This window comes from Nycticebus coucang, chromosome 4, assembly GCF_027406575.1.
Source record: "Nycticebus coucang isolate mNycCou1 chromosome 4, mNycCou1.pri, whole genome shotgun sequence".
NCBI classification, from domain to species: Eukaryota; Metazoa; Chordata; class Mammalia; order Primates; family Lorisidae; genus Nycticebus; species Nycticebus coucang.
In genome coordinates this window covers 124096555-124380602 of record NC_069783.1, presented here as the reverse complement: position 1 = coordinate 124380602, position 284048 = coordinate 124096555, and the positions used below count along the sequence as shown (strand labels likewise).

Here is a 284048-nt window from a genome sequence, read left to right as displayed (position 1 = left end):
CCTAATGGCTCAACGTCCTTTCCCAAAATGTTCCCAACATTCCAGCTCAGTCTCCAGGGCTAAGTCATTTCTCCCAGCTCTGAAACTGACTTTGCCCTGCCCTAGCTGGCCCCTATGGTAGGCTATGAAGGTGATCAGAGCTGGTGATACAGAGAACAGGCTCACAGGTCTGTCAAACTTGAAGCTGCAAATACAGAAGCCACCGCTGACATAAATGAAGCAGGCAGGGGTTAGAGAAGGAGTCTGGGGCAAAATGGGGACTTCACCCCCTCTGAAGGGGCAGCACTACTTAATCCAGGCCAGGGGTGCCAAATCTTCTGATTTAAAACACTAGAAGGGCTAAACAAGATATATCTATGGGTTAGATTCCACTTGGTTTGTGACCTCAAGACTAGACACTCTCTGCCATCTGGCAGGTCTCTTTTCCTCCCTCCTTCCTTCCCTGGCTCCCTGCCTGGCCCAGAGTGCTGGACCTCCAGGGGCTGGGGCAGGGTCCTCCTCTGCTTACTGAATGTAGCTGAATATAGCTCCCAGGCCCTGGCCAACCCATCCTCCTCCCTGAAGGTTCCCATGCAGCTATAAAAAGTTAGCACTGCCCATAGGCCTTCCCTTTAGGACGACAGCAGCATCCAGACACAACACTCAGTTCTCTCCCAGCCTCCCCAGAAGCCTGTCCAGAATCCGGGTCACAGCATTCTGCTTTCAGCCTTGAGCTTGGATACCTCCCCTCAGTGTGGGGATTTGGAGTAAAACTTTCCCAAGGAGGGAAAGAATAGCTGAAATCCTGAGGGCTGTCTTTGTCTGAGGACCCTAACACTTCTGTCCTACTGCACTCCACTTGCAGCCAGGCTCCTCCAGGGCAAAGAAGGCAATGCCTAGGAGAAGATCCTAAGAATCAGAGCATCCTGTCCCTGCAGCCTGAGAGGAACAATCCCCCGCAGCACCTTGTCCTCTCCTGCTTCTTCCCAAAGCCCCTAGACTGAGGCCCCCTTCTAATTACCTACATCCCTTCCAAGCATGGGGGGTGGGGGGAGGTGCAGTATTCTGGTTCCTCAAAGGGGAAACAGCATCTTAGACCCAAGGCAAAGGAACTCAGCCAAAGGCTCAAGTTTGGTGAATGCAATCAGTGGTCAGTGCCAGTTTTAGGTAATATCAGAACTTCAGGGACATCAGACAGGCCAATGGCCCATTCCAGTATGACACCCCAAAGAGGTGAGATTCAGAGCTGCAGCAGCACTCACACAGACTTCTGTGACCCGGGCTAGAGCTAGGGCAGGACAACAGACATCTTCCCATCTGGGAGGGCAGATCAAAGGAAGCCTTGAGGTAGACAGTGACCTAACTCCAGGAAATGATCTCAGGAGATATCTGTAGAAAGTCAGTCTTTAGTTTCTGGCAGAATCTTGTTCACTTGGCTTAAAGAGAGCACAAGTGAGGAAGGAGGAGAACTCTGAGAGGCAGCTTAGTATGCTGGCTTTGGACTCAAACAGTCTTAGAGACAAATTCTGGTTTGGCCACCTGCTTGCTGTGTGACCTTGGGCAGGTCATTTCACCTCTGCGCTCCAGCTTCCTTCTCTGTACAACCGGGACAATCATGACTATTCACAGGATTCCTGTGAGAAATGAAGGCGCTATTGCGCAGAAAGTGCTTTGCATAGTGCCTAGAGCATGGTAAGAGCTGAATAGATGGGGTTGCCATAGTGATGATGATGATGTTGGTGGTGGTGGTGGTGCGGTGATGTAACTTCAGAGATGCTGGGTGCCAGGAGGGACTTACTTCTGGCTCCAGAGGAAGTGGGGGAACATCTGCCAATCAGGAAAGAAATGAAAAGGATGGAGAGGAATTTGCTCCCATGAAGAATGAGCCAGTGGTGTCTGGGGAATTTCCACAATATCTCTTGATCATAATACTGCCTGGCACCAAGCTGCCCTAGAGGCTCCGGTTCTCCTCCAGCCAATGATGACACCTGACAGCCTGGTGCTGCCCAGCTCACAGCCTGGAGCAAGCTGCCTCTCACCATGCCCAGTTGCCCAGGAAGCCAAGTAGTCAGCAGCCCACAGACTCACAATGTCTCCTGGCACGAAGGGGACGCCTCCTGAGGGTGGCATGGCAACAGGAAGGGCCAGCATGCCCCATGACCTAACAGCTTTCTAACAACATGAGCTGGCCAAGAGTATGCAAGTTGGAGCTCTTCCTCACTAAAGGTTTTCCAGGAGAAGCTAAATGCATGAATGGTCAGTGAGAGATGGGAGAGGGGACTGCCGCACTGAGTGGGAATTGGGACTAGACAACCTCTAAGGTCAGATTCAGAAATCTATGAATAACATTTTCTGACAGCAGGAGAAAGAGAGGGAGCCTCTCATAGAGGAAAAAATAAAAATAAAATATCAGTTCTGATTTCATGCAGACCAGAGTTTAAATTCCAGCTCTGCTTCCTGTCTACTGTGTGTTCTTAGGAAGGCTCTTATCTCTGAGGCCAGCTCCTTTCTTTAGAAAACAGCCAAAGAAGTAGTTAGTGGAGAAGAACAAATGAGAGAACATGTTAGATATGCTACAGATATTCAGTAAAAAGCACTTATTCTTGCTATTAAAAAAATGAACTTGAATACAGTTAAGTTTTCATTTACCTTACTCTATGGGCTCAAAACCTCTCCTATTTTCCATTTCTCCACTATCCCTCTTCTCTAAAACCCAGAGTGGAGAAAATTACAATTATGACAATAATATGAACATTTATTTAGTACTATATGCCAAGCACTGTGCAAAGCACTTTATTTAATTCTCATAATCACTTTAAGAGATAGATATCAATATCCCTATTTGATGGACAAGAGAACTGAGGAACAAAGAGGTTAAGTAATTTGCTCAAGGTCACATGGCTACAAAGAGGAGAACTTGGTAGTCTGACTCTTAAGCACTTTGCTGTGTTAGGGAAGATGGGTGGGTGAGACAGAAGGGTAGTTCTTACTCTTAAATCCACCTCTTCAAGCTCTGGACAAAACCCATTACAAGGGCTTTTGCCCAGGGGCCCTCTAGATTAATTCACACCAGTTTCTGCTTCTTTGAAACGGCATGGAGGTCACTACTGATGCAGAGGATGTCCATAAGAAGATAATAGATTTGGGGGGGAGGACAATCAGCCTTCAGAAGCATCCAAGGAAGAGCGAAGATTAAAAGGAATTTGATGTGAGCAGCTTAGCCAAATGAGAAGACGACAAGCAGAAAAACTCAAAATGTTCTAAATTGAGAAGCTGTCAAACTGACCAAGGAAATAGGATGGGATAGGGGAAGAGGTGCCAGTAGCTGACCTGAGACCTTAGGTAAGCCTCTTAACCCCCCTGAAAGGCAATCAAGTTCCTTGTCTGGAAAGTGGAAGAATTGGAAGAAAACATCTCTTTCATTCCTTCTTCCTTTAAAGAAAATCTTATTATGAGTCTATTCTATGGCCTAACTGCAGAGGGCTAGAAAAACAGGCAGAGCCCACCTGAAAACCCTATAGATCTGATCCCAGCCTTGCATGAAGAATGCTTTAGAGATGACTATTTGCCTCCCAAAAGGAATTCTTGCAAAAAAAAATATTATCCTAGTATATAAGTAATAAATCCACTATAGAAAGTAACATACACACCTCTGCTCAACATGTCTCCTGGGCATCCTATTTCTTAATGGAAACACTTCCTGGGTCCTGGGTCATTTCACCTCTCTGTGCTCCAGCTTCCTTCTCTGTACAACCGAGACAACCAGTCTAGGCTTACTTGAGATTCTCTAACTTAACTCAACCATTATTGGGGATAGAGGAGGATACCCTTCTTGGTTGCTCTCAGTAGCAATGGGATCTATATCAAAACCCACAATTCTGAAGGCTTCGAGATCACCACAGAACTTTGAAGGATATGAATGAGCCCCTGGTCCTGCTTCCAAGAAGGATCTTCAGATCCTGCCAGGTTCAGTGTAGTCTGTCCACTGATATCCTTAGGGTCCCTGCTTTCCATTTTACATCCCCAAAGCCCCAAAGCTACATAGTTTCTTTTCTAAATCTTGTGCAAATTCCCACAGTCCAGTCTCCTCCCACACCCAAAGCCTAAGACATAGAAAACTGTGATGAGAGTGTGTCTGAAGTAGGAACAGGGAAGCGGTTATGCTTAGAACCCACGAGAAGGGCAGAAGCTCCAGATGCCCACCCCTTCCAAGTCCATCTCTAGGACAGATAGCAAAATACTCCAATTCCCAGCCCTGGGTCTTGGGAACTCCAGAAACATACCTTCCTTGAGAGATTTCTCAGTGGAGACTTGACACAGTTGCCCATCCTATGTAGAAGCAGGCCCTCTTGAGATCCCTGGGTCCATGAAGGAGGCTCCTTGGGGGCTAAGGGACCTTCGTCCCCATCCGTCGCTGCCAACCCCAGCCTCCCTCTGCTTGTGCCGCTCCTCCACGACCAATGTGAGCCCTCTCTCCTGCGCGTGCTCTCTTACTTGTCTGCCTGCTCCTGTTCTCTGATTTTTTTTTTTTTTTGGTGGATTGTGTGTGTGTGTGTGGGGGGGGGGGTGTTTAACTTTCTAGGCACTTTCTTAAGGAGATGAAGATAGAGGAGAGAGTGCCGGGCACAGAGAAAATCAGCGGGAGAGCCAGTAGCAAAGGGCAGCAGAGCTGAAGAAGGCTGCTGGATCATCCACATCAGATTAGAACTGAGTCCTTTCTCTCACTCCAGTTCTCTCTGCCTCCCTCGGCCCCTCCTTCCTGGCTGCCAAATCTGCAGGGAGATCGCCTCAGGGAGGGGGGCGCAGAATGGCAGTGGCAGCTGGGAATTAGGCCAACAGACCTAGAAGGGGAAACTGGCTAGTTTGGGGCCCCAAACCAGGCTGTCTCACAGCTCCCAGCCTTGTATGGGCACACACATTCACACACACGTACACACAAGCACGCAGAAAGATGGATGCCCCTTTCAAAGAGCAGTGAGCTGGACACGCACACATCCTCATCGCCCCCTGGCAATTCCAGCTAGATGGAGAGCTGCGGCTCCAGCTGAGGGCCTGGGAGGTCTTGTGACATCTCCATCACGCTCCAGTTTTCACACTTGCCTCCTCACTGAAATGGGATGAGGCTCTGGACCGGCAGTGCTGCTGAGCCAACAGCCCAGATCAGACCCTTCTGCTCCTTTCGCAGTGTGCGATCTCTCTGACCCAAGGGAAACCCAGAGATGGCCCTGGGGGAGGACAGGACAGAGGCAGCGCAGGCGCAGAGGGAGTGAGGTCTCCGAACCTTCTCTTCTTCCTCAGCCTCACTGGGAATGAGGACCTTTCACCAGCTCCTTGGGGTGCCGAGCAGAAACACAGAGCCCATTACAAAGCAGTCTTTTTTTTTCTTTTTTGAGACAGAGTCTCACCCTCGGTAGAGTGCCATGCTGTCCTAGCTCACAGCAACCTCAAGCTCTTGGACTCAAGCGATCCTCTTGCCTCAGCCTCCCAAGTAGCTGGGACTACAGGCGCCCGCCACAACGCCCGGCTATAGAAAGCAGTTTTCAAGGTCCCACAGCTGGAACTTTTTAGATGACTTGCTCTTCCTGGTCCCTCCAGAATCCGGCTTTGATGGGGAATCATCTTAAGCCTCAGATATCCCATTTGACACTTGCAGCCGGAGCCAGATACCCCGAAAGAGGACATGTCCCAGTCTCCCTGCACCCAGATTTCCCCAGCAGGGGGCGCCAGAGACGGACTAGGAAGCAGAACCCCTCCCCGGCGCTGGTGCAGCCAGCTCTTACGTGCCCCGCCGGAAGAATTTTCAGCCTGGAGAGCCTCCCTTCCCAAGGACTTTTGTCCAGTTTTGGGTGGTTTGTTGGAACTCCCATTAGGGAAGGCAGGTAGGGACACAGGAAGCTGGAGGAGTTTCTGAGCTGCCTCATTCGGGCCAAACCTCTGGAGGGGGAGGATGGAGCAGGAGGGGAGCCCAGGATAGAGTGAGGAGCTTGGGGTTGCAATCCTGGCTCTGCCGGTTTCTGACTGAGTGACCACCTCCCATTCCTGATTTTTGGTTTCCTCCACTGGAAAACAGGGCTTCCCCTGCCTTTTAAAAGCACATGTGGAAAAGCATGAAGCACATAATGGATACTGGATGAGTAATTATTAAAATGGAAAGAAGATCTGGGAGGGCAAGGTGAGTAAATTGCTTGAGCTCTCCAGTTAGAGACCAGCCTGGGCAGGCGTGAGACCCTGTCTCGAAAAAATAGCCAGGCATTGTGGCTGGCGCCTGTAGTCCTAGCTACTTGGGAAGCTGAAGCAAGAGGATTGCTTGAGCCCAGGAGGTTGAGATTGCTGTGAGCTATGACACCACGGCTCTCTACCCTGGGTGACAAAGTGAGACTCTGTCTCAAAAAAAATAAAAATAAAAGTAAGTAAAATAAAATGGAAAAAAGAATACATTTGTCCAATGTATAAATGCCAGGCACTGTGACTGGCTGTGGGAATGATGCAGGAAATGGGTTAAACATGGATCTCTGCTTTAGGACAGCTTAGTTCTAGCAGCTGAACCAGAGAGTTATGAACATAATTATTTAATTATATTTCAGATAAATGCTATGAAAGAGAAACATAAAAACTTTGAGAATGTGATTTAGTCTGGAGATGAGGGAACAGTTGCAGGCAAAACCTAAAAAATAGACCATCTGGAGATTCTTTTGAAGAGATGATGCTCACTAAGGACCCCAGAGGGGAACCTGAGTTGGGCTCCAGGTACAAACCCAGTTTATAGTAATTAATGGGTAAATACATACAGAGGCAGCAGAATGTAAAGTGGAGATTCCAATGCTAGTTGTAGACTGGAAGCACTGGAGAGCTTCCCCAGAAATTCTGATTTAATAGGTTTAAGTGGGCTTCAGACATCAGTGTTGTTTAGTACTTTCCAGGTAATTCTTACCTGCACCCAGTGTCAAGAACCACTGATTTAGAACTGATATAGAGGTTAAGAATGTGGAATGTAGAGTCCGACTAACTTAGGTTCAAATCTTGCCCTACAGTTTAGTAACGATGTGACCTTGTGGACATGTTAATCTTTCTGAGCTTCAATTTCTCCATTTATAAAATGAGAACTCCAGTAGCACCTTCCAGAGGGCTGTTGTGAAAAGTTAATGAGATAATCATGCAAAGGCACCTGGAAAGCTCCCCCTTTCCCTGCCCAGCATTGGTCTTAAAGGGCCAGGTGTGGGGTCCATTCATTCCGCAGGGTAGCCACTCAGTCAGACCTGGTAACTCCTGCCCCCTGCAGGCTATCCCTGGGCATAGCACCCACTTGTCGACCTTGGGATATGCCTCTGTCCTTGCAAACAAGAGATAAGAGACAGCAAAACCAGGCCCCTATGGAAAAGTCACACCCTTTGAAGAAATCCCATCCTGCTTTGCGGGTAGGGGTAGGGGCTGACACTAGCTTGAGACTTAAGGGCAGCAAGGGTTCAGATCTGGTGCTTACCTAAGCTAACTTGAGCTGGGCAGGTGGGCAGGTGGGACAAATAGCTTGACCTTCAGTAAGAAATTAGAAAGAGCTTAATGGGCAGCGCCCATAACTCAGTGGGTGGGGCACTGGCCACATACACCGAGGCTGGCGGGTTCGAACCCAGCCTGGGCCAGCTAAAACAACAATGACAACTGCAACAACAAAAAATAGCTGGTGTTGTGGCAGGTGCCTGTAGTCCCAGCTACTTGGGAGGTTGAGGCAAGAGAATCCCTTAAGCCCAAGAGTTTGCAGTTGCTGTGACATTCTGGAATGGAATAACAGGATCAGAGGGATGAGAAGGATAAACTCATTGCTGATTATTCCTGATTAGGAGGGAAGCTGGCCTTTGGCCCAGGCCAATTTTACTACCAGCTTTTGAACTTACATGACAGCCCAGTGTTAAGACATTGGGGAAAGCTAGGTTGTAACATAACAGGTGCTTAGATGCGTCTGACAAATAGGGAACACACTTACGTGACTTCCTACCAAACCAGCGTGGTACACACAGCACAGGCAAGTATGTTTGGGGATACCAACACCACGATTCTTTTTTTTTTTTTTTTTTTTTTTTGTATTTTTTTTTTTTTTTTGTAGAGACAGAGTCTCACTGTACCGCCCTCGGGTAGAGTGCCGTGGCGTCACACGGCTCACAGCAACCTCTAACTCTTGGGCTTACGCGATTCTCTTGCCTCAGCCTCCCGAGCAGCTGGGACTACGGGCACCTGCCACAACGCCCGGCTATTTTTTGATTGCAGTTTGGCCGGGGCCAGGCCTGAACCCGCCACCTTCGGTATATGGGGCCAGCGCCTCACCGACTGAGCCACAGGCGCCACCCAACACCACGATTCTTATAGTCCTGCCATTTACTTACTGTGTGACCTTTGGGCAAGTCACTTTCCTCCCTTGAGCCTTCCTTGGCTATAAAATGAGGGCCGATGAAGCTAATCTTCACAGGTTGCTGTGAAGATAAGGTAATGAGAAGATACTTTGTCCATAGCCCATTGGGCTCTAGGTTGAAGTCTCAAGTACCCTGTTGTTCCCCCAAACAGCTTGGGCAAATGCAGACATCTTGGGTACAGCCATTCTCATCACCAATAACTGATGTTAACCACAAGGTGACCTTTGCTTTCCCCCTTCCGCAGCCACAGGGAGGCCACAGGAACTCAAGCCCTCTCAGAAAGAAGTAAGCAAAGACTTGACCCAAACAGGAAGAATACATATATCCCTCATCCTAGGAACACAGGCTTAGTGCAATTAATCCTTTGGGACCCAAACCATCATCTAAATCCCAGGAACCATCAAAGTCCAGAACCTGGTGATATTATTAATTCATTCTCTCACCAAATGCTGCAATCTTGCTATGAATGAAGTACTATGGGAACTGGGCTAGTCCATGCAAATCAGAAGAAATGTTTCTTTAGCAGGAAAAAAAAGGAAAGAATGGGAAAGAGTTGTGGGTTTTATTTGCATTTGCCTTCTCTACAAGCCAGGTATTTTCAGGAGCTTAGGGTAAGGAGCAGAAAACCTGTTTCTTAAAATAGTCTTCCAAGACCCAAAGCCCCAGGTCATGACTATTCTGAGTTAATTTCTCACGTCATACCTTCTCTAGGTAGCTGGGTGGCCTGTCCTTTGCTAGCCACAAAGAAGGAACTAGGGAAGGTCCTTTGACATTCAGCTCCTTCCTCTAATAGCTTTCCTCACCTGGCTCAGAGTCAGCTTTCAAAGTACCTTACACAGGCCCTCATTCAATTATTCTATTAATAACAGCAATAACATTAATGAAAGCTGCCCTTTATCCAGCACCCACTATAAGCCAAGCATTTGATATCCTTAATCTTGTATAAGCCTTGTAATAACTCTGCAAGGCAGTTTTTGTCAATCTCATTTCTGGATAAAGAAACCGAGACCAGGGCGGTGTCTGTGGCTCAAGGAGTAGGGCGCTGGTCCCATATGCCGGAGGTGGCGGGTTCAAACCCAGCCCCGGCCAAAAACCACAAAAAAAAAAAAAAAAGAAACCGAGACCAGAGAGAGAAAATAACATGCCCAAGGTTACGAAGACAGAAAATAACAGAGCTGGGATTAGAACTTGCAGCTCTGCTACATCTCAGGCAACCATTCCATGCTTTAGCCTCAGAACCATGGTATTTCCATGCAGGCAATAAGGATGCTCTATGAGGTCACTGAAGAATCCAAATTCCTGTTTCCCCTAATGTAGTGTCTATCTTGGTACTTCAGCATCATTTTGAACCTTGGCTCTCCCAGACTCCGTTATGAATGGAAAGAAGAAGCCCTTGGTAGCTAGTCAACAATAAGGACAACAACAACAATGACTAATACTGACAGAGTCCCTGCCCTGGGCCATGATCTATAAAAAAAAAAACCCAAAAAACTCCATATTTCATTAAACTCCCAAACACCTGATTTACTCCTATTTTTCAGGTAAAGAAAGAGGTTTAATGAGGTTAAGCAATTCATTTAAGATTTAAAAAAGAAACTTGGGAAGACATAAAAAATACACTTTGCCAGGGCTATATTTTGCCCTAAGCAGATCCTATCTGAAAGTTCTTGTATTCCAAATCCTATTCCTTTTCCCTTGGTCCCAGACCTGTCTCTAAGGCCAAAAATCTCAATGCAGAGAGAAGGGAAGGAAGGACTAATTCATCTCTGTCACATGAGACTGGAGGCTCTGACACAAAAGTCCCAGCCTGGGCTTGTTCTTGTTGCTGTTGTTGTTTAAGCAGATGCCTTAGAGGTATCAGCAGGAAGCCCAAACTGAAATGTGCTGGGCTTTAAAGAAAAGCCTGCAGCTCCAAGAAGCAAGAGCTTCTAGAGAGAGGTAGTAAATATTTGATGGGACCTCCAGCTCCTCCTGACTCAGGTGACCCTGGTGACATTTCAGAACACAGGGCTGGAGGATATTCTTCATTTAATGACTCAGAAATTGGAAAGAAGGACAAAACTATGTAGTTAAAATGATCTGAGCCCAGAAAAGGCCCATATTGGCAAACTCTGCAAGCCAGAAAAGAAAGGGCTATTTTTCTAGGAGCTGAATCATATCACCAGCAAACTGGATAACCAGAAAATGTATGATTCTGGGCCAATGCCCTACTCATCCTGCTAGATTATAAGCTCCCAAATAGCCAGAACCCTGGCTATCTTGTTCGTTGTTGTCTCCCTCATGTGCAGCAAATGTCTGGGCAAGTAGCTGTTCATGAAATATTTGATAAATGAATGGGTTGGTATCACCCATTCAACACAGCATTCATGCTGCAATGCAGCCCAGATCCACAGACCACTCCTGCCCTTACAACCTACACCTCCCCAGTAACATACAAACCACTGCAGTGAACTTCTCCCTCGACACATCACCTCTAACTCTCACAGTTCCACATCCAAATCTCTACTCTGGAGAACTCTTTCCAACTAACTCGGCTAACAAGGGCTCCCAGCAAGAACAAAGGCGCACACTGCTGCCCTATCACCCCACACAGCAGCCCTGTGCAACCCAAATCCACGTGCAGCTGCCTTCATGTCAGCCCTCCACCAGCAGCAGCCACTGCAGAGTAGTATTTTAAAAAGAAATGTGCAGATCTGAAGCAAAACACACATGGCCTCCTTGGAATTCTGCTCCAGCATGGCAAGCCAGGAGCTTGAAACAGCTTCATTATGCTAGATCTTGGCACATAAAGGCTTGGGGCCCACCACTTCTCCCATTAACCATGCAAATCCTCTGATCAGATCTCTGCATTATACCCCTCCTTGGCTGTCTCAAAACTGCTCTATACTGTGCCAATGAGTTAGACTTGATTAAAGACTCAGAATTAGGGGAAACCCTGGCTTTGCTCCAGAGTTCACAGGTTCCTTTCTGTGAGGCTCCCTCCCCAGCCACACAGCCCCAAACTCCCCAAACTGTATACCTGGCTTATGACTACAGAGGTCTTTTTTTTTTTTTTTTTTTTTTTTTGCAGTTTTTGGCCAGGGCTGGGTTTGAACCCACCACCTCTGGCGTATGGGGCCGGCGCCCTACCTCTTTGAGCCACAGGCGCCTCCCTTACAGGGCTCTTTTTAAAGAGCTGATGCCCAAGCTGCCTGCGACCCTTGAGGGAAGAGGTCTGGGGAAAGAAAAAGGAGTCACTGGTGACCTCTTAGTGACCCATCTGACCCTAGCACACCAATTTAGACCAGGGTTCTCTGGGTGGTATTCCACGTCCTATCCCTTGACAACTGCCCAATGGCATCCCCTGAGTGAACTTCCTTAAAACATTCCAAAGTTCCAGTTTGAGCCACAGCTTTGTACAGCCCCTCCATTCCTCCCCAGACACCTCTTCTCTTTCCTCATCTTTCTAAATCCCCCAACTTTTCCCAGGCCCTTGGAGACACACTTTTCCCAGGCCTTTGCTCTATGGAGGCAATAGCTGGGGCCCGGTATCTGGGGGCCCAGAGTCTGTGCGCTCTGAGGCCACCTCTCTTGACCTCCAAACTCCAAACCCCTTGCTCTCTTGGATTGCTCCTTGGCGGTACTGGCCAGAGGCTAAAGGAGTGGGTTTGGCGCCACCTGCTCAGAGCGTCCTTTTCCGAACCTCACAAGTCTTCAGAAGGGTTGTGGAGGTCTCTGCCTTCCAGGACTGGCCAGTTCCGGCAGGTGAGAAGGGCGCGGGGCCTCCTCCCGAAGAGGCCCGGAGTGTGGACAGCGCACAGGGTGCTGAATCAGGCACCGGGGAGGACGAGGTGAGCTGCGGCGTGACCCGCAGGGGGCCGCCGGGAGCGGCAGGAGGGCTGTGGGCGCGCGGCCGCCGCAGGGTCCGGAGCGCCTTTCCCCGGAGCGCGGACCGGAGGCGCGGCCCTTACCTGGCCGAAGGCGGAGCTGAGCATGGGGCGCAGCCGGTGGAGGAACGGGTCCGCCTCGGACGCGGCGGCTGGAGCGGAGTCCCCGCGGCCCCGAGCTCGCAGAGAGCCTCGGAGGCCGAGCGCCGGGGAGAGACCCCGTTCCTCCCCATCCCTCCCGCGGGCGGTTGGCAGCGGCGACTGCGGCGAAGGTCGGGACACCGCGGCCAGCAGCGCCTCCCGGGGCCTGCAGTGCGCCTGGGGGAGCCGGCGGCAGCTCCCCCGCGCGCCCTCCTCCCGCGGCGCCGGCCGGCACAGGGGCCTCCGCGAACTGGGATCCCCGGACGACGGCGGCGTGCTCGGACAGGCGCCGGGCAACCGGCGGCCGGGCAGCCCCGGCTCCCGGGCAGGGCCGTGGCGGGGAGCCCGGCTGCCCCCGCTCCCCGCCGCCGCCTTCAGCAGCGACGTCTTGGACTCGCTTTTAGCGATGTGCGAGCTCATCGCGGCGGAGCCCGCGCTCTCATGGCCCGGCGGGGGCGGCACGGTGCGGCGCGGCGCGGGGCCCCCGGTGGGCAGAGAGTGGGGCGCCCGGCGGGAGCCAAGCCCGAGGACGCGCTGGAGGCGGGCGCCGTCCCCCGGCCGCTTAAATGCGGCCCCGTCGCCGCCGCCCATGTGACAGCGCAGCCTCTACGCCCGGAGCCCGAGTTCCCCGCGGCTGGTGGTGCAGATCTGGGGGGGCTGCCGGCTGTCCCCAGAGAGCCCACCCCCGGCTCCCGGGCGGCCCAGGTACTGTCGCACCCCGCCCCTTTCCCCGCCCCGCCTTCGGGGAGCCCCGCTTCCGGGCGGCCCCTGGCGGCTAAGCCGGCGCTGCGGCGCCGCGTCATAAGCTTGAGGGAAGGGGCTTGGTGACTGGCCCCAATGAGGGCGAGACTGTAGAGGGTCTTCAGCGGCCCTAACCACTCCTAGAGTTTCCCATAGTGCCCTGAAACCGCCCGAACTTCCAGAAATGCAGGCAGGATGCACTTCCCGGGAGGTGCAACTTTGGCAATGAGGATGAGGGGCAGGGAGAGACCCAAGAAGCACAAAGGCACTTTATGAACCACTGCGTAAAAACGCAGGAGCCGGAATGGCCTGGAAGGACACTGCTGGGAGGAAAGGCTCCATATGGGGCTTCATCCACTCCCAACACCATGCAGTGGGACAGGATGGCCCCTGTAAATCAGCCACAGATTTCAGTTGTCAGAAGAGAAGCCAGGTGGCATCTGTATTACCTGGACTGGGCAGCACCTAGTGATGATCAAGTTTCAGGTAGGAGCCATTTGCTGGCTCTTTAGCTTTTATGTCCCCGTTACCCTCCTCCCCTTCTAGATGCTTGAGAAATTCTTGTCCTTTGGTGGGCAGTCAGGGAGTCACACAGGCATGGTTGTGCCACTTACCATCTGGTTAACTTGGGCAAGTGTCATCAACCCCTCTGAGTTTTGTTCTCCTCTTCTGTAAAATGCTGATAATAACCATAACTAATTCCTTGGTAACATCAGATGTCACCATGCACATAAAAGGTCTAGCCTGCAGATAAACCAGTTTATTTCCCTCTACACCTCATGAGGCCATCTACTCCTCTTGATGCTTGAAATTCAAGTTCCCAGAGTGGGGACTGGGGAGACTGCCAGGCTCTCCTTGTTCTGGTCTCTGGCCTTGGTGCCATCACAGTCTGGTCACTTCTTAGTTCACTGAAAGGATAGACAAACAGACCGCCAATATTATACTTCACTCATGCCAAAGGTTCAACCTTCTTGGCACTGTCTGCTGCTTTTTCTTACCTATATGCAAGGAATTAAGAAAAGAAAAATGAGATGGGCAGAGGAAGCAACTGCCCAGAGGCCAAAGTGAACTAGGAGCTACTGTAAGGGTTGAATTGCCATATCAAAGCCACTCAGGTTCCTAAAGCACAAATACTGAGGCAGGCTGAAGGCTCGTCGCAATGTCTACTCAGACATGCAGAGTGTCAAGGGCCAGTTTGAGTCAATCACTGTCTTATCTGTTCCAGGCTCAGAATAATCAGTGTTTGGCAGGATTAAAAATAAATGTACATTCAATATAAATCATAAGAGATAAAGTACCTTACCAGAATCCCTCAAGAGCCGATAAGAAGCAAGGGCCTGATGGATATTCTAAATCCCTGCTGTGCCACTCTTGGTGACCTTTTGAAATTCCCTAAATATTCCTGGGCAAGACCTCTCTCAGTAACTAGTTTCTGAAAAAGTGAGAAATCTGCTTACATTGCCTATAATTATTAAAGTAAATAAAAAATCAAAATTAGGTTCACAAACCAAATGTATGAAACACCTGCACTCATATCCCAGATAATCTTGGCTATAGCCAGGATTCCATTCCATTTGTAAAATGTACTAATTTGGTCATTTATTAATAATAATTTGGGTCCCTCAGACACAAAGATTGATCCATTCATTTTTTAAGCAATTTTTTTTTTTTTTGCAGTTTTTGGTTGGGGCTGGGTTTGAACCCACCAACTCCAGCATATGGGGCCGGTGCCCCACTCTGTTGAGCCACAGGCGCCGCCCAATTGATCCATTCATTGAATGAGTACTTGAGGGCCTGTTATTTGCTAGGCACTGTTCTGCAGTTATGGTGGCAAACAAAACAAAGTCTATCTTCAGCAACAAACAAACAAATATATAAATGTGTGGAACATTAATGGTGACAAACTGGTCAACTTGAAATGAAGCAGGTTGCTAGGCGCAGTGGCTTATGCCTGTAATCCTAGCACTCTGGGGGGCTGAGGTGAGCCGATCACTTGATCTCATGAGTTCAAGAATCCATATCTAAAAAAATAGCCAGGTGTTGTGGCAGGCATCTGAAGTCCCAGCTACTTGGGAGGCTGAGGCAAGAGAATCGCTTGAGCCCAAAAGTTTGAGATTGCTGTGAGCTATGACACCATGGCACTCTACCCAGGGCAAGAAAGTGAGCCTCTGTCTCAGGGGGAAAAAAGAGGGAGAAATAAAGCAGGTAAGGGCTTAGTGGAAGGTGCTATTTTTGATAGTGGTTACGGAAGGCCTCTCTGCAGAGGAAACATCTGAGCAGAAACCGAAATGAAGTGAAGGAGCAAGTCAAGTATATATCTAGGGGATGAGCTTTCCTGGCAGAGGAAAGATGGTTCAAAAGTCCTGACATGTTTAAGGAGAAGCAGAAACTAGGATTGCTAGAATGAGTGAGAGGGAAAGTGGTGAAGATGAAATTGGAGGGGACAGAAGGACCACATAACAACTGAGAGCTTTGGGTTTCTTCACAAAGGGTAGGTTTGTAGTAGATGAGTGGCATAAGATTGTTTACATTATTAAAGCATCATTGACTGCTTGCAGCAAGTCAGCTGTGGGATACCAAGTGTGGAAATTCAGCATCAGTCAGGTGCTGTTCCACGGTACAGGTGAGAGATGATGGTGGCTGGATTAGAATAGAGAAATGGTGGAGATGGTCAGAAGTGGATGGATTTGGGAGATGTTTTAGTTTTTTGTTGTTGTTGTTGTTTTGAGACAGAGTCTCACTCTGTCACCCTTGGTAGAGTGCCATAGCATCACAGCTCACAGCAACCTTGACTCTTGGGCTCAAGCGATACTCTTGCCTCAGCCTCCTGAGTAGCTGGCCACCACACCAGGCACCCACCACAATGCCCCGCTAGTTTTTAGACACGGGATCTCCCTTTTGCTCAGGCTGGTCTTGAACTCCTGAGCTCAGGCAATCCACCTGCTTCAGCCTCCCAGAGTGCTAGTATTTACAATTGTGAGCCACTTTTGTGCCAGGCCTGAGGAGATGTTTTAAAGAATGGTAAGATTCAGGCTGGTGGCTGAATGGTGGCTCACACCTGTAATCCTAGCACTTAAGAAGGCTAAGATGGGAATATTGCTTGAGGTCAGGACTTTAAGGCCAGCCTGAGAAAGAGCAAAACTCTTGACACTATAAAAAAATAGAAAAATTAGCCGGGCATGGGGGTGCACATCTATAGTTACAACAACTTGGGAGGCTGAAACAGGAGGACAGGCCCAAGAGTTTGAGGTTGCAGTAAGCTATGATGATTATCACTGCACTGTAGCCTGGTCAACAGAGTGAGACCCTGCCTCAAAAAAAAAAAAAAAAAAAAAAGATACAATTCAGTCCTTGCTCTCAAGGAATTTGCAAAAAAAAAAAAAAGGGGGGGGGAATCAACTACATTATAGTGGGAAACATGCAATAAAAGATTATAAGCTGTGTTACATGTGAACATCAAACAGGAACTTCAAGGTGTTAGAGAAAGCATTGGTGGAGGTGACGTTTGAGCTGCTTTTGGAGGAAGTGCAATTCCACCAGATGGATAAGAAGAGCAAAACAAAGGTCATTCCAGGCACAGGGAATAGTATAAGTAAAGTGGGGGGAGCATGAACCTGCATGAGGTTTTAAGGAATCATTTGGCATCTGAGGGGGGAGGGTGAATATGGTCTATAAGAGATGATCCTGGAAAGTGGTTTTGAACTAGACGGTAAAGGATCTTGATTGTAACATTCAGGAGTTTGTATTTTATTCTACAGACAATGGAGAATCTTTGAAGGTTTTATGAGTGTACATAGGATGCAAGCAGAACAACGCTTTTGAAGATGTTGCTGATGCATTGTCAGGTGGGCTACAGGGACACTGAAGAAGGCAAGCCACTGGGGTTCATTCATTTAACAAAAAAAATTACCAAGTGCCCACCAAGTGCTCAGCATCAGGAATAGAAAGTAAATAAGTGAATGTCATGCCTTTCTTAATGGATTTTAAGTGCGGTGAGGAGGTAAAGAAGACTAAACGTAGAGGCTCAATCGGATTCAGTATTTCAGAAATACCATCATTAAGGCATGGAAAGTCTTGGATGTGGAAAATGAGAATGGCTGGCCTTACTGATTATGAGATATAATAGAAGTATAGTTGCTACAAAATATCCTGCCATGCAGAAATAACTTTACAAGAATCCTTTTGGACTGTACATACCTTTAGAGTTTTAAAAGTACTTTCACATAAAGCCTCTCTCTTGCCTTTAAGTGTTACACAAATCGTAATTATTAAATAATTATATGTTAGATTATTTGACTGCATAACCACTGGTGAAATTTATGCAAAAGAAGTGCTGTTTTGGAACACCAGAAAGACATCTCAGCCTACAAGGGAGGTTTAGTAGAAATGGTAGGTCTGGGACCACTGCAACAGTCCAGAGCAGCGGTTCTCAACCTGTGGGTCGTGACCCACAGGAACTGTATTAAAGGACCACGGCATTAGGAAGGTTGAGAACCACTGGTCTAGAGCGAACAGTGTGTTTAGCTGTTTTTGTGTCTCATTTCTGAGATAATCTATTCAGAAAGAGTAAGGCAGGGTTAAGAGCAAAATTCCTAAAATGTACATTGGTCTCCCATTTAACAGATCTCAGTTTGATAATGTCATATCCCTGTTGCAAATTCCTTTAAAAATTGCTCTTTCCAGACCATGTCATGTTTAGAATCTTGAAAAAGGTTGTGGAGCATTTACACAGTGGTCCTTGAATTAATTCTCCATGACATTCCTTGTCTATCTTGTTCCTTTCTGCTGTTGTCAGAATCAAATTCTGTACTTAATCTCCCCTTGTTTTTCAGATGACAAAATCTCTCTGTTAGGTTTCAGAAAGCTGGGATTACAAAATGTTCTTATGGTTTTAAGTCCTTTGTAGTGATTGGGGAACTCAGGAAAAGACTGGAAGAGAATTAGGGGATGGGGGGCACAGTCAGAGGACAGGATTCTTTTAACAAATCTGCCTTTGGACCTAAATGTTCATCACTTAAGAGGATTCCAAGAATTTTAAAATAAAAATGAAATGGGGTGTGGGTTCCAAGAACAAATGCAAGGTTAAAACTGAACTATACATTTAAGGCTATACATCTCCCTGTATATAAGTTATAACTCAATAAAAAGACAAATCAAACAAACAGGACAGACCAAAAATAATATCCTGACAAGTAAAACAGTCAACAGTCTTAGGGATATGAATTGTGATTTTTTTTTTTTTTTGAGACAGAGTCTCACTATGTTGCCCTCAGTAGAGTACTGTGGCGTCACAGCTCACAGCAACCTGAAACTTTTGGACTCAAGCAATTGTCTTGTCTCAGCCTCCCAAGCAGCTGAGACTACAAGCGCCCGCCACAACACCCAGCTATTTTTTAATTATAGTTGTCATTGTTTAGCTGGTCTGGGCTGATTCGAACCCACTAGCCTTGGTGTATGTGACTGGCACCGTAACCACTGTACTACAGGCGCCGAGCCTGAATTGTGATTTTCAAAATAGTGGTGACAACTTACTTGGTTACAAGGGCAAAGGAGAGAAAAAGCATAGATGAAGGAAATTTGTTCCCTACAGATGATAGATTGGTCAGAAGTTATCATCTTCTTTTAAAAACAGCATGTCTGAAAAATTATTAGAACATATTGCCACCATAATTTCTTATTCAGAATATTCCCCCCTTTCTTTCCTTAATCCAGAGGGGTTCCCAACTTCTCTGAGATCTCATCTGGATGTAAGAAGTAATCATCCCTGTGCTTTGCCCCTTTCATTCTGATGCCAGCCACCCCAGTACTCCAGCAGGGTAGATGCACAGGTTAATTAGACAACACACCAGAAGTCACCCATTACATCTATGCAGTTTCCATTAGATGAAACACAAGCCATGTTCAGATGACCTAACAACACTCCAGCCATAGTGGCCTCCTTTATTATCTGTCCCCCCAGCTAGACTGTACATTCCATGAAAGCAGTCTGCTTATTCACTACTGGATATCTGGCACCTAACACAGTGACTGACACATAATAGCATATAGGTGCTCACCCAGTATTTTGTGAATGAATAACACATTTAAAAAAGTAAAATATTATAGCTTTTATAGAAATTATTCCTCTATGCTTATATTCAGAGGAGGCAGGAAAGGGTGGAATTAAAAGTAGATTCTGGGCCGCGCCTATGGCTCAGTGAGTAGGGCGCCGGCCCCATATGCCGAGGGTGGCGGGTTCAAACCAAGCTCCGGCCAAACTGCAACAAAAAAACTAGCCGGGCATTGAGGGCGCCTGTAGCCCAGCTACTTGGGAGGCTGAGGCAAGAGAATCGCATAAGCCCAAGAGTTGGAGGTTGCTGTGAGCCGTGTGACGCCACGGCACTCTACCCGAGGGCGGTGCAGTGAGACTCTGTCTCTACAAAAAAAAAAAAAAGAAGATTCTATGTGGGTTGTTTATCTCCTTCAGACAGGTCATTTCTTTTTTTGTTTGTTTGTTTGTTTTTTGTTTATTTTTTGAGACAAAGTCTCACTATGTCACCTTTGGTAGAGTGCCATGGCATCACAGCTCATAGCAACCTCAAACTCTTGGGCTTAAGCAATTCTCTTGTAGTGGACTACAGGCGCCCGCTACAACACCTGACTAGTTTTTTTTGTTGCAGTTGTCGTTGTTTAGCCGGCCTGGTCTGGGTTCAAACCCATCGGCCTCAGTGTATGTGGCCAATGCCATAACCACTGTGCTACAGGCACTGAGCCATGTTTTTTGTTTTGAGACAGAGTTTCATTTTGTCACCCTCGGTAGTGTGCATGGTGTTACAACTCACAGCAACCTCAAACTCTTGGGCTTAAGCAATTCTCTTGCCTCAGCCTCTCTTGCCTCAGCCTCCCACCTCTAGCTGGGACTAGAGGTGCCCGCCACAAGCCTGGCTATTTTTAGAGACGAGGTCTCACTCTGGCTCAGGCTGGTCTCGTACTTATGAGCTCAGGCAATGAGCCACCACACCCTGCCCAGACAGGTCAATTCTGTTGTGTGTATATATACAACCTGGATTCTGAATGACATAAAGGTATCTTGACCTTTAAGGACAAGGCATGATTTTGCCACAGGCAGGAGGGTTCTATGTTTTAATTGCCTGGGAGGTTCCATCCAAGATCAGAGTCAGCCAACAGTGCAGTCTGTGAGCAGGGCGTTTACATCTGTGGCACTTGGAGTGGTGCCTGGCCCTGCCATACCAAGCAGGCCTACTGGTACTCCATGGTTGGAAGCAAAGTGGGCTCAGTAGAGAAGCTCATGTTACTGCATGGAAAGGTAGAGCTGCTCATGAAGTCTGAGATAAGACCCTTCTCGAGAGACTTAAGTGTTAGTAGAGGGTTGGGAAGCATTTAAGAGTTCAAAGTTGGCAGCGCCTGTGGCTCAGTGAGTAGGGCGCCGGCCCCATATGCTGAGGGTGGCGGGTTCAAACCCAGCCCTGGCCAAACTGCAACAAAAAATAGCCGGGCGTTGTGGTGGGCGCCTGTAGTCCCAGCTGCTCGGGAGGCTGAGGCAAGAGAATCGCGTAAGCCCGAGAGTTAGAGATTGCTGTGAGCCGTGTGACGCCACGGCACTCTACCCGAGGGCGGTACAGTGAGACTCTGTCTCTACAAAAAAAAAAAAAAAAGAGTTCAAAGTTATAACTATCTGCCAAAGTTATAATATTAAAGTATTTCAATATTTTAACAATTGAAAGGCAATAAAGGCAATATTAGAGCACACCAGCTGATTTCTAGTCCTGAATATAACCAGAATTATACCCACCCCAGGAAGTCTAAGAAGTCTCTCCTTCCTTGGAAGCTGTCATTTCTAGGTTTACAGATAGGAAATCCAGGCAAAACCTGTGCAAGGACATCTTAATATTGTGATTCTGTCTGACTGCGCCTGGTAGGAGGCTCCTCCCCTTATGGAGTTGTGAGATAATTTTACCTTAGTAAGGGTGACATCACTGACCTGAAGGTGGATCCCAGGTCACTGCCCTGGGGAATAGTCATTTCTGCAGGTATGCAACTCACCCTTGGAGAAGTTCAGAGACTTTCTCAAGCAGATCTCTACACTCCCAGCTCTAGCCCAGCCAGCCCTGTCCCTGTGTAACCCAGCAACAAAGATGTACACGGGGACCAGACTAAACGAGCCAGTCAAAGACATTCAGTCTTCAATGGAGGAAGGCTTTTAGAAAAAAAAAAATCCGGCAAATTCTCTGCCCTTTCAACTTCACTTTCTGTTCTCTTTTTATCTGCTTTCAGCATTTCCAATTAATCTTGGAATGAGAGCCAAAGGCAAGAAGCCAGTGGTGTCTGAGGAATGCTAAAGAGCAAACCAATCCAGGGAAACAAATGCCAGCGAGGGACCCCACAGCAGAGACAGACACCATGAGCAACTCTCCTGTTTCCATGAGGCTTGAAAGGCATGTGCGCGGGTCTCCGCATTGGCACCATCTGCCAATTCCTCAGGAGGACAGAACAAACCAGCGAGGCATGAAGATTAGATTATGTAACGCTCGAGGATTGCTGTTTGCAAAGAGGAGACAAATGGAATGAATTGATTTGCTTGTCAAAGTCATGTCACTAAAGGAAATCTATTCCCTCCTCTTCTAAGAGGACCTCATTAAAGAGGGGAATGATTTCACAGATTCAGAAAATGTGAGACCACTCCATTCTTGAGAGCCAAGTACAATTTCCAGACAGGACTACCCAGATACTACCTCGCCGGTACCATCTTGGCAAGGAACTTAATTGCTAGTTGCTTGCCACAGATTTAGAACCTGTGAGCTTTGCCTGAATCTCCTGCTTTGGGGAAAGTGACATCTAATTTTGAGACCAGTGGGGTCATATTTAGAGCCCTAACCAAGAGCTGTGATAGAGGAGAGATGTTTTCTTAAAAATATATGCATCAGGAAGGACAGTGTGTTACATATCTTAAATATCTTTATTCTAATCCTTTTTTTTTTTTTTTAATTTTTTGAGACAGAGTCTCACTCTGTCACCCAGGCTAGAGTGCCATGGCATAGGCCTAGCTCACTGTAACTTCAAACTCCTGGGTTCAAGAGATCCTGCCTCTGGCTAGGCGTCGGTAGCTAAGCCGTTAGGGCGCCAGCCACATGCACTGGGACTGGCAGGTTGGAACCTCCAAGCCTGCTAAACAAACAAAAAAATAGCCAGGCGTTGTGGCAGGTGCCTGTAGTCCCAGCTACTTGGAAGGCTGAGGCAAGAGAATCGCTTAAGCCCAAGACTTTGAGGTTGCTGTGAGCTGTGACGCCACAGCATTCTACCCAGGGCAACATAGTAAGACTCTGTCTCAAGAAAAAAAAGAGATCCTGCCTCAGCTTCCCGAGTAACTAGAACTATAGGTGTGCACCACTATCGTCAGCTAATTTTTCTGGTTTTTGTAAAGACAGTTCTCGCTTTGCTCAGTGATCCTCCCCACTCAGCCTCCCAGAGTGCTGGGATTAGAGGAGTGAGCCACTGCACCTGGGCAGCACTTCCCAGATTTCTGTCATTGCTGGACTGTTCTCACATGCCCAGCACAATACTTTTTATAGTATACTCAGTAGATCTGAAGAATGAACAAAGGGGAGCCCTGAGCCTGCTGCCATAGTTCCTAAGGCTTCACTGTCTCACTAAGATACCAAGATCTAAATACAAGTCTTTATTCAACATGCAAATGAAACCTGCTGGAACAGATAGTTTCCATTTGCCCTTTCACATCCACTTTTCCACCCTTTTGCATCCTGCCCTTGGCCCTGGAGTGCTGACCTACATGGACTACGTCAGCTCCCTCCCTCCCTCTCTAGCTTCCAATTGGGTACAGCCAATGGGAGGCAGCAGCAGGAGATTGGAGGGCAGGAGGAGAGCCTGGTTGAAGTATTTATTCCCCCAGTTCACTCCCTGCCAGATTGCTTTAGGGTGGTTTTGTCTTTTGATGAAAGGTCACTCCTCTTTCTAAAGGCAGCCTTTTCCACACAACTCTTTCTGGTTTCTGTAATTTCTCCCTCCCCTCCACCTTCTGATCTACTAGGGATAAAAGGCCCTATGGGTGCTACACCCTGCTCAAACCTTGTAAATAGTTCCTTTATTAAATCCTACTCTAATTATCTGAGTGTGCCATCTGTTTCTTAGTCAGACCCTGCCTGATACACCTACTACACGTGACAGTCTGTTCCAGGACCTACATATACTATGTAAAAAAAAAAAAAAGATAGCAAAATTAACAATACAATATGTACCACTTTATATGTAGTTATTCTCTTTGTTCACCTTTTCCTAAGACTTAATAACAACTTAACGATAAAACCTAATTCCTCTTTACAACATAATTGTGCAGTGAGTTTGTATGAGCTAAATATAATTCAGAGAACAAGCTTTTTCAAGCCATCAAAATTTGTGTTCACAACTATAAAGAGAGAACTTCAGAAATGATGCCCCTGTCTTGAGATTTAGCAGAACACATATCCCAGTATTTAAATCAATCCAACAAACATTTGAAATATTTGAAATATGTGGCCAGCAAAGGGATGATCTTACAATAAGAAACAACATGTATGTGGGCCCTAACTTTGTGAAACTTGGGACTTATTTTAGGAAATAAATGTGCTCCTAAAAAGTTGAATGCAAATAACATTTCATAAATCAAGTAATATTTTATATGATCATGAGCACTTGCTATTTGAATAATAATTTATAAAATAATCACCCTTCAATTTTTTAACCAATCAGATTTTTTAACCAGCCAGGCACTTCAAATGAAATTTATCTTTGGTCTGTAGGGAATATCAGTCTCCTTTGGTGCTCCACGAATGGCAAAAACTGTGGAATGGAATTTAGAGGAAAGTTAAGGGAATTGCCATTTACAGACCACACACAGAATTCTTGACAATTTGCATCTGTTAGCATATTTAACCCTGAAAATAAACACTTATTACACTGTACTTTTATTTTCGCTTATGAAACTTTAAAAAAAATAGTATGGGGGTGGGGCCTGTGGCTCGAAGGAGTGGGGCGCTGGCCCCATATATGGAGGTGGTGGGTTCAAACCCAGCCCTGGCCAAAAACTGCAAAAAAAAAAAAAAAAACAGTATGGCAGGTAAGGAATTCAAAATCCATTTTTTCAAATGAGAGAGCAAAGCAAAGTGATTCAGTGTAAGACTAAATATTACATTACTTACAGCCAGCACCTGTGGCTCAAGGAGTAGGACACCGGCCCCATATACCAGAGGTGGTGAGTTCAAGCCCAGCCCAGGCCAAAACAGCCAAAAAAAAAATTACATTACTCCCCTGCTTTTGGTGGCTTCCCTCTGGACCATGTCCAAAATTCATCACAGGGCCACCATTCCTGTGACCATCAGTTCTCTTTGCCATCCAGGCTTCTTCCCCCTTGAAGGCCATCATGGTCCCTCGCTGTTCTCTGGTCTGTCTGCAGCCTCTTCCTCTCCTCTCTCCTTCAGACTAACTCAGACTAATCCCTCTGGTTTCCACTCAGTTTACACTTGCCAGGGAATGTCTGTCTCCCCAGCTGGGCCCATGTCACTGTATCCTTACTGCCAAACACCAGGGAAGGGCTGAGTACTTGTTTGTTAATTGTGGCTGAAGAAATGAAGAAGGGGCTGCCCGACCAGATGGCGGCCATTTCCCTGGCTGGGTTTCTTCTGGTCCCAAGGCCTAGTAAAACCTCCTTCAAACATGGAAAAGTCCAAAGAACCCCCATTTGAGCTTCTAGGTCTTTGCCTTCTCTTTTCCCACCTCAAGCACACACTCTGGTGCTCCTGGACCTGGAGCTCCAGCCAAAGTGAAAGCAGAGGGTCCCAGTTGATGATGCTGTTCCCTGGGCTTCGCACCTGAGCACTTCCCAGGTGACTTGCAGCTCTGCGCATGCACAGGGTGACTATTCACTGGGATGTCTTCACCCCTAAACGGATGTCGTGGCTGCAGCATCCTGACCACCTCCAGGGCAGGAGAGGATTCAGCAATGGTCCAAGGATTCAGGAGCTCACAGAACATGTCAGAGTGGGGCTGGACTGTTGAAGACATGAACTTCATTATCTCACTGTTTACTTCCAAAGTCTTTGTGTAGTAGAGATTGGTGTGTCCACTTTACACATGGGAAAACCAAGGCCACTATGGGCTTTAGAACTTGTCCAAATGCACAGAGACAGTACTGGGACTTGAACCCAAGTTTTTCTTGACTCCCAGATGTCCAAACTTTCTTAGGCCCTCCCGTATTCAGAAGTAGATTTTGTTCTCCCAAAGCGTGGTAGCAACCAGGAGAGAGTTCTTTCTCTTGTTTCCTAGTACCCCTGAGCTGGCTGCCTGAGTGGGTCTGCTAGTCATGTCACCACTGAGCCTCAGTTTCATCATCCATAAAATAATGACAATTGCCTACCTCTCGGCCAGGAACAGGGGCTCACACCTATAGCCTCAGCCACTCCAGAAGCTAAGGCAGGAGGATGGCTTGAGCCCAGGAGTTGGAGATTGCAGTGAGCTATAATTAGGCCACTGGATACCAGCCTGGCCTGCCTCTCATTGCTTATTTACTTACTACATTCCAACACAAATGTAATGATATGGGCCAGGTACAGTGGCTCACACCTATAATCCTAGCACTCTGGGAGGCCAAGGTGGGTGGATTGCCTGAGCTCACGAGTTTGAGACCAGCCGGAGCCAGAGCAAGACCCTGTCTCTACTGAAAATAGAAAACCCGAGGCAAGAAGATCTTTTGAGCTCAAGAGTTTGAGTTTGCTGTGAGCTATGACACCCTAGCACTCAACCCAGGATGACAGTTTGAGACTCTGTCTCAAAAAAATAAAAACAAAAACTGATAAGATCGAAAAATGGGCTTGACATCCCCATTGAAATCTGGATTTCTCGGGCGGTGCCTGTGGCTCAGTGAGTAGGGCACCGGCCCCATATGCCGAGGGTGGCGGGTTCAAACCCAGCCCCGGCCAAACTGCAACAAAAAAATAGCCGGGCGTTGTGGCGGGCGCCTGTAGTCCCAGCTGCTCAGGAGGCTGAGGCAAGAGAATCGCATAAGCCCAAGAGTTAGAGGTTGCTTGTGAGCTGTGTGATGTCATGGCACTCTACCTGAGGGCGGTACAGTGAGACTCTGTCTCTAGAAAAAAAAAAAAAAAGAAATCTGGATTTCTCCTGTAGGCTTCCTTATTGGAAGGTGGGCAGTTCTGCTGAGGGTTTCTCACAGGTGGCTCCTGAGGAAGTAGAAGCAGCTTGTTACAGGTATGGGGACTCACAGCCAACAGGCTCTCCCCTTTTATCTCCAGAACAGTGGGTGTTTCCATCAGTTAATTAGCAAAGGGTCTGTAGTGCCTTTGGAGATTTCAAAGCAATAGAAAGACAGAACCAGGATGTGTGCCGACATTTAGCTGGACTGTTCCATGTCAGCCAGCTTCCCAAACACACATAGAAGTTCATTCACACAGATGCATCTGCTCAGAGCCCCTTAAACAGATATAAGAGAGCTGGCACAGGAACATTTCACACAGACCAGTCTAGCCTCAGAAAAGAATATCAAGCCAAGCCGGGGCCAGCTCCCCCTTTTGGTGGATTAAAAAGAAGTCTCAGGAGCCAAGATGAAGAAACATAAAACTAGACTGTCCAAACCAGAAGGCCACTGAGTCCAATAGACTGAGGCCCAGAGAGATGAGTTTAGCTGCCCAAGGTCACACAGCAAGTCCATAAAAATCCCCAGTAACCAACAAATATTTATTAAATGCCAGCTACATGCCAGGTACTGTTCTAGCCACTAGGGATACAGCAATATGAAAACAGACAAAAACTCCCATCCTCTCAGAGCTGGCATTCTAGCAAAAAAAGCCAGACAATGAGAAGACAAAATAGTAATATACATAGTGTGCTAGATGACTGTAAGTGCGATGGAGAAAAAGGAAGCAGGGAAAGGCAAAAGGGAGTTTATCACAAGGGTGTGATTTTAAGTAGGATGGTCAAGGAAGGCCTCCCTGAGAAGTTGGCAAGTAAGCAAAAACCTGAAGGAGTGAGGCAGGAATCAAGCCAGTGTCTGGAGGGAGAGTGTCCCAGGAGGAGGAAAGGATCAAAGCAGAGCCCCTAAGGCAGTAATGTGCCCAGTTGTGTTCCCAGGAGTAGCAAGGAAGGCATGGAGTGAAGTCAGTAGGAAGGATAGGAGGCTGGAAGGAGCAGGAGTCAGATCATTTAGGAGCCTTAGAGGTCACTGTCTGGGCTTTGGCTTTGACTCCAAATGAGATGGGGACCCACTAGAGACCTGGGGGCAGAGAAATGACATGATCTGACCGAATAAAAAAGACTGAAGCTACTTCTATCCATCCATCCATCCATCCATCCATCCATCCATTCATTCATTCATTCAGGTCTCTTAGGTGGCAGACACTCTGCTGATAACAAGCTACACAACTCCTGCATGTGTATGTCGTGCTGATTGGAGAGTCCAGATCAAGGAGAAAGAAGGGTCTGTCATGGTCTTCCCCTTAGTTCCTGCCCCCTGCTCCCCACCTTGCCCTATAGCCCAGAAGGGCCCCAGGTAGCTGCAAGGCTCTGTGCTCAGGAGGCTGCTAGAACCTGCAGGTTATAAATAGCGTCTCCTGCGGCAAGGAATCAAGCTGCTCCGTCCAAATGAGTCAGAAGCACAGAGCTACAGCCCCCTAAACTGCAGCATCCCTCCTCCACCCCACTCCAGTATCCCTTTCTGTTCTCTTAACCAAAAATCAGGCTTCTGCCTCTCCCCATGACCTTCTCTGGCCCATGGCTCCCCCCTTATCCCAGGCTCTACCTCCTGAAGCACCAGAAAGCCCACTGATTCATTAGATCTAAGAGGCAGGATTATAGAATTTTTGTTTGTTTGCTTGTTTGTTTTTGAGAGTCTTACTCTGTCACCCAGGCTAGAGTGCCATGGCATCCATCATAGCTCACAGTAACCTCAAACTCTTGGGCTCAAGAGACCCTCCTGCCTCAGCCTACCGAGTAGCTGGGACTATAGGTGCCCGCCACAACCCCTAGCTATTTTTTTTTTTTTTTTTGTACAGACAGAGTCTCACTTTATGGCTCTCGGTAGAGTGCTGTGGCCTCACACAGCTCACAGCAACCTCCAACTTCTGGACTTAAGCGATTCTCTTGCCTCAGCCTCCCGAGTAGCTGGGACTACAGGTGCCCGCCACAACGCCCGGCTATTTTTTTTGGTTGCAGTTCGTCCAGGGCCGGGTTTGAACCCGCCATCCTCGGTATATGGGGCCGGCGCCTTACCAACTGAGGCACAGGTGCCGCCCAACCCCTAGCTATTTTTAATAGAAACAGGATCTCACTGTTGCTCAGGTTGGTCTCAAACTCCTCAACTCAAGGGATCCACCCAGCTCGGCCTCCCAGAGTGCCAAGATTACAGGTGTGATTGTAGAATATTTTAAAAAGCCCAGGATCAGCAATTGGGCCTTCCCAGATTTTAGACCTAGTTCTGCTACTTCTTGTCTCTGTGACCTTAGGCCAGTCATTTCACCTCTGGGAGCTCCTTTTCTCTTTTTTTTTTTAAGTTTAAAATGTTTATTGAAAAAAATATAAACAAAAATCCATTGAAAAAAATACAAACAAAAATCCTAAAGAAAAGAACATGATAATACATCTTAAGTGAAGTGTCATTTTCCCTAATCAACAGAATTGTTAAGCGATCCATTGCTTTACTGTATCTTTGTTAAGCAGAAGAGTCCTTGTCTCTGAAAATGAACACAAGGAGATTCCTGTAGATGACCTTGGGCTCACAGGTTATTCCCTTGCCCAGGATGAACTGGGGGACATGTGATTCCTCAGAGGATGCTCAGAGGATGTAAAGATATGAGACCCATCACCAATGTTGTAAAAGGAGATGGTTCCCACGTCCATGTCCAGAAAAATCCCCAGCTGGTGTAATGGGGGGCTGACCCAGAGGCTGGTGAAATGCACTGTGCTGGCCGTGTAGAGCTCTTCATTGATCAAACCCACAGTCCAGAAGCCCCGATCTGAAGACAGTCTGATGTCCCCTTGCCAATTAACTGATTCTTTGCAAACCCCTATGTCTCATTCTTTGCTCATACCCACATCTACCTCCCAGTAATGCTGGCCAGAAGTGAACCAAGGGGTGCTCAGGACACACAAAGAATAGTTGAATCTCTTCGGACACTCTTCCCTATACTACTGGGAACTCCCACAGTGAACCTTTCTCACGTCATCAGAAATGATAAGATGGTTGTTGGCTGTGTCCACATCCAAGGTCATATCCACTTAGAACTTCCTCATCCTGGGGTTCATCGGCAGAACAGCTCTCAGCTGGGGCTCCAGGGCCTTGACATTGGACACCAGCTCCCCCAGCTGCAAATCAGGCCTGATATCACTCTTCTGAGAGACCTCTGGGCAGAGGGGACACAGCAAACCTTCCTCGTGGGGCTCCTTTTGCAGTGTGTCCATGCATCGGAGGCAGCAGACATAGCCACATTTCAGCTGCATGGGATTATCAAGATAGTCCTGGCAGACAGGACATCTACTTGCTTCTTTAAAGTGTTCAGCCACGGTCCTGTCTCTCCTCCACTAGGCTCCCTCTGGCTTCTAGCTCTGGTCAAGGACAGCTCAGATCTGGCAGGAGCCCCATTTATCTCATTCATAAAATGAGGATAGATAATAATAACAGCACCTTTTCATGGGATTGATAGGCAGATTTGATGTGATTACCCACAAAGTGTTTAGCCTAGAGCTGGGCATATAGTAGCTGCTCAGTTAATAGAGTGGTAGTACCTGTGCTCAGTTAGATCATAATCCAGACAGGGGTGATAAATATAAGAAGATAACAACTTTCATCTATTCTACAGTGCATGTACTATGTCCCTGACATATAATACAGCATTTCTACAGTGCATGTACTATGTCCCTGACATATAATACAGCATTTCTACTCTTCATAAATAAGCAAGTGTCACCTGTCCCATCTCACACAGGAAAAACCTGAGCCCTGGCTCGGCACCCATAGCACAATGATTATGGCATCAGCCACATACGCTGTGGTTGGCAGGTTCGAACTCAGCCCAGGCCAGCTAAAACAACAATGACAACTGCAACCAAAAAATAGCCAGGTGTTGTGGCAGGCGCCTGTAGTCCCAGCTACTTGGGAGGCTGAGGCAAAAGAATCACTTAAGCCCAAGAATTTGAGGTTGCTGTGAGCTGTGACACTATAGCACTCTACCGAAAGGGACATGTCACTGGGCACATCTCACTGTGCCCAGCTCATTTAACCACTTTTATATGTTACATACATTGTTTAAGGATAAAGGAAATAGTAACAATTTGGCTTCATTAGCCCTCCCACCCTTCATTTGCCAGGGTTTGAGACTCTTAAACAAACAAAAAAAAAAACAACTGAGCCTTAGTGGGGAGCCATGTGCCTTGTCCAAAGCCATGTTGTGTCTAGTATGGCAGAACCTGATGTCAGCAGAAAGGTATAACTGGGACAGGCGTGGTGGCTCATGCCTATAATCTCAGTACTCAGGAGGCCGAGGTGAGTGGATGGCTTAAGCACACGAGTTTGAGACCAGCCTAAGCAAGAGCAAGACCTGTCTCTAAAAAACTAGACGGGGGTGGGCGGCACCTGTGGCTCAGTGAGCAGAGTAGCAGCCCCATGTACTGAGGATGGCAGGTTCAAACACGGCCCAAGTCAAACTGCAACAAAAACAACAAAAAAATAGCCAGGCTTTGTGGTCAGCGCCTGTAATCCCAGCTACTCGGGAGGCTGAGGCAAGAGAATCGCCTAAGCCCAGGAATTGGAGGTTGCTGTGAACTGTGTAACGCCACCGCACTCTATCACGGGCAATAAAGTGAGACTCTGTCTCTACCAAAAAAACCCAAAAAACAAAACTAGTGGGGCGTGGTGGCAGGTGCCTGTAGTCCCAGCTACTGAGGAGGCTAAGGCAAGATATCTCTTGAGCCCAAGAATTTGAGGTTGCTATGAGTTATGACACCACAGCACTCCACCCAGGGCAACAAAGTGAGACTGTCTCAAAAACAAAAACAAAAACAAAACAAAACAAAAAGAGAGAGAAAGGTATAACCATGTCTCCAGAGGCAGGGGTGGGAGGGGTAGGGTGGAGTGGGGTGGGGTGGCGGAGGCGCAGTGCAGCCATTTTGTCCTAGCACAACCTACTCCTGACACACCCCTGTGTATTGAAGTTAAAGAAATAGGTCCAGTGGAGAGTCAGGCAGAGGTGCAAGACCTCTCTGCTTCCTCTGGCCATTTCTTCCAGCTCCTAAGGTGAGAAGCCCTCTGCCACCTCCCCAAAGCCTAGGCTAGCTCTCCTTTGGGAGCATTGTGTATGTAATGTCTCCCAAAAAGGTGATCTGTCTGTGTAATCATTTTTATTTCACTTTATTTTAAAGTGATGAAGTCTCAGTACGTTGCCCAGGCTGGACTTGAACTCCTAGCCTCAAATGATTCTCCCACCTCAACCTCCCAAGTAGTTGAGACAATAGGCACATGTCACTGTGCCCAGCTCATTTAACCACTTTTATATGTTACACACATTGTTTAAGAATAAAGGAAATAATAACAATTTATTAGCCCTCCCACCCTTCATTTGCCAGAATTGTGTCTGGTCACTCCTCTTACTCCTAAATTTCAGAGCAATCCCCTAAATCCCCTCCTCTACCAGGCTGGAAGCCATATAAAGTAGTAGAAAGGGCATGCATTTGGGGAATCATAAGGATGTGGACTCCCTCCTAGATGGATCTGTTATTTCCAAGCTGTGTGACCTTGGGCAAGTCACTTTATCTCTCTGAGCCTCATTCACTTAACCATTCATTTAGCAAATACATATAAAGCGATGTCTACCACATGCTAGGCTCTGCTGTAGGCTCTGGCTTAACTGCAGTGGATCAGAGACACAGTCTCTATTTTTACTGGCTTTCATTGTCTTGTGGGAAGAGGAGAGACTTAATAAACAAGCATGCAAATGATTTCAGTAGTGAGATGTTAATGAAGACATTGAAACAAGAGAATGTGATCATGACTGGAGTGGGGGTGGGCTCTCTTTCCATAAGGTGGTCAGGAAGAGAGTGAAATTTATTCCATGATCTGAATGGAATCAGATTTAGTCTTTCCTAATCACAAGGAGCTATGAAACCCAGGGGTACCCAGGCCGTGAAAAGGAAATGAATTTGGTGTTCAGAGCCGGGTGGTGGGGGTAGAGTGAGCCGGAGGGAGAGAGGGAGGAGATGAGGTCAGAGAGGTAGGCAGGTGCTAGATCACAGAGCGCCAAGTGACAAGAATCCCAACCACATTTGGCAAGATGATGCAGTAATCCAGCATAAGGCTTGGCATACAGTGAGTGCTCAATATGCAGTAACTATTCTGATTATGAGCCTTCCCTGTCCTCTTCTCCTCCTGGGGACATAACTATTCTGATTATGAGCCTTCCCTGTCCTCTTCTCCTCCTGGGGACATAACTATTCTGATTATGAGCCTTCCCTGTCCTCTTCTCCTCCTGGGGACATAACTATTCTGATTACGAGCCTTCCCTGTCCTCTTCTCCTCCTGGGGACCCTCATGCCCAACCCTGCCCCTCCACTCCTCCTGTACTGCCAACCATCTCTCCCTGCTCTCAGGAAAGGGACGCAGATCCCAAAAGAAAGGAGGAAGCACTCCCCACTCTCCCTCTTCCCCTCCCCTTCCTCCTGCAAGCCCTCCCACAACAGCCCAGTGATTTTCCTGCCTCTCACAAGGCGATTTTATTAAACATCTCGAAAAAATATTCTCTCACTCCCTCTCTCTTTATTTATAAAAATCAACTTAACACCCTGCTCCTTTGTTCTATTTGGAAACTGGAACAGCCTGGTTTATATTTAGCTGAAATCCTGCTCCTTTCTCCACAGATTCCGGCACAGCCCAGTGAACTGGAGGGGCTAAGGGAGGGGGAGAAAAGGGGGCTTCGAAGGGTAGAAGGTACTGTCCCCCAGAGGCCCAGATCTATCTGAAGAACTTGGAAGGGTAGGAGGTAGAGTCTTTCCCGAGATATCAGAGTGTTTCAAATCCAGCCTGGCCAGGTTGACCATTATTTTGTCACCCTTTAGTCTTGTCCAGATGTCCCCAGAAGAAGAGAAACAGGGGAGTTAGAATACAGAGTAGGAAGACCCACGCCCTAATCTGGAACCAGGCTTAGAGGGGTAGTTAATAGGGGTGTGGGTTCAAATCCAAGCTCTCCTCTGCCCCTTACTAGCTAGAAGCCCCTGCTAGATTAACATGCTCACTTCAGTGCCTGACACAGGTATGTGCTTGATAAATAGAGCTTGTTGTTACTGGTCACTGTGGGCTAAAGGAAACTGCTCAATTCCCCCAGCTTCAATGTTCCACTCAAAAGTTGCTTCCTCCATGAAGCCTTCCCAGATTAAACTCATCTATTCAGTTAATAGGACTGGGCTAGGCACTAGGGCTATGGACACAAATGAGCAGGCCCCCACAGGACCTCAATGTGATCAGAGATGTATGTACATAATTACCACAGAGAGTACTAAGTTCCAGAAGAGACTTAAACTCCATTTGGGCAAGACCTATTCTCCTTTGTTCTCCACTGTATCTGTAGAGCTAAACACAGCACCTGGCACAGAGGGAGATGGCACTGAAGAGTGGTTACGAATACAGAGGACTCCTGGGCTGGGCGTGGAGTTTCACACCTATAATCCTAGCACTCTGGAAGGCCAAGGTGGGTGGATGGCCTGAGCTCACAGGTTCGAGACCAGCCTGATTCAGAGCAAGACCTCATCTCTAAAAACAGCCGAGTGTTGTGGTGGGCACCTGTGGTCTCAGCTACTCCCGAGGCTGAGGCAAGAGGATCACTTGAGCCCAAGAGTTTGAGGTGAGCTGTGATGCCATAGCACTCTACATAGGGTGACAAAGTGAGACTCCGTATCAAGAAAAAAAAAAAAAAAGGAATACAGAGGGTTCAAAAAAAATGTATAAGCATTTTTTTTTTGTAGAGACAGAGTCTCACTTTATGGCCCTCGGGTAGAGTGCCGTGGCATCATACAGCTCACAGCAACCTCCAACTCCTGGGCTTCAGCGATTCTCTTGCCTCAGCCTCCCGAGTAGCTGGGACTACAGGCGCCTGCCACAACACCCGGCTATGTTTTTTTTTTTTTTGGTTGCAGTTCAGCTGTGTATACGCATTTTAAGAAAGGAAAAAACTGTATTAAAATTGTAATGGTCAAAATCTACCAATAACACAAGATGAATACATTCATGTTTGAGCACACCTATTGTAATTCCAGAAGTCAAATGTGACTTGAGTATTACAATTTTAATACAGTTTTCTTTTCTTGCTTAAAATGTGTATACATTTTTTTTTTTGCAACTTCTGTATATCTGGGTAAACAGATTGTGGTATTACTTGGAGAGTAATGGAACAGTATTCAAGCATGGAAATCTATACTATGTAGATGAACCTCAGAAACATTATGCTAAGTGAAAGAAACCAGGCACAAAAGGTCACCTATGATGCCATTTATATGAGGACTCCAGAATAGGCAAACCCATAGAGACAGAATGCAGATTAGAGGTTCCAGAGGCTAGAAGGAGAGGGAAATGAAGAGTGACTTTTAGGGTTTTAGTGGGTATAGGGTTTCCTTTGGGGTAATAAAACCTTCCTATAGGTTTAGTGGGTATAGAGTTTCCTTTTGGGGTAATAAAGATGTTTTGGAACTAGATAGAGGTAGTGGTTATGCAATGTCACTGAATTGTTCACTTTTTTTTTTTTTGAGACAGAGTCTCACTATGTTGCCCTTGGTAGAGAGCTGTGGCGTCACAGCTCACAGCAACTCCAACTCTTGGGCTTAAGCGATTCTCTAGCCTCAGCCTCTCAAGTAGCTGGGACTACAGGCGCCTGCCACAACGCCTGGCTGTTTTTTAGTTGTAGTTGTCATTGTTGTGTAGCTGGCCCCGGCCAGGTTCCAACCCGCCAGCCTCAGTGTATGTGGCCAGCGCCATAACCACTGTGCTACGAGCGCCAAGCCTGTTCACTTTTTATAAAATTCAGTCTCCATAGAGACTGTTAAAAATTGCCAATGCAGATGTATTGGGGAAAGTTTTCCATTAGCAATAATTGCACCTTGGAAAAACCTCATTGGCTATGATACTGCCACTGCACAAAGCTAATCTGTTCACTTTTCTTTTTTTTAACATAGAGTTTTACTATGGTCGCCCTTGGTAGAGTGCCATGGAGTCACAACTCACAACAACCTCAAACTCTTGGGCTTAAGTGATTCTCTTGCCTCAACTTCCCAAGTAGCTTGGACTACAGGTGCCCACCACAACAACCAGCTATTTTTTTGTTGCAGTTGTCATTTTTTTTAGCCTGCCGGGGTCACATTTGAATCCGACACCCTTGGTGCATGTGGTCAGTGCCATAACCACTGTGCTATGGGCGTTGAGCCAATCTGTTAACTTTTAAATGGATAATTGTATATTATATGAATCTCACTCCTATTATATGAGTCTCACTTCCTTGCCCCAGTAGAATGCCATGGTGTCATAGCTTACAGCTACCTCAAACTCTTGGGCTCAAGTGATCCACTTATCTCAGCCTCCCAAATAGCTGATAGACTATAGGCACCTACCATAACACTCAGCTATTTTTAGAGATAGGGTCTCGCTCTTGCTCAGGCTAGTTTCAAACTGCTGAGCTCAAGCAATCCACCTGCCTCAGCCTCCCAGAGTGCTATACCACCACATCCGGCTCACTTCAGTATTTAAACAAATATATATCTGAGTTCACTTCATGGTTATGTCAAAATGTGAAAAAAATACTTGATGAAATTGACACCTATTCATGACTTAAAAACAAAACCCAACAAACTCCGAAAGTATTTGAACAGAAGGAAACTTCCCCAACTTATTAAAGGCAGCTTCAGAATACAGTACCTACAGCTAACATATTAACACATTAATGCTTAAAGTCTGAACACTTAACACTTTTCTCCCTAAGGTTGGGAGCAAGGCAAGAATATTTGCAGTCACCACTTCTATAAAACCTCTTAGTGGAGGTCCTTAGCCTTACAAGAAAAAAGTAGGAAGGCAAAGTTAACTTGTCTTTATGTACAGAAATGATTATGAATATAGAAAATCCTAAGGAATTTACCATAGAACAAAACATTTAAAATTAAAAATTGTAATAGGTTGGCGTTGTGGTAGTCCCAGCTACTTGGGAGGCTGAGGCAAAAGAATCGCTTAAGCCCAAGAGTTTGAGGTTGATGTGAGCTGTGACACTCCAGCACTCTATCGAGGGTGACAATAGTAAGACTCTATCTCAAAAAAATAAATAAATTGAGCGGCACCTGTGGCTCAGTGAGTAGGGCGCCAGCCCCATATGCCGAAGGTGGTGGGTTCAAACCCAGCCCCATAGCCGGGCGTTGTGGCAGGCGCCTGTAGCTCCAGCTGTTCGGGAGGCTGAGGCAGGAGAATCGCGTAAGCCCAAGAGTTAGAGGTTGCTGTGAGCCGTGTGACGCCACGGCACTCTACCCGAGGGCGGTACAGTGAGACTCTGTCTCTACAAAAAAAATAAATAAATAAAATAAATAAATAGTGCTCACTTCGGCAGCACATATACTAAAATTGGAACAATACAAAGAAGATTAGCATGGCCCCTGCGCAAGGATGACACGCAAAATCGTGAAGCGTTCCATATTTAAAAAAAAAAAAAAAAAAAAGAGGGCGGTGCCTGTGGCTCAAGGAGTAGGGCACCGGTCCCATATGCCGGAGGTGGCGGGTTCAAACCCAGCCCTGGCCAAAAACCACCAAAAAAAAAAAAAAAAGAAAGAAAAACTATTGTAAACTAAATAAATAAATAAATAAACAGGCTCAGCACCTGTAGCTCAGTGAGTAGGGTGCTGGCCACACACACCAAGGCTGCCCAGTTCGAGCCGACCCAGGCCTGCTAAACAATGACAGCTACAACTAAAAATAGCTGGGCGTTGCAGCAGGTGCCTATAGTCCCAGCTACTCGGGAGGCTGAGGCAAGAGAATTGCTTAAGCTCAATAGTCTGAGGTTCCTGTGAGCTGTGATGCCATGGCACTCTACCAAGGGTGACATAGTGAAACTCTGTCGCAAAGGAAAATAAATCACCCAATACACTGATAAGTGCCTGTAATCCCAGCTATTTGGGAGGCTGAGGTAGAGGATTACTCAACCCCTAAGAGTTTGAGGTTGCTGGGAGCACAACTGACACCACAGCACTATAACCTAGGCAACAGAGTAGACTCTGTCAGAAAAAAAAAGGAAGAAGGAAGGAAGGGAGGGAGGGAAGGAGAGGGGAAAAAAACTAAACCTATTAATCTTCTAGATCAGTGGTTCTCAACCTGTGGGTTTTGACCCCTTTGGGGGTTGAACGAGTCTTTCACAGGGGTCGCCTAAGACCATCCTGCATATCAGATATTTACATTACGATTCATAACAGTAACAAAATTACAGTTATGAAGTAGCAAGGAAAATAATTTTATGGTTGGGGGTCACCACAACATGAGGAACTGTATTAAAGGGTTGCGGCATTAGGAAGGTTGAGAACCACTGTTCTAGAAGAAAATATAAGAGAAAATCTTTGTGGCCTAAGATGTCTTCAGACACAATAAATCTCAAACAATTTGCTAGGACTTTATCAAACTATTAAAGTTTTGTTCCCTCCCAACCACTATTAAAAAAGTGAAACTGGGCTTGGCACCTGTAGCACAGTGGTCATGGCACCAGCCACATATACTGAGGGTGGTGGGTTCGATCCCAGCCTGGGCCTGCTAAACAATTATGACAACTGCAACAAAAAATAGCCACGTCTTGTGGTGGGCACCTGTAGTCCCAGCTACTTGGGAGCCTGAGGCAAGAGAATCACTTAAGCCCAAGAGTTTGAGGTTGCTGTGAGCTGTGACACCATAGCACTCTACTGAGGACGACATAGTGAGACTCTGTCGCAAAAATAAAATAAAATAAAGTAAAACTGTAAACCACAGATTGAGAAAAAATATTCATTTTATATATGTATATATACAACAAAAGAGTTAATCCAGAATATCTAAAGAACTCTTACTACTAAATAAGACAAATAACCCAGTAAAAACAAACACCAAAAAAAAGGGCAAAATAACTGAACCAAAGATTTACAAAGAAGACATACAAATGGCCAATAAGCATAAAAAAAAGATGCTCAATATCTTTAGTTGGCAGGGAAATACAAATTAAAACCACAATAAGACACCACTACACACAGATGAGAATGGCTAAAATTAACAATACAGATGATACAAAGTGTTGGTGAGGATATGGAGAAACTGGAGCTCTCATACACTGGTGGTGGGAGTGTAAAATGGCACAGTTACATTGGAAGAGTTTGGCAGTTTCTTAAAAAGTTAAATATACACTTACCATATGATCTAGTAATTCTACTCCCAGCGATTTGCCTAAGATAAATGAAAATGTCCATACAGAAGACTTCTCCTTGAACTTCATAGCAACATTTTTCATAATAGCCCCAAACTAGAAACCACCTAAATGTCGCTCAGCAGGAGAAAAGAATAAATGACTTGGGCTCTATCTGTACAGCGGAATACTACTCAGCAATGAAAGAAGAAGGAATTAACAATATGTGTAACAATGTCTATGAACCTTGTAAACAGTTTTGTTTACAAGGAGCCAGTCACAGAAGAGAGCTACTGCATGGTTTAATTTCTATCAAATTCCACAACAGACTAAACCATTTAGAGTGGTAGAAACAAATTGGTGATTGCCTGGAACACAGCCAGGATAATGGACTGCACAGTGACAAGAGGGAAAAATTGAAGGGTAGAAAATATTCTATCTCTTTTTTTTTGGAGACAGAGTCTCACTATGTTATCCTTTGCCCTCGGTGGAGTGCCATGACATCACAGCTCACAGCAACCTCAATTCTCTTGCCTCAGCCTCCCAAGTAGCTGGGACTACAGGTGCCTGTTATAACGCCCGGTTATTATTATTTTTTGGTTGCATATTACCAGCAGACCCAACCAGCCCTCTGGAGAGGTCTGGAATGGCAAGGAACTGAGGCCTCTTGCCAGCAGCTATCTTCCAGCCTTGGAGTGAGCCTCTTGCATCCTACCCAGGCAAGCCTGTAGTGAGGTATGACACCTTAACCTCAACCTCATGAGCCAGAACCTCATAGCTAAGCTGCTGTGAGACTGTGAAGGCAATAAATTTTATTATATTTATATATATATATATATATATATATATTTTTTTTTTTTTTTTTCTTGAGACAGAGCCTCAAGCTGTCGCCCTGGGTAGAGTGCTTTGGCATCACAGCTCACAGCAACCTCCAACTCCTGGACTCAAGCAATTCTCCTGCCTCTGCCTCCCAAGTAGCTGGGACTATAGGTGCCCATTACTATGCTTGGCTATTTTTTGATTGCAGCCGTCATTGTTATTTGGCAGGTCTGGGCTGGATTCGAACCCGCCAGCTCAGGTGTATGTGGCTGGCACCTTAGCCACTTGCACCACAGGCATCGAGCCATAAACATTATATTTTAAAGTCATCAAGTTGGCTGAGTGCAGTGGCTCACGCCTGTAATCCTAGCACTCTGGGAGGCTGAGGCAGGTGGATTGCCTGAGCTCAGGAGTTTGAGGCCAGCCTAAGCAAAAGTGAGACCTGTCTCGACTAAAAGTGGAAAAACTAGCCAGGCATTGTGGTGGGCACTTGCAGTCCCAGGTACTCAGGAGGCTGAGGCAAGAGGATTGCTTGAGTCCAAGAGTTTGAGTGTGCTGTGAGCTATAATGACACCACAATACTACACAGGGCAACAGAGTGAGACTATGTCTCCAAATAAAGAAATAAAGCCATTAAGTTTTGTAGACATTTGTTATGCAGAAGTAAATAACTAGTATGAGCACTATTACTAAAAATAGCTAACATTTACTGAGCATTTATCATGGCACTTACTATTACTACTGCTATTACTACTACTACCAGGCCAGATTTCCTACACCTGCCCCTCTAGAGCAACCCTCTCCATTCTTTGCACCCTGATCTGTGTCCAAAGAGATTGCCCTGTTCAGACTCCACAGTTGTCCTCAACCTGTGGCTTCTAACTAGGTTTGGCCAAGGGAGAGACCCCAGGAGGAGATAGGAGAGAGAAGATACAATGAGTCAGGACATTTACTCATCTCTCTCCTGTGGGGCACCTCAGGCTGGCTGTGTCCCTCAACAGAAGGTCACATCTTGGGCGGCGCCTGTGGCTCAGTGGGTAGGGTACTGGCCCCATATACCGAGGGTGGCGGGTTCGAACCTGGCCTGGGCCAAACTGCAATAAAAAATAGCCAGGCATTGTGGTGAGCAGCTATAGTCCCAGCTACTAGGGATGCTGAGGCAAGAGAATCGCCTAAGCCCAGGAGTTGGAGGTGGCTGTGAGCTGTGATGCCAAGGCACTCTACCAAGGGTGATAAAGTGAGACTCTGTCTCAAAAAAAAAAATAAAAAGGTCACAGCTTCTCTTAAGGTGACTCTCTCTACACAACTCTTTCCAGCCAGCAGGGACTGCTCCCTTCCCTCAGCCTACCAGGCCTAAGAAGGTAAGAGCTCTCCCGTTGTAACTAGCCTTTGTAATTCCCCTATACCCTCCCCACATCTAAATAATTTGAGCATGCCTTATCTGAGCTTGTTAGTTATTAAAAATAATAATAATAATGGCTCGGCGCCTGTGGCTCAAGCAGCTAAGGCGCCAGCCACATATACCTGAGCTGGTGGGTTCAAATCCAGCCCGGGCCCACCAAACAACAATGATGGCTGCAACCAAAAAATAGCCGGGTGTTGTGGCGGGCGCCTGTAGTCCCAGCTATTTGGGAGGTGGAGGCAGGAGAATCGCTTGAGCCCAGGAGTTGGAGATTGCTGTGAGCTGTGATGTCACAGCACTCTACCTAGGGCAACAGCTTGAGGCTCTGTCTCAAAAAAAAAAAAATAATAAAAATAATTTGAGCATACCATCTGTTTGCTTCTGGGACTGATCAGCCACCCCAGTTTAAGAACCTCAACTTTTGGCCAGACACAGTGGCTCACACCTGTAATTCTACCACTCTGAGAGGCTTCAGCTCAGGAGTTTGAGACCAGCCCGAACAAAAGTAAGACCTTGTCTCTACTAAAATATAGAAAAATTAGCTGAGTGTTGTGATGGGCACCTGTAGTCCCAGCTACTCAGGAGGCTGAGACAGGAGAATCACCTGAACCCAGGAGTTTTGAGGCTACTGTGAGCTAGGCTGTCAGGCTGATGCCATGGCACTCTAGCCTGGGCAACCGACTGAGACTCTATCTGAAACAAACAAACAAACAAAAACAAATAAACAAACAAAAAAACTTTACTTTAGAGAAGGAAGTAAAAAGTCAATGAGAAGCAGGGAGATAACTCAGAAGCAAATGGGAAATCAACGGAGGCCATTCAGAGGTGTGTGCTCTGCAGCCAGTAGGCACTAATAGATGCTTGTTGAATGTCTGAATGAATGAATGAATAACTTGGTGGGCCCTGGGAGGATCCACTTGCCCTTAGCCTAGGTTCTAGAACAGCATGTCAGCATCTGAACTACTTCAGCCAGACACTGGTGACAGATCCCTAGTCCCGCCCAGAGTCTAAGCTTCAGGAAACCTTGCATCTGAAGGATTAACATATAGCCCTGGACACCCAGGAAGCAGCCCCCAACCTCAGTGAGAGACTCTAGAGTTATTTTTAAAAAGCATGCAAGGCCTGCAGGCGGCCCTGGCAGAGGCAGAGCACAGAGCTGGGAAGGAGAGCCAGGAGCAGAGAGAAGTGACAGCAACTGCAGAACCCACGCCTCATGCTTGTGACGTTAGCCCCACACACTGTGACATAACATGGTGGCAGAGGCAGGGAGGTGTCCTGCATCCCCTGCATCCCCTCGGGAATTTTAATTATGGTAAAATACCCAGGATGTAAAATCTATCCTTGGGAATTTTTAACCACTCCCTCCCCAGGCTGAATGACACGTGGACTATGTTCCCACAAGAACAGGGAGTGGCAAAGTCAGCCAAACAGATTTGCATCCAAATGGCGGGTAAGGTTTTGCTTAGGTTTGAGAAATTCCTGATATTAGAGGGCGCGTCATTGTACTGAGGCAAAGTTGGGGGCCAAGGATTAGGAAACAGTTCATATCTGCCACCCCTACAAAATAATGAGAAGGCAGAGTGGCTCTGGGGGAAGCAGGAGAGCAGGTGTTGGACTTCAGAGGAAGCCGTGGGCTACAGGGGGCGGAATGCAGCTAATGAACCGTGCAGGTGAAGGGAGAGGTAGTTTGCAACTGGGCAGGGGTCACAGGCAGCAAGAGGGAGCCATTAAGTCCCCAAAATAATTCCTGCTTCTGCAGGAGAAACTGGAACTAATCAAGGTGGAAATAATCCAAAAATCCCTCAGAGAGAGGCTGCTGAGAGGCCTTGCATCTCCAAGCAGATTGCAAGGGAGGAAATAAACAAACCACGTGGTTTGGTCTGGAAAATGGTACCAACAGGAAAGCAAGGTCTTTCTTCCTAGGACCTCAGTTAGAGGGTTGCAGGTAGCTAACACTACTGAATGCCTACTGTATACCTAGTGCTGCAGCAGATGGCTAAGCATGTGAGCTCTGAAGTCAGCCTGCTAGATTTGAATTCCTACTCTATTTCTGACTGGCTCTGTGACTTTGGACAAGTCCTTTCCCTATTCTGAGCTTCAGTTTCCTTGACCAAGATAAAATGCCATACCTGCCCCATAGGGTAGCTGAGAATAAGTGCTCAATGCATGAGAACTTTTTTTTTTTTTTTTGTAGAAACAATGTCTCACTATGTTGTCCAGGCTGGTGTTGGACTTCTGGCCTCAAGTGATCCTCCCACCACAGCCTCTCAAAGTGCTGCGAGTACAGGTGTGAACCGCTGTACTCAGCCTCATGAGAACTTTTATTATGAATCTTCCCAACAACCTTGGAAGGAGAGAGGGTTAGGTTTCTGTCTCCTCATCTTACAGAGAGCCCAAGGTCACATGCCTAATACATGGAAGTGTCAGGATTACAACCCAGGTAAGTCAAAAGCATGTCTGTTCCCTAGATCCTCATCTCTAAAAAAAATAGCCAGGCATTGTGGTACCTGCCTGTAGTCCTAGCTGCTTGGAAGGTTGAGGCAAGAGGACCATTTGAACCCAAGAGTTGGAGCTTGCTGTGAGCTAAGATGTCACAGCACTCTACCAAGGGTGACCAAGTGAGACTGTCTCAAAAAAAAGAAGAAGAAGAGGACCAGTGAGAGACCTGGGCAGCTGCAGGGTGGTCTTTCTCCATTGTTCCCCTCCTTCCCTCTGGGAAATAGCTCTGGGCAGAGGAAACAGCAAAAGTAAAGGCCAGGAACGAGAGCAAGCATGGCATGTTTGGGGAACTGCAAGCACAACAGTGTAGAAATCTGGGTTATTCATTCATTTGATTATTCTACCAATGTTTATTACTGTGTACCAGGCACTGGTCTAGCACTGCAGATACAGCAGTGAACAAAACAGACAAAACCACTATTTTGTTGGGGCACATATTCTGATGGGGGAAATGGAAAAAACACATAAAGTCAATAACCAGGATGATTTGTGAAGGGGATAAGTGCTACATGAATAAAAGCAAATATTTATAAGGTATCTACTAGGGGCTAGGCATTGCTAACACAAGTTAAATAATTTATTCCTTGACAGGCACAGTGGCTCACATCTGTAATCCCAGTACTTAGGAAGGTTAAGGTGGGAAGATGGCTTGAGGCCAGGAGTTTGAGATTGGACTGGGCAGCATAGCGAGACCTCTCATTTCTAAAAAATGTAGGAAAAATTAGTCAGGTGTGGTGGCTGGTACCTATAGTCCCTTAGGTGACTGAAGCAGGAGGATTACCTGAGCCTGGGAGTTGGAGGTTGCAGTGAGCTGTGATCATTCCATCGCATCCTAGCCCAGACAAAAGTATGAGACCCTGTCTCAAAAAACAAACAAAAATTTAATCCTTCCTACAACCTTATGAGGTAGGTGCTATTATCATCAGCCAAATTTACAGCTGAGGAAGTCGTGGCACAGAAAGGTTAAATAACTTGCCCAATGTCACATACCTAGTAAGCAGCAGAGTTAAGATTCAAATGCAAGCCACCTGGCTCCATTGAGCTGTCTGGTGGGAGAGTTATTTATTTTTAGAGACAGAGTCTCATTTTGTCGCCCTCAGTAGAGTGCTGTGTCATCACAGCTTACAGCAACCTCCAGCTCTTGGCTTAGGTGATTCTCTTGCCTCAGCCTCCCGAGTAGCTGGGACTACAGGTGCCCATCACAATACCTGGCTATTTTTTTGTTGCAGTTTTGCCAGGCTCAGGTTTGAAACCACCACCCTCGGTATATGGGGCCCGTGCCCTACTCACTAAGCCACAGGCGCTGCCCTAGGGAGAGCATTTAAATAGGGCAATTGTCTACAGAAGAGCCTTCTAAAGAAGTGACATTTGAGCCAGGAGACATGATAAGATGTTAGGCATGGAAAGTATAGGAGGCAGAAGTTTCCAGATGAGGGAACATTGAGTGCAAAGGCCCTGAGGCAAGTAGAGGCTTAACATGTTGGAAAAGCCAGGAGACTGATTTTAGCTGGAGCAGAGTACAGAGCCCAGAGGGGTGCGTAGGGCAGACAAGAGGAGCCCCATCTGTCTTCCCCAGGGAGGCTCAGGGTACATTCCCAGGATCCTCCCTGCTGGTCAGAAGATGCTCAGGAAGCATGGCCTAAAGTGGTCTGACAGGCGTGGCTCCTTCCTCTGCCCCCATCAGGCCCAGGGAAAGCTGACCTTCCCCAAGACCTGCTTCTAGGAAATGGCTCCAGCTGGGTCAAGTGCCTGCCTACTGTTTATGTTCTGCTGGCTCCACCCACAGGCAGCCACTTTCTGACCAATGGGGACACGGAAGGTCTCATCTCATTCCTCATCCTAAATGAGGAATACTCATATACTCCTTGGTCCTGCACTCCCTGTAGGGCTACAAATGGGCTGTTCTGTCCTTCAGCTGAGGCTGAACACCCAGCTCCTACTCTCAAGGACCCCAAAGGCCTGAGTCCAGTCCCAGCTGAGTCCCTCCCTGGGGAGGAGGGATGTTCCTCAGTTTGGTCACAGAGGGTCTGGAAGTGCAGAGACTGGCCTCAGGGAGAAATCTCAGAGATATGGTAAGTTTCCATGTCCCTAGACATACAGAACTGAGTTAGAAGCCAGATTCTACTGATGTGGTCTTGGGAAAGTAGTTTCCCCTCTCAGTCTCAGTTCCCTCATCTGAAAAATGGGGATAATAATAGTAATATCTACCTCATAGGGTCATTGTGAAAATGAAATATAATCTGCCTTCAAGGGAGCTCTCTGAGGGCTGGAAATGTTCTATAGTTTTACCTGGGAGGAACTATAGAAAACACAATGAAATGTACACTTTAAGGTTTGTGCCTTCTACAGTATGGACATTACAGCTCAAGTGTTTATTTTTTTTTATTTTTATTTTTTGAGACAGAGCCTCACTCTGTCGCCCTGGGTAGATTGTCATGGCATAGCTCACAGCAACCTCAAACTCTAAGGCTAAAGCGATCCTCTTTCCTCAGCCTCCCTGAGTAGCTGGGACTACAGGCACCTGCCACAATGCCAGCTAGGTTTTTTTTTTTTTTTTAGTAGACATAGGGCCTCATTCTTGCTTACCTTGGTCTCAAACCCCTGAGCTCAGGCGATTCACCTGCCTTGGCCTCTCGGAGTGGTGGGATTATAGGTGTGAGCCACCTCACCTGGCCATAGTTCAAGTTTTCAAAAAATGCCAGGTACATTGGGTGGCGCCTGTGGTTCAAGGAGTAGGGCGCCGGCCCCGTGTACCGGAGGTGGCGGGTTCAAACCTGGCCCCAGCCAAAAACTGCAAAAAAAAAAAAAGAAAAATGCCAGGTGCTGCATGGTCCATGATTAGCACCACATGTTAGCTAATATCAGCATGAAGTATTCCACAAATATTTGTTGAATAAACAAGAGTACCCTCCCATATTTTGTTTTTCTTTTTTTCAGACAACTATGTCACCCTCAGTAGAGTGCCTTGGTGTCACAACTCACAGCAATCTCAAACTCTTGGGCTTAAGCGATTCTCTGCCTCAGCTTCCCAAGTAGCTGGGACTACAGGTGCTCACCACAACACATGGCTGATGTTTTTGTTTTGTTTTGTTTTGTTTTGTTTTGGAGTTGTCATTTCTGTTTGGCAGGCCCAGGCTGGGTTGGAACCTGCCAGCCTCAGTGTATGTGGCTGGTGCTCTAGCCGCTGAGCTACAGATGCCAAGCCTGTTTATCATTTATTTGATTCCCAGTGCTCTGGGTGCCTGGATGCCTAAGGGGGCTCAAACTCAACATGTTCATGACTGAGTTCTCTCCTTCGCATCCAGCTTGTTCCTTTCAGTCTTCCCCAGGTACCCAGTGGCTCAGTATAGAAATGTGGCCATCACCTTGCTTGCCTTCTCCCCACCCTTCCTCTCTCCAGCCCCTCACAGCCAACATATTATTTAACCAAGTCTCGCTATAGTGGACTATCTCCAAAGATGGCCCCTAACAATCCCTGCCCTCTCTGGAAGGGCATGCTAACCTCCCATCAAAAGGTAGAGCTTCATCACATGCAAAAGAATAAAGTTAGGCGGCGCCTGTGGCTCAATGGGTAGGGCGCCGGTCCCATATGCCGGAGGTGGCGGGTTCAAGCTCAGCCCCGGCCAAAAATAAAAAAAAAAAAAAAGAATAAAGTTAGACCCCTACCTTACTCCACATATAAAAATTTAAATTGGGCTTGGTGCTGGCCACATGCACCAAGGATGGCAGGTTTAAACCCAGCCTGGGCCAGCTAAACAACAATGACAACTGCAACAAGAAAATAGCCAGGGGTGGCGCCTGTAGCTCAGTGAGTAGGGCTCTGGCCCCATATGCCGAGGGTGGCGGGTTCAAACCCAGCCCCGGCCAAACTGCAACAAAAAAATAGCCAGGCGTTGTGGTGGGCGCCTGTCGTCCCAGCTACTCTGGAGGCTGAGGCAAGAGAATCGCGTAAGCCCAAGAGCTAGAGGTTGCTGTGAGCCGTGTGACGCCACGGCACTCTACCAAGGGTGGTACAGTGAGACTCTGTCTCTACAAAAAAAAAAAAAGAAAATAGCCAGGCGTTCTGGAGGTTGCCTGTAGTCCCAGCTACTTGGGAGGCTGAGGCAAGAGAATCGCTTAAGCCCAGGAGTTTGAAGTTGCTGTGAGCTGTGATGCCACAGCACTCTACCAAGGGCAACATAGTGAGACTCTGTCTCAAAAATAAAATAAAATAAAATAAAATGGATCAATGACCTAAAAGTAGGAATCATTAATAACACTACAAAACAGAAGAAAACATAGAAGTAAATCTTCATGATCTTGGATTTGGCAATAGATTCTTAGATTTGAAAGCACAAGCAACAAAAGAAAAAAATAGATAAATTGGACTTTGTGAAAAATAAAAGCTATCAGGAAAATGAGAAGACAACCTATAGAATGGAAGGTAATATTAGCACATGCTGTATCTGACAAGGGTTTAGTATCCAGAATATATAAAGAGCTTTAACAACTCAACAACAAAAAAACAACCTACTAAAAAATGGGCAAGGTGGGCAGGAGCAGTGGCTCATGCCTGTAATCTTAGCAGGCCAAGGGAGGCCTCTGGGAGGCCAAGATGGGTAGATTGCTTGAGCTCAGGAGTTCAAGACTAGCCTGAGCAAGAGTGAGACCTCCATCTCTAAAAATAGCCAGGCATTGTGGTGGGCACTTGTAGTCCCAGCTACTTGGGAGGCTGAGATCAGAGAATCACTTGAGCCCAGGAGTTTGAGGTTGCTGTGATCTGTGATGCCATGGCATTCTACTCAGGGTAACATAGTGAGATTCTGTCTCAAAAATATTTTAAAAATTAAAAAATAAAAAAAAATTAAAAATGGGCTCTGTGCCTGTGGCTTAAGCGGCTAAGGCACCGGCCACATACACCTGAGCTGGCAGTTTCGAATCCAGCCTGGGCCCGTCAAACAACAATGATGGCTGCAACCAAAAAAAAATAGCCAGGCGTTGTGGTGGGTGCCTGTAGTCCCAGCTACTTGGGAGGCGGAGGCAGGAGACTCGCTTGAGCCCAGGATTTGGAGGCTGCTGTGAGCTGTGATGCTACAGTACTCTACCCAGGGTGACAGCTTGAGGCTCTGTCTCAAAAAAAAAAAATTTAAAAATGGGCAAGGTAATTGAATATACATTTCTCCAAAGAAAATACAGAGATGTCATGGCCAAAAAGCATATGAAAAGATGCTAAAAAACAATGGCCATTAAGTAAATGTAAATCAAAACCACAATGAGATACCATCTCATACCTACTAGAATGGTCTTAACTTTAAAAAGGTGGGGTAGGTAACAAGCATTGGTAAGGGTATGGAAAATGGGAACTTTTGTGGTCTTAGTTGGGGCTGCTAAAACAAACATAGATTGGGTGGCTTATAAACAACAGAAATTTATTTCTGGAAGCTGGAAGTCCAAGCAAAATCAGAGTAGCAGCACGGCCAGGTTCTGGTGAGGGCTATCTTACAGGTTGCAGACCATCAACTTCTCATTATATCCCCACATGATGGAGAGAGGACAGGAGAATTCTGTGGGGTTTCTTTTATAAGGGCACTAACCCCATTCATTAGGGCACCACCCTCATGACTTAATTATTTTTCAAAGGCCCCACCTCCTAATGCCATCAGATCAAGGGTTAGGATTTCAACATATGAATTTTCAGAGGATACAAACATTCAGTCCATTGCACTCATACATTGCTGTTGGGAGTGTAAAATTGTGCAGCTGTTGTGGAAAACAGTTTGGCAGTACCTCAAAAAGTTAAACATAGAGTTACCATATGACACAGCAATTCCATTCCTAAAAGAATTGAAAATGGACTCCAATAGTTACCACCAAAGCACTATTCACAATGACTAAAAGGTGGAAATAACTCAAATGTCCATCAGTAGACAAACAGATAAATAAAGTGTAGTCCATGCATACAATGGAATATTATTCAGCCATACAAAGGAACTGAAGTGTTGCTACATGGTTCAATACAAAGGTTTTGAAATAGACTGTGTTAATGGTCCATTATTTCATTCCAAGAAACACCATTGATAGCAAGCATTCTTTCTGATTCACCCATGCAAGTTTCAACTTGCTTGGTTTATCAAGGTTGCTGGGAGGGCTTCATTTGTTTCTGTCCAGGAAGATATTACATTTCTTGATTTTTGTGTATCTCAAAACTTGTGTAATTACCTATATATATGTGCATGAAACCTCAAGAACATATGCTAAGTGAACTAAAAAAAAGACACAAAAGGTTATAACAGGCTTAGCGCCTGTAGCTCAGCAGCTAGGGCACCAGGAGCTGGCAGGTTTGAATCCAGCCTGGGCCTGCCAAACAACAACTACAACCAAAAAATAGCCGGGCATTATGGCAGGCACCTATAGTCCCAGCTACTTGGGAGGCTGAAGCAAGAGAATTGCTTAAGCCCAAGAGTTTGAGGTTGCTGTGAGTTGTGACGCTACAGCACTCTACCGAGGGCAACATAGTGAGACTCTGTCTCAAAAAAAAAAAAGGTTACAACATACTGTATGCTTCTTTTTGTATTAAATTTTCAGAATAGGGAAATCTATAGAGACAGGGAGATGGGAGAGGGAGCATAATGAATGTGAGGTGATAAACTTTTCACCATAGAGCCAGGTAGCTCATACCTGTAATCCCAGCACTTTGGGAGGCTGAGGTGGGAGGATCCTTGAGGCCAGGAGTTCAAGTTTACAGTTAGCTGTTATTGGGCCACTGTACTTCAGTCTGGGCAACAAAGCAAGAATGTGTCTCAAAAAAAAAAAAAAAGTTTTGAAACCAGGAGGAGGTGGAGGCTATACAAGATTGTAACTTCACTAAACTGACGTCTTCTCCCAAAGCCAACAGCCTCAACTGAGCACCCAGCTCACAGCCACACCAACTGCTAGAGTGAGGCCATTTTAGACCAAACAGCCATTCCAGTACCCTCCCCAACATGATAAAGAACTGCCCTTTCATCCCCACAGACTCATGAGAAATAATGAATCATTGTTTTAAGCCACAAAGTTCCCTACCTCTAGCCCAGCCTCCTGAGTTTCATCCTTTCCTGCAGCCAAAGAGAATCTTGTAGCCCCCAATTTCATTCTCTCAGTCTTCCAGATGGTATGCAAATCCTTCCCTGTGGGCAGCAAGACCCTGAACGACCTGTCCCTGTGCCCCAGTGCTCCTCACTCGAACCCCACCGTGACTACTCACAATTCCTAGAACTTGGCAAATCCCCTCCTTAGCATAAGCTGTTCCCTTCACCTAGAATATTCTTTTCTACCTCTTCTCTCTTTTTCTGTCTAACTTTATATCCTTTGGGCCTCCGCTCAGAAACCACCAGCTCCAGGAAGCCGTTCCTGACTTCCCAGGCTGAGTTGGGTACCTCCTCAGGACACCCACTTCCCCTGTTCTTAACACCCTATCACAGTAGCTGCTTCTGTGTTGCTCTTGCCTTTTTGGCAACTGTCTCTCTCACCATACCATGAGCAATTTCAGGACAAGGACAAAGTCTTCTGTGTGTTACCAGAGCCTATCACAGGCCTGGAACACAGTAGGTACTCAGTGAACCCCAGGGGAAGAGAGTTGGCAATTATGTAGTGTGAGCTGGGGACCACCTCACTTCTCATGAGACTGGTGCAAAAATGAGTGAGACTGAACTGTGGACTTTCCTAGCTTCCCTCCTCTCACAGAGGCCCTGGCCACTTGAAGAGGCTTGGAACACAGGTCAGGGAGAGACTGCTAGGGGCTGAGATAGCAGATGTGAAGGCTGGGGGAGGGGAGCCCTTCTCCATGTGATGAAACAACTCCTACCCAACCCTCAGACTGCATTGATTGAATGACTTGTCCAAATTTTCAATAAAGTGTCCTCAGCAAAGAGTGTCATGCAGTGGTTACTTGCATGCGCCCTGCAGGCAGGCAGGTCAAGTTTCAAACACTGGCTCTGCCACCTCCCAGCTAAGTGACCCTGGAGGAGTGACTCCACCTCTCTCACTCTCCAAATCTGTGAAATGGCATAATCATGACCCCCTCATAGGCTGTACTGAGGAATAAATGAAATAACATGTAAAAAATACTTAGCACAGTTTTTGGCACATGGCATGCTCTGTGAAACATCAACTAGGTCCCTTCTTATGACTCTTGTGAGCTACATTGATCTAGATCTAGCACTGTGCCTGGCACACAGATACTCAGCCAATGCCTTCAGAATAAATGAATGAGGAATCTGGTGAGAAAACAGAATCAATCATAATATCATATAAGTCAAGTGGGGGTTTTTTTGGTTTTTTTTTTTGAGACAGAGTCTCACTCAGTTTCCCTGGGGACAAGCGTCCTGGTGTCATAGCACTCAGCAACCTCAAACTCTTGGGCATGAGTGATTCTCTTGCCTCAGCCTCCTGAGTAGCTGGGACTACAGGCACCCATCACAATGCCCAGCTATTTTTTAGAGATGGGGTCTCACTCTTGCTCAGGCTGGTCTTGAACTCCTAAGCTCAAGCAATCTGCCCACCTTGGCCTCTCAGGGTGAGTACACAAGTCTTAATGCATTCAATCTTTTCAACCAATGAAGGATGTCGATACTATTATTGTGCCCATTTTAATGAATTGAGACCCAAGGGTATGCAGGATGTAGGTAATGGAAGCCAGATTTAAACCAGGCAGTGTTCTGTTTAGCTACCACCCTTTACTGCATGTCAAAGGCCCAAGTCTTGCCTTCCTGTCAGTTTGGCTGTTAACCAATCAGCTGTGTGATCTTGAGCATTTGAACTTCTCTCTGGGCCTCAGTTTTCCCACCTGCCAAGAGAGGATTAGAGGAGCCAGTATTGAGGCTCCTATTGGAGCCTAATAATAATCCAGGCCTCGGCCAGAGTCTTGCTGGTGCTAGTGACCCACTGACCGGCCAGCCCCAGTTGGGGCAACACTTTCTATGGGCTGGACTGTCACAGGTGGGTCACCGCACACTGACTATTGCACTATCCCCTCCACATACACACACTGGGGGGATCTGTCCTCTGTATATTCCCAGTTCCCCCAGGGTCCCTAAGGGAAGCTGCAGCAGCCACCCCCAGATGTCTATTCCTGTCCCTGGCCTAGCGCCGTGCTGGGGAAGCAACAGCTATTTTGAGGCCCTTCTCCCTCCAAGTGTGAGTGGTGGGAATGCGTTGGGAACATCCCGAACTGGGAGGCCGCCCATCGCATGCAGCCTTGCCTTGGATCTGGGCCACACCAGTCCTGTGGCTCTGCCTCTTTCCCCAGCTCTAGCGATGTGATCAGCTCTGATTACAGTCACCACACTAGGGATAACCCAGGAGAACTGATTCCCAGGGCCTTCTGCTGGAGACCGAAGCATGGGGTGGCTGGGCCTTGCCTTTTGTGGGGAGGACTGAAACAGCCAAAACTGGACCCATTAGCTGGGAAAGGGAACTGCTGTGAGCTTGAAATTGGAGAAGACAACATTAAGAACAATAATGTAAAAATACCTGACATTTCTTGAGCGCTCACGATAAAATAGGTCCCGTTCTAAGCACTTAACATGGATATAAGTTACTTAATCCTCACAGAGAGGAAACTGAGGTTCAAAGAGGGGAAGTGACTTGCCCGATCATAGAGTAAGTGGCTGAGTCAGGACTTGAACCTAGGCAAGCTGGCTCCAGTATTCATACTTTTAACCACTTTGCTCCTAGCCCAGGGGCTGATATGAATTAGAAGAATGAGTCAGTCTCCCTCTGCCATTCTCAGCCCAGCCAGACCACCTTAGTGAGCTCAGCTCCCTCATCCATAAAATGAGGATAAAGATAGTATCCCCTTCCAGAGCTGAGATGAGGATTAGTAATAACATAGTTTGGGAACCATGGCTCAGTAACTTCCTTAAATTATGAAACTAACATATACTCACAATTTGTCTGTTCAGGTCACTATAACAAAAATACCATAGACTGTGTGGCTTAACCAACAAATGTTCATTTCTCAGTTATGGAAATGAAAGTCCAACAGAGAGGTGCCAGTAGATTTAGTGTCTGATGACAACCATCTTCTCTTTTTGTCCTCACTGGCAGAAAGGGGAGAGTGTACTCTCTGGGGTCTCTTTCACAAGGGCACTAATCCCACTCATGAGCAATCTACCCTCATGACCTTATCATCTCTCAAAGGCCTCATTTCTTAATACCATCATGTTGGGGGTTAGGATTTCAACATACAAATTTTGAGGAACACAAACATTCGCTCAATAACAACATAATAAAATAAAATGGTACAAATGGAAAACTCTCAAAAGGGAAACTCTCCTCCTATTTCACATCTTAATTCCTCCCCCAGAGGTAACCACCAACAGTTTCTTCTGTCCCCTTTTGGAACTTGGCCATGCAAATAAAGACAGAAACCATATAGGATAGTGGCTAAGAATATGGACTGTCTGGTGTTGACCCTGCTGGGTACCAGCTATGTGAAGCTTGGGCAAATTACTTGTTTTTCCTGTGCCTCAGTTTCCTCATCTATACAATGTGGTTAGTTTTATTAAGTACAGTTGTGAGGATTAAATGAGTAAATCTATGTAAAATGTTTGGAATATTCCCTGGCACGTAGTTGTCCAATAAATACACACATGCAGTGAATCCTTTCTGATGACACTGAGGTAGACTTTTGCTATTGCAAATGATGCTGCAAGACATCCTCATTCACCTGTCATCTGGCACAAGTGCAAGAATCTCTGTGAGATAAATTGCTGGTGAAGAAATTGCTGGGTCAAACAGTGGTGCCCTTGTAATTTCAATTAATTTTTGGATGAGTGAATTCTCACAGCAAGCAGGGACAGGGACAGAGTTCCACAAGGTAGTAAGGACACCACAGGAGCGAGATGCAGTGTTTTGTCTGAGGTCCAGGGAAGGCTGCATCTGCCCCAGCAACCTGGAGAATGGGGCAGCTCCTCAAGCCCATGGCCAAGCAGATGGAGAGTTTAATTTTATCTAGATTATCCTCCAAACGGTTTTACAGAAAATTGATTGATAGGATGGTAGAAGCAGTAGTCCCTAATGAGCATCGCTGCTTAACAAAATGCTGAAGCAGACACAATTTTACTTTGCCACCAACCTCCATGGCAGCCTCCAGGCTCTGATAAGGATGCCAAAGACACCTCAGAAATGCACCCTAATTAGATTCTCCTTCCTCAAACATCTTTATACGTCCCAAAATAGGGAATAGAAAGCAAGAAGTTAAGAGCACAGGTTTTGGGTAGGACAGAGGTGGACCCAAATGGTTGAGTGAACCTGAGCAAATCATTTCCCTCCCTGAGCCTCAGAGAATAATGGGACCTACTTTGATGGTGGTGGTGTTGCTAGGGACTAAACACAGAAAGTCAAACACAGAAAGTGCTTAATACAATGTCTGGCACATAGAGCCTATAAATGACAGCCCAGGGAATAGGATGAGGATTAAAGACAGCTACTCTGGGTGCCACTGGCCCTGGGAACAAGACACATTCTTGTAGCCTCTCATCCCCACATCTAACTGGGAGCTTTTTGGCAGTTGTACCAACCACATCCTCGTTTCCAGACTTCCCAGTCTGGGAAATGGGTTGTGTGAGTTCTAAGTCCCTGCAAACAGAGAAGGCCTAGAATGCTACTTTTGCCTCTGATCCAAAAGGGCAAAGTGAGAGTAGGAATGCCCAGCTGGGAAGGAGGAGAGGAATCCTGGAGAGGTTTCCCCGCAGCGCCCTCCCTGTATCCAGCTGATCTGGTCTAGGGCCTATTCTCCTAGAAGTCAAAGAAAAGCAACTTGTAATCACGTTAACAGTGGTAACAGCCCCGGCTACCACATGGATCCCGGCCGCGCCTGAAGCAGTGAAGGGCACAGGCTCCGGGCAGATTCGCCGGGTTCCTGCCAGAGTCCACCTCTCGGTAGGTGAGAGATGACAACGCTCCACCGCCAAGGAGAAGACTGACAGGGAACCTCGCGCTGCCACATCCCGGGGGCGCTCTCGGTCTGGGCACGCGCCCACCGCCGCTCACGGACTCGGGGACCGGGAGGAGGCTGCAGCCCCTTAGCGCCTCCGCAGGCGGATTCCCCCGCGGCCTCCCGCGCCGCGCCCCGGGGACACGGGTGATTGCAAACAGCCGCCGGCCTCATTAGGACACGTATAATTAGGCTGGCTGAGCCCGAGTCGCGCGGCTAATTGCCGCGGAGAGCGGGATGAGCCGCCGAAGCCGCCCGCCGGGCTACCGCCGGGTGTCTGCACCCCTGCACGGCCGGAAGGGGCCAGGCCTGGTCCGAGAAGGGGAGGCCTGCTGGGGCGGAGTAAATCACTCATCCAAATCAGTATTTACTATGCACCCACTGCGCCAGGCATTTTGCCCAAGTAATGCTGCTTCAATTTCACATCCACCCAGGAGCAAGGAACTATTATTATTTTATTGCACACACTAAGAGACCTGAGATCTGCAGACCTGATTGACCTCCCGGACGGCACCTGGCTCGTTAAGGGGGTCGGGGAGCGGGGGTTGAAGCAGGTGTCCTCCCTCCCTTTTATTACAGTAAGTGGACAAGTGAAACCGTGCACAGGAGGACATCAGCCGCCTTGACCGGAGCAAGGACTCTGGGAGTCAGGTGACTTTTGGGTTCGAATTCTGATCCTGCTCCTTACTGGATACGTGATTTTGGTCTGAGGCCCAACTGCAGCTATAAAATGAGCGAGGCGTTGGGATTCAGCGAGATGAGGGCTGGGAAATGTTAGGGGCGGAACCAGGCGTCCTCAAACTTTTTAAAGAGGGGGCCAGTTTACTGTCCTTCAGACCGCTGGAGGGCCGGACTATAGTTAAAAAAAAAACAAAAAAAACTATGAACAAATTCCTATGCACACTGCACATATCTTATTTTGAAGTAAAAAAACAAAACGGGAACAAATACAATCACACCGCCTCATGTGGCCCGCGCGCGGCAGTTTGAGGACCCCTGGTAGGCGATGTGGAGAGTTTCTAGGTCTGGCCTTGCTCTATCCGCGCACTGCAGGCCACTAGCACCTCCTGCTGGCCAGAAGAGGACCCCGGCGACACTTGCCGGAGAATGAGGTGGTTCTTGGGTGGGAAGAAAGAGTGGACAGTGCCTTCCCTTCCTCAGCACCCCGAGTGGGAAATTTGAGAACTCAATCCAGATCTTGCAAATAATCGGTTGTGAAAGATCCCTACGTTTATGGACCTCAGGGGGCCAGCCAAGGTCGTAACAATTCTACAAATAGTCAGGAATGGGCCTAAAGACTTAGCTACAAGGCCATACATCAATATACTGGGTATAACAAAAAGATCTGGAAAACACTTAAATGTCCAACGTATAGGGTATATTGGACCAACTGTGCAATAGAGAAAAACATTATAGCAGAACAGTGGACATGAAAAAAAATAGTCAAACAACAAGAATAAATCTTGGGCGGCGCCCGTGGTTCAGTGGGTAGGGCGCCGGCCCCATATACAGAGGGTGGCGGGTTCAAACTCTGCCCTGGACAAACAGCAACAAAAAAAATAGCAGGGCGTTCTGGCCGGCGCCTGTAATCCCAGCTATTCAGGAGGCTGAGGCAAGAGAATCGCCTAAGCTCAGGAGTTGGAGGTTGCTGTGAGCTGTGTGCCGCCATGGCACTCTACCCAGGGGGATAAAGTGAGACTTGTCTCTACAAAAAAAAATAATAATAATAAAAAGAATAAACCTTACCCTTACATTGAGCGAAAGAAGCCAGATACCAAAAAAGATGCAAAACTAATGTATTGTGATAAATGTCAGACTAGAGGATAATAGTCATAAGGATTTTGACTGGGAAGGGGGCTCAGGGAATCTTCTAGAGTACTGGAAATGCTCTATATAGCTTAATCTTGGAGGAGATTACATAAGGATGTGCAAAAATGTATTGAGTTGTACACTTAAGAATATGCACTTTATATATGTTATACCTCAAAACATTTTTTTGGGTGGCACCTGTGGCTCAAAGTATTAGGGCGCCAGCCTCATATGCCGGAGGTGGTGGGTTCAAACCCAGCCCAGGCCAAAAACTGCAAAAAACAAAACAAAACATTTTTTTAAGTATTAAATGAAAAGAAAAAAAAGTACTGAACAGTATGATCCTGTGTTGGTTGTTTTTTTGTTTGTTTTTGTTTTTTTGAGACAGGGTCTTGCTATGTCGCCCTCAGTAGAGTGCTGTGGCATCACAGGTCACAGCAACCTCAAACTCTTGGGCTTAAGCGATTCTCTTGCCTCAGCCTCCTGAGTAGCTGAGACTACAGACGCCCACCACAACGCTCAGCTATCTTTTGTTGCAGTTGTCATTGTTGCCTCAGCTGGCCCCGGCCTGTTTGGAACCTACCAGCCTCCGTGTATGTGGCTGGCACTGAACCTGTTGTTGGTTTTATTTTTGTTGTTGTTTTTTTCTGAGATAGAGTCTCACTTTGTCACCCTGGGTAGAGCGCTATGGCGTCATAGCTCACAGCAACCTCCAACTCTTGGGCTCAAGTAATCCTCTTGCCTCAGCCTCCTGAGTAGCTGGGATTACAGGTGCCCATGACAAGACCCAGCTATTTTTTTTTTTAGAGATAGGGTCTCCCTCTTGCTAAGGCTGGTTTCAAACTTGTTAGCTCAAGCGATCCACCTGGCTTGGCCTCCCGGAGCGCTAGGATTACAGGCTTGAGCCACTGTACCCAGACTTATCCTCTGTTGTTAAAAGGAAAATTAAAGGCCTGCAGCTAATTAAGCCAATCATGCTCCTTTCCTCATGGAGGTCTGGTATGCAATGGTTGCAGCCTCCTTGGTAGTGTATGCAGCCTGTTGCTTGTATAGGTTGCTCTAAGGGACCTTAGAGACATTCCTTTCCATTACATGGTCATGTGTTAGACCTTGTGCTATCCCCAATCTAGGCCCCAGACAGGTATATGCAGTGCCTTTGGAAAGCCCCAGGGCACTGTGGCCAGGTTCACATTGGCCAAGTCATCCTGTCCATTTGCACGAAACTACAGAACAAGGAGCATGTTATTGAGGCCCTTCGCAGGGCCAACTTCAAGTTCCCTGGCTGTCAGAAGATTCACATCTCCAAGAAATGGGGTTTTACCAAGTTTAACTCAGATGAATTTGAAGACATGGTGACTGAGAAGCAGCTCATCCCAGATGGCTGTGGGGTCAAATACACCCCCAATCACGGCCCCCTGGACAAGTCGTGGGCCCTGCACTCATGTGGACTTACACTGGGTTACCTATCAATTGTGGCTACAAATAATAAATCCTACTTCCTATCCAAAAAAAAAAAAAAAAAAGAAAAGAAAATTAGGGCAGCACCTGTGGCTCAAAGGGTGCCGGCCCCATATGCCAGAGGTGGCGGGTTCAAACCCAGCCCCGGCCAAAAATTGCAAAAAAATAAAATAAAATAACAATAATATAAAAAATAATATTGGGTGGCACCTGTGGTTCAGTGGGTAGGGCGCCAGCCCCATGTACCGAGGGTGACAGGTTCCAACCTGGCCCTGGCCAAACTGCAACAAAAAATGGCTGGGTGTTGTGCTGGGAGCCTGTGGTCCCAGCTACTCAGGAGGCTGAGGCAAGAGAATAGCCTGGGTCCAGGAGTTGGAGGTTGCTGTGAGCTGTGATGCCACAGCACTCCACCAAGGGCAATAAAGTGAGATTCTGTCTCTAAAAATAAAATTTTTTTTTAAATAAAAAAAATTAAAAAAACAGAAAAGAAAATTAAAGGAAACATAACATAGGACACAATTCTCAAACTGTTTTCTGTCTCAGGACCATTTTATATATTTTTTTTTTTTTGTAGAGACAGAGTCTCACATACCGCCCTCAGGTAGAGTGCCGTGGCATCACACAGCTCACAGCAACCTCTAACTTGAGCTTACGCGATTCTCTTGCCTCAGCCTCCCGAGCAGCTGGGACTACAGGCGCCTGCCACAACGCCCGGCTATTTTTTTGTTGCAATTTGGCCGGGGCTGGGTTTGAACCCGCCACCCTCGGCATATGGGGCCGGCACTCTACTCACTGAGCCACAGGCGCCGCCCCCATTTTATATTCTTAAATAATTAAGGATACCAAAGAGCTTTTATTTTTGTCAGTTATTATATCTATTGATATTTACCATTGACGTTAAAACTGAGAAATGTTAGGAGGGCGCATGGTTGCTCACGGCAGTAATCTCAGCCTCCGGCAGTAATCTCAGCACTCTGGGAGGCCAAGGCGGGTGGATTACTTGAGCTCAGAAATTCAATTCCAGCCTGAGCAAGATCAAGACCCCACCCCCACCCCTTCCATCCTGTCTCTACTAAATAAAAAAAACTAGCCCAGCTTACTAGCACCAGGGGTGGGCATGCCTGTAGTCCCAGCTATTTGGGAGGCTGAGGCAAGAGGAACACCTGAGCCCAAGAGTATGCATTTGCTGTGAGCTACTTAACGCCACCACCATGGCACTCTACCCAGAGTGACAGAGTGAGACTAAGTCTAAAAAACAAAAACAAAAACCTGAGAAATGTTTAAAACACAATACACAATTCTGTTACCTATTACAGCAGGGATGTCATCACATGTCACATGCCTCCGGAAAGCTCTCCTATTTACTGAGAGTGAAAAAAGGCAAATAACATCTATCTCAGTTTTTTTTTGTTTTTTTTTTTTTGAGGCAGAGTCTCACTTTCTTGCCCTGGATAGAGTGATGTGGCATCCTAGTTCACAGCAACCTGACACTCCTGGGCTCCAGCGATTCTCCTGCCTCAGCCTCCCAAGTAGCTGGGACTACAGGCGCCTGCCACAATGCCCAGCTATCTTTTAGAGATGAGGGGTCACTCTTACTCAAGGCTGGTCTTGAACTCGTGAGCTCAAGCAATCCACCCACCTCGGCCTCCCAGAGTGCTAGGATTACAGGCGTGAGCCACTGCCTGGGCCTTATCTTAGTATTATTATGAAAGTAATTTTAATGTTGGTAACTCCTAGAATAAGTCTAGGAAATCTCAGTGGTTCATGGACTATGCTTGAGAACCACTGGCATGGAGCAAAATAATAGAAGAAAACGCACTACATGATAACAGTTATTCTCTCAGTGAGGAGATTATCCTTTAACATTTGCTTTTTTGTGTGCTTTTCTGTAAAAATGAATAAATAGAAAATGCAGGGTGGCGCCTGTGGCTCAGTCGGTAAGGCGCTGGACCCATATGCCGAGGGTGGCGGGTTCAAGCCTGGCCCGGGCTGAACTGCAACCAAAAAATAGCTGGGCGTTGTGGCGGGTGCCTGTAGTCCCAGCTACTCGGGAGGCTGAGGCAAGAGAATTGCTTAGGCCCAGGAGTTGGAGGTTGCTGTGAGCTGTGTGATGCCATGGCACTCTACCGAGGGCCATAAAGTGAGACTCTGTCTCTACAAAAAAATAAAGAAAAGAAAATGCAATGACCACATAGTGTTTTTGCAAACAGAAAAGAGAAAATACAGCTACCTCCATAAAAGGAGGTATTGTTTGAAACGCCCAAACAATAATAGTGTATATGGCTTTATGGAAGAATTAAACTGAATTCGGACCTGAAAATAAGGGTCTGGTTTCCCGTGTGTCAATACCAGGGCTGCAGTGCAGGATCCTTCACTCAAAACTTTCACCGTTCAGCTTGGGGAGAGAATATAAATGTAAACCTAACTGTACTGCAAGGTCCCGAGGGCCCCAACTGCAGCGGCTGCATCCTTCTACACAGTATTTTAAACTCCTGCGCAAAGCAGAACCACCCATCACCCCTACAGGCTCTTCATTACCAAGCCCAGCCATCAAACTAGTCAGAGTCGCTCTCAGCAGAACGTTTGCACCCGTACAAACGCGTGGTAGGCAGGGCTTGAAGGAGACTGACACAGGCCTCGGCCTCTCAACTTTCTAGCTCCGCCCTCATATCCTGTCTCCTTCTGAGTGGCTGTAGGGCTGCCTAGGCCAACTTCCCATTGGCTGCAGGCGGGACGGATATCCGTTTTCCTCTTCTGGCTGGCCGGTGCTGAGGCAGCCATGGTGCGGTTCAAGCACAGGTAAGCGTCCCTTTCCGGGCCCTACCAGTGCCCTGCCGGGTCGTGAAGGCTCCGGCTCCAGTTCACCTCTCTTGTCTGCCACAGGTACCTACTCTGCGAACTAGTGTCTGACGACCCCCGCTGCCGCCTGAGCCTGGACGACCGAGTGCTGGGCGGCCTCGTACGAGACACCATCGCCCGAGTGCACGGGACTTTCGGTGCAGCCGCCAGCTCCATCGGCTTCGCGGGTGCGAGGGCGCTAGGGAAACTGGGAGGACGGCGGGATTTGGAGTGGGCAGGCACTGGAGAAGGGAAAAAGACGGGGCACGAGCGACCCCTGGAGCGGCTGAGCTCCTGCACCGTCCTTTGTACAATATTGGTCTCCAAGCGTCGGGGACCGAGAGGGAGGTGTAGAAGTTAGGTGGAGAATGGGCGGCGCCTGTGGCTCAAGGAGTAGGGCGCCGGTCCCATATGCCAGAGGTGGCGGGTTCAAACCCAGCCCCGGCCAAAAACCACAAAAAAAAAAAAAAAAAGAAGTTAGGTGGAGATTGTGGGGAGCTTGGCCAAGAATCCTTTCTGTACACTTGCCTGTTTGACATCAGTAATTGGGAGTTTGGCTGAATAGGATGGAGAAATGAAGTCGTGTATAGTTCCTATTAAGAGCGATTATTTGATTACATTGACATAACATGGAAAAAAAAACATGTATTATCAAAATTACCCTCTGAAAAGCCCTTAAGAGTTGGGGAAGTACAGAATCATGGATATACACACAGAGAGATAAGCCAGAACAAAGAGGGGCCTTTCTTCCACACTATCTGTTTCTTCTTGCATGGAAACCATGGAGGCATAAATAAATAAGTAAATTATTTAGTTCCTTATGGCCACGTGTAGTGGTTCATGCCTGTAATCCTAGCACTCCTAGCACTCTGGGAAGCCTAGGCAGGTGGATGGCCTGAGCAAGAGGACACCTATCTCTACTAAATATAGAAAAACTAGCCTGGCATTATGACTAGTTGGGACAGAAGTAGTCCCAACTACTGAGGCTGAGGCAGGAGGATGACCTGAGCCTATTAATTTGAGGTTGCTATGACCAAGGGTGACACCAGGGCACTCTAGCCTATCTCTGTCTCAAAAAAAAAAAAAAAAAATTAGTTCCTTCTTTACCATAAGCTCCAGAGTTAAATGCACATAACTCTTGGCGTCAGGTGAGACTCAGCTTACTGCTACAAGAACCTATCAAGCCCAATTGCAGTACAAACTGGTTTTCAGGCAGGGTTTGTTGTTTTTGGATAAAGATGGATCTTATCACTGCCCTCATTTATTTAACTAGTGAAATTAGAAGATACTAAATTCTAAATTGATTCACCAACACAGTGGTGTGCAAGGCACTGGGTGGTTATCCCCTTCTATAAATGAAGGTCATACTAAAGTGATTTTTCTTCAGGGATCTTTGTTTCTGCTGTTACTTCCCAAGTGCCATTTACCTGGAGCATTTATATAATAGGCTCTCCGTTAAGGTTTCTGTTTGTAGACAGTTTTTTCTTTTGGCCGGGGCTAGGTTTGAACCTGCCACCTCTGGCATATGGGACCAGCGCCCTACTCCTTGAGCCACAGGCGCCGCCCTGTAGACAGTTTTATTATGTTGCCCTTAGTAGAGTGCTGTGGTGTCACAGCTCTTTAACAACCTCAAACTCTTGGGCTCAGGTGATCCCCTTGCCTCAGCTTCTCTAGTGGCCAGGACTACAGGCACCTGCCACAATGCCTGGCTAGTTTTTCTGTTCTTAGTAGATATGGGGTCTCTCACTTTTGCTCAGGGTATTCTCAAACTCCTAATCTCAGGCAATCCTAACCTCTCAGAGTGTTATGATTACAGGCATGAGCCACTGTGCCTGGCCTAACAAAAGATTTTTAATCTTTTCCTCCACATTCAGAATTTTCCAAAATGACTTCCCCCTCCCCCATCCCTGTAGTTCGATACCTCAATGCTTATACTGGAATAGTGCTACTTCGATGCAGAAAGGAATTCTACCAGCTTGTGTGGTCAGCTCTTCCCTTCATCACGTACTTGGAGAACAAAGGATACCGTTACTCTTGTTTTTTCAACACGTTACATGTTGGAGGTAGGGATGGCATTGTGGTATGGCTCCTGATTTTCAGTAGGTGATGAGTTCAATCCTGAGTGGTAGATGGGTCTTACTGCTATCCCCAGAACAAGATACTTTCCTCTAGCTCTGAAAGTTTGTAAGGTAGTGAATTTCCATAAGCTGTTCACCACAAAAAGTCTTATGTGCCAGGTACAATTAGAACATGTCAGAAGTTCCTAATCCAGTACAACAGGAGACAACTGTTGATCTTGCTACAGAACTGCACTGATAAAGGTAAGCAACACTGGCCCAGTACCCACTGGACAATGACTGACCTTCAGCTGATAAGATCACTCCCAAAGACAGCTTTCATCCCTGCTGTTTTCCTTTCTCCAGCAGAGCGTGAAGCCATCCATAAGTCTGTCACAAGAAGCAGTTTACTAGAGGAGTCAGGTGAAGAAGAGCTTTCAGATAGTGGTGGTGAGGAGGCTGCTGAAGCAATGGAATGAGCTGCTACTTCCCACACAGTAGGCTACATTTTGCCCATGTGTTGAACAGGACACTCTGGGTGGCATCAGTGTCTTCTACAGTTCTCCAGATTGGGGTCTGCCAGCCAGAGGACACATTTCTCCACTGAAATGAAAAGACTTACTCAAACTAAAGTTACCTTTATCTAGTGTTCCCCTGGTTAAGTGATACAGGTTGTGAACTTGGTAGTCATAGGTATCTTTTTATCTTACTGCTTGGCTGAGAGTACACTTAATAAATGTATTTGGTTTCTATAGCATTTAGTGTACTTGTTAACAATAAAAGGGCTTATGGAGTTCATGCTTGGCCAAATCTCAGTCCCCTCCTACCCATGGCCTTGGTGGGCAGACTGGCTTCCTATGTGGTACCAGATGAATTGTGAATACTTACCCTTCTACTTGAGGCTTTAGCAAACCAAGTCATTTGGAGTAGAAATATTAGTAAGACAAAGCCACTAAAATTGGTACATGTCTATAGCCAGTCTCAGTGCTGACCCGTGGGGCCCTACAAATACCAAATTTCTTGCCAATACTTAATCAAGTGACTTAATGCAGATTTTGCAATTGGTATGTGGGGTGGGGTGGTGGCTTCACCTGACCTCATTATGCAAGGCCATATAACTACTACCAACTTGAGGTAGTCTCCGCAGTTACACTCTTCTCTATTGCCTTATACCTGAAGATAGGCAGACTGCCACACTCACAGGAATCAGGAGGGGCAAGAGACTTGTGATCAAGTTTGCACTGCTACCTACTAACTTTTCTTTTTTTATTATTTTTTTATTTTTATTTTTTGTAGAGACAAGAGTCTCACTTTATGGCCCTCAGTAGAGTGCCGTGGCATCACACAGCTCACAGCAACCTCCAACTCCTGGGTTAAGCGATTCTCTTGCCTCAGCCTCCCGAGTAGCTGGGACTACAGGCACCCGCCACAACGCCCGGCTATTTTTTTGTTGCAGTTCAGCCGGGGCTGGGTTTGAACCCGCCACCCTCTGTATATGGGGCCGGCGCCTTACCGACTGAGCCACAGGCGCCACCCTACTAACTTTTCTATATCTGTTTTCTCCATAATAAACTGGGTGACCCTGAAAGTATTATACAAATTTAACAGAAAGATTTAAGATTTTGACTTCAGTGTGCTCCCCATCCCCTCAACTCATGGCTGGAACACCCTCATTCACCCAGCCATTTCTGACCTAGGATTTTTTAAAAAATGGCAGGTTGGGTGGCACCTGTGGTTCAGGAAGTAGGGCACTGGCCTCATATACCGAGGGTGGCAGGCGCCTGTGGTCCCAGCTACTTGGGAGGCTGAGGGAAGAGAATTGCCTAAGCCCAAGAGCTGGAGGTTGCTGTGAGCTGTGACACTACAGCACTCTACCGAGGACAACAAAGTAAAACTGTTTCTAAACAAAATAAAGATAAAAAATGGCAGGTTAAGGCTAAGCCCAGTTCCAAAACCCTTTAGGCCTGACACCCAAAAGGACATTAGTCCATGGTGGCAGAATTGCTCAAGTTCACAGTTAACTGTTACTTTAACCTATTTAAGAAAAAACATGTCACCAAATGTGGTGGCTCACACCTGTAATCCTAGCACTCTGGGAGGCTTGAGTGGGTGGATTGCTTGTGCTCAGGAGTTCAAGACCAGCCTGAGCAAAAAACAAGGCCCCATCTACTAAAAATAGAAAAAATAACCTCGGTGTTGTGGCAGGTGCCTGTTTAGTCCCAGCTCCTTACGAGGTGAGGCAGGATTGCTTAAGCCCAATAGTTTGAGGTTGCTGTGAGCTATGACACTATGACACTCTCTGTACTGAAAAAAGGCTAGTCGACCTATTATCAACTTTAAAAAACCCAAAAAACTCACATTGCTTGTGCAGGTGATTTATTATGACTATTTGCCTTCACATTGTTACACCTAGAAGTCACTTTATTTAAAGCAGAAAAAAATCTAATCACTCAAATTCAGCTCAAACCAAAGCATAAGACAGGTGCTCTAAGTTAAGAGGGAGGCAGGTCGTGGGCAACCCTATTGCTTTCAAACTGCCCTGCTGTCCCCCACGGGTGCCAGATTACTGTTCATACAACTTAGGCCACTATTACATAAAATAAGCTTGATCTGAGGGGTGGCAGGTCCCAAGGCTTCCTTCATGACAGTTTTCCTTAGCAAGCCATGTTCAAGAGGCAAAAGCATCCCTCACACGTTAGTACCAAGGACAACGTACCCCATATCAAACTGGCAACCCAAGCCTGACACCACAGCCTGGGCATATCTCAGAAGAAAAATACTACAAGTCAAACTGTGTCCTAAATCCATTTTATTCCCGTCCCTCTGTTTCTGGAACAAGGAGAACTGAACAGGTAGGAAAGATTTAACCATTTTTAAAAGATGAACTGACAGGTGTGTTGAAACCATGAAGCCCTGACACATGATGCTACAGCAAAGCAGTGCTGTATCATTCTGGTTTGGGCTGCTCCAAGGGATGACAAAGGGACTCAAACTTATTTTGGGTTGAGAAAAATTAATTAGATATAGGTCAAAAAAGACTAACCTGGCAACAAACTAAAAACCTTGTCAGGAAGAGATCTCTTGTGAGTGTCAATACTTTATTTTGGTGTAAAGACGGGAAGCTGGAAAATACACTGTATTTAAAATTTTCTTGGTTCCCCCTCACAATGTGGAAACCCCCTCCCCCCCAGTGCTAATCTGTTCAAACTCAAATACTTAAAAATTACAGCAGCCAAACAAAAGCACAGAAAAAAAGAAATCCAGATGGAGAAGGTAGCCTGGGCCAGTAGAGTCACTTGGTGTAGACAACTGAAGTACTGAACAGGAGCTTCTGTTTCTGTTTTTTTCTTTTCTTCCCTCCTTTCTCTTCTAAAGGAAAACAGAAAGAAAACTTGCTTAGTATAAAATGCCATCCTTCTTGTTCCCTGGCCAATTAAATCACTGAAGTCAGAGAATGGGAACTAAAAGTGCTGGCTCTGGGATTAGACTCCCTGAATTGAAATTAGACCAGTCCGAGCACACTCTACGTGTCTTTGGACGAGTCACTTTACCTCCCCGGATCCCAATTTCTTCAACTGTAATGGAAGATTTATACCTATTTAATGTGTATCAGCAGAATAAAGTTAGCATAGTGCTAATATAAAGCACACCATAAATGTGTTTTGTTCTCATAATCACAAATACCAGAGTGGGCTGGGCTTTGACCTGAATTCTCCATCCATTAGCCATGCTTTACTAAAGATTCTAAAGTGTGGGCAGGATCTACTCTCCACTGTGTCTAAGGAAGGGGAAAAAAGAAAGAGCCTTAGAATTTCACTTCCAGACCTAAAGAATTAATCTGGGATGGTAAATAGGGCCTAAATGGACATTAGTTGAGAGCAGAATGTTGAAAACCAAGGCCTACAGGTTCAGAAAGAAAAGTGCCTGATAAATTAATGTCTGCCACTGGATATAGGTGGAAATGGCAGTACATGTGTAGTATATCTGATCAATCCTGTGGCTGAGCACTCTACTTCTCTGTCCTTACCAGAGAGGGGATCTGAAGAAGCTGGTGTGTCCAGTTTCATGAAGGCTGCTTCAATAGCTTGGCTGAAGGAATTTTGGAAACTGGGCACAGGAACACGGTCTGAGTTATCACTCTCCCCATCACTGTCCACCGGGGCAGGAGGAACTAGGCTGTTCTCATCTAAAAAATACCAATGTTTCAATTCTAGAAACAACTCTATAGCCTTTTTTTTCTTTTTGAGACAGAATTTCGTTTTATTGACCTAGGTAGAGCCGTGGCATCACAGCTCACAGCAACCTCCAGCTCTTGGGCTTAGGCAATTCTCTTGCCTTAGCCTCCCAAGTAGCTGGGACTATATAGGCGCCCGCCACAACGCCTGGCTATTTTTTGTTGTAGTTTGGACGGGGGGATTCAATCCTGCCACCCTTGGTATATGGGGCCAGAGGCCTATTCACTGAGCCACAGGCACTGCCCAACTCCATAGCCTTTTACTGAAAGGAGCCAAACTCACTCCCCCTAACCAGTAGGCCATCCTCACCTTTTTTTGGAGAAGTTTTGGGACACACTTCTGCTTTTGCTTTTCCAACCCTCAGCATCTGCCAAAATGGAAAAGGGAGAGGAAAGAATTTAAATAACTGGTCCAACTTCTCTATTCCAGATTCCTACCCTGACACTAATTGGTTGAGTGGAGGGGGGGCACAGAACAAACTCTTTTGAAAATATTTTCTAAGTACCTCTCCTTAACACAGTTTCAGTCATGTCCTTAACAAATGGAAAGGGCAATGAAACCCAGAAAGTGGGAAGTTGTAAGCTGTTTTGTTTCTTAGGAAACAAGTAAAGAACATGGTATACAGATGGCAGAAGAGGTTCTTATCCAGAACTCAGACCCTCAGGTTGGGAATCCTGACTTTTTGATAAGTTTTCCTACCATTCTTGGGACACCTACAAACATCAACCTGTTGGAGTAACCAGTGTGTAGTACCCTCCAATTTTAAAACAAGCCACATGGCATGGCTATTGGACTTCAGTTAAATTACTTAAGGTCATGAAAACTAATCTTTTTTTTTTTTTTTTTTTTTTGTAGAGAGAGTCTCACTGTACCGCCCTCGGGGCGTCACACAGCTCACAGCAACCTCTAACTCTTGGGCTTACGCGATTCTCTTGCCTCAGCCTCCAGAGCAGCTGGGACTACAAGCGCCCGCCACAACGCCCAGCTATTTGTTTGTTGCAGTTTGGCTGGGGCTGGGTTTGAACCCGCCACCCTCGGCATATGGGACCAGTGCCCTACTGAGCCACATGCGCCGCCTGAAAACTAATCTTTTTTTTTTTTTAAACTAATCTTTTTTTAAGAGACAGAGTCCTACTGTGTTGCCCTCGGTAGAGTGCCATGGCGTTAAAGCTCATAGCAACCTCCAGTTCTTGGGCTCAGGCAATTCTCTTGCCTCAGCCTCCCGAGTAGCTGGGAGTACAGGCACCCACCACACCACCTGGCTATTTTTTCTTTTTGTTGCAGTTTGGCCGGGGCTGGGCTTGAACCCGCCACCCTAGGCATATGGGACCAGCGCCCTACTCACTGAGCCACAGGCGCCGCCCATGAAAACTGATTTTTACCTTGAAATTGCTCAAACTGCCCTCATTCCCCCTTTTAGTCTATGCTTTTTTCCAATAACTCCTTAATCATTATCTTTTAGATCCATAAAATTTCTTCAAGTACAGTAAAATCAGAAAATTACAAGGGTTCACTAAATACTGTATTTTTGTATATTTGAAATTTTTATGAATAAGCAACAAAAATTTAAGGGAAAAAATACATAGCATATATGAGTTGTAAAGTATAAAACTATAGTATCATCCATCAATCCCTGGCTACCCAATCCAATAGTCACTTTTTTTTTTTTTTTTGGTACAGAGTCTCACTGTATCGCCCTTGGGTAGAGTGCCGTGGCGTCACATGGCTCACAGCAACCTCTAACTCTTGGGCTTACACGACTCTCTTGCCTCAGCCTCCCGAGCAGCTGGGACTACAGGTGCCCACCACAACGCCTGGCTATTTTTTCTTTTTGTTGCAGTTTGGCCGGGGCTGGGCTTGAACCCGCCACCCTAGGCATATGGGACCAGCGCCCTACTCACTGAGCCACAGGCACGGCCCCCAATCGTCATTTTTAAAGAACCAAATTAATGGTTCTTAAAACTACATAACCATCAGAATCATCTAGGAAAATTTGAAAAATAAAAAACAAAGATTTCAGATCCTTCTATGCAACCTGCAACTTGCATTCCCAGAATCTGAATTACACCTTAAGATTCCCAGGAGAGGGTGGCGCCTGTGGCTCAAGGAGTAGGGCGCCGTCCCATATGCCGGAGGTGGCAGGTTCAAACCTAGCCCCAGCCAAAAACCAAAAAAAAAAAAAAAAAAAAAAAAGATTCCCAGGAGATTCCAAGGATCAGGCAAGTTTAGGAACCACTGGCAACTACATATCCCACCCCTTCTCTAGATAAACCGAGAGGCAGAGAATGCTGTTACAGCAGTTAGAAGGATGTCAGGAAGATCCAGATGCTAGGGATGGTGGCTTTGGGTGTAGGAAACAGATTTAGACAGTTGGTGTACTATTTATTTCAAATTACTCATTTAGCACCTGACTGTGGCCCAGTCTAGGTAAGGCTCTTAGTATCTTTCCTGGCACAGCCTCAAGGCATATTAACTGCTGCTGCTGCTGCTGCTGCTTGTTTTGAGATGGAGTCCCACTTGTTGCCATGGGTAGAGTGTGGTAGAATCACAGCTCACAGCAACCTCAAACTTCTAGGCTCCAGCAATCCTCTTGTCTCAGCCCCACAAGTAGCTGGGACTACAGGTACTTGCCACAAGGTCCAACTAATTTTTCTGTTTTTATTAGAGATGGGGTTTCACTCTTGCTCCAGCTGGTCTTGAACTCCTGGCCTCAGGCGATCCAGCCATGTTGGCCTCCCCACAGTGCTCATATTTCACATAATCCCTGGGAGCCATTTGTTTATCACCTCCAAAGTCCAGCAGTTAATTTTGAGGACTGTCCTCAAATTACTTTAACCTCCATGACTACAAGGATCCTCCTTCCCTCACATTCAATTCTTGCTATTTCTCAGAACTGCCATTTTTACATGAAAAGCATTCCTATCAATGGCTCTAAAGTCCATTAATGGAATATAGAGAAGAGAGAAGAGTAGCGGGCTGCTGAATTGGCTTCCAAAATGATGCCCACACCAGTTATTCTGTTAAAAGAGGGGACTGATAGTTCTCAAGGCATTCCCCAGCTTATGAGTAGCATCAGTGCCTGCCAGGTGACTGCTGTAAGAACCACCCTAGGTCCCCATGGCATGGAGAAGCTTATTGTGGATGGCCGAGGCAAAGCAACAATTTCTAATGATGGGGCCACAATTCTGAAACTCCTTGATATTGTCCATCCTGCAGCAAAGACTTTAGTGGACATCACCAAATCTCAAGATGCTGAGGTTGGTGATGGCACCACCTCAGTGACCTTGCTGGCTGCAGAGTTTCTGAAGCAGGTAAAACAGTATGTGGAGGAAGGTTTGCACCCCCAGATCATCATTCGAGCTTTTCGCACAGCCACTCAGTTGGCAGTTAAGATCAAAGAGGGGCGGCGCCTGTGGCTCAGTCTGCAAGGCACCAGCACCATATATCGAGAGTGGTGGGTTCAAACCCGGCCCCAGCCGTAACTGCAACAAAAAAATAGCCCGGCATTGTGGCGGGCGCCTGCAGCCCCAGCTTCTCGGGAGGCTGAGGTAAGAGAATTGCTTAAGCCCAGGAGTTGGAGGTTGCTGTGAGCTGTGTGATGCCACAGCACTCTACCAAGGACCATAAATTGAGACCCTATCTCTACCAAAAAAAAAAAAAAAAAAGATCAAAGAGATTGCTGTGACGGTGAAGAAGACAAATCTTTAGTGGAGCAGAGGAAGCTGCTGGAGAAGTGTGCCATGACTGCTCTGAGTTCCAAGCTGATCTCCCAGCAGAAAGCCTTCTTTGCTAAGATGGTGGTTGATGCGGTGAGGATGCTTGATGATTTGTTGCAGCTTAAAATGATTGGAATCGAGAAGGTACAGGGTGGAGCCCTAGAGGATTCTCAGCTGGTAGCTGGTGTTGCATTCAAGAAGACTTTCTCTTATGCTGGATTTGAAACGCAACCCAGGCGGTGCCTGTGGCTCAGTCGGTAAGGCGCCGGCCCCATATACCGAGGGTGGCGGGTTCAAACCCGGCGCCGGCCAAATTGCAACCAAAAAATAGCTGGGCGTTGTGGCGGGCGCCTGTGGTCCCAGCTACTCGGGAGGCTGAGGCAAGAGAATCGCTTAAGCCCAGGAATTGGAGGTTGCTGTGAGCTGTGTGAGGCCATGGCACTCTACCAAGGGCCATAAAGTGAGACTCTGTCTCTACAAAAAAAAATAGAAATGCAACCCAAAAAGTACAATAATCCCATGATTGCCCTTTTAAATGTTGAGCTCAAGTTGAAAGCTGAAAAAGATAATGCCGAGATAAGAGTCCCTACAGCTGAGGATTATCAGGCTATTGTTGATGCTGAGTGGAACATTCTTTATGACAAGTTAGAGAAGATCCATCGTTCTGGGGCCAAAGCTATCTTGTCCAAACTCCCCACTGGAGATGTGGCTACCCAATACTTTGCTGACAGGGACATGTTCTGTGCTGGCTGAGTACCTGAGGAGGATCTGAAAAGGACAATGATGGCCTGCAGAGGCTCAATCCAAACCAGTGTGAATATCCTGTCAGCAGATGTGCTGGGCCGCTGCCAGGTGTTTGAAGAAACTCAGATTGGAGGTGAAAGGTACAATTTTTTCACTGGCTACCCCAAGGGCAAGACATGCACTTTCATCCTCCACGGTGGTGCCGAGCAGTTTATAGAAGAAACAGAGCGGCCCCTGCATGATGCCATCATGAATGTCAGGAGGGCCATCAAGAATGATTTGGTGGTGGCTGGTGGTGGGGCCACTGAGATGGAGCTCTCCAAGTACCTGTGGGATTACTTAAGGACTATTCCAGGAAAGCAGCAGCTTTTGATTGGGGCGTATACCAAGGCCTTAGAGATTATACCATGCCAGCTGTGTGATAATGCTGGTTTTGATGCTATAAACATCCTCAACAAGCTGCAGGCTTGGCATGCTCAGGGAGGCACATGGTATGGGGTGGACATCAACAATGAGGACATTGCTGACAACTTTGAGGCCTTCGTGTGGGAGCCAGCTATGGTGCAGATCAATACCCTGACAGCAGCCTCCGAGGCGGCATACCTTATTGCCTTATAGTCTCCGTAGATGAAACCATCAAGAACCCCCACTTGACTGTGTACACTCCCCCAGCAGCTGGCTGGGGCCGAGGTTGTGGCCATTCCCTTTGATGGGCCGTACCCATCACATGACTGGCTGGTTGCAGGGTGCAGTTGTTCTCTCTGGCTTGGTTAATTGGTGTTACAAAGAAAAGCTAGTAATTGGCCCGCTCTGTTTTCACTGGAGGTTATTTAAATAAAACTTAACACTTAGAAAAAATAAAAATAAAAATAAAGTACATTAATGATTCCAAACTAGCCCCAAAGAAGCTAATACTGACGTCTTACAAGGGCACTTGTCAAGTTGTACATCTAGTTTCCTCAGATATCTCAACATAGGAATGCTAAGTATTTGTTTATGGTTTTAGAGATTGAGTGATTTAACAGAAGCTCTTCTTAGCCTACAGTCTCCCTACCCTGCTCCAAGGAAGTTGTTTTGGTTAGTAACAAGACAACTAAGACAATCTTTCCCTCTCCAAAGTGAAGAGAAATGATTTTATTCTACGTAACAGATTAATACCACCTAAATTAGAGACCCTAGAATAAAGGACCAAACTGACCAATATATCCTCAGCTCCTAGAACAGTGCCCAGTAGGTTAAGTATCAAATGATGTTTTAAATAATTAAAACTCTAATCCTCTTTCAGCTACTCTTGGCCCCTTTCCTAGGAAAACCTGCAGTAATATCTGAGGATTAAATCCATGAGCTTTCCTCTTAAGAAAGCCCCCCATGATTATTAAGAGTCATTCAACACTGGCCTGTAAATCTCTTTCTCCAACAGAGGGGCCTGTCCACAACATAATTTGCTTTGAGCTAACTCTTTACTGCTTAAAAGTGAATACCCCTTACACCCATCAGATGACTTGATTTGTACCATTGGTTCTCAACCTTCCTAATGCCTCCTAAAGCTGCGACCCTTTAATACAATTTCTCATGTTGTGGTGACTCCCAACCATAAATTTTTTTTTTTTCTTTTTGCAGTTTTTGGCTGGGGCTGGGTTTGAACTCGCCACCTCCGGTATATGGGGCCGCCCCCCATAAAATTATTTTCGTTGCTACTTCATTACTTTAATTTTTGCTACTGTTATGAATCGTAATGTAAATATCTGATATGCAGGATGTATTTTCTTTTTTTTTTTTTTTTGGCCGGGGCTGGGCTTGAACCCGCCACCTCCGGCATATGGGACCGGTGCCCTACACGTTGAGCCACAGGCGCCGCCCCTTTTTTTTTTTTTGTAGAGACAGAGTCTCACTTTATGGCCCTCACTAGAGTGCCATGGCATCACACAGCTCACAGCAACCTCCAACTCCTGGGCTTAAGGGATTCTATTGCCTCAGCCTCCCGAGTAGCTGGGACTACAGGCACCTGCCACAACGCCCAGCTATTTTTTTGATTGCAGTTCAGCCAGGGCTGGGTTTGAACCCACCACCCTCGGTATATGGGGCCGGCGCCTTACCGACTGAGCCACAGCACCACCCCAGGATGTATTTTCATTGTTACAAAGGGGTAGTGACCCACAGGTTGAGAACCGCTGATTTATACAATTGTATTAGGATGAGAGATCACAACCCCTACATGAAGTTCCTAATAAGCAGTAGAGTTAATGTTAAATACCTCTGGGCTGCTTCACAAGGATTAAGATTTACCTGAGCAAAGGAAGGGAAGGGAGAATCTTCTTCCAGACTCCCAACGCAAAATGAGGGACTGCCCTGACCAGCAGTGGGTGACAGAGAGGTCAGCAGAAAATCTAAAAGGGAACCAGAGACTTGATTATGTGAGTCAAGTTCCAAAGAGCTAGTGTTCTGTTAACAAGATGAGCCCTACATTAGCTCTGGATAATTACCAAATTCCCCACCCTCAAAAAAGAAAAGCTTGATCCAACCTTCAACTCTGCCATGCTCTTGTAAAGCCAAAGAAAACAACAACAAAAACTGCCTATTACAATAGTGACCAGTATAGGGAAAGAAAAGGCTTCATAGTTATGATGATACCAGGGGTCATGGAGGAATCTGCACCCACAGTAAGAAAATCTCATTTCTTACAAAATGCTATACTTTCTAGAAAGGCTGGTTCTCAAGGCTTAAGTTTCTGCCATGGACTGGTTTTGTATGTAGCAAGAAGCTCTTCAAAAAGATAAAATTTAAATGGGCCAGCCTTTACGTTATAGTCAGAAGATGTCTATGACTTGGGAGTAATTCAGTCAGAATCCAAGACACATCAACAAGATCCAGCATGAAGATGCAGTCTTTACCCTGATACTCTCTAGGTTATACTCGACTCTTTCTGACCAGAGTTAGAACACTTCACACACATCCGGTCCAACCACTGCCCTGATCACTGCTAGACCAGAAGCCTCTTCTCCCACCCAGTAGTAGGCCTTTCCATTGTTGAGGACTGTCTAGTACCTTGATTCCTAGGACCATCCAACTGCTCTTGCCTAAATACATGAAAAACTCAAACTTTCAGAAAAGCCAGTATGTAAAAATACAATCTTTATGTTGCAGATAACATATCCAATGATCTGTCACAATCCTTTGTGTAACAGCTCCCTTCTCAGTTAAGCACAAAAACATCGCAGTGATACTATCTTCGAGAACCAGGTTCTAGTTTTTTTTTCCTTTTTTTAAAGACAGAGTCTCACTTTGTCACCCTGGGTAGAGTGCCGTGGCATCACAGCTCAGCAACCCCAAACTCTTGGGCTAAAGAGATTCTCTTGCCTTAGCCTCTCAAGTAGCTGGGACTACAGGCACCCACCACAACACCTGGCTAGAGAGACGAGGTCTCCCCTTGGCTCAGGCTGGTCTCGAACTCATGAGCTCAGGCAATCCACCCACCCCAGCTTCCCAGATTGCTAAGATTATAAGCGTGAACTATCATGCCTGGCCATGAACCAGGTGCTAATGCCAGTTCCTGCCATTAAGTCCCTGACTTAAGACTCAGTTTCCTGATCTGCACATGATAGGCACAGGATCACAAGGATTACCAAGAGCTTTATATACTGACAGAAGTCTGAAGCGTCAAAAACTATCTACCAGGGCAGCACCTGTGGCTCAGTGAGTAGGGTGCCAGCCACATATACCAAGGGTGGCAGGTTTGAACCCAGCCCTGGCCAAACTACAACAAAAAATAGCCGGGCGTTGTGGCGGGCGCCTGTAGTCCCAGCTACTCAGGAAGCCGAAGCAAGAGAATTGCCTAAGCCCAAGAGCTGGAGGTTGCCGTGAGCTGTGATGCTACAGCACTCTACCGAGGGCAACAAAGTAAGACTATCTCTAAAAAAAAAAAAAGAAAAAAGAAAAAAACTCCTGGCCTCGGGAGTGATCCTCCCAGCCTTCTCCTGTATGGTGTGCTGGGATTATGTGTGAGCCAGCACTCCCATCCAAGAAAAAGTATTTTTTAAAAATGGCTTATGGCCTCTTTGAACAACATTTCAATCTTGATTTCACTCCCTAATGTAAAATACTATTACCAGTTTGGAACATACCTATCCCAATATTTTTCTATACATTTAAATATAAAAACCCATAATGAGGGCGGCGCCTGTGGCTCAGTCAGTAAGGCGCCGGCCCCATATACCGAGGGTGGTGGGTTCAAACCCGGCCCGGCCAAACTGCAACCAAAAAATAGCCGGGCGTTGTGGCGGGCGCCTGTAGTCCCAGCTACTCGGGAGGCTGAGGCAAGAGAATCGCTTAAGCCTAGGAGTTGGAGGTTGCTGTGAGCTGTGTGAGGCCACGGCACTCTACTGAGGGCCGTAAAGTGAGACTGTCTCTACCAAAAACAAAAAACAAAACCCATAATGAAATGCTTTTGTTTTGCAGGTTTTTTTCTAAGTCACAAATGATCTATTTGTCCTTATTCTACATCATCTTATCTTTCCATTAGTCCATGAACAGAACTATTTGCTATTTCAACAGGTGTGCAACATATTATAGCATGAATGCTATAATTTAGCCATTTCTCTCCTGGTAGGTTTTGTAAACTGTTTGCTCTCTTTTTAGTTTTTATAAATAATGCTACAATAAAAGAGACACATATAAAGATGCCCAGGCAAACAGGGAGTACTGCAAATGTAAAAACTAGGAAAAAAAAAGTGGGGACACAGGGAAGAATTTAGGCTTAATTATCCTGCCTAAAGAGCTGCCTTGATATTTTTAGAAGCTGGCAGGGTAAAGTAATCAGTACAGCCAATGGAATGGGTGAACCAAATGGCAAGAATCTGATGTACCTTGGGACTCCAAGGTTATTCACCAACCACACTATGCTGAGTAGGTGAGGGTTGTAAAAAAAAATTTTTTTTAAGAGACAGAGTCTCACTTCGTTGCCTTCGGTAGAGTGCCATGACGTCACAGCTCACAGCAACCTCCAACTCTTGGGCTTAGGCGATTCTCTTGCCTCAGCCTCCCGAGTAACTGGGACTACAGGCGCCCACCACAAAGCCGGGTATTTTTTTTTTTTCTTTGTTTTGCAGTTTTTGGCCAGGGCCGGGTTTAAACTTGACACTTCTGGTATATGGGGCCGGTGCCCTACTCGCTGAGCCACAGGTGCCGCCAAGGGTTATAAATTTAAGACACCAACACTTTGCTTAAAGTCTAGCAGATGGTTGTATTCATTAAATCCCAACTCGTATTTACCTGCATGGGAACCTGGACTTCTGCTAAGAGGAGAAAGAGAGAGGGCTCCATGGCCCTCAGTGCTGGTGGAACCCAAAGCAGAATCAGAGGAGCAAGTATAGGAATTGAAGGCAGGAAACTGCTGTAGGTTCTCTAGGGGAATGTGGACTTCCGGATCTGTGAAGGAAAAGACAACACTGGTTGGCCCATTTAAAGAATTCCTTAAATCTTATCCAACAGCGCAGGATAGCCAATATGCATACCCTAAAGCTCTGGAGAACGCAGAGAGAAGCTTTAAAACCCAAATATATAATAACTGTCATTCTATATCTTTGTTTTAATATAAAAGCCTTGTTCCAACTATTCATAATTGACCCTAGGTGGTAAACATGGAGGGCTAATTATACTGTTCTATTTAACTGAATTGTTTTAAAATTCTGTTCCTAAAATATCAGTTTTCCCAAAGTTGCAGACATATGCCAAATACCTACAGTGTTACAATCTCAGGTATACACTTATCCTGGTTTGAGATGTATACTCTATACCATATGGAGTTGAAACCCCTAAGTCTTTTCCTCATTCGAAGACTCAATTCCTTGTTTTCTGGCAGATAAAGAGGTCTTGATGTCGCACCGATGCCCTGGATTCAATGATGCTCATGTCAAAAAAATCAGATCAAAAGACTCTGTGTTTACTGGTGCAAATGACCTCTTAAATCTAACTTCCTAGTCTGTCAAAGTTTCTACCTTATCAGACCATCCTGGCTGAGTACAGCTGTCCCATTTAAAAGAGACAGAGGAAGGTCAGCGATCCATAGAGCAGTGGTCCCCAGTATTCTCCGCAGAGCTCTAATTCCCTAGAACAGGATTTTGCCAGCCACTATGCCAAGGCTGAGTTTCATTTTAATCCTTACTATATGCTATGCACTTTGATTAACTTGTAAAATTCTCAAGCCTAGAAAGGAAGCACTCTCACTATTCACATGTAAGCGTTCAAGACGACAAGCGCCAAAGCTGAGTCATGAACACAAACAGTCTAGCTCCTCAGCCTGGACCAAGGGGCCCCATATAATGAGGCTAACAGCAGTACTAGTCAAAGACAAGAGTTCCTGAACTTACACTTGCCCTGTTTCTTATTCTCTTCCATCTCGATCCTGCGCTCTCGACGGCGTTCCTCTCGAGCCTTCTTTTGGCGCTGACGTTTCCTCTTCTCAATGTCATCTGCGAATTGGTCAGGTTGTGAAGAAGCAAGCTCAGGACCACCTGGTTATTAACTCCTCCCAGTACCAGTAGCTAAGCACACACAAGAGGGCCCAGCTATACTAGGTGAACAGATGGAGTGTTTCAGGAAGTGCTCAGACTCATGACATAAGATACTTAAGTTTCCTCCCATGCTGGGTTTTTTGCCATAGGAATCCATGAAAACCCCACTATAAAGAGAAGCAGAGTAGGTACATTCTTACCTGAGAATATTTCTAGGGTTTCCTTTGAGACCACAGGAGGCTGGAGAGCCAGTTCACAGATACTGAACTCACAGGTGAGTGGCAAGTGAGAGAGATATCTATGACGCTGTCGAACATCCTACATTGGAAAAAGAGACCAATATATAACCAAGATCCAGCCAAACTCTGAGCACAGGATCCCAACACAAATATACAACAGTATACACACATACTGGGGCTCAAAAGAGTAGTGCTCAGTTATCACCGTTTTGAAAATCCAAACGAACTGTCAAATGACCTGCAATAGGCAGAATAAGCAACCAAATCCAGTCTTTTTTGTTTGTTTGGGTTTTTTGGGTAAGCAGGCACAGCTTATCTGTGGTAATCTGCTACCCCTGGTGCACAGGGCCCCCACCTAAACCCAGTTTTTTGGTTTGTGCTACAAATGAGTAAACTGAGCCTGGCAACAAATAATCTAAAACTGATCAGCTGTTTCTGATTTTCTAGGGCCCACAACTGTGGGAGGAGAACAGGGAAGATAGTGTTTGCATAAAAAAACAAAACAAAAAAACAATAACCTGTGAACCACTAATAGAACTAATGATAACTGGGAAGGAAGGAAAATAAAGCAGATTTCCCTATTGAAAGAAGCTTGGCCCAAAATAGTAAAAACAGAGCCTGTCAATTTTTTAATTTTCATTTCTATTTTTATTACTCTTTATTACTCTAAGAGTCTAATTTTGAGACTTGTAACTAATTTTTTCAATACTGAGATAATACCCAAAGGACAAAAATTATGTAAATTATCAGATGATAATTCATAGGTATCTGCTAAGCTAAAAATGCATTTTAAGCTTGTATAACTTAGCTTCAAACCACCAAGGACTTTACAATATTTGGGGACATTGCTCACAAGCAATGAAAAGAAAGAACAACAAAATAAAATCCATCTAGAGCGAGGCACAGTGGCTGAATTTTATAATCCCAGCATCTCACAGGGCCAGGGTGAGAGGATCATTTGAGGCCAGGAGTTCAAGACCAGCCTGGGCAACATAAGACCTTGTCTCTAAAAAAATTTTTTTTAATTAGCCAGGTGTGGTGGTGTGAGCCTGCTGTCTCAGCTACTTGGGAACCCGAGGCCAGAGATTGCTTAAATGAAGGAATTCAAAGACAGAACTGCTTAAACAGAGGAATTCAAAACTGCAGTAAGCTATAATTGTGCCACTATACTTTACTCTGGGCAACAGAATAAGACCCTGTCTCTAAAAAAGTAAAATCAAAAATCCCATCTTGAATAAAAAGAGGACATATCGGGCAGCGCCTGTGGCTCAGTGAGCAGGGCACTGGCCCTATATACCGAGGGTGGCGGGTTTAAACCCGGCCCCGGCCAAACTGCAACAAAAAAACTGCGGGCGCCTGTAGTCCCAGCTACTCGGGAGGCTGAGGCAGGAGAATCGCCTAGGCCCAGGAGTTGGAGGTTGCTGTGAGCTGTGTGACGCCACGGCACTCTACCGAGGGCGATAAAGTGAAACTCTGTCTCTACAAGAAAAAAAAAAAAGGACATATCTATAATCCCAACTATAATAAATGTACCTGGGAAGCAAGGAGTAGTGGTAACTGACATAATAGAAAGAACCATGGCATGTTCTTTGAGAGACCCTAAAAAAAAATCGATAGCCCCATCGCCATGAGCAAAAAGATGTAAAATACAATAACTAAAAGCCTTGGTTTGTAAACACAGGCCAGCCAGGCTTTCTTTAAAGACAACAGGTTAGTATTACTCCCCAACTCTCCACTTTCAAACAAGGACCTTACCTCAGACATGGAGTACCCAGCAATCTCCACCACTGTAGCTGATATCTTCTCAGGGCTCCGCTCCAGGCTGCCATACTCCCGCACGAGGCAGCGCACATTCACAGGGTGCAGGAACATGTGTTGCCCATCTTCCGCTGAAGACATGGGGCTCCATCACACAACAGTCTTGACCAGCCCTCGGGATGCCACTTGACTCCCACCCCATGGCCAAAGGCACAAGCAATCTGAGCCCCCAGGATCTAGTAGAAACAGACCCCTTCTTAGCCAGCTTATTTCTAGTTATACCCTTCTGTGGCCACCCAGTCCTCCTCCTTAGGGACCCTTACCTTGGTAGAAGTAGTAACAAGGAGAATTGCTCAGGTGTTTCATGAAGCCTGGCTTGGTGATAGGTTCCTGCTGGCTGGATGCAATACAAATGGTCCCTTCCCCAAGATTGTCATCTGTTAACTCCGAGTAATCACAGCTCTCTGACAACCCCTCAGGCTCTGGCTCAGACACTGCCTCTTCTTCCTCTACCAGAGGGAGAGCAAGAGGACGAGAAGGGGAGTCCAGAGAACAAACTGCTGTGGTTTCTTCATCAAAAGCAGACAGATACTCTAGCACACCCTGTTGGGAACAAACTCCTGGTCAACAGAAAGTGAATGTTCTGCTTTTAAGAAGTAATGTGGCAAAAGCAGGCATAAGAACCAAGCTCCCTGAATGTTTATGTTAGCTGTCATGCTCACTGATTTAAGAACTAATAATAAGCACACACAGGAAATACTGAGTCCCCTCTTCTCTTGAGAAAGTTCAGATCTCATAGCAGCACCAACCAGCTCAATAGCAGCAACCAAAGAATCTAACAGGGATACACTAACCTTCCTGGGTTGAAAAACAGACTCCTTCACCAAGGGAGCCATCAGCACCAGTTGTTCCAGAGCAGCCATGACACTGGTGACCTCCCCACTGCTTTCAGCCAATCCTGATAGAGCCTCCTCCCGAGTCTAAGGCCATGAGAGACCAGAGAAAGGTAAGTTTCCATACACTTACAGAAGCAAAAGTTAAAAGGCAACAAGAGCTATTGATAAGAGTTTAATTAGGGACTTATCATCCTGATTTTTTTGTTTTGTTGTTTTTGTTTTTTGGAGACAGAGTCTCACTTTATCGCCCTCTGTAGAGTGCCATAGCATTACAGCTGACAGCAACCTCCAACTCCTGGGCTTAGGCAATTCTCTTGCCTCAGCCTCCCCAAGTAGCTGGGACTACAGATGCCTGCCACACGCCCAGCTATTTTTTTGTTGCAGTTTGACCAGGGTACCCCGCCACCCTCCGTATATGGGGCCAGCACCCTACCCACTGGGCCACAGGCACGCTTTTTTGTTTTATTTTAACATCCTTAATTTTTTTTTTTTTGAGACAGAGCCTTAAGCTGTCACCTGGGGTAGAGTGCCGTAGCATCATAGCTCACAGCAACCTCCAACTCCTGGGTTCAAGCGATTCTCCTGCCTCCACCTCCCAAGTAGCCGGGACTACAGCTGCCTGCCACAACGCCCAGCTGTTTTTTTGGTTGCAGCCATCATTGTTGTTCGGCGGGCCCGGGCTGTATTCGAACCTGCTAGCTCAGGTGTATGTGGCTGGCGCCTTAGACACTTGAGCCACAGGCACTGAACCAATATCCTTAATCTTAACAGAACCAAAAAGCATCTGTACCCACAAAGGATGGAAGGATGGTATTCTGCTTAGTATCCAACAATGACATTACACAAAAGTTTCCTGAACAGAAATTAAAAACAAAACTAGCCTTTTCAGTTTTACAAACTATGCTCAAAAAAGAGGCCCAGAGTAGGAGATCTGGCTACCCCCACCCTCAAACTGGACAGCCCTAATTCTAAGTAGCCTTTCTTCTATCTGAAAAAATATTTGAACAAATATTCCTTCAAGTCAGAAAGAAAATAAAAATCAAATATGCAGGACTGTACGCCTAAGAAGAACCTGGGAATCAGAGGAGACAAGAATTAAAATTCCATCTAGGAGGCCAAGGCGGGTGGACTGCCTGAGCTCTCGGGTTTGAGACCAGCCTGAGCAACAGTGAGACCCATTTCTAAAAATAGTTGGGTGTTGTGGTGGGCACCTATAGTCTCAGCTACTCAGGAGGCTGAGACAAGAGAAATCTTTTCAGCCCAAGATTGAGGTTGCTATGAGCTGTGATGGCACAGTGACAAGTGAAACTCTGTCTCAAAAAAAAAAAAAAAAAGAATTCAAATACCAGCTTGACCCCTTATTATACCCCTTATTATTTTAGTGTCCTTAAGCAAACCACCTAACCATGATTCCACTTTCTCACCTGTAAAAGGAGACAGCTGTATCTACCACACCACCACATGAAACTTAAGTGAGATAAACGTAAGTAAAGCACTGTGCCTGTTGCACACTAAACACTCAATAAATGTGGGCTTTTATCATTCTAACTTACATCAGTTATTCTTTTTTGTTTTTTTGAGACAGTTTTTTTTTCACCCTCTATAAGAGTGCCATGGCATCACAGCTCAAAGCAACCTCAAACTCTTAGGCTCAAGTGATTTTCTTGCCCTAGCCTCCTAAGTGGCTGGGATTATAGGTGCCAGCCACAATGCCTGGCTATTTTTAGAGAAAAGGTCTTGCTCTGGCTCAGGCTGGTCTTGAACTCCTGAGCTAAGACAATCCACCTGCCTTGGCCTCCCAGAGTGGTAGGATTACAAGGCATGAGCCACTGCGCCTGGCCAACATCAGTGACTCTCAAAGTGTGGTCTGGAATGAACATCATCAGAATCAACCTGAACTTGTTACTATGTGTAATACAAATGGCCATGTCTGAGTCTTCTGAACCCAGACCCAGATATTGAAGCAATCTCTCAGAGTAAAGCCCAACCATCAGTGATTCTGATGCTTAAAGTTTAAGAATTCCTATTGTGAAGTACACAGAACTTAAGGAATTCTATCCTTGGATAATTCTTGCTGCTCTAAGATCCTTAACAGGTACTGATAAAGCAGGCCATAATACTTTCCCCACTTCATCTCTCAGATAAAATATCTCTAAAATTAAATCTAAGAATTTCCCCAGAAAACAAAAACACCTACCTTGCTTAACTAAGAACATAGCTAACCTAAGAAATTCCACTATCAGTCACAATTTCAACTAGTTCCTTTCTAGAAAGAACCTTAAGAGTCTCTAGTTTAGGCTCGGCGCCTGTGGCTGAGCTGGCAAGTTCGAATCCAGCCTGGGCCTGCCAAACAACAATAACTGCAAACAAACAAACAAAAAAAAATAATAAGCTGGGCATTGTGGTGGGTGCCTGTAGTCCCAGCTACTTGGGAGGCTGAGGCAGGAGACTTGCTTGAGCCCAGGAGTTTGAGGTTGCTGTGAGCTGTAATGCCACGTCACTCTACCCAGGGCAACAGCTTAAGGCACTGTCTCAAAAAAAAAAAAAAAAAAAAAGAGTCTCTAGTTTAGGGCGGTGCCTGTGGCTCTGTGAGTATGGCACCACAGCCCCATATACCAAGGGAGGCAGTTCAAACCCAGCCCTGGCCAAACTACAACAACAAAAAAATAGCGGGGCGTTATGGCGGGCACCTGTAGTCCCGGCTACTTGGGAGGCTGAGGCAAGAGAACTGCCTAAGCCTAAGAGCTGGAGATTGCTGTGAGCTGTGATGCCACAGCACTCTACCAAGGGCGACAAAGTGAGACTCTGTCTCTTTAAAAAAAAAAAAAAAGTCTCCAGTTTGGCCCATCCCCCCCATTGCCAAAGCAACTCCAGGGTAAATTTCCTTTTTTAGCTCTTCCCTGCTTTTTTTTTTGAGACAGAGTTTCACTATGTCACCCTCGGTAGAGTGCCATGGAGTCACAGCTCGCAGCAACCTTAAACTCCTGGGCTTAAGCGATTCTCTTGCCTTAGCCTCCCGAGTAGCTGGGACTATAAGCACCCGCGACAACGCCCAGCTATTTTGTTGTTCTTGTAGTTGTCATTGTTGTTTAGCAGGCCTGAGCTGGGTTTGAACCCACCAGCCTCAGTGTATGTGGCTGGAACCCTAACACTGAGCTACAAGCACCAAGCTTGCTTATTATTTTAAATGTGAGCTTGAAATAATGTATCCTCACTGTCCATCCATTCAGCCCTGGACAGTTTTAGGTTTCTTTTTTTTTTTTCTTTGATAGAGACAGAGTCTCACTGTACCGCCCTCGGGGGTAGAGTGCCGTGGCGTCACACGGCTCACAGCAACCTCTAACTCTTGGGCTTACATGATTCTCTTGCCTCAGCCTCCCGAGCAGCTGCAGTTTTAGGTTTCTAATATATCTTCTCACCTTGAGCTCTTGGATAGCTGCCTCAATAAAACAGGACTCGGGAGTATGCTTCTCCTCTGCCAGCTGTTGTTCTAGTGCTACTTTCTCTTCCAGAACTACCCGGTGCAGCACCTGCTCCTTGGAGGCCAGCAATAACTTGGAGTACTGGCTGTGCTGTTCATCTACAAGAAAGCCAATAAGATCACAAAACACTCAATGCTCGTTCATAATGGTGTGGCTAAATAGAAACTTTCATACACAGCCTTTTTTTTCACACCTGTAATCCTAACACTCTGGGAGGCCGAGGCGGGTGGACTGCTTGAGCTCAGGAGTTTAAGATCAGCCTGAGCAAGAGGGAGACCCTGTCTCTACTACTGAAAATAGAAAATCTAGCCAGGCGTGGTGGTACAGACGTGTTGTCCCAGCTACTCAGGAGGCTAAGGCAACGAGATCACTTGAGCCCAAGAGTGTGAAGTTGCTGTGAGCTATGATGACACCATGGCACTCTAGCCAGGGCAACAGAGCAATAACACATCTTTGCACATGGACTAGCCCAGATCTGTCTTTTATCATACTGAGGTCTTTGATGGCAGGCACCAAGAATGCCTATCTGTGGAATCCCTAAGACTGGGCATACTGCCAGACACTACTCGATAAAGCCTTATGAAATAAAAAAATTAAGATATGTTAATATATATGAACCAAAGAGTTAATCCACTCTGCAAACTCAGCCCTAACCTACTAGAATCTTATGACTAATGTGGACATCGAGAACTGGCTTTCCCAAAGACTAACTTTCTGGCACTAGAAGGATATATTAAACACCCTTAAAAGGTGCACCCAGGATTATGCATCTCCTAAATTAGTAGAATTTACCTCCTAGACGAATGGGATGGTCTACATTCATCCATTTGGATTTGGGCAAAGCCAGCAACACCCCTTTCTCCCTCTTCATCAGCTGCATTGTAATGGTATCACCAACAACATACTGACGTGACTCTGTGGCAACAACACTGTAACATGGACATTAGATGTAACAGGGCAAAGTGTTAGGAGATTAGGATCTAATCTTATAAATATCTTTATCTCACCTCTTGAGATCCTTCTTATGCACAGAACTGTAACAGATGGGACATTTACTCCAGGTCTTCTCACTCAGTGAAAGATAGTGCAGGATGCACGCCCAGCAGAAGATGTGTCCACAACGGGTTATCTTGGCTGCAGTAGGTGGATAGAGGCATATTGGGCAAGATGGCACTTCATGGCTACATATGCGCTGAAACAAAATGCCACATGTTTCACTGCTTTCAGAGTTGACTTGGGTTTATCAAAGTTCAAGCCTTTTCTCTCTCGTCTCCATTGCTGTACATTCCTATTCAACACATCTCCATGAAACTATTTAACAATGCCAGTTACATAATAGCTCTTCAAGCAAATCATTAAGAAACCCTAATAATGGTTTAAATTAAAAAATAATGGGTATTTTTAAAGTTCTACTTAAAGGGAAAATAGGACAAATCACTTACAAAAAGACTTGACATGCGCGCTTACATAAAGGTATAAAGAGAGTCTACAGTAATCTACCAAAAATTTCAACACAGGAGTTAATGAAACTTCTTTTAATGTTCATCTTTATTTTTTACCCAACTTGTAAGAAAGTTTTATAGGCCTTTTATGTTATTATTAGATGATTTACAAATTTTCATAGTAATGGGAATACAAGCTTTGAAGCCAAAGCTTGTATTTGTTCATCAAAAAGGGAAAAAAAAAAGTACCTGTCATTTTGGAAGTTAATTCCTCCACAGCAGATATCCTGTTAGAATTAGCAAAGGATACATGGAGTTCCTAACTTCAGTAGAAAACCAGTGTACCAGTGGCTTTGAAAGTACAGCTTGTGGCTCATCATTCACCTGCCACAATGTCAAGGTCTAATATGATACTGATTTTTTTTTTTTAGAGACAGAGTTTCACTTTATCGCCCTCAGTAGAGTGCCGTAGCGTCACAGCTCACAGCAACCTCCAAATGCTGGGCTTAGGCAATTCTCCTGCTTCAGCCTCCCAAGTAGCTGGGACTACAAGCGCCCACCACAACAGCCGGCGATTTTTTGTTGTAGTTTGGCTGGGGCTGGGTTTGAACCCGCTACCCTCAGTATATAAGGCCAGTGCCCTAACCACTGAGCCACAGGCACTGCCTGATACTGATTGTTATAAATGGCTGCCAACAAAACAACGACCATGTAATGAGCCTGCCCTGGGTCATAACGTTAGTGTTCCTGGTTACTACTTCTCAGCTCATACAACTTCAGATCAGAGCCTTCTACATCCCATCAAAGCAGGCCAGTGCCAATTAAGGACTCCAGGAAGAACCAAGGACTGACCTTTGGAAAATGTCCACAGGAAGGCCAGGCAGTGAATACAGCCAATAGCTGCTACATCAGCATAGTTCCTTTCTTTAGTCCTCCCTCCCATTAACAGCTCACAGGTTTTGATTTTTTTTTTTTTTTGAGACAGAGTCTCACTATGTTGCCCTCGGTAGAGTGCCGTGGCATCATACCTTACAGCAACCTCAGACTCTTGGGCTTAAGTGATTCTCTGGCCTCAGCCTCCCAAGTAGCTGGGACTACAGGCGCCCACCACAACACTCAGCTAAGACAGCTCACAGGTTGGCTAAGCTACTCACCACTTGCTCCACAAAGTCCCAGTTGACTAAAGTATCAGGATCAGCAAAATGAGCTGTGTAGTCTTGGTCTTCAGATACCACAAACTGGCAGCTAGAAATAGGTAGAAAGACAAAGAGTGGAAGCCAGGGGAAAGGCAGACTGTCAGCATCACCAACAAGCCCTCAGCAGAAGTTCTTCATCTCTTCACTTAGAAATCAAATGTACGCCACTAAGCAGCCATGGTTAGTGAAGCACTGTAGTAGGACTTTTCCCTCAATTCTGAGCCCTGGCTCTGAAAAGAATCCAAAGACTCAGCAGGCAGAAATCTAAATCCACAGACTGTTTCTTCTGCTTCCAAGCTCAAACTGTCTGTAAGCCTGCTTTGAAAATTAACCCAGACTGTGACTCCATTAGCCATTAGCCAGCAGTAAGCCAGATTTCCTCCCTCAGCCCTTGGAACCCCAGAACATGGCTAGTACTCAAGAAGGTAGGAAAAACTGTTCTCCATCATTTGAGACTGGGTTACAGTACACATAAAATACAAAATGGTTACTTCCATCCAAGGCCAAATTTACATTATGACCAAGGCTACCCAAAGGAAACAAAAGACTATCAGCAATTGAGTAAATGTATGCCAAGGACTGCAACTTGTCATTTAATTCTCCCTTAAGGAATTTCCACTTCTAGGCCGAGTGCGGTGGCTCATGCTTGTAATCCTAGCACTCTGGGAGGCCAAGGCAAGTGGACTGCTTGAGCTCACAAGTTTGAGACCAGCCTGAACAAGCACAAGACCTCGTCTCTACTAAAAATAGAAAAACTGAGGCAAGAGGATCACTTGAGCCCAAGAATTTGAGGTTGCTGTGAGCATGGCACTCTACCCAGAGTGACTGAGTGAGACTGTCTCAAAAACAAAAAACAAACAAACAGAAAAAAACATTTGAGGCTCGGCACCCATACCACAGTGGTTACGGTGCCAGCCAAGTACACCAAGGCTGGCAGGTTCGAACCCAGTCCGGGCCAGCTAACCAACAATGACAACTGCAAAAAAATAGCCAGGCGTTGTGGTGGGCGCCTGTCCCAGATACTGGGAGGCTGAGGCTAGAGAATCGCGTAAGCCCAGGAGTTTGAGGTTGCTGTGAGCTATGACGCCACAGCACTCTACCAAGGGTGACATAGTGAGGCTCTGTCTCAAAAAAGAAAAAAAGCGTTTGACTCTCAAAGTTGTTGAGTAAATTACTCCAGGTAAAAAGCCAAAACAAAAATCAAACCTGGATCCAATTTCAAATACTTTTTCTACCTCATCATGATACTAAGACATTTCATCTCTACCAAAAATAAAAAAAGTTAGCCAGGTATGATAGCACACACCTGTAGTCCCAGCTACTCAGGAAACTTGAGCCCAGGAGCCTCAGGTTGCAGTGAGCTATGACGATGCCACTGCACTTTGCCCAGGGCAAAAGAGCAAGACTCTTGTCTTTAAAAAAATGTATTGGTTCTGCTCGGGAGGCTGAGGCAAGAGAATCGCTTAAGTTGGAGGTTGCTGTGAGCTGTGTGAGGCCACGGCACTCTACGGAGGGCCATAAAGTGAGACTCTGTCTCTACAAAAAAAAAAAAAATGTATTGGTTTAGGTACCAAGAACATCCACTTGGAAAATGAGTTAACAAAAAAAGACTACGTCTCAGTGCCATAGCTCAGTGGTTAGGGAGCTGGCCACATACACCGAGGCTGGCAGGTTTGAATCCAGCCTGGGACTGCTAAACAACGACAAACACAACAAAAAAATAGCCAGGCGTTGTGGCAAGTGCCTGCAGTCCCAGCTACTTGGGAGGCTGAGGGAAGAGAATCACTTAAACCCAAGAGTTTGAGGTAGCTGTGAGCTGTGACATCACAGCACTCTACTGAGAGCGACATAGTGAGACTCCAAAAGGGGTGGGGGAGTGGTGCCTGTGGCTCTAGGAGTAGGGAGCTGGCCCCATATAGCAGGGATGGCGGGTTCAAACCCGGCCCCGGCTAAAAACTGTGCAAAAAAAAAAAGTAGGAGGGGAAATAAAGAAAAAGAACCAGACCAACTCCCTTTTTGTCTCTCTCCCACAGTAGTTTAAAGGAAGCCTCCTTGATGCAGCACCACAATTACCCAGAGAGGCCCAATCTCACTTTCTTTTTCTGTTTTTTTTTTTTTTTTTTTTTTTCTGGAGACAGTGTTTCACTTTGTGGCCCTTGGTAGAGTGCCATGACGTCACAGCTCACAGCAACTTCCAGCTTTTGGGTTTAGGCGATTCTCTTGTCTCAGCCTCCCGAGTAGCTGGGACTATAGGCACCTACCACAACCCCTGGCTATTTTTTTATTGCAGTTTGGCTGGGCTGGGTTCAAACCCGCCACCCTCGGTATATGGGGCTGGCGCCCTACTCACTAAGCCACAGGCGTCGCCCCCAATTTCACTTTCCTCCTTACAATAATAATACTCACTTGGCCTGTAAAAAGAGTTCCTTATTAAAAGGCTTATGTCCCCACTTGTTCCTTTTGCCCCAGCTGCCATGTCCACTGCCTTCAAAGTGACCTGTCTGGCCACGGGGTTCAAAAGTAAAATTCAACAAGTGGTTCAGGTTGATCTTCTTAGGTCCAGAGAACTGGGCAGGGCTAAACTCTGCCCGTTGAGCCTCTGCTACCTAGAGAGAATGAAAATGAATCAGAATATTTTAGATTAGAACATCACTAACCCATTTACAACAGAGACCCACCCATACAACCCCTCCTCCTACACAGCTTAAAATATTAACTAGATACACATAAAACATTGACTTAAAGCAAACAATCTTCCTAGGAAAGGGTAATAAAAAAACCCACCCAAGACCGAATGGGAGTGAAGAGGGGGAGAAAAAAAACCTTTCATACAATTACTTAAACTATTTACTCTTAGTCTGCTCTGCTAAGCAGCAATTAAAAGACAAAACCGAGGGCGACGCCTGTGGCTCAGTGAGTAGGGCGCCGGCCGCATATACCGAGGGTGGTGGGTTCAAACTGCAACAAAAAAAATAGCCCGGTATTGAGGCGGGTGCCTGTAGTCCCAGCTGTTCAGGAGGCTGAGGCAAGAGAATCACATAAGCCCAAGAGCTGGAAGTTGCTGTGAGCCATGTGACACCACAGCACTCTACCGAGGGCAGTAAAGTGAGACTGTCTCTACAAAAAAAAAAACAGACAAAACCCAGCACAAACATCTCTCATCTTTCCACCTGGCAACCTTTGCTTTTGTTATCCTACTTGCCCTTTTATTTGCTTCTAGTAAAGTGAGTCTATGGAGCCATACTTTGGAGGTGGCTTGCAGGTGGCCACAACTGCCCTAGGTTTCTGGACCTTCCCAGAGCCTTCCCATCTAAGATATACATCATTATTCATTGTTAATTAAAACTGATAGAATTAGAACATGCAGGCAGACTGGCTTTGTGTACAGAAATAAACCCAATCTGCAGATTCACAAAGTTTAGAAAGTGGCAAGAAACCATACATGATAAATATCACTGCATACAAAGATGGAAAAAAATCACACCAAGGTGTGTCTCAGTCATCTTAACATTCCCCAAATAAAAGTGGTACAAATATGTACTGTAAGTCAGCTAGAGCATCTCCACACCTCACTTACCCCTTTAATGTTATAAACACTTTGTAGGTCACTTAAAGTGGCTGTATTATTACATTATATGGGTATGTCATATTTTATTTATCTCAAAAAAAAATTTTTTTTTTTTTTTGCGGTTTTTAGCTGGGGCTAGGTTTGAATCCGCCACCTCTGGCATATGGGGCCGGCGCCCTACTCCTTTGAGCCACAAGTGGTGCTGCCTTTTTTTTTTTTTTTTTTTTTTGTGATTTTTGGCCGGGGCTGGGTTTGAACCCGCCACCTCTGGCATATGGGATCGGTGCCCTACTCCTTGAGCCACAGGCGCCGCCCCATCTCAATTTTTTTTAAGAGACAGGGTCTCATTGTCACCCAAGTTGGTGTGCAGTAATGCCATCATAGCTCACTGTAACCTCAAACTCTTGGGCTCAAGTAATCCTTCCACGTCAGCTTCCCGAAGTGCTAGAATTGCATGTGTGAGTCAGTGTGCTTAGCCATAAACCACAGTTTTATCCCGGATTATATGGCACAGATTAAAGTTTTTCCACTACAACAAAATAATATAGTAAGGTATGATTAGGCCACTGCACTCTGGCCTGGGTGATAGAGCAAGATCTTGTCTTTAAAAAATAAACAAAATAAAAATAATGCTATAAGTTTTTTTTTTTTTTTTGAGACAGTCTTACTCTGTCACCCTGGCTAGATAAGCATGCCATGGCATCATCACAGCTCACAGCAACCTAAAACTCTTGGGCTCAGGCAATCCTCTTGCCTCAGTGTCCTGGGTAGCTGGGACTACAGGCACCAGCCAGATGGCCGACTTCTTATTTTTTTCTATTTTTAGTAGAGACAGAGTTTCACTCTTGCCCAGGCTGGTCTCAAACTCCTGAGTTCAAGCAATCCACCTGCCTTGGCCTTCCAGAGTTCTAGGATTACAGGCATGATCCACGGCATCCAGCCAATAAGCATGTTTTTGGACAAAATCTTTTTATACAAATATGAGGTGCTTACAATTACTTCTTTTGAATGTACAGAATGAATTGTTAGGTTAAAAGAAATGCAAATTTAGGGCTTCTGCTGCTTAGTCAAATTTGAAGACTTTTAGATTTTAATCGAAGGGGTACAAGGGATAAAAGGAAGTTTCTTTTTTTTTTTCTTTTGAGACAGAGTCTCACTCTTTTGCCTAGGCCAGAGTGCCATGGCATCAGCCTAGTTCATAGCCACCTCAAACTCTTGGGTTCAAGGGATTCTCCTGCCTCAGCTTCCTGAGTAGGTAGGACTACAGGCACTGGCTGTTTTTTCTGTTTTTAGTAGCGATGGGGTCTCACTCTTTTTTTTTTTTTTTTTTTTTTTGTGGTTTTTGGCCGGGGCTGGGTTTGAACCCGCCACCTCCGGCATATGGGACCGGCGCCCTACTCACTGAGCCACAGGCGCCGCCCAAAAGGAAGTTTCTATTCAAAAGGCATTGAATGTATCCTCAGACAGTCTGTGCATACGGCATCATGGTATATGACCTTTAAAAATAAATACAAAGCTGGGCGTGGTGGCTCACACTTGTAATCCCAGCTACTCAGAGGAGGATCACTTGAGTTCATGAGTTCAAGAATGTAGTGTGCTGGGCGGTGCCTGTGGCTCAGTGAGTAGGGCAGCGGCCCCATATACTGAGGGCGGAAGGTTCAAACCCGGCCCTGGCCAAATTGCAACAACAAAAAAATAGCCAGGCGTTGTGGTCCCAGCTACTAGGGGGGCTGAAGCAAGAGAACTGCCTAAGCCCAGGAGTTGGAGGTTGCTGTGAGCTGTGATGCCACGGCACTCTACCGAGGACAATAAAGTAAGACCCTGTCTCTAAAAAAAGACTGTAGTGTGCTATAATGGCACCTGTGACTATAGCTACAGCACTTCAGCATGGGTAATATTGTGACTGTCTCTAAAAAAATAACAATTCTAAGTTAGAAAAAATAAAAAAATACAACCAGTGGTAGACAACTTCCTTTTTTATAGTAACGAAAGATCTTGGATAGATATATAACCCTACACTCTTATTTATGTAAGTCTCCATAGAAAGCCCAAACCTTCCAGGTCATTCCTTATCTCTCATCTCCACATGACTCTGATCTCCCCTCATCAGTCCTTTTTTAAATTTTTTTTTTTTTTTTTTTTGTAGAGACAGAGTCTCACTGTACTGCCCTCGGTAGAGTGCCCTGGCATCACACGGCTCACAGCAACCTCTAACTCTTGGGCTTACGCGATTCTCTTGCCTCAGCCTCCCGACTTTTTAAAATTTTTTTTAAAAGACAAGAGTCTCACTATGTCACCCTTGGTCGAGTCCCATGGCGTCACAACTCACAGCAACCTCAAACTCTTGAGCTTACGTGATTCTCTTGCATCAGCCTCCCAAGTAGCTGGGACTACAGGTGCCCACCATAACGCTCAGCTATTTTTTGGCTGTTGTTGTCATTGTTATGTTTGGCAGGGCCCGAGCTGGGTTCGAACCTGCCAGCTCCAGTGTATGTATGTGACTGGCCGCTGAGCTACAGGCGCCGAGCTCCCTAATCAGTCTTTCAACTGCATGCCCCAAATTTAGATTTAAGAACTTCTGATCAGTCAACAAAATCTTCCACAACTTCAACCTTCTACCTTCACCTTTTCCTAGGTGGCCCACACTGTCACTTTCTACAATACCAACCATATAATTCCTGATTATCCTCTGAATATGCTAACCTCTCAATTCCTTGACCTCCTCTCTCCCAGTCAGCATGCCCCCCATCCCAGTCACCCACGCCTACCTTATAGAGCTATGAAGTCCAATACAGTATTCACTAGCTAGATGGGGCTGCTGAGCACTTGGTTACGTAGGCTGTGCCATGTGGCAAAATTACATTTTAGATATAATGGGTAAAATATATTAAAATTAACTTCATTTCTTTCTTTTTTACTTTTCTAACATGGAATCTAGAAAACTTAAATTACATACATGGCTTGCTTTCCTATTAGACAGTACTGCTCTATAGTCCACCATGCAGGTAAGAATCACACATTTTTCACCATCTTCACTTTAAGCATCCTACTATCCAACCAGGAATTCTCTTTCTCAGGTTAGTTCTGATTCCAACCATCTTCACCCACTAGGATCCAAACCCCCATATTTGGCTTAGATCCTATGCTCCATCACCCTTTCTTTATTCATCTGCTGTATTCAACTAGCAAAACCTTCCCCTGATAATTAGAGCAGATAAACATGGCTAAAAACACAACCATACCAACCAGTCTTATTACAGTAGACCCTGATGCTACCCATGTTAGTAGTACTGCAATCCTATTATACATCCATAGATCATTTTTTTTCTTGAGACAGTTTCACTGTTGCCCTGGATACAGTGCCATGGCATCAGCCTAGCTCACAACCACCTTAAACTCCTGGATTTCAGGGATCCTCTTGCCTCAGCCTCCCCAGTAGCTGGGACTATAGGTGCATGCCACCATGCCTGCTAGTTTTCTCTATTTTTTTGTGGAGATAGGGTCTTGAACTACTGACCACCAGCAATCATTCTACCTTGGCCTCCCAGAGTGTTATAGCAATTACAGAACTTTTTTTTTTAGAGACAGAGTTTCACTCTGTTGCCCTCTATAGAGTGCTGTAACATCACAGCTCACAGCAACCTCCAGCTCTTGGGCTTAAGCGATTCTCTTGCCTCAGCCTCCCAGTGGCTGGGACTACAGGCACCCTCCACAACACCTGGCTGTTTTTTCTTGCAGTTTGGCCGGGGCCAGGTTTGAACCCGCCACCCTTGATACATGGGGCCAGCACCCTACTCACTGAGCCACAGGCGCCACCTAAGGACTAACTTTTTTTTAAATTATCATTTATTATTTCTTGTTGTTCTTGTTCTGTTTTTCTTCCTTGAGCTTCTTTCTGTAGACTTTGGGTCTGTTAGCCTTTTCGTATAAGTGATACCCAATGAGGCCTAGGAGGGCTTGTACCATGGTCATGCCTACCAGAGGCAAAATGCCCTTCATCAGCTTTTGCCAGTAGTTGGCTTGGATCGGTGCAATCAGCTCCACATCTGCACCACTGGATCTAATGGGATAAATGGTGGAAATCTCTGTTTTCCATAGGCCAAGTGGGAATAAATGATTGCCCTTCAATTGTATGATCACCTGTTTTTGGCAGGTTAGAGAGTCTTTGGTCAGAGAGGTGCTAAAACTCTTCTTAAACTTCCCTATGGCTTCCCATCTCTCTGAACAAAAGCCAAAGTCCTTCAAGGCCCCACATGATCTGATTCTTCTTATCCAATCTTTGGGTTCATTTCCTCCTCCACAGAAGGTAGTCTCCTTCTTTGCTTCAAACATACTAAACATATTACCTCTTCCAGTCCCTTGCTCTTGCTAAGACACTCTTCCTCAAAGCATATGCAGTCTCCCTTGCTTCACTCAAGTCTCTCACAAAATACTTTCTTAGAGAAGCTTTTCTTAGCCAATTTTCTTTTCTTTTTTTGGAGATAGTGTCACTCTGTTGCCCTGGGTAAAGTGCTGTGCTCATAGCAACCTCAAACTCTTGGGATTATGTGATCCTCTTGCCTCAGTTCCCAAGTAGCTGGGACTACAGGTACCTGCCACAATGCCCAGCTTTATTTATTTATTTTTTAGTAGAGGCAGGGTATCTCTCTTGCTCAGGCTGGTCTCAAACTCCTGAGCTCAGGCAATCCACTCACCTTGGCCTCCCAGAGTGCAAGGATTATAGGCAAGAGCCACCACCACACCCAGTCACTTAGCTACTTTCTAAAACGGTACATCTTGTTTCTCTCTATCCCTTAACCTTCCTCAGTCTACTTTTTTTTAAATTTAATAAGCACTTACCATCAGATTTATCATACACGGGCTTGTTTATTGTCTCTCTGAACTATAATACAAGGTCCTTAAGGACAATGTTCTGTTCAAAGTTGGATTCTGAACTTTTGCATAGTTATTTTGTATACTGTAGGCAAGGAGGAAATTTTTAGTCATTAACATCATTTTATCACCTAAAATTCAAAGAGTACCTATAATTCAAGAATGATAGGACCGGTGCCTGTGGCTCAAGCGGCTAAGGCGCCAGCCATATATACCTGAGCTAGTGGGTTCGAATCCAGCCCGGGCCCACCAAACAACGACAGCCAAAAAATAGCTAGGGCATTGTGGCAGGCACCTGTAGTCCCAGCTACTTGGGAGGCAGAGGCAGGAGAATCGCTTGAGCCCAGGAGTTTGATGTCGCTGTGAGCTGTGATGCTACAGCACTCTACCTAGGGCAACAGCTTGAGGCTCTGTCTCAAAAAAAAAAAAATAAGGACTATACAAATTAAGATACCCCAAGTGAAGAGAGGAAGCAAAGAATGATAATTTAAGGACTATACAAATTAAGATACCCCAGTGAAGAGAGGAAGCAAAAAAAGTTCTAAACCTAGTTAATCACCAATAACTCAAAAATGACTGTTTTGATTATCCATGCTATTTCCTGTTTCTCTCCTGGGAGTGAGGGCATCAGATTATCAGGCTTAAGTTCTAGAAAGGACATTCTTCAATTCCATACCTCATCTCGTCTTCCACCATTAAAAGAAGAGCTAAAGAGTTTGCTGCTGCCGCCACCCCTTTGAGGAGGCATCTTATTAAAAGTTTTGCTTTTCTGTGAATTGGAGCGACGGGACTGGTTGCTAAAACTTTCATTTTTAGGGTAGGAAGGTTCACGTTTGCGATTGTAACGTTTGGATCCACTTGAGTTCTTTCCATCTGAAAATAAGCAGAAAAGAGTAAGAAGTGATGACAGGACATGCCTGGCCAATTGCTCTCTACCTTCTAGAAAAATTGTGTTTAACCAAGGGGAAATGGGCCCTTCTAGCACCTCCAAGAAACTGGGGTTTGAGCCAGAGCACATAGTGCTTTAACCAAGACAGCACATGGTAAGGCGTGTTTTTCTTGAAATGATGAAGCCTAAGGGGGTCTCTGCATCAGAACAAACCCAGTACAGATCAAACCACACAGATTCGCAATTCACAATGTCTCTTTTTTACAGTTTCAACAATGCTTTTATAAAAATTCGTTCAGATAGTTACAGAAAAAGAAAACAGTCATTCTATATTAGGGAAAGTATCTTACCTAGAAGTGAGACAGAAGACACTGTCCTTTCAATTACTATAGCACAGCCAGATTCTATACTGCAAGGGGTTGGCCCAGGTTTTAGTAAATATATTCAAGAGGCCCTAAAAACACAGTGCTTACGTATGTTTTAGAGGCCAAACTGAAAGGCTATTAAACTGACAGAACAAAAGACCACTGAACTCTAAAGTATATATCAATCTGAGTTCTATTCCTTTTAAAAAAATGTTTCCTGGGAGGCGCCTATGGCTCAAAGGAATAGGGTGCTGGCCCCATATGCAGGAGGTGACAGGTTCAAACCCAGCCCTGGCCAAAAACCACAAAAAAAAAAGGTTTCCAGCTTTTTCCCTCAAATTCTAAGAGATTATATAAGATGGTATGTTCAATTTTTCTTCTGAGACACAGCCTCAAGCTTTCGCCCTGGGTAGAGTACCATGGCATTACAGCTCACAGCAACCTCCAACTCCTGGTCTCAAGCAATTCTCCTGCCTCCGCCTCCCAAGCAGCTGGGAGTACAGGCACCCGCCACAACGCCCAGCTATTTTTTGGTTGCAGCCATCATCATTGTTGTTTGGTGGGCGCGGGCTGGATTTGAATCCGCCAGCTCAGGTGCATGTGGCTGGTGCCTTAGCCGCTTGAGCCACAGGCACCGAGCCAGTATGTTCAATTTTCAAAGTACAGAATATTAAAGTTGCCAGTAGCCAAAAAATACCAACCTATATTGTGTTTATTTTTTAATTTTTTTTTTTAGAGACAGAGTCTCACTTGTCACCCTCAGTGGCATCACAGCTCATAGCAACCTCCAGCTCTTGGGCTTAGACAATTCTCTTGCTTTAGCCTCCCGAGTAGCTGGGACTTAAGTGTTTAATTTTTTCATGTCTATTCTATATCCTTAACAGACATCTTATGAAATACAATAAGCATAGAAGATACACCTTCTACCTATTACTCTCTTGAGCATTTTCACGCACGCCTGCTCTTCAAAAACATCATTAATGTGGGCGGCGCCTGTGGCTCAGTCGGTAAGGCGCCGGCCCCATATACCGAGGGTGGCGGGTTCAAACCCGGCCCCAGACAAACTGCAACCAAAAAATAGCCGGGCGTTGTGGCGGGCGCCTGTAGTCTCAGCTACTCGGGAGGCTGAGGCAAGAGAATCGCTTAAGCCCAGGAGTTGGAGGTTGCTGTGAGCTGTGTGAGGCCACGACACTCTACGGAGGGCCATAAAGTGAGACTCTGTCTCTACAAAAAAAAAAAAAAAAAAAAAAAAAACATCATTAATGTTTGTACTATTGTTCACAATACACTTATAGCATAATATAACCAAATATTGTACATTTAAGTGGCTTCTAATTTTCTGCTAGTTTAACATAATGATATTGATTAAATATATACAGTAGAACCTCTGGAAGTTGACCACCCAGTGACTGAAACAAACTGGCCAACACAAGGAATGAGGCCTACTTTACTGACACATACATGTGGTCTATGTTCAGTCTATGAAAATCAGTTCAACTTAAGGAGGTGGTCTATGTAGGGAGGTGGTCGACTCTGGAGGTTCTTTTGTAATATGTATAAAGATAGGCCTATATGATTATGTCAAACTCTCAAAGTAGAATTAGATTAAGTTTAATCATTTTTTTTTTTTTTTTTGTAGAGACAGAGTCTCACTGTACCGCCCTTGGGTAGAGTGCCGTGGCGTCACACGGCTCACAGCAACCTCTAACTCTTGGGCTTACGTGATTCTCTTGCCTCAGCCTCCAGAGCAGCTGGGACTACAGGCGCCCGCCACAACACCTGGCTATTTTTTTGTTGCAGTTTGACCGGGGCTGGGTTTGAACCCGCCACCCTTGGCATATGGGGCCGGCGCCCTACTCACTGAGCCACAGGCGCCGCCAGATTAAGTTTAATCATTAAGCCTTTTATATATTGACAAGTTGCTTGCTAGAACTGTTATACCAATTTATTTATACTCTAACAGCACTCTATGAGAAAATGTCAGCCAGGTGCTCATGATTGTAATTCTAGCACTCTGGGAGGCTGATGCAGAAGGACTTCTTAAGGTCAGCAGTTTAAGATCAGCCTAAGTAAGAGCAAGACCCTATCTCTACAAAAAATAGAAAATTTAGGTCAGTGCCTGTGGCCCCATATGCTGAAGGTGGCAGTTCAAACCCAGCCCCAGCCAAAAACCACCCAAAAAAAAAAAAAAAATTTTAGTGGGGTAGGGTGGCTTATACTTGTAGTCCCAGCTCCCTAGGAGGCAAAGGCTGGAGGATCACTTGAGCCCAGGAGTTTGAGGTTGCAGTGAGCTACGATGCCATTGCACTTTAGCCAAGATGGGAGATTGAGTCTCTGTCTCAAAAAAAAACTATCTGAAAACCATATACAACTAATAAGTTAAAACAAGAGCATATTCAAATAATCTTTAGCCAAAAAAAGGCTTTTTCCTTTTTTTTTTTTTTGAGACAGTCTCACTTTGTCACCCTGAGTAAAATGCTGTGGTGTCATAGCTCACAGCAACCTCAAATTCCTGGGCTCAAGCAATCCTCTTGCCTTAGCCACTACATGTTGTCCTACTGCTATATAGAAATCTAACCAAGTCAAGTCTGCATACTGATTTAATGGTTTTAAAAATAAGAAATTTAGCCAGGTGCGGTGGCTCATGCCTGTAATCCTAGCACTCTGGGAGGCTGAGGCAGACGAATCGTTTCAGCTAAACTCAAGAGTTAAAGACCAGCCTGAACAAGAGAAAGACCCCATCACTACTTAAAAAAAAAAAATTAAAGGGTGGCGCCTGTGGCTCAGTCGGTAAGGCGCCGGCCCCATATACCAAGGGTGACGGGTTCAAACCTGGCCCTGGCCAAACTGCAAACAAAAAATAGCTGGGCGTTGTGGTGGGCGCCTGTAGTCCCAGCTACTTGGGAGGCTGAGGCAAGAGAATCACTTAAGCCCAGGAGTTGGAGGTTGCTGTGAGCTGTGTGATGCCATGGCACTCTACCAAGAGCCATAAATAGTGAGACTCTGTCTCTACAAAAAAAAAAAAAGGTATACATGACACCAAAAAAAAAAAATTAAAAAAAAAAAAAAAAAAAAAAGGGCGGCACCTGTGGCTCAGTCAGTGGGGTGCCGGCTCCATATACCGAGGGTGGCGGGTTCAGACCCGGCCCAGGCCGAACTGCAACAAAAAAATAGCCGGGTGTTGTGGCGGGTGCCTGTAGTCCCAGCTACTTGGGAGGCTGAAGCAAGAGAATCACTTGGGCCTAGGAGTTGGAGGTTGCTGTGAGCTGTGTGATGCCATGACACTCTACCTAGGGCCATAAAGTGAAACTGTGTCTCCACAAAAAAAAAAAAAAAGTCAGATAATAAAACAAGGTTGACACTTTGGAGGCCTGTGCCTCAGTGAGTAGGGCGCCAGCCCCATATGCCAAGGGTGGCGGATTCAAACCCAGCCCCAGCCAAATTGCAACAAAAAAACAGCCAGGTGTTGTGGCGGGCGCCTATAGTCCCAGCTGCTTGGGAGGCTGAGGTAAGAGAATCGCGTAAGCCCAAGAGTTAGAGGTTGCTGTGAGCCGTGTGAAATCATGGCACTCTACCTGAGGATGGTACAGTGAGACTGTGTCTATAAAAAAAAAAAAAAAAAAAAAATCAGAAACTTAGAATAAGCTGGGAAGAAATCCATTAGGCTTACTCTCAAAGATTGTTTATAAAGTTAAGGGATTCTAGCACAAACCTCAGAAACTATAAAGGTTGATTCCCCCCTCCCCTGAATACCTTTTTTTTTTTTTTTTTTGAGACAGTGTCTCTCACCTTGTTGCCCTCGGTAGAGCGCCTTGTCATTCTACCCATAGTTACTCACAGCAATCTCAAACTCCTGGGCTCAAGTGATTCTCTTGTCTCGGCCTTCCAAATAGCTGGGACTACAGAACCTGCCACAACACCCGGCTATTTTTAGAGACAAGGTCTCTCTCTGGCTCAGGCTGGTCCCAAACTCCTGAGCTCAGGCAATCTACCTGCCTCAGCCTCCCAGAGTGCTAGGATTACAGGTGAGAGCCACCGCACCAGGCCTCCAAATATAATCTTTATGTTAAAAATATTTAAGTAATCACAATGAAAAAATTATAAATAAAAATAAACAAAACTACTTTAATTATTTTATGTAACCTAAAATAGATAATAAAATCATCAGGTGAATTAAAAAAAAAAAGTAAGTAATAGGAACATGTCTGGAAAGGAAACATACCAGGCTGTTACTTCTGGAATATAGATGTATTCATTCTTACCCTATGAAGTGGTTCTCATTCCTGCCAGTTCATAGGAATCATCTATATGAACATTGAAAGGGATTCAGGTGTTCAGATCTCATCCTCTAAGAGTCTGACTTAAGCAGACAAAATTACTGTTCTGTATACTTACTGAGTAATTTTTTAAAAACTCTCTAAGGACTTAGAAAAAATTATTTCTAGACATATAAGGTCATCAGCTCTTTTTACAGCAGATTAAATAAGTTAAAAGAGAAGCAAAGCTCCAAAAAAAGGGAAATGTGAATTAAACCAGTGCCCAAATTTTGAAAGCAACTACCTCAGACTCATAGTTTATTCACCTATGGATAAATGAGAAAGATCTCATCCTCTCCATACTTGACCAATTACAACCTGGGAGTCAAGCTAATAGTCATATGAAAGGGTAGCAGTGTAAAACCGAACAGATAGTCAAAGAAACATGGCCAGACTAGGTACATTAACAGTTATCCTTAAATACCAGTCAGGGACAGTGACCAGAATTTAATCTGAAGTTAGAACAAAAACTAGACTTTTACCTACTACTTCAGTTATTAACAGTTAATGTCAAACGTGGCACCAATAATAACAATTAGAATGTACAAATTTTGCCTGCCCTTAACCATGGTATGGTACCAGTTTCTAAGATTTTAAATAAAGAGAAAATTCAGGGAATACACAACCCCAGCCTCAGCCACATATTCCTGCTTAGCTCAGGGAGTTCTTTAACCCCATTCCACACCACCTCCTGAAAACACATGAGTTCGTATGAGTACAGGTATATAAAGACTGGCCCCTCATGGTTTGAATAGATTTAGGTAAAGCCAGATTCTACACTGCAAGACCTTAACAAAGTAAAGTGACACTTAGCAAGAGGGCTGTCTTCATTTCTTCACTTATTACCACACTGTCAAGGAAACAGTTTCACAATTCTTACAAAACTGCTCTCTGATGGACATTATTAATGCTCACTTCTAAAACAGATTACAACTGAGCACATAATGATTCACAATTTTAATTGCTAAAACTCAACTCCCTCCTCTGCCTTCCACTTACCTAAGTGTATGAAGTCAGATGTCTCAAGTGAGAGACTAACTCTTTTATCTCTAGACCCAGGAAACAGGCAGCCAAAAATTTGAGGGACTTAGGCCTGAGACCCAAAGATAAAATTCAGAGTACTATTTTTGGAATGTTTTGTGGACAACTTGCCATGATATACATGCAAATAACTCAGGTATAGAATTCTTACCTTTTTCTCTGACAGGAATAAGAAGAAGATCCATTTTAAGATTTTAGAAAATAGACAAAAAGCCAAGTTCCTGGGAGAGACATTCTATGGTGACATTTTAAATCTCAGAGTGGTGGTTTGCAATCCTGGCTGTGCATCAGAATCACCTGCACAAACTTAAAAATATAGATGCCTGGGACCCAAGGGTCCAATCTAGACTTAAAGAATCAGAAAAAACTGCTAGGAAAAGGACCCCCACATGCCCAATTTTTTTTTTTTTTTTTTTGAGACAGAGTCTCATTACGTCGCCCTTGGTAGAGTGCTGGGGCATCACAGCTCACAGCAACCTCAAACACTTGGTCTTAAGTGATTCTCTTGCCTCAGCCTCCCAAGTAGCTGGGACTATAAGCATCTACCACAACGCCCGGCTATTTTTTTGTCACAGTTGTCATTGTTGTTTAGCTGGCCCAGGCCAAGTTCGAACCCGCTAGCCTCGGTGTATGTGGCCAGTGCCCTACCCACTGAGCTACAGGCACTGTCTCACATTTCCATTTTTTAATAAGATCATCAGGAGATTCTGAAGCACAGCCAGAGTTAAGAACAACTGCTTAGAATTACTGTCAAGATACATTCCAAAATGGGTAAGACCATTAGTCAAATGGCTCAAATCCAGAACTCAGGATCCCAGAGTCAGCAAATAAGAGATTTATCTTAATCCAATCTCTCTACTTGTTCCACAGTTCCCTAACAAAAAGGTCTCTACTAAAGTAACAGCAGCATATCTCAGCCTTTGAAAAACTTACTGCCCTTAGTTGACAGAGTTAAATTATTTGGCATCATGATCATTTCTAAGTCCAGTTCTGACAGGTGGCACAGCCTAGAGGTCAGAATAACAGCCAGGAAATTTCTGCTGCTGATTCATGCTGTAATCACAAGCAAGTTGCTTACCCATCATCCACAGTGGTTGACAAGCACCTCTAGAGGGGCAACACATGGCCTTATTACACAATCAACTGACAACAAATTGAATCCAACTGAAATTAGTAATTCTGAATGAAAGGAAGAGAAAGGTGATATCAGGAATGATGCATATGCCAGTAGTTAACTGCATGCTAAGTGAATTCTTTTTTTTGTAGAGACAAAGTCTCACTGTACCGCCCTCGGGTAGAGTGCCATGACATCACACGGCTCACAGCAACCTCTAACTCTTGGGCTTACGCGATTCTCTTGCCTCAGCCTCCCAAGCAGCTGGGACTACAGGCACCCGCCACAACGCCCAGCCATTTTTTTGTTGCAGTTTATCCGGGGCTGGGTTTGAACCCGCCACCCTCGGCATATGGGGCCGGCGCCCTACTCACTGAGCCACAGGCGCTGCCCGCTAAGTGAATTTATTATACAAAGAATACTTGCACATACTGAGTAAGACTTCATAAAAATTTACTTAGATAAATCACTAATACCTCTAAACTTTGTTTTTTTTTGGTCTATAAAAAGGACTAATACTCCACCATCCTTCCTCACAGAATCATGAGGATTAAGAAAACTTATGTAAAATGCCTACCACAGTGGCTGGCACATAGTTGCTATGATTTGAAAGCCTTTTATTAATAAATCCAAATCACTTTGCATGTATGAGGCACCAGGTTCAATATCTGCCATCTCCATCAAACAACAGCAACAACAAAAATCCCACAAAAATATTTTTTTAAAAATCCCAATCATTCCTGTCAAGAGCACCCACTAAACTCCAACAAAGCCACATAAACCAAGGACTTCAGGCAATAGGACCCAAAATTCTTTTAACTTCTCTAAGCGGTTTTACTGAAGGCTCCAAATCATCTCAATTTTCAAAGCCACTAAAACCTCCAAGTCCACTTGCAGCTCAGAGATATTCTTCAAGGCAGATTACCATTAGTAACCCGACTTCTGGTACCAAATAACAGGAAGTGTCAGGACAGTGCTTCATACCACCAACCTCAAAATAACTGCTTCATAATACCTGACCTTCCCTTAACCTCCACAGCTAGTACCATCTGCCCAGGAGGATGGGGCAAGAGCCTGGCTCTTGGCCATGCCCATAAACTGCCTTGCCTTCTTGCTTGTGCCTTTTTACTTTCTTTGCTCTTTCTAAATGACTTTTCCCATTTCCTACACCACCTCTTTTCTCTGAGATATGTTCATGGGGTATTTACCTGTGAACATTCTGTTTTAGCTGGCTGGGCCGGGCCCAAACCCACCACCCTTGGTATACAGGGCCTGCGCCCTACCCACTGACCCACAGGCACCGCCCCAACCTGTGAACATTCTGAGAACTTTGTCTTAGCCCTACTTTAATGAAGCTGTAGGAATATAACCAAGAAACGAAATGTAAACTCCTGAAGCAATTAGCCAAGGCACAGAAACTGTGGTATGCTACTCTGGCCAGAAAGATCAAGAAAATCCCAGTAGCCAAATTTACCTAGTTCCACAGTACAAATAAAGGGCAAACTTAAGCAAGCCACAGGAGCAAAGACTCAAATATTTTAATTATGTAGCTAGGAAGCAAATGACCATTTATGACACTATTTAGAAAACAGAAACCAGAGAGTTTTTTCTCACGTAAGGTAGAAAATGGAGAAAAGGGGATTTAAATATTTAAATATTGAAAAACTCTTTACGGGGCGGCGGCTGTGGCTCAGTCGGTAAGGCACCGGCCCCATATACCGAGGGTGGCGGGTTCAAACCTGGCCCCGGCCGAACTGCAACCAAAAAATAGCCGGGCGTTGTGGCGGGCACCTGTAGTCCCAGTTACTCGGGAGGCTGAGGCAAGAGAATCCCTTAAGCCCAGGAGTTGGAGGTTGCTGTGAGCTGTGTGACGCCAGGGCACTCTACCGAGGGCGATAAAGTGAGACTCTGTCTCTACAAAAAAAAAAAAAGAAAAACTCTTTACCTAGACAAAAGGTAAGCTATGTCTTTGCACCTTTCCTCTGAAATTCAAAAGATCCTTTCAACAATTCCCAGGAGAAGCAAATATATCAAGTGTTGAGTCAGCTTTTAAAATACTACAGAAACCTTTTTATGGAATTTCTAGAACCTGAGACTACCTTTTGTTAGAGCAACCATCTCATCTTGAAGTCACTGTATCAAAGTTCCTGAACATCTGTTGTAGCAGCACTAGTCTTAGCTGTAATGTTAGGGCGGTATATGCTACTCTTCAGTTCAACTTTGAAAATTAACCAGTATCAAGAGTTTCCTGGCTTGGCGCCTACGGCTCAAATGGCTCAGGCACCAGCCACATACACCTGAGCTGGCAGGTTCAAATCCAGATCGGGCCTGCCAAACAACAATGACAGCTGCAACCAAAAAAAAAAAAAAAAATAGCCAGGCGTTGTGGCAGGCGCCTGTAGTCCTAGCTACTTGGGAGGCAGAGGCAGGAGAATCGCTTGAGCCCCGGAGTTGGAGGTTGCTGTGAGCTGTGATGCCATGGCCCTCTACCCAGGGCGACAGCTTGAGGCCCTGTCTCAAAAAAAAAAAAAGTTTCCTAATCTTTTCATTCCCACCTACTTTTTGCAGTTTTTGGTCAGGGCTGGGTTTGAACCCGTCATCTCCGGCAAATGGGGCCAATGCCCTACTCCTTTGAGCCACAAGCGCCTACCCTTACTTTGGCTTTTAATTTGCTCTTAAATGCAAGCAGCTCCTAAATGCCAACGGTGGATTATGGTTGACAAAGACCTGAGTATTTAGCTATAAGCTCCTCCTTCCTTGCTAAGGAGCCAGAGGAAGAGTAGGTCCTGGCAAAGGCAAACATAGTCAAGCTTTCTAACAAACACACTAAACAAAAAGTAATGCTACCTAAGGGTACACTTGTGTATTCATAAAACCTAACAAAAGGGCGGGCGCCTGTAGTCCCAGCTACTCCGGAGGCTGAGGCAAGAGAATCGCGGAAGCCCGGGAGTTAGAGGTTGCTGTGAGCCATGTAACGCCACGGCACTCTACCCGAGGGCGGTACAGTGAGACTCTGTCTCTACAAAAAAAAAAAAAAAAAAAAAAAAAAAAAACTAATAAAAGGTCTTTTTACATAAGTTTTTATTTCTTTCCTCACAAGTTTTTAATTAAGAAGGTAAACAAGTGTTTTAAGTGTATTTTATAGTACAATTCAATGGTACAAAAAAAAATCACTTTTTAACTAGTCAGAACGAACCCAATAATTAAAATTTATTCTACATAAGTCTGTTTGGAATGTTAACCATGGCAAATATTTGCTTTGGTCACACTACAACAGAATTCTGTATCATCCAGTTAGCTAATCAGTTAGTTCTACTAATCAACATATTCAAAGTCCAGGACATAGGAGTTTGGGTTGTCACAAGCTTTTACCTACAGCTAAGAAACAAACTTTTTAAGACATCTATTGCTGGGTAGCGCCTGTAGCTCAAGCGGCTAAGGCGCCAGCCACATACACAAAGAGTCGGCAGGTTGGAATCCGGCCCAGGCCTGCCAAACAATGACAACTATAACCAACCAACTACAACCATAAAGCCAGGTGTTATGTAGTCCCAGTTACTCAGGAGGCTGAGGCAAAAGAATCACTTAACTCCAGGAGTTTGAGATTGCTGTGAGCTGTGATGCCGGCACTCTACCCAGGGCGAAAGCTTGAGGCTCTCCCCGACACACAAAAAATACATCTATTGCAGCTAACTCAGGGGTCTATAGTAGCAACTTAAAGAGCAGTCCAAGAAAACTTGGAGAACTTCAATTAGTCAGAGAACCAAATCCTTTAGGTCTGGGAATAGAGTGCAAAAGTAAACTTACTCATCAACTTCTGTGAGAAATATTCAGACCACTCTAACTAGTTCCAACACTGGCCAATAGGATTCTGTCTTTAAAGAGATCTATGATAAAGCTGTATGTATATGAAATACCAAAATTCGTCTACATACTACCCTGTTTCCCTGAAAATAAGACAGTGTCTTATTTTAAGGTGCGCTCCCAAAGACGCACTAGGTCTTATTTTCAGGGGATGTCTTATCTTTCCTGTAAGTAGGTCTTATTTTCGGGGAAACAGGGTACTTCCTGACAGTCCAGAGAGCCCACACAACTGGTATTCAGCTGAGAAATCTCTAGAAGTCCTCAACATACCACGTAAACAAGTTTGCTGTATCCCACAGATAAACTCTGAACAAGGCAGTAAGCCTTACAGTTGTTTTTGTTTGCTTTAAGTCAGCCTTAAAGGTTTTTTTATTTTTTCCTTACAAGGTTTTTCTTTAAATAGTCTAACTTCATCATCCTGGGTAGAGTGCCATGGCATCATAACTCATAGCAACCTCAAATTCTTGGCCTCAAGAGATCCACTTGCCTCAGCCTCACAAGTAGCTGGGACTACAGTATCTGCCACAACTCACAGCTAGTTTTTCTATTTTTAGCAGACTATTTTTAGTAGAGATGGGGGGGTCTCACTCTTACTCAGGCTGGTCTCTGACTCCAGAGTTCAGGCAATCCACCAGCCTTGGCCTCCTAGAGTGCTAGGATTACAGGACTGAGCCACCACACCTGGCTTGTTTTTTTTTGTAGCGACAAAGTCTCACTTTATTGCCCTCTGTAGAGTCCCGTGCTCACAGCAACCGCCAACTCCCAGGCTCAGGCAATTCTCTTGCTTCAGCGTCTTGAGTAGTTGGGACTACAGGCAACTGCCACAATGCCCAGCTATTTTTTTGTTGCAGTTTGGCCACAACCAGGTTTGAACCCACCACCCACAGTATATGGGGCTGGCGCCCTACCCACTGAGCCCCAGGCGCCACCCATCTTAGAGTTGTTTTGGTTTATTTTTTCTGTAGAGACAGAGTTTCACTTTGTTGCCCTCAGTAGAGTGCCGTGGCATCACACAGCTCACGCAACTTCCAACTCCTGGGCTTCGGCGATTCTCCTGCCTCAGCCTCCTGAGTAGCTGGGACTACAGGCGCCCGCCACAACGCCCGGCTATTTCTTTGTTGCAGTTTGGCCGGGGCTGGGTTTGAACCCGCCACCCTCGGCATATGGGGCTGGCGCCCTGCTCACTGAGCCACAGGCGCCGCCCTAGAGTTGTTTTGTTTTGTTTTGAGACAGAGTCTCAAGCTGTTGCCCTGGGTAGAGTGCTATGGCATCATAGCTCACAGCAACCTCAAACTCCTGGGCTCAAGCGATTCTCCTGCCTCCACGTTCCAAGTAGCTGGGACTACAGGTGCCCACCACAACGCCCAGCTACTTTTTCGTTGCAGCCATCACTGTTGTTTGGTAGGCCCGGGCTGGATTCAAACCCGCCAGCTCAGGTGTACATGGCTGGCACCTTAGCCGCTTGAGCCACAGGCGCCGAGCCCATCTTACAGTTTTTTAATCTTGAAAAGTTTTTTCTTTTTAATCTTGAAAAGTTTTAAACAACTGGATCTCCTCATTTAGGGACTCCAAATATTTCCCTCTGCCATACCCCTACTTTCACTGAAAACACCTTTCTAATGACTCCTAGTATAAATGAAAGACAAAAAGAGCAGAGACTCACACAAAGGCTTAATGCCTGCCTACCTTCCCACTTTATCAACTTGTTCCTTCTTTAGATGTGAACAATTCAACTTCACTAGGGAGGTTAGGGACTGAAGTAGTGGTAACAGAAGTAAAAGCTTCATCCAGTACTTGGTGTATGGTGAGTCCTCAATTAATGGTAGTTATCATCACCATTACGTTCATAATTTGATACTAAGCAGCATGATCACAGAAATGACAAAATCTTCCCTGTTAAAGGAGACTACTTAGCCTAACACATAAATAGACACTATGTAGTTTTGGCACATAATAGGTGACAGGTACTTAGTTCCTCCAGAGTGTTTTTATTTATTTATTTATTTTAAGAGATAAGTCTTGCTCTTGTTCTGGATAGAGTGCAGCGCTGTCAACATAGCTCACAGAAACTTCAAACTCCTGGGCTCAAGCCATCTTCCTGGCTCAGCCTCCTGAGTAACTGGGAACACAGGCCTGTGCTGCCTCGGCTGGCTAACTTTTCTATTTTTTGTTCAGACCTGGTCTCCAACTCCTGACCTCAAGCAATCCTTCCACTTCAGTCTTTCAGAGTGCTAGGATTACAGATGTGAGCCACTGCTCCTGCCCATTTTTTTAACTTAATTCTATTACCTCCACCTTTACAGGTAAGGAAACTTGGGACACTCAAAGCTTGACAAACTGTGGGGCCCAAAATCCACTGTCTGCGCTCTTAACCACTACATCACACTCTTCAACAATGGAATGGATCCGGGGCCAGGTTTGAGTTTGAAAAGTTTTTGGGCCGCACCCCCTCTGTTTATACTTGAACATTATCCAATGCTAATCCAACATTCAAGGGCAAAACTTGGTGGTTTTAGGAGCAGTGACTGATGAGTCAGACAAATGAGGTCTTAAGGCCTGCTATGAGGCATATACTAGTTGGGTGATTTTACCCTTTCTGAATCACACTTTGCTCACCTGCAAAATGGGGATAGTGCGTACTCCTGAGGTGTTCTGAATATTAATGTAAATAATCCGGGTAAAACACGCATTATAGTGCTCACTAACTTAATTGTAAATAATGGGAGCCACGGAAAAGGAGAGGTAGGAACTACAGTAGAAAGCGTAGTTTGCCCTTGAGTAACCCAGCAGACTAGAGAGCAAGGACTCTCCCTAGCCAAAGGGGCAGTCGCCACCAGCCCATTACCGTGGGCCCGCCCTTACCGCTCTTAGGTTTAGACTCGCCGGCTGGCCCCGCCGACGCGGAGCGGGGCGGCTGTTGCCCTTTGCTGCTGCCGGAAGAGGCGGAGGAGCTGCTGGTGCCGCTGTTCTTGTCCATGTCGGAGGCGGTGGCGGCAGCGTTGGGGGAGCTCTGCGGCATCAACGGGGGCCTCGGCGGCGACGGCGGTCGGAGCGGAGCGGGCGCGGCGGGGACCCAGGCTCATGGCGTTCGGGGCCGGCGGGGGTCGGCGGCGGCAGCGGTTCTCGGCCTTCATGGCGACATTTTTCCTTGTTTCCTTCCTTGGCTTCTCAAATTGGGAAGAGAAGCGACAGGCGGGGCTGCTGAGCCCGGTGGCGGCGGTGACACGAGAAGGAGGAGGAGGCCGGAGCTCGGGAGTCCGGGCCGGGCCTGGCGGGGCGGAGGCTGCGGGGAAAGGGGAGGCAAGGGAGGGTGCGCGAGCCCCGCCGGCCGGCCGGACACGCTCTCCCGCCGCGGGGCAAGGGAGAGGGCTGGTTGTCTTGGTGTCGGGGACAGGTGTCTCCGACACAGCGACCGACACTTGCCTCTAACCCGAGGCCGAGCTGCTCCGGGAATGGCGACGAGTCGCCAAACAGCATCTCGAAGAACCCGGATGGACTATATATACTTGGGAGATGGGCGTGAGGGACTCTGGGAAATGTAGTTTTTGTTTACATCCGGGTCTAATGGCTTTTTTCGGTCACCTCGCGAAGATGCTTGGAATAATGGGATTTGTAATTCTCGCAAGTCCAGGTTTTTTGTCTTAGTACAGTAGTACTATATGCATTAATAATATACACTAATAATAATTTAGCCAAAAATTGGAATACCTGTGGAACTCCTTTGTAGGTTTGTTGTTTGGTTTATGACTCTTATACTAAGTATTAATATTGTGATTTATTGCTGCTGTACTATCTCATGTTGGTAATAATAATAGCGTTAGTAATGACACTACCTTGCATTTGATATCACTTTACACTTCTTTATACAATACTTCACTTTGTTTTTTTTAAATGTTTGCATGTTTGTTTACTTATTTATTTATTTTAGAAACAGCGTTGTTACCCAGGTTTGAATGCACTGGCCCTTCACAGATTGGCTCATTATGCACCAACAGCCTTAAACTCTTGGGCTGCAGCGATCCTTCCATCTCACCTCCTGAGTTGCTGGGACTACAAGCATCCACCACCATGCTAGCCATCCAGTATTTCATTCATTTATTTATTTATTTATTTATTTATTTGAGACAAAGTCTCACTTTGTTGCCCTCGGTGGAGTGTTATGGCATCACAGCTCACAGCAACCTCAAACTCTTAGGCCAAAAACTACAACAAATTTACTTTAAAGATATTAATTGGGGGCAGCGCCTGTGGCTCAAGGAGTAGGGCGCCGGTCCCATATGCCGGAGGTGGCGGGTTCAAACCCAGCCCCGGCCAAAAAATCACAAAAAAAAAAAAAAAAAAAAAAAAGATATTAATTGGGGGCGGCGCCTGTGGCTCAGTCGGTAGGGCGCCGGCCCCATATACCGAGGGTGGCGGGTTCAAACCCGATCCCGGCCAAACTGCAACCAAAAAATAGCCGGGCGTTGTGGCGGGCGCCTGTAGTCCCAGCTACTCGGGAGGCTGAGGCAAGAGAATCGCTTAAGCCCAGGAGTTGGAGGTTGCTGTGAGCTGTGTGAGGCCATGGCACTCTACCGAGTGCCATAAAGCGAGACTCTGTCTCTACAAAAAAAAAAAAAGAAGAAGTAAAGATATTAATTGGATTTTATTTTGAATGTTCTAGTGAGCTGAACAGATGAGATTGGTTTTATAGGCAGAAAAGACCTGATGAAAGCAAGAAAAAAAGCAGTCATTTCCAAATTACTTTTCTTGTAAAGGTTGAAGCAGAGAAGACTTTGTTTTTTGGTGTTTTTTTTTTTTTAAACAGTCTTTTCTTTTTTCTTTCTTCTTCTTTTTTTTTTTTTTTTTTTTTTTTTGTGGTTTTTGGCCAGGGCTAGGTTTGAACCCGCTACCTCTGGCATATGAGACCGGCGCCCTACTCCTTGAGCCACAGGCACTGCCCTTCTTTCTTCTTTTGTGTGTGTGTGTGTGTGTGTGTGTGAGAGAGAGAGAGACAGTCTCCCTATGTCACCTTCAGTAGAGTGCTGTGGCCTCAAAGCTCACAGCAACCTCAAACTCTTGGGCTTAAGCGATTCTCTTGCCTCAGCCTCCCAAGTAGCTAGGACTACAGGTGCCCACCACAACACCCAGCTAATTTTTTGTTGTAGTTGTCATTGTTGTTTAGCAGGCCTAGGCCAGGTTGGAACTCACCAGCCCCAGTGTATGTGGCTGGCTCCCTAATCGCTGACCTACAGGCACCAAGCCCATACCCTTTTTTTAAAAACTCATTTTCCAAGTGGATGTCTTGGTACCTAAACAAATACAAGACAAGAGTCTCTCTCTTTTGCCCTGAGTTAAGTGCAGCGACATCATCATAGCTCAGTGCAACCTGAAGCTAGCCAGACCCAGTGCATGTGGCTGTTGCCGTAACCACTGTGCTCTGGTGCCAAGTCATTGAGACAGAGTCTTACTTTGTCCTCCTTGGTAGAGTGCTATGGCTGTCACAGCTCACAGCAACCTCAAACTCTTGAGCTTAAGTGATTCTCTTGCCTCAGCCTCCCAAGAAGCTGGGACTACAGGCTATTGTTAGAGATGAGGTCTCACTTTGGCTCATGTTGGTCTCCAACTCCTGAGCTCAGGCAATCCGCCTCGGCCTCCCAGGGTGCTAGGATTACAGGGTTGAGCCACGGCGCCTGGCCACCAGAGAGGACTTTTTATCATGTTAGATAAAACTGGCCTTTTCGGGGATTTAGGTATGATATCTTTCTCTTCCAAATTCTCTGAAATTCAGATAAACAACTTAGTTTCACCTTGGTTGAGTGGGATCACAAGTACTGTAACTCCATTTTGTTTTGGTCTGTTGGCCTAGTGCAGGAGCTCAGTCCAAACCAATAGCCTTCTATAAATTTTATTTAATAGTTGTTAACATGGATTATCACATTTGATCTTCATAATAATGAAATAATTAAATTTTAAACTGGACGTGGTGGCATGTGCGTGCTATAAACTGTTTGTCTGGAAACTCGATGTCCCAAAGGAACAGCACCAAATCCTGAAGTCTTATATGTAACTAGATGTGGAAGACATATTAAGATTCCCTGATGTGGCTCGTGCCTATAGCTCAGCAGTTGGGGCACTGGCCACATGCACCAAGGCTGGCGGGTTTGAACCCCGCCTGGGTCTGCCAAACAACCACATCTTCAACAACAAAAATCGCCGGTAGTCCCAGCTACATGGGAGGCTGAGGCAAGAGAATTGCGTAAGCCCAAGAGTTTGAGGTTGCTGTGACCTGTGATGCCATAGCACTCTACTGAGGGCAACATAATGAGACTCTGTCTCAAAAAAAATAAAAAAAAGGGAATTAAAGCAGAAACATACAGTCAAGCAAAACTCAATATCCTTTATCCTTTCTTTTGCACAAGATGGTCTACATTAGCCTTTCCATAGAAAAAGATGGAAAATCTGGGGTTGTAGTAAAACACCCATGGCATGCCAGTTGGAGCCAGAAATGTAACTTTGTGTCAGCAGGAGACAAAATGTGAGTGGTGTTTGATTGTAGCTTGCTAAATGAATACCAGGGCTTTCATTCCCATTTATGAACTTCCTAGGTTCATAAAATGAATAAACCAATAACAATCTTTCCTGGTGTTTATTTTTCCAGAGTAGTGAAAGGGGAGGGCACTCGACTGGCAAAGATCTCACAAACCACCAAGGCTTGTACGAAATTGGCGAGGGAGGGATGCTGCAGAGCAGCACCAAGGAGGAGAGAAAAGGAGAGAGAGGGGAAAGGGAGGGGGGGAGAGAGGAGAGACCAAGAAAGAGAGAGGAGGGGAGAGAGAGCACACGTGTGAGAGAGAGCTATATAGATTCGGTTAGGGGAAGTCTTAGATTGGCGATGGGATGGTAGAATAGCCAATAAGGAGTTACTGTTCTGGCCGGAAGAGGCGTTTGAGGCACGCCATACATTTGAAATTTTCAGCGGGTAGCTGTAACTTTAAGAGTGAGATAGCTAATCTTGGTCTGTAGAAAGCAGGAGGGGCTTTTCTGGGGGAGGGCCTTTCTCTGGGGACATTACCTAACAAGTAGTTTAGAGTATGTTTTTCTTTTTTTGGCCGGGGCTGGGTTTGAACCCGCCACCTCCGGCATATGGGCCCTACTCCTTGAGCCACAGGTGCCGCCCTAGAGTATGTTTTTCAAGAATGGTCTGCAAATCCCTTGCACCAGAATCATCCAAGAAGTTTGTTCAAATAAAGATTCCAGGGATACATACCAGATTTACGGATTCAAAATCTCTAGTGAGGGAGAACACAGCAATCTACATGATAAAGATCAAATCATGTGATTCTCATGCACAACAAAATTTGCAGGTATTGGCCCGGGCTCTTAGTCTTTTAGGCAGTAAGCCATGCCTCAGTTTCCCACTTCTGCACCAGAAAACAAGAGTTACTTGGTATTTTGAGAGTTAGTAGTAGTACTACTGGTTGACAGGATTGACAGACATGCAACAGAAGTGATTGAGGGCTTCCCGTAGGTCCCCTTATTCCTGGTAAATTCTAAATTCAATTTGGGAAGAGAGAAGAAGAGATTTTGGGAACTCAAGACTAAATACCCTCGGGATCCAGAGATTATGCACAGTTCCTAACGTGAGGCGTCAGAGCGCGTTCAGCTAGTAGTGTCTCCGGCCAGCCACCGTAGTCCGACTGACCCGGCAATTCGACTTTCTCACTGGCAGCGGGCAGCTTGCAGCCGATCGTCAAGATGGCGGCCCCCAGAAGCTGCGGTCTACGGAGCTACTGTTATCTTGGATGGTCGCGGGCGATGCGGGGCTGCCAGCTCCCTGGGCTTCGTAGCTACTGGCCCGGGGGTCCATTGGCTACGCGGCTCTTGTCCCAAGAGAAGCCGGCAACGGAAACGCACTTCGGCTTTGAGACCATATCGGAGAAGGAGAAGCAGGGCAAAGGTGAAAGGGTCGAGAGGGCGGATGGAGGAACCGGTCCGCCGTCTGGTTCCTTCCGTCCAGCTGGGGGTTGACTTAACATTCGCTTAGCTCAGACGCTGTTGTTTGCGCAGTCTTGACTTCCACCAGCCTGAGCCAGAAGAGCTTACATTGCTCCTTTTCGTAAACAGAGTAATTAGCCCTCCAATTGAGCTTAATGTGCCAGGCTCGGCGCAGACATTATCCACAATTCTCATTTCAACTTTTAAATGGTTGATATTGTTATCCCCCTATTACACACGAGGAAATCGAGACTTAAAGTTAGGAAAGAAATTGCCCAATTTACCACAGCTATCACGTGGCGAACAAGTATTTTATCCCAGTTTAGCCTGATTCCAAAGCACATGTTCTTGGTCCCTTTCTAAAAAAGAGAAGTCCTTTTTTTTAATAGAAAGAAAGAAGGAAACTGTCGTCTCTGTACCTCAGCTTCCAAATTTCCAAGTAGGAATAATAGTAAGCTTCCTCATAGAGTTCTCGTGAGGGTTAGATTACTTCGTGCCTGAAAGCACTTTGAACAATGCCTGACGGTAATTGCTCCATAAATGTTAGAGATTGTAGAGCAGTTTCTTTTTGTCAGCATTGTGCTACAGGCATGGGAAAGGAAAAGGACTGTTTTTAACTCCTTCTGTACCGTTTATAACGAGAAAGGTATTGTGACTATTAATAGATAAACTGAAGCTCTGAGAGGTTCCTTCACTGGATCACCCAGGAAATAAGAGAAAGCCCACAGTGGAATTTCTCATCCTCTTAGAAACTACCTGTATTATCTCCCGCCTCAATATTGCTAAATACGTAAGTTTACTGTAACTCTTTGAGCATTGAATCAAATTATCATTTATTCTGCAGGACTGTGAATGCCCAGAAAGCTGGGAAAGCCTCTCATTCATTTCTATTTCCTCAGTGCCGGATGCCATTAGGAGTTTGATAACTATTTATTAAGTGAACTAAGTGGAGTCAAGTATAATAGAAGCATTTATTGAGGATCTGAAACTTTTTTTTTTATATACAGTGCCATGGTGTCAGCTTAGGCAATTCTCCCGCCTCTCGAGTAGCTGGGACCACAGGCGCCTGCCACAACGCCTGGCCATTTTTTGTTGCACCGGGGCCAGGTTTGAATCCACCAGCCTCAGTATATGGGGCTGGTGCCCTACCCACTGAGCCACAGGCGCTGCCGGAGGGTCTGAAACTTAAAAAAAATACTTCACATTAATTCTTAATAAATACAACCCTGTGGGGTAGGAACTATTAGCCTGGTTTTACAAATGAAGAAACTGTGAAACAAAGATATTAAGTCACTTGCCCAAGATTTTGATAATAGTATCAGAGCTGAAGTTTTAATTCAGGTAACTCCCAAGCATGTACTCTTACCTAGTACTTAGTAACAATAATAATGCCTAACATTTGCATTGTGCTTTACAATGTATAATCAACGTTTCATGTAATGACAAGCAGAGGAGTTACCAACTTAGCTAAATATGGATTCCAGATTGGGAACTGAGATTACAATACAGGTAGTTCCTACTTTGCACAGTAATGCAAGACTAAAAATGACCATGCAAGCAGAAATCATGTACAAGGACTTAATAATCAATGGGGGGAAATTACAATTGTTCCCTGACCTTTAAAAATTATTGACTATCGGCTCCACGCCTGTGGCTCAAGCGGCTAAGGCGCCAGCCACATACATCTGAACTGGCGGGTTCAAATCCAGCCTGGGCCCGCCAAACAACAATGATGGCTGCAACCAAAAAATAGCCGGGCGTTGTGGCGGGCGCCTGTAGTCCCAGCTACTTGGGGGACAGGAGCCCAGCAGTTGGAGGTTGTTGTGAGCTGTGACGCCATAGCACTCTACCCAGGGTGACAGCTTGAGGCTCTGTCTCAAAAAAAGGAAAAAAAAAAATTATTCACTATCAAAAACTGTCAGGGGCGGTGCCTGTGGCTCAAAGGAGTAGGGTGCCGGCCCCATATGTCGGAGGTGGCAGGTTCAAACCTAGCCCTGGCCAAAAACTGCAAAAAAACAAAAAAAAACTGTCAGATAGGCTGGGCACTGTGGCTCAACGCCTTCAATCCTAGCACTCTGGGAGGCCAAGGCTAGTGGATTGCCTGAGCTCACAGGTTCAAGACCAGTCTGAGCAAGAGTGAGACCTCATCTCTAAACATAGCCAGACATTATCAGGGGCGCCTGTAGTCCTAGCTACTCGAGGGACTGAGGCAAGAGAATCACTTGAGCCCAAGAGTTTGAAGTTGCTGTGAATTATCCACAGCACTCTACCAAGGGTGACAAAATAAGACTGTCTAAAAAAAAAACAAAAACTGATGACTTGATACCTGTAGCATAGTGATTGTGGGCCACATGCACTGAGGCTGGCCAGTTCAAACCCAGCTCCAGCCAGCTAAACAACAACTGCAACAACAAAAAACAAAATAGCTGGGCATTGTGGCAGGTGCCTAAAGTCCCAACTCCAGCTACTTGGAAGGCTGAGGCAAGAGAATTACTTAAGCCCAACATTTTGAGGTTGCTGTGATATAGTGAGATTCTGTCTCAAAAAAAAAAAAAAAAAACAATGTCAGAAAAAAAGTATGTAATTTAAAGAATAAGAAAAAAAAACCCTTGTCACTTATAAATTGATAGGAATGTGAAAAAAAATTGTAGTAAAGCTAATAATTATTTGGTACACTGTAATTTTTTTTTGTGTGTGTGGTTTTTTGGCCGGGGCTGGGTTTGAACCCGCCACCTCCGGCATATGGGACTGGCACCCTACTCCTTGAGCCACAGGCACCGCCCGGTACACTGTAATTTTTAATTACATTTAATTTTAATTAATATAATTAATGATTTTCAGATTTAAGCTTAAATTTTTTTTTTTTTTTTTAATTGTTGGGGATTCATTGAGGGTACAATAAGCCAGTTACACTGATTGCAATTGTTAGGTAAAGTCCCTCTTGCAATCATGTCTTGCCCCCATAAAGTGTGACACACACCAAGGCCCCACCCACCTCCCTCCGTCCCTCTTTCTGTTCCCCCCCCCATAACCATAATTGTCATTAATTGTCCTCATATCAAAATTGAGTACATAGGATTCATGCTTCTCCATTCTTGTGATGCTTTACTAAGAATAATGTCTTCCACGTCCATCCAGGTTAATACGAAGGATGTAAAGTCTCCATTTTTTTTAATGGCTGAATAGTATTCCATGGTATACATATACCACAGCTTGTTAATCCATTCCTGGGTTGGTGGGCATTTAGGCTGTTTCCACATTTTGGTGATTGTAAATTGAGCTGCAATAAACAGTCTAGTACAAGTGTCCTTATGATAAAAGGATTTTTTTCCTTCTGGGTAGATGCCCAGTAATGGGATTGCAGGATCAAATGGGAGGTCTAGGTTGAGTGCTTTGAGGTTTCTCCATACTTCCTTCCAGAAAGGTTGTACTAGTTTGCAGTCCCACCAGCAGTGTAAAAGTGTTCCCTTCTCTCCACATCCACGCCAGCATCTGCAGTTTTGAGATTTTGTGATGTGGGCCATTCTCACTGGGGTTAGATGATATCTCAGGGTTGTTTTGATTTGCATTTCTCTAATATATAGAGATGATGAACATTTTTTCATGTGTTTGTTAGCCATTCGTCTGTCATCTTTAGAGAAAGTTCTATTCATGTCTCTTGCCCATTGATATAAGGGATTGTTGGCTTTTTTCATGTGGATTAATTTAAGTTCTCTATAGATCCTAGTTATCAAGCTTTTGTCTGATTGAAAATATGCAAATATCCTTTCCCATTGTGTAGGTTGTCTCTTTGCTTTGGTTATTGTCTCCTTAGCTGTACAGAAGCTTTTCAGTTTAATGAAGTCCCATTTGTTTATTTTTGTTGTTGTTGCAATTGCCATGGCAGTCTTCTTCATGAAGTCTTTCCCCAGGCCAATATCTTCTAGTGTTTTTCCTATGCTTTCTTGGAGGATTTTTATTGTTTCATGCCTTAAATTTAAGTCCTTTATCCATCTTGAATCAATTTTTGTGAGTGGGGAAAGGTGTGGGTCCAGTTTCAGTCTTTTACATGTAGACATCCAGTTCTCCCAACACCATTTATTGAATAGGGAGTCTTTCCCCCAAGTATGTTCTTGTTTGGTTTATCAAAGATTAGGTGGTTGTAAAATGTTAGTTTCATTTCTTGGTTTTCAATTCTATTCCAAGTGTCTATGTCTCTGTTTTTGTGCCAGTACCATGCTGTCTTGAGCACTATGGCTTTGTAGTACAGACTAAAATCTGGTATGCTGATGCCCCCAGCTTTATTTTTGTTACAGAGAACTGCCTTAGCTATACGGGGTTTTTTCCAGTTCCATACAAAACGCAGAATCATTTTTTCCAAATCTTGAAAGTATGATGTTGGTATTTTGATAGGAATGGCATTGAATAGGTAGATTGCTTTGGGAAGTATAGACATTTTAACAATGTTGATTCTTCCCATCCATGAGCATGGTATGTTCTTCCATTTGTTAATATCCTCTGCTATTTCCTTTCTGAGGATTTCATAGTTTTCTTTATAGAGGTCCTTCACCTCCTTCGTTAGGTATATTCCTAGGTATTTCATTTTCTTTGAGACTATGGTGAAGGGAGTTGTGTCCTTAATTAGCTTCTCATCTTGACTGTTATTGGTGTACACAAAGGCTACTGACTTGTGGACATTGATTTTATATCCTGAAACATTACTGTATTTTTTGATGACTTCTAGGAGTCTTGTGGTTGAGTCTTTGGGGTTCTCTAAGTATAAGATCATGTCGTCAGCAAAGAGGGAGAGTTTGACCTCCTCTGCTCCCATTCGGATTCCCTTTATTTCCTTGTCTTGCCTAATTGTATTGGCTAGAACTTCCAGCACTACGTTGAATAGTAAAGGTGACAGAGGACAACCTTGTCTGGTTCCAGTTCTAAGAGGAAAAGCTTTCAGTTTTACTCCATTCAGTAAAATATTGGCTGTGGCTTTGTCATAGATAGCTTCAATCAGTTTTAGAAATGTGCCACCTATGCCTATACTCTTCAGTGTTCTAATTAGAAAAGGATGGTGGATTTTATCAAATGCTTTTTCTGCATCTATTGAGAGGATCATGTGATCTTTATTTTTGCCTCTGTTAATATGGTGGATAACGTTTATAGACTTGCGTATGTTAAACCAGCCTTGCATCCCTGGGATGAAGCCTACTTGATCATGATGAATGACTTTTTTGATGATAAGCTGTAATCTATTGGCTAGGATTTTGTTGAGAATTTTTGCGTCTATGTTCATGAGTGAGATTGGTCTGAAATTCTCCTTTTTGTTTGGGTCTTTTCCTGGTTTTGGTATCAGGGTGATGTTTGCTTCATAGAATGTGTTGGGGAAGATTCCTTCTTCCTCAATTTTTTGGAATAATTTCTGCAGTACAGGAATAAGTTCTTCCTTGAAGGTTTAATAGAATTCTGGAGTGAAGCCATCTGGACCAGGGCATTTTTTGGTTGGAAGATTTTTTATTGTTTCTTTCATCTCAGTGCTTGAAATTGGTCTGTTCAGGAGCTCTATTTCTTCCTGGCTGAGTCTAGGGAGAGGGTGTGATTCCAAATATTGATCCATTTCTTTCACATTGTCAAATTTCTGGGCATAGAGTTTCTGGTAGTATTCAGAGATGATCTCTTGTATCTCTGTGGGATCAGTTGTTATTTCCCCTTTATCATTTCTGATTGAGGTTACTAGAGATTTTACTTTTCTATTCCTCATTAGTCTGGCCAATGGTTTATCTATTTTATTTATTTTTTCAAAAAACCAACTCCTTGTTTCATTAATTTTCTGAATGATTCTTTTGTTTTCAATTTCATTGATCTCTGATTTGATTTTGGATATTTCTTTTCTTCTACTGAGTTTAGGCTTAGATTGTTCTTCTTTTTCCAATTCTATAAGATCTCTTGTGAGATTGTTGATGTGCTCTCTTTCTGTTTTTCGAATGTAGGCATCTAAAGCGATGAATTTTCCTCTCAAAACTGCTTTTGCAGCATCCCAGAGGTTTTGGTAGCTTGTGTCTTCATTGTTGTTATGCTCAAGGAAGTTAATGATTTCCTGTTTTATTTCTTCCTGCACCCATCTTTTATTCAACAGAAGATTGTTTAGTTTCCATGCCTTTGGGTGGGGTCGAGCATTTTTGTTAGAGTTGAGTTCCACCTTTAATGCCTTATGGTCTGAGAAGATACAAGGTAAAATTTCAATTCTTTTGATTCTGTTGATATTTGTTTTGTGTCCCAGGATATGATCAATTTTGGAGAATGTTCCATGGGGTGATGAGAAGAATGTATATCTTTGGGATGGAGTGTTCTATATGCGTCTATCAAGCACAGTTGTTCTAGGGTCTCATTTAAGTCTCTTATATCCTTGTTTAATTTCTGTTTAGAGGATCTGTCCAGCTCTGTAAGAGGAGTGTTAAGGTCCCCTGTTATTATGGTATTATCAGATATCATATTGCTCAGACTGAGTAAGGTCTGTTTCAAGAATCTGGGAGCATTTAAATTGGGTGCATAGGGCGGCGCCTGTGGCTCAGCGGGTAGGGCGCCGGTCCCATATGCCGGAGGTGGCGGGTTCAAACCCAGCCCCGGCCAAATTATAAAAAAAAAAAAAAAAAAAAAATAAATTGGGTGCATAGATATTTAGAATTGAAATGTCTTCTTGTAGTATTTTTCCCTTGACCAATATAAAGTGACCATCTTTGTCTTTTTTGACTTTAGTTGCTTTAAATCCACATGTATCTGAAAATAAGATTGCAACTTCTCTTTTCTTCTGAATTCCATTTGCCTGAAAAATTGTCTTCCAACCCTTGACTCGGAGCTTTAATTTGTCTTTTGAAGCCAGGTGTGTTTCTTGCAGACAGCAAATGGATGGCTTGTGTTTTTTAATCCAGTCAACCAATCTATGTCTCTTCAGTGGGGAATTCAAGCCATTAACATTTATTGAGATAATTGATAAGTGTGGTAGTATTCTATTCGTCTTATGTTTTGAGAGTCCATTGCTTAGTTTTATCTTTAGCATCAGTGTGGAGGTTTGGTTCTGTCCTTTAATTTCTGAGTTCTTACTTTGCTGCTGATCCATTGTGGTGGTCAGTGTGCAGAACAGGTTGAAGTATTTCCTGTAGAGCTGGTCTTGTTGTGGCGAATTTCCTCAATGTTTGTATATCCGTAAATGATTTGATTTCTCCGTCAATTTTGAAGCTTAGCTTAGCAGGGTACAGAATTCTGGGCTGGAAATTGCTCTGTTTAAGTAGATTAAAGGTAGATGACCATTGTCTTCTTGCTTGGAAAGTTTCATTAGAGAAGTCTGCGGTCACTCTGATGGATTTGCCCCTGTAGGTCAACTGGCGCTTACTCCTGGCAGCTTGCAGAATCTTTTCTTTTGTCTTGACTTTGGGCAGGTTCATCACAATGTGTCTTGGAGAAGCTCGGTTAGAGTTGAGGCAACCTGGGGTCCGATAGCCCTCTGAAAGCAGTGTGTCAGAATCTTTGGTGATATTTGGGAAATTTTCTTTTATAATATTCTCTAGTATGGCTTCCATTCATCTGGGGCATTCTTCTTCCCCTTCTGGAATTCCTATAACTCGTATGTTGGAACGTTTCATAAAGTCCCATAATTCTGACAGTGAACGTTCTGCTTTCTCTCTTCTTTTCTGCCTCTTTTACTATCTGAGTTATCTCAAAAACCTTGTCTTCTACCTCTGAAATTCTTTCTTCTGCATGGTCTAACCTGTTGCTGATACTTTCCATTGCATCTTTAAGTTCCCTGATTGACTGTTTCATTTCCTTCAGTTCTGCTGTATCCTTTTTATATTCTTCATATCGTTCATCTCTGATTTGATTCTGTTTTTGGATTTCCTTTTGGTTATTTTCCACTTTATTAGCAGTTTCCTTCATGGTTTCCATCATTTCTTTCATTGTTTTCAACATGTGTATTCTAAATTCCCTTTCTGTCATTCCTAACATTTCTGTATAGGTGGAATCCTCTGCAGTAGCTACCTCATGGTCCCTTGGCGGGGTTGTTCTGGACTGGTTCTTCATGTTGCCTGTAGTTTTCTGCTGATTCTTCCTCATGGGTGATTTCTTTTATCTGTTTCCTTGCCCTAATTTTCCTTTCACTTCCTCTTGCTCTTTAAGTTCTCATGCCTGTGGACTAAGGGTTACAGGACCAGAATGGTGAGAAGGTTGAAGAACAAAAAAGGGATGAAAGAAAGGAGGACCGAGTGATAAGGAAAAAAAAAAGAAAAATAGAGAAAGGAGAGGGGGTGGGTAAAAGGAATATTGACAAAAAGAAGAGAGGCACAGAAAGAGGGAGACAGAGCAATATAGGTGTACAGTAGGGTACTTTCATACAACCTTAAAAAACAAACCACCTTCTGGGGGTGCCCAGTTGGGTGGTTCCCTTGAGGTCAGCAGCTCTTTGCTAACCTGATCAGACACAGTACCCCACCTCCACCAAGTAGAGAGGAAAGACAAAAATGCTATAAATCAAACCAAAACAAGCAAACAGAAAACTTTACGGGATAAAATTGGCTGGAAAAGCCAAATAATAGCGGTAGAAACACTGACAAAAATGAAGTTCTAATTATTGAAATAGGCAGCAATGGGAAATTATAATTAAACTAGAAAAATTGAGAAAGAAAAAGGATCTGTATGGAAAAGGTTGAACTTAAAAAACAAAACAACAATGCACAACATCAAAATAAACAAAAAAAACAACCAAACCAAAAAAAAAAAAAAAACACAACCACAAACAAAGCAGTATGTATATGTTATTGAATATTGTCTGGGCAACACGTGGTCTTCTGGGGTATGAGATGTTAATCACAGTTCTGATACAACTGGAGGCTGCTAGTTTCTCAAACCCCAGCAGGTAGACACCCTAAATCTCTCTTCAGCCCACTGAAAAGGCACTTTGAACTTGTTCACTTACAGTAGGGTACTTTGTATCAACCTTAGCAGAAGCTTTCTCAGGGAAGTGCTTGTCGCTGGAATCACTGCTGAAGTGGCTATCCACTTACCCTGTGTGTCAAAACTGGTCTCCCTCTGCCCCGGAGGGTTAGGGCTGCAAGGCGGCTCAGACCCCGCCCTTAGGCTACTTGGTCGCTGGGTTACCAGCTCCCACCCAATTCCAGCACTGCGACCCTGAGGGCGGAGCTTGCCAGGGCAGATCGCTCACAATGTCTGCCTGTGACCCAGAGCCAAACACTATTAGCTCCGTCTGGCTCAGCGGCTCAGCCTGGGACCCTAGACAAAGGCCAAAGTTCTTCGCACTCCCACTTAGGCTCTCCCCAAGGCAGTTCAGCTGAGTGCCAAGTCCAAAGACACCAAAACAGTTCACAGGTAAGGCCTTTCTGGTTTGCAGTCTCGCTGCTACTGAACTTACAGTTGCGGGCGGGTTTAGACGGATTGAACACACACGACCACTTGCCGGTTTTCCACTGTTTTAGTCCCCCTCTTGGGGTCCAGAAGTCTCTTGCTGACTCCCTGTATCCTCTCAGGGGTGATGATAGGCAGATCCCACCAGCCAGAGATGCCTGGAGTCCTATATCCCCAGACTCACGGTGCCCAGATGCAAGGAAGCTGTTACTCGGCTGCCATCTTGCTCCGCCTCCCCTAGAATCAGTCTTAAACTTTCCTCTAAATTTTTTTTTTTTTAATTAATTTTTTTTGTTGCAGTTTTGGCCAGGGTCGGGTTTGAACCTGCTACCCTTGTATATGGGACTGGTGCCCTTACTCCCTGAACCACAGGCACCACCCTAAGCTTAAATTTTTGAAATTAAACAATTTTGTTAAAAAATTAGAAACAAAGAATTGTTTTATTTCTTTTTTTTTTTGTAGAGACGGAGTCTCACTTTATGGCCCCTGGTAGAGTGCCATGGCATCACACAGCTCACAACCTCCAACTCCTGGGCTTAAGCGATTCTCTTGCCTCGGCCTCCTGAGTAGCTGGGACTACAGGCGCCCGCCACAACGCCCAGCTATTTTTTGGTTGCAGTTCGGCCAGGGCCGGGTTTGAACCCGACACCCTCGGTATATGGGGCCGGTGCCTTACCGACTGAGCCACAGGCACCACCCAAAATTGTTTTATTTCTTTTGAGAAAACTTACCAAGAATAGTTTGAATACTGTTAGCTACCTTCTTGTCATATAAGTTACGATAGGAAGTGAGCATCTCTTCTATGCCTTGCCAATTTCCATATTCCTTTCTAAATTTTTATTAGCTTCTAACATTTTATCCTTTACACCTTTTTTCCTTTCCTTTGGGGGGACAGAGTCTCACTCTGTTGCCATGAGTAGAGTGCCGTGGTGTCTCACAGCAACTTCAAACTCTTGGGCTCAAGCCATCCTCTTGCCTCAGTCTCCTGAGTACCTGGGACTATGGGTGTGCCCCACCACTGAGAGATAAGGAGGCAGCACAAGCTTACTCTGTGTGTGTGAGTATGTGTAAACTCAGTAACTGATGCATAGTGACCAACCACCTACAGTCCATGAAAGAAGTAATGTGGGGCGGCACCTGTTGCTCAGTGGGTAGGGCACCAGCCTCATATGCCGAGGATGGCGGATTTGAACCCGGCCCTGTCCAAACTGCAGCAAAAAAATAGCTGGGGCTCGGCACCTGTAGCTCAAGCAGCTAAGGTGCCAGTCACATACATGAGAGCTGGTGGGTTCGAATCCAGCCTGGGCCTGCCAAACAACAATGAATACTACAACCAAAAAATAGCTGGGTGTTGTGGCCGTTGCCTGTGGTCCCAGCTATTTAGGAGGCTGAGGCTAGAGAATCGCTTAAGCCTAAGAGTTTGAGGTTGCTGTGAGCTGTGACACCACACCACTCTACCCAAGGCATCAGCTTAAGGCTCTGTCTCAAAAATAAATAAATAAATAAATAAGTAAAAACAGCCAAGTGTTCTGGCGGGTGCCTCTGTTTCCAGGTACTTGGGAGGCTGAGGCAAGAGAATCGCCTAGGCCCAGGAGTTGGAGGTTGCTGTGAGCTGTGATGCCACAGCACTCTACCAAGGACAATAAAGTGAGGGTCTGTTTCTAAAAAAAAAAGAAGTAATGTGATTGGTCACGGATCATGCTGTATATGTGTTATTTGCCTAGGGATTTGAGAACTGAAGAACTACTAAGTAAAGTTATTACTTCAGTTACTCACAGTTAACATGCCACAGTATTTAAATTGTATGGGTGTTATTTAATTAAATCTCAATAACTGAAGTTATTGAGTTCATGCGTATCAAAACCATAGAGAGCAAGTACTATTTATTTATTTATTTGAGACAAGGTCTCTCTATCTTGCCCAGGCTGGAGTGCAGTAACTTTTGGTAGACACAATCATAGCACATGGCAGCCCTGAACTCCTGGGCTCAAGCAGTCCTCCCACTTCAGCCTACTGAATAGTTGAGACTACAGGTGCATACCCTGTGCCTGGCTAGTGAACTTTTTATACTCGGGTTGAGCCTTAGTGCTCTCAGATACTCCAAAAAATGTTCAAAACAAAAGAGCAGCTGGGTGTGGTGGCTCATGCTTATAATACTAGCACTCTGGGAGACTGAGGTGGGTGGATTGCTTGAGCTCAGGAGTTCAAGACTAACTTGAGCAAGAGCAAGACCCTGTCTCTGCTAAAAATAGAAACACTAGCCAGGTGTTGTGGCAGGCATCTGTAGTCCCAGCTACTCAGGAGGCTGAGGCAAGAGGATCTCTTGAGCTATACTTCAAAAAAAAAAAAGGGCAAACTTGGGGATCCAAGGCTGAGAATAGGCAGCCAAGATTCAGTTAAATGGAAGCTCTGTGGTCTGATTCAGCTGAAGACGGTGATATTTTGGATCTATGCAGCATATTTCATCTGAGGAACTCAAAGTATTTCCCATTTATTATCTAATTCAGCCTGTGGCAGGGAGATAGCACTGACATTCTCATAGGCAGAGAAACTGAAGTGCAAGGAAGTTAAATACAGGGTTAAGGAGAAACTATTTTGAATGTCTTGGATAGTACCCTCTTTCTCCAGCTAGCACAGGTTCTGTAGTCTGTCTGAACCTTTTTTGTTGTTGCACTTTTTTGGCCGGGGCTGGGTTCGAACTCACCACCCTTGGTATATGGGACTGGTGCCCTACTCCTTGAGCCACAGATGCTGCCCTCTATAGTCTGTCTTGATCCTATGGAGAAGATTCATGAGGACTGTCTGTATACAACTTGACCTTGATTCACAGCTTGCCAGCTGTCTTTCTACCAAATTATGTCTGAGGTTCTCACTGATGCAGGCAGAGGTTAGCTAAGGCCTTCCCATCCATCAGTCATGTGGTCTTTGTAATGGATTTTGTTGTCTTATTGTTATAACTTTGAAAAAAATTCCAATCCCCCCCCATGCCATCCTCCAAAAAACATAACCATTTATTTAGTACAAAGTAGATGGTACAAAGTAGGTGGTACAGCATTACATCCTTATCTAGTAGTTCTAGATAAGGATGACTAAAACTGGCAAGGCACAGTGTCCCAAATTAGGCCTATAATCCTAGCACTTTGGGAGGTCAAGGCAGGAGGTTCACTTGATGTCTGGAGTTCAAGATCAGTCTGAGCAACATAGCAACACCTCATCTCTACAAGAAATAGAAAATAGCCCGGCATGGTGATGGAACCTGTAGTCCCAGCTACGTGGGAGGCTGAGGCAGGAGGATCAAATAAGTTTAAGAGTTTGAGGTCACAGTGAACTATAATCACACCACTGCCCTTTTTTGCCTTAGCAACAACAACAACAAAAAAAGGTTGATTTCTTTTTTTTTTTTTTTTTTTGTAGAGACAGAGTCTCACTTTATGGCCCTTGGTAGAGTGCTGTGGCCTCACACAGCTCACAGCAACCTCCAACTCCTGGGCTTAAGCGATTCTCCTGCCTCAGCCTCCCGAGTAGCTGGGACTACAGGTGCCCGCCACAACGCCCGGCTATTTTTTGGTTTGGCCGGGGCCAGTTTTGAACCCGTCACCCTAGGTATATGGGGCCAGCGCCTTACCGACTAAGCCACAGGCGCCGCCCAAAAGGTTGATTTCTTACATGAAGTACTTTTAAGCCGCTTTTTTTTTTTTTTTTTTGAGACAGAGTCTTACTCTGTCACCCTCGGTAGAGTGCTATGATGTCACAGCTCACAGCAATCTCCCAACTCTTGGGCTGAAGTGATTCTCTTACCTCAACCTCCCGAGTAGCTGGAACTACAGTTTCCTGCCACAATACCCAGATATTTTTTGTTGCAGTTGTCACTGCTGTTTTTAGCTGGCCGGGGTCAAGTTCAAACCCGCCACCCTTGGTATATGGGGCTAGCACCCTACCCACTGAGCCACAGGCACCACCCTAAATCACTTTCTAAAGAGGTAATGTTAAGCTGTAGATTTGGCCATCAAACATTATATCTTAGCTTCTCCTTCCCGAAACAGGTAATTTCAAGGGTAAAAAAAAAAAGGTGTTTTCTGTCTCTTTCTACTTGGGTTAAAAAAAAAACAGAAACAACAACGGCCCTGCAGGTTAGCTCAAGCACCTAATCCTAGCATTCTAGGAGGCCTATGTGGGTGCGTGGCTTGAGCTCAGGAGATCAAGACCAGCCTGAGCAAGAGCAAGGCCTTGTCTGGACATTGTGATGGGTGCCTATAATCCCAACTACTTGGGAAGCTGAGGCAAGAGGATCACTCAAACCTAGGAGTTTGAGGTCTCTGTGAGCTATGACAACTCCATGGCACTCTACCCAGGGCAACAGAGTAAGACTTCTCAAAAAAAACAAAAGAAGAAGAAGAGAAAACAATTTGGTGGCACCTATGGCTCAGTGACTAGGGCACCAACCCCATATACCGAGGGGGATGGGTTCAAACCCGGCCCTGGTCAAACTGCAACAAAAAATAGCCGGGCCTTGTGGCAAGCGCCTGTAGTCTCAGCTACTTGGGAGGCTGAGGCAAGAGAGTCGCTTAAACCCAAGAGCTGGAGGTTGCTGTGAGCTGTGACACCACAGCACTCTACCAAGTGTGATAAAGTGAGACTGTCTCAAAAACAAAAGAAAAGAAAAGAAAAAAGGCTCTGCACCTGTGGCTCAAGCTGCTAAGGCGCCAGTCACATACACCTGAGCTGGTGGGTTCGAATCCAGCCTAGGCCTGCCAAACAACAAAGACGGCTGCAACCAAAAAATAGCTGGGCGTTGTAGCAGGCGCCTGTAGTCCCAGTTACTTGGGAAGGGGAGGCAGGAGAATTGCTTGAGCCCAGGAGTTGGAGGTTGCTGTGAGCTGTGATGCCATGGCACTCTACCCAGGATGACAGCTTGAGGCTCTGTCTCAAAAAAGAAAAAAGAAAGAAAGAAAATTAAAAAAAGAAAACAACAACAAAAGCTTCTTTACTTTTCATTTAGGATTTTCCCCAGTAAATCCTGTTTTGTTTTGTTTTTTGAGACAGAGTTTCACTTTGTCATCCTGAGTAGAGTGCTACGGCATCATAGCTCACAGCAACCTCAAACTCTTGGGCTCAAGTGATTCTTTTGCCTTAACCTCCCAAGTAGCTGGGACTATGGGCTCCTGCCACAGCACCTGGCTATTTTCAGAAAGGGGGTCTTACTCTTGCTGGTCTTTAACTCCGGACCTCAGGCAATCCACCCAACTTAATCTCCCAGAATGCTAGGATTACAGGTGTGAGCCACCTTGCCTGGCCTAGTAAATCCTATTAGTAGCACAATTATATGCTTTTCTCTTGTATCAGTCTATCAGGTGTTTGAAAGTGTGGCCAAGAAGTATGATTTGATGAATGATGCAATGTCTCTTGGTATCCATCGTGTTTGGAAGGATTTGCTACTCTGGAAGATGCATCCACTTCCCGGGACCCAGCTGCTTGATGTTGCTGGAGGCACAGGTAATGTTGAGTTAGGTATCCTTGGGAATCACTGAGCATCATTTATAGAATTAGTGTCTCTAGCTGGGCATTGTGCCCAGCATCTATAGTCCCATCGAGGGCAACATAGTGAGACTGTCTCAAAAAAAAGAGTGTCTCTTGTTGCAATGACCTAGCTTGTCTACCATTAGACTGAAGATGGTAACTAAAGATCAGGATACTTATACCTTCTGAGAAAGGTGTATACTTTTCTTTTTCACTGAATATCAATCAAAAGCATAGAATATCAGTTTTGTGCTTGTCACTTTTCTAAAATACTTAGAATTACAAAGTATGAAGACCACTTTTTGACCAGTAACATTTCACAACATGTATGACTGCTTTATCTTCTGTGGGGAGCACTTTATCACATTATAGAAGCTTTCTCAGCAGCATTTTCTGCCTAATCTGCTATCACATCCAGTAACAAAAGCTTAATTGTTTATGCATGATCTCTTTTTATTTGTTGCACAAATGTCATAGGTTTCTAAACTGCATGTTGGTAATGTCATTGTACATATTATATTAAAATAATGTATCATATATAAATTACAATAAAAATAATGTACAATAGAATAAATAATAAATTACAATAGAATAATAATAATAAATTACAATAGAATAATCTCTATATTTGAAATATGTTTATGTGTGGCTATGTTAGTATGGCCTTCTCTGCAAATGAAAGATCAGAAGGCAATAAGGCACCTTGCTCTATGGAGGACAATTTAGCACAGTCTATCAAAATAAAAAATGCAGGGCGGCGCCTGTGGCTCAGTCGGTAAGGCGCTGGCCCCATATACCGAGGGTGGTGGGTTCAAACCCAGCCCCAGCCAAACTGCAACCAAAAAATAGCTGGGCGTTGTGGTGGGCGCCTGTAGTCCCAGCTACTCGGGAGGCTGAGGCAAGAGAATAGCTTAAGCCCAGGAGTTGGAGGTTGCTGTGAGCTGTGTGAGGCCACGGCACTCTACCGAGGGCCAAAAAGTGAGACTCCGTCTCCACAAAAAAAATAGAAAATGTGCACAGTCAGCTGGATGCGGTGGCTCATGCCTGTAATCTTAGCACTCTGGGAGGCTGAGGTGGATGGATTGCTTGAGCTCAGGAGTTAAAGACCAGCAAGAGTGAGATCCCCATCTCTAAACAAAATTAGCCAGGTTAGCTGGTCATTGTGGTGGACATCGGTAGTCCTAGCTACTTGGGACTCTGAGGCAAGAGAATCACTTAAGCCCAAGAGTTTGAGGTTGCTGTGACTTGTGATGCCACAGCACTCTACTGAGGACAGCATAGTGAGACACTGTCTCAAAAATAAATAAATAAATAAAATAAAAATAAACTAGCTGGGCATTGTGGCAGACACCTGTAGTCCCAGCTACTCGGGAAGCTGAGGCAAGAGGATCACTTAAGCCCAGGAGCTTGAGGTTGCTATGAGCTATCGTACTATGGGCAACAAAGTGAGACCCTTGACTCAAGAAAAATAAAAAATAAAACATGCACACAGGAGGTGGAGCAAGATGGCAGACAAGAACGATCGTTCAGCTCAGCTCTCCTAGAACGACCCGGGAAAAAGAGAGAACCCAGCTATACCTGGCATGGGACCTTACCCAGAGTCATAGCTCAGGGGAGCACAGCAAGGAGGTGGTGAGCTGGATACAGTGTATAATCTGGAGCAGTTGAAATCTGATGAATTAGGCAAGTGATTGAACCTGGCTGGGATTGGCTGCCCCCGTCCCCCAGAGGTCCAGGACGGAAGGAAGCCTTTCCAAAGTTTTCAGTTGTTGGGGGAAGCTGCATGTTGAGTGGAAATCTTGGAAGAGTGGGCAGACTTGAATAGTATACAGCAACCAGATTTGAATGCTGATTGGAGTGGGTTTGCCATAGATTTGATGGCTGGAGAGGCAGTCATACTGAGACGGTCTCTGAAGGTCATGACAAAGTCTTAGCAGGTGCCTAAAGTGTGGCCATCTTAATTCCACTTGCCAGGATCAGAACTCCACTCTTGGAACAGGGTGAGGGACTTCTGCACCCAACAAAAAGGAATCGGGGCCACTGTGAGACCTGCCCCTGAAGGATTCTTGTGAGCTTTAAGATCCCAAACTGGCATGGGTGGCGCCTGTGGCTCAGTGGGTAGGGTGCCGGCCCCATATGCCGAGGGTGGCGGGTTCAAACCCAGCCCCGGCCAAACTGCAACAACAAAAAAAGTAGCCGGGCGTTGTGGTGGGTGCCTGTAGTCCTAGCTACTTGGGAGGCTGAGTCAAGAGAATTGCTTAAGCCCAAGGATTTGGAGGTTGCTGTGAGCTCTGTGATGCCACGGCACTCTACCGAGGGCAATAAGGTGAGACTCTGTCTCTACAAAAAAAAAAAGATCCCAAACTGGCAGGCTCTGAATGATGAGGAAACAAGCAGGCAATCACTGAAGGCAACTAAGTGTGCTCTCTGTCTCCAAAAACAAAAACAAAACACCACAGCACCACCTGATGTCCCAGAGACATGTTGCAACATACTGTCATCAAGAGCAAGGACTTCTGTTTGAAACAAAGGAGGCAGTGAGAGGTAAAAAGGAGGACAAAGGGGTGAACAACAACAACAACAAGAACACATGAGGAAGAACCAACAGAAAACTTCAGGCAACATGAAAAACCAAAACAGAGGACTCTCCAAGGGACCATGAGGTGGCTGCTGCAGAAGACTCCACCTATAAAGAATTAATGGATTTAATAGAATGGGAATTTAAAATATGGATGATAAAGACAAATGGAATGGATGAGAAAATGGACAGAACCAAAAGTCAGACGAGAGATATGTAGAATATAGAAAGAATATGGCAGAGCTTAAGGAAATGAAGGAGACAATCAGGGAATGTAAAGAAGCAGTAGAAGGTATCAAAAATAGGTTATACCATAAAACAGAAAGAACATCAGAGCTTAGAGGATAAAGTTTTTTGAGTTAATCCAGGTAGTTAAAGAGGCAGAAAAGAAGAGAGAGAAAGCAGAACAGGTGCTTAGAGAACTATGAGGTTCCATGAAGAATTCAAACATATGAATTAAAAAAATAAAAAAAACAAGGGTCAGTGCCTATGGCTTAGTGAGTAAGGCACTGGCCCCATATACTGAGGGTGGCAGGTTGAAACCCAGCCCTGGCCAAACTGCAACCAAAAATAGCTGGGCATGTAGCAGGCACCTGTAGTCCCAGCTACTTGGGAGGCTGAGGCAAGCAAATTGCCTAAGCCCAAGAGCTGGAGGTTGCTGTGAGCTGTGATTTCACAGCACTCTACTGAGAGTGACAAAGTGAGACTGTCTTTAAAAAAAAAAAAAAAGGGCAGCGACTGTGGCTCAGTTGGTAGGGCGCCAGCCCCATATACCAAGGGTGACAAATTCAAACCCAGCCCCAGCCAAATGGCAAGAAAGAAATAGCTGGGCATCATGGCAGGCACCTATAGTCCCAGGTACTCAGGAGGCTGAGGCAAGAGAATCACCTACGCCCAGGAGTTGGATGTTGCTGTGAGCTGTGATGTCAACGGCACTCTACTTAGGGTGATAAAGTGAGACTCTGTCTTTAAAAAATCAAAAAACAAACAAATAAATATTGAATAATAGGGATCCCTGAAGGGAAAGAAGAATGTCTCAAAGGAATGGAAGCCCTACTGGGGACTGTCATAAATGAAAACTTCCCAAGTTTTACTAAAGATCCCGGCACACTCCTTTGAGATGGATGTTGAACCCCAGGTCATCTCAATTCAAACAGAGTTTCTCCAAGACAGATTGTAATGAACCTGTCCAAAGTCAAAATGAAAGAAAAAAATTCTGCAAGCAGCTAGGAATAGTTGTCAGTTGACCTACAGAGGCAGAGCAATTAGGATAACAGCACACTTTTCTTTTCTTTCTTTCTTTCTTTTTTTTTTCTTTTTGTAGAGACAGAGTCTCATTGTACCACCCTCAGTAGAGTGCCATGGCGTCACATGGCTCACAGCAACCTCCAGTTCTTGGGCTTACGTGATTCTCTTGCCTCAGCCTCCCGAGCAGCTGGGACTACAGGCACCGACCACAACGCCCGGCTATTTTTTTGTTGCAGTTTGGCCGGGGCTGGGTTTGAACCCACCACCCTCGGTATATGGGGCCGGCACCCTGCTCACTGAGCCACAGGCGCCGCCCAACAGCACACTTTTCAGCTGAAACCTTCCAAGCCAGAAGAGCATGGTCATCACCTTAAACATTCTTCTTTTTTTTTTTTTTTTTAATAGACAGAGTTTCACTTTGTCACCCTTGGTAGAGTGCTATGGCTTCATAGTTCACAGCAACCTCCAACTCTTGGGCTCAAGCAACTCTCTTGCCTCAGCCTCCCAAATAGCTGGGATTACAGGGGCCCACCACAATGGCTGGTTTGCTTTTTTTTTTTTCTTCAGAGCAGGGGTCTCACTCTTGCTCAGGCTGATCTCAAATCTGTGAGCTCACAGCAGTCCACCCGCCTCAGCCTCCCAAAGTGCTAGGATTACAGGCGTGAGCTGCCATGCATGGCCACCTTTAACATTCTTAAAACAATTTTTAGCTCAGAGTTCTGTATCCTGCTAAACTAAGCTTCAAAATTAATGGAAATCAAATCTTTTTCGGATATATAAGAACTGAGGAAATTCACCACAACAAGACCAGGTCTACAGGAAATACTTATACCTATTCTCAACACTGACCACCACAATGGATCACCAGCAAAGTAAACACCCAGAAACTAAAGGTCAAAATAGCTTCCACAATGGCACAAAGGATAAAACTACCCAATGGACTTTGATAAAATAAGATGACTAGAACTCCACCACACTTAATCAGTTGTCTCAACAAATATCAATGGACTGAATTCACCACTGAAGAGGCACAGGCTGACTTATTGAATTAAAAAAAACAACACAAGCTAGGTAGTACCTGTGACTCAGTGAGTAGGGTGCTGGCCCCATATACTGAGAGTGGTGAGTTCGAGCCCAACCCTGGCCAAACTACAACAATAAAAAAATAAAAAAATACAGACACAAGCCATCTACAACAATAGACCAAACTACAACAATAAAAAAATAAAAACACAAGCCATCCATGTGCTGTCTCTGTGAGACACACCTAGCCTCAAAGGACAAATCAAGACTCAGGGTTAAGGGAAAGAAAATCATATTTCAAGCAAATGGAAATCAGAACAAAGGAGGAAGGCAAGGAGATTTAAAGCAACTAAAAGTTAAGAAAGACAAACATGGGGCGGCGCCTGTGGCTCGAAGGGATAGGGCGCCAGTCCCATATGCTGGAGGTGGTGGGTTCAAACCCAGCCTCGGCCAAAAAAAAAAAAAAAGAAGAAAGACAAACATGGACACTTTGTACTGGTCAAAGGAACAATGCAACAATATTCAATTTTAAATATTTATGCACCCAACTTAAGTGCTCCCAGATTTATGAAACAGACCTTGATAGGTCTGAGCAATATGATATCCCATAACACTATTATAGTCGGGGACTTTAACACCATTCTGACAAAACTAGACTGATCCTCTAAACAGAAACTAAACAAGGATACAAAGGACTTAAATGTGACCCTAGAACAAATGGGATTAATAGACATATACAGAACACATCATCCCAAAGCTAAGGAATATACATTTTCTCATCAGCCCGTGGTACGTACTCCAAAATCGACCACATCCCAGGATACAAATCAAATCTTAGCAAAATTAAAGAAATAGAAATTATACCTTGTATCTTCTCAGACCACAAGTCCATAAAGGTGGAATTCAACTCCATTAAAAAACATTCATCCCCACACAAAGACTTAGAAATTAAACAATCTTCTGCTGAATGATAATGGGGTTCAGGAAGAGATAAAAGAGGAAATCCTTAAATTCCTCAAACAACAATGAAGACACAAGTTACCAAAACCTGTGAGATAAAGCAAAAGCAGTCTAAAGAGGGAAATTTATTGCATTAGATGCCTACATTCCGAAAACAGCGCATCAACAAATTTATGAACCATCTTATGGAATTGGAAAAAGAAGAACAATCTAATCCCAAACCCAGAAGAAGAAAAGAAACAACCAAAATTAAATAAGAGATTAATGAAATTGAAAACAGGGCGGCACCTGTGGCTCAAGGAGTAGGGCACCGGTCCCATATGCCGGAGGTGGCGGGTTCAAACCTAGCCCCAGCCAAAAAAAAACACACACACACAAAAAAAATTTGAAAACAAAAGAACATTCAGAAAATTAACAAAACAAAAAGTTGGTTTTTCAAAAAATAATAAAATCTGGGCGGCGGCCCCATATACCAAGGGTGGCGGGTTCAAACCCAGCCCCGGCCAAACTGCAACAAAAAAATAGCCAGGCATTGTGGCAGGAGCCTGTAGTCCCAGCTGCTCAGGAGGCTGAGGCAGGAGAATCGCCTAAGCCCAGGAGTTGGAGGTTGCTGTGAGCTGTGTGACGCCACGGCACTCTACCGAGGGCAATAAAGTGAAACTCTGTCTCTACAAAAAAATAAAATCAATAAATCTGGCGATATTAACTAGAAACAGAAAAGTAAAATGTCTAATAACCTCAATCAGATGGAAACGATAAAGGGGGAAATAACAGATGCCACAGTGATATGCGAGATCATCTCTGAGTACTATAAGAAACTCTATGCCCAGAAATTTGACAATATGGAGGAAATAGATCAATACATGGAATCACACCCTGTCCTTAGACTTAGGGACATAAGACCATCTGATCCTCTCAATAGATGCAGAAAAAGCCTTCAATAAAATTCAGTATCTTGGGCAGTGTCTGTGGCTCAGTGAGTGGGACGCCGGCCCCGTATACCGAGGGTGGTGAGTTCGAGCCCAGCCCCAGCCAAACTGCAACAAAAAATGGCCGGGCGTTGTGGCGGGTGCCTGTAGTCCCAGCTGCTCGGGAGGCTGAGGCAAGAGAATCACATAAACCCAAGAGTTGGAGGTTGCTGTGAGCTGTGTGATGCCATGGCACTCTACCAAGGGCAGTAAAGTAAGACTCTTGTCTCTACAAAACAAAAAAAAAAGAAAGAAAATCCAGCATCTTTTCTAATTAGAACATTTAAGAATTTAGGCATAGGTGGCACGTTTCTTAATCTGATGGAAGCCATCTACAACAAACCCGCTAAGCTAATATTATACTGAATGGAGTAAAACTGAAAGTTTTTCCACTTGGAACTGGAACTCCTCTATCACAACTACTATTCAACATAGTGCTGGAAGTTCTAGCCAATACAATCAGGCAAGAGAAGGAAATAAAGGGCATCCAAATGGGTGCAGAGGAGGTCAAATCCTTGCTCTTTGCCAATGATCTGCTCTTATACTTAGAGAATCCCGAAAACTCAACCACAGGACTCCTGGAAGTGATCAAAAATATAGCAGTGTCTCAGGATATAAAATCAATGTCCACAAATCAGTAGCCAGTAACAGCCAAGATGAGAAGCTAATCAGGGACACAATTCCCTTCACAGTAGTTTCAAAAAAAAAAGAAGGAAAAGAAAAGAAATACTTGGGAATATACCTAACAACAGGTGAAGGACCTCTACAAAGAAAATTGTGAAACACTAAAAGAAATATTAGAATGAATAAAAAAAGATATTAACAAATGGAAGAACATACCATCCTCATGGCTGGGAAGAATCAATATTGTGAAAAAGTCTATACTACCCAAAGCAATCTAGAGATTCAATGAAATCTCCATTAAAATACCATCATCATACCTTCAAGATTTGGAAAAAATAATTCCTGTTTTGTGTGGAACCGGAAGAAACCCAGTATAGCCACGGCAATTCTTAGTAATAAAAACAAATCTGGGGGTATCACCCTAGCAGACTTTTGACCATACTATAAGGCCAGAGTGATCAAAACAGCATGATTGGCACAAAAATAGAGACATTGACATTTGGAACAAAACAGAAAACCATGACATGAAACTAACCTCTTACAGCCATCTGATCTTTGATAAACCAAATAAGAACATACACTGGGGAAGGCTTGGCACCTGTAGCACAATGGTTATACACCAGCCACATACACCAAGGCTGGCCGGTTCAAACCAGCCTGGGGCCAGCTTAACAACAAGGACAACTGCAACAAAAAATAGCTGGGTGTTGTGGTAGGTGCCTGTAGTCCCAGCTACTATGGAGGCTTAGCAAGAGAATCACTTGAGCCCTGGCGGGATGTGGTGGCTCACGTCTGTGATTCCAGCACTTTGGGAGGCCGAGGCTTGTTGATTGCTTGAGCTCACAGGTTTGTTTTTTTTTTTTTTTTTTTGTAGAGACAGAGTTTCACTTTATGGCCCTCGGTAGAGTGCGATGGCATCACACAGCTCACAGCAACCTCCAACTCCTGGGCTTAAGCAATTCTCTTGCCTCAGCCTCCTGAGTAGCTGGGACTACAGGCGCCCGCCACAACGTCCGGCTATTTTTTTGGTTGCAGTTCGGCCGGGGCTGGGATTGAACCTGCCACCCTCGGTATATGGGGCCGGCGCCTTACCAACTGAGCCACAGGTGCCGCCTGAGCTCACAGGTTTGAGACCAGCCTGAGCTAGAGTGAGACCCTGTCTCTACAAATAGCCAGGCGATGTCCACTTAGGAGCCTGAGGCAAGAGAATCATTTGAGCCCAAGAGTTTGAGGTTGCTGTGAGCTATGATGCCAAAGCACTCTACCAAGGGTAGACAATATTATTAATTAATTAATAAACAATATTATGAGGAAGGAAACATCGTAAGAAAAATTATTCTAGAAAACACTGGATTTGCCCTAACAAACATTTGATTTTCATCTTTTAGACACGAACCATCAACAAAGCATGAAGACTTAATTATAGCTATAGAACAAACAATGTTGTCAGTGTTGACAATATCATAGTACATTTGATAGAAAGTTGAAGGGAGTCTAGAGATACTGATCTAAACTGTGCAAGAGTGAGATCTCCAGGCTGGGCACAGTGGCTCACACTTGTAATCCTATAGCACTCTGGGAGGCCAAGGAGGGCAGATTGCTTGAGCTCGGGAGTTCGAGACCAGCCTGAGCAATAGCAAGACCCTGTCTCTACTAAAAGTAGAAAAACTGAGGCAAGAGGATTGCTTGAGTCCAAGAACTTGAGGTTGCTATGAGCTGTAATGCCATGGCACTACAGTCAGGGCACCAGAGTGAGACTCTGTCTCAAAAAAAAGAGAGAGAGTGTGCCTTTCATCCCAGCTACTCAGGAGGCCAAGGCAGGAGGATCTCTTGAGCCCAGGAGTTTGAGGTTGCAGTGAGCTATGAGGAGACTACTACACTGTGCTTCAGCCTGGACAATATAGCAAGACCTTGTCAAAAAGAAAATACTGTCTGTAATTGATGGAACAAGAAATAAATTTTTTTTTTTTTTTTTGTAGAGACAGAGTCTTACTTTATGGCCCTCCGTAGAGTGCCATGGCATCACACAGCTCACAACAACCTCCAACTCCTGGGCTTAAGCGATTCTCTTGCCTCAGCCTCCCGAGTAGCTACAGGCGCCCGCCACAACACCCAGCTATTTTTTGGTTCAGTTCAGCCGGGGCGGGTTTAAACCCGCCACCCTCAGTATATGGGGCCGGCACCTTACAGACTGAGCCTCAGGCGCCGCCCAAGAAATAAAATTTTGATTAGTGTATTTAGCTTCTTAATCTATGTTACAAAAGTATTTATGAAAAGCAGTAAATCTATTGTGAAGATAGAGGTAAGTAGAGATGCTGGGGGCAAGATTTCATTATAAATTTGGTAAGTAAAGAAATAGCTTGGGGTGGCGCCTGTGGCTCAGTGAGGGCGCCTGTGGCTCACCCCCATATACCGAGGGTGGTGGGTTCAAACCCAGCCCCGGCCGAACTGCAACAAAAAAATAGCCGGGCGTTGTGGCGGGCGCCTGTAGTCCCAGCTACTCGGGAGGCTGAGGCAGGAGAATCGCCTAAGCCCAGGAGTTGGAGGTTGCTGTGAGCTGTGTGAGGCCACGGCACTCTACCGAGGGCCATAAAGTGAAACTCTGTCTCTACAAAAAAAGAGCTGTAACCATGAAGGAAAGACAAAAGAATGGGAGAGATGGTATCTAGAGATAAAAACTGGCGTTGAAAGACAAAATTCCAACAAACTTAGTTTAAAGATGTCAATTTGCTTTATTTGCAATTTTAAAATTGGGCAATACTTTGTTCTATAAAGTGTTCCATAAAGTAGAGTAAGTGTTCTGACGCGCTGAGCAGAAGAGGTTGGCTTTATAGACAGAGAAAGGCTAAAGAAAGCAGAGAAGCCGCGAACAAAGAGTATATTAGTCCTTTCAAAGCTATTTTTCTTATTTTTGCAGTTTTTGGCCAGGGCCGCATTTAAACCCACCACCTTGGGTATATGGGGCCAGCGCCCTACTCCTTTGAGCCACAGGAACTTCTCCAAAGCTACTTTTCTTATAAGGCAAGGATAGAGAGACAGAATAATAGAAAAATAACTGATTAGTATATATCTGGCCACCTTTTTTGTGTAAAGGTTAAAGCAGAAGGAGCTTCATTATCATGTTGACTAAACATTTAAAGTGGTCTGTTTGGGAAATTGGCTGTGATCTATTGCTTGTGAACTCCTCCCTTGACTCTTCATTTTTTGTTTGTTTTGGGGAGGAAGTGGATAAGGGGTACTCATATCAGGGATCTTGTTATATCATCCATACTAGTATGGAACTGCTGGACTCAAAGTGATCCTCCCTCCTCAGCCTCCCAAGTAGCTGGGACTGCAGGCATATGCCATCATACCCAGCTTCTCCTGATTTCTGATTTCTTAAAGGTCAGAAAACAACTTAAGTTAGGTTGGGTGATTTGGAACCTTAGTGTGGGTGGCTTCATTTTGAATTTTAATTTATAGTGGGGCAAGGAAATATTGCTTGTAACTATATACTTACGTTACTTTTATGAAAACTGTTTTTAAATTATAAGAAAAAGGGGAGGCACGGTGGCTCATGCCTGTAATCCCAGCACTTGGGAGGACGAGGCAGGTGGATTGCCTGAGCTCACAGCTTTGAGACATCGTTTCTAAAAATAGCCAGGCATTGTGGCAGACACCTATAGTCCCAGCTACTTGGGCGGCTGAGGCAAGTGAATCACTTGAGCCCAGGAGTTTGAGGTTGCTGTGAGCTAAGACACCGAGGCACTCTACCAAGGGTGACAAAGTAAGACTCTGTCTCAAAAAATAAATAAATAAATAAATACATTATAAGAAAAAGACAGGCAGCGCCTGTGGCTCAAGGAGTAGGGCGCCGGTCCCATATGCCAGAGGTGGTGGGTTCAAACCTAGCCCCGGCCAAAAACCAAAAAAAAAAAGAAAAAGACTAGCTAGGTAGGGTGGTGAATGTTTATAGTTGCACCTACTGTAGAGGCTGAGGCAGGAGGATCAGTTGAGACCAGGAGTTCAAGGCCAGCCTGAGCAATATGGTGAGACTTCATCTCTTATAAAAAAGTTAGTGTTGGCTGGGTGCAATGGTTCACTCCTGTAATCCTAGCACTCTGGGAGGCCAAGGCAGGAGGATTCCTTGAGCTCGAGAGTTTGAGATGAGCCTGAGCAAGAGTCAGACCCTGTCTCTACTAAAAATAGAAATTGTGGCAGATACCTGTAGTCCCAGCTACTCAGGAGGCTGAGGCAAAAGGATTACTTGAGTCCAGGTTGCTGTGGACAAGGCTATAGGGAGACAGAGTGAAACTCTGTTTCAAAAAAAAAAAAGAAAAGTATTGAAATGAGTAGAAACTTCCATTTTCAAACACTCGTCTACTCCTGTACCTATGTTGTTCCTTTTGGATTTAGAAAATGCTATTTCTTCCTTTCTGCTTTTCTTTTTGTCTGCATCTTTCCTCTTGTTGGCTTCCTACAGGTGACATTGCATTCCGGTTCCTTAATTATGTTCAGGCACAGCATCAGAGAAAGCAGAAGAGGCAGTTAAGGGCTCAACAAAATTTATCCTGGGAAGAAATTGCCAAAAAGTACCAGAACCGAGAGGATTCCTTGGGTGGTTCCCATGTCATTGTGTGTGACATCAACAAGGAGATGCTAAAGATGGGAAAGCAGAAAGCATTTGCTCAAGGACACAAAGCTGGTAAGTCCTACAGAAAAGAGATACAGAGGAAATGTTTGTATGCTTATAAAATAAGACAGAATATGTAAAATGTTGAAATGCTTTATCTTCCAGTTTTCAGAAGCATATAGATGGGCAGGTGTTAAAGATAATTTATGTGGTTGAGTTAGTTTTTGTGGTGCTATATACATTATTTCACTAACCCTATTTTTTGGGGTTTTTTTGTTGTTGTTGAGACAGGGTCCCACCCTATGCCCCTGAGCAGAGTGCAGTGGGTGTGGTAGCTCACCACAACCTCAGACTCAGGCTGCGGGCACCCCCCTGCCTCAGCCTCCAGAAGCCGCTGGGATTACAGGCATTCGCCACTGCGCCCGGCTGGGTTTTTCCATTTTTTTCATGAGTCGGGGTCTCACTGTCGCCCAGGCGAGTCACGAACTCCTGAGTTCAAGCGATTCTCCCTCCTCAGCCTCCCACAGTGCTGGGATTGGATTACAGGTGTGAGCCACCGCGCCCAGCTGTTTCTTTTCTGTTTTTTGAGACAGTGTCTTACTATGTCACCCTCAGTAGAGTGCGGTGGCGTCACAGCTCACAGCAACCTCAAACTCTTGGGCTCAAGTGATTCTCTTGCCTCAGCCTCCTGAATAGCGGGGACTATAGGCACCTGCCACAACGCCTAGCTATTTTTTGGTTGCAGTTGTCATTGTGGTTTGGCAGGCCCAGTCTGGGTTCAAACCCTCCAGCTCCCGTATATATGGCTGGCGCCCTAGCTACTGAGCTCCAGGCACTGAGCCTTCACTAGCCCTATGTAACAGGGGAAATAAAGCCCAAAGAAACCAAGAATCTTACTCAAGATATACAACTTTTTTTGTTGTTGTTGTTGCAGTTGTATTGTTTTTTTTTTAGCTGGCCAGGGCCGTGTTCAAACCCGCCAGCCTTGGTGTATGTGGCCGGTGCCCTACCCACTAATCTATGGTCACCACCCAAGTCATACAACTATTTTATTTTATTTTTTAATTTAATTTAATTTAATTTTTATTGTAGTGTCTCACTCTGTTGCCCTGGGTAGACTGCCATGGTATCATAGCTCACAGCAACCTCAAACTCTTGGGCTGAAGTGATCCTCTAGCATCAGCCGCCTAAGTAGCTGAGGCTACAGGTACCTGCCTAGCGAGTTCTTCTATTTTTAGAAGAGATGGGGTCTTATTCTTACTCAGGCTGTCTCAAACTCCTTTCAACTCTAGCAGCTCCAAGAAGATCATAGCATATCATTCCCATTCTTGAACCATTCCATTCTCTTGATTTGATTGATGTAGAACTGGAGCTTGGATCTCCTGTAAAGAGAGAATTTGCTGGGCAGTACCTGTGACTCAGTGGGTAGGGCTCCGGTCCCATATACTGAGGTGGCAGGTTCAAACCCAGCCCCAGCCAAATTGCAACAAAAAAATTGCCGGGTGTTATGGCGGGCACCTGTAGTCCCAGTTACTTGGGAGGCCGAGACAAGAGAATCGCCTAGGCCCGGGAGTTGAAGGTTGCTGTGATAAAGTGAGACTCTGTTTCTGCAAAAAAAAAAAAAAGAGAGAGATAGAGAGCATTTGCCCTTCACCCACAAGGAGTATAGTAAGCTAACAGCCTCCAACTATTAGTGCTGACAGCCCTCTGACCCCTGTCAATGCCTGAGCACTGTGGGACGTCTAGGGCTTAGACATATCCCAAGTGGGACTCTTTCAGCAGCCACTCTTTGCTGTGATAAAAAAGCATAGGCTAGGCCAGTGCCCGTAGCTCAGTGGGTAGCTCAGTGGGTAGGGTGCCAGCCACATACACTGAGGCTGGTGGGTTCGAACCCAGCCTGGACCTGCTAAACAACAATGGCAACAATAACAACAACAAAAAAATAGCTGGGCTTTGTGGCAGGCGCCTGTAGTCACAGTTACTTGGGAGGCTGAGGCAAGAGAATTGCTTAAGCCCAAAGAGTTTTTTGAGGTTGCTGAGAGCTGTGACACTGTAGCACTCCACAGAGAGCAACATAGTGAGACTCTGTCTCAAAAAAAAAAAAGCATAGGCTTTTTCAGAACTGCATTGAGGTTGTTTTTTTTTGTTTTTTGAAACAGAGCCTCAAGCTGTCACCCTGGGTAGAGTGTCGTGGCTTTACAGCTCACAGCAACCTCCAACTCCTGGGCTCAAGCGATTCTCCTGCCTCCGCCTCCCAAGTAGCTGGGACTACAGGCGCCTGCCACAATGCCCGGCTATTTTTTGATTGCAGCCATCATTGTTCGGCAGGCCCAGGCTGCATTTGAACCTGCCAGCTCAGGTGTATGTGGCTAGCGCCTTAGCCGCTTGAGCCACAGGCGCCCAGCCTGCACTGAGGTTTTAAAGGCTTTTCTTGCTCTGTCTTCCTGTTCCTTTCATCTTCCCCAAGTGTTGCCCTCCTCCTTTTGCACTCCTTCCTCCATTTCAGCTTCTGTTTCTCAGAGGACTCAACTGATACAGTCAAGGAAACACCCATGAACAGTACTTCTTAAATTCCCTAGCACAGTAGCTACCAGCATCAGTTAGGCAAATGACTGCATGTTTTGGGGAGTCCACTGAAAGCTCAAAGTAGATGATTTGTGCAATAGCTTAAAAATGTAAATTTTATGGGCTGAGCACCATGGCTCAAACCTCTAATCCCAGCAGTTTGATAGGCCAAGGAGTATTGCTTGAGGTCAGGAGTTTGAGACCAGCCTGGGAAACATAGCAAGATCCTGTCTCTACAAAGAAAAACAATTAAATTTTACGTTTGGCTTTCTACTTTTAATATTTTAAAATACTTTTTTCTCCCCAATTTTTTCAAGTAAAATCAATAATCCTGCACCCCACTGATCCAGCTTTTCAGAGCCACTGCACTGCCCTCTTCCACGTTGGCCAGGCATTGCAGGCTGCCTCTGAGAGGCAGTGGCATATACCAGAGGAAAGTCCTTCATGTCAACATCAGCATTTCTCTCCACCTCCTCCTCCACCATGAGTGTTTATGGTTATTTTAGCTCAATTCTTCCTCCTCCTCCTACCCCCAGAAGGAGCTGTCTAGATGCACTGCAGCCCACTTGGCCCCCAAGATGAAAGGATCTTTTGTTAACCATCAACACCAATCAGAAGGCAGACAGTCACTAGTGTTTTTAGACAAAGGCATTATGTTTCCTTACTCCTACTGCTTCCCTTCTTGCTACTGCTCAACTATAAAAAATGGAAAACAAAGATATTAAAATGATAGGTAACGTTCTATTTTTGGACTTACATCTTCTATAGCATGTCTTGTTCGTCAAGCCCTCCTAACCACAAAACAAATGCACCTGCATTGGAATTATTAAGTGCTGCATAGCACAGTTTTCATTGTCTTTCCTACTTGCCTTATCAATCTCCAGTAATAATGCCTTTGCAAAGAACATCATGAAAAAAAGTTGAAACTGCATAGGAGGACTATAAATTAATTAATATAAAAGTTAATATGTAAAGACATTTTTTATGTGCAAGGTTATGTATTTTATTTGTATTTTATTAAGAAAGCATGTCCTCCCCAAACGGAAGCTCTAAGAATAGGAACTTTAAACTATATATTTGAGAGATTATAAAAGTGATATATTTAAGAGAAATTTTAGATTTTGGAAATCCAAAATTTTGTCAAAGCATTAAGAGAAAAGTATACCCATGATTACCCATGATTCTAATATCCAGAGATTCCTTTCAATATTTTAATTGTTCCTTCGTATTTTTTTCCTAGTCATTTTCTCTTTATAAAGCTTAGAACATACTATATATACAATCTAGTATCCTTCTCTAATTCACTGTTGCAATAATTGCTTTAATTCACATAGGCAATATCCAACAGATATTTCTTTTTTTTTTTTTTTTGTGTGTGTGTGTGTTTTTTTTTTTTTTGGCCGGGCCTATGTTTGAACGTGCCACCTCCGGTATATGGGACCGGCGCCCTACTCCTTGAGCCACAGGCGCCGCCCCCAACAGATATTTCTTTTTTCCTTTTTTTTTTGCAGTTTTTGGCCAGGGCCAAGCTTGAACCCGCCACCCCCACTATAGGGGGCTGGCGCCCTACTCCTTGAGCCACCAGCACCGCCCTTCTTTTTTTTCTTAATGTTTTGCATATGGCACGATTTTGTGACACACTTATTTGTAATTTTTTGCGTGCATTTATTAACTTTTTTCAAGACGGCAGATAACTGGCTGGGTGCAATGGCTCATACCTGTAATCCTAACACTCTGGGAAGCAGAGGTGAGTGGATAGCTTGAGCTCACGATTTCGAGATCACCCTAATCAAAAAATGAGACCCTGTCTCTACTAAAAATAGAAAAACTAAGGCAAGAGAATTGCTTGAGCCCAAGAGTTGGAGGTTGCTGTGAGCTATGATGCCACAGCATTCTACCCAGGGCAACAGCTTGAGACTTGGTCTCAAAAGAAAAAAAAAAAGCAAATATTTATTTCTCATTCTCTTTCATGTAATGTACAAAGGGAGATTTCTTGGGGTGGACATTTGTAAATTATTTTACTGAGTTTTATAACCCTGGACAGATGTTTAAAATCTGTTGATCTCAATTATTGTATCTCGGAAATGGAAAAGATAATAACCACTTTATAGTAGAAGGTAATACTAGAGCTGTTAAAAAAACACAGGCTCGGGCAGCGCCTGTGGCTCAGTGAGCAGGGCGCCGGCCCCATATACCGAGGGTGGCGGGTTCAAACCCAGCCCCGGCCAAACTGCAACAAAAAAATAGCCGGGCGTTGTAGCGGGCGCCTGTAGTCCCAGCTACTCGGGAGGCTGAGGCAGGAGAATCGCCTAAGCCCAGGAGTTGGAGGTTGCTGTGAGCTGTGTGATGCCACGGCACTCTACCGAGGGCAATAAAGTGAAACTCTGTCTCTATAAAAAAAAAAAAAAAAAAAAAAACACAGGCTCTGGGATAAAACTACCTGACTTCTAGTCCATCTGTGTGACCTTGGGCAAGCAACTTAACTATTTTTTAATTTTTTTTAACCTTTTTTTGTTTTTGAGACAGAGTGTCTTACTTTGTCGCCCTTGGTAGGGTTCTGTGGCATCATAGCTCACAGCAGCCTCAAACTCTTGGGTTCAAAGCAATTCTCTTGCTTCAGCCTCCCTGGTAGCTGAGACTATAGGTGCCCACTACCACACCCAGCTATTTTTTAGAGAGGGGGGTCTCACTCTTGCTCAGGCTGGTCTTGAACGCCTGAGTGCAGGTGATCTACCCATGTTGGCCTTCCAGAGTGCTAGGATTATAGACATGAGCTACTGCACCTAGCCTTATTTTTTAAAACTTTTATTGGCCAGGTTTGGTGGCTTTCACCTGTAATCTCAGCATTTTGAGAGACCAAGGCAGGATGATTAATTAAGGCCAGAGTTTTGTTTTTTTTTTTTTAGAGACAGAGTCTCACTGTACCGCCCTCGGGTAGAGTGCCATGACATCACACAGCTCATAGCAACCTCTAACTCTTGGGCTCACACGATTCTCGTGCCTCAGCCTCCGGAGCAGCTGGGACTACAGGTGCTCGCCACAATGCCCGGCTATTTTTTGGTTGCAGTTTGGCCGAGGCTGGGTTTGAACCCGCCACCCTCGGCATATGGGGCCGGCGCCCTACTCACTGAGCCACAGGCGCCGCCAAGGCCAGAGTTTGAGACCAGTCTAGTCAGCAAAACAAAACCTTATCTCTAAAAAAGAAAAGACAACAATAACAAAATAAAAGATGCTCACCACTTTATTTGTTTGTTTGTTTGAAACAGGATTTTATTCTGTTGCTCAGGCTGGTCTCAAACTTTTTTTTTTTTTTGGCCGGGGCTAGGTTTGAACCCGCCACCTCCAGCATATGGGACCGGCGCACTACTCCTTGAGCCACAGGTGCCGCCCTACTGGTCTCAAACTTTTGGGCTCAAGTGATCCTCCAGCCTCAGCCTGCCAAGTACATGGGAATACAATTGTGAGCCACTGTCCCAGCTCAGACTTTAAACTTTCTTCTGCTCACTTTGCTGACCAGAATGAGAATGATAGTTGTAATAGCTAACATAGAGTTGATATGAGGATATAGTAAGATAACCTGTCTAAAGATGTACATAAAATGATAACACGAACTGCCACTTATTATTATTATTGTTATTATTTTTTTTTTTTAAGAGACAGAGTCTTGGGCGGCGCCTGTGGCTCAAAGGAGTAGGGCGCTGGCCCCATATGCCAGAGGTTGTGGGTTCAAGCCCAGCCCTGGCCAAAAACTGAAAAAAAAAACAAAAAAAGAGAGAGACAGAGTCTCACTTTATCACCCTCGGTAGAGTGCCATGGCATCACACAGCTCATAGCAACCTCTTAGGCTTAGGCGATTCTCTTGCCTCAGCCTCCTGAGTAGCTGGGACTATAGGCGCCTGCCACAACACACGGCTATTTTTTTTGTTGTTGCATTTTGGCCCGGGCTGGGCTTGAACCCACCATTCTCGGTATATGGGGCCCGCGCCCTACCCACTGAGCCACACAGGTGCTGCCCTAGATTGCCACTTATTAAGGAGCTAGTAAGCAATAACTATGGTGATATGGTGATGATGTTAGTGTCCTTTGGTTTGTTTTTTTGTTTGTTTGTTTTTTGAGACAGACTCTCACTTTGTTGCCTTGGGTAGAGTGCCTTGGTGTCACAACTCAAGCAACCTCAAACTCTTGGGCTCAAGCCATCCTCTTGCCTCAACCTCCTGAATAGCTGGGACTACAGGCACCTGCCACAATGCCCAGCTATTTTTAGAGATGAGGTCTCACTCTGGTTCAGGCTGGTCTTGAACCTGTGAGCTCAAGCAATCCATCTGCCTCAGCCTCCCAGTCTTGAGCCACCATGCCCAGCTGGTCAAAGGGGATTTTTAAGATTTTTTTTTTTTTTTTGCAGTTTTTGGCCAGGACCAGGTTTGAACCCACCACCTCTGGTATATGGGGCCGGCACCCCACTCCTTGGAGCCACAGACGCCGCCCAAATTTAAGATTCTTGTTAGATACTGCTAGTTTGTTTTTCAGAAAGGTTCTTTTCATTTACCTTTCTCTAAAGGGCCTTCTTTTTATGTTTTATGTCAAATTTCCCACAGGTTGAACAATATTAAAGCCCAGTCTGGATCCTTAGAAGACATAGTCATCCTGATAGGGAGACCCTCAGGTGTTTTCTAAATTTATTGACATAGCTTGGGTCTGGACACTGATACTCTATGATTCTAAAACCAATGTAACGATGCTAAATTCTATACTTAAAGTAATTCATTGAATACTTATGATTCTATGAAGTAGGTATTATTCATTTCATTTTACAGATGAGAAAACTCAGACAAAGTAGTTTATTCAAGAATATACAGGGCTAGGCGTGGTGGCTCATGCCTGTAATCCCAGCACTCTGGGAGGCCTAGGAAGGTGGATTGCCTGAGTTCACAGGTTTGAGACCAGCCTGAACAAGAGTAAGACCCCATCTTTAAAAATAGCTGGGTATGGTGGCAGGCGCCTGTAGTCCCAGCTAATCAGGAGGCTGAGACAAGAGAACCACTTAAGCCCCAGAGTTTGAGGTTGTTGTGAGTTATGACACCATGGCTCTCTACCAAGGGTGACAAAGTGAGACACTGTCTCAAAAAAAAAAAAAAAGTATACAGTTATCAGCCAGGTGTGGTGGCAGATGCCGATAGTAGTGGCTACTTGGGAAGCTGAGGCCAGAAGATTGCTTAAGCCCTGGAGTTGGAGGTTGCAATGAGCTGTGATCTCACCACTGCATTCCAGTCTAGGTGGCAGTGTGAGACCATATGTGTTTAAAAAGAAAAGAATATATAGCTAATAAATACATAGTTAAATGATGAAGCTGGTATTATATCCAGGCAGCCTAATCCCAGGATCTGGCCTCTTAACCACACTGCTCTACTGCTCTACACAAAACAAATTCACCAGGTACAGGAAGTACAGCTACTCCCACTGAGACTTAGAACTACGTTTCTCTTTCAGGACTCATGTGGGTATTAGGAGATGCTGAAGAACTGCCCTTTGATGATGACAAGTTTGATATTTACACTATAGCCTTTGGGATCCGGAATGTCACACACATTGATCGGGTATGAATGGCTGCTTCCTCAGTGTGACTCCCAGGATATTAGTTCTTGTGGAGTAGTTCTCTAGTGAATGAGAAAAAGAGAAAATCTGGGCAGCTCCTGTGGCTCAGTGAGTAGGGCACCGGCCTCATATGCGGAGGGTGGCGGGTTCAAACCCAGCCCTGGCCAAACTGCAACAAAAAAAAAAAAGAAAAAGAGAAAATCCTTAAAAATCTTTTTAAATATTTTTTTTTTTTTTTGTAGAGACAGAGTCTCACTTTATGGCCCTCAGTAGAGTGCCATGGCCTCACACAGCTCACAGCAACCTCCAACTCCTGGGCTTAAGCGATTCTCTTGCCTCAGCCTCCCAAGTAGCTGGGACTACAGGCGCCCGCCACAACGCCCGGCTATTTTTTGGTTGCAGTTTGGCCGGGGCCGGGTTTGAACCTGCCACCCTCGGTATATGGGGCCGGCGCCCTACTGACTGAGCCACAGGCACCGCCCAAATATTGTTTATTTTTAATTTTAATTTAATTTTATTATTATTTTGGGACAGAGTCTTACTCTGTTGCCTAGGCTAGAGGTTGTGCCATCATAGCTCACAGCAACCTCAAACTCCTGGACTCAAGTGATCCTCCTGCCTCAGCCTCCTGGGTAGCTGGGACTATAGGCACCTACTACAATGCCTGGCTAGCTTTTTTATTTTTAATAGAGACAAAGTTTCCCTCTTCCTAAAGCTGGTCTCCAACTCTTAAGCTCAAGCAATCTACCCATCTCAGCCTCCCAGAGTGTTAGGATTACAGGCATGAGCCACAGTACTGGCCAACCTTTTTAAAAAATTTTAAAGGGGGTAGTGCCTGTGGCTCAATGGAATAGGGCGCTGGCCCCATATGCCAAAGGTGGTGGGTTCAAACCCAGCCCTGGCCAAAAACTGCAAAAAAAAAAAAAAAAAAAAAATTTTTAAAGGCTCCAGCTCTTGAGTAGAATGATTATTTCAAGCTTAGAGACCTCAATCCTTTAAATTGGCAATTTTTTTCTGCTCACAAAATTTAAAAGAATCAAAACCCCCAGAGCAATCTCTGTAGAAGTCTTTATTACTTACTTGATACTTAATCATTGGGACTGTTATTTTTTATATATATAGTGTTTTATAGTGTTTATAAATCTCTCTTAAAGATTTTTCCATGTTAGTATATAAAGAACACTGTTCTTGGGCGGCACCTGTGGCTCAAGGAGTAGGGCGCCGGTCCCATATGCTGGAGGTGGCGGGTTCAAACCCACCCCCGCCAAAAACCACAAAAAAAAAAAAAAAAGAACACTGTTCTTCCTTTTTAAAATAACTGAATAGATTCCACTTGTATAGATAATCCATAATTTTACTAGTCTTCCCTTAATTGTTAGTTTGAATGTTTCTCGTCTTGTTCTGTTCAAACAGTTGTCAAAAGACAAAATTACAACAAATTTAGTGTTAAGATAACTTCCTTCTTTCCATAAAACAACATAAAATAGAGTAAGAGTTCCAGTGAGCGGAGCATAAGAGATAAGCTTTTTTTCTTGGCAGCACTGTTTAAGGAACAAAATAAAACTTAGAAGAGGTTGGCTTTATAGTCAAAGGGTGGAAAAAAAGCAGAGAAGCAAAGAATGAAGAGCATATTAATTCTTTCAAAGGTACATTTCTTGTAAGGGGGACAACATAATACAAAAATAACTGATTAGGCGTGGTGCCCATAACATAGTGGTGTTACTGCCCTGGCCACATGCACCAAGGCTGGCAGGTTTGAATCCGGCTCAGGCCAGCTAAACAACGACACCTGCAACAAAAAATAGCCAGGTATTGTGCCAGGGACCTGTAGTCCCAGCTACTTGAGAGGCTAAGGCAAGAGAATCGTTTAAGCCCAAGAGTTTGAGGTTGCTGTGAGCTGTGACAGCACAGTGCTCTACAGGGGCGATATAATAAAACTCTGTCTCACAAAAAAAAAAGAAAAATAGCCAGGCATTGTGGTGGGTATCTGTAGTCCTAGCTACTTGGGAGGCTGAGGCAAGAGAATCCTGTAAGCCCAAGAGATTCTCACTTGTTGCTGTGCACTGTGATACCACAGCGCTCTACCAAAGGTGACAAGTGAGACTCTGTCTCAAAAATAACAACCATAAAAAACAACAACAACAAAAAATAGCCGGTGTTGTGGTGGGTGCCTGTAGTCCCAGCTACCTGGGAGGCTGAGGCAAGAAAATCTCATAAGCCCAAGAGTTTGAGGTTGCTGTGAGCTGTAACACTGTGGCACTCTACTGAGGGCGACATAGTGAAACTCTGTCTCAAAAAAAAAAAAAAAGGAAAGAAAAGAAAAATAGCTGGCTCAGTGCCTGTGGCTCAAGCAGCTAAGGCGCCAGCCGCATACACCTGAGCCGGCAGGTTCGAATCCAGCCCAGGCCCGCCAAACAACAGTGACAGCTGCAACCAAAAAATAGCTGGACGTTGTGGCGGGCACCTGTAGTCCCTGCTACTTGGGAGATGGAGGCAAGAGAATCGCTTGAGCCCAGGAGTTGGAGGTTGCTGTGAGCTGTGATGCTACAGCACTCTACCCTGGGTGACAGGTTGAGGCTCTGTCTCAAAAAAAAAAAAAAAAAAGAAAAGAAAAATAACTGATTAGTTAACATCAGATTACTTCAAGCTACTTTTTGGGGGTTAAGAATTAAAGCAAACAGGGCGGCGCCTGTGGCTCAGTCGGTAGGGCGCCGGCCCCATATACCGAGGGTGGCGGGATCAAACCCGGCCCCGGCCAAACTGCAACCAAAAAATAGCCGGGCGTTGTGGCGGGCGCCTGTAGTCCCAGCTACTCGGGAGACTGAGGCAAGAGAATCGCTTGGGCCCAGGAGTTGGAGGTTGCTGTGAGCTGTGTGAGGTCACGGCACCCTACGAGGGCCATAAAAGTGAGACTCTGTCTCTACAAAAAAAAAAAAAAAAAGAATTAAAGCAAACAGAACCTCATTAACATGCAGATATATATTTAAACAGGCCTGTTAGAGAAATTGGCTGTATTTGTTTCTCCTGATTTTTTAGGTCAGGTGACAACTTAATTTGGGTTTGATGATGTAAAACTTTAGCATGAGAGACTCCATTTTGATTTTTAAACTAGTTGGCTTAGTGTAGAAACTTAGTCTGAAACAGTGGCCTCCTCTAATTTTTATTTAACACAGTGAGTAATCTACATGCATGTCATTTCTATGGTAGAAGCAAGTCTGTAAGATAGTTTTCTTTCTTTCTTTCTTTCTTTTTTTTTTTTTAGACAGGTTGCCCCAGGCTAGAGTGCTAGGCCTTAGCCTAGCTCACAGCAACCTCAAACTCCTGGGCTCAAGTGATCCCCTGCCTCAGCCTCCCAAGTAGTTGGGACTATAAGCATCCACCATAACACCCAGCTATTTTTTCTATTTTTTGTAGAGATGGGGTATCACTCTTGCTCAGGCTAGTGTCGAACTCCTAAGCTCAATCTACCCACCTTGGCCTCCCAGACTTCTAGGATTACAGGTATGAGTTACTCCGCCAGGTGTGGTAGCTCATGCCTGTAATCCCAACACTCTGGGAGGCTGAGGTGGGTGGATTGCCTGAGCTCACAAGTTCGAGACCAACCTGAGCAACAGCAAGACCCCTCATCTCTATTTTTTTTTTTTTTTTTAGAGACGGAGTTTCACTTTATCACCCTTGGTAAAGTGCTGTGGCATCACAGCTCACAGCAACTTCCAACTCCTGGGCTTCGGTGATTCTCTTGCCTCAGCTTCCTAAGTAGCTGGGACTACAAGCACCCGCCACAACGCCCAGCTATTTTTTGTTGCAATTTAACTGGGGCCAGGTTCAAACCCACCACCCTTGGTGTATGGGGCCGGCACTCTACCCATTGAGCCACAGACACCTCCCTAGAGACCCCATTTCTAAAAAAAAGAAAAAAATAGCCGGGTCTCGTGGCTAGCACCTGTAGTCCCAGCTACTTGGGAGGCTGAGGCAAGAGGATCACTTGAGCCCAAGAGTTTGAGGTTGCTATGAACTAAAGATGCCACAGCAATCTACCGAGGGTGACCAAGTGAGACTCTGTCTCAAAAAAAAAAAAAAATTTATCAGAGAATATACATGTGATTTTGGTAAATAATTCCAAACTTGTCCTTCCGTTTGTTTTCTTTTTTATTTATTTATTTTGCAGTTTTTGGCCAGGGCTGGGTTTGAACCCACCACCTCCAGCATATGGGGCTGGCACCTTACTCCTTTGAGCCACAGGTGCTGCCCCTATTTATTCTTTTTAAATGGAATCCTTAGTGCAGCCTTCAGTTTACTCCACCTAACCTTCTGTAGTCACAGGCAGAATGCCTATAGCATTTAGGGTACAAAAAGTTATTTGTGCTATTACAGCTTCCCAATGAAGAATAATACCTCATGGAATTGAGGTCTACTGAGGAGTGTGCCTATTGTTCTTTGTCTTGCACAGGCCCTCCAGGAAGCCCATCGGGTCCTGAAACCAGGAGGACGGTTTCTCTGCTTGGAGTTTAGCCAAGTGAACAATCCCCTCATATCCAGGTTGGCATTGGTTTGTTTGTTCATTTGTTTTTTGAGACAGAGTCTCATTATGTCGCCCTCAGTAGTGTGCCATAGTGTCATAGCTCACAGCAACCTCCAACTCTTGGGCTTAAGTGATTCTCTTGCTTCAACCTCCTAAGTAGCAGGGACTTCAGGCGCCCACCACAAAGCTCGGCTGTTTTTTGGTTGGAGTTGTTTAGCTGGCCTGGGCTGGTTCAAACTCCCCACCCTAGGTCTATGTGGCTGGTGCCGTAACCACTCTGCTACAGGTGCCGAGCCTCTGGTTGGCATTGTTTTGTTTTTTTGTAGAGACAGAGTTTCACTTTATGGCCCTCGGTAGAGTGCCATGGCATCACACAGCTCACAGCAACCTCCAACTCCTGGGCTTAAGCGATTCTCTTGCCTCAGCCTCCCAAGTAGCTGGGACTACAGGCGCCCGCCACAACGCCTGGCTATTTTTTGTTGTTGTTGCAGTTCGGCCGGGGCCGGGTTTGAACCCGCCACCCTCGGTATATGGGGCCAGCGCCTTACCAACTGAGCCACAGGTGCCGCCCTTCTGGTTGGCATTGTTAACAAGGCTTTTATCTTCATTGCCTAGACAAAAGTTTTCTATTTCAAATGGGCAGAAAATAGCCAGTAAGCTATAAACTTTGTAACTCAGAGGTTAGCCAGTTTTGAAAGGCAATAAATACCCAGGCCAGAAGAGTCCCAAACAAGGCCCAAGTTGGTCTACATATACATTTTGTTTGACTCGTGGCATTTTATGAGTCATAAATCAGGCATTTCCTGATTTTTAAATATAGACATAGAGTTCCATAAAGATCTTTATTTCCAACTTCACTTGAGAAGCAAGATACATGGCAACAACCCTGGATAGGCCCATGTTCCTACATGCCGTAGTCAGAGCTGAGTAATAGATCACTTTTCTTCATTCTTGTGATACTGCCTTAACTGTACCTGTCACTACACCTGGCCCACTTCACTTCTTTCAGGTACTTGCTTGACCTCTATAATATTAAGAGATTGTGACCCCAGGCTTGTACCATCTTCTTTTTTACCCAGGGGATAAAAGAGGAGGGTGTTCAGTCTAAATCTTTTACCTTTTTGTTTGCGTAGGCTTTATGATTTATACAGCTTCCAGGTCATTCCTGTCCTTGGAGAAGTCATTGCAGGAGACTGGAAGTCCTATCAATACCTCATAGAGAGTATCCGAAGGTTCCCATCTCAGGTATAAAACTTCTTTTTTTTTTTTTTTTTGTAGAGACAGAGTCTCACTGTACCGCCCTCGGGTAGAGTGCCGTGGCGTCACACGGCTCACAGCAACCTCTTAACTCTTGGGCTTACGCGATTCTCTTGCCTCAGCCTCCCGAGCAGCTGGGACTACAGGCGCCCGCCACAACGCCCGGCTATTTTTTGGTTGCAGTTTGGCCGGGGCTGGGTTTGAACCCGCCACCCTCGGCATATGGGGCTGGCGCCCTACTCACTGAGCCACAGGCGCCGCCCCAGGTATAAAACTTCTATACCATAAAACAAAGGTCCTGAAGTTGAAATCCTGGCAATCATTGCTGTACCTTTCATTCTGTTTTAGGAAGAATTCAAGGAGATGATAGAAGATGGAGGTTTCCACAAGGTGACTTATGAAAGTCTAACATCAGGCATTGTGGCCATTCATTCTGGCTTCAAACTTTAACTCCTTTCCTATCCTAGAGGATGAACAAGTCACATCCTGTTAAAAGTCTGGAACTAAAAGATAATCTGGTAAATGAGACAGCAATAAAGCATCTCTTCTTAAGGATATGTGCATTGGACTCATGTTTTGAATTGACCAATCTTAAAGTAGAAACAAATTCCTGTCACTTTTTTACAGCTTTCATAAGTTGCTGCATCAGGCCTTCTCACAGAATTATTTTTTTGTTGTTGTTCAACTCCAACTAATTTCTCTTGGCTGTCTAGATGAAGCTTAAAGTTTTTATTAGGTGGAGCCTGTAGCTCAGTGAATAGGGCGCTGGCCCCATATGCCGAGGGTGGCGGGTTCAAACCCAGCCCTGGCCAAACTGCAACAAAAAAATAGCTGGGCGTCATGGCGGGCGCCTGTAGTCCCAGCTGCTCGGGAGGCTGAGGCAAGAGACTCGCGTAAGCCCAAGAGTTAGAGGTTGCTGTGAGCTGTGTGACGTCATGGCACTCTACCCGAGGGTGGTACAGTGAGACTCTTGTCTCTACAAAAAAAACAAAACAAAACAAAACAACTTTTAATTTATTAATTTATTTTTTATTTTATTTTTTTTTTGTAGAAACAGAGTCTCACTTTATGGCCCTTGGTAGAGTGCCATGGCATCACACAGTTCACAGCAACCTCCAACTCCTGGGCCTAAGCGATTCTCTTGCCTCAGCCTCCCGAGTAGCTGGGACTACAGGCGCCCGCCACAACGCCCAGCTATTTTTTGGTTGCAGTTCAGCCGGGGCTGGGCTTGAACCCGCCACCCTCGGCATATGGTGCCAGCGCCTTACCGACTGAGCCACAGGCACTGCCCAACTTTTTATTTATTTATTTATTTATTTGCAGTTTTTGGCCGGGGCTGGGTTTGAACCCACCACCTCTGGCATATGGGGCCGGCGCCCTAATCCTTTGGGCCACAGGCGTGCCCGAAGCTTACAAGTTTTTAAACAGCATCGTAAAGATAATTTACTTAGCAGATAATTTAGTAAAGTCTCACTATGTCGCCCTCAGTAGAGTGTTGTGGCATCACAGCTCACAGCAACCTCTAGCTCTTGGGCTTAGGCGATTCTCTTGTCTCAGCCTCCCAGGTAGTTGGGACTACAGGTGCCTGCTACAATGCCCAGCTATTTTTTGCTGCAGTTTGGCTGGGGCCAGGTTCAAACCCACCACCCTCTGTGTATGGGGCCGGCGCCCTACTCACTGAGTCACGGGCGCTGCCCAATTTAGTAAATTCTTAATGTAATAAAAAAAAAAGATAACTTAGTGAAGATAATTTACTTAGGTCTTTGCATGATACTGCTTAGTACCTTTACTTAGCAATATCTTGTCACTGAAAAGTTTCCAGATATAACCACCTATTTACAACTCTCTGAAAAAAACAGTAGCTAAGAGCATTTGATAAATGCTTAGCTTACATTTTTTCAGCCAGTTGGAGCCTATTGGCCTTTGAAATTAACAGGAAGGAGCAGGCACTGAAAGGAACTTCATAAACCATCAACCCAGTCTCATCTCCACAGCAACATGATTTTCTCACATCTGAATCAAAAAATAAAAGTTAAAAGCTGCCAACTTCCCAACAGTAGATATGGACCAGATCAAATTCAAGCAGAACCCCCCATGTATAGCTGTATGGTCTTTAATCAGTTCTAGGGTCTATTACTAGAGATTTATCATCTATTTGGAGTAGGACTAAATTGGAGAAGATAACTGTGTGAAGTCAAATTCCTGTTGGGCTTCAAATAGAAATGTAACCAGGTCACTAAAGAGGGAAAGAAGATAGAAAAAAGATGGATTTTGGCAACATTTCAGTCTGTTTACATAAATACAAACCTAAATTGCCCCACTCACAGTATCCTGTTTATTCCATAGTACCTCATCCTTCTTTCCTGAAGATAGCAGAGGGAAAACTACCACAATAGTAAGACAAATTTTTGTACCTCCTCCCTGAAACTCTCCCAGTCCTAATGTGGGACCCTAAAACCTACTAAGATCCCTAGCATCTCTAGGTCCCCTAAAACTGCAAGTTCTGGTGAAGACCCTGTCTCTTATCAGAAAATAACAAAAATTAGCCACGTGTGATGGTATATACCTATGGTTGCAGCCACTTGGGAAGCTGAGGCAGGATTGCTTGAACCCAGGAGTCTGTGGTTGCTGTGAGGTAGGCTGACAACATGGCACTCTAGCCTATGCAACATAGACTGTCTCCAAAAAAAAAAAAAAATTACTCTCTAGTGTTCTAGCTGTAGCCTGGCTGCTTAGAAATACCAAAGGCATCTTATAGATCCAAAGGAGAATTACATAGAAAAACTATAAATCAGACCCTTCTTGTATTAGTAAATTTTGAAAATGGGTATGGGTTGTTTCACCTTCTGGCACATTTCCTTCTACCTATAAAAACTAAATCTGCCATATTTGCTTTTCTTCCCAAGACTGGCAGTATTCTCCAAATTGGTAACAGGAAACCTTTGATAAAGTTTATCCTTATCCTTTTAAGGAAAAAGCGTCGGGCTGGGCTTGGTGACTCCCTCCTGTAATCCTAGCATTCTGGGAGGCTGAGGCCGCCAGTGGATTGCTTGAGATTGGCTCAGGAGTTTGAGACCAGCCAGAGCCAGGGCAAGACCCCTGTGTCTAAAAATAGCCAGGTGTTGTTGGGGAGGGGAGCTGTGCAAAGAGTTTGAGACCAACTCAAGTGATCCACAAGCCTTGGAAGCCACCTCCCAGGCCACCCCACAGATTATTTAAAAAGCATGGGTAAGTGTTGCTCAAAAACTTTTCTTTCAAGACCTCATTGATTCTAGGCTGGGGAGAGGAATAGCCTGGAGTCCAACAATGTACTTCTTTATCCTTTGTTAAGAGTTTATTTCTGGGTGGCGCCTGTGGCTCAGGGGGTAGGGCGCCAGCCCCATACACCGAGGGTGGTGGGTTAAAACCCAGCCTCGGCCAAACTACAACCAAAAAAAAAATAGCCGGGCGTTGTGGCAGGTGCGTGTTGTCCCAGCTGCTCCGGAGGCTGAGACAAGAGAATCGCGTAAGTCCAAAAGCTGGAGGTTGCTGTGAGCCGTGTGACGTCATGGCACTGGGGGTGGTAAAGTGAGACTCTGTCTCTACCAAAAAAAAAAAAAAAAAAAGCTTATTTCCATTTTATAGCCATAGAAAGTTTCATAAAAGAGTACTACTACACATGCACCAACACTACCTGAGGCCAAAGGCCCAGAACATTCTGCAGCAATTTTTTTGAGACAGAGCCTCAAGCTGTCCCCTTGGGGGCTATGGCATCACAGCTCACAGCAACCTTCAACTCCTGGGCTCAAGCAATTCTGCCTCCACCTCCCAGGTAGCTGGGACTACAGATGCCCACAATGCCCGGATATTTTTTGGTTGCAGCTGTCATTGTTTTTTGGCAGGCCCCGGGCTGGATTCAACCCGCCAGCTCAGGTGTATGTGGCTGGCACCTTAGCTGCTTGAACCACAGGCACCAAGCCATGCAGCAATTTAACAAATATTATCAAGTGCTGATTTTTTTCAGATAGGACTAAAGATTTAATCCTTAAGTTTCTGTCAGGTCTTTTTCAACTAGTGTAACAGCTACAGGGTAGGTAAGAATTAAGATTCAAGAACACTAAAATAGTTTTGTCTACTATATTTTACAGAATTTTACTTAAGGACTAACTCCTACTAATCTGGTCACATAACCAAGTGACCCTCTCCCACCCTCTGATTTAAACAAACTCACACACATATACATCTGCAACAGATTTATTTTTTAAAGGAATGGATTTTGAAAGAAAACATGGGGCAAAATTATGGAATAGAAAATAAATACAAATGTAAGCTGTTTTGCTAATTATTTTATAACCACAACAAACTAGTACAGAGAATACCCTGTACAAAACACAATAAAGGTTCAAAGATCGAGGTGTTCCCTTCACAAGGCTGAAAATTTCAGTCTCTGTTATTTGGAATTTAGGCTGCAGTCCTTATTTTTTGGATGGTTCACTGGGTGTGTGGCACAGTCCATGCTTTTAACCAGATTTGAACAGAAGAATGGCAACTTGGCCCAGGTAGAAGTAGATGAAGTGTTTGGTTTCATGTGTCACATAACTACCGAAGTTCCTCCCCACAATGCAATGCCAGGTGGGATTGTACTTCTTGTCAAACTCCTGGGGAAAAAAGAAAAAACCTGAATTTTAGTGATCAAAGGTAAAAGTCTGCCATTTGCCTCCTAAATCACATCCTGAAGGAGCAGAAAGAACATTAGTATCTGCAAATTCTTAGAATGAAAGAACGTTCCCCAACGCCAAGTCGCCTACATGGTGCATTAATGCAAACATATTTGCATCTGAGTTGCAGAGGTAAAAGGCAGAAAGGTCAGCCTCAAAGGCAGGGTGCTTCTTTGTTATAATGGTAGCTACACGTTCATACTTTCCTTAACATTCATTTAAAATTATTTCTGAAACAGTGCAGTGGCATCATCACAGCTCAATGTAACCTCAAACTCCTGGGCTCAAGCAAACATCTTGCCTCACTGTTCTGTATAGCTGGGCTTGTAGGTGAACACCAGCACGCCAGACTAATTTCTGTGTTTTCAGTAGAGACAGGGTCTTGATCTTGCTCAAGCTAGCCTCAAACTCCTGCCCTCAAAGCAATCCTCCCACATCTGCCTCTGAAAATGCTAGGATTACAGGTGTGACACACCAAGCCCAGCCAACGTTCTTGTTCATTGACAGCAGGTGACGTTAACAGTTGTAGTTTTGTTCTTTTGGGTAAACAGAACTAAATTGCCCTGCTGTATTTGCTATGCACCTAAATATAGTAAAGTGGTTAAAACAGCCTCAAATACCCCAATGGAACCCATTTCTCATCACAAACTTTTCACTGCACTCACCCCTGCATTATGGAAACAAGACTTCGAAAAAGACAAAGTTTCAATTAGCATAATTATACTAAGAGGTTTAATCTAAACTAAATTAAATTTACAGGGGCACTTAAGCACTCCACTGTTCCCATAAAAAATGCTGAAAACAGAATCTGACAAGCAACTGGGCAAATTTTTTCCTTATAATTCAAACAGCCTTCCTCTAAACATAGGTGCTGATGGTGCTAACATATTAGCTGGTCCACTATGATTAGCAAGTTGTAGGAGCAACTCTTCGCTATCTCCTCCACCCCCAAAAGGGCAACGGGGACTAGAATGTGTAGGCAGGGGCTAAAGGTAATCTCTTTATAAAATTCTTAGAAGTCTCTGCGCAAGAACAAAAAACTGTCTACTCTTAGAATAACTGAAGTGAGAAAACCATTTAAATATGTTAAGAGGAGTCAATGTTCTTACAAGCTAAATACACGCACTGCTGCGTTCGTCAAAAACGTATTTCTGTTCCATCTGAAGTCTTTCATCTTTCCATTCTCGACTGGAACCCTTCCACGGCTTCGGCTGCCAGCTCCTTTCCCTTCCAGCAAACATTGCTGGAGAAGTTGCAGTTCTGCCAGCTTTCTATACACTGCCATTTACCCACCACCGAACCCAGCCCCCAGCCCTCACTGCCACCCACTTTCCCTGCACTGCCGACTGACTTCCCGCTGGAAGGCTGGCGAGAGCTCCTTCTGGCCCGCCTGGGAACACCCACGCAGCTCCCCCCTCCGGAACACCCAGATGGATCCTCGGCGCAGGAACCCCATGGAAGCGGGGAACCGCTGCGCCCTGGTCTTAGCTACAGTTGCTAGGTGGCGCTTTCACCGCGCCGAGCTAGGTTCGAGGGGGGGAGGGCGGGGGAGGGGGAAACTTAGGGCGCCAAGGGTCTGGTCTTGCGAGAAGAGCGCATAAGTCATTCGCGTCCTTTCTGGAAACCTCTACGCCCCGAGCCGCCCAGAGAGTGCGGAAGGGTCTTGTCAGGCGCCCTGGGAACGCGATGTTGGAGAGAAGAAACTCCCTTCTCCCAGTGGTGACTCTCCCCGGGCCCCCGCACCCCCTCCTCACCTTCTTGATATGGGCCGCAATGTCCTTTTCTATGTTGTATTTCTCCAACGCCTGAGTAGCGCACTCCACGGAGTCCTGTTGCATCTCTTCCGACATATCCGCATTTTTGATCACGGCCTTTCGGTCGCACATGGTTACCTGAGGGACAAGGCCCGGCAAAGGGTTGAGGAGTTGGGGATGTGAGCCGCGCCCCCAAGGCGCCAGCTCCCCACGCCCGGCCCGCACCACCCGGGGACGACGCCCCCCACCCCACTTTCTCTTCAGGAAGCGAGGGTCACGCGGCAGAATGAGCACTGCAGAGGCGAAAGCGGGTAGCGAAAACACGCCATGGAGCCCTCGACTTTCTCACCGAGGAGAAGGGGCTACCCGACTGCAACGGTCTCCTGAGGGAGGTGCTAGCACAGCTCAAGTCCGGCAACAGATGCGACAGGTACCGAAGCCGTGGCGCATCTAAGCAGCCGCACGCCAGGCGCCGCCGCCTAGTGCTCAGGCCCCGCCCCGTTCCTGCTGGCCCCGCCCCCTACACGGGTCCCTATTGGTGTAACGCAGCCCACAGAATTTTCCCATTGGTCCGTAAACTTAATGGTTCCCTCTGGATCTTTCTCCTGCATTTTGTTGCAGACCACAATGCACCGCTCACGGCGTCGGTTGCCCCGGCAATGGGCCCCATGAGGTGAGGACCCCTATTCGGGAAGGTGGAGTCGGGGCTGGGTCTCGAGGACCACTAGGCTGTTTCGGAGGAATGAGAGAGGACCTTATGCAGGAGCCAAGGGAAGTGTTCCTACTTTCACTGAGGTCGTCCCAGGGTTTGTTCTTGAACGACAAAGTCAATAAGTTGTGTCGCTGGGTGGTGCCTGTGGCTCAGTGGATAGGGCGCCAACCCCATATACTGAAGCTGGTGAGTTCAAACCCGGCCCTGGCTGAACTGCAACAATAAAATTAACTTAAAAAAAAAAAAAGAGTGGCGCCTGTGGCTCAGCGAGTAGGGCGCCGGCCCTATATACCGAGGGTGGCGGGTTCAAACCCGGCCTCGGCCAAACTGCAACCAAAAAGTAGCCGGGCGTTGTGGCGGGCGCCTGTAGTCCCAGCTGCTCGGGAGGCTGAGACAAGAGAATCGCGTAAGCCCAAAAGGTGGAGGTTGCTGTGAGCCGTGTGACGCCACGGCACTCTACCGAGGGCGGTAAAGTGAGACTCTGTCTCTACAAAAAAAAAAAAAAAAAGAAGTTGTGTCGCCCACCCCCTGCGGACTCCCACCCTACCACTGCAGGTCGGAAGGATTCACGAATTCTGACAGAGGTGGCTTCTCCCTTAGCTGAAAGGGTAACTCTGAAGCAAGGACAGCTGTTCACTGGCAAGCCACCTGTGCAGTCGCACAGCAGGGGTCCCAGGACTTGGTTTAATGCTCTGCATTCACATTCTTGAAGCACTTAATTTTTTAAGGAGGAGCCCCACGTTTTTGTTTTGCACTGGGCCCCATTTGTAGTCGGCCCTGCTCTGAAATAATGAACGGAGGGTGTCCTCAAGATTGATGGGGGCTTTGAGTAAAGAGGAGGCCTTCCAAATTATGCCCAGGAGTGAGGTCTCTGCCAGGCCATACAGACCTTCTTTAAGGGGGAGGGGTTGGGGCCGTGGGTGCATTTGGTAGTGTCGAGCCCGGGAAGTGGAGTTGGAGGGTGTTTGTCCAGGGCGGGGTTTCTTGCTCAGATGAGGCGGTCTTTCCAGTGTGGGAGAGTTTCTACCTCTGGAGTAGGAGGTATCCTAATGGTAAGAAAATGGCCTTAGAGGGCGGTGCCTGTGGCTCAAAGGGGTGGGGCGCTGGCCCCATATGCCGGAGGTGGCGGGTTCAGACCCAGCCCTGGCAAAAAAAAAAAAAAAGAGAAGAAAATGGCCTGGCTTAGAAATGTTTCCCTGGCTTAGGGAGGAGGCGCTAAGTAGTTGAAAAAGCAAGGTCTTGGGGGCTAGAGCCATACCTGAATTTAAATACCAGCACTGTTCTTTTTTTTTTTATTTTTATTTTTTGTAGAGACAGAATCTCACTTTATGGCCCTTGGTAGAGTGCCATGGCCTCACACAGCTCACAGCAACCTCCAACTCCTGGGCTTACGCGATTCTCTTGCCTCAGCTTCCGGAGTAGCTGGAACTACAGGCGCCCGCCACAACGCCCAGCTATTTTTTTGGTTGCAGTTCAGCCGGGGCCGGGTTTGAACCCGCCACCCTCGGTATATGGGGCCGGCATCTTACCGACTGAGCCACAGGCGCCGCCAGCACTGTTCTTTATTAGCTGTTTGAACCTCATTTTTTTTTTTATCTGTAAAGGGGAAGGAACTAAGAGTAAAAGGAAATTATTTCATAGGCATGTTGAAAGTATTAATTAATGCATTTGAAGTTCTCAGCATAGCGTGTGGCACATAATATTTAATGACTCTTGTCACTGATTTGTCAATTTATGAAACTATCACAAAGGCCACAGCAAGATTTGAACAACCAACTCTTATATGCCTATAATGTATTTTTGAACTTCTATAAATAAACTATCTGATTAATCATGTAACAGGAAGCTTCCTGTTACACATTTCTGCATTTTTCGTTGCACCTCCTACTCTCGTTACCCCTGACAACAATTTGACCAGAAGGATGTTAACTCCAAAAAGAAAAAGATGGGAATAATGAGAACTTCTTCAGGTGCAACGTTTGCATATCACTTAAATCCATGGCTTTTCCAGCTCCATGTTTCTAATGGTGAGTTGAGATTAGGGGTTTGAGTAGTTAAAATGTTCCTATATGGTGGCTCTCCTGAGGAAGATATGGATTGACAAATGAAGACCCTGAAAATGGCCAGGGTCCTTTGGAAGTGCAAATGACACTAAAAACCACTATGACTCTACCAAGTGGAAACCTTAGAGAAATTTTTCTGAATTACTCTCAAGACTTTTTTCTTTCTTTTTTTTTTTTTTTTGTAGAGACAGAGTCTCACTTTATGGCCCTTGGTAGAGTGCTGTGGCCTCACACAGCTCACAGCAACCTCCAACTCCTGGGCTTAAGCGATTCTCTTGCCTCAGCCTCCGGAGTAGCTGGGACTACAGGCGCCCACCACAATGCCTGGCTATTTTTTGGTTGCAGTTTGGCCGGGGCCATGTTTGAACGTGCCACCCTCGGTATGTGGGGCCGGTGCCTTACCGACTGAGCCACAGGCGCCGCCCACTCTCAAGACTTTTTTCATGCCAACACTGCAACTACTCTTATTTAATAATTTGTAATAATAGTTTATTAATAATATTTTATGTAATAGTGATACTCTCTAAAGTCTATTTTTTTTTTTTTGAGACAGTTTCACTTTATCGTCCTCAGTAGAGTGCTGTAGCATCACAGCTACCTCAAACTCTTGGGCTCAAGTGATTCTCTTGTCTCAGCCTCCCAAGTAGCTGGGAGACTACAGGTCCCCACCACAACACCCAGCTATTTTTAGAGACAGGATCTGGCTCTTGCTCAGGCTGGTTGCAAACCTGTGAGCTCAGACAATCCACCCACCTTGGCCTCCCAGAGTGCTGGGATTACAGGTGCGAGCCACTGAATCAGACCCTTCTCTTTATTTCTTTTTTTTTTTTGCATTTTTTTTTTTTTTGGCCGGGGCTGGGTTTGAACCCGCCACCTCCGGCATATGGGACCGGCGCCCTACCTGCTGAGCCACAGGCGCCGCCCCCTTCTCTTTATTTTTAAAATAAGAACTAATATATCTTGCTGGGTGCTATGGCTCACACCTGTAGTCCTAGCTACTCAGTAGGCTGAGGCAGGAAGAATGCTTGAGGCCAAGTTGGAGACTACCCTGGATGGCATAGTAAGACCTGCCTCCATTTTAAAAAAAAAATAACGAAAATTTTTTATTTTTTTTGAGACTGTCTCAAGCTGTTGCCCTGGATAGGGTGCCATGGCATCACAGCTCACAACCACCTCCAACTCTTGGGCTCAAGTGATACTCTTGCCTCTGTTTTTCTGTTTTTAGTAGAGACAGGGTCTCTATTTTGCTCAGGCTGGTCTTGAACCTGGAAGCTCCACCTGCCTCAGCCTTCCAAGTGCTAGGATTACAGGCATGAGCCACCGTGCTCGACCGCAAGAATTATATTAAACAATGCATGTAAACACCTAGCCAGGATACATTAATGGTAGCTATTGCTATTAGGTATTTTTTTTTTTTTTTGTAGAGACAGAGTCTCACTTTATGGCCCTCAATAGAGTGTCGTGGCTTCACACAGCTCACAGCAACCTCCAACTCCTGGGCTTAAGCGATTCTCTTGCCTCAGCCTCCCGAGTAGCTGGGACTACAGGCGCCTGCCACAACACCTGGCTATTTTTTGGTTGCAGTTTGGCCGGGGGCAGGTTTGAACCCGCCACCCTCGGTATATGGGGCCAGTGCCCTACCGACTGAGCCAAGGCGCCACCCTGCTGTTAGGTATTGAGGCCTTACCATGTGCCAGGCATTTTGGGCACATTATCTCATTCACTTCTACCAGCAGTTCTGTAAGGTAAGAAAGGTTGGTCTCTCCATTACACAGGTAAAGAAAATGAGGTTCAGAGAGGTGAAGTCCCTTGCCTAAAGTCACACTGATGGGAAGTGACAGGGCTGGAATTTGAATCCGTGTCTGTCTGACTCCTATAGTCCCATGTGGTAGATATATATAAATATATATATATATATTTTTTGAGACAGCCTCAAGCTGTTGCCCTAGGTAGAGTTCTGTGGCATCACAGCTCACAGCAACCTCAAACTCTTGGGCTTAAGCAATTCTCTTGCCTCAGCCTCCCGAGTAGCCGGAACTACAGGCGCCCGCCACAATGCCTGACTATTTTTTTGTTGCAGTTGTCATTGTACTTACCTGACCCAGGCTGGATTCAAACTCGCCAGCCTCGGTGTATGTGGCTCGTGCCATAACCACTGTGCTATGGGTGCTGAGCCCCACATGGTAGATATCAATAGAACCTCTGAGCTACACTATTTTCCTAATCAAAGAGATACTTCACAATACAGTGACGTCTCTAGAGACTGTAAGCATCTCTGGCTCCTGGTGGGAACTCCCTAAAAATATGTTGGATAGATGAATTGGTGGCACCTGTGGCTCAAAGGAGTAGGGTGCCGGTCCCGTATGCTGGAGGTGGTGGGTTCAAACCCAGCCCCAGCCAAAAACCGCAAAAAAAGAAAATATATATATATTTTAATTAAAAAATATATATATATATATTGGATAGATGAATGGATGGATGGAAGAAAGGATGGATACTTCAGACTAATTCAGTATTGCTTGAGCAGCAACAGATGCCTCAGACTTGACCCTAGATTGTTCCTTGAATTACCAATTCAATTGGTCCAGAATTACCTTTCCACTTTAGCTATCAGACTTTCCCAGGGTCCTTAGGAAGTCCTTCAGAGTTACCATTAACAAGCAGTCTGAGGGTGGCGCCTGTGGCTCAGTGAGTAGGGCGCCGGCCCCATATACCGAGGGTGGCGGGTTCAAACCCAGCCCTGGCCAAACGGCAACGGAAAAATAGCCGGGCGTTGTGGCGGACATCTGTAGTCCCAGCTACTCGGGAGGCTGAGTCAAGAGAATCGCGTAAGCCCAAGAGTTAGAGGTTGCTGTGAGACGTGTGACGCCACGGCACTCTACCTGAGGGCGGTACAGTGAGACTCTGTCTCTACAAAAAAAAAAAAACAAGTAGGCTGAGAGATTCTTTGCAGGGCCTGCAGCTCTCCCCAGTCACAAGCAGGCTAGAAAGAACATTTGGACAATGGCCTGTGCCATGTCCATCGCTGCCCCAGGATCACTCTGTTTCCAGCCTAGTAATCACTTTTCAAGCTTTTCTCTGGCCTTTTCTTGGACCATGAGCTCTATGACCAACTCATAGTTCCAGCCCTCCCTGCTCTGAAAAAAAGTGTGAAGTGTAACCTTACAGGCTCCAGAGTTGATTCAAGGACCCCTGCCTAGAAAGGAAACACCCCATGGGGGAGAGTTTAAGGCCTAGGTTTGAATCCCAAAGTTTCTTTTCAGTGGAGAAGGGCTAGCACTGGCCTGGGGCTGGCAAGGGAGCTGAGCTTTGGAGCCAAGAGCTGTACTGCAGTGCAGATAAAATGAGGCCAAACAGGCTGAGACAACTCAGAGAAGAAAAAACTCCCCCCTGGCCAATAGCCAAGCATCACCTGAGTGGACTGACACTTTAGAGTCTGTGGACCAGTAGATACAACTGCACACATCCATAGAGTCCTAACAGGCTCCCTCAACTCCTTAATCAGTGGGCAGTGCAACCCAGAGCAGATGTTGAAAGGACAGACCTTGAGGCCAGGCAGCCTTAGGTATGACCTTGGGTATGAGCCTGTGTGACCTTAAGTAAATGAGTCCAATTCATGGAGTCTCAGGTTCCTCATTTATAAAATGGGGATTGTAACATTCCTGGTTTCTCAGGGACAATTTGGAGATTAAAGTGAGATGATACACATAAAGAATGTATTTCAGGGTGGCGCCCGTGACTCAGTGAGGAGGGCGCCGGCCCCATATACCAAGGGTGGCGGGTTCAAACCCGGCCCCGGCTAAACTGCAACAACAACAACAAAAATAGCCGGGTGTTGTGGCAGATGCCTGTAGTCCCAGCTACTTGGGAGGCTGAGGCAAGAGAATCGCCTAAGCCCAGAAGTTGGAGGTTGCTGTGAGCTGTGATGCCATAGCACTCTACCAAGGACAATAAAGTGAGACTCTGTCTCTACAAAAAAAAAAAAAAAACAAGAATGTATTGCAGTATTTGACACATGACAAAGATCTATGATGGTAGCAACCAACTACCATTATTGTTACCCTAGGCCAGGATTTCTCAACCTTGGCACTATGTACATTTTGGACCAGAAAGATTTTCTGTTGTAAGGCACTGTCCTGTGCATTGGAGGATATTTAATAGCACCCCTTGCCTCTACTCACTAGATCCAATCATACCACACCTTCAGTGTCAACAACCAGAAATATCGGGGCGGCGCCTGTGACTCAAAGGATAGAATGCCCTCGGTATATGGGGCTGGCGCCCTCCTCACTGAGCCACGGGCGCCACCCTGAAATACATTCTTTATGTATGGCCCCATGTGCCGGAGGTGGTGGGTTCAAACCCAGCCCTGGCCAAAAACTGCAAAAAAAAAAAAACCAGAAATATCTACAGATGGTAGCAAATGTCCTCTGGAGAATGAAATCACTACCAGTTAAGAACCACCACCCAAAAAATCTGGACAGAGTATGAGTGTCACAGATCCCAAACTTACAGCTCCATATAAAGGCCACAAGGCAGGCAGGCCTACTTACAGATGAAGGGATAGAATGCCCAGCAATTACAGATCACACCAGCTCCAGCATAGACTAGGAGGCAGGATCTGTAGTCTGCTATAAGAGCTAATAAGCTCCCTCTGACTCAGTAGGTGACCTCAACGTCACTTTTTAATTATATGCAAAGTGGTCTTGAGTTAACTCTCAATTATTCTTCACCATTTTTTTTTTTTTTTTGCAATTTTTGGCCAGGACTGGGTTTGAACCCGCCATCACTGGCCCCACCCCTTTGAGCCACAGGCGCTGCCCAACTCTCAATTATTCTATGGTTCCAAAGGGACTGGTAGTTGATATCTGATTTCTGGCATCTCCATTCTGATTTACCAACTGGGAGAAAATCTGATTTTCCAGAACTCATTCAGAATTCATTCAGGCCTTCATTCATTTCATTCATGATTACCATGCTTGGGCACTGTTCTAGGTACTGGAGATACACAAGAGAACAAAACAGGGAAAGTCCCTTCTTCATTGAACTGATAGCCTACCAGGAGAATAAAGATGATAAGCAAAAATAATCAGACTCTGATAAGTACAGTGGATAATAATAAAGTAGAATATAAGAGAACCAAGGGTGACAGATGAGGGGGCCTTGTTTTTTTTTTTTGTTTGTTTGTTTTTTTGAGACAGAGCCTCAAGCCGTCACCCTGTATAGAGTGCTATGGCATCATAGCTCACAGCAACCTCCAACTCCTGGGCTCAAATTCCAATTGTCCTGTCTCTGCCTCCCAAGTAGCTGGGACTACAGGTGCCTGCCACGCTGCCTGACTATTTTTTTTTTTTTTTTGGTTGCAGCTGTCGTTGTTTTGCGGGTCCGGGCTGGATTCGAACCCGCCAGCTCAAGTGTATGTGGCTGGCGCCTTAGCTGCTTGAGCCACTGGTGCTGAGCCGAGGGGTCTTGTTTTAAATGGAGTTTTCCAGGAAGACATCTCTGAGAAGGTACCATCCGAGCCCTGATTTATGACCTGGCTTCTGAGTAGCAGACAGACCGTGGGAGAGCCAGTTGGGAAAGAGAGGTCAGTGAGAGGTTATTGTATGGTCCAGGTGAGAGGCAATGGTGGCATGCACCAGTATAGTAGCAGAGATAGGATGAGAGATGGTCAGATTCTAGATGTGTTCTGAAGGTGGAGCTGATAGATTTGCTGATGAATTGGGTGCAGAATATGAAGGGATGAGAGCAATCAGGATGACTCCAAATTTGTGGTCTGAACAATGAAAAGAATAGACTGAGACAGGGAAGTCAGCAGAGGAAACAAAAACTTCTGTTTTGGCTATGTTAAGTTTGAGATGCCTATTAGAACTTTCAAGTGGATAGCCGGGCGTTGTGGCGGGCGCCTGTAGTCCCAGCTGCTCGGGAGGCTGAGGCAAGAGAATCGCTTAAGCCCAGGAGTTGGAGGTTGCTGTGAGCTGTGTGAGGCCACGGCACTCTACCAAGGGCCATAAAGTGAGACTCTGTCTCTACAAAAAAAAAAAAAAAAAGAAATTTCAAGTGGAGGTGGCAAATGTGCAGTTGGGTATATGAGTTCTGGGAAGAGGTCCAGGCTAGAGCTATAATTTGGAGAGTCATCAGCTTATAGATGACATTTAAAGCCATGGGACTGGATGAGATCACCCCTGAAGGCAGAGTATGTGTAAAGGGGAAAGGTAATGCTTATTCACCTAGCAATATTCTCTGAGCCTTTACTGTGGGCCAGGCCCTGAGCTAAGTGCTAGGTATAGAGATGTACTTCCCTTGGTGCTTGCTCAAGAGAAGCTCCATTACTTATGTGATTTTTCTTGCCTGTGTGCTTTAGCCATTTAGAAGATAAGCCTTGAGAGTTCCTATCTTGCCTCTTAGTCACTTATTTTTTGTAAGCATTTTATTTTATTTTATTTTTTATTTTTTATTTTTTTGTAGAGACAGAGTCTCACTTTATGGCCCTCGGTAGAGTGCCGTGGCCTCACACAGCTCACAGCAACCTCCAACTCCTGGGCTTAAGCAATTCTCTTGCCTCAGCCTCCCGAGTAGCTGGGACTACAGGCGCCCGCCACAACGCCCGGCTATTTTTTGGTTGCAGTTTGGCTGGGGCCGGGTTTGAACCCGTCACCCTCAGTATATGGGGCCGGCGCCTTACCAACTGAGCCACAGGCGTCGCCCTTATTTTATTTTTTTTGAGACAGAGTCTCACTATGTCACCCTCGGTAGAGCACCGTGGCATCTCAGCCCACAGCAAACTCCAACTCTTGGGCTTAAGCAATTCTCTTACCTCAGCCTCCCAAGTAGCTGGGACTACAGGTGCCCGCCACAACATCCAGCTATTTTTTTGTTGCAGTTGTCGTTTAGCTGGTCCGGGCCGGGTTTGAACCCACCAGCCCTTGATGCATGTGGCTGGCGCTGTAACCACCATGCTATGGGCATTGAGCCTAGTCACTTATTTTTTTCAACAGACATTTGTTGAGCACCTACTTAGTACAAGTCTCTGACCACTAAAGATATGAAGGGAGCAAGTCATACATGGTCCCTGTTCTCATGAAGTTTGCATTTTATTTATGGAGAAGGCAACCATTGAACAAGGTTATACACAGGATCACAGGTTGTGATTACAGTTCTGACAAATGCATTGAGGAGAAAGGCTGGTATGAGAGCTGTTAATGGGGGATCTGCTATTGTCTCGGAGGCAGGGAAGCCTTTTCTAAAAGTCACTTTTTTTATTTGTAGTTTTTTGTTTTTGTTTTTGGCCGGGGATGGGTTTGAACCCACCACCTCCAGCATATAGAGCCAGCGCCCTACTTCTTTGAGCCACAGATGCCGCCCAAGTCACTTTTTAAAAAAAAATAGGTAGGGGCCAGGTGCAGTGGCTCACACCTGTAATCCTAGTACTCCTGGAGGCTGAGGTGGATTGCCTGAGCTTACACGTTTGAGACTGGCCTGAGCAAGAGCGAGATCCTGTCTCTAAAAATAACCAGGGGTTGTGGCAGGTTCCTGTACTCCCAGCTACTTGGGAGGGTTGAGGCAAGAGAATCCCTTGAGCCCAAGAGTTTGAGGTTGCTGTGAGCTGTGATGCCAGGGCTCTCTACCAAGGGTGACAAGTGAGACTCTGTCTCAAAAAAAAAAAGAAAGAAAAATAAATAGATAGGGTCTGGCTCTGTCACCCAGGCCGGAATGCCATGGCTCTAACATAGCTTACTGTAGCCTCACACTTCTGGGCTTAACCAATCTTCTTGCCTCTGTCTCCCAAGTACCTGGGACTACTGGTGCGTGCCACCACACCTGGATAATTTTTCTTTTTTTTTTTTTTTTTTTGTAGAGACAGAGTCTCACTTTATGGCCCTCGGTAGAGTGCCGTGGCCTTACACAGCTCACAGCAACCTCCAACTCATGGGCTTAAGCGATTCTCTTGCCTCAGCCTCCCGAGCAGCTGGGACTACAGGCGCCCGCCACAACGCCCAGCTATTTTTTTTTTTTTTGTTGCAGTTTGGCCGGGGCTGGGTTTGAACCCTCCGCCCTCGGCATATGGGGCCGGCGCCCTACTCACTGAGCCACAGGCGCTGCCCGATAATTTTTCTTATTTTTTGTAGAATGAGGTCTCATTATGTTGCTCAGGCTGGTCAGGAAGTTACTTTTGAAGAGAAACTAGGCTAAAGGGAAATGCAGAAAAGTTTTCAGGTAAAAGGAACAGCATATTCCAGGGAAAATGACAGCTGAAAGAAGACCAACTTAGCTACAGAAATTGTAGGAGGGAGTGTGGGAGAGACAAGGCCAGAAGGATGGGCAGCAGCTAGACATTTGGGGTCTTGTGGTCTTGTGAGCCTGATTAAGACCTGTGAACTCCATCCTGAGGTCACTGGTGACCCTGAAAAGTAAGGGCTTACTTGACCAGAGGACCAGTAGAGAAGGTAGGTCAGCGGGGCCCAGCAGGTCAGCCATGACACAAGTGAGGAAGTGTTTTGCCTTAGTCTCTTGGTTTCTCCATTTTAAACATGGTTGCAGAGCCCCAGATCTCTTGAGTGCAAAGAAGTTATTGTTCTCTCTCTGTAACAGCAGAATTATTGGTACCCCAAAACTTGTCACCTAGATATCACAAAGCCAGAACTTAAAGCTGAACATAAGAATCTGTTTCTTCCAGGAGCTGCTTTCCCCCAGAAGCTGCAAGGGTATTATTTCATCAGGAAGGAGGCCAGGCTGATTCTGCTGGAGCCTCCATGATTCTTTTCTCTCTGACCATTTTCCATTTGAGTTCATATAAATCAGCCTCCCCAAATTTATAGGTCTTTCACTGCCAGGCTAAGGTAAAATAATGTAATTAGTGCAGCCAACTGAAGTTGTTCTCGATGTCACAGCCATTATATGCATGAAATATTTATAGCAGTTTTAACTAATCAGTTTTATTTACTGATGTCTATTTTTCTTTTCTTTTTTTTTGAGACAGTCTCTCTATGTCGCCTTCGGTAGGGTGCCGTGGTGTCCCAGCACACAGCAACCTCAAACTCTTGGGCTTAAGCTATTCTCTTGCCTCAGCCTCCCAAGTAGCTGGACTACAGGTGCCCACCACAACACCCAGCTATGTTTTTGTTGCAGTTGTTTAGCTGGCCCAGGCCAGGTTTGAACCTGCCACCCTCGGTGTATGTGGCTGGTGCTATAACCACTGTGCTGCGGGCACCAAGCCTGACTGAGTTAAGCTGTAGCACTGGGTAGAGTGCTGTGACGTCACTGCTCACAACAACCTCAAAGTCTTGGGCTTAAACAATTCTCTTGCCTCAGCCTCCCAAGTAGCTGGGACTGCAGGCGCCTGCCACAACGCCTAGCTATTTTTTTGGTGCCGTTACAGTTGTCATTATTGTTTCAGCTGGCCTGGGTCAGTTCAAAACCGCCAGCCTCCGTGTATGTGGCTGGCACCCTACCCACTGAGCTACGGGCGCCGCCTGATGTCTATTTTTCTTAAGAGTGACAAAAATAATAAATGCAGGGCGGTGCCTATGGCTCAGTGAGCCGGGCGCCGGCCCCATATACCGAGGGTGACCGGTTCAAACCCGGCCCCAGCCAAACTGCAACAAAAAAATAGCCGGGCATTGTGGCGGGCGCCTGTAGTCCCAGCTACTCAGGAGGCTGAGGCAGGGGAATCGCCTAAGCCCAGGAGTTGGAGGTTACTGTGAGCTGTGTGATGCCACGGCACTCTACCAAGGGCGATAAAGTGAAACTCTGTCTCTAAAAAAAAATAAAATAAAAATAATTAAAAAAAATAATAATAAATGCACATGGTAGAACATACAGAAGAACACAAAGAATAAATTATAGGGCGGCGCCTGTGGCTCAGTCAGTAAGGCGCCGGCCCCATATACCGAGGGTGGCGCGTTCAAACCCGGCCCCGGCCAAACTACAACCAAAAAAATAGCCGGGCGTTGTGGTGGGCGCCTGTAGTCCCAGCTACTAGGGAGTCTGAGGCTAGAGAATTGCTTAAGCCCAGGAGTTGGAGGTTGCTGTGAGCTGTGTGAGGCCACGGCACTCTACCGAGGGCCATAAAGTGAGACTCTGTCTCTACAAAAAAAAAAAAAAAGAATAAATTATAAATATTAACTGTTAGAGATAACCATTGTTAATATTTTGCCCTAAATACATCTAGTCTTTTATCTTTGCATATACATAAATATCCATAGTTATATACCAGTCATACTGTATGTATTATTTTGTTACCTGCTTTTCCATGTCCTTAAAGTGACTTCTATAGCATAGTTGTAACAGCCTTTTCACAGTCCATCCATAAATTTTTTTTTTTTTTTTTTTGAGACAGAGCCTCAAGCTGTTGCTCTGGGTAGAGTGCTGTGGCATCACAAGTCATAGCAACCTCCAACTCCTGGGCTCAAATGATTCTTCCGCCTTCCAAGTAGTAGCTGGGACTATGGGTGCCCACCACAGCGCCTAGCTATTTTTTTTTTTTTTGGTTGTAGTTGTCATTGTTGTTTGGTGGGCCCGGGCTGGATTCAAACCAGGTATATGTGGCTGGCACCTTAGCGGCTTGAGCCACAGGAGCCAAGCCCATCCATAAATTTTTGAAACAATCTCTTATTATTGGACACAGGTTGTTTCCAATTTTTTAGTCTTAAATGGTGCTTTGTTCTGAAGTACATCCTTCAAAGATAAAAATAAATCTTTTTTATTTTACTTTTAGAAGTAATAGATATTCATTGTATAAAAGTTAAGCACTGTAGGGCGGCACCTGTCACCAGGTCACCAGTGACCACCATGCTGATAAACATCGTGGCCAATTCTCAATGTTCTTCATTGCCATCTTTGTCACAATTGCTGTGTTCCTCTTGAAACTCATTGGAGTCCTTGCATGGCTTCCAGAGCCCCAGACTCTCTCAGTTCTCCTCTTCATTTTTTTTTTTTAGAGACAGTCTCACTTTGTCTCCCTTGGTAGAGTGCTGTGGCATCACAGCTCACAGCAACCTCCAGTTCTTGGGCTTAGGCGATTCTCTTGCCTCAGCCTCCCAAGCAGCTGGGACCACAGGCGCTCACCACAACGCCCGGCTATTCTTTTTTTTTTTTCTAGAGACAGAGTTTCACTTTATGGCCCTCGGTGGAGTGCCATGGCATCACAGCTCACAGCAACCTCCAACTCCTGGGCTTAAGTGATTCTCTTGCCTCAGCCTCCCAAGTAGCTGGGACTACAGGCGCCCGCCACAACCCCCTGGCTATTTTTTTGTTGCAGTTCAGCAGGGGCCGGGTTTGAACCTGCCACCCTCGGTATATGGGTCCCTCGTCCTACTCACTGCACCACAGGCACTGCCCTCATTTTTTCTTTTTTTTTTTGAGACAGAGTCTCACTCCATAGCCCTGGGTACAGTAACCTCAAACTCTTGGGCTCAAGCAATCATTCTTGCCTAAGCCTCCTGAGTAGTTGGTATTATAGGCACTTGCCCCTATGCCTGGCTAGTTATTCTATTTTTAGTAGAGATGGAGTCTCTCTACTGTCACTGAGGCAGGTCTTGAATCCCTGAGCTCAGGCAATCCACCCACCCTTGCCTCCCAGAGTGCTAGGATTACAGGTGTGAGCCACTGCTCCTGACCTCAATGCTCCTTTCATCTCATCAGCTACTCCTCTGCATTCTTTTTTTTTTTTTTGAGACAGAGTCTCACTATATGGCCCTTGGTAGAGTGCTGTGACGTCACAGCTCACAGCAACCTCCAACTCCTGGGCTTCAGAGATTCTCTTTCCTCAGCCTCCAAAGTAGCTGGGAGTACAGGCACCTGCCACAAGGCCTGGCTATTTTTTTGTTGTAGTTGTTAAGCTAGCCCAGGCCAGGTTTGAACTTGCCACCCTCGGTGTATGTGGCTGGTGCCGTAACCCCTGTGCTACGGGCGCTGAGCCTCTGCATTCTTTTCTGTTTGTTTCACCTCTTCTCCCTGATCTCTAAAGGAAGGAGTGTACCAGATCCTCTCTACTGGGGCTCTTCTCTCCCTTGGGAATCTCCATTTCTATGGCTTTAAATACCATCTCTATGCTCATGACTCCAAAATTTGTATTTCCACCCTAGACTTCTTCCTGAATGCCCATCCCATATTTATAAATCCTACTTGAAATGTCTCTGGGATGTCTGATAGGCATCTATTGCCAACCTTACACATCCAAAACAGACCTGCTTCCCCAAACTTGCCTTATCTTGCCGTCCTTCTCATCTAGAAGTTTTCCTTGCCTCCTGTCATACCTCACATCCAATCCATCAGCAAATTCTTTTTTTTTAATTTCTTTTTTTTTTTTTTTGATACAGAGTCACACTTTGTTACCTTGGATAGAGTGCTGTGGGTCATAGCTCACAGCAACCTCAAACTCTTGGGCTCAAGAGATTCTCCTGCCTCAGCCTCCCAAGTAGCTGGAACTACAGCGCCCACCACAATGCTTCCCAGGCTGTGCCCAGCCATCAGCAAATTCTCTAAGCTCTGTCTTGAAAATATATCTCCAAATGGCCACTTCTCACTATCTCCACTGTTCTAACTGTAATCTAAGCCATCATTTTATATGTAGGCAATTATAGTAGCATCCAAAGAGTCTTCCTATGCCTACCTTTGCCATGCTACAGAATATTCTCCACTATGCCAGGCAAGGTGGCTCATGCCTGGGTAATCCTAGCACTCTGGGAGGCCAAGGCGGGTGGATTGCCTGAGCTCATGAGTTCCAAACCAGCCTGAGCCAGAGCAAGACCTCGTCTCTAAAAATAGTTGGGCTTTGTGGCAGGCACCTGTGGTCCCAGCTACTTGGGAGGCTGAGGCAAGAGAATTACTTAAGCCCAAGAGTTTGAGGTTGCTGTGAACTGTGATGCCATGGCACTCTACTGGGGGCAACAAAGTGAAACTCTGTCTCAAAAGAGAAAAAAATTAATTCTTGTAGGTATATAATAGTTGTATATCTTTTTTTTTTTTTTGTAGAGACAGAGTCTCACATACCGCCCTCAGGTAGAGTGCTGTGGCATCACACAGCTCACAGCAACCTCTAACTCTTGGGCTTACGCGATTCTCTTGCCTCAGCCTCTCGAGCAGCTGGGACTACAGGCGCCTGCCACAACGCCCGGCTATTTTTTTTTTTTTTTTTTTTGTAGAGACAGAGTCTCACTGTACCGTCCTCGGGTAGAGTGCCGTGGCGTCACACGGCTCACAGCAACCTCTAACTCCTGGGCTTACGCGATTCTCTTGCCTCAGCCTCCCGAGTAGCTGGGACTACAGGCGCCCGCCACAACGCCCAGCTATTTTTTTGTTGCAGTTTGGCCGGGGCTGGGTTTGAACCCGCCACCCTTGGCATATGGGGCCGGCGCCCTACTCACTGAGCCACAGGTGCCGCCCGACGCCCAGCTATTTTTTTGTTGCAATTTGGCCGGGGCTGGGTTTGAACCTGCCACCCTCGGCATATGGGGCCGGCGCCCTACTCACTGAGCCACAGGCGCCGCCCCGTAATAGTTGTATATCTTTATAGGGGACATGTAATGTTTTGATGCAGACACTGTGAATTAATCAAATGAGGGTAGTTGGGATATCTATCACTTCAGGCATTTATCATTTCTTTTTTTTTTTTAGAAACAGAGTCTCACTTTGTCACCCTCGGTAGAGTGCTATGGCGTCACAGCTTACAGCAACCTCCAGCTCTTGGGCTTAGGTGATTCTCTTGCCTCAGCCTCCCGAGTAACTGGGACTACAGGCGCCAGCCACAACTCCTGGCTATCTTTGTTGTTGTTGTTGTTGTTGCAGTTTGGCCGGGGCCGGGTTTGAACCCACCACCCTCGGTATATGGGGCCAGCACCCCACTCACTCAGCCACGTGTGCCACCTGATCATTTTTTTCTTTTTCTTTTTCTTTTTTTTTTTTTAGCACTTCCGTCTAAGTATGGAGACACCATTTCTTTGTGACACAAACATTCTAATTCCACCCTTTTAGATATTTTAAAGTATACTCTAACTTATTCTTTTTTTTTTTTTAGAGACAGGGTCTCACTTTATCGCCCTCAGTAGAGTGCTGTGCTGTCACAGCTCACAGCAACCTCCAACTCCTGGGCTTAGACGATTCTCTTGCCTCAGCCTCCCAAGTGGCTGGGACTACAGGTGCCCACCACAACGCCTAGCTATTTTTTTTTTTGTGTGTGTGTGTGTAGAGACAGTTTCACTTTATCGCCCTCAGTAGAGTGCTGTGGCGTCACACTGCTCACAGCAACTCCAACTTCTGGGCTTAGGTGATTCTCTTGCCTCAGCCTCCCAAGTAGCTGGGACTACAGGCGCCCGCCACAATGCCCGGCTATTTTTTTGTTGCAGTTTGGATGGGGCTGGGTTTGAACCTGCCGCCCTCGGTATATGGGGCGGGCGCCCTGCCCACTGAGCCACAGGCGCCGCCCAACGCCCAGCTATTTTTTTGTTGCTGGGCGGGGCTGGGGCTGGGTTCAAACCCACCACCCTCATATGGGACTAGTGCCCTACCCACTGAGCCACAGGTGCCGCCCCCAACCCTAACTTATTCTTGATTATAGTCACTTCATTATGTTTTTAAAATAGTCCTTAATTAGATTTTGAAAATCAGTTTTAGATGGTGTCAGGGAGGAAATTTTTCCTCTGCCCTCAGGTTTAGTTTTCAGGGGCCTGTTAATTATACCAACAAAAGACAGATTTGCTACAAGAGAAAAGACAAAATTTGAAATTTTTTTTTTGAGACAGTCTCACTCTCTTGCTCTGGATAGAGTGCCAAGGACATCATAGTTCACAGCAACTTTGAACTCTTTTTTTTTTTTTGTAGAGACAGAGTCTCACTGTACCGCCCTCGGGTAGAGTGCCATGGCGTCACACGGCTCACAGCAACCTCTAACTCTTGGGCTTACGTGATTCTCCTGCCTTAGACTCCCGAGCAGCTGGGACTACAGGCGCCCGCCACAATGCCCTGCTATTTTTTTGTTGCAGTTTGGCCGGGGCTGGGTTTAGAACCCGCCACCCTCGGCATATGGGGCCGGCGCCCTACTCACTGAGCCACAGGTGCTGCCCCGCAACTTTGAACTCTTAAGCTCAAGAGATGCTGTTACTTCAGTTTTTTTATTTTTATTTTTATTTTTTCAAGACAGAATCTCACTTTGTCACTCTCAATAAAGTGTTGTGGTGGTATCATAGGTCACAGCAGCCTCAAACTTCTGGGCTCAAGTGATCTTCTTGCCTCAACCTCCCTAGGTAGCTGGGACCACAGTGCCTGCAACAATGCCTGGCTAGTTTTTTGATATTTATTTATTTATTTATTTAGACACAGTCTTAGTTTATCACCCTTGGGAGAGTGCCATGGCGTTCTAGTTCATAGCAACCTCAAACTCTTGGGCTCAAGCGATTCTCTTGCCTCAGCCTCCCTACTAGCTGGGACTAAAGGTGCCTGCCACAACCCCTCACTACTTTTTTGTTGTTGTTTAGCAGGCCCGAGCTGGGTTCGAACCCACCAGTCCCAGAGCATGTGGCTGACACCCTATTCACTGAGCTACAGGCACCCAACCATAGTTTTTCTGTTTTTAGTAGGAACAGGTCTCGCTCTTGTTCATTCTAGTCGTAAACTTCTGAGCTCAGGCAACCCACCTACCTCAGCCTACCAGAGTCTTAGGATTATAGGTGTGAGCCACCATACCCAGATGAACATGTATTTTCTTTTCTTTTTTTTGCAGTTTTTGGCCAGGGCCGGGTTTGATCCCACCACCTCTGGTATATGGGGCTGGCACCCTACTCCTTTGAGTCATAGGCACCACCCTGAACATGTATTTTTATTAACACACTTCTGCGAGTTCACCAGGAAGACCATACACAAGATTAAAGGATGGGAATTTTCAGCCCTATCCCCCAACCTCCAGGAGGAAATTGAATTATAAAAACTCTTGAAGAGGGTGCTGCCTGTGGCTCACTCGGTAAGGCGCCGGCCCCATATACCGAGGGTGGCAGGTTCAAACCCGACCCCGGCTGAACTGCAACCAAAAAAAAAAAAATAGCCAGGCGTTGTGGTGGGCGCCTGTGGTCCCAGCTACTCAGGAGGCTGAGGCAAGAGAATGGCTTAAGCCCAGGAGTTGGGGGTTGCTGTGAGCTGTGTGATGCCATGGCACTCTACCGAGGGCCATAAAGTGAGACTCTGTCTCTACAAAAAAAAAAAAAAAAAAAAAAAACTCTTGAAGAGGGTGGCGCCTGCGGCTCAGTGAGTAGGGCGCCTGCCCCATATACCGAGGGTGGCAGGTTCAAACCCAGCCCCAGCCGAACTGCAACAAAAAAATAGCCGGGCGTTGTGGCAGGCGCCTGTAGTCCCAGCTGCTCGGGAGGCTGAGGCAGCAGAATTGCGGAAGCCCAAGAGCTGGAGGTTGCTGTGAGTCCTGTGATGTCATGGCACTCTACTAAGGGAAGGGTGGTAAAGTAAGACTGTCTCTACAAAAAAAACGGTGTGTAGTCTGGAGGGCTGGTGGGATGGCGGATGAGGAGGAAGACCCCGCTTTTGAGGAAGAAAATTAAGAAATTGGAGGAGGTGCAGAAGGTGGACAGGGTAAAAGAAAGAGACTTTTTTCTAAAGAATTGAGATGTATGATGTATGGTTTTGGAGATGACCAGAATCCTTATACTGAGTCAGTAGATATTCTTGAAAGACCTTGTCATAGAATTCATTACTGAAATGACTCACAAGGCAATGTCAATTGGAAGACAAGGTCGAGTACAAGTTGAAGATATCATCTTCTTGATTCGAAAGGACCCCAGGAAGTTTGCTAGGGTTAAAGACTTGCTTACTATGAATGAAGAATTGAAACGGGCTAGAAAAGCATTTGATGAAGCCAACTATGGATCTTGACATCTTTTGTAGTTCCTGAAACTCCATTATATTCTAGTGAAACCATATGTAATAATTGTTATATTTTCTGCAGTGAGGTTCTGATATCTACCTAGGTGAATGAAAGATAGAGAAACAGTTTTTTTGTCTTTATTTTCATGCCTTTGGTTTTATGGTGATGTTGGATTAATTGCCTGCCTTTATATGACCATGCTTGAATTACTTACTGAGTTTTAATGACCACACATAAGTTAAAGTATCTTTCCAACCAGGCAATTCTTTCTATTAACAAAGGTTGAAATATTAATAGTTGGGTTAGATGTATTTGTGCTATTGTAAGCTATACTGTAGCTGTTTAATATGTGAAATCTAAATGGCATCTTTGACTATGATAGGTGAAATGTGCTTTATGTATTCTGAAGTTTTTATATAAAACTAGTCTGAGATTATTGTAGTGAACTTTTTTATCTTTTGTTTATATTTGTATCTTTATGTTTATTTTTATTTTTTTGAGACAGAGCTTCACTTTGTTGCCCTGGCATCGTAGCTCTCAGAACCTTAGACTCCAGGGCTCAAGTGATTTTCTTGCCTCAGCCTCCACAGTAGCTGTGACTACAGGCACCTGCCACAAGGCCCCGCTATTTTTAGAGGCGGGGTCTTGCTCTGGCTCAGGCTGGTCTCGAACCTGTGAGTTCTGTGGGATTATAAGCAAGAACCACTGCACCTGGCCTATCTTTATTTTAAAGAGATGATATAGAAAAATACTGGGTTTTTGTTAAAGATGTTTATCTGTTTTAAAAGCTAATTTCTTTTAACATTATTTTCTTCAGATAACAAGATTTTTTTTTTTTTTTTTTTTTTTTGGAGAAACAAAGTTTCATGTGAATGCTCCTATGTTGGAAGGCTTTTTTGATTTAAAACCTTTTGGGGATTATAATATACCATTTGTTAAGTTTGGGAGAACTCATTTTCTCAGATCAGATTAAAGCTTCTAAAAATAAATGTTTTCAGTAGCAAGAATGGCATTGCTTAAAAATTGAAGGGCATCGATGGTAAGATAAGCATTTAGGGTAGTTTTTTATTCACATATTTGTAAGTACTTGTTCATTGTGGAGACAAAACCTTGTATGTCTATGGAAATCACCTTTTTTTTTAGTTGCACAAAATTTATTTTTATGTCTATATTATAGTTGCATTCAATATAAATCAAAATGAAACAAAACGTAGGTTTAATTGGCTCAGAAAATGACAATGAAAAGAAAAACACTGGCTAAAATTTTACCAATAGAGAATTACCATTTAGAGGGTCGGATTTGAGTTACAGTACCATGGAAAGTGCTTTTGTATTTCAGGATATATGGGTTTTGTGTGTATATACCTTATCAAGTTATTATTACATTTAGCTTAAAGTGACGATTACAATTGCATTTAAATCACTGAGTGTTAATTCTTTGCGAAACTGAACTTTTGTGCCACTTATAAATGTTACCTATAAATCAGTATTTGGGAAATTTTACTTTCTTAACCTATTAATACAAGGAATAAAGTACGAAATATTAAACAGGAAAAAAAAAAAAAACTCTTGAAGAAGAAGGTTCCTAGAACTTCTGGGATGATGAACACATTTGTGTGCTGGGAGGGTTGTGTACCAGGAAAGGGCAAGGAAGCTCTGCTCCCCCCACCAACCTCCACCATGCCCTAGGCATGTCTTCTGTTTGGCTGATCCTTGAGCCTTTATAAATAAACTGATAAATGTAAATAAAGTATTTTCCTGAATTCTGTGAGTCATTTTAGTAAATTATTGAACCTGGGGGGGAGGGGTGGGTGGTTATAGGAACTCCTGAATTTGTAGTAGCCCAGGCAGAAACGTAAGTGGCTGGGGTACCCCATTTGTGGGTGGCATCTGAACTGAGGACAGTCTTATGGGATTGAACCCTTAACTTGTAGGGTCTGCACTAATTCTGGGTAGTTATTGTCAGAATTGAATTGAATTACGGGACTCCCAATTGCTGTTAGAGTATTGGAGAACTGGTGTGGAAAAATGACATGTATTTAGTAAATAGTGTCAAAGAAAAGATATAAGAAGTCACTGGGGGCAGCGCCTGTGGCTCAGTGGGTAGGGTGCCAGCCACATATACCGAGGGTGGTGGTTCGAAACCCGGCCAAACTGCAACAAAATAACAGCCGGATGTTGTGGCGGGCGCCTGTAGTCCCAGCTACTCGGGAGGCTGAGGCAAGAGAATTGCTTAAGCCCAGGAGTTGGAGGTTGCTGTGAGCTGTGATGTCACAGCACTCTATTGAGGGCAACAGGGTGAAACTCTGTCTCAAAAAAAAAAAAAAAAAAGGGGTGGCGCCTGTGGCTAAGTGAGTAGGGCGCCGGCCCCATATGCCAAGGGTGGCGGGTTCAAACCCAGCCCCGGCCAAACTGCAACAAAAAATAGCTGGGCGTTGTGGAGGGCGCCTGTAGTCCCAGCTGCTCGGGAGGCTGAGGCAACAGAATTGCGTAGGCCCAGGAGTTAGAGGTTGCTGTGAGCCGTGTGACGCCACGGCACTCTACCCGAGGGTGGTACAGTGAGACTCTGTCTCTACAAAAAAAAAAGAAAAAAAAAAAAAAGTCTGGCGGCTCCTGTGGCTCAGTCAGTAAGGCGCCAGCCCCATATACCAGCGGGTTCAAACCCAGCCCCGGCTGAACTGCAACCAAAAAATAGCCGGGCGTTGTGGTGGGTGCCTGTAGTTCCAGCTACTCGGGAGGCTGAGGCAAGAGAATTGTTTAAGCCCAGGAGTTGGAGGTTGCTGGGAGCTATGTGATGCCATGGCACTCTACCGAGGGCCATAAAGTGAGACTCTGTCTCTACAAAAAAAATAAAATAAAATAAAAAAAGTCACTGGGTATTAGTATAGTGTTAAATTTATAGACTTCAATCAATATATAAATCATAGGGCCAGATGCAACGTCTCACTCCTGTAATACTAGCACTTTTTTTTTTTTTTTTTTGTGGTTTTTGGCCAGGGCTGGGTTTGAACCCGCCACCTCCGGCATATGGGACCGGCGCCCTACTCACTGAGCCACAGGCGCCGCCAATACTAGCACTTTGGAAGGCTAATGCAAGAAGATTGCTTTAGGCCAGAAGTTTGAGACCAGCCTGAGAAAGAGAGAGACACCCCCCCCCACCAATCTCTACAAAACAAAAATTAGCCGGACATGCTGGTGTACATCTATAGTTGAGCCCAAGAGTTTGAGGTTTCATTGAGCTATGATGATGCCACTGTTCTCTAGCCCAGTCAACAGAGCAAGACCCTGTCTCAAAATAATAAAAAAAAATATAAACCACAAATAGGAGAAAATAATATAAAGAAAAGTTAGAATAAGTAATACCATGCTCTGGATGGGAAGGCCAAATACAAGATGAAATACAGAAAAAATGAAAAAAAACAATTCCTGTGCAAATTTATAGATTTAATATTGTTCCAATGAAAATACCAACAGGATGGCTCGGCGCCTGCGGTTCAAATGGCTAAGGCGCCAGCCACATATACCTGAGCTGGAGGGTTCAAATCCAGCCCGGGCCCACCAAACAACAATGACGGCTGCAACCAAAAAATAGCCAGGCGTGTGGTGGGTACCTGTAGTCCCAGCTACTTGGGAGGCAGAGGCAGGAGAATCGCTTGAGCCCAGAAGTTGGAGGATGCTATGGAGCTGTGATGCCACGGCACTCTACCCCAGGTGACAGCTTGAGGCTCTGTCTCAGAAAAAAAAAAAAAAGAAAATACCAACAGGATGCCATAAAGAACTTGAATAAATGATTCTAGAATGTGTTTAGAAAAATCAATAGGCAAAAATATGCTGAAGGAAAACAGGAGTAATGGAGGCCTTTCAGAGGTACAAACTCAGAGTAAAGTTCTAGATTGAGGGGCAGCGCCTGTGGCTCAGTGAGTAGGGCGCCGGCCCCATATACCGAGGGTAGTGGGTTCAAACCCAGCCCCAGCCAAACTGCAACAAAAAAATAGCCGGGCGTTGTGGTGGGCGCCTGTAGTCCCAGCTGCTCGGGAGGCTGAGGCAGGAGAATCGCGTAAGCCCAAGAGCTGGAGGTTGCTGTGAGTCCTGTGACATCATGGCACTCTACCGAGGGCGGTAAAGTGAGACTCTGTCTCTACAAAAAAAAAAAAAAAGTTCTAGATTGAGTTACACAGGTCTGGGAACCCTTACTAAGTCAGGGACTAAAGGCCGAAGAAGTCTTGGCCAGGCAAGGATTAAGGGGGCAGAGAGAAGAATAAGCCTATGCAAAACCTAGGGGAAGGAAAGCACAGGCTTCCAGACAGCAGGTTACAGAAAAGCTGCTGGAGGCAAATCATGAAGGCCAAGGTAAGGGGCTGAAGCTGGGGCTCTCTCCAGGGGTCAGATATTACCACCTGTGCTATGTCCCTAGCATCTCCCACAGTGCACACAGTAGGTATTCCATAAACAACTTGGAGATACCTACATATATGGACTTGGTCTCTGTGATGTATGCATAACATTCAGAACTAGAACTTCATAATTCCTGTTTAACCAGCCTTTTCTGGATGAACAGTGAAGTTGCCTCCAGTTTGAGGGGTGCCCATAGTTATTAATAAATATCCTAGCATTTTGACTTCAGCTCTCCTGAGGACTCTCTTCCTCAGGCCAGGAGGGCTCCTTGGATTTTTGCTCTGTCCTATTCTGCTCTCCTGGCTTCCAAATAAGCACCCTTGGCTATTCATACTCCTCTCTGCAGACTGTGAGACCATACTCAGGCTCCCACTCCCCAGCCTGAGCACTGCGTCCCCTTTACAATCATCCTATTCAGGCCTATACAATAAACATTTGTATGGCAAAGGCAATTCATAATGATTTACACCAAGTAGCTGAAATACTGAGGACTTACATGTCTAACTCAGCTGGGCTCTGATTTACATTGGGGTCATTAGGGCTCTGTTGTGAAAAAGAACACCCCCCACTCCCATCCCATTCCCTAATTGTGCTCAAACTATTTAGCTGTCCCAAGCGCCAAGCTCACTTCTGTCCTGGCAGCTTTCTTCTTTCTTCACAGTGCTTTTCCTTTTGTCTGGAATGCTTTTCTTCTACCCTCCTTTATCTGCCTAATACCATCTTGTTCTTCAGGTCTCAGTTTAGAAGCCACTCCCGTCAGGAAGTCTTCCCTGAACACCTCCCTCTAGCCTGGGTTAAGAGCTGCAGGAGCACCCTGTATTTCTTGTAGCATACATCTTACTTTGTTGTAATTGCCTATTTTTTTCTTTTTCTTTTGAGACAGAGTCTCACTTTGTAGCCCTCAATAGAGTGCCTTGGCGTTACAGCTCACAGCAACCTCCAACTCCTGGGCTTAGAGGATTCTCTTGCCTCAGCTTCCCAAGTAGCTGGGACTATAGGCACCCGCCACAATGCCTGCCTATTTTTTTGTTGCAGTTTGGCCAGGGCCGGGTTTCAACCTGACACCCTCGGTATATGGGGCTGGTGCCCTACTCACTGAGCCACAGGCGCCACCTGCCCAGCTATTTTTAGAAACAAGATCTCGCTCTGGCTGGTCTCGAACTAGTGAGGTCAGGCAATCCACCTGCCTGGGCCTCTCAGAGTGCTAGGATTACAGGCATGAGCCAACGCACCCATACTTTAATTGCCTTTTGATTTGTCTGTGAATGGTGTAAGGGCAGGGTTTGGGGTTTTTTGTTTGTTTGTTTTTCAGACAGAGTTTCACTATGTCACCCTCAGTAGAGTGCTGTGGTGTCACAGCTCACAGCAACCTCCAACTCTTGGGCTTAAGTGATTCTCTTGCCTCAGCCTCCCAAGTAGCTGGGACTACAGGAGCCCACCACAACTCTGGGCTATTTTTTCTTTTTCTTTTTTTTTTTTTTTTGGAGAGGCAGAGTCTCACTTTCTGGCCCTCGGTAGAGTGCCGTGGCCTCACACAGCTCACAGCAACCTCCAACTTCTGGGCTTAAGCGATTCTCTTGCCTCAGCCTCCCAAGTAGCTGGGACTACAGGCACCTGCCACAATGCCCGGCTATTTTTTGGTTGCAGTTTGGCTGGGGCCGGGTTTGAACCCGCCACCCTCGGTATATGGGGCCGGCGCCTTACCGACTGAGCCACAGGCGCCGCCCTGGGCTATTTTTTCTTGTTGTTGTTGTAGTCGTTATTGTTGTTTGGCAGGCCCAGGCTGGGTTTGAACCTGCCAGCTCCAGTGTATGTGGCTGGCGCCCTATCCACTGAGCCAGGGCTTGGTTCTTACTCATTGTTATATCCTTACCACCCAGCAAAGAACCAGGCTCAATGTTCTATCACTAAATAAATATCAGTTGACTGAATGAACACATGTTGAGCAGGCATGGAATGGGGAAGTCACCAAAGTCCCAGATGCCACAGGTTCTTGGAGCTGGGGTTGAAGCATACCACCAGAGAAAAATCCTGGTCTTCAGCACCTTCAAGGAGTGTGCCACAAGACAAACTGGCAGCCTAGGAGGATAGAATAACAAAAGAAACTTGTTTCCCTCCCTAATACCAAGCAAGGACTCTTTGTCAATGTGACATTCACAGAAGCCCTGCTCATGTGCTGGAGGAGGGGGTAGAGCCAGCCTCAGCCAAACAGGCAGAAGTTCAGCCACTTGTATGTGTTAGCACTGGGGAATGTGTGACCTAGAAGCTCCTTGGATTTGGTTAATTCTTTTTCACTTTTATTCTATTTTATTTTATTTTGAGCTAGAGTCTCACTTTGTCATCTCAGTAGAGTGCTGTGGCATCACAGCTCACAGCAGCCTTAAACTCTTGGGCTCAAGTGATTCTCTTGTCTCAGCCTCCCAAGTACTGGGATTACAGGCATTAGCCACCATACCTGGCCTCTCTTTTTTACCTTTAAAAAATCTCCAGGCCTGGTGAAGTGGCTCACTCTTGTAATCCTAGCACTCTGGGAGGATGAGGCAGGTGGGTTGCTTGAGCTCAGGAGTTGAAGATCAACTTGAGTAAGAGCGAGACCGTCTCTACTAAAAATAGAAAACCAGCCAGGCATTGTGGCAGGCACTGTGATCCCAACTACTTGGGAGGCTGAGGCAAGAGGATTGCTTAAGCCCAGGAGTTTGAGGTTGTTGTGAGTTATGACACCATGGCACTCTACCCAAGTTAACAGAGTGACACTCTGTCTTAAAAACAAAACAACAAAAGAAAAAAAAAGAATAAGACCAAAAGTTGAAACTGATTTTTTGAAGTTGTTTGAATCCATCCAGGCCAAAAGCATTTATTTTATATCCAGAATAGGCCAGGTGCAGTGGCTCATGCTTATAATCCTAGCACTCTGGGATGCCAAGGTGGGTGGATTGCCCGACCTCACAGGTTCAAGACCAGCCTGAGCCAGACTGAGACTCCGTCTCTAAAAAAATAACCAGGGGTTGTGGCGGATGTCTGTAGTCCCTCCTAGTTGGGAGGCTGAGGCAAGAGAATTGCTTGAGCCCAAGAGTTTGAACTTAATATGAGCTGTGATTCCCACAGCACTCTACCAGGGGCAACACAGTGAGACTGTCTCAAAAAAAAAAAAAAGGGTGGCACCTGTGGCTCAGTGGGAAGGGTGCCAGCCCCATATACTGAGAGTTTTAGGTTCGAACCCGGCCCCGGCCAAACTGTAACAAAAAATAGCCGGGCATTGTAGTGGGCACCTGTAGTCCCAGCTACTTGGGAGGCTGAAGCAAGAGAATCGCCTAAGACCAGGAGTTGGAGGTTGCTGTGAGCTGTGACGCCACGGCACTCTACCAAGGGTGATAAGTTAAAAAAAAGAAAAAAGAAAAAAACAAAACAATTCCATGTATTTCCCATATATTTCTTTTTTACCTTTAAGCAGTATGTTTGCCCTGGAGAATAATAGTAGCCAGTTGCAATAGTCACATTTTCGGTGTCCAGTAGGCACATGTAGCCAGTGGCTACCATATAGAACTCAGATATAGAAAGTTTTCACTATTGTAGAAAGTTCTGTGGGGCAGCACTGTGTGGATATTCTCTCCAGAATAAAATGATTTTTCTACTCCTGTATAATATATTACATAGAACTGTTACAATTTTGCAGAGGCAGGGTCAGGAGGTGGAATTTGAAGGCATGGAGAGGCAACAGATCCCTGAAGCCCATGTTCCAAGAAAAGGAAGCCCTGATACGAAAAGCTATTTGAGGACTCATCTCAGAATTGACCAAGTTTGCAAAAGTAAAGTAACCAAGTTGCTACAATTGCTTTAAATAACCTCGTATAAAACCAGGCCCTCTGTTCCCCACCTGTTTGGCCATATTTAAAAAAACACCAGTTCATTATCTAAAAATAATTGAAAACAATGTTACAGATTTTCTGCAATCTCTTAAAAAAAAAAAAACACCAAGGGGAATTATACTCACAACATACTGCAAATCTTGAATTATCCTTGACATCTTTTTCTTCTCATCCTCCCACACTTTGACACTTCCCTGAAACTCTGCTTCAAACTCTCTCCAATCTTCCCAGCTTTGCTGCAATTTCTCCCCTTCCTCCTCTGCATGGCTCAGTTCTTTATTAGGTAGCACTCCAGAATATTATACCCAATCACACAAGCATAGTAGCAATAAAAGCAAACCAAAATGAAACAAAACAAACAACAAAAAAAAAAAGACAGGAGAAAGCTTCTAGGATGCTGAGACCAGGAACACATTCCAGAGTGACCTAGCCTACCACCCTTCCTGCCAGCCTGGATCAGTTTTTCATTTTCCCACTGATGGTCTACTGCCATATCACTTCCTCTTCTAACTACAGCTTCCTAGGGTCAAGATCTGGGAAAAGCTCATGAATGTGGCTGACAGAGAAGAAAACATTTTGCTAGAATGCCAGAGGGGACTGATGTCACAGGGAAAGAGTGAAAACCAGATGAGAAGGGTTTATTCCAGGTGGTTTTTTTTTTTTTTTTTTTGCTATTGTTCGTTTTTTTGAGACAGAGTCTCACTATGTCACCCTCAGGTTGAGTGCTGTAGCGTCACAGCTCACAGCAACCTCAAACTCTTGGGCTTAAGAGATTCTCTTGCCTCAGCCTCCCAAGTAGCTGGGACTACAGGCGCCTGTCACAACACCTAGCTATTTTGGGGTTGCAGTTGTCATTATTGTTTAGCAGGCCTGGGCCGAGTTCTAACCTGCCAGCTCCAGTATATGTGGCCAGCGCCCTAAACACGGAGCAACTGGGCACCAAGCCAGGTGTTGTTTTATTTTTAAATCTGGTACTGGTAGAGAGTAAATGGCTTGCTGTGGGAAGTGCATTAATACTTAACAGTCTGCTAAGGTCAAGTCCTTCTTTTCAATCTGAGGACAAGCCCATTAGTACCTTTCTTATCATCATATTAGGAATAATGAATATTTACCAAGCTTTCATATGTTTTGAGTGAAAGCTTCTCCCTGTAGAAACGGCAGTCCTATCTCAAGTACCTGAGGACTCCAATCCACCATTACTAGGTCATGCCCTTGGAGTTCTGTTTTCAGTGGAAAGGGCATACACAACCTAAGATCATACCTTTTAAACTTCCTTCTTATGTCCTCCACAGGCATCTAAGCTCAGCATCATCTATTCCCTGGAGATCAGTTCCTACCCAACAGACCAGTTCCTTCTGCTTTATTCCTCATCCCAAACGGTTTCAAGGAACCTGGGAACTCTAGCACTGTGGGAGGCTGAGGTGGGGGTGGATTGCCTGAGCTCACGAGTTCGAGACCAATCTGAGCCAGAGTGAGAGCCTGTCTCTTAAAAAAAAAACATACCAGGCGTTGTGGCTGCCTGTAGTCCCAGCTACTTGGGAGGCTGAGGCAAGAGAATCGCGTAAGCCCCAAAGTTTGAAGTTGCTGTGAGGTGTGATGCCACGGCACTCTACCAAGGGTGACAAAGTGAGACTGTCTCAAAAAAAAAAAAAAAAAGGAACCTGGGAACCAACCTGGACTTATCCTCCTTCCTCAGCCCCCACATCCAATCTATCTCCAAGTTCTGTGATTTCATATCCTTGGGAATCTCTTCTCTCTCTTTTTTTTATTTTATTATTATTATTTATTTATTTATTTTTATTTACAAACCCTTGTGTCGAGGGCTGACTTTCAATAGATCGCAGCGAGGGAGCTGCTCTGCTACGTGCGAAACCCCGACCCAGAAGCAGGTCGTCTAAGAATGGTTTAGCACCAGGTTCCCCACGTACGTGCGTTGCTTGACGGAGACAGCTGGGAGACCTAACCTGCCCGCCTTTCCGGCCGCGCCCGGTTTCCCAGGAGGAAGGGCGGGAATCTCTTCTCAGTATTTCTGCATCTCCATCAGTTTACATCAGGCTAAGGGCATTTCTTTTTCTTTTTCTTTTTTTTTGCAGTTTTTGGCCGGGGCTGGGTTTGAACCCACCACCCCTCCGGTATATGGGGCCGGTGCCCTACTCTTTTGAGCCACAGATGCCGCCCTCTTTTTTTTTTTTTTTTGTAGAGACAGAGTTTCACTTTATCGCCCTCAGTAGAGTGCCGTGGAGTCACACAGCTCACAGCAACCTCCAACTCCTGGGCTTAGGCAATTCTCCTGCCTCAGCCTCCCAAGTAGCTGGGACTACAGGCGCCTGCCACAACACCCGGCTATTTCTTTGTTGCAGTTTGGCCGGGGCCGGGTTTGAACCCGCCACCCTCGGTATATGGGGCAGGCGCCCTGCTCACTGAGCCACAGGCACCGCCCCCTTTTTTTTTTTTGAGACAAAGTCTCAAGCTATTGCCCTGGGTAGAGTGCTATGGCGTCATAGCTCACAGTAACCTCCAACTCGGGCTCGAGTGATCCTCTTGCCTCAGTTTTTTTCTATTTTTAGTAGAGATGGGATCTTGCTTTTTACTCAGGCTAATCTTGAAATCGTGAGCTCAAGCAATCCACCCACCTAGGTCTCCCAGAGTGCTCGGATTACAGGCCATGAGCCACTGCACCCAGCCTAAGGGCATTGCTTGTTTGGATGACTGCAGTGGTCTCCCAGCTGTCTCCTGTACCCACTTCCATGTGCCTTCCACTCCCCACCCCATTACTTTCCCATGTAGATTGCTAGCCAGTGACCATTTGGATCTAGCCCTGTCTTACCCTAAACTCACTTGTAGGCTGATAGCAACTCACTTCGAGCCCATTAGCATACCCCTCGGAACAATAAGAATCCAACTCCAAAAGCATTCATGGATAATGTTGATTTTTTTTTTTTTTTTGTACAGACAAAGTCTCACCTTATCGCCCTCGGTAGAGTGCCGTGGTATCACACAGCTCACGGCAACCTCTAAATCCTTGGGCTTAGGCAATTCTCTTGACTCAAGCCTCCCAAGTAGCTGGGACTACAGGCGCACGCCACAACGCCCGGCTATTTTTTTTTTTGGTTGCAGTTTGGCCGGGGCCGGGTTTGAACCCGCCACCCTCGGTACATGGGGCCGGTACCTTACCGACTGAGCCATAGGCGCCGCCCTATAATGTTGTTTTTTTTTTTTTTTTTTTTTCTAGAGACAGAGTCTCACTGTACCGCCCTCAGGTAGAGTGCCATGGCATCACACGGCTCACAGCAACCTCTAACTCTTGGGCTTACGCGATTCTCTTGCCTCAGCCTCCCGAGCAGCTGGGACTACAGGCGCCCGCCACAACGCCCGGCTATTTTTTTGTTGCAGTTTGGCCGGGGCTGGGTTTGAACCCGCCACCTTTGGCATATGGGGCCGGCGCCCTACTCACTGAGCCACAGGCGCCTCCTTATAATGTTGATTTTTAATGAAAAGATCTATGAAGTCAAAGAAAGGGACTTACAGCAATACTTCCTAACCTGCCCCCTTAGTTAAGGCTCTCCTACCCCCAAGTTCCTCCATAATGGCAGTGCTGCCATATCTCTCCGTCACTCCATTTCCTTCTCTTACTATCCTGCAGCTGCTCTCCAGTCAAATTAGTTCTGTCTCCTTCCCTATTCTATTTCTCCAATTCCATTAGCTGCCATTTCTTTTATTTACACACACACACACACCCCACATATATTTTAAAGATGGGGTCTCACTCTCTACGTTGGAGCACAGTGGCATGATCATAGCTCACTGCAGCTTTGAACGCCTGGGCTTAATTGATCCTCCTACTTCAGCCTGAGTAGCTCAGCTGCTATTTCCCACCAAGAGGGTCTCATCTCACCTAACTCCTTTTTTTTTTTTTTTTTGGTAGAGACAAGAGTCTCACTTTATGGCCCTCAGTAGAGTGCTGTGGCGTCACACAGCTCACAGCAACCTCCAACTCCTCGGCTTAAGCGATTCTCTTGCCTCAGCCTCCCGAGTAGCTGGGACTACAGGCGCCCGCCACAACGCCCGGCTATTTTTTGGTTGCAGTTTGGCCGGGGCCGGGTTTGAACCCGTCACCCTCGGTATATGGGGCCAGCGCCTTACCGACTGAGCCAAAGGCGCCGCCCTCATCTAACTCCTTAAATCACTTCAGTGGCCACTCCTTAAATCACTTCAGTGGCCACTCACTGCCCTCAATCAAGTCAAAGTTCCATAACATGGTCCACTGAGCCTTGCAAGCCCCAATCCAAGCTCCTTTTCTTTCTTTTTTTTGTAGAGAGAGTCTCACTTTACCGCCCTCCGTAGAGTGCCATGACGTCACAGGACTCACAGCAACCTCCAGCTCTTGGGCTTCCGTGATTCTCCTGCCTCAGCCTCCCGAGCAGCTGGGACTACAGGCGCCCGCCACAACGCCCGGCTATTTTTTGGTTGCAGTTCGGCGGGGCTGGGTTTGAACCCGCCACCCTCGGTATATGGGGCCGGCGCCCTACTCACTGAGCCACAGGCGCCACCCCCAAGCTCCTTCTCCTTCCTATCTCCTACTTGAACTTCTTGTTCCAGCCATAGTGCAAGCTGGCAGGTGTTCTCCCTGGTCTGCCATTCCCCTATCTGGGTGAATCATTATTATTTGCAGTCTTCCTGAATCGCTTAGCTGACTCTACTTCTCTCTCCCTAACAGCTGCTCAATTGTCTCCCGACAATTTTTGTCTTTCCAGGCAATAACCATATAGCAGTGGTGGGACTAAAGAGAATGGTATTAACACACCTAAGCACACCTCTAAAAATAAGGTATCTGGGGTGGCGCCTGTGGCTCAGTCGGTGGGGCGCCGGCCCCATATACCGAGGGTGGCGGGTTCAGCCCGGCCCCGGCCAAACTGCAACCAAAAAGAAAAATAGCTGGGCGTTGTGGCGGGCGCCTGTGGTCCCAGCTACTTGGGAGGCTGAGGCAAGAGAATCGCTTAAGCCCAGGAGTTGGAGGTTGCTGTGAGCTGTGTGAGGCCACGGCACTCTACCGAGGGCAATAAAGTGAGACTCTGTCTCTACAAAAATAAAAAATAAAAAAAAATAAGGTATCTGGGGTGGCGCCTGTGGCTCAGCGGGTAGGGCGCCGGCCCCATATGCCGAGGGTGGCGGGTTCAAACCCAGCCCCGGCCAAACTGCAACAACAAAAAAATAGCCGGGCGTTACGGCGGGCGCCTGTAGTCCCAGCTACTTGGGAGGCTGAGTCAAGAGAATCGCCTAAGCCCAAGGATTCGGAGGTTGCTGTGAGCTGTGTGACACCACGGCACTCTACCGAGGGCGATAAAGTGAGACTCTTGACTTTGGGATGCCTGTAGGATATGTCAGTTCCTAAAAGGTTTAGTGTATAAACTCAAGATCTTATTTGGCCAGGGCTCTTTCCTTTCACCCCCTTCTGGCAAAGAACAGCCAGAAGCTCTATGTAATACAGAATACAACAGACCTTTTGAATTGTTTTATTTTAGAAATCATTTATTGTATTTTATTCCAGTTATAAAAGTAGTACATGGTAGGGCAGCTCCTGTGGCTCAAAGGAGTAGGGCGCCAGCCCCATATGCCAGAGGTGGCAGGTTCAAACCCAGCCCCGGCCAAAAACTGCAAAAAAAAAAAAAAAAAAGTAGTACATGCTAATTACAGACAATCTGAGAAAACAGAAAAGCATAAATAAAAATATAGAAATCATTTCCATCAAGAGATACATCTCTGAGGCAAGAGAATTACGTAAGCCCAAGAGTTTGAGGTTGCTGTGATCTATGACACCATAGCACTCTACTGAGGGTGACAAACTGAGACTCTGCCTCAAAAAAAAAAACAAAAACAAAAAAAAAAAACAAGATTTAATAATTGTGTAACAGGCTGGCACAGTGGCTCATACCTGTAATTTCAGCACTCTGGGAGGTTGAGGTGGGTGGATCATCTGAGCTCAGGAGTTCAAGAACAGCCTGAGCCAAAGCAAGGCTTCAACTCTAAAAAAGGCTGGGCATTGTGGCAGTCACCTGTAGTCCCAGCTACTTAGGAGCCTGAAGCAAGAGAATCACTTGAGCTCAAGAGTTTAAGGTTGCTGTGAGCTGAGACCCCATGATACTCTACCCAGAGTGACCCAGAGCTTAAGACTCTGACTCATAAAAAAAAAAAAATTGGGTGGTGCCTGTGGCTCACTGAGTAGGATGCTGGCCCCATATACCGAGGGTGGCGAGTTCGAACCCAGCCCTGGCCAAACTACAACAAAAAAATAGCCGGGTGTTGTAGCGGGCACCTGTAGTCCCAGCTGCTTAGGAGGCTGAGGCAAGAGAATCACCTAAGCCCAAGAGCTGGAGGTTGCTGTGAGCTGTGATGCCATGGCACTCTGCCGAGGGTGACAAAATGAGACTCTGTTTCAAAAAATAAATAAGTGGGCAGCACCTGTGGTTCAAAGGAGTGGGGCGCTGGCTCCATATACTGGAGGTGGTGGGTTCAAACCCAGCCCTGGCCAAAAACTGCAAAAAAAAAATAATAATAATAAAAATAAATAAATAAAATTGTGGCTCAGTGCCTATAGCCCAGTGGTTATGGTGCCAGGCACGTACACCAAAGGGTGGCGGTTTAGAACCCAGACCATGCCAGCTAAACAATGACAACTGCAACAAAAAATAGCCAGGCATCGTGGCAGGCACCTGTAATCCCAGGTCCTTGGCAGGCTAAGGCAAGAGAATCGCTTAAGCCCAATAGTTTGAGGTTGCTGTGAGCTGTGACGCCATGACACTCTGTCTCAAAAAAAAAAAAAAATTGTGTAACTTTCAGTGAACAACTCCCTTATTATTAATTTTTTTAATTGCACAGAATGCAAATACACATCATTTATTTTGAGGTTTTTTTTTTTTTTTTTTTGTAGAGACAGAGTCTCACTTTATGGCCCTTGGTAGAGTGCCGTGGCGACACACGGCTCACAGCAACCTCCAACTCCTGGGCCCAAGCGATTCTCTTGCCTCAGCCTCCCGAGCAGCTGGGACTACAGGCGCCCGCCACAGCACCCAGCTATTTTTTGGTTGCAGTTCAGCCGAGGCAGGGTTTGAACCCGCCACCCTCGGTATATGGGGCCGGCGCCTTACGGACTGAGCCACAGGCGCCGCCCCTTTTTTTTTTTTTTTTTTTTTGTAGAGACAGTCTCACTGTACCGCCCTCGGGTAGAGTGCCGTGGCGTCACACGGCTCACAGCAACCTCTAACTCTTGGGCTTACACAATTCTCTTGCCTCAGCCTCCCGAGTAGCTGGGACTACAGGCGCCCGCCACAACGCCCGGCTATTTTTTTGTTGCAGTTTGGCCGGGGCTGGTTTTGAACCCGCCACCCTCAGCATATGGGGCCGGCGCCCTACTCACTGAGCCACAGGCGCCGCCCTATTTTCAGATTTTTTTGCTTTCTTTTCTCTTTTCTTTCTTTCCTCCCCTTCATCCCTCCCTTCCTTTTTTTTTTTTTTTTTTTTATTTTGAGATGGAGTCTCAAGCTATCTCTACCCTAGGTAGAGTGCCATAGTTTTATAGTTTACAGTGACCTCCAACTCATGGGCTCAAGTGATCCTCTTGCTTCAGTTTTTCTATTTTTAGTAGAGACAGGGTCTCACTCTTGCTCAGGCTGGTCTTGAACCCATGAGCTCAGGCAATCCACCCACCTTGGCCTCCCAGAGTGCTGGGATTACAGGCATGAGCCACCATGCTCAGCCATCAGGCTGGTCTTGAACTCCTGAGCTCAATTGATTCTGCCCCCTCAGCCTCCCAGAGTGCTAAGTTATAAGCAAAAGCCACTGTCCTTAGCCGGGCATTGTGGCGGGCGCCTGTAGTCCCAGCTACTCGGGAGGCTGAGGCAAGAGAATCGCTTAAGCCCAGGAGTTGGAGGTTGCTGTGAACTGTGTGAGGCCACGGCACTCTACCGAGGGCCATAAAGTGAGACTCTGTCTCTACAAAAACAAAAACAAAAAGCCACTGTCCTGGGCCTGCTTTTACTTTATGAGAAAATACTACAAGCAGAATTACAAAATCAAAGGGATATGTACAAGAGAGTGCTAAAAAATATGTACATATTTTAAGAAAGGAAAAACTGTATTAAAAGATTAATATGGCCAAGTATGGTGGCTCATTCCTATAATCCTAGCACTCTGGGAGGCCGAGGTGGGTGGATTGCTTGAGCTAACGAGTTCGAGACCAGTGTGAGCAATATCAAGACCTTGTGTCTACTAAAAATAGAAAAAACTGAGGCAAGAAGATCACTTGAGCCTGAGTTGGAGGCTGCTGTGAGCTATGAGGCCATGGCACTGTACCCAGGGCAACGGCTTGAGACTCGGTCTCAAAAAAAAAAAAAAAAAAAAAGACTACAAGTCAGTTTGAGTACTTCTTATAATTGCATTATAGTCAAACATGATTTGACTATTACAAATTTAATTCAGTTTTTTTCCTTTTTCAAAATGTGTATATAATGCCTGGGGCAGTGGCTCACACCTGTAATCCTAGCACTTGGGAGGTGGAGGTGGGTGAATTGCCTGAGCTCATGAGTTGAGACCAGCCTGAGCCAGAGCAAGACGCCATCTCTAAAAAATAGCTGGGCATTGTGGCGGGCACCTGTTGTCCCAGCTACTTGGGAGGCTGTGGCAAGAGAATCACTTAAGCCCAAAAGTGATAGCCACAATGCCTTGCTGTGAGCTGTGATGTCCAATCACTCTACAGAGAGCAACAAAGTGAAACTCTGTCTCAAAAATAAAATAAATAAGGCTCGGCTCCTGTGGCTCAAGTGGCTAAGGCGCCAGCCACATACACCTGAGTTGGCAGGTTCGAATTCAGCTCGGGCCCACCAAACAACAATGATGGCTGCAACCAAAAAAATAGCTCATAGCAACCTTAAACTCTTGGGCTTAAGCAATTCTCTTGCCTCAGCCTCCCAAGTAGCTGGGACTACAGGTGCCCTCCACAATGCCCAGCTATTTTTTGGTTGTAGTTTTCGTTGTTTGGCATGCCTGGGTTGGATTTGAACCCACAAGATCCGGTGTATGCGGCTGGCACCCTAGCCACTGAGCCACAGGCGTAGAACCTTAACGGGGTTTTTAAAAATGAGTCTTATCACCTCCCAACATTTTATTATAAACAATTTCAAAAAAAAATTTTTTTCAAACAGGGCCAGGTGTGGTGGCTCATGCCAGCATTTGGGAGCCTGAGGCAGGTGGATTGCCTGAGCTCACAGGTGCAAGACCAGCCTGAACCAGAGCCAGACCTCATCTCTAAAAATAGCCAGGTGTTGTGGTGGGAGCCTGTACAGTTACTTGGGAGGCTGAGGCAAGAGAATCGTTTAAGCCCAGGAGTTTGAGGTTGCTGTGAGCTATGACTCCACAGTACTTAACAAAGGATGACAAAGTGAGACTGTCTCAAAAAAAAAAAAAAAAGATTTTGGGAGGCGCCTGTGGCTCAGTGAGTAGGGTGCCCATATACCAAGGGTAGTGGGTTCGAATCCGGCCCCAGCCAAACTAAAACAACAACAACAAAAAATATATATATATATTTTCAAACATAAAGGTTGAAAGAAATGTACAGTGAACTCCCATACACTCCTACATTCTACAATTAACATTCTGCTATATTACCTTTATCATATTATCTCTCAGTCCATCCATCGAGTTTTCATTCTTTTTTTTTTTTTTTTTTTTTTTTTGGTAGAGACAGAGTCTCACTTTATGGCCCTGGGTAGAGTGCCGTGGCATCACACAGCTCACAGCAACCTCCAACTCCTGGGCTTAAGTCATTCTATTGCCTCAGCCTCCCGAGTAGCTGGGACTACAGGCGCCCGCCACAACGCGCGGCTATTTTTTTGGTTGCAATTCAGCCGGGGCCGGGTTTGAACCCGCCACCCTCGGTATATGGGGCCGGTTTTTACCGACTGAGCCACAGGCGCCGCCCGAGTTTTCATTCTTTTTTTTTTTTTTTTTTTTTGTAGAGACAGAGTTTCACTTTATGGCCCTCGATAGAGTGCCGTGGCATCACACAGCTCACAGCAACCTCCAACTCCTGGGCTTAAGCGATTCTGTTAGCCTCAGCCTCCCGAGTAGCTGGGACTACAGGCGCCCGCCACAACACCCAGCTATTTTTTTGTCGTTGTTGTTGCAGTTCGGCCGGGGCCGGGTCTGAACCCGCCACCCTCGGTATATAGGGCCGGCGCCTCACCAACTGAGCCACAGGTGCCGCCCCCGAGTTTTCATTCTTAATATGAAAAATCTTTAAGTCTTCTGATGCAAGGCTGCATTGTAAAGTGTCCAGATTCAGTGCTCTGGGATTTGGAAAACTGCCAAATGTCTACCTGTGTTCCCGAGGACTCAGCACTCAAGATGGGGACCTGGCTCTGGGTCCTAATCCTGACCCCACTCCGAGATCTCTTTTTTCCTCTGTAGTATGGGGATATTTTAACCCTGGGTAAGGATTAAAATCACAAATCGCTGGATGCACTCTGTGGTGATAGCTGTGATAGTTACTCTAAGTCTTTTACTCCCTTGTCTCAAATAAACTCTCCAAGTCCAAGATATGGGGTCCAGTCAGTTGTAAGCAATTGTAAAATGGGGACAAGGTGGTCCAAAGGGCTACTGACCTGAGGCTGAGAGCTGGAGAGGGCTCTTTCTTTTTGAGACGGAATCTCAAGCTGTAGCCCTGGGTAGAGTGATGTGGCGTCATAGTTTACAGCAATCTCCAACTCTTGGGCTCAAGCGATCCTCTTGCCTCAGTTTTTCTAGTTTTAGTAGAAACAGGGGCTCACTTTTGCTCAGGCTGGTCTCGAACTCGTGAGCTCAAGCAATCTACTCGCCTTGGCTTCCCAAAGCGCTAAGATTACAGGCGTGAGCCCCAGCGCCCTGCCTTTTTTTTTTTTTGAGACACAGTCTCATTTTGTCGCCCCTGGTAGAGTGCCCTGTCGTCATAGCTCACAGGAACCTTAAACTCTCAGGCTCAAGTGATTCTCTTGCTGCACCCTCCCTGGTAGCTGGGACTACACGCGTCCTCCACAACGCCCAGCTATTTTATAGCGACGGGATTTCCTCTGGCTCAGGCCGGTCTCAAACTCCTGAACACACGCGATCCACGTGACTCAGCCTCTGAAAGTGCTGGGATTACAGGCTTCAGAGGACTCCTTCTCAGAGTGACAGCCGCAGGGCTGGCACGGGGCTATACCCACGTCACCTCAGGGAACGCACACAGCCTTCTGTGAGATATGCGGCGGTACAGAGAAAGAAACTGAGCTCAGGGAGCCCCAGACACTTGCCCAAATCCGCCCAGCTGGGAGGTGAACCCTGTGCATAGATTGAATCCAAATGCCGCGACTCTTGGCGTTCTCTTGCACTGCGGGCCTCAGCGTCTGCACCTACAGGGGGCGCCGGCCTGCTCGCATGCGCAAAGGTCGCAGCCGCTTTCCCTTTAAGAGGATTTCTTTTGCCTGCACCGACCCCTACGCTTCCGCTCTCCGTTCCCACAATGCAGTGCGGCTGAGCACCTCCAAGCCCGCGGGGACGCTGCGCGCGGAGCCGTGCTGAGGCGGCAGCGGCGACGTGGGCTGCGGCGGGCCCGCGGCGTCGGGCGGTGCGGATGTCGGGCTGGGCAGACGAGCGCGGTGGCGAGGGCGACGGGCGCATCTACGTGGGGAACCTTCCGACCGACGTGCGCGAGAAAGATTTGGAGGACCTATTCTACAAGTACGGCCGCATCCGCGAGATCGAGCTCAAGAACCGGCATGGCCTCGTGCCCTTCGCCTTCGTGCGCTTCGAGGACCCCCGGTGAGGCCCCGCGCGTCCTCCCGCCCACTCGTCCACAGAGCCCGAGGCCTTCGCCTTCCCTCCTCTGCCTTCCCCCCTCCCTCCACGCCCTTCGCCCCCTCCCCCGCCGGTCCTGCCCGCCCCTCTCTCTCGGCGCAGACCCCCTCACGGCGCCCCCGGGTGGAGGATGTGGCCGCTTCTCCTCGCAGGTTTGGGGCCATCCTTTGCTCCGTCGTCACTTCCTTTATTATTATAATAATGATTATTTTTTTACTTAGAAAACCAAAAGCTGAGCCTTTGGAGGGCCCAAGCCCGCCTAAACCGGCCTCAGGGATGGTACAAATTAGCGCTCTCCCCCCTCACAGCTGAGGAGGCACCTGAAGGGGAAGAGGCCCCAGGGCTTGGAAACCTCGGACCGGAGAGGTCTCCGTGAAGAGAAGTGTCTGGTTGTCTTCTTCGTCCAGCTATCCCACGGCTAGAATTCGCCCTAGCCTTTGGGGAAAGACAAGCCGCGGGTTTGTGGGTGCACTTGGAGGTGAGGTCGTGCAGGGGTGCCTGTGACCCAGCAGATCTCCATCCGCGCGTGCCCCGTTCCTCAAGGGTAGGGCCGGGTCCTTCAGAAAGGATGGAGGAAAATTTGAGAGAACTTCTTAAAACATGCCCGGTGTGTGTGTGGCGGGATTTGGTCGCATTCCCCCACTTTAATGATGGAGGCCGGGCAAGATGCTAAACGTCCCAGGGCTTTGGAAACTCTTAAGTCTGTGAACCAGCTCAAAGGGGTGTTCATGATTTTGTAAACGTCGTTAGCCGGAAAAGGCCCAGGAACTTTCAAAACTGTGGTTGGTGGCTCTTAGGAGTCACTGCAGTGTACTGGCCAGTCCATTCGAGCTAAATTGGAGCCCGCCACGTTTTCCTAGCATTGCTCCCGGTGGGTCTTACTACGGGAAGTACAAGGAATGTCTGTAGGGTGTCTTGCACATCTGGGGTGGAAGTATTTTTTATTTTTTATTAAATCATAGCTGTGTACATTAATGCGATCATGAGGCACCATACACCGGTTTTATAGACCGTTTGACACATTTTCATCACACTGGTTAACATAGCCTTGCTGGCATTTTCTTAGTTAATGTGTTAAGACATTTACATTCTACATTTACTAAGTTTCACTGGGGTGGAAGTATTGATAGGGCAAGCAGAGCATCTGAGGACAGGGAGACAAGCACCCGGAGGTCTTCGGTGGCTGAAGACTGACAGAGCTCATTCCTAGTACTTCAGAAACAGAATTAGGCATTTTTACACAAAATAGGAGAAGGCTATGCCTCTATTATTTAATAACAGGCCTTTGTGGTCTTGCTCTTTGTCAAGTATTATACTGTGTATTATTTTGCATTCAACAACCTATGAGAGTAGGTACTGTTAACCATATTTTACAAAAGAGAAATTGAGGATTTGGATAGTTAAAAGAGAAAGCTAGTAAGGCTCAGCATAGTATTAGAACCTTCTGTTCTGCCCTTTGAATACAAACTTACTGTATGAAGTGTTACATTGTCCTCTCTTCCCTCATTCCTTTCATAATAGAAAAGCTCTTATTTTTTTTTGGTGGGGGGGAGGCAGAGTCTCACACTGTTGCCCAGGCTGGACTGCTGTGGTGTCAGCCTAGCTCACAGCAACCTCAAACTCCTGGGTTCAAGAAATCCTCCTGCCTTGGCCTTCCAGGTAGCTGGGACTACAGGTGCTACCACCACACCTGGCTAATTTTTCTATTTTTAGTAGAGATGAGGTCTTGCTGTTGCTCAGGCTGGTCTTAAACTCCTGAGCTCAAGCGGTCTTCCAGCCTTGGCCTCCCAGAGTGCTAGGATTACAGGTGTGAGTCACTTCACTCACTTTTGATACACCTAAATGGGACACTTAAAGCAAAGCACTGTGTATATAGTATCTTATTTAATCCTTAGACTAGCCCTGTGAGATAGGCATACTACTCACATTAGATGTTAAAAATTTAAGGTACTGGGAGAACTGGATAACCACATGTAAAAGACGGAAATTGGACCCACACCTTTCACCACTTAGAAAAACTGACTCAAGATGGATTAAAAGATTTAAATTTAAGAAATTAAATGATAAAAATCTTAGAAGAGGCCGGGCACAATGACTCACATCTTTAATCCCAGCGCTCTGGGAAGCTGAGGTGGATAGATCACTTGAGCTCAGGAGTTCCACACCAGCCTGAGCAAGAGTGAGACTCCATCTCTACTAAAAATGAAAAACTGAGGCCAGAGGATTGCTTGAGCCCAAGAGTTCAAGGTTGCTATGAACTATGACACCACAGCACTCTACCTAGGGCTACACAGTGAAACTCTGTCTCAAAAAAAAAAAAAAAATCTTAGAAGAAAGTGTAGGGAAAACTTGATAGTGTTGGACTGGGGAAAGATTTTATGAGGACGATTTCAGGGTCAGTTGCAACAACAAAAATAAACAAATGGGATTTAATTAAGCTGAAAAGCTTCTGCACAGTTAAGGACACACAAGCAAAGCAAAAACACAACCTTCAGAGTGGGAAAAGTTATTAGCGCAGTATGATTTGACAAAGGGTTGATAAATAGAATCTACAGAGAACTCAGTTAACAAAAAAGAATTAACAATCCCATCTACCACTGGGCAAAAGATATGAACAGAAGAACCTTCTCTAAAGAAGACAGATGAGAGGTGGCATCTGTGGTTCAGTGGGTGGGGTGCCAGCCCCATATACTGAGGGTGGCAGGTTTCAGCCCAGCCCTGGCCAAACTACAACACAGAAAAAAAATAGCCAGGCATTGTGGCAGGTGCCTATAGTCCCAGCTACTTGGGAGGCTGAGGCAAGAGAATCGCCTAAGCCCAGGAGTTGGAGGTTGCTGTGACCTGTGACATCACTGCACTCTACCGAGGGCAACAAAATAAAAGTCTTAAAAAAAAGACAGATAAGGCTGGGTGGCGTGGCTCACACCTATAATCCTAGCACTCTGGGAGGCCAAGGTGGGTGGATTGCCTAAGCTCACCGGTTCAAGACCACTCTGAGCCAGAGTGAGACCCCCGTCTCTAAAAATAACCGGATGTTGTGGGGTCATGGCACCTGCAATCCCATCTACTCGGGAAGCAACAGAATCCCTTGAGCCCAAGAGTATGAGGTTGCTGTGAGCTATGACGCCATGGCACTGTACCCGGTGCGACAAGGTGAGACTTAAAATAAATAAATAGGCTCCACACCCATAGCACAGTGGTTATGGCGCCAGCCACATACACCAGGGCTGGTGGGTTTGAATCTGGCCTGGACCAGGTAAACAACAATGACAATTGCAAAATAGCTGGGCATTGTGGCGGGCACCAGCTACTTGGGAGGCTGAGGCAAGAGAATTGCTTAAGCCCAGGGGTTTAAGGTTGCTGGGAGCTGTCATGTCATGGCACTCTACCAAGGGCGACATAGTGAGATTCTGTCTCAAAAAATAGACGAATGGCTAACAGACATTTGAAAAAATGCTCATTGTCTCTGATCATCAGAATCCCCCTGAGGTACCCTAAACCCAGTGAGAATAGCTCACATCACAAAGCCTCAAAATTGCATATGCTGGCGAGGATGTGGAGAGGGGAACATTTTTACACTGCTGATGGTAATGCAAACTAATACAACCTTTTTGGAAGGAAGTTAGGAGAATCCTCAGAACTCAAATTAGATCTTCCATTTGATCCTGCAATCGCATTACTAGGCCATCTACCCAGAAGAAAAATAAATCCTTTTATCCTAAGGACATTTGCACTAGATTGTTTATTGCAGCTCCATTTACAATCACCAAAATGTGGTTACAACATAAATGCCCACCAACCCAGGAATGGATTAACAAGCTGTGGTATATGTATACCGTGAAATACTATTCAGCCATTAAAACGATGGAGACTTTACATCTTTTGTATTAACCTGGGTGGAGTTGAAACATTCTTAGTAAGGTATCACAAGAATGGAGGAGCAGGCTTGACGCCTGTGGCTCAAGTGGCTAAGGCACCAGCCACGTACACCTGAGCTGGCGGGTTCGAATCCAGCCCAGGCCCGCCAAACAATGATGGCTGCAACCAAAAAATAGCCGGGCGTTGTGGGCGCCTGTAGTCCCAGCTACTTGGGAGGTGGAGGCAGGAGAATCACATGAACCCAGGAGTTGGAGGTTGCTGTGAGCTGTGATGATGCCACAGCACTGCCCAGGGCGACAGCTTGAGGCTCTGTCTCAAAAAAAAGAAAAAAAGAATGGAGGAGCAAGAATCTAGTGTACTCAAAACTAATATGAAGCCAGTAGACGATCTAATACACACCCACATAAGAGAAACAGTCAAATCATGCTCAGTGGAGTGCTGTAGCGTCACAGCTCACAGTAACCTCCAACTCTTGGGCTTAAGTGATTCTCTTGCCTCAGCCTACCAAGTAGCTGGGACTACAGGTGCCCACCACAGTGCCTGGCTTTTTTTTTTTTTTTTTTTTAAGTGACCTATTTTAATTGACATAGTACAATTTACACCAGTTCTATCACACTTTACAAAAACAATGATAACTTCTGGAAATTGCCTTACAGGGATAGGAAATCAGAGGACTCTCCTTTTTGGAAGTTTGCCTGCTCTCCAGGAAAAATCATGAATATTTTTACCTCCACACCAGTTAACATGGAATTGGAAAATTAGCATCGATGTTTTCCAAGGGGAAACATCTTCCTAAACCCATGGTCTTCTCCACTTGAAAATGTAGATGTGTTTCTTCTCTGGAGCATATAGTCATTTAATGTTGACATTTCCATACATGTATCTACTTGTTCTGCTCATTTGTTCCACTGTCTTGGTACCAGTAGCCATTCTTTTGCACCTGAACATCATTTTCATAAGAGGAAGGGCTTTATTTCAGCTGGAGGAGCAAACGGCATTGAAGAATTCCAAATGGCCACATTCTATTTTTTTTGTTGTTCAGTTGTCATTGTAGTTTAGCAGGCCTGAATGGGGTTCAAACCCACCAGCCCTCGTGTATGTGGCCAATGCCCTAACCACTGAAATATAGGTGCTGAGCCCTGAAACAATTTTTTAAAAAAACTGAAACACCCGGGCGGCGCCTGTGGTTCAGTTGGTAAGGTGCCGGCCCCATATACTGAGGGTGACGGGTTCAAACCCGGCCCTGGCCAAACTGCAACCAAAAAATAGCCGGGCGTTGTGGCGGGCGCCTGTAGTCCCAGCTACTCGGGAGGCTGAGGCAAGAGAATCGCTTAAGCCCAGGAGTTGGAGGTTGCTGTGAGCTGTGTGAGGCCACGGCACTCTACTGAGGTCCATAAAGTGAGACCCTGTCTCTACAAAAAAAAAAAAAACTGAAACACCCAAAGATAGCTACTAGGAAGTAGCAGAATGGTTTGAACTCAGGTCAATTTGTATTCAAAGACTCCTCATAAACCTTAGTAGCTCTGCCTCTCCCATACTGCATTATAGTCAGGGTTGCTCTGGTTGTGTTCCTGATTGCTTATAGTCTTAGAATCTTGATAAGCATGTGCCCGTGACACTAAAGAATGCCTTCACTGGCAAGTCTTCAGCTCCCTTTGGTCCACCCAAGTCATCCATTCTTTCCAGTATTGGAGAATCAACTTGGCATTCCTTTTTTTCTTTTTCTTTTGAGACAGTTTCACTATGTTGCCCTCGGTAGAGTGCCGTTGTGTCTCAAACTCTTGTGCTTAAGCAATTCTTTTGCCTCAGCCATCCAAGTAGCTGGGACTATAGCCATCTGCCACAATGCCTGGCTATTTTTTTTTTTTTTCAGTTGTCATTGTTAGCTGGCCCAGGCCTGGCTTGAACCCACCAGCCTCAGTGTATGTGGCTGGCACCGTAACCACTGTGTTATGGGTGCCCAGCCAACTTGGAATTCCCAACTCTCCTGTAGCCCTAAAAAAGACTTTATTGAGGGCGGCGCCTGTGGCTCAGCGGGTAGGGCGCCGGTCCCATATGCCGGAGGTGGCGGGTTCAAACCCAGCCCCGGCCAAATTAAAAAAAAAAAAAAAAAAAGACTTTATTGAATATTACCACTTTTGGCAAAACTGTACTCAGAGTCATTCTGACAATTTAGTTCTCCAAACCATGATGAAAAGGTACACTTAAGAGTGTTCCATACCAAGGGCAACAAAGTGAGAGTCTGTCTCAAAAAAAAAAAAAAAAAAAATTCCGTGTTCATTATAAAACATTCACTTGCATTTGTCTTTAGAGCACTACTTATTAAAATGAATTTGTTTCTATAGACTTTATAGTACTAGGCCTTGTGGAAGATAGTGTGTGGTGTCCTTTTTGTGAAACTGGCCATCAAGGTTAGAGACACAGGTTTATTGGCAGAATCAGTCACCTGTCAAGAATTTATTCTTTTCTTCTCTGAATTAGCCTTGTTATAAGTAATCTGTTTGCCCATTCCAGTATCTTGAAAGGTCTTCAAACCAAAGCAGAAGCGCATCAAGATCCTGTTTGGTGTTCTTTTTCTCATTCTGGGTTTCCCTTTTGTACTCAGTGTTCATGCTCTTCACTGGGAAGTTATTCAGTTCCTGAACAGCACTAACTCTAAACTTTTGTTTGCAGAGATGCTGAGGATGCAATTTATGGAAGGAATGGTTATGATTATGGCCAGTGTCGGCTTCGTGTCGAGTTCCCCAGGACTTATGGAGGTCAAGGTGGGTGGCCCCGTGGTGGGAGGAATGGACCTCCTACAAGAAGATCTGATTTCCGAGTTCTTGTTTCAGGTATGTTCGTTTCAAACTGAATGAATCATACTGTAAAATACTTAGCAAAGAGTCTGGTCTGGCTTCCAAAGAATGATAGCTGTTATTCTTTGGTGCATGGGATACGTGAGCTTTCTTTTCAATAGCCTATGCACAGTGACAGTCTGAAGCCAAGCCTGGTTTGTCAGTGAGGCAGGTATCCTGCAACCGAGATTGTGCTGATAGGGCATCCAGGGAAGAACATAAACAAGATTTTTTTGTTTTGTTTTGTTTTTTTTTTTTGAGACAGAGTCTCACTTTGTCGTCCCAGGTAGAGGGCTGTGGTGTCATAACTCACAGCAAACTCAATCTCTTGGGCTCAAGCAATTCTTTTGCCTCACTCCTCCTGGGACTATAGGCACCCACCACAACACCGGCTGTTTTTTTTAAAGATGGGTCTCACCCTTGCTCAGACTGGTCTGGAGTCTGTGAGCTTAATAAACCACCCACTTCAGCCTCCCAGAGTACTAGGATTACAGGCATGAGCCACATACCTGACCTGAGAACATGCTTTTTATAAAGGTGTTTTCCATTAGGGAGAAGGGAAAGTGATGGTAAAGCCCCTTGAACTGGAATTCTAAACACTTTGCTTTTGCACTGTACCTTGGTATCAGACTTGCTAGAAAAGCATTCTAAGAGCCAGATTTTGTGGGAATTATTATTTTTTGAGACAGAGTTTCACTATGTTGCCTTTGGTAGAGTGCCGTGGCTTCACAGCTCACAGCAAACTCAAACTCGTAGGCTTAAGTGATTCTCTTGCCGCAGCCTCTCAAGTAGCTGGGACTACAGGAGCCTGCCAAAACACCCAGCTGTTTTATGTTGCAGTTGTCGTTAAACTGGCCCAGGCCAGGTTTGAACCTGCCACCCTCGGTGTATGTGGCTGGCACCATAACCACTGTATTATGGGGCACCGAGCTGGGGAATTATATATATATGTGTGTGTGTGTGTGTGTGTGTGTGTGTGTGTGTATATTATTATTATTTATTTTTTAATTTTTTTTTGAGACAGAGCCTCAATCTGTAGCCCTGGATAGAGTGCTGTGGCATCACAGCTCATAGCAACCTCCAACTCCTGGGCTCAAGCGATTCTCCTGCCTCCACCTCCCAAGTAGCTGGGATTACAGGCACCTGCTACAATGCCCAGCTATTTTTTGGTTGCAGCTGTCATTGTTGTTTGGTGGCCCTGGGCTGGATTCAAACCCTCCAGCTCAGGTGTATGTGGCTGGTGCCTTAGCCGCTTGAGCCACAAGCGCGAGCCAGGGAATTATATTTTTAAAAGACCAAAACCCTCACCTTGCAGTCTTGGGTATAGTATTGGAAAGCACAGAACATTTCTTTCTTTTTTTTCTTTTTTTGTGATTTTTGGCCAGGGCTGGGTTTGAACCCGCCACCTCTGGCATATGGGACCGGTGCCCTACTCCTTGAGCCACAGGCACTGCCGAGAACATTTCTTTCTAGTGTTGAGAAGTAACGAAATGCTAAGCTCAGAGGTTTATGTATCTTTAAAATATTAACACAGTAGTAAAGACCTAGGCTCTAGGTCTTGTTCCAGGTATGTTCATTTCAAACTGAATGAAGCAATATTGTAAAATACTTAGGACAGAGTCTGGCTTCCAAGGAATTATAGCTATTATTCTTTGGTCCATGGTATATGTGAGGTTTCTTTTCAATAGCCTGTGCACAGTGACAGTCCTAGAGCCTTCTGCATATTGCAGCAGAGTTCTATGGCCCTTGTGGAGTGAAATATATTGAGGAACCTTTTGAGATATGAATGTCACACAATCATAGCAGACGCCCATGTGCTTATGAGTGGTACTCTCAGTATCTGCCTATTTGTGTCCTTTTGTAATTTTTTAATTCCAGAACTCTGTTCCCTCCTTCATGACATCATACATTATCTTTTTTTCTCTCCATGCTGCTCTGAAATCCTGCTTAGAAAACTATTAGGAAATGGCTGCAGTCCTGAGCTGTGAGCAGTAAACACAGCCTTTGAGAGCAAGAGCACATTTCCTTTTCATGACATCAGGTAGGGTTGTATGACTCCCAGCTAGTTTTAGCATCTGAGTCTTACCTTTTCCCTCCCACTGTATTGAAGAATATTGGTGATCTCTTAAGAGGTACTTTGCCTAGTTTGTTACTCATTCATACCTACAAAAAACAATTTTTAGATTCTTCTTGTGTTACTACCTTCAGTTACACTTTGGTTATTTCATTGGCTGATTTTAAAATTCCCATGTCCTGGGAAACCCTATAATGCAAGAAATAATTGGTACTGTTAAATTTCATATGGAAAAAATTAAAACTCAAAAGTCTTGGGAGTTTGGTATTGATAAAGAAAGAAAAGCTGTGAATTCTCAGAGATGCTAAGCCTATAACAGGACTTCTTGCTCTGTTGGAAAGACTTGGTCTCTGGAAGGTTAGCCTAGGACCAGCTTCTCAAGGTGGTTTGTTTACCACATATACTTCAGTGTTCTTTTCTGGTTTCATGTCCCTTATCAAGATGAGATCTGGAAACCTTCAAGATTTAAGTGAGTCATGAAGAAGGGACGATAGGTATTGTTGGCTTTTAAGAGGGCAGTTAACACAGCTAAGGATATGGGCCCTTTTATGTTCTCTGTACCTAGGACTTCCTCCATCAGGCAGCTGGCAAGACCTGAAGGATCATATGAGAGAAGCTGGGGATGTCTGTTATGCAGATGTGCAGAAGGATGGAATGGGGATGGTTGAGTATCTCAGAAAAGAAGACATGGAATATGCCCTGCGTAAACTGGATGACACCAAATTTCGCTCTCATGAGGTGGGCTTCTACCTTCTGTTCAGCTTGTACCTAGGGCACTCCACTTGAACCTAACCTAGCAGAAGTAGCAGCAGGGCATGAATTTGCCCTTTGATGATCTCACAGTACCATCATCTGTCTTATGAAGATAGAGCCAAAGAATTTGCCATGCCTAAGCCCTGCAGGGTCATAGCAGAGAGAGATGTGTATTCACCTGGAGAAAATACTAGTGTTGCCTGTTACAATGTGGTGAGCTATTCTGTGATACCACCCCTTTCACAGCTAGCCCTCTGTGAACCTAACAATTGTGGTTGTTGCTCTGGGTCTAGTGTGGACTCTGCAGGGTGAGTTGTCACTTGGCTTTTCCCTTCCCAAAGTGGCACAGGATCCTCTTCGAAACCCAAGCCACTGTGTCATTTTCTTGTAGTTAATCCCTTCACCCTTGGGATATAGTTTTTGATGTCTTTTCTTTTAGGAAGGCAGTTGCTGCTTCAGATCTCTCAATTTGATTCAAGTGGTGACTGTTTGGTACCCTTGAGACGAGATACTAGACCACTAATTAGACATTGCATTTTTTTGGTTATACTGTCCTAGCTTTTTGTGGTGTTTAAGGATGTCTGGAGGGGACACAGATTTTTGGACTCATTTCATTTTTTTTCTGAGGATTCACATAATTCCCTAGTTTTATATAGCCTGGAGGCTGGTCCATGGGTTAATAATGCTTTTTGCTCAGATTGTCCTGTAGGACTTAAATTTGGAGCAGAAACAAGACAGTACCTGGTCCTCAGTTACACTGCAAAGCAAGGCCTCACTAAGGGTAAATTCAATTATTGTCTTTCGCCTAACAGGAAAAAACATCTGGCTTTTCATCTTAGTATCCTTGGATAGTCTGAGAGTACTGGTTGAGGGCAGAGATAGACCAGGGTAGACATTACTTCTCAGCTGCTTATTAATTTCTTAGCTGAGCTTCTCCCTTAATCCTGGTTTCTCCATGTACAAAATGGTCACATTAAAGCACTAATAAGTTAGCCTCAGGTTCTCACATGTCCAAGGGTGTTAAAAAACAGGTTACATAGGGCGGCGCCTGTGGCTCAGTGAGTACGGCGCTGGCCCCATATGCCGAGGGTGGCGGGTTCAAACCCAGCCCCGGCCAAACTGCAACAACAAAAAAAAAAATAGCCGGGCCTTGTGGCAGACACCTGTAGTCCCAGCTGCTCGGGAGGCTGAGGCAAGAGAATCGCGTAAGCCCAAGAGTTAGAGGTTGCTGTGAGCCGTGTGACGCCACGGCACTCTACCCGAGGGCGGTACAGTGAGACTCTGTCTCTACAAAAAAAAACAAAAAAAAAAACAGGTTACATATGTGCCCATCCTGAGATATATATATACAGAGATATATAGATATATATATGAGGTGAGAGTAGATTAAATTATATGACTTCTGAGATCCTTTCTAGTTCTTAGCTTCTGGGAGTCAGTGACAGTAATTCGGTTGTTTTATTAATAATAGCTTAACATTTGCATATTTATCAACATGTCAAGTTGCCATTTATTATTTGCATCATCTTTGGCAAATGATACAACTTAAGTCTTAATTTTCTTCATTCTTCCAATGGGAAGGATCACATACGAGAAGCTACCTTATAACATTATTCTTTTTTTTTTTTTTGTAGAGACAGAGTCTCACTGTACCGCCCTCGGGTAGAGTGCCGTGGTGTCACACGGCTCACAGCAACCTCTAACTCTTGGGCTTACGCGATTCTCTTGCCTCAGCCTCCTGAGCAGCTGGGACTACAGGAGCCTGCCACAACGCCTGGCTATTTTTTTGTTACAGTTTGGCCGGAGCTGGGTTTGAACCCGCCACCCTTGGCATATGGGGCCGGCGCCCTACTCACTGAGCCACAGGCGCCACCCCTACCTTATAACATTATTATGATGGTTTAATAAGGTAGCATTGTACCAGACACACAGTAAGTGCTCAATACTTAACTATATTTGTTAGGCAGCCAGGTTGGATATTAATTTGCTTAGTCTTCTGGCTCTTATTTTCTCCTTTACTCTTTGTTTGCATTTTAGGGTGAAACTTCCTACATCAGAGTTTATCCTGAGAGAAGCACCAGCTATGGCTACTCACGGTCTCGGTCTGGGTCAAGGGGCCGTGACTCTCCATACCAAAGCAGGGGTTCCCCACACTACTTCTCTCCTTTCAGGCCCTACTGAGACAGGTGATGAGAATGTTTTCTGTATTTTTTAGGCAAACTGAGCTACTTTGTGCTCAGAATCTACATTCCAGATTGATGATTTAGTGTCTTAGGAAATTTTTTAAATTTTTTTTTTTTTTTTTAAAGAAAAAAAACTGCATAATTTCTACCAGGGCCATGTTGGCAGTGAAATATTTTAAGCTGCAGAAATTGTGGTTTTGGTTCAGAAACAAGTTGCCTATTTTTCACTCCTGATTATGGGAAGAAAATCAGTGCTATGTCTTTGTGGGTTGTTCTGCTATGGAGATCAGCAGTTACTGTGACTGAGTCGGCCCATTCTGTTTAGAAATATATTTTAAACGTTTAGTAATTGACATGTGTGGTTGTCCTTAATTAATAAGTTCATAAATTTCACCAAATAGGCACACTAAAAAAAAAAAAATCATTGAGCTTAATAGCAAAATGTACCCAGATGTTAAGGAGCAGAAGTGGGTAACTTCATTTGAGGATAAAAGATAGTTGCTGTGATGTTGGTTTGAGAACTTTAACCCTAAGAGCAGGTTCAAAGTTTTTTTTTTCTTTCAGTTCAAGTCCAGGTGTGTACACTTAGCTGCCACAAAGAAAAAGGGAACATAATAGCCAGGCGTTGTGGCAGGTGCCTGTAGTCCCAGCTACTCGGGAGGCTGAGGCAAGAGAATCATCTAAGCCCAAGAGCTGGGGGTTACTGTAAGCTGTGACGCCACGGCACTTTACCGAGGGCGACAAAGTGAGACTCTGTCTCTTAAAAAAAAGAAAGAAAAGAAAAAGGGAACACTGCAGATAAAAGAAGGCAATAGGAAAAATAAAAACATTTAAAAAATAAGCAGCACATAGGCTGGGCACGGTGGCTCACGCCTATAATCCCAGCTACTTGGGAGGCTGAGACAAGAAAAATGAAATCAGCACAAAGATTATTGGAACTGGGGGAGGTGGGAGGGGGAGGCAGAGTCTCACTGTGTTACCCCAGGTAGAATGCTGTGGTATCAGAGCTCATAGCAACCTCAAATTCTTGGGCTTAAGTGATCCCCTGCCTCACCCTCCCAAGTAGTTGGGACTACAAGCCCCCACCACAATGCCTGGCTAGTTTTTCTATATTTAGTATAGATGGGGTCTCACTGTATATCGATCTTAGTCCATGTACCTTGGCCTCCCAGTGTGCCAGGATTATAGGCGTGAGCCACAGTGTCTGGCCAGAAATTCTTCGACAGTTTTGTTGGAGGAAAAAAACATCCTCTAAGGCAGTGGTTCTCAACCTTCCTAATACTGCGACCCTTTAATATAGTTCCTCATATTGTAGTGACCCCCAACCATAAAATTGCTACGTAGCAACAAAAATAATTTTATGGTTAGGGATCACCACAACATGAGGAATTGTATTAAAGGGTCGCAGCATTAGAAAGGTTAAGAACCACCGCTTCTAAGGTCTGGTTTTATCAGTTTTTTTTGTTTTGGCCGGGGCTGGGTATGAACCTGCCACCTCCAGCATATGGGACCGGCGCCCTTATCAGTTTGTTTTAATCACTAAATAAGTCTCATTTATCTTTGGTATCTGAACTTTTTTTTTTTTTTTTTTTTTTGTAGAGACAGAGTCTCACTTTATGGCCCTTGGTAGAGTGCCATGGCATCACACAGCTCACAGCAACCTCCAACTCCTGGGCTTCAGCGATTCTCTTGCCTCAGCCTCCCAAGTAGCTGGGACTACAGGCGCTCGCCACAACGCCCAGCTATTTTTTGGTTGCAGTTCAGCCGGGGTCGGGTTTGAACCCGCCACCCTAGGTATATGGGGCCGGCGCCTTACCGACTGAGCCATAGGCGCTGCCCTGAACTTTTTTTTTTTTTGCAGGGGCTGGGTTTGAACCCACCACCTCTGGCATATGGGGCTGGTGCCCTACCCCTTTGAGCCACAGGCGCCACCTGGTGTCTGAACTTTTTAAAAAACAATCCCAGCTCAGCGCCTGTGGTTCAAGCAGCTAAGGCGCCAGCCACATATACCTGAGCTGGCGGGTTTGAATCCAGCCCAGGCCTGCCAAACAACAATGATGGCTGCAACCAAAAAATAGCCAGGCATTGTGGCAGGTGCCTGTACTCTCAGCTACTTGGGAGGTGGAGGCAGGAGAATCGCTTGAGCTCAGGAGTTGGAGGTTGCTATGAGCTGTGATGCCACAGCACTCTACCCAGGGTGACAGCTTGAGGCTCTGTCTCAAAAAAAAAAAAAAAACCCCACAATCTTGGCTTTATCTTAATTTAATAATCTTATCAGGGTAGAGAGAGCTGCTTTATTTCAGGCCCAGTGCTATTTTTGGTAAGTTATCTTAGAGCAACACCAGGTATGATCAGTATCCCTTTTGCATACAGTCATTTTGTGGGCTGGCAGATGGTTCTAAGTTATGAGCTCCCAAACTGTAGTGTACTTTGAATACTTTTCAGACTTTAGCAAAAAGATTCTCTGCTAGAAACAAAGTGGGTACCCAGGAAGAAATTCAGGTATTTTTGGTAAAGATAAGGCTGCTCAAAAAGAAACAGCAACTAAAAATGACAACTTGGGTTGTTATTTAGTGATCAAAGATTCTATGTATGAGTTATGTAAAAAGAAAAATTTGCTTTTATGGTGTAAAAAAGACTGTGATAGTCTTTTTGAGGGGGGGATAGAGGATAAGTCTTACATGTTGAACAGGCCTGGTATGTGAATGCTTGACAATTTCCTTGGAAACTGACTTTTGTTCTTTTACTCTTGCTAGTATCAAGAACGCATTGCCTTGTTTTGGCTAGCTCTTTCTCAATCTGTCTTTTTTTTTTTTTTTGTGAGACAGAATCTCATTCTGTTGCCCAGGCTAGAGTACCTAGGACATAGCAACCTCAAATTCCTGGGTTCAAGCAATCTTCCTGTCTCAGCCTCCTGAGTAGCTGGGAGGAGTGCCTGCCACAACAGCCAGCTATTTTTAGAGATGGGATCTCGCTCTAGCTCAGGCTGGCCTCAAACTTGTGAGCTCAGGTGATCTGCCCACCTTGGCCTTCTAGAATGCTGAGATTACAGGTGTGAGCCATGACGCCCGGCCTGAGCCTCCACATTTTTTAGGTGACTGAAAGAAGTGAGAACACCAGTGTTCACAACAACAAATCTATTATTGCACTTCCATGTGTCCACAGGGTACCCCCTTCCCAAAATAACTACTCAGCTGTGCAGAACGGGCTCTTGTTCATCCAGCTTTGGCAAAGGGATATTACCTGTTTGAAAATAGTAACAAAAGAGAATGTTACAGCTGAGCCTCCTGCCCAACTCACTCTGTTGAGCTGATTACTTAGTCATGGAAAATAAGCAATGGGAATAAGTATAGCTACTATACTATCCTGTTTTTCTTCTCTTTTTTTTTTTTTTTTGAGACAAAGTCTCACTTTGTCACTCTCGGTAAAGTGCCATGGTGTCATAGTTCACAGCAACCTTAAACTCTTGGGCTCAAGTGATTCTCTTGCCTCAGCCTCCTGAGTAGCTGGGACTACAGGTGCCCTCCACGATGTCCGGCTAGTGTTTTGTGTTTTTGCTTTTTTTTTTTTTAAGAAATGAGGTCTGGCTCAGGCTGGTCTCGAACCTGTGAGCTCAGGCAATCCACCTGCCTCCACCTCCCAGAGTGCTAAGATTCCAGGCCTGAACCACCAAGCCCAGCCTTAGGTGCTCCTTTAGGCAAAGCTTGAGTTCCACATTTGTCACCTGCTATACACCCTCCCCTCTAGTCCTGTTTTGCTCATTCCTGTTACTTGCCCGAATAGAGGTAAGTATGACCCTAGACTCTTGCCACCTCAATGGCACCATCACATTATTGTTTTTAAAGTGTCTTCACATAACATCTTTGGTTCTCACAGCTACTGCTTCATTCTTTAGGTTACTGTGAGACTATCTGTACTATTTGTTAAACCACTCTGGAGAACACGTACCTGGGGGGGCCACAAAATACTCTTCCACAACGCGATGGGAATTTTGTAGTAATTCTTCAGCACAGTTGCCTTCTACTACATTGTCGGATCTCAAGTACAGACACCTACAAAACCCAGAAGCTCAAGGTTACCTTCTCAGAAAATGGGTCTCCTAGGGCATGGTGGAAAGGTTTGGGCAAGAACAGGAGAACAAGCATATTCTTAAGGGCACTGCTAAAAGATAGAGGGGCTAGGGTCAGCACTAGTGCAAATGACAGTCTACAGTTTATAGATTCCCTCAACCACTCTGAGGTAAGTGCTAATTATTTCTGAGTCATATTTGACTGATATGTTTAACAAATATTTTTTGATGATTAACTATGGGCAACTTACTTTTGGTGGGGACAGGTAAAGGCAATTATAAGAGAATGTAGTAAAACTAATATTAGTAAGCAAAGCCTGACAAGGAAAAGGTACCTAACCCAGCCTAGGTGAGGAGTTCTTAGTCAGAATAGTTGATACCACTGCTAAAGGACAGGCAAGAAATAGCTAGATTGGGGCAAGGGGGTAGTGGCCAGGAAATGGATTTCCTAGCAAGTACAGCAGAAAGCACAAAAGTCACTCTAGAGCCTAGCAGATTCAGAAAAGGACAGGGAGTTTAGCAGGCTGCAGTTGGCCCCTTGAAGGAGAAAAGGAAACTAGAGATCTAAGCAGAGATGGAGAAAGAAGAGTCACCTGCTTAAGGATATTGGCTCCTAAGTGACAGAACTGGAATCTGAGCCTACTCTTGTACCCCCTAAGATACATGCTTTTCTCACCAAAGCCACCAAAGATATAAAAAGTGTCTGTCCTTGAGCAACAAGAAGTTCTCAGTAGTCTCTGGGCCTAGCTGCTTTACTCAAGCCTCCAGGTGGTAAACTGGTGAAACCAAACAGGAGCTTGAACGTAGTCATGAAGTGTCACCATAAAAGTTCATGACAAGATGGCTTAGCCTGTTTCCAGGTACGTGGGCAAAAAAATAAGCAGTCTGTTAAATTACTGATAAGGGGCAGCCAAGCTCTTTCTGCTTTGAATGGACATACACTGAAGGCAAACTCTTTAAATGTTAGAGTCATGTCACAAAGGGGCAAAATGTGACGTGAACATCTGAGCAAAAGCTGCACTAGAGGGATAAGTTCTCACAATAAGGTTCTTTTATGAAAGGACTAGTTCTCTTCCTTTTGTGCACCTCATCAGAGCTAAACACAGCAAATATTTATTCAGTGTATGAAGACTGCAGAGCTGGAGTCTACTCCAGGATTTGGCACCATCTTAATGGTGTGGCCTTAAAAAGTACAATTCTAGACCAGTGGTTCTCAACCTTCCTACTGCAGCGGTCTCACAGGTTGAGAACCACTGGTCTAGAACTTAAGTTTCTTAACAAAAAAGTGGGTTGTACTAGTTTTTTTTTTTTTTTTTCCATCTTAACCATGCAAGGATTATGCATTACTTTTTTTTTTTTTTTTGAGACAGTCTCAAGCTGTCACCCTGGGTAGAGTACCATGGCATCATCATAGCTCACAGCAAACCTCCAACTCTTGGGTTCAAGCAATTCTCTTGCCTCAGTTTTTTCTATTTTTCATACAGACGGGGTCTTGCTGTTGCTCAGGCTGGTTTTAAAAAGTACATCCAGCAGATGCCTCACTAGGCAGTCCACTCATGTTGGCCTCCCAGAGTGCTAGGATTACAGGGATTATGCATTCCTTTAAGAAAATTTGGGAGAACAGAAATAAAATAAAAATCACTCACAACTGTTGGAGATCTTATTAGGCTTCTGAGTCACATCTGAATCCAAATCCCAGTGCCACACATTACTTAGCCTCTCCCTGTTTCAGTTTCCTTATTTAAATGCTTCATAAGATTGCCAGGAAGATTAAATGAAATTATATTAAAAAACAAGATTTGGTATTGCTTAGCCCACATTCTCATGCCAATGAGAGGTGGGTGCTGAGTGGCACTTGCTCCTTTCAGGAAGAGTCAGTGCACTCCAGCCCCCATAACTAATTCAAAGTCTGCCCACTAAACCTGGGATCACACACAACCTGCCTGAAACACTTGAAGATTTGGGGAAGACTCTACTACCACCAACGGGTGATTAAAAGCTACTGCTTCTCAGCAGTAGATCTAATAGCAACTGATTTACTTATTTAGTAATCAGGTTTTCTATCTAAGTATAATTTCTAGAAAAACAATTCATTTCTTTAAATACTACACTTAATTACTGTCAAGGACGGAATTCCTAGAATAGACCCAAACCTCCTTATTAATCATAGGCTACTAAACCCAGGGGCTCTGTGACTGTGGTACGCCAAGCAGAGCCTCACTTGGTAAGTTGCTTAATTTTCCTGGACCTCAGAATCATGTATAAAACACCCAATAGCACCTGTAAATCAGTGGCTAGGGCGCTGGCCACATACACTGGGCCTGCCAAACAATAACAGCAACCAAAAAAGCAGTTAGGCCTTGTGGCAGGTGCCTGTAGTCCCAGCTACTTGGAAGCTGAGGCAAGAGAATCGCTTAAGCTCAAGAGTTTAAGGTTGCTATGAATTGTGATGCCACGGCCCTAGAGGGCAACTTGAGACTCTTGTCTCAAAAATAAATAAATAAATAAAACACCCAGTAGGACCAGATGAGCTCTTCAGGTCAATCATTGATTGAATACCTTACCTTCTATCTTTCTCAAACAGTTCTTTAAGAGAAATTAGCCTGGCTGGGTACACTTGGCTCACGTCTATAATCCTAGCATTCTGGGAGGCCAAGGAGGATGGATTGCCTGAGCTCACAGGTTTGAGACCAGCCTGAGCCAGAGCAGGACCTCGTCTCTAAAAATAGCCAGGCATTGTGGTGGGCGCCTGTAGTCCCAGCCACTTGGGAGGCTGAGGCAAGAGAATCGCTTGAGCCCAAAAGTTGGAGGTTGCTGTGAGCTAAAATGCTACAGCGCTCTACCAAGGGCGACAAAATGAAAATCTGTTTCAAAAAAATATAGAGAAATTAGCCCAAATACCCTAAGACAGTGATCCCTAACCTCTGGGCTGTGGACTGGTATGGGTCCGTGGCCTGTAAGGAACATAACCATGCGGTACAGCAGGAAGTGAGTAGCAGGTGGTTTACGACCCAGAAAGTAGGTACTGCTACTCTAGATAACTTGGGAAATTCTGACTCTTCTTTGTGCTTCTTTCCCAAAGATATTAATAAAGAACATTCATTAAGTAAATTTACTGAGTATCTACTCAGTACTAGCCACTGTGAAGATTGGCAAAAACATGTTCCTTGGAACCTGGATACACAGTAGAGAAAGGGACAGAGACTCAAACATCCCTCAAATAAATGTATAAATAACTGTAAATACCACCCCTATTGAATACTGGGAGAAAACCACAGATTCTGAAAGAGAACCTAACTCAGAATAATAGAATGAAGACTTCCTTGAGGAAGTGATAGGTGAAATCTGAAGAAAGAAAATTAAGCTAGGTCACCATAGAGGTAAAGGCAAGGGTCCAGAATTCTAAGAAGGAAAAAGTTTGGAGAGCTGGAGGAATTGAAGTTAAAAAGAAGAGGTGGGCAGAGGCTAGATTAAATAGTGCCTTGCAGGCTATGGTGAAGCTTTTGTTTTTAAACCCTAAAGAGCACTGGAAAGCCTTCTTGAAAGGCTTGGTAGGAGAAGAAATCAGACTTCTGTTTTCAAGGGCTGTGTGGCTTTGGGCAAACTGGTTATTCTCTCTGGATCTAAGCATCAGATTGCAAAGTAAAAGATTTTAAGGAATCAAAGGCTCACCTCTAGGTGAGAACAGTTAGGACTATAATAAATTTCACTTAGTACTTTACACAGAGATAGTTACAGGTAAGTTTGGCTCTCCCTATTGTCACTGACTGGCCAGCTAATATGTCTTGTTCCCACTTAACGAGTTTTTTTTTTTTCTTTTTAGTTCCCTTTAGGAAAAGACTAGTATAATGGTAGATTAGCCCTGTCATGAGTTATACACTCATTTTCCTGAAAAAGTTGTACCCCCAAACAGCAAACAAGTCTGTTCCTGGAGGGAGATTTTCAAAAAAGAGAATTTCTTTAAAAATATATTAGGCTGGGGGCGGCGCCTGTGGCTCAGTCGGTAGGGCGCCGGCCCCATATGCCGAGGGTGGCGGGTTCAAACCCAGCCCCGGCCAAACTGCAACCAAAAAACAGCCGGGCGTTGTGGCGGGCGCCTGTAGTCCCAGCTACTCGGGAGGCTGAGGCAGGAGAATCGCATAAGCCCAAGAGTTAGAGGTTGCTGTGAGCCGTGTGACGCCACAGCACTCTACCGAGGGCAGTGAAGTGAGACTCTGTCTCTACAAAAAAAAAAAAATATATATATAAATATATATATATATATATTAGGCTGGGTACAGTGGCCCAGGTCTGTAATTCTAGCACTTTTGGAGGCCAAGAGGGGTTTGAGACACAGCAAGACCAAGACCCTGTCTCTAAAAGTAGCCAGGTGTTGTGGCCGGCCCCTGTAATCCCAGCTACTTGGAAGGCTGAGGCAAGAGAATCAGTTGTGCCCAAGAGTTTGAGGTTGCTGTGAGCTGTGATGCCACAACACCCTACCAAGGATGACAAAGTAAGACTATGTCTCAAAAACAAAAAAAAAGCAGGCGCAGTGGCTCATGCCTGTAATCCTAGCTAGCACTCCAGGAGGCCAAGGCACATGGATTGCTTGAGCTCAGGAGTTCAGGACCAGCCTAAGCAAAAGCAAGACTCCATCTCTACTAAAAATAGAAAAACTGAGGTAAGAGAGAATTGCCCGAGCCCAGGAGTTGGAGGTTGCTATGAGCTATGATGCCATGGCACTCTACTCAGTGGGACAACCTGAGACTGTCTCAAAATGGAAAAAAAAAAAAAACAAAAAACACACACATATATATATTTTAGATCTATCTATATATTTTTTATATAGATAGATAGATTTGAGGCCAGGCACAGTGGCTTATACCTGTAATCCTAACTCTCTGGGTAGCTGAGTTGGGTGGATTGATCTCAGGAGTTTAAGACCAGCCTGAGCAAAAGTGAGACCTTGTCTCTACTAAAAATAGAAAAACTAGCCAGGTGTTGTGGTGGGTGCCTGTAGTCCCAGCTACTCTGGAGGAGGCTGAGGCAAGAGAATCACTTGAGCCTAAGAGTTTGAGGTTTCTGTGAGCTACAAAGCCTCAGCACTCTACCAAGGGTTGGACAGGATGAAACTGTCTCAAAAAACAAAAAGTATGCATATACATGTGTGAGTGTGTGTGTTTGTAAAGATTTGGCAATGATTAGTGGAGGTATGTAGAGGCTGGGTAGACCTTTTGTTTTATACAAACTAGTTTTGTTAATGACTCATCCCTTTCTATTGCATTATAGACTACAGTACTTCACTAGTTGTATTATCACTCTGCCCTCTTAGACATTGCGTTTTTGGCCCTGGTAAGAAATTAAATGCTAAAGCTTCCTTCCATATTCCCACTTTCTTTAAAATTATGCATTTTAAGTTTCTTGCATTTCTGTTGTTTCAGGAAACAAAACGAAATTTAATGCATACACTAGAATTTATAAAATAGACTACACATAAAGCATCAATAATACTGTTCTTATCTTTGTCTTTTTATTTTTAATTAATTAATTAATTTATTTAGACAGAGTCTCACTTTGTCATCCTCGGTAGAGTGCCGTAGTATCATAGCTCACAGCAACCTCAAATTCTTAGGCTTAAGCAATCCTCTTGTCTCAGCCTCTAAGGTAGATGGGACTACAGGAGCCCACCACCATGCCTGGCAATTTTTAGAGCCAGGGTCTCGCTCTGGCTCAGGCTGGTCTTGAACTGGTGAGCTCAGGCAATCTACCTGCCTGGGCCTCTCAGAGTGCTAGGATTAGAGGCATGAGCCAATGTGCGCAGCCTTAATTTTGCCTTTTTAATTAAATATATCTTGGAAGCCTTTCCATATCAGCATATTTGTTTTCTTGTTTGTTTTTGAAACAGAGTTTCACTCTGTCACCCTGGGTAGAGTGCCGTGGTGGCAACCTCATACTCTTGGGTTTAAGCTATTCTTTTGCCTCAGCCTCCCAAGTACCTGGGACTACAGGCGCCTACTACAACACCCAACTATTTTTGTTGTGGTCACTGTTGTTTGGCAGGCCCGGCCAGGTTTGAACCCGCCAGCCCCATTGTATGTAGCTGGCGCCCTAAACCCTGAGCTACAAGCACAAAGCCATATCATTATATTTGATGTTACCTGTATGCTGATGTTATACAGGTAACATTAATTTGTTTCATTATTTTTGCAACTGCCAAATATTGCACTGTATGATTATGTATTTGACATTTATTTAGGTTGCTTCTGGGTTTTGTTTTGTTTTTGGTATTATACAGTTTTGCAATTAACACTTGTGTATACATCTCACACTTCCACAGGTATTTCCATAGAGAACCATCTGGTTACAAAATATGTACATTTAAATTTTTGCTACAGGAATACAACAGTATGCAAGTCAGAAAATGAGCTCACATTGTAATAAGAGACATAGTAAGTCAACAGAAGCGGCCAGGCGCTGGGCCTCACGCCTGTAATCCTAGCACTCTGGGAGGTCGAGGCAGGTGGATTGCTTGCACTCAGGAGTTTGAGACCAGCCTGAGTAAGAGAGACCCGTCTCTACTAAAAATAGAAAAACTAGCAGGCCTTGTGGTGGCAGGCCTGTAGTTCCAGCTCCTGGGGGGGCTGAGGCAAGAAGATTCCTCAAGTCCAAGAGTTTGAGGTTGCTGTGAGCTTACCATGCAAGAGCACTCAACCCAGGGCAACCAAGTGAGACTCTGTTTCCAAAAAAAAAGGAAATAAACCAAGAAATATAAAAATACCGTAAAGAACACCAACAGGATAGTGAATGAGTGACTGTCATGAGAAAACAGGGATCTCCGACATGAGCTGATATCTGTGTGCCAAGAGGGAGACAGCCATAAAACTATTTGGAGGCAAACAAACAAACAGCAAATCAAAGATCCTAGGGTGGGAAGGAACTTGACTTGCTGGAGAAGTAGTCAAGGAAGTCAATATGACTAGAGAATATTGAGGGAAAACAACAGTCTGTACCAATGAGAGGGCAGGGCCTTTATGTGGTAGGCCCTCCAAGGGGATTAACAGTTGGGATTTTGTTCCTACTTACTTTGGGAGAACTCGGGTAACACGGTTCATAATGAACGAAAAAAGTAAGAGTAAAGGCACTTGCTCGCGGAGTAACCGTGGGCAAGTTCCTGAAGCGCGCTAATCCCTCACCCTCTAGGAAATGGGTCACTAATTATCACCTTAAAACGCTGCGAAAGCACCAGTCCAGGCTTCGAGGCCGCGTCCGCGAGTTTACCTGTCCTCCAGTACGGACTCCAAAGGCTCCACCCCGTCAGTCTGCACGGCGTGCAGCCGATTGGAGAATGCAATGGCTTTCTCCAGCCGCGCCACCGCCTCTCGGCTGCCGAAGTCCACAAGCGCTAGACGCTCCAGATGCTCGATTACTTCGGCAGTGATCCGGCCACTTCCCTACGGGATGAGGCGGGGAGTATGGATTACGAGCGGGACCTATTCCGCCACCCGCCTACATGCCCCGGCTTTTACCTGCGGATCCTCTGTGGAAATGAAGTCCCGACGTCCGCCCAACGGGGCCCGAAGTCTCAGCCATACTGCCCGCGCCCACATTTCCTCCCTTCTCGGCCCCCGTCGTACGCCGAGCGACGCGCCTAAAAATGATGACATCAGAGTGCGCTGTCGCCCTCGCACTAAGGCAGCCATGAACAGCGTAGGGGAGGCCTGCACGGACATGAAGCGCGAGTACGACCAGTGCTTCAATCGCTGGTTTGCCGAGAAGTTTCTCAAGGGGGACGGCTCCGGGGATCCGTGCACCGACCTTTTCAAACGTTACCAGCAGTGTGTTCAGGTGAGCTCTCCCGCATTTGCTACAAGGCCCCGCATCCTAGCCTCACGCATCGCGTCTTACGGAGGTTGGGACAAGGAAGATGGAGAAAGCCGCAGTGGGGCCAGTGGCAAGAGCCCTCTCTACCATCACCACTGAGGACGCTTGGGTGTCTCTCCGAATGAAGAGGATTTGCAGCCGGGCGTGGTTGCTCACGCCTGTAATCTAGCACTTTGGGAGAGTGTGGCGGGTGGATTGCCTGAGCAAGAGCGATACCCTATCTCTAAAAATAACCGGGCGTTGTGGAGGGCGCCTGTAGTTCCATCGACTCGGGAGGCTGAGGCAAGAGAGTCGCTTGAGCCCAAGAGTTTGAGGTTGCTGTGAGCTGTGATACCAGGGCCCTCTACCAAGGGTGACAAATGAGACTGCCTCAAAAAAAAAAGCTTAGCAGTGATTTTCTTTTTGAGGAGCACAGTAACATCCTTTGGTTCATTTAGTGTTCATCATCTAACCTGCAGGTAGACATAGTTATTATATGTACTTAGTACATGAGAAACTAACCCTCAAAAATAGGAAGTGATCGGTCCAAGTTATTAGAAAGTTTTCCCTATTTTTTTTTTTTTTCTGAGACAGTTTCATTTTTTGTGCCTTAGGTAGAGTGCTGTGGCGTCGTAACTTACAGCAACCTCAAACTCTTGGGCTCAAGTGATTCTTTTGCCTTAGCCTCCTGAGTAGCTGGGACTACAGGCGCCTGCCACAACGGCCGGTTATTTTTAGAGACGAGGTCTTGCTCTTGCTCAGCATGGTCTGGAACCTGTGAGCTCAGAGAAATCCACTTGCCTCGGCCTCCCAGAGTTGCTAGGATTACAGGCATGAGCCACCGCGCCCAGCCCAGGTTTCCTTGATTCTTTTGCAGGTGTGGCATTTTTCCACTGTTACTGTTAAGGGACTGGGCAGAGTTAGCCTTTCTCTGGCCTGTTACATTTTGTGGAGGATCCCCTTGTTTTTGGTGCTGTAATCCCTTCCTTGGCCTATTTATCTTTCTTTAACTAGTTCCCAGAGTTGCAGCTAGGAAATTCTCATTCTGGCCCAATGGATGTGGAACTGCTTTGAATTATAAGAACTTTGGGCACAGCACTTCCAATAAGTTAAGCTAAGACATTTTCAAGGTAATTCCGTGAGGTGGTTGCTATCTTTATTACAATTACAGATGAGGAATGTGAGGTTGGCTGAAGGTCACATAGCCAGTTAGTCTGTAACTCAAATTTGAACCCATTTCTTTCACTAAGATAAAGAGATGATACTGGCTTTCAAATTTCACTTAATCTTAAGGATTCTCTCACAACTTCTCCATTCTCTCTAGTCTTACACTTAATTTCTTCATAATGGCACTTCTGTTTGTTATAAAAAAAAAAAAAAAAGGTCATTTTGGCTTGGCGCCTGTAGCATAGTGGTTACTGCGCCAGCAACATGCACCGAGACTGGCAGGTTCAAACCCGGCCTGGGCCAGCTAAACAACAATGACAACTGCAACAAAAAATAGCCAGGCGTTGTGGTGGGCGCCTGTAGTCCCAGCTCCAGCTACTTCGGAGGCTGAGGCAAGAGAATCGCTTAAGCCCAAGAGTTTGAGTTTGCTTTGAGCTGTGACACCATGGCACTCTACTGAGGGCAACATAATGAGACTCCTGTTTCAAAAAAAAATAAAAAAGGTCATTTAGATCATGGTTGTGAGTCTTTATAGTCCAGTCAGACTTTACTTTTCCAGCATTATATTTTATTTACAAAGCTTGGTCCTCAAGTTTCATACAGATCTTTATAATCTGTTTTCTCCTCCCATCAGAAAGCAATAAAGGAGAAAGAGATTCCTATTGAAGGATTGGAATTCATGGGCCATGGCAAAGAAAAGCCTGAAAACTCTTCTTGACCTTGACAGTCACCTTGAAAACAGATTCCTCAAATCAGGAAATTGAGGACTTTGGATTATGTCAATCAAGGCTGTGAAGATAGCCATCAGATTTGATGAGGAATTTAGGAGAGAAGAGTTTTATTTCCTCCTCCTTGATGTTTTCCTCAAGTTTTAAAAGGCGAACTCTTTGATGATTTCTCACTTTTTCTGGCATCTTACAAGAACTCAATGCGCCAACATGGAATAATTTCTTAGAACACAATGTGCTAAACATGGAATAATTTCTTGGGGTTATGATTGTAATATTTAATTTGGGATCAGCTTTAACTATATCTTGTATGTAGATAAACTAGTCAGGATGATCAAGGTTGCCTGACCTTGATTTTTGCTGCAAAGGACATTATGTATACTATACTGAGGTCATTGTTAAGGAAAGCAATTGGTTGGGACCTCTTTTTTCTCTCAGGGAACTAATGCTCTGAAAAGGGATCCGGGCACATTTTCAATCAGAAAATGTGCTTGGGAGCACAGTTTTATTTTTATAAAGTAACTAACAGTTAAGCAACTGGTGGCCTGGATTCACAAAGAGGAAGACAGCTTTTAACAGTTCCCTGCCTTAAAGAGAGGTGTTGGATTAAAATGTGAAAGCTTCAAGAATGTTGCAGTGAACACCACAGTGTAGTTCAAGAATTAAGATGCTTGGAGTCACTGGAAGAAAAACCTGAATAGCAAAGATTTGCTGCTGCCAGCTTCAACCCACATCAGTGAATTAAGTCACCCTGCATATGTAAAATGCTACATCTGATGAAATGATTGGGGGTGGGTAGGTGGTGGTGGTGGTGGTGTTTGCTTTATTTGCCCACCCTGCCCAGTAATATCTGTAATCATGAAGATGGAATAAACCAGAACAGTTAATTTCTATCATTATTTGCCCCTGGAACTCAGTGTACTTTATGAAGCAACTATTATCCTGTTATCTCACATCTCATAATATGCTGGGGAGAGTTTTATGTTGTTCATAATTTAAAAATTTGTCTAAGGTAGTATGGTATGGCAATTAGAAACCTCACAAATTTTTGGGGGGTGGGGGATGGTCTCACTATGTCACCCTGGGTACAATGCTGTGGCTTCACAGTTCACAGCAACCTCAAACTCTTGGGCTTAAGCGATTCTCTTGGGACTACAGGCACCCGCCACAACACCTGGCTATTTTTTTTTTTTTTTTGAGTCAGAGCCTCAAGCTGTCACCCTGGGTAGAGTGCCTCCAACTCCTGGGTTCAAGCGATTCTCCTGCCTCCAGCTCCCAAGTAGCTGGGACTACAGGCGCCCACCACAATGCCCGGCTATTTTTGGTTGCAGCCGTCATTGCTGTTTGGTGGGCCTGGGCTGGATTCGAACCTGCCAGTTCAGGTGTATGTGGTTAGCGCTTTAGCCACTTGAACCACAGGTGCCTAGCCATTTTTTTGGCTATTTTTTTGTTGCAGTTGTCATTGTTTTAGCTGGTCTGGGCTGGGTTTGAACCCACTAACCTCAGTGTATGTGGCCAGCACCCTACCTGCTGAGTTACGGGCATCACCTAAAATAGATTTATATTATAGTGCCAAAAAGTGCCAGGATCAGGGGAGGACTTATTTTATTTTTCGAGACAGAGCCTCAAACTGTCACCCTAAGTAGAGTGCCGTGGCATTCTACTCAGCTCACAGCAACCTCCAACTCCTGGGCTCAAGCGATTCTCCTGCCTCTGCCTCTGCCTCTGCCTCCCAAGTAGCTGGGATTACAGGCGCTTGCCACAATGCCCGGCTATTTTTTTATTGCAGCCATCATTGTTGACTTACATATTTCAGAGGATCATGTAGTCACCACTGTTGCCTATCTTGAGTAATTTGGTTATTATATGCTCAAAGACCGTATGGAACTTGATTTATAGAAGGCTGAAATTCTGTTATCTTCTTTACCAGTTACTACTTCATATTTGATGTGGCCTGTCCTTAATGTCATTTCAAAACATTGTATATTTATATTTTTCTGACTGGTTAAATACAGTCTATTATCCAAGATTATAAAAGATATTTGGAACCCAGCTGAGGAAGACCAGATATGTCTATCCTAAACTCAGAATGGCCACAAGCAAAACAGCTTTATGGGAACTCAGTGTAGGCTGCTATACCACAAATTGGCAAACATAGTAGGAATTCTTTATTCCTTGTTGTAGATGGCTTTCAGTTTCTATATGCTTTGCCTTTGCATTACCAGTTCAATGTAATATACTGAAAAAAAAATGTAATATACTGTAAACTACCTTGTAGCCTCTTAAATCTTGTCACAAAACTGTCCTGTTGAGCCTTGAGAATGAACCACCTGCAAGGCAACAATATTCTTTCATTGTAACTCACTGAGAGGCTTAATGTGAAAGCTGCATAGGCTAACCCAGATACTCACTTCTGAACCTGACTTTTGGAAGAATTGCAAGAAGTATCTTCAAACAAATCTCTTTGGTTTCAACTGAGGATGTTCTAATTTAACTGCCAGAGCAGATTTAAGAAACCCTAAAGTAGGGTGGTGCCTGTGGCTCAGTGAGTAGGGCGCTGGCCCCATATATTGAGGGTGGCAGGTTCAAACCTGGCCCCAGCCAAACCGCAACAAAAAAAAAAGGCCGGGCTTTGCGGCAGGCGCCTGTAGTCTCAGCTTACTGGGGAGGCTGAGGCAAGAGAATCGCCTAAGCCCAAGAGGTTGCTATGAGCTGTAACGCCACAGGCACTCTACCGAGGGCAGCAAAGTGAGACACTATCTGTAAAAAAAGAAAAAAAAAATCCCTAAAGTATAACCGTAAAGCTCAAGCTCCAGATATATTACCCTACTCCTATTACTGTTTCTAAAAAGACCAGAAGCTAATAGCTATCTTTATGAATAGATACATCCTGCCAAAGGAGTAGCAAAGTACTACCAAGAAAAAAAATTCTTTCTGAACATTCCTCAATTTTTTTCTTTTTTTTTTTGTAGAGGCAGTCTTACTTTACCGCCCTCGGTAGAGTACCATGACATCACACGGCTCACAGCAACCTCCAGCTTTTAGGCTTAACGCGATTCTCTTGCCTCAGCCTCCCGAGCAGCTGGGACTACAGGCGCCTGCCACAACGCCCGGCTATTTGTTGGTTGCAGTTTGGCTGGGGCTGGGTTTGTACCCGCTACCCTACTCACTGAGCCACAGGTGCCACCCAACTGTTTTCTTTTTTTTGAGACAGAATCTCACTATGTTGCCCTGGGTAGAGTGCTGTGGCGTAACAGCTCACAGCAACCTCTTGGGCTTAAGCAATTCTCTTGCCTCAGCCTCCCAAGTAGCTGGGACTACAGGTGCCCGCCATAACGCCCAGCTATTCAGGCCCGGACTGGATTTGAACCTGCCAGCTCTGGTGTATGTGGTTGATACCTTAGCCACTGAGCTACAGGTGCCAAGCCTGTTCAATTTTCATTTCATCCTCTTCATAAAGTAATTCCAACTACCTCAGCTACTTCAAAGGTTTCAAGTTTTAGTAAGGAATTGCCTTCCAGGGTGATTTTGTAACTGTTTTTCTGCCTAACTCTTATGGCTACAGGATAGTTTTTAATTCCAGAAACAAATAAAGCTAATACTATAAAAAGAAATGTGTCACACTGCCTTTATTTTCCAAAGATTCTAACCCTGCCAGCCTTCAGGGTGCTGAAAGATGGATCTTACCCCAAGGAAGAAGTGACACATTCAGAGAGTTATCTGACTTCAGAGATTCCTTGGTGAACAGGACAAGACCCAGAGGAAGCACATATACCTTGAGAATCACAGATACCTGTTTTCTTTTTTTTTTTCCAGACTGAGTCTCACTGTGTAACCCTCAGTAGAGTGCCATGGTGTCACAGCTCACAGCAACCTCATACTCTTGGGCTTAAGCAATTCTTCTGCCTCAGCCTCCCGAGTAGCCAGACCACAGACGCCCGTTTAGCTACAGTTGTCACTGTTGTTTAGCAGGCCTGAGACAGGATCAAACCTGCCAGCTTGAGTGTATGTGGGTGGCGCCCTACTCACTGAGCTATGGGCACCCAGCCACAGATACCTCTTTCTAGTGTAAACTGCAGCCACTCAGCATCTTTGAATCCAACATCTATCAAGGACCCAATTTTGATAATTAATTCTGTACTTCTAGTCCCTGACTTTACCCACATTGAGAAACCAAGGGGCCTGCTACAAATGCTGTCATTCAGTGGAGTGGATTGGACCTGAAATGCTATAAACAGCAGCCACAAGTCCTTATTGCAGAAACAGAAAACATTAATGCTAATTTCTGAGGAAAATCATGAACAGGGCGGTGCCTGTGTCTCAAAGGAATAGGGCACCAGCCCCATATGCCGGAGGTGGTGGGTTCAAACCCAGCCCCGGCCAAAAACTGCAAAAAAAAAAAAAAAGAAAGAAAATTATGAACAAATAATGTAATTTTCAGCTCACGACCAATCTTAGTTTGTTTATTTAAGCCATCTCCTGCCACAAGTAAAGGGATGGAAGACTGGTAATCATATGATAAAAGGTGAGCTTAAGGTCCCGTACACTTTCTCTGGTCCATGTGCAGAGTAATGGTCCAAACTGATGCTGTGGTCCCCAATGCCTGGGTAGTGGTCTAGGTTCTCTTTATTCATCTTCATAACCAGTTGGAAGCGGATTCACGTGAGGGTTGTGGAATAGAGTATGGTTACCATCTCCCCAGGGAAAGGGCTGTGAAGTGAAGATGTTAATTAGATAGTTCCAGCAAACAGATCAGAAAGAGCACTGCCATGACCTAGTTAAAACAGAGTGACACATAATATATAAAAACAAAGTGGAAATTAGTCCTTTGTCTGCTGGCAAACTTCAACTTTCCCATTATTCATAAAGGACCCTTCTTTTTTTTTTTGAGACAGTCTCACTCGGTTGCCGTAAGTAGAGTGCTTATAGCTCAAAGCAACCTGAAACTCTTAGGTTCAAGAGCTTCTCTTGCCTCAGCCTCCCAAGTAACTGGGACTACAGGCTAGTTTTTCTATTTTTAGTAGAGACAGGGTCTTGGTCTTGCTCTTGCTGGTTGGTCTCCAACTCAAGCTCAGGTGATCCACTAGCTTTGGCCTTCCAGAGTACTAGGATCACATGTGTGAGCCACCATGTCAGGGCAAAGGAACCCTTCTTAAGGCAGACAGTAGAAAAAGCAAGCTCAAATTACTTACTCTTAAGCTTCTTCCTAGTAATATATCTAGTGCTGTGTTTACGAAAGTATAGTCCTCAAGGCACATGGATCAAAATAGTAGCAGTGGATATAGGGAAGGAGATATTTATAATAAAAGTAGTTTACTGTGTTCCATCCCAGACTTGAAACAATCTCTACTGCCCACTACCTTTGAAAGGCATTGCTCTGCAGGGGTCCTCAAACTTTTTCAACAGGGGTCTAGTTCACTGTGCCTCAGACCGTTGGAAGGCCGGACTATAGTTTAAAAAAAGAACTATGAACAAATTCCTATGCACAGTGAACATATCTTAAAACAAAATGGGAACAAATACAATCAAACTGCCTCATGTGACCTGCGGGCAGTAGTTTGAGGACCCCTGCTAGGTCAATTGTTTCCAGTCCAAGGTGATTTTGCCCTTCCAGAGGACACTGGACAGGATCTTTTTTTTTTGACAGAGTCTCACTTTGTCACACTTGGTGGAGTGTCATGGCGACCTAGCTCACAGCAACCTCAAACTCCTGGGCTCAAGCAATTCTCTTGCCTCAACCTCCCAAGTACCTGGGACTATGGGCACCCGCCACAATGCCCAGCTATTTTTAGACAAGGTCTTGTTCTTGTGCAGGCTGCTCTCGAACCTGTGAGCTCAAGCGTTCACCCACCTCGACCTCCCAGAGTGCTAGGATTCCAGGCGTGAGCCACTACTCCTGCGCTGGACGCTCTCTAGAGACATATGGGTGGGAGGGGTGGGATGGAGTAGGGTGGTAGTGTAGGTACTACTGCCACCTAGTGGGAGTCAAGTTTTTTTTGTTTTTGTTTTTATCTTTTTTTTGAGACAGTCTCACTCACTATGTCGCCCCGGGTGGAGTGCTGTGGCGTCACAGCTTACAAAAACCTCAAATTCTTGGGTTTAAGCAATTCTCTTTGCCTCAGGCTCCCAAGTAGCTGGGACTCCAGGCGCCCGCCACAACGCCCGGCTATTTTTTTGTTGTAATTGTCATTGCTATTTGGGAGGCCCGGGCTGGGTTCCAACCCTCCAGCTCCGGTGTATCAGAAGACAGGAGGGGGGATCGGCGCCTGTGGTTCAAGCGGCTAAGGCGCCAGACACATACACCTGAGCTGGCGGGTTCGAATCCAGCCCGGGCCGCCAAACAACAAAGATGGCTGCCATAAAAAAAAAAAAAAACAGTTGGGCGTTGTAGCGGGCGCCTGTGGTCCCAGCTACTCGGGAAGCAGAGGCAGGAGAATCGCTTGAGCCCAGGAATTGGAGGTTGCTGTCATCTGTGATGCCATAGCACCCTACCCAGGGTAACGGCTTGAGGCTCTGTCTCAAAAAAAAAAAAAAAAAAAAGACAGGAGGGGGGATGAATAGGAAAAAAGGTAAACTGAAGGGCACTTACTGCTTGACCTTGAAAAAAAATTGAGACATAACCTCAAGTCTCAGCTTCCGAACTTCCATAAAATGGAAGAAAATAAATTTTCTGTTTATGAGGACTAAACAATTATATGCCTGGCACTTAAACGCTTTCAGGGACTTTGAGAAGGGCATATATAATGAAAGGTGCTGTACCTTGGTCCTGATGCGAAGATGGGAGTAAGGGATGAACTCGGGTCTCTCGTGTTCTCCGTGGCGGGATTTCAAGAAGACATTCAGCATGCTCACTCCCACCCCGGGAAGGGCGACGAAGAAGGTGAGGGCCCTCCACATGCGAGCTACGGAGAGGTACAACTGCTCATACCCGGCACGGGGCCTACCTGGGTCTCACTCTATCTCCCCTAAGGCCTCACGCCAAGGTCACAGTCCCGCCCTGCCTCACCCGGGTAGAGCTGAGGCCCGCCTGAGCGACCCCAGCCCCAGTACCTGAGCCCTCCTGGCCATGGGCGCCACTCGACATATGCCGCCCCAGCTGTGGGCGGGACCGACCCAACAGCCGAAAAAGCCCGAACGCAGCCGCCGCCATTTTTTGACCTGGACCACCTCAGCGCCGGAAGCGGAAGTGAAAATTGTGCTCTGGGGGCGGGACCACAGCCTCAAAAGGAAGTTCCTATTGGGTGACGCCTTCCCCCTGAGTATTCATCAGCGTACTATCTACCCGCTCGACCCAGTGCTGGTCAAAATCCTCGGAGTCCCTGAGGTCAATTGAGCATGCGTTCTGAACCTCCCGCAAAGCATTGTCTATTCCTCCGTGCGCCTGCGTGTCCGGTCCTGCCTCCCTAGCTTCGGCACCTTGGTGTGGCGGAGGTTTGAGAGAGGCTTGTGCAGGGTTGTTTGGCATCTGGGATAAACTCCCTTCGTTGGAGTCCCTGGACAGCATCTGGAGGTTCTGAACCCAAAGCCACCCCTAACGTTAGTTTCATTCTTCTTCCTCGCCATCCTTTGCCTGTGCGTTTTTTGTGGCGTTATTGTCATCGTTGTTCTTATTTTGTCTGTCTCCCCACGTCCCCTTAGTTAGAATATAAATTCTTTGATGCCAAGAGTTTGCCACTGCAGCATTGTCATAGTAATTTGAGAATTGTGCGATCTGGAATTGTGCCTGGCACGGGCAAGTGTTTAATACAATTTGCTGAAATAAATGAATAACGGGAACTAGAAAAAGCAATGGAATTGGGTTAGAAGGTCTAGATTCTAATCCCGACTCAACATCCCCGATTTAGGGCCTCTTGTCACGCTGGCTTTCTCTCTCTCAAAATTATGGAAACAAAATTGGGATCTGGGCTCGGCACCCGTAGCACAGTGGTTATGGAGTCGACCACATACACCGAGACTGACGGATTCGAACCCGGCTTAGGCCGGCTAAACAACAATGACAACTGCAAGAAAAAAATAGCCAGGCATTGTGGCAGGCGCCTGTAGTCCCAGCTACTTGAGAGGCTGAGGCAAGAGAAAGGCGTCAGCCCAAGAGTTTGAGGTTGCTGTGAGCTATGACGCCAGGGTATTCTACCTAGGGTGACACAGTGAGACTCTGTCTTTAAAAAAAAAAAATGGTATCTGTTAAATTTTTTCTATAAAATGCTTTCCTCAGGCTGGGTGCGGTGGCTCACACCTATAATGCTAGCACTTTGGGAGGCTGAGGCGGGTGAATCACTTAAGCTTACACGTTTGAGACCAGCCTGAGCAAGAGTGAGACCCTGTCTCTGAAAAATAGCCAGAGCTATTGGGAATTCCAGCTACTTGGGAAGCTGAGGCAAGAGGATCTCTTGAACCCGAGGATTTGAGGTTGCTATGAGCTATGACACCACTGCACTCTACCAAGGGCAACCAAGTGAGATTCTGTCACAAATAAATAAAATAAAATAAAATGCTTTCCTCCTCATCCCTTCCTCCTTCCCTTTTTTTTCTTCTACTTGTTTAAAACAGGTTTGAAAATAAAATTTTATAAAATATGTATGTGGGCGGCGCCTGTGGCTCAAGGAGTAGGGCACCGCACCGGTCCCATATGCCGGAGGTGGCAGGTTCAAACCCAGCCCCGGCCAAATAAAAAAAAAAAAAAAAGAAAGAAAATATGTATGTGATACAATGACAGTAAATTTTTTTGATTATAGGCTCTTTAAGAATGTAAGGAAAGCTTTGAACCCTCCCCCCCCAAAAAAAAAAAACGCACCTGCAGACATGTAAACGCACACAGTTTAGCAGACAATGTTGGGAGAAGAGGTGACTTTAAAGTACATCTGGAGACCCCCTAAGAGTCTTTGGGCTTCAGATTAAGAAACCCTGGGTAGGCTCGGCGCCTGTGGCTCAAGTGGCTAAGGCGCCAGCCACATACACCTGAACTGGCGGATTAGAATCCAGCCCGGCCCACCAAACAACAATGACGGCTGTAACCAAAAAATAGCCGGGCATTGTGGCGGGTGCCACCTACTTGGGAAGAGGAGGCAGGAGAATAGCTTGAGCCCAGGAGTTGGAGGTTGCTGTGAGTTGTGATGCCACCGCACTCTACCCAGGGCGACAGCTTGAGTCTCTGTCTCAAAAAAAGAGAAACCCTGGGTAGAAGGGCCAGGAGCTCTGGCTCACGCCTGTAATCCCCGCACTCTGGGAGCCCAAGGCAGGTGGATTGCCTGAGCTCACAGTTCCATACTAGCCTCAGCAAGAGGGAGACCTTAATCTCTAAAAATTGCCGGGCATTGTGGTGGGGGCCTGTAGTCCCAGCTACTTTGAAGGCTGAGGCAAGGGAATCAGTTGAGTCCAAGAGCTTGAGTTTGCTGTAAGATATTATGTCACGACACTCTACTGAGGGCAACAAAGTGAGACTCTGTCTCAAAAAAAAAGAAAAGAAAGAAAGAAAAGGGCGGCGCCTGTGGCTCAGTGAGTAGGGCGCCGGCCCCATATACCGAGGGTGGTAGGTTCAAACCCAGCCCCGGCCAAACTGCAACAAAAAAATAGCCGGGTGTTGTGGTGGTTGCCTGTAGTCCCAGCTGCTCAGGAGGCTGAGGCAAGAGAATCACGGAAGCCCAAGAGCTGGAAGTTGCTGTAAGCCGTGTGACGCCACGGCACTCTACCGAGGGCAGTAAAGTGAGACTCTGTCTCTACAAAAAAAAAAAGAAAGAAAAGAAAAGAAAGAAAGAAAAAAAGAAACCCTGAATAGGGGGACTGTGGTGTGAGAAGACTGGACATCTTACGCCCTTACAGTATATCCTTGGACAGGTTATCCTTGGGCAGAAACAGATGGTTTAAGGTCATGCAGTTTCATGAAGACAAAATTTAGGATCATATTACTAGAGCTTTATAATTTGATCTAGCATTAAATATTTCTGAGTAGCCTGAGTTTTTATATTTCATAGTGCAATCAGGATCATCGAATCCCACAGCCAAACATTGTGTGTGCCTCCACAGCCACGTATAAAGGGTCCAAGCTCACAGACCAGGAAATTCTGGGTTCAAATCTCTGGTCTGCTGTTTCCTGATCTCTGAAATAGGAATGTAATATACATTTATTCATTTCTTCAATAAATAAATACTTATTAAAACTCAGCTTCTCCAATGTACTCAGCCCTACTATGAAACTAATTTATAGCTTTCATATGAAAGCTATAACCCAACTATAACCTAAGAATATGGGGAAAGGGGAAAGGGAGGAGAGGGGAGGGGGAGGATGGGCAGAGGGAGGGTAATTGGTGGGATTACACCTACTGTGCATCTTACATCTGTGAAACTTACTAAATGTAGAATATAAATGTCTTAACCCAATAACTAAGAAAATGCCAGGAAGGCTATGTTAACCAGTGTGATGAAAATTTGTCAAATGGTATATAAAACCAGTGTATGGTGAAAAAAAAAAACAAAAACCTCAGCTTTTCCTTGGGAAGTTACCCAACCTCCCTCTGTATTAGTGAGGGTTCATTTAATAAATATTAATTAAGGTGCCAACTATATGCCAGGTGTGTGTAGTTGTCTACAAGAACTACAGTCTCTCTCATACAGCTTACATTCTAGTGGTGGAGACAGGATAAAATGGAAAATACCCAATGCCATGGGCAGCACCTGTGGCTCAGTGGGTAGGGCACCGGCCCCATATACTGAGGGTAGCGGGTTCAAACCCAGCCCCGGCCAAATTGTAACGAAAAAAATAGCCCAGTGTTGTGGCAGGTGCCTGTAGTCCCAGCTACTCGGGAGGCTGAGGCAAGAGAATTGCCCAAGCCCAGGAGCTAGAGGTTGCTGTGAGCTGTGTGATGCCACGGACACTCTACCAAGGGTGATAAAGTGAGACTCTGTCTCTACAAAAAAAAAAGAAAGAAAGAAAGTACCCAATGCCTAAACATGTTTTAAAAATTCAACAAATGGCTGGGCGGCGCCTGTGGCTCAGTCGGTGAGGCGCCGGCCCCATATACCGAGGTTGGCGGGTTCAAACCCGGCCCCGGCCGAACTGCAACCAAAAAATAGCCGGGCGTTGTGGCAGGCGCCTGTCAAACCCGGCCCCGGCCGAACTGCAACCAAAAAATAGCCGGGCGTTGTGGCAGGCGCCTGTAACCCAGCTACTCGGGAGGCTGAGGCAAGAGAATCGCTTAAGCCCAGGAGTTGGAGGTTGCTGTGAGCTGTGTGAGGCCACGGCACTCTACCGAGGGCCATAAAGACATTTTTTTTGTCTCTACAAAAAAAATAAACAAACAAACAAAAAAATTCAACAAATGGGGTGGCGCCTGTGGCTCAGTGAGTAGGGTGCCGGCCCCATATACAGAGGGTGGTGGGTTCAAACCCAGCCTCGGCTGAACTGCAACCAAAAAATAGCCGAGCGTTGTGGCGGGCGCCTGTAGTCCCAGCTGCTCCGGAGCCTGAGGCAGGAGAATCGCTGAAGCCCAAGAGCTAGAGGTTGCTGTGAGTCCTGTGACATCACGGCACTCTACTGAAGGCAATAAAGTGAGACTCTGTCTCTACAAAAAAAAAAAAAAAAAAAAATTCAACAAATGGGCCGGGCACGGTGGCTCACGCCTGTAGTCCCAGCGCTGTGGGAGGCCAAGGCGGGTGGATTGCCTGAGCTCAGAGGTTCGAGACCTGTGTGAACGGCAGTGAGCCAGAGTAAGACCCCGTCTCTACTAACATCAAGAACATTGCCAGAGGAAGACAAAAAAGAGTACTTCAAACGAAGAAGAATGAACAAGGAAGTTGAAATTAAAAATTAAAAAAATAAATAAAAAATAAATTCAACAAATGTTCATTTTTTCATAGGGCTTTCATATACCTTCGAGGTGGCACTGGTAAGTGAAGATTCTATAGTGTGCTTGACAGTACATACATACAGTACATATTTAGGCATAGTAGGTATGATTTGCTACTTGGCCTTGCTCTGAGTGAGCTATGACGTTATTGCCAGGTATGCTCAGCATTTGCAAAGACTTGGGTGACTGAATTTAGACAGTCCAGGAAACCAAAATCATCAATACAAATTGGTTATTTTATTTATTTATAAATTTATTTATTTTTGAGACAGAGTCTCACTATGTGGCCCTCGTTAGATTGCCATGGTGTCACAGCTCACAGCAACTTCAAATTCTTAGGCTTAAGCAATTCTCTTCTTGCCTCAGCCTCCCAAGTAGCTGGGACTACAGGCACCTGCCACAACGCCCAGCTATTTTTTTTTAATTTATTTATTTTTTGTTAAATCATAGCTGTGTACATTAATGCGATCATACGCCCAGCTATTTTTTGGTTGCAGCTGTCATTGTTATTTAGCTGGCCTGGGTCAGGTTCGAACCCGCCACCCTCGGTGTATGTGGCTGGCATAGTAACCACTGTGCTACGGGTGCCGAGCCATATTTATTTATTTATTGCCCTCACTTTGTTGCCCTCAGTAGAGTACCATGGTGTCATAGCTCACAGCAACCTCCAACTCTTGGGCTTAAATTATTCTCTTGCCTCAGCCTCCGATGCAGCTGGAACTACAGGCGCCCATCATAGCACCCGGCTATTTTTTTTTTTAGAGACGGAAGTCTCTCTCTGTCTCAGCGTGGTCTCAAACTGGTGAGCTCAGGCAATCCACTGCATCAGCCTCCCGGAGTGCTAGGATTACAAGTGTGAGGCATTGCACCTGGCCCAAATTGGTTATTTTATTTAACTGAGCACTTATTTTGTGTCTACATCTGTGCCAAGCACTTTACATTGTCTTCCCTACCTCAGTAAATGATCACTACTTTCCTCAAGTTAAACACTTTGATAAATATTCCGGAGTCATATTTTTTGAGACAGGGGTTTTTTTTTTGTTGTTTGTTTGTTTGTTTTTGAGACAGAGTCTCACTTCATCACTCTCGGTAGAGTGCCATGACGTCACAGCTCACAGCAACCTCCAACTCCTGGGCTTAGGCAATTTTCTTGCCTCAGCCTCCCGAGTAGCTGGGACTACAGGCTCCCGCCACAACACCCGGCTATTTTTTGTTGCAGTGTGGCGAGGGGCCGGGTTTGAACTCTCCACCCTCAGTATGTGAGTTCGGTGCCCTACTCACTGAGCCACAGGCACCACCCATTGAGACAGGGTTTTACTTTGTCACCCTCGGTAAAGTGCCATGGCATCATACCTCATAGCAACCTCAAACTCCTGGGTTTGAACAATCCTCTTGCCTCTGCCTCCCAGTAACTGAGACTACAGGCACCTGCCACAATGCCTGGCTTATTTTTAGAGATGTGGTTTCATTTTGCTCAGGCTGGTCTAGAATTCCTGAGCTCAAACAATCCACCTGCCTTTGCCCCCCAGAGTGCTGGCATTAGAGGCATGAGCCACCGCACTTGGCCAGTAGAGTCATCTTTGACTCTTTTCTCTCTCCCTTTCACTCTCTTTCTTTGTCTGTCTTTCTCTCTCTCTCTCACACACACACACACACACACACACACACTTCATGCCAAATCCATCAACAAATTCCTGTATATTCAGCATCTGACCACTTCTTACCACCCACTGCTACTAGTTTAGTTAAATTGTTCTCATCTCTCACCTGGACAATTACAGCAACCTCCCAACTGGTCTCCCTGCTGCCTGGTCCCCTGGTAGTCTATTCTCTACGTGCCAGTCAAAGGGATCCTTTAATTTAAAACACCTCCCCCTACTCAAAATCCTCCAATGGCTCCTAACCTCACTCAGAGCAAAAACCAAAGTCTTTATAGTGGACTACAAGGCTCCACACAACCTGTCTGTAGTCACCTCTCAGACATCACTCCTTCTACCACCTTCACCCCCACCCCCCACCCCCCGCCCACTTCTCTCCTTCATTGGTTTCCTTGCCTTTCTTTGGACACACCACGGTCATTCCTGCCTCAGGCAAGACCTTTACACAAGCTCATTTCTCTGCCTGGAAGAGTTTTCTCCCAGATAACCCCATGCATTGCTTCCTTAGTTCATGCAAATCTCTATGTAAAAGTCATTTTATCAGAGAGAGCTTCCCAGACCACCCTTCAAGTGAAACATCCCCTCCTCACCCTGACACGCTATCTTCCTAACAGAGCTTTATCTAGCTCCATCATACTTGTCACCATCTGCTATATAAATTATTTATATATTTATCATCTGCCTTCCTCTACCTAACACCATGGGGACGGAGGCTATGTTTTGTTCACTGCCGTGACCTCAGCACTTGGCACATGATACACGCTCACTGAATATATATTAATCCCAACCACGATCCTTTGAGGCAGATACTGTTCTCCCTATTTTTCAGATGAAGAAACTGAGACTTTGAGATGTGCAGGAAATTGCTTAACGTCACACAGCTTTAGGTGAGTAGGCAAGTGGTAGACCTAAGCAGTTTGGTGCTTGACCCAGTTCTTTAAGCCTCAATACAATATCGACTTGGCTTTAAAACCCAACTCCGAGAGGTCATCCTTTCAAACTCCTTCTAATCTGAGGCTCTGAATAAGGATTAACAAGAAAAAGAACAACTATTTAATTTCTGACTTTAGGAGGTTTGGAAAACAAAAAGATTTCAGGTCATCCTTGAGAATGGACAGAAACATCCAATGTGTCCTCAGGGTGCTTATGCTGCCACTCACTGTGGTGCCTGCCCACCCACCAAGGGCACCAAGCCTTTCTGTTCAGGGAGCTTCCCCAAGGCCATGGCCAGTCAGGCCTGGATTTGACGTCATCCTCTCTGGCAGCTGGTGGTGTTTACGTTTGTGTTGAGGCCACTAAGGCTCCCTCTGATGCCCTATTTTCTTGAAACAGGGAGCTGGTGGATAAGCCTCCCCCCTTCATCAGCACTGGGGAAAACTGCTGGTGGTGGAAGGGGTGACCTGGGATAAATCCCCAAGGAGAGTACTTGCCTAGGGCAAAGCTCATCTAGGGCATCCTGTCTGCTACTTCTACTGTGGGCTTCTCCTAGCTAAGAGCATGTTTAGCTCCTGAACCAATAAATACCCTGTTTCCTCGAAAATAAGACAGTCTTATTTTAAGGTGTGCTCCCAAAGATGTGCTAGGTCTTATTTTCAGGGGACGTCTTATCTTTCCTGTAAATAGGTCTTATTTTCGGAGGATGTCTTATTTTCAGGGAAACAGGGTATTTGTCTGCTGAGAGACAAATTCTAGGAGAAAGCCCTGAAGCATTTTTCTAACAGGCTTCATGGGAAGCCAGAGTGTTATTACCACCACCTCCATCCTCTGTACTTACCTGAATGGCTCAGCATTTTATTTGTTTATTTATTTTTTAATTGAGACAGAGGTTCAAGCTGTCACCCTGGGTAGAGTACTGGGGCATCAAAGCTCACAGCAACCTCAAACTCTTGGGCTCAAGCGATTCTCTTGCCTCTGCCACCCAAGTAGCTGGGACTACAGGTGCCTGCCACAATGCCCAGCTATTTTTTTGTTGTTTAGCAGGCCCAGGCTGGGTTTGAACCCACCAACCCAGGTGCACGTGGCCAGTGCCCTAACCACTGAGCTACGGGCACCCAGCTCAGCATTTTATTTTATTTTATTTATTTATTTATTTTGAGATGGAGTCTCACCCTTTGTAGATTGTTGTGCCATCATAGCCTGGGCTCAAGAGATTCTCTTGCTTCAGCCTCCCCAGCAGCTGGGACTACAGGCTCCTGCCACAACACCCAGCCATTTTTTTTTCTTTAGCAAGCCTGGGCTGGGTTCAAACCCACCAGCTGTGGTGCACGTGGCCGGCGCCCTAACCACTGAGCTATGACCTCTGTGTCTTGCCAAGTATTAGCTAATATTTATAAGCACTGACATACTATGTAGTGGGTTTTTCACATGTGTTAATTTAGTCATTACAACACTCTTATGAGATAGTGCTATTCTCATCTCTGTTTTACAGATGAGGAAATTGAGGTACAAAAATGTAGTCATTTACCTGTTCTATACCCCTTTAAATGTTAGATCCAGGATTCAAATCCAGAAGTCTAGCCCCAAAGCTTGCACTTTTTTTTTTTTTTTTTGAGACAGAGTCGCACTTTGTCATCCTTGGTAGAGTGCTGTGGCATCATAGCTCACAGCAACCTCAGACTCCTGGCACAAGCAATTCTCTTGCCTCACCCTCCCAAGTAGCTGGGATTACAGGCACCCGCCACAACGCTTATTTTTTTTAGAGGTGGGGTTCTTGCTCTGCCTCCCGCTGGTCTCGAACTTGTGATCCCAAGAGATCCTCCTCAGCCTCCCAGAGTACTGGGATTACAGGTGTGAGCAAACATGCCCCGCCTCAAAGCTTGCACTCTAACCACTCTGATGTAACTCAAGTGACCTTAGCACAGTGCCTAGCACAAAGCAAGTGCTCAATAATTGTTAACTTTTAGTATCATCATGTTCAAGCCAGTAGGTACAGGGTTGATGAATGCAGAGCAGAAGGACCTTTGGCTTGGACTTTAGAGGGGCAGTCAGGGAAAGCTTCCTGTAGGTTGTGACATCTCAGTCAAATGAATATGAGTCAGTCAGACACAAGTATGGGTTGGGAGGGAGATGAGAAGAGTTTTCCAGGCAGATACCCCCAGAGAGAAAAGATGTGGGTACTGAATCCAGATCTAAACAGTGCCTTAAGGCTGGAGGTATAGGGGAAGAAAGAGGCAAAAGCTGGACCTTAAAGGGTCCTGTAGGCCATGCTGAGTTAGGTTCTTACCCAAAGGGTACTGAGAAGCCTTGACTTTAAACAAGGAGAGAGGTGATCAGTCAGCTTACAATTTAGAAAGGCTCATGATTATAATGCACCTAGAGGGAGGGTCTGCTTCTCTGGGGTGGAAGCCGACAGTCCAATTGGGACAGACTGAATAGTACATCTGTGCATATCAGAGCACCGGATTTGGATCCCGGATTTAGATCTTCTAGGAAGATGTAGGGCAATCCATTTCGCCTTTCTTTCTTCCTTTATAAGGGAAGCTAAAAACTGCCAATCTTCTAAGGATGTTGAGAGCTTACATGTGACTGTATAGGTAGAAAGCCTGGCACAGAGTAGCTATGACTTATTTCTACAGTTCCCACCCCTATCCCCCAACCCTCTGCCTAGCTCAGCGGTTCTCAACCTGTGGATCACAATCCACAGGAACTGTATTAAAGGGCCGCGGCATTAGGAAGGTTGAGAACCACTAGCCTAGCTAGACTGTCAGCTTTGGAGGATAGACCCTTAGTATCACCCCTCTCTGAGACTCCATAGAACTTGGTGCTCCATTATTTTTCTTACTGCTCATTCACTTGGCTCCACCTGAGGCTTGGCTCAGGCTAGCTGCTTATTGGAAATGTCCTTCCCACCCTGTTCCCTGCCTCTGTCTGCACACATCCCAGCTGTCTGCACACATTTTCCCTTACTCCAGGCAGCTTTCCTAGTTACATCCTGCACCTGGCCCCTGGTCCTTCAGTGATGTTTAAATTCACTATGCAAGGACTATTCCATTTCCTTACTTTTGCTATGAGCTCCCAGAGACCTCATTTTTTCAGATTCTTTTGAATTCTCTCGAAGCCTGGCACAGGGCAGGCATAACAAAATGGTTAAGAACTCAGGTTCTCAGACAAAGCTGAATTTAAATCCTGGCTCTAACCAGATGCAGTGTCTCATGGCTATAATCCCAACCCTTTGGGAGGCTGAGGTGGGAGGATAGCTGAGGTGGGAGGATAGCCAGTAATTTGAGATCAGCCTGGGTAACATAGCAAGATTCCTATCTCTATAAAAAACAGAAAAACTGGGCGGCGCCTGTGGCTCAAGGAGTAGGGCGCCGGTCCCATATGCCGAAGGTGGTGGGTTCAAACCCAGCCCTGGCCAAAAAAAAAAAAAAAAAAAAAACAGAAAAACTAGCCATGTGTGATGGTGCATGCCTATAGTTCCAGGTACTTGGGAGGCTGAGGCAGAAGGATCACTTGAGCCTGGGAGCTGGAGATTCCAGTGAGCTATGATCATACCTCTGCAATCCAGCCTGAGCAACAGAGCAAGACCCTGTCTCACAAAACAAACAAACAAAATAAACACCCAGTCTCTGATGGTTTTGCTGGAAAAATGAATTCACTTTTCTGTGCTTCAGTTTCATCATCCGCAGAATAAGAAAAATCATAGTACCTACTGTTAGTGTTGTTGGGAGGACTGAATGTGATATGTGTAAAACACTTAATGACTTGCCCAACAATAATAATGTGCTACATATATAAAAATTGTACTACATTATTATTATTTTTAGAGCCAGAGTCTCATTTTGTCACCCTTGGTAAAGTGCTGTGGCATCACAGCTCACAGCAACCTCCAACTCTTGGGCTTAGGCAATTCTCTTGCCTCAGCCTCCCAAATAGCTGGGACTAAAGGAGCCCGCCACAACGCCCAGGTATTTTTTTGCTGCAGTTTGGCGGGGGCCAGGTTTGAACCCGCCACCCTCAGTATATGGGGCCGGCGCCCTACTCACTGAGCCACAGGCACCACCCAATAATGTGCTATATTATTATTAATCATCTACTGTTACATTAATTTAAAAACAAAGCAGATGTCTGGTATGTAAAAAGGTGATATATTGAAATGTAATTGTATTATATGTTAAATCTCAATAAAATTATTTAAAACAACACAGCAGGCTACAAAATTTTATGAAATGTGTGCTTCCATTTTTGTAAAATGCATAGAAAAATACTGTAAGGGCTATAGTAACATGTTAGCAGAAGTTATGTCTGGGCTTTACTTTTCTTTCTTTTTTTAAAATCTAAAATGATTTCTTTTTTTTTTTTTTGTAGAGACCGAGTCTCACTGTACCGCCCTCAGGTAGAGTGCCGTGGCGTCACACGGCTCACAGCAACCTCTTAACTCTTGGGCTTACGCTATTCTCTTGCCTCAGCCTCCCCAGCAGCTGGGACTACAGGCGCCCGCCACAACGCCCGGCTATTTTTTGGTTGCAGTTTGGCCGGGGCTGGGTATGAACCCACCACCCTCGGCATATGGGGCTGGCGCCTCACTCACTGAGCCACAGGCGTAAAATGATTTCTTTTTTTTTGTTATTGTTTTGTTTTGTTTTGAGACAGAGTCTCACTTTGCCGCCCTTGGTAGAATGCCGTGGAGTCGTACCTCACAGCAACCTCAAACTCTTGGGCTCAAGCAATCCTCTTGCCTCATCCTCCCAAGTAGCTGTAACTACAGACAACTGGAACCACACTGGCTTTTCTTTCTTTCTTTTTTTTTTTTTCTATTTTTAGTAGAGACAAGTCTCACTCTTGCTCAGGCTGGTCTGGAACACCTGAGCTCAGGCAATCCACCTGCCTCAGCCTCCCAGAGTGCCAGGATTATAGGCATGAGCCACTGCACCAAGTCTAGCTATTTTTTCCTATTTTTAGTAGAGACTCGGGTGGAGTCGGGGTGAAGGAGGTCTCTCACGCTTGTTCAGGGTGGTCTCTAACTCCTGGGCTCTAATGATCCTCCTGCTGCAGCCTCCAAGAGTGCTAGGATTAGTGGCGTAAGCCACCGCGACTGTCCTATTTCTTGTGTTATAAGCACAAAAGTTTTTTCCAAAAAGCAGATTATTAAGTTGCCACCAGCATTTCCGTGGCACGTACTAGCTACATTAGACTGTAAGCCCCATGAGGCCAAGGACCCCTTTCCAGCCTGGCGCAGAAAGGCGGCAGAGCAAACATTTCCCAGCCAGGCACGTGGGAGGGGGGCAGCGCAGTACCACTCTCGCCCGGTGGGTGGCAGGCTCCGCATGTGTGGGCGCCGCCCACCAGCCTGGCCAGAGGAGTCGCGCCGGCGACCTTCAACGTGGCTGTCTGGTTCCAGGATTTTTGAAGCAGATGGGAAAGTGTAACCCCTGTGAGAAGGTTGGAGGGAGCCTGGCCTGGGCCTCTGGGCTTACTTCTTAGGCCCGCCCTCTTAGACTTCTGCAGCATCCCCAGATTGGAACAAGTAAAGAAAACTTCACTTCCAGAAAGTGTCTCTGCCTCCCACCTCCACCCATGAGAGAGGCCTTCCCTAAATCTTCACAGTCACAGCTCATAATTCACAGGGCACCTTGGGCTTATATTATCTCATTTAATCCTTCCTAACAACCCCACCAGCTAAGATCTACTATTACTCCCATTTTTATTATAATTTATAATTTATTTATTTATTTATTTGGAGACCGACTCTTACTATGTTGCCCTCAGTAGAGTGCTGTGGTGTCACAGCTCACAGCAACCCTCAAACTCATGTGCTCAAGTGATTCTCTTGCCTGAGCCTCCCAAGTAGCTGGGACTACAGGCACTCCCCACCCCCCACCCCCACCCCCAGCTTTTAGAGACTAGGCCTGGCTCTGGCTCAGACTAGTCTGGAACTTGTGAGCTCAGACAATTCACCCACGTGGGCCTCCCAGAGTGCTAGGATTACAGGTGTGAGCCACCGTGCACAGCACTCCCATTTTACATTTGAGAAAACCGACCTTCGGAGAAGCAGAAATTGGCACAAGGTTGACAGAACCAACATTCAAATCTCCAAAGTCAGAGCTTTCAACCAATACATACTTTTTTCTTAATAATGATTTAAGTATTAAATAGGTATATATCCATTTAGTTCAAATTACACACAAAAAAGAAAGAATCAAGAATGAAAAGCCAAATAAAATAAAAAATACTCTCTGCCCACTATAACAAAATAAAATAAAAAAAAAATGAAAACCTCCCCTTCCTTGTCCTCCAGCCACCCCAGTTCCATGCCCAAGAAGGTTTCTGATTTCTAGAGATTTCTGATATATTCTAGAGATATTCTACACATAGACAAGCATGTATTTCACTGCCTCTCATGCACTTGACCCTCACTTTTCTGTAATACAGGAAGGACCACGTCCTCTGCTAAAACTAGGTGTAATTTCTCTACCCTAACTCCTTGGATTGGCATTCAGGGCCTCCTGGGACACTTCCACCCACCTTATGCCTCAATCACATTGTTCTCCAAGCTCCACATCATGTCCTCGTCATCACAGCGCCTTTGTCTCCAGCTTCTCTCCAACTGCTCTATCTATTGTAATCTCTGTACCCTTTGAGGCTCCCCAGCCAGAATCTCTCTCTCCTCCCTCTCTGCCCCCAGAGACCCTGCCAGCATCTCTCTTTGGTATATTTTATTGTACTGTGTGTGGCGGATGATTGTCTCCAGGCCTGGCTTTCCTACTAGATTATTAATTTCAGGCGTTGCTTGTCATGGAAGGTGGCCATGGCTATTAGGTGGCCTTGTAACACCACCAATCATTTACCCAGTCCTCAAGCAGCAAACTGGGAGTCTTTTTCATTATTTCTTTTACCTTCCAATCAACCACCAAGTCCTGTGGGGTTTTTTTTTTTTTTTTTTTGAGACAGAGCCTTAAGCTGTCACCCTGGGTAGGATGCTCTGGCGTCACAGTTCACAGCAACCTCCAACTCCTGGGCTCAAGCTATTCTCTTTTTGGTTGTAGTTTGGCCGGGGCCGGGTTTGAACCCGCCACCCTCCATATATGGGGCCGGCGCCCTACTCACTGAGCCACAGGCGCCGCCCCCCCTTTTCTTTTCAAAAAGAAAATCTTTATTTGGACAACAACAAAGAAAAAGACAAGTTAAACAACAAACTTCCTTCCTTACAGGTAGACATTGAAGTGGACCTAAATCAATTTTCATTTTAAATCTTTCAGAAACAAAGGGAGTTTAAAAACCATGGAATGCTTCACAAATCTGCATGTTGCCCTTACACAGGGGTTTTTTTTTTTTTTAGACAGAGTCTTGCTCATTTGCCCAGGTTAGAGTGCAGGGGTATGATCATAGCTCACTGCAACCTCAAACTCATGGGCTCAAGCAATTTGGCTATCTCAGCCTTCCAAAGTGCTAGGATTACAGGCAGTGCCACTGTGGCTGGCCCCACCATCTCTCTTTGCAACCATTCAACAGCTGCCTCTTGGTCTTAGGATAAAACACAAACTTTTTATTCTGACCTCCAAGGTCTTGAAGAATATAATCATTGTCTATCTCCACCATTACCATCTCATTCATCCTCTGAGGTGGGTGTCCTGTTTTCTGCCTCTTCCAACCTTAGGGCTTTTGCTCATGCTGTTCCTTCTATCAGCAGTGATCTTCCCACTGTTCATGTCACTAATTTTTTTTTTTTTAGAATTTTTATTTTTATCATTTATTTTCAATCTGATTCTTTCTTTCTTTTTTTTTTTTTTTGCAGTTTTTGGCCAGGGCCAGGTTTGAACCTGCCACCTCCAGTATATGGGACCGGTGCCCTACTCCTTTGAGCCACAGGCACCTCCCATGTCACTAATTTTCATGTCACTAATTTCTTTTTTTTTTTTTGAGTCACTTAAATTGCCATTTAAATCTGCAATAGCTTTAAAGAATGAAACCATGGGGAATGTTTACTTTCTAATTTATTTCTGTGTAAAGTTGTTACAACAAACATATTTTCATTTTTTTTTTTTTAGAGACAGAGTCTCACTTTATCGCCCTCAGTAGAGTGCTATAGCATCACAGCTCACAGCAACCTCCAACTCCTGGGCTTAGGCGATTCTCTTGCCTCAGCTTCCGAGTAACTGGGACTACAGGTACCTGCCACAACATCCGGCTATTTTTTGTTGTAGTTTGGCCAGGGCTGGGTTCGAACTCGCCACCCTCGGTTTATGGGGCCAGCGCCCTACCCACTGAGCCACAGGTGCCGCCCCAGGCATATTTTCTTTTGTCATCACAAGAAGAACAGTAACAGCAAAATAACAATAACAATTTAAATGTAAAAAAAAATTAAAGAACAGTTCGAATTTGTTATTACTGTGCAGATGGTCATGGGAAATGCAGGCACAGGGGTGTGGTGACTGTCTGGGTGGGATTTAGGTTATAAGTATGGAGCACATGAAGTTGTTAGATAAAAATAGAAGACATGGCCTGTTTTATTGCATGGTAAGAGTCCAGATATTGTGTGAAAACTTAAAGAAGCAGAATTGACTCACTTAAAAATATCAGTTAAGGCCAGACACAGAGTCTCATGCCTATAATCCTAGCACTCTGGGAGGCCGAGGCAGGAGGATTCCTTGAGCTCAAGAGTTCAAGACCAGTCTGAGCAAAAGTGAGACCCCATCTCTATTAAAAGTAAAGAAATTAGCCAGGTGTGGCAACTGGCACCTTTAGTTCCTGTTACTCAGGAGGCTGAGACAGGAGGATCACTTGAGCCCAGAAGTTTGAGGTTGCTATGAGCTAGGCTGATGCCACAGCACTCCATCCAGGTAACAGAGTGAGACTGTCCATTAAAAAAATAATAATAATAATTTATATATATATGTACACATACATATTTCAATTAAGTATCTGGTTGTATCAGGCACTGTGTTTGGTTCTGGGATACAGGAGTGAGCAAGACAGATAAGTCTTCTACTCTCATGAAGCTTCCACGCTACTTAGAAATTAGTGACATGGTGGCTCCTGCCTATAATCCTAGCACTCCAGGAGGCCAAGGTGGGTGGATTGCCTGAGCTCAGGAGCTCAAGACCAGCCTAAGCAAGAGTGAGACCCCATCTCTAAAAATAACTGGGCTCTGTGGTGGGTGCCTATAATACCAGCTACTCGGGAGGCTGAGGCAAGAGAATTGCTGAGCCCAAAAGTTTGAGGTTGCTGTGAGCTCTGATGCCACAGCACTCTACCATGAGTGACGAAGTGAGAATCTGTCTCAGAAAGAAAAAAACATTACCTGTGTTGAAGTTGGTATAATTGACTTTTGCAGAGAGAAGTTCTGCTTAAACATTGTCTGTGATGGAGACCATTCTCAGGCTTAAATCATTCTCAGAACTGAACTTGAGCTCTGATCCAAATGGTGAAATTAAAATGCTTGATGAGGCTCAGAGCCTGTAGCTCAGCAGCTAGGGTGCCAGCCACATACACCAGAGCTGGCGGGTTCGAACCCAGCCTGGGCCTACCAAACAACAAAGACAACTACTACCAAAAAATAGCCAGGCGTTGTGGCGGGCTGTAGTCCCAGCTGTAGTCCCAGCTACTTGGGAGGCTGAGGCAAGAGAATCACTTGAGCCCAAGAGTTTGAGGTTGCTGTGAGCTGTGATGCTACAGCACTTTACCCAGGGTGACAGCTTGAGACTCTGTCTCCAAAAAAACCCAAAAAACGCTTGATAAAATTCCCAGTCAATCTGAACCCATATTCATATCTTGCCTCCATTATTTCTTGCTGGCCTTGGACAAGTCATTTGTGTTCTCTGCATCTCCTTTCTTCCGTGGAGACAATAAGGACAGGATCGCAACACTCATGCTATATTGGCTTTTTGCTCATTCCTTCAACAAGCCAATCTCATTCCCACCTCAGGGCCTTTGCACTTGCTATGCATGCTGCCTACAACCCTCTTCCGCCTCTTTGCCATGTGTATGTCACTCCTCCACTTAAATATCAGACTTCTCAGAAAAGCCTTCCCTGGCCATGCTCTCTAAAGGAGTCCTTCTTTTCTCTATAGCAAGTATCGTATTTTTTTCATACCATACCATTTTTGCATACCATACATTATTTTTACTTTTTTTTTTTTTCCAGTCAATGAAAGGGTAACTTTATTGAGGCTCCAGGGGCATGGGGCTAGGGCAGGAGGCTGCCCTGTGGAGAAAGAAGGGGCCTTATTTGACCTTCTTCTTGGGGCGCAGATTGTGGTGTGGCCACACTTCTTGTGGCAGTTGACAGCACGGGGGTGCAGGTGAGCATAACATTTGTGGCAGATCATCTTGTCGCAGTTGTACTTCTGGGCAAGCTGGTGGAGGGAAGGCTCAGTGATGCCACCTCTCAGACGATGTACCAGGTGCAGGGTAGACTCTTTCTGGATGTTGTAATCGGAAAGAGTGTGGCCATCCTCAAGCTGTTTGCCTGCAAATATCAGAGGCTGCTGGTCAGGTGGAATGCCCTCCTTATCTTGGATTTTGGCTTTGACATTCTCGATGGTGTCACTGGGCTCGACCTCAAGGGTGATGGTCTTGCCCGTCAGGTTTTTCACAAAGATCTGCATCTCTGTGTCTGCAGCTCGGTTGCCTCGTTGAAAAGAAAAAGCACATTATTTTTACTTTGTTTTCCATTTTTCCATTTGATTATAAATTCCAGCTGAGTGTATTGGCATGTGCCTGCAGTCTTAGCTTCTCAGGAAGCCGAGGTGGCAGGATTGCTTCAGACCAGGAGTTTAAGGCTACCTTGGGCAACATGGAGAGACCCTGTCTCAAAAAACAGACAAACAAACTAACAAGAAATATGTTATAAATTCCACAAGGGAATTTAACTTGTCTTCTGTTATATCTCCAACACTCTGCACAGTTCTTGGTGCATAAATGATAAAATGACAGTACTTCACATTTTCTGAGGTATCACTGTGTGCCAGGCACTCTTCTAAACATTTGGGCCCACATCACAAAATCTCAAAACTGAAGATGCTGGGATGGATGTGGAGAGAAGGGAACACTTTTACACTGCTGATGGGATTGCAAACTAATAAAATCTTTTTGGAAGGAAGTACGGAGAATCCTCAAAGAACTCAAATTAGACCTCCCTTTTGATCCTGCAATCCCATTACTGGGCATCTACTCAGAAGAAAAATAAATCCTTTTATCATAAGTATATTTGCACTAGACTGTTTATTGCAGCTTAATTTATAATTGCCAAATTATGGAAACAGCCCAAATGCCCACTGATCCAGGAATGGATTAAGAAGCTGTGGTATATGTATACCATGGAATACTATTCAGCCACTAAAAAAGATGGAGACTTTCGTATCAACCTGGATGGAGTTGAAACACATTCTTCTTAGTAAAGCATCACAAGAATGGAGAAGCAAGAATCCAGTGTACTCAATTCTGATATAAGGACAATTGATGCTAATACATGGTGGGGGTGGGGAAATGAGGGGGCAGAGAGAGGGAAGAAGGGAAGGGGTTAGGGGGTCATGGTGTGTGATGCACCTCTTGGGGGTGGTATACAATTACAAAAGGGACTTTACCTAACAAATGCAAGCAGTGTAACCTGGTTCTTTGTATCCTCAATTATTCCCCAACAGTTAAAATAAAATAAAATAAAATTCATTCTGTTCTAAAAACAACCCTTTGGAGGCAATAGGTACTACCAATAGCCTCCTTTAGAGAAGAAATTGAAGCATTGGAAGGTTAAGTAAAATGTATTCATTGGCAGATAATTAAAAAGTAACCATGTTGGGCAGCGCCTGTGGCTCAGTGAGTAGGGCACTGGCCCCATATACTGAGGGTGGTGGGTTCAAACCCAGCCCTGGCCAAACTGCAACAACAAAAAAATAGCCGGGTGTTGTGGCGGGCGCCTGTAGTCCCAGCTACTCAGGAGGCCGAGGCAAGAGAATCACCTAAACCTGGGAATTGGAGGTTGCTGTGAGCAGTGACGCCACAGCACTCTACCGAGGGTGATAAAGTGAGACTCTGTCTCAAAAATAATAATAATAATAATAATAACCGTATCAGGACTTTTTAAAGAGATGGGGATCTTGCTATGTTGCCCAGGCTGGGCTTGAATTCCCACCTCAGCCTCCTTAGTGGCCAAGACTACAAGTACACACTACTGCATCCAGCTCCTGCCAGGATGTGATCCAGGCTAACCAGGTCCAGAGTTCTACTATCTACCTGCAGATGAGTTATCAGTGGTGGTCATGAGGGTTATTACAAAAAGGAAGACATTCTGAACTACCTTCTGTAATTGCAGGGATCTAAGAAGCAGGTGTTCTCTGGGTCCCATTACAAAGGAATTCTCCCCTTATTCAAATGCACCATTTACTGCTTGGCATTAAAGACTCCAGATAGAGGAACTTAGTTCAAACAAACAAACGCTTAGCATTGACAATGGAGGTGAAAACAGTATCCAGATTAGAGGATGATTCAGGCTTCCACTCAATCATTAGTTGGCTGATAAGAGGCCTCTAACATCATGCTAGAAGCTCCCGCCTGGTTCTCTTGCACAGCCTTTCTCTTCACCTAACATGTGAGGAAGCAAGTGCTATCTGGGCATTCTACTGCATTTTCAACTAGATCTTTCTTAGCATCAAGCAATAACTTTAAAATGTCATCTACTGAAAGCTCAATCAATTTCATCTGTAGTTTTTTTTTTTTTTTTTGTAGAGACAGAGTCTCACTGTACCGCCCTCTGGTAGAGAGCCGTGGCGTCACACAGCTCACAGCAACCTCTAACTCTTGGGCTTACGCGATTCTCTTGCCTCAGCCTCCCGAGCAGCTGGGACTACAGGCGCCCGCCACAACGCCCGGCTATTTTTTTGTTGCAGTTTGGCCGGGGCTGGGTTTGAACCCGCCACCCTCGGCATATGGGGCCGGCGCCCTACTCACTGAGCCACAGGCGCCGCCCCCATCTGTAGTTTTTTATTCTTTAATTTAATTTATTTTTTATTTGTATATTTATTTTTTTTGTGGAGACAGAATCACACTTTATTGCCCTTGGTAGAGTTCTGTGGTGTCACACAACCCACAGCAATCTCCAACTCCTGGGATTAGGCGATTCTCTTACCTCAGCCTCCTGAGTAGCTGGGACTACAGGCGCCAGCCACAACGCCTGGCTATTTTTTTGTTGTAGTTTGGCCAGGGCTGGGTTTGACCCTGTCACCCTCGGTATATGGGGCCGGCGCCCTACTCACTGAGCCACAGGCACCGCCCCATCTGTAGTTTTTTTAGATGCCTTGGTTATTTCAAGTAGGTGAGTCTGAATGCCAGTTTGAGTGTGATTTCATGAATCTCAAAGTCAGTGAACCGTTCATTGTATTCTCCAATCAACAGGTCTATAACAGCTGTGTATTCTTCAAATGATTTGCATATATCATCCTGTTCATCAATGACCTTTGCTAACTGGGGAAAATGTTCATCCGAAACTCCCTTTTGAAGAGTAAGTGTTTTGAAAAATAGTTAGCTTTTATCCAAAATGCTTGGGCTTTTTAAATTTAATCATCTTATTCTGAAAAATTTCAAACATATACAAAGTAAACAGTAAACAAAATAAAGCATAATAGTATCATAAGCCCCTGTACCATATATCCAGCTTTGATATTTATCACCATTTTGTCATTTTTGTTTCATCCTTCCAGTGGCCAGCCATTGCCCCCAAATCAATTATTATTTTATTTTAATTTTAAAATATTTACAAGAGGTATTATTTGTTCATATTTACGGGCACTATTATCATTCAGCTGTTAGGAAGCTTGAGAAACTTAGTCAATTGCTGGGATTTTTCTTTTTCTTTTCTTTTTTTTCTTTCTTTCTTTTTTTTTTTTTTTTGCCATGTATCATACCTCACAAAGAAATATTCAAATTGTTTTGATTTGACATATCACATAAATACTGCATTCCTATAGAAATCTTCTTTCAGGGTGGTGGCTATGGCTCAAGGAGTAGGGCGCTGGCCCCATATGCCAGAGGTGGTGGGTTTAAACCTGGCCTTGGCCAAAAAAAAAGTAATCTTCTTTCAATAATTCACATTACTGATTCTGTTCTTTTTTGTTTTGCTTTCTTTTGAGACAGAGTCTCACTTTGTCGCCCTCTGTAGAGTGTTCCTGGCGTCATAGCTGGCAGTAATTTCAAACTCTTGAAGTTTGAAGAATTCTCTTGCCTCAGCCTCCCAACTAGCTAGGACTACAGGAACTTGCACCGCATATGGCTATTTTTAGATATGAGGTCTTGCTCTGGCTCAGGCTGGTCTGGAACCTGTGAGCTCAGGCAATCCACCCCCCTTGGCCTCCCAGAGAGCTAGGATTAGAGGCATAAGCAACTGTGCCCAGTCTTCCACATTAGATTTTTTTAACCTTATTTGTTTGTTTGTTTTGGGCACAAGACATTTCAAAAAATATTAGTTATTATTGCCTGAAGAACAATTAAGTCAAAATCAATAAATAATTGAGAACTGCACAGTCCTTCCTTTTTTTTTTTTTTTTTGAGACAGAGTCTCATTATGTTACCCTAGGTAGAGTGCTATGGCATCACAGCTCACAGCAATCTCAAACTCCTGGGCTCAAGCAATTCTCCTGCCTCAGCCTCCCTAGTAGCTGGGACTACAGGCACCTGCCACAACATCTGGCTATTCTTTTTTGTTGCAGTTGTCATTGTTGGTCAGCTGGCTCAGGCCAGGTTTGAACCCGCCATCGTCAGTGTATGTGGCTGGCACCGAAACCACTGTACTATAGGCGCTGAGCCAGTCCTTCCCCCTCTTTTTTTTTTTCAGAGACAGAGTCTCACTTTGTTGCCCTCGGTAGAGTGCTGTGGCATCACAGCTCATAGCAACCTCCAGCTCTTGGGCTTAGGCAATTCTCTTGCCTCAGCCTCCCGAATAGCTGGGACTATAGGCACCCGCCCCAATGCCCGGCTATTTTTTTGTTGCAGTTTGGCCTGGGACAGGTTCGAACCTGCCACCTTCCATATATGAGGCTGGCGCCCTACTCAATGAGCCACAGGCGCCACCCTTTTCCCCTTTTTAACTAAAAAAAAAAAACAAACAAACTGTAGTAGAAGTTCTCTTACCAAATCTGATCAGCTAGGTAGTTTGCAAGTTGATTGAAGAAGCAGAAAATTATTTTAAAAACTTATATTGGGTGGTGCCTGTGGCTCAAAGGAGTAGGGCGCCGGCCCCATATGCCAGAGGTGGCGGGTTTGAGCCTAGCCCCAGCCAAAAACAAAAGAAAACTTATGGGCGGTGCCTGTGGCTCAGTCGGTAAGGCGCCGGCCCCATATACCGAGGGTGGTGGGTTCAAACCCAGCCCCGGCCAAACTGCAACCAAAAAATAGCTGGGCGTTGTGGCGGGCGCCTGTAGTCCCACCTACTCGGGAGGCTGAGGCAAGAGAATCGCTTAAGCCCAGGAGTTGGAGGTTTTTGTGAGCTGTGTGAGGCCACGGCACTCTACCAAGGGCCATAAAAGTGAGACTCTGTCTCTACAAAAAAAAAAAAAAAACTTATATTACAAACCTTAAGTATTCTATTTTAACTTACAAATTTATTGCCATATATATAGCCAATGTTTTTTTTCTTTCTTTCTTTTTTTTTGTAGATTTTGGTCAAGGCTGGGTTTGAGCCCACCACCTCTGGTACATGGGGCCAGTGCCCTACTCCTTTGAGCCACAGGCGCCGCATGAGACAGTTTCACTTTGTTGCCCTTGGTAGAGTGTCATGGTGTCACATGGTGTCATAGCTCACAGCAATCTCAAACTCTTGGGCTGAAGTGATCCTCTTGCCTCAGTCGCACTAGTAGCTAGGATTATAGGCATCTGCCACAACACTCAGCCATTTCTCACTCTTGATCAGGCTGGTCTCCAACTCCTGAGCTCAGGCAATCCACCCCTCTCTACCTTCCAGAGTGTTAGGATTACAGGCATGAGCTACCTGCAAGCAGTCCTATATATCCAATCTTTTGATCTAGGGACAAAGCCTTGCCTTTAAGTTGGATCTGAGTCCCTGGTTAGTTTCCCCCAACATCTTTCTTGGATGAACCACCGCCTGAGTTCTATTTTGGGCTTTTTTTTTCTCCTTTTTGAGACAGAGTCTCAAGCTGTTGCCCTGGGTAGAGTGCCATGGCGTTTCAGCTCACTCACAGCAACCTCAAACTCTTGGGCTTAAGCAGTTCTCTTGCCTCAGCCTCCCAAGTAACTGGGCCTTATTTTGGGCTTTTTTTTTTTGCAGTTTTTGACCAGGGCCGGGTTTGAACCCGCCACCTCTGGTATAGGGGGCGGGCGCCCTACTCCTTGAGCCACAGGTGCCGCCCTATTTTGGGCTTCTTAAAAGTTGACATAAGGCTGAGCAAGGTGGCTCACACCTGTAATCCTAGCACTTTGGGAACCTGAGGTTTGAAGTTCACTTGAGGTCAGGGGTTTGCCACCAGTCTGAGCAAGAGTGAAATCACAGCAGTCTGAGAGGCTGAGGCTGGTGGATTGTTTGAGCTCAAGAGTTCAAGATCTGCCTGAGCATGAGTGAGTACCTGTCTTCTTTTTTTTTTTTTTCAGTTTCTGGCGGGGCTGGGTTTGAACCCGCCACCTCCCGCATATGGGGCCAGCACCCTACACCTTTGAACCACAGGCGCCACCCTGAGTACCTGTCTTTACCAAAAATAGAAAAAAACTAGCAGGGAGTGGTGGCAGGTGCCTGTAGTCCCAGCTACTCTGCTGAGCCAAGAAGATTGCTTGAGCCCAAGAGTTTGAGGTTGCCCAGAGCTATGAAGCCATGGCACTCTACTCAGGGTGTCAGAGTGTGATTCTATCTCAAAAAAGAAAATAAGAAAAGAGTGAAACCCCCGTCTCTACAAAAAAATAGAAAAATTAGCCAGGTGTAATGGCATGTACCAGTAGTTCCAGCTCCCCAGGAGGCTGAGACAGGAAGATCGCTTGAGTCCAGAAGTTTGAGGTTTGATGCCACTACATTCTAGCCTAGGCAAAAGAGCAAGACCTGTTGAGAGAGAGAGAGAGAGAGAGAGAGAGCGCGCGCGCGAACGCATGGGGCATGGTAATCCTAGCACTCTGGGAGGCTGAGATAGGTGGATTGTTTGAACTCATGAATCTGAGACCAGCCTGAGCAAGAGTGAGACCCTTGTGCTTGTGGCAGGCCAAAGCACAGCACAGCAGATGCTCCCTGAGTATTAGGAATAGTTTAATATTACTATTAGGAACTTATAAGTGGTAGCTCTAATTAGGATAAAAAACATTTGAGAGAAAAGGGAAATGATGTGAGGGAGTTTTAAAAAAAAATTAGCTGGGCGTTGTGGCAGGCCCCTGTAGCAGCTACTGAGGAAATTGAAGCAGGAAGATTGCTTGAGCCCAAGAATTTGAGGTTGCTGTGATGACACCATGGCATTCAACCCCAGGGTCACACAGTGAGATGATCTAAAAAAAAAAAAAAAAATTGATGTGGACCTGAAGGCCCCAGTTGTCCAGATTTTTAGAATTCCACCTCCAACCCCATCTGATAGTCTTTAGTTGTCTAGGCCATATGTAACCCAACTACCAGTCCCTTTTTCCCCCCTCAATGACTTATGACAAATTCTTTGATTATTGCTCTTTCTTATGTCCATTGTGGGCTCACCAGGGCTTTCTCTCTTATTTTTTAAAACAGTTTTAGATTTGCAGCAAAATTGAGCAAAAGTTACAGAGATTTCCTAAATACCTGCTGACCGCACCCAGGCACAGACTCCACGTTATCAATGTCCCCCAGCAGAGTGGTGCCTTTGTTGCGAATGATGGACCGGTGCTGACATATCTGTATCACCCAAAGGCCAGTATCCATGAGGGTTCACTCTCCGTGTTGTACATTCTATGGGTTCGGACAGATGAATAATGACATGTACCAACTAACTTTTTAGAATCTTTCCAAAGCATTCAGCTTCATTCATAGAAATGTTAGTTTTCTTTTCCACTCATATTTCACCAGTTTGTCACGTATAATTACATGATTTAGTTACAAGAATAGCTGATAGGGAAACTCAGAAGCCTCTTCATATATACAAGTTACGTCTTGTCAGCTGAAGGAGTTGGTGTCTGGTCACACTAGAAATGAACCCACCAGCTGTTGTGGGCATCCCATTGTTGTAGATTTTCTGGTAAGCAAGGCAGGCATTGATTAGTCCAGTGAGCCATCTCTAGTGAATTATTAATCCAGTGACTTGGTTAATTCAGAAAGTTCAACTACATAACCACATGCGGCAAAAAGCCATTTCTCTGGGTAATTGGAGTGACCAGGGCTGACTCTGTCCTTGTTTGTACTCATTTATATTTTCCAGTTATTTTTTCACTTTTAAAGTGGATGAAAGTTGGGTTTTTCTTTTTAAAAGACTTTTAAGACTATAGGATCATATATGCCAAGTGCTAAACGAACGATACCAGGCTTCAAATTCTTTGAGCCTATTGTAATAGGTTGGATGTGACATAACTTGCCTAATTGGCATAATGACAGGGGAGAAATCTCGGTATTGAGCAGTGGTTCTCAAAGTGTGCCCAAAGACGAGCAGGAGCAACATCACTTGCTAGAAATGTAAATTCTTGGGCTCCACCCTAGACCTGCTGCATCCCACTTTGGGTTCAGGCACAGCAATCTGTGTTTGAACAAGCCTGCCAGAGGATTCTTGTGTTCCCCTCAAGATAACGGATGATTCACATCTCAGGCTTACCATTTAGAGCAGTGGTTCTCAACCTTCCTAATGTTGCGACCCGTTAATACAGTTACAGGTTGAGAACCGCTGACTTAGAGGCTGTGTGATCTCCAACAAGTCACTGCACCTCTCTGAACATGTATCTTCTTCAGAAAATAAGAATAATAAACTACCCTACAAAGTGATCGTGAAGATTAAATTAGATGACATCTGTAGGCAAAGCACAGCACAGCAGATGCTCCCTGAGTATTAGGAATAGTTCAATATTATTATTAGGAACTTATAAGTGGTAGCTCTAATTAGGACGAAAAACATTTGAGAGAAAAGAGAAACGATGTGAGGGAGTTTAAAAAATTTGTCGGGCGGCGCCTGTGGCTCAGTGAGTAGGGCGCGGGCCCCATATGCTGAGAGTGGCGGGTTCAAACCCAGCCCTGGCCAAACTGCAACCAAAAAATAGCCGGGCGCTGTGGCGGGCGCCTGTAGTCCCAGCTGCTCGGGAGGCTGAGGCAAGAGAATCGCGTAAGCCCAAGAGTTAGAGGTTGCTGTGAGCCGTGTGACGCCACGGCACTCTACCCCAGGGTGGTACAGTGAGACTCTGTCTCTACAAAAAAAAAAAAATTTTGTGAACATGGGTGGCGCCTGTGGCTCAAAGGAGTAGGGCGCCAGCCCCATATGTCGGAGGTGGCGAGTTCAAACCCAGCCCCGGCCAAAAAACTGCAAATATATATATATATTTTGTGAACATTCGGCACAGTGGCTCATGCCTGTAATCCCAGCATTGGGAGGCTGAGGCGGGTGGATTGCCTGAGCGCATCCATTCCAGACCAGCCTGAGCCAGAGCAAGACCTTGTCTCTAAAAATAGCCAGGAGTTGTGGCAGACACGTATAATCCCAGCTACTTGGGAGGCTGAGGCAAGAGAATTGCTTAAGCCCAGGAGTTTGAGGTTGCCATGATCTATGATACCATGGCACCGCACCAAGGGTGAAAAAGTGAGACTCTGTCTCCAAAAAGTAAATAAATAAGTAAATAAAATATTTCTGAACAGGCACTTTACCCTCATTATGTCCCTTCACTCTCCTAATAAACATACTAAAGTAGAAGTAGGTATAATTCTTTTTTTTTTTGCAGTTTTTGGCCAGGGCTGGGTTTGAACCTGCCACCTCCGGCATATGGGGCCAGCGCCCTACCCCTTTGAGCCACAGGCGCTGCCCAGAAGTAGGTATAATTCTATTCTTTGCCCACTTCACAGATGTGAAGACCGAGGATTGGTAAGGCTACATGGAGGCTAAGAAGCCATAGTGTTGGGATCTAGCCACATCTGTGTACCCCACATGCCCCAGCCTCAAACATTTGCAGTGCCTCCCCTCACTACCATCTGCCCTCTGATCGTTTTCTTGGGGCTCTTGAAGTCAGGCCTTTCAACTCATCTCTGTTACACAAATTATTTTCTGCTTCTCTCTCCAGCTCATTTCTGCTGCTTGGGACCCTTGCTCAGCCTCAGCCAACATCAGCGTGATTCAATTCAGAATTCATAAATGCATTAATAAGGCATAAATTTTACCTGCCATGTGCCAAGTACTAGGGGTACAGAGATAAGCAAAATAGATACGGGTTCTACTGCAGAGAACTCGAATATTCACAAGGAAGACACACAGAAACAGACAAATATTGTACAGTATAATCAATGAGGGATGGGAACACAAGCTGACTCTGTGAGAACCCAGAAGAGTTCCCTGACCCACTTTGGAGGTGGGAAGGGATCCAGGAAGGCTTCCTGGAGGAAGTGATCTTTATGTTAATTGGGAGATGTTCACCTTAGTGTTTCATCAGTTTCTGATTTTATAGATGGAGAAATGAGTCCAAAGAGAATTATTTAACCTATTTATTCATTTAAATAAGTAAATATTTCCCTAATATCTACATTCTCCAATATTAGGCCCTAAGTCTGAGGATACAGAAGTGAATAAAGTAAGAACCTTGCAAGAGGGAAGGGTTCAGAGAGGCCCCAAGCACCCAGAGGATCTCACCACTCACTTCTCATGGCATCTTTGTTTTTCGTATGTATTTTATTTTATTTTACGTTATTACCATATACTTAGTATACTTTAAATAAGGTAAAATTTCTCCCCCCCTTTTTCGAGACAGTCTTAATAGGTTGCCCTTGGTAGAGTGCTGTGGCATCACAGCTCACAGCAACTTCAAACTCTTGGGCTCAAGAGATTCTCTTGCCTCAACCTCCCAAGTAGGTGGGACTAAAGGCGCCTGCCACAAGGCCAGCTATTTTTTTTGTTGCAGTTGTCATTGTTGTTTAGCTGGCCTTGGGTAGATTAGAACCCACCAGCCTCGATGTATGTGGCTGGAGCCGTATCCACTGAGCTATGGGCGCCGACCAAAATTCCCCCTTTTTAGTATATGAGTTTGATAAATGCATACAGTCCTGTAACCACTATCCTAATTGAGAGATAAAACTTTGTTTGCTTCTTGCTTTTCCCCTAATTTACTGTGTTATCTTGAGCATCTCTTCCCCTCTTTGAACCTCAGTTTCTTTATCCATAAAATGGGAACCATAATGCCTCCATTACAAGGTTGCTGTGAGGATGCCTGGCACACAGTAAGCACTCAATAAACACCAGCTGTTATTCACACTCCTTTGTTGTTCTTTCAAACTCTCTTTCTCTCTCACACACACACACACACACACACACACACACACACACACGCACAGACATTTTTTTTGAAGCCTCTTGTTTCTCAGAGAGGTTTTATTTATAGGCCGAGTCTCATTGTGAATGTGAAAAGGAGAAAGCCCAGGCCCTCCGTAGACCTTTCATGTGTAAATCAGCCAGGGCCAGGAGCACAGGGTCACCAGGAGGAGGATTTCACTCTTAATTACTCCTAGAGAAAGCAGGCGGGAGTGGGCCTCACTGGGAGCCCAGCGCTTGGCCTGGCCTCGGGCCCCTTTCTCCCTAGTCTGGTCCTCCTAGGCTTGGGTTGGCCAGACCTGGGGCTGGCGTTTCCTAGGCCTGGCCTTGATTTCTGCTGAACCAGGGCCAAGGCGGAGGCGCAGGTGCCTCCAGGGAGCAGGGCCCCAAGTAGGTTTCTTTGAGGGCAAGTTGTTTGGACACGGAAAGAGGGCAAACAGCTTGGCAGAGTGGGAGGGAGCAAGGGTGACCTGCTAAAGCTCTAGAAAAGGCGAGGGTAATTAGAAAAAAAAATTTAAAGTTCTTTTATTCATTCTTTTTCAAATGTAAAAATAACCTGCTCTAGAAAAAAGAGTGGAAAGTTCCCATTAGGCCTTTTATCTTGTTTACCTCAGGGGGTAAGTTTAGAGGTAAGAAAAAGGACATTATTTTTTCTTTCTTTTCTTTTTTTTTTTTAGAGACCACTCTGTCACCCAAGCTGGAGTATAGTAACAGGATCATAGCTGACTGTAGCCTTAAACTCCTCCACTCAAGCAATCTTCCCACCTCAACCTCCCAAAAGTGCTGGGATTACAGGGGTGAGCCAACATTTTCTTTAAACATTTCTCTATTTTTTACTTATTATGATGACTATATATTGCTTTTTGTAATTAAAAAAACCCAGGGTTATTTTTCTGTAATCCTAGCACTTTGGGAGGCCGAGGCAGGTGGATTGCTGAGCACACAGCTTCAAGACGAGCACTTGAGAGGCTGAGGCAAGAGAATTGCTTGAGCCCAAGAGTTGGAGATTGCTGTGAGCTACGACACCACAACACTCTACTGAGGGTGACAAAATAAGACTCTGCCTCAAAATAAATAAATAAATAACCAGGGTTATTTTTCATAATATTCATGGTATTGCTTTTTGATTAGAAGAAAAATTCATATTCAGCATAAGACACTGACAAAATAAGCATAAAAACCAACCACCCTCTGCCCCACCCAAAGAAAATTACTTTTAATATTTAGGTATAAGGCCTTTAATGATGTCTTTTTTTCTTTTCTTTTTTTTTCTTTTGCAGTTTTTGGCCAGAGCTGGGTTTGAACCCCCCACCTCCGGCATATGGGGCCAGCGCCCTACTCCTTTGAGCCACAGGTGCCACCCAATGTCTTTTTTTTTTTTCCTAGAATGAATAGTGATTTATTTCTGTGCAAAGGTTTTTTTTGTTTTTTTTTTTGTAGAGACAGAGTCTCACTGTACCGCCCTTGGTAGAGTGCCGTGGCGTCACACAGCTCACAGCAACCTCTAACTCTTGGGCTTACGCGATTCTCTTGCCTCAGCCTCCCGAGCAGCTGGGACTACAGGCGCCTGCCACAATGCCCGGCTATTTTTTTGTTGCAGTTTGGCCGGGGCTGAGTTTGAACCCGCCACCCTCAGCATATGGGGCCGGCGCCCTACTCACTGAGCCACAGGCGCCGCCCTCTGTGCAAAGTTTTTGTTTTGGCTTTTGTTTGTTTCTTTTGCATGCTTATGCTGCACAAACTTAACATACTGAAGTTTTCTTCCATTCATTTTTTCTCTTCCTGTGCTTTATGCTGTTTTCCCTCAGCATTCTCATCCTGGGAGGGTTGGTTCTAGGACCTCCCTCGGATACCAAAATCCATGGATGCTCAATTCCCTGATATAAAATGGTAACTTTGCATAGAACCTGTATACTCCCTCCCATATATTTTAAATTATCTCTAGACTATATAATACCTAACATAATGTATGTAAATACTATGTAAATAGTTGTTACTCTGTATTGTTTAAGAAATAATGACCAGGGCGGCGCCTGTGGCTCAGTGAGTAGGGCACCAGTCCCACATACAGAAAGTGGCGGGTTCAAACCCGGCCCCTGCCAAACTGCAACAACAACAACAAAATAGCTGGGCATTGTGGGGGGTACCTGTAGTCCCAGCTACTCGGGAGGCTGAGGCAAGAGAATCGCCTAAGCCCAGGAGCTGGAGGTTGCTGTGAGCTGTCATGCCACTGCACTCTACCGAGGGCGACAAAATGAGACTCTATCTCTGCCAAAAAAAAAAGAAATAATGACCAAAAAAGCCTGTACATGTTCAGTACATAAGCAACATTTTTTCCCAAATATTTTCCATCCAAGGGCAGTTGAATCTATGGTGCAGAACTCACTAATACAGAGGGCCAACTGTATATGCAGTGTTTATGTTACCTAACAGCAATATCATGAAGTAAAAAACACACAAACCCTTGGGTTCCAGCAATTCCACATCTAAAATTCTATTCTACAGATATATTCCTGTGAGTAGGAATAGGTAAATAGTGGAAATGAATTTGTTCATTGGGACAGTGCTTAAAGCGCCTGTGGCTCAGTGAGCAGGGCGCCGGCCCCATATACCGAGGGTGGCGGGTTCAAACCCAGCCCCGGCCAAACTGCAACAAAAAAATAGCCGGGCCTTGTGGCGGGCACCTGTAGTCCCAGCTGCTCGGGAGGCTGAGGCAGGAGAATCGCCTAAACCCAGGAGTTGGAGGTTGCTGTGAGCTGTGTGACGTCATGGCACTCTACCGAGGGCATACAGTGAGATGAGACTCTGTCTCTACAAAAAAAAAAAAAAAGAAAGCAAAAGCTAGCAACAACCGTTATGGTCACCAGGACAGGATTAATCATGTAACTTCACAGTAAAATGTTTCTTTCTTTTTCTTTTTTCTTTTCTTTCTTTCTTTCTTTTTTTTTTTTTTTGAGACAGAGTTTCACTTTGTTGCCATAGCTACCTATGCTGTGGCATGGCAGGTCACAGCTCACAGCAACCTCAAACTCCTGGGCTCAAGCAATTCACTTGCCTCAGCCTCCCAAGTAGCTGGGACTACAGGCACCCGCCACAATGCCTGGTTATTTTTTAGAGATGGAGGTCTCATTCTTGCTCAGGCTGGTCTTAAACTCGTGAGCTCTAGCAATCGACCCAGAGTTGTTGTAGTTGTCATTGTTGTTTGGCAGACCTGGGTCAGGTCCAAACCTGCAGCTCCAAGTGTGTGGCCGGTGCCCTAGCCACTGAGCTACAGGTACCAAGCCTAATTTGTAGCGTTTTAAAACTTGGCCAAGTGTGATGGCTCTCACCTGTAACCCTAGCACTCTGGGAGGCTGAAGCAGGAGGAGCACTTCAGCTCAGGAATTCCAGACCAAGAGCAAGACCCTGTCTCTACTAAAAAGCAGAACTAGCCAGGCATTGTGGCAGGTGCCTGTAGTCCCAGCCACTAGGGAGGCTGAGGCAGGATGATCCCTTGAACCCAGAAATTTGAGGTGGCTATGAGCTAGGCTGATGTCATGGCACTCTAGCCTGGGCAACAGAGTGTGACTCTCTCAAAAAATAAAAAATAAAATAAATAAATGAAACATGGTTTAGCGGCTTGGTGCCTATAGCTCAGCAGCTAGGGCGCCAGCCACATACATTGGGGCTGTCGGGTTCGAAACCAGCCTGAGCCTGCCAGACAACAATGACAACTACAATAAAAAAATAGCTGGCCTTGTGGCAGGTGCCTTTAGTCCCACCTACTTGGGAGGCTGAGGCAAGAGAATCGCTTAAGCCCAAGAGTCTGAGGTTGCTGTGAGCTGTGATGTCACAGCACTCTACTGAGGGCAACATAGTAAGGCTCTCTCTTTAAAAAAAAAAATGTGGTTTAGCTACATATAATTCTAATATATATTCAATAAAAGAAATACAATGTTCATTAAATAAACACAGCATTTATTACAGAAATACAGTGTTGATTAGAGAAAATATAATCCCCCCATACCTTTCAAAGACAACCACTGTTTACATTTTGGTTTATTTCCTTCTAGTTTTATCTCTAAATATATTTCTTAAATTAAAAAAATATACAAATGGGAAAACATACACAAACGACAGATTTGTTAAAAAGTTAAATACCACTCAAACCCTATAATTCAGAAATAACTACTGTTTACATTTTAGTGTATAAACTGAATCCTTTTCTGCAGAGTTTTTTAGAGGGTTGGTTTTAGTCTTTTTTTTTTACCATTCCTTTATGTATATAAATTTGTGTTTGGCTTTTATTCATTTACTATTCCTATGTGTTTTTCCATAGTTTTGTAAACAATTTGTCGATATAATTTTTTTTTTTTTTTGTAGAGACAGAGTCTCACTTTATGGCCCTCGGGTAGAGTGCCGTGGCCTCACACAGCTCACAGCAACCTCCAACTCCTAGGCTTAGGCGATTCTCCTGCCTTAGCCTCCAGAGTAGCTGGGACTACAGGCGCCCGCCACAACGCCCGGCTATTTTTTGGTTGCAGTTTGGCCGGGGCCGGGTTTGAACCCGCCACCCTCGGCATATGGGGCCGGCGCCTTACTGACTGAGCCACAGGCACCGCCCTGCAGATATAATTTTAATAGTTATAAAATATCCCAGCAATAAACAATCCTTTACTTAAGCATACCCCTGTTAATGAACCTCTAAGTTGTTTCCAAGTTTTTGTGATTATACATATCTCAGATGAACATTCTATACATATATTTTTTTCTCTCTTTTTTTTTTTTTTGTAGAGACAGAGTCTCACTGTACCGCCCTTGGGTAGAGTGCCATGGCGTCACACGGCTCACAGCAACCTCTAACTCTTGGGCTTACACGATTCTCTTGCCTCAGCCTCCCGAGCAGCTGGGACTACAGGCACCCGCCACAACGCCCGGCTATTTTTTGTTGTTGTTGTTGCAGTTTGGCCGGGGCTAGGTTTGAACCGGCCACCCTCGGCATATGGGGCCGGCGCCCAACTCACTGAGCCACAGGTGCCGCCCTATATATTTTTTCTGTGTCAAATAATGTCCTTATATCTCAGTAGTGCAGTTATTGGGCTAAAGGACCCAGTTTTCAGGGTCTTAAAAAGCACTACCAACTAGGTACAGGGGCTCTAGTTCTCTGGGAAGCTGAGGTGGTAGTATCATTTGAACTCAGAGGTTTGAGACCAGCCTGAGCAAGAGCAAGACCCTGTCTCTATTAAAAATAGAAAAAGTAGGTAGTGCCCATATCTCAAAGGGTAGGGTGCTGGCCACATACACCCAGGCTGGTGGGTTCGAGCCTGGTCCAGGCCAGCTAAACAACAATGACAACTGCAACAACATAAAAGTAATCGGGGGTGGCACCTGTAGCTCAAGGAGTAGGGCGCTGGCCCCATATACTGGAGGTGGTGGGTTCAAACCTGGCCCTGGCCAAAAACTGCAAAAAAAAAAAAAAAAAAAAAGCCGGGGTGTTGTGGGGGATGCCTGTAGTCCCAACAGCCGAGAAAGCCCGAACGCAGCCGCTGCTACTTAGGAGGCTGAGGCAAGACAATCTCTCTTTTTTTTTTTTTTTTTGTAGAGACAGAGTCTCACTTTATGGCCCTTGGTAGAGTGCCGTGGCGTCACACAGCTCACAGCAACCTCCAACTACTGGGCTTAAGGCGATTCTCTTGCCTCAGCCTCCCGAGTAGCTGGGACTACAGGCACCTGCCACAACACCCGGCTATTTTTTGGTTGCAGTTTGGCCGGGGCCGGGTTTGAACCCACCACCCTCGGTATATGGGGCCAGCGCCTTACCGACTGAGCCATAGGCGCCGCACACAAGACAATCTCTTAAGCCCAAGAGTTTGAAGTTGCTGTGAGCTGTGACGCCACAGCAGTCTACTCAGGGCAATAGCTTGAGACTATATCTCAAAAAAAAAAAAAATAGCCCAGAGTCAGGGTGCATGCCTGTATTCCCAATTACTGGGATAGGTAAGGCAGGAGGATGGTGAGCCTAGGAGTTTGAGGTTCCAGTTTGCTATGAGCATGTCCCTACACTCTAGCTGGGGCAACAGAGTGAGACTCTGTCTTAAAACAAAACAAAACACTGCCAAATTATTTCTCAAAAGTGTTTTCGTTTTGGCCCTATGTAGTGGATGATACCACACTATTCTAGCCCGGGCAACAGAGTGAGGATTGCTTGAGATCAGGCATTCAAGACTAGCCTGGGTGACATAATGAGACCCCCAATCTACAAAAGATAAAAAGATCAGCTAGAGACAGTGGTGTTTGCCTGCAGTCACCACTAACTTGGAAGGATGAGGCAGGAGGATCACTTGATCCCTGGAGTTTGAGGTCACCATGAGCTATGATGATGATGACACTGAACTCCAGCCTGGGCAACAGAGTGAGACCCTGTCTCAAGAAAAAAAAGTGTTGCATTTCTTTATATCTCCACACACAATATGTGAGATATCCTGTCCATTTCAGTATGTGTGACGGGCACAAGCATTCTGGAAGGGGTGGAAGAACAGGAGCAGGAAGGGTTCGGTTTGGCAAAATTAGGTGGGGACACCTGGAGGGGTTTTTTTGTTCATTTGTTTTTTTGAGACAGAGTCTCACTTTATTGCGCCTGGTAGAGGGCCAAGGCATCATAGCTCACAGCAACCTCCAACTCTTGGGGTCAAACAATACTCTTGCCTCAGTTTTTTTCTTTTCTGTTTTTAGTAGAGATAGGGTCTTGCTTTTGCTCAGGCTGGTCTCAAACTCATGAGCTCAAGGAATCCACCTGCCTCGGCCTCCCAGAGTGCTGGGATTATAGGAATGAGACACCTTGTCCGGCCCCTTTGCATGATTTTGCATGATCAAACTCTCCTTTTTCTTGTAGAAAAAGTGAGGCCCAGAAAAGGGATGTGACTTGTCCAAGGGAAGATCCCAGCCCAGAACAATGAACTTTTTTCACTACACTGCTTTGTCTGTATGTTTCAGGGTGCTGATCTTGGCATTTGGGACTGTGAGAACTCCAAAACTCAGCCTTAGAAAATATTCTCTCAGGAGAAAGAAGGAGGAAGGGGCGGGGGAAGTAAGAGCAGAGAGGGAAGGGGGGGTCTGGGTGTATGACACACCTTTGGGGGGCAAGACACAATTGTTAAGAGGGACTTAACCTAACAAATGCAATCAGTGTAACCTGATTTCTTGTACCTTCAATGAATCCCCAACAATTAAAAAAAAAAAAAAAGAAAAAAAATATTTTCTCAGGGCTTTTGGCTTCCAACAAGACTCAGAGACACTATAGCTCAACCTATTCCCCTCCAGGGCTGGGTGCTGCTTGTCCATCATTAAAAAAAAAAAAAAGGAAATAGCAGGTAGGCACCCACATGTCCAGACAGGGAGGAAATCAGGCAGTCCAAGTTCATGTTCAGCCATGGCCATTCTGTGGTTAAGACTATGAAACATGAATAGGAACAGAAAAGAGGTGAGAGGAGAGGGAAAATGCCTGAAGAAGGAGAACATTCTGGAGAAAGTCTGCAAAAATAAGCAGTGGGGAGAGGATAGTGCCAGGAAGCAGGGAACTGGAATTGCTTGGTCCCTGCAGTTGAAAGAGGACTAAATGCCCCGGTCCAAATTCCCACTTCAAATAATTTTAAGGTGTCTGGACTAGAATTTCCAGCCAGTACATTTTAGGTATGAGGCTTCTGCAGCACAGAGAAAGCTCTCCCCAGGCCACAGAGCTGGCAAGTCTGAGATTCTGGCATTGCCTCTGTGGTCTTGTTCAATTACAATGGCCCATCATCTTTTGGCTGGAGGTCAGAGCCCCAGGAACTCCTTACTAGAGCCTGAACCCTGCTCCCTACAGGTGTGGCCTCAGATGCTCTTCTGCCAAAGATGGATGGAAAGTTCCAGGAAGGCCAGGATATTAGGTATCCATCCATCCATCTGTTCCTCCATCTTTCTGTACACCCATTGATTCATGGAGATCCATCATCCATGTTAACACTTACCATTGATCACAGGGACACCCTGATTGAGACTATGAGTCTTCAAATCAATTCTTGGAATTAGAATCCTGGCTCCACCATATGCAAACTATGTGCCCTTAAGCAAATTATGCCTTAGTTTCCTCATCTGTAAAGTGTATGTCACAATATTATATCATAGAATTATTGTAAGCATTAAATGAGTTCATCTATTTAAAGTACACAGAACTGTCTCACATCTGTTGAGTAAATGCTTGTTAATGTTAGCAACACTTATCATTCAAGGACGTGCTAAATAAAATCCTGAGGTTTGGGACAGCGCCTGTGGCTCAGTCGGTAAGGCGCCAGCCCCATATGCCGAGGGTGGAGGGTTCAAACCCGGCCCCGGCCAAACTGCAACCAAAAAATAGCTGGGAGTTGTGGCGGGCGCCTGTAGTCCCAGCTACTTGGGAGGCTAAGGCAAGAGAATCGCTTACACCCAGTAGTTGGAGTTGCTGTGAACTGTGTGAAGCCATGGCACTCTACCGAGGGCCATAAAGTGAGACTCTGTCTCTACAAAAAAAAAAAAAAAAAAATCCTGAGGTTTGAACAAGGTACCCTGGAATACAGAGGCAAGAGAAAATAGCTTCGTAAGTCACGAAAAGTTCTTGTTCCTTGATTTGCTGTTTTCAGGGGTCCTGGTTGAGAGAAGGGCCCAGGCATGCTTTTCCTTAGCTGCTGGAGGTACAAGTTGCTGACAGCTCACAGCTGAGTCCTTCTCTGTGGCGAGTCCACACTAAAGGGAGCCTCACACTGAGGTCACGCTGCCTTCACAGGGCAGCTCATGTCCTTGGATCAGCAGAAGGAAGTATAAATATTCAGTTTCCTGATCTCAACTCAGGACGATGCTGATGGGCCATCTCAACTTCAGAACTCCTATGGGATTGGCTGAGGCCTCCCCTGAGAATGCACTGTAGCCCAACTCTTCCCTCTACCCAATCCTGCTTCCTTCCATTCCTGTCCACAGATGTTGCTCCCCAAGGTCTCCTCCTCCTCCTCCTCCTCACCGGTCACCCTGGGTAGAGTGCTGTGGCATCACAGCTCACAGTAACCTCAAACACTTGGGCTCAAGCAGTCCTCCTGCTTCAGCCTCCAGAGTAGTAGGGACTACAGGCACCCACCATAACACCCAGCTAGTTTTTTTATTTTTAGTAGAGATGGGGGTCTCACTCTTGCTTAGGTGGTCTTAAACTTCTGAGCTCAGGTGATCCACCCACCTCAGCCACCCAGAGTGCTAGGATTACAGGCGCAAGCCACCTCTCCCAGCCAAGAGCGTCTTCAAATAAAGTTCTGCATCCCAGGCTCAGCGCCCATAGCGCAGTGGTTATGGCGCCAGCCACATACACCGAAGTTGGTGGGTTCAAACCCAGCCCGGGGCCAGCTAAAACAACAATGACAACTGCAACAACAACAACAACAAAAAATAGTTCTGCATCCCAATCTCCATCTGAGTCTGCTTCCCAGAGAAGTTAACCTGTTAGATAAACATACAGCATTACTTAAAGGCTGAGCCAGCCAGGTGAGGTGGCTCAGACCTGTAATCCTAGCACTTGGGAGGCTGAGGCAGGTGGATTTTCTGAGCTCACAGGTTCGAGACCAGCCTGAGCAAAAGCAAGACCCCAGTCTCTACTAAAAATAGAAAAAAAACCCAAAAAACAAAAAAACCCTGAGGCAAGAGGATCACTTGAGCCCAAGAGTTGGAGGTTGCTGTGAGCTATGATGTGAGTTTGAGACCAGTCTAAGCCAGAGCAAGACCTTGTCTCTAAAAATAGCCAGGCAGCTGGGCACCTGTAGCTCAGTGGTTAGGACACTGGCCACATATACCAAGGCTGGTGGGTTCGAACCCAGCCCAGGCCTACTAAAACAACAATGACAATTACAACAAAAAAATAGCCAGGTGTTATGGCGGTTGCCTGTAGTTCCAGCTATTTCGGAGGCTGAGGCAAAAGAATAGCTTAAGCCCAAGAGTTTGAGGTTGTGATGAGCTGTGACACCATGGTATTCTACTGAGGGCAACAAAGTGAGATTCTGTCTCAAAAAAAAAAGGCTTTTTCCCATGTGCTGCATATATACATATGTGTGTATAATATGTATATATTCATAATACATACATATATAACTACTCCTGACAACATCCCAAAGGAGTAGGTGTTATTACTCCCATTTGCAGATGGAGAAACTGAGACACAGAAAGGTAAGTGGATTTAGGGATGTAGCTGGGTATGGTGACACATACCTGTAGTCCCAGCTACTCAGAAGGCAGGAAGATTGTTTGAGTCTAGCCTGAACATCATATCAAGACCCCCATCTCCAGAGAAATAAAAAGAACAATGAGAGAATTTGCCCAAAGACACAGCTGGCACTTGGCAGAACCAGGATTGAGCAGAATCCTGGTTGAGCAGGGGTTAAGAGCAGAATCTGTGCCCGGGACCACTGCACTACACTACCTGATGAGATCTGACCAAGTCCAGGAGTTCAGCACAGGGTGGGTGAACGTGTGAGAATATGAGAGGAGGGGGTGCTTGCATGCCCTTTTGGGGTCACATGTATGCGCCTATGTGGTCATGTGTTATAAGCCTTAACATAGACGCGTGCATGTGTGAGCCTGTGCTCTGCTGGCATGACAGTGACCAAGCAAGGCCTGTGGGAATGGTTGCACTCACAGATTCCTCTGCTCAGGGGACCTATCTCCTTCTTGTTAGTACACAAAAGGCATGAGATGTTCAGGAGGGGCTAGGATTTGGAATCCAAAGCCAAACTGCCACTTTCTTACTCCCACTGTGGGTCTAGACTCAAACCTGTGGAGCTGAGTTAATATGTGGGCCAGGGAAGCCATAAAACACTGTGGCAGGGTGGTGCCTGTGGCTCAGTGAGCAGGGCGCCGGCCCCATATGCCAAAGGGTGGCGGGTTCAAACCCGGCCCCGGCCAAACTGCAACAAAAAAATAGCCGGGCGTTGTGGCGGGCGCCTGTAGTCCCAGCTGCTCGGGAGGCTGAGGCAAGAGAATCGTGTAAGCCCAAGAGTTAGAGGTTGCTGTGAGCCATGTGACGCCACGGCACTCTACCCGAGGGCAATAAAGTGAAACTCTGTCTCTACAAAAAAAACAAAACAAAACAAAAAACACTGTGGTTTTCCCTAGGAGGCACACCCCAACCTTTAGCTCTAAAGGAGGCCATCCACTCTGGCCTCCAGTGGGGGTGGCTGATATCTTCTACCATAGTGGAGGCCGTATCATTATGGTTAAGAGAAAGCACGTGGAATGAAACTGTCCAGTTGAAGTCTCAGCTTTGCCTCATAACTATGTGATTTCGGCAACTTATCTACCATCCCTGATTCTCTACTTCCTTCCTTGTGAAGTGGGAGTATTATAATAGTAACAACTTTGAAATATTTTTTTTTTTAAATAGAATGACTTTTGTTAATTTATTGCTTCACAGAAACTAGTTTCTTTTTTTTGTGTGTGGGTGGTTTTTGGCCGGGGCTAGGTTTGAACCCGCCACCCCTGGCATATGGGACCGGCGCCCTACTCCTTGAGACACAGGCGCCGCCCTTGAAATATTTGTTATAATGCTAAATTCACTTGAAATGATACTGAGCCATAGTATGCACTCAGTAAATGTTTTATTATTATTTTGAACCCTTGTCAGACAAGTAAAGGGCAGAAAAATGTGCTTTTGTCAAGGACTTACATTATCCACTCCCTGAAGCAGAACTATCATGACCATTTTCTAGATCAGGAAACTGAGGCTCAGCAAGTTGAAGTAAGCTGCCCCAGGTCACACAGCAAGTGAATGATAAAACAAGATTTCAAATGTTGCTCTGCCCCCAATTCCAGTGCTCTTCCTACCGAACCACAGCTGCCTTGTTTGGTCTAGAAGTTCTGGGTTGTGACTACTTGTCCCATAAACTCTGTTCTGCACAGATATTTGCCACCTACATGTCTTTCCCTCATGTTGCCTACTCACAAGAGAATATGTAGGGATTTGCAGGTGGTCAGTTTTGGTGGGGAAAAAAAAAGACATTTCACTTTGTAGAGAAAGAAATGTAAGTGAGACAGTGAGCAGGGAGTTCCTAGAGAAAAATGGGAGGTTCGAAAGGCAATTAATGCCTCTGTCTGAAACTGTAAACAGATAGTTACTGGCTCTGACACCACCAGCACACAGACAAAAGGCAGACAGAAACAGCACACCACAAGGAAGCTGGGGATAGACTACGCCCAGGGTGGAAATTAAATGTTTTCCTAAAAGCAGAAAGGAAAACTATGGTTAAAGCCAAGCTATGACTCTAGGTCTGTGACTCCATGACAGTATAAGTTTAGTAAAGGCCCTTAATTTGTACCTAGGTGTTGTGAATCTTAAGTCTTACTTGACGTTCTCTCTTAACCTAAGTTTGTAAAATAAAAGTAATAATTAGAAGTAAGTCGTCAACCTAAGCTGTCATTTTAATCAAATATATATATGAGGAGGAAAGAATGCATACATTAGCACATTTAGTCAGAACTCTTGGTTGTGTCAGAAAACTCAACTCAAACTGATGCAAAAAAAATTTAATAGTAATAATTATTCCTGACTTATAACTGGATAAAACAGTTCAAAGATTTCAGTTAGTGTTCTTGCTGTGTCTTGGCTCTGCTTTCTTCTGTGGCTTCAATCTCAGGCATTGTCCTCCCTAGGATGACAAGATAGTTTTACAGAAGCTCTTATACATGCTTTTGGATCACAGTAGAAAAGAATGCCTTTCTCCACAAAAATCTCAGCGTTCTCTCTGATTGGCTCTCATTGGGTCACATGCTGGTTCTTCAACCAATCTTGTGGCCAGGCTAGATCTCCAGCCCTGGAGCCAAGGGCAGGCAGAGTAAGTTCCATGCAAGGTACAAAAGACTCATACTGGGGAGAGCGAAGTCCTCAGGGAGAACTGAGGTGCTGTTTTCAGAAGACACATGTTCACCATCTGGTAGTTCCTGCATCTCTGTTAACCGAGCTTCATAAAAGGCTGTCATCAGGAATAATAATAACTCCTAATAATAGTAATGGCAACACATACTGAGCACTCACTATGGGCCAGGCATTATGTTATATGCTTTACATGCTCTGTCATAGTTACTCTTCACAACAATTCAGATTTATTTCTTATCCTCATCTCACTTCATTGATGAGCATTAGGGAATTTAAAGAATAAGAATTGGTCTAAGTTCATATAGATAATAAGAAGTGGAACCAGACAGTCCTTTTCCAAATCCTGTGCTCTTAGCTTTCTAGAAACTCCACTTTGAGCTGGTCTATCTCAGAATTACCGGCTTCATGACAATCCCTGAGCCTTCTAAAGGGCCACCATGCCAGGTTAACCTGTGTGGGTTGGCAGAAGTGGCCAGATACTCCTGATCCTCAGAAGGCCTGTCCTGGACACTGAGAGGTTTGACAAGAGAAGTCCAATCCAAGGATTTTTGCAGGCTTGGTGCCCATAGCTCAGCAGTTAGGGCACCGGCCACATGCACCAGGGCTGGCAGGTTTGAACCCGGCCCAGGCCAGCTAAAACAACAACAACAACAAATAGCCGGGTGTTGTGGTGGGCACCTGGAGTCCCAGCTACTTGGAAAGCTGAGGCAAGAGAATTGCTTAAGCCCAAGAGTTTGAGGTTGCCGTGAGCTGTGATGCCGCGAGCTGTGTTGCTCTACCGAGAGCAACATAATGAGACTCTGTCTCAAAAAAAAAAAAAAAAAAAAAGAACAAGGATTTTTGTAGACTCAGAGTTGGGATGCCCACCAGGTATGGTGTAAAAAAGAGTGTGCCATGGAGAGATGTACTAGTATCAAGCCTATAACCAGCTATCTATCTTGAATAAACTCCCTTAGTATCACTAAGCCTCAATTTCTGCATCCATAAAATGGGCATACTAACATCTTCCTCAGAGGTGGATTTGTGAGGATTCTATTAAACACTGGAGGCAAAATAATGCCCATCAGCCAGCTGGTGCTCCATGAGGCTAGCTCTCACCTTTCCACATTATCTTCCTCCTCCCCATGCCTTACTTAGCAAGGACAGGCAAGGAGAGAAAGAAAAGCACCTCTTTCTTTTCCCAGCGGCTGCTCCTCCCCTCCTCCACCTCTTTTGTTTCAGTGCACAAAACAAAAAGGAACACCAGGCACCCATGTTCGAATCCCAGCTCAGCGTCTTCTTCTTATCATTGTGACCTTGAGGAAGTCTCTGTCACCTCCCTCAGCTGAAGAAAATACCTCCCTCACTAGAGCTGATGAAAACCCCTTCTGTAAACGTGCCTGGTACATGGTTTGTTTATTCTCTGGATCTGGAACAGTGAAAGGGACAGAGCGGGGTGGGTCAGGCTGCTCATTCTGATCAGAGAGCAACCAGCTCCACTGCACTTCCCATCTCCTGAATAATTCATGACAAACAAAATGACTGGGCCAGACCTGGGCCCTCCCTCCTCTTGCCAGAGAAGGGAGAAAAGTTTCTAATTACACATCAGCCATCCAGGCTGTGCAGGGCCCCTGGGCTCTGCACACAGTGGGTATTTATGGGAAGAGATTGAAGAGGAGGGGTTAGGTTCTAGCCCCTTTCCAGAAGGGACTCAACTCCTTTTGAAATTGTAGCCTTGGCTGGGTGGCGCCTGTGGCTCAGTCGGTAAGGCGCCGGCCCCATATATGGAGGGTGGCGGGTTCAAACCCGGCCCCGGCCAAACTACAACCAAAAAGTAGCTGGGCGGGCGCCTGTAGTCCCAGCTACTGGGGAGGCTGAGGCAAGAGAATCGCTTAAGCCCAGGAGTTGGAGGTTGCTGTGAGCTGTGTGAGGCCACGGCACTCTAGGCACTCTACCGAGGGCCATAAAGTGAGACTCTGTCTCTACAAAAAAAAAAAAAGAAAAAAGAAATTGTAGCCTTGGCTTGCTAAGGACTGAGGAGGGACTGGCCTGCTAAGAAACTTAGAAGATCCTCTGGGAGAATGAGGTGGGTGGATTGCTTGAGCTCATGAGTTTGAGACCAGCCTGAGCAAAAGCGAGACTAAAAATAGAAAAACTAAAGCAAACTCTTGAGCCCAAGAGTTGGAGGTTGCTGTGAGCTATGACGCCACAGGACTCTACCCAAGGCAACAGCTTGAGACTCTATCTCAAAAAAAAAAAAGAAAGGAAAAGAAGGGCAGTGCCTGTAACTCAGTGAGTAGGGCCCCGGCCCCATATACTGAAGGTGGCGGGTTCGAACCCCGCCCCAGCCAAACTGCAACAAAAAAATAGCTGGGCATTCTGGAGGATGCCTGTAGGCCCAGCTACTTGGGAGACTGAGGCAAGAGAATCACCTAAACCCAGGAGTTGGAGGTTGCTATGAGCTGTGACGCCATGGCACTCTACTGAGCAACAAAGTGAGACTCTGTCTCTAAGAAAAAAAAAAAAAAGAAGAAGAAGAAAGAAAGAAAAGAAACAAAAGAGGCAGGAAGAGTAAACCTTGCTGAGGGTTTAGAGAGAAGAAGCACTCAGAAAAATGCCAGGTCAGGGAGGTGCTCTGGGGAAGTCCTGGCAAGGAGGACACACAGGCCATTGGTGAAAGAGATTTCCCCATGTCCCATGGAAAGTGCATCAAAGCTAGGCTTCAAAACAAAGATGTCCTACCAAACATAGTTAGCTAGTAGGAATAAGACCTAGTCTTCTACTATTGTACAGTGGTGGGACAGTAGTTAACAATTTGTTGCATAGCGGTGGATCATGCCTGAAAACCTAGTACTCTGGGAGGCTGAGGCAGGTGGATTGCTTGAGCTCAGGAGTTCAAGACCAGCCTGAGCAAGAGCAAGACCCTGTCTCTAAAAATAGCCAGACATTGTGGTAGGTACCTATAGTCCCAGCTACTTGGGAGGCAGAGGCAAGAGGATTGCTTGAGCCCAAGAGTTTGAGGTTGCTGTGAGCTATGACATTACCAAGGGTGGCAAAGTGAGACTCTACCTCAAAACAAACAAAGAAACCCAAATTTGTTGTATAGTTCAAAATTGGCAGGGGAGAGGAATTGGAATGTTCCCAGCGTAAAGAAGGGGCAGGGCACAGTGGCTCATCCCCTGTAATCCTAGCACTCTGGGAGGCTGAGATGGGTAGATTGCCTGAGTTCACAGGTTTGAGACCAGCCTGAGCCAAAGCAAGCCCCTGTCTCCAAAAAAAAATAGTTGGATGTTGTGGTGGGAGCCTGTAGTCCCAGTTACTCAGGAGGTTGAGGCAAGAGAATCATTTGAGATGTAAGCTATGACACTATAGCTCTCTACCAAAGGGTGACAAAGTAAGACTCTGTCTTTAAAAAAAAAAGGTGGGAGTATTTGGGGTGATGGATGTCCCAATTGCTCTGGTTTAATCATACATCGCATGCATGTATCAAAATATTGTGATGTGTGGGGTGGCGCCTGTGGCTCAACGGAGTTGGGCGCTGGTCCCATATGCTGGAGGTGGCAGGTTCAAACCCAGCCCTGGCCAAAAACTGCAAAAAAAAAAAAATTGTGATGTGTACCCCTCCCAAAATATGTACAACTATTATGTATCCATTAAAAAAAAAAGGAAGATGTCCTGACCTGAAACCACAGCCTCTCAGCTGCAATACAATTTCCTCAACCATAAAATGGAGAGAAGTCCAGAACCCTGTCTTACTGTCATGGACTTAATATATGTAAAGGCTTAGAATACTTTCTGGCACATAAACTAATAAAATATATATTAATAGTAGGAGAGTTTTTTTTTTTGTTGTTTGTTTTTACATTATTCTGCCTCCATGGAGCAGTCAGTAAAGGTAAAGGGGATAAGAAAAGAAAGTTCAGGGAGTCTGTTAGGACAATGACTTATGAGACAGTTTAGTATAGTGATTGGGAGTAAAGACCCCATAAATAATACCATAATAATAATAATAATAATAGGCTTGGCTCCTGTAGCTCAGTGGTTAGGATGCTGGCCACATATGCTGGGGCTGGAGGATTTGAACCCAGCCTGGGCCTGCCAAACAACAATGACAGCTACAACAAAAAAAATAGCTGGGCGCTGTGGGGCGCCTGTAGTCCCAGCTACTTGGGAGGCAAGAGAGTCGCTTAAGCCCAAGAGTTTGAGCTGTGATGCCATAGCACTCTACTGAGGGCAACTCTGTCTCAAAAAAAGAAAAAAAAAAAGGCTCGTCACCCATAGCTCAGTGACAGTGAGTAGGGCACCAGCCACATATGCCGAAGCTGGTGGATTCGAGCCCAGCCTAGGCCTGCTAAACAACAATGACAACTGCAACAAAAAATAGCCAGGCGTTGTGGCGGGCACCTGTAGTCCAGCTACTTGGGAGGCTGAGGCAAGAGAATTGCTCTGTGGCCAGGGCGACAGCTTGAGACTGTCTCAAAAAAAAAAATTAATTAAAAATAAAAATAGGCTCGGCGCCTGTGGCTCAAGCGGTTAAGGCGCCAGCCACATACACCTGAGGGGTGGGTTCGAATCCAGCCTGGGCCCGCCAAACAACAATGACAGCTGCAAAAATTAGCCGGGCATTGTGGCGGGCACCTGTAGTCCCAGCTACTTGGGAGGTGGAGGCAGGAGAATTGCTTGAGCCCAGGAGTTGGAGGTTGCTGTGAGCTGTGATGCCATGGTACTATACCCAAGGCGACAGTTTGAGGCTCTGTCTCAATAAAAATAAAAATAAAAACATAGAGTAAGGACCCAGGACGTCCGGGTTCAAATCCCAACTCTGCCTCTTAATTAGCCATGTGATCTTGGGCAAGTTACTGTCCCTCTCTGAGCCATCTATAATAAACAGTAGCCACTGCAATTAATGGAGAGTAGTGAATAAAACAGATGAGGTCCCTATCCTCATGGAACTTAGAATCTAGCAGAAAGGTTGTATTAATACTAATCAACACTCTGATTCTGAGGTGATCTTTGAACCAGAAGGTAGGTCTGATCCAGGAGGTATAAAAAAGAACCCCCCACCATAACCTTTGCCTCTTCACCTACTTGCCTTGCCAAGAAATGTATCTTGCTTTGTAAACTTTCTCACTCTGTAAACTTATCTTTCTTTTCCTCAATAAACTTTGCTTCACATTAAAAAATGAATCAAGAGCGTTCATTTGTTGCATGCCTACTGTGTGCAGGTCTTGAGCACTCTGCACGTGTTCTCTCAACTAAATCTCATAGAATCTACCCCACACTCCCCAGTTTGTAGATGAAGAGGCTGAAACTCAAAAAGAAGTCAGGAGCAGAAAAAGAGAATTTGAAACTAGGAGATCACTCAACAGCACCAATGAATTGCCACATTAGCATGTTGAGCAAAAAAAGCCAGACACAAACAAGTACACGTTGTAAGATTTCATTTAGATGAAATTCTAGAAAATGCAAACTAACCTATAGTGACAGAAAGCAGATCTGGAGTTGCCTGGGACTGGAGTGGGAGGAGTCCTGACTACAAGGAGCACAAGGAACTTATTTAGGAAGATGGAAATGTTTTACATCTGCCAATGATACTAGCTACATGGGTATATGCATTTGCCAATGCTCATCTAACTGGACACTTAAAATAGGTGCATTTTCTTACATGTAAATTGCACTTCAATGAAGTTGGTCTTTTAAAATGGGCCGGAGGTGGGGGGGTGGGGAGGCTGCTGTATAGCGAACTCCAGAGCCCAGCAACCCTTCTTGTTATTTGAGTGTCTAATTTCAAGCTCATTGGTGGACAGAAACTGTATCAGATTCATCTATAGTTCTTTATCTCACTTCCCCAGGGCCCAGCAAAATTCTTAAACCCAAGAGTTCAGATAAATGAATACATGTTGGGCACTGTAGCTGGGTGTTGTGGCCAGTGCTTGTAGTCCCAGCTACTTGGGAGGCTGAGGCAAGAGGATCACTTGAACCCAAGAGTTTGGTTGCTGTGAGCTATGATACCACAGCTCTCTACCCAGGGCGACAGAGTGGAATTCTGTCTCAAAACAACAACAACAACAAAAAACCAACGGAAAACAAAACAAAACAAAAAAATCTTGGGCACCTTCATTGTGTTGGGTGCTGAGGTCACAGAGCAATGGGTCTAGTGGGAATACAGAAGAAAATGACCAAATAGACACGAGGCAGTGGGTAAATGTTCTAACAGGGTAAGCAATTCATTATTGGGCCAAAGTAACCAAATCTTGCTCTGAGCCTAGAACTTGGGGCATGAAGATCTCAAGCTCTGGAATCTACTGTCTGCGTTCAAATCCCCACACTGCTGCTTGCTAGCTGAGTGACTTTGGGTGACCACCTTAGCATACCAAGCCTCAGGTCAACCTCCGAAAAATGGGGATTGTAGTAGGTCCAACCTAGAGGGCTGTTGTGAGAACTAAAGGAGACAGCAAATGTCAAACCTCTAGCCCAGCAGGCCATAACAGGCACTGCATAATTGTTGGCTGTTCCTAGCATGACTGAAGAGTAGGGAGCTGGCACACACAGGAGGGGGCTGCCCTGCCTAACCTGAAGTGGGAGAGGGGTCAGGGATGCTTTCCTAGAGAGGTGATACCAGGAGGAGGAATTGGCCAGTTTAAGTGGCCATGGCAGGTAGAGAGGAATGGGAACAGCTTGGAGCAAATGCTTGATAAATATTTGCTCAATTAAAAAAGACTGTACAAGTCTTGTCTGTAACCAGGGGGACAGAGAAGGTCTGCCAGGCAGACTGGAGGGGATCTCAGGGGGCCGGGGTTGGGTGGCTGGCCTTACTAACAGGTTCTAGATCCTAGATTCTCCTGGGTTGGCCAGACTCCACCCTGTGCCCTGCCCGCTTCCCCTGATAGGTTCTTGACATCCCCCAGACCTGAGGCCTGAAGCCCAAGAGAGGAGGAACGGTGGGGAGGGCTGGCAGGACGGGGGTCCTCCAGGGGCCTTGTCCCCCCAGTGAGAAAGAGCCAAGTCCCTGCGAGGCGCCTCCCGCGCCCCCGTTGTCCGAGTCACAAAGGACCAGCATCAATGGGAAGCGCGAGCGGCCCGAGGGC

General features: G+C 45.5%; 8 protein-coding genes, 1 non-coding gene and 6 pseudogenes across 17 annotated transcripts in view; 7 read left to right on the top strand and 8 right to left on the bottom strand.

The window, feature by feature from the left end:
- The window catches only part of CABP1 (calcium binding protein 1), a 21555-nt gene extending 8443 nt beyond the window's left edge, over positions 1-13112 (bottom strand). Inside the window, exon 1 of one of the 3 annotated variants that reach the window (XM_053588264.1) lies at positions 12332-13112. In XM_053588264.1, coding sequence (XP_053444239.1) covers positions 12332-12979 — 648 coding nt within the window. In that variant the 5' untranslated portion in view covers positions 12980-13112. Of the gene's footprint in view, positions 1-4262; positions 8028-12331 lie in introns of those variants that run through there. The other 2 variants (XM_053588263.1, XM_053588267.1) reach the window with 2 other exon arrangements.
- A 22078-nt stretch (positions 13113-35190) lies between these two features.
- On the bottom strand, positions 35191-35307 carry LOC128585032 (uncharacterized; annotated as a pseudogene).
- Positions 35308-36734: 1427 nt separating this feature from the next.
- On the top strand, positions 36735-36841 carry LOC128585085 (U6 spliceosomal RNA). Its single transcript, XR_008379833.1, has one exon. It is a non-coding gene; the product is annotated as a U6 spliceosomal RNA (small nuclear RNA).
- Positions 36842-57994: 21153 nt separating this feature from the next.
- On the top strand, positions 57995-58122 carry LOC128585215 (uncharacterized; annotated as a pseudogene).
- A 3117-nt stretch (positions 58123-61239) lies between these two features.
- POP5 (POP5 homolog, ribonuclease P/MRP subunit) lies at positions 61240-64670 on the top strand. Of its 4 annotated transcripts, none has more exons than XM_053588288.1 (5): positions 61240-61298; positions 61383-61525; positions 63212-63400; positions 63575-63658; positions 63764-64670. In XM_053588288.1, the coding sequence occupies exons 1-5, from the start codon at positions 61279-61281 to the stop codon at positions 63871-63873; spliced, it is 546 nt and encodes a 181-aa protein (XP_053444263.1). In that variant the 5' UTR covers positions 61240-61278; the 3' UTR covers positions 63874-64670. The 4 variants fall into 4 exon arrangements, with proteins under 4 accessions (XP_053444263.1, XP_053444262.1, XP_053444264.1 ...); XM_053588287.1 differs by having other exon boundaries at positions 63761-64667; XM_053588289.1 differs by having other exon boundaries at positions 63251-63400; positions 63761-64664.
- Positions 64671-66471: 1801 nt separating this feature from the next.
- On the bottom strand, positions 66472-111193 carry RNF10 (ring finger protein 10). 2 transcript variants are annotated; one of them, XM_053588244.1, is made up of 17 exons: positions 110503-111190; positions 96728-96924; positions 90018-90217; positions 87570-87660; positions 85981-86165; positions 85766-85902; positions 84911-85071; positions 81450-81575; positions 80919-81198; positions 80593-80726; positions 78799-78916; positions 78455-78556; positions 77358-77513; positions 74376-74476; positions 67939-67996; positions 67422-67580; positions 66472-66763 (listed from the first exon to the last, which is right to left on the bottom strand). In XM_053588244.1, the coding sequence occupies exons 1-17, from the start codon at positions 110657-110659 to the stop codon at positions 66687-66689; spliced, it is 2439 nt and encodes an 812-aa protein (XP_053444219.1). In that variant the 5' UTR covers positions 110660-111190; the 3' UTR covers positions 66472-66686. The 2 variants fall into 2 exon arrangements, with proteins under 2 accessions (XP_053444219.1, XP_053444220.1); XM_053588245.1 differs by lacking the exons at positions 66472-66763; positions 74376-74476 and having other exon boundaries at positions 110503-111193.
- On the top strand, positions 68003-73851 carry LOC128583762 (T-complex protein 1 subunit eta-like; annotated as a pseudogene).
- LOC128583415 (peptidyl-prolyl cis-trans isomerase FKBP11-like) lies at positions 92611-95954 on the bottom strand (annotated as a pseudogene).
- A 4138-nt stretch (positions 111194-115331) lies between the features above and the next one.
- COQ5 (coenzyme Q5, methyltransferase) lies at positions 115332-157025 on the top strand. Of its 2 annotated transcripts, none has more exons than XM_053588279.1 (7): positions 115332-115576; positions 130348-130497; positions 142385-142606; positions 150587-150693; positions 155142-155230; positions 156347-156458; positions 156737-156874. In XM_053588279.1, the coding sequence occupies exons 1-7, from the start codon at positions 115375-115377 to the stop codon at positions 156740-156742; spliced, it is 888 nt and encodes a 295-aa protein (XP_053444254.1). In that variant the 5' UTR covers positions 115332-115374; the 3' UTR covers positions 156743-156874. The 2 variants fall into 2 exon arrangements, with proteins under 2 accessions (XP_053444254.1, XP_053444253.1); XM_053588278.1 differs by having other exon boundaries at positions 115335-115576; positions 156819-157025.
- A 3663-nt stretch (positions 157026-160688) lies between these two features.
- DYNLL1 (dynein light chain LC8-type 1) lies at positions 160689-163436 on the bottom strand. 2 transcript variants are annotated; one of them, XM_053588293.1, is made up of 3 exons: positions 163271-163436; positions 162922-163059; positions 160689-161107 (listed from the first exon to the last, which is right to left on the bottom strand). In XM_053588293.1, the coding sequence occupies exons 2-3, from the start codon at positions 163051-163053 to the stop codon at positions 160970-160972; spliced, it is 270 nt and encodes an 89-aa protein (XP_053444268.1). In that variant the 5' UTR covers positions 163054-163059; positions 163271-163436; the 3' UTR covers positions 160689-160969. The 2 variants fall into 2 exon arrangements, with proteins under 2 accessions (XP_053444268.1, XP_053444269.1); XM_053588294.1 differs by having other exon boundaries at positions 162922-163060; positions 163275-163429.
- An 18759-nt stretch (positions 163437-182195) lies between these two features.
- LOC128583759 (transcription initiation factor TFIID subunit 13-like) lies at positions 182196-183412 on the top strand (annotated as a pseudogene).
- An 18874-nt stretch (positions 183413-202286) lies between these two features.
- On the top strand, positions 202287-214764 carry SRSF9 (serine and arginine rich splicing factor 9). The gene is made up of 4 exons (XM_053588284.1): positions 202287-202653; positions 209242-209402; positions 212045-212217; positions 214270-214764. The coding sequence occupies exons 1-4, from the start codon at positions 202466-202468 to the stop codon at positions 214411-214413; spliced, it is 666 nt and encodes a 221-aa protein (XP_053444259.1). The 5' UTR covers positions 202287-202465; the 3' UTR covers positions 214414-214764.
- Positions 214765-217535: 2771 nt separating this feature from the next.
- On the bottom strand, positions 217536-226506 carry GATC (glutamyl-tRNA amidotransferase subunit C). The gene is made up of 4 exons (XM_053588291.1): positions 225990-226506; positions 225742-225914; positions 218364-218467; positions 217536-217658 (listed from the first exon to the last, which is right to left on the bottom strand). Exons 1-4 carry the CDS (start codon positions 226191-226193, stop codon positions 217606-217608), a joined length of 534 nt encoding a protein of 177 aa, XP_053444266.1. The 5' UTR covers positions 226194-226506; the 3' UTR covers positions 217536-217605.
- Positions 226507-232672: 6166 nt separating this feature from the next.
- Positions 232673-235428, bottom strand: LOC128583760 (cytochrome c oxidase subunit 6A1, mitochondrial). The gene is made up of 3 exons (XM_053588292.1): positions 235269-235428; positions 234978-235120; positions 232673-232928 (listed from the first exon to the last, which is right to left on the bottom strand). Exons 1-3 carry the CDS (start codon positions 235366-235368, stop codon positions 232845-232847), a joined length of 327 nt encoding a protein of 108 aa, XP_053444267.1. The 5' UTR covers positions 235369-235428; the 3' UTR covers positions 232673-232844.
- A 17451-nt stretch (positions 235429-252879) lies between these two features.
- Positions 252880-253262, bottom strand: LOC128583757 (ubiquitin-like; annotated as a pseudogene).
- Between the last annotated feature and the right edge of the window lie 30786 nt (positions 253263-284048).

What these genes read in the sequence shown, in the direction of transcription:
- POP5 (XM_053588287.1), top strand. Translation starts at nt 61,279, where the DNA reads ATGGTGCGGTTCAAGCACAG. An exon ending in CAGCTCCATCGGCTTCGCGG is followed by an intron (nt 61,526 to 63,211) that starts GTGCGAGGGCGC and finishes CTCCACATTCAG; the next exon opens with AATTTTCCAAAATGACTTCC. An exon ending in CAACACGTTACATGTTGGAG is followed by an intron (nt 63,401 to 63,574) that starts GTAGGGATGGCA and finishes CTTATGTGCCAG; the next exon opens with GTACAATTAGAACATGTCAG.
- RNF10 (XM_053588244.1), bottom strand. Translation starts at nt 110,659, where the DNA reads ATGCCGCAGAGCTCCCCCAACGCTGCCGCCACCGCCTCCGACATGGAC. An exon ending in CAGCTATCCAAGAGCTCAAG is followed by an intron (nt 81,576 to 84,910) that starts GTGAGAAGATAT and finishes TCATGGCCTTAG; the next exon opens with ACTCGGGAGGAGGCTCTATC. An exon ending in CAAAACTTCTCCAAAAAAAG is followed by an intron (nt 67,581 to 67,938) that starts GTGAGGATGGCC and finishes GGTATTTTTTAG; the next exon opens with ATGAGAACAGCCTAGTTCCT.
- COQ5 (XM_053588278.1), top strand. Translation starts at nt 115,375, where the DNA reads ATGGCGGCCCCCAGAAGCTGCGGTCTACGGAGCTACTGTTATCTTGGA. An exon ending in TGCTCAAGGACACAAAGCTG is followed by an intron (nt 142,607 to 150,586) that starts GTAAGTCCTACA and finishes TTTCTCTTTCAG; the next exon opens with GACTCATGTGGGTATTAGGA. An exon ending in TCCGAAGGTTCCCATCTCAG is followed by an intron (nt 156,459 to 156,818) that starts GTATAAAACTTC and finishes ATTCTGTTTTAG; the next exon opens with GAAGAATTCAAGGAGATGAT.
- DYNLL1 (XM_053588293.1), bottom strand. Translation starts at nt 163,053, where the DNA reads ATGTGCGACCGAAAGGCCGTGATCAAAAATGCGGATATGTCGGAAGAG. An exon ending in TTGCGGCCCATATCAAGAAG is followed by an intron (nt 161,108 to 162,921) that starts GTGAGGAGGGGG and finishes TTTTTTCCCCAG; the next exon opens with GAGTTTGACAAGAAGTACAA.
- SRSF9 (XM_053588284.1), top strand. Translation starts at nt 202,466, where the DNA reads ATGTCGGGCTGGGCAGACGAGCGCGGTGGCGAGGGCGACGGGCGCATC. An exon ending in GTGCGCTTCGAGGACCCCCG is followed by an intron (nt 202,654 to 209,241) that starts GTGAGGCCCCGC and finishes TTTTGTTTGCAG; the next exon opens with AGATGCTGAGGATGCAATTT. An exon ending in TTTCCGAGTTCTTGTTTCAG is followed by an intron (nt 209,403 to 212,044) that starts GTATGTTCGTTT and finishes CTCTGTACCTAG; the next exon opens with GACTTCCTCCATCAGGCAGC.
- GATC (XM_053588291.1), bottom strand. Translation starts at nt 226,193, where the DNA reads ATGTCCGTGCAGGCCTCCCCTACGCTGTTCATGGCTGCCTTAGTGCGA. An exon ending in TTTCCACAGAGGATCCGCAG is followed by an intron (nt 225,915 to 225,989) that starts GTAAAAGCCGGG and finishes CTCATCCCGTAG; the next exon opens with GGAAGTGGCCGGATCACTGC. An exon ending in GTATTTTGTGGCCCCCCCAG is followed by an intron (nt 217,659 to 218,363) that starts GTACGTGTTCTC and finishes ATTTTCAAACAG; the next exon opens with GTAATATCCCTTTGCCAAAG.
- LOC128583760 (XM_053588292.1), bottom strand. Translation starts at nt 235,368, where the DNA reads ATGGCGGCGGCTGCGTTCGGGCTTTTTCGGCTGTTGGGTCGGTCCCGC. An exon ending in CCATGGCCAGGAGGGCTCAG is followed by an intron (nt 235,121 to 235,268) that starts GTACTGGGGCTG and finishes ACCTCTCCGTAG; the next exon opens with CTCGCATGTGGAGGGCCCTC. An exon ending in ATCTTCGCATCAGGACCAAG is followed by an intron (nt 232,929 to 234,977) that starts GTACAGCACCTT and finishes TTCACTTCACAG; the next exon opens with CCCTTTCCCTGGGGAGATGG.